The 288,358-nt window shown below is 44.1% G+C and overlaps 1 protein-coding gene and 1 long non-coding RNA gene across 12 annotated transcripts; one reads left to right on the top strand and one right to left on the bottom strand.

Annotated features, from left to right (window-relative positions):
* Nucleotides 1–57,956: 57,956 nt before the first annotated feature.
* AMOTL1 (angiomotin like 1) lies at nt 57,957–233,574 on the bottom strand. 11 transcript variants are annotated; one of them, XM_067750736.1, is made up of 17 exons: nt 233,423–233,574; nt 226,935–227,044; nt 224,417–224,458; nt 203,016–203,229; nt 191,119–191,172; nt 132,580–132,726; nt 127,533–128,463; nt 111,144–111,435; nt 103,647–103,791; nt 102,363–102,452; nt 82,721–82,866; nt 79,182–79,331; nt 73,226–73,416; nt 69,510–69,635; nt 68,209–68,435; nt 64,910–65,185; nt 57,957–63,824 (listed from the first exon to the last, which is right to left on the bottom strand). In XM_067750736.1, exons 4-17 carry the CDS (start codon nt 203,128–203,130, stop codon nt 63,718–63,720), a joined length of 2,997 nt encoding a protein of 998 aa, XP_067606837.1. In that variant the 5' UTR covers nt 203,131–203,229; nt 224,417–224,458; nt 226,935–227,044; nt 233,423–233,574; the 3' UTR covers nt 57,957–63,717. The 11 variants fall into 11 exon arrangements, with proteins under 11 accessions (XP_067606837.1, XP_067606839.1, XP_067606836.1 ...); XM_067750738.1 differs by having other exon boundaries at nt 203,095–203,229; XM_067750735.1 differs by lacking the exon at nt 224,417–224,458.
* LOC137230751 (uncharacterized) lies at nt 190,954–195,170 on the top strand. Its single transcript, XR_010946240.1, has 3 exons — nt 190,954–191,347; nt 191,894–192,033; nt 195,044–195,170. It is a non-coding gene; the product is annotated as an uncharacterized lncRNA (long non-coding RNA).
* Nucleotides 233,575–288,358: the final 54,784 nt, after the last annotated feature.

The following is a 288,358-nucleotide window of genomic DNA, read 5'->3' as shown; positions in this document are numbered from 1 at the left end:
AGTCCCCTGGGTTTTGAAAGTCCTGCAGCTTGTGGATTGCGGTGGTGTGGAGCTGGGTGGAGATGGGACAGAGTTGTTCCACGGGGTTATGCTTTTTTCAGGAAGCCACAGTACAGCTTTACGTGGCTGATCCCCACAGCTCCATCTCTGGCCCACGTCTATTTCCCAAGCTCCTGTTCTTTGTTTCCAAGCGTCTGCTGAGTGGATCCACTCATAGCCCACCAGCGACTCACACTCAACAAACATCTCCAGCCTAGAGCCCCTCCTCTCTCCCTCTCTGCCTTTTACCAACACCACGGCTTGGAGCAGTGCTGCCATTTCTTCATTTGTGTGTACGGAGAATGTTCATCTCTGTTTAAATGATATGCATGCAGGGACTTCCCAGGCAGTTCAGTGGTTAAGACACCAAGCTTCCACTGCAGGGGGTACAGGTTCGATCCCTGGTTGGGGAACTAAGATCCCACATGCTGTGCAGCACGGCCAAAAGAAATAATAAATTTTTAAAAATGATATTCATGTAAAAAGCCTAGATGTTCAGCAAATGTTAGTTCCTTCTCCCTCCTTCCCTTCCTTCCTTTCCTCTCTCTTTTCTGGAGGAAGAGAAGTCTCAATTTAGGGGTGAAAAGTTCATAAAGTTGCCAAAGAGAATGTGCTTGCACTTAAAGTCAGACAGAGAAGCCAAGCTTGACTGTTTCAAGAGGAAACTGACACTCAGAGTTGATACATTTTACTGCTCTTTTATTGACCAAGACTCAAGGAGGAGGTGAGATGAGGTGGGTGTGAGGAAGGAGTGGACTGGGCTCATCCTGCCTGTCCTGTCACCAGCTCCAAAGGGGCTCCAATCCAGAGTCCGTTGGAGTTGATTATGCACCTTAGGACATTGGCCAGGCTGGGGCAGATGGCGTTGTTTGAAGCCATCTAAATCAGAAAAAAAAAAAACGTTTCTCTTGAGTTTCAGTTTTCCTCCATTTGAAAACCACCAAAGGCTGCAGGCCCATCTATCAGCCCCTGAAGCACCACATCCATCCTCCCATTATCTCCTGAGCAGGGTCGTTGGAAAAAAGCTCATAAAACATGTGAGGATTGAACATAATTATTTAATAGGCTGTCAGAAGGCTGAGAACACCAGAGCCCAACAGCATACCAGGAAAAGTGGAAGATCGCTCATGGGAGAAGTTTGTGGTTTTGAAGCAGAAAAGAAAAAGACAATAAAAAAATATGCTGGAAATACAGCTAGAATATGTTTTTCCTATAATAGTGAGTCAGTGCTTTTAGAAGTGTGTCTAAAAAAGTGCTTTAAAATTGAGCACCTACTGTGTGCAAGATGCTGTTCTAAATATGGAGATTCAAAGGTGTTTAAGACGCAGTGCTGGTCTGCTGACTCAGCTGTCCTTCCGTCTGGGGTCAGACAGAGGTGCGCTCGAATCACATCTCCACCACTGACTTGACTTTGGTTGAGGCATTTTCATCTCCCCGAGCTTCTGCTTGCTGATCAGCAAAATGGGGGTAATGATCCCATTTTGTAAGAATAAGACATAACATGTGTAAAGCTCTTTGCATACTGCCTGGTACTTGGTAAATGATCAACAGACCTCAGTTGTCTCCTGCTCCACCCCAGCTTCTCCCATCTCTGTCAGCAACAAGCCATCTGTCTATTTATTTCACTGCTGTGTTCCCAGTGCCAGAGGAGTACACCCTGGCACTCAGGGAGGGTAGGGATGGTGGGTAGTCAAAGCACAAAGCTGCACTTCAGCAGAAATAACTGAAAATGTTCTGAAGAGGACAAGAAAAAACAAGAAGAATGGGGAACTGAACCTGTCAAAAGATTCCCGCATTTAGTCCAGAGAAGACTCAGGGCTTGGTTAGGAGGGCTGGAAGCTTGTATTCATACATGTAGAAGGCTGTTGTGTGGATGGGAAGAGAGCCTTGATGGGTGTGGACCTAGACACAGATTTCAGCGCGGTGGCAGAGCCACCAAGGTGCAGAGAGGCACCCTCCGGCGGGGGTGAGGGGTGAGCTGGAGGCTGGAGGGTGGCAGGTAGAGTTATGAGGAGAGGGGGCTCAGGTGCTGCAGGCTGGGAAGGGGGAGAGACGATCTTTACCCCTTTCAAGGCTGAAAGCTCTGATTCTGAGAATTCTGCTCTGTTAGAAACAGTTACTCAATATGTTATAATAACCTATAATGGAAAAGAATCTAAAAAAGCATATAGAGCTTCCCTGGTGGCGCAGTGGTTGAGAGTCCGCCTGCCGATGCGGGGCACACGGGTTCGTGCCCCAGTCCGGGAAGATCCCACACGCCGCGGAGCGGCTGGGCCCGTGAGCCATGGCCGCTGAGCCTGCGCGTCCAGAGCCTGTGCTCCGCAACGGAAGAGGCCACAACAGTGAGAGGCCCGTGTACCGCAAAACAAACAAACAAACAAATAAATAAATAAATAAGTAAGCATATATATGTACATATATATATGAAAAGAATATATTGATATATATACATATAACTGAATCACTTTGCTGTATACCTGAAACTAGCACAACATTGTAAATCAACTATATTTCAATAAAAATTAAAAAAAAAAGAAACAGCTGTCTAAAGAGGTCAATGGTTATCAGTTGTGGCCATTCCAAACCCCACTTGGAATTTTCCACTTCCTAAATAATGGTGCAAAACTTTGTTGTTCAAGATGATATTAACCACCATTTAACTCAGCCCCTAGGCTGGTCTGCTTGTAGTTTCTCAAATGTTCCAGCAGTCTCCTTGCTTCTAGCCCTCACTCACACCGTTCCTCCTCCCTCGATTGCCAACTCTGTCCTCTCAAACTGTCTTTCCAAGTCGTGCCCATTCCTCGTGGTCCAGCTGAAATCTATTAGAAAGCTTCCCAGATCCCCGCAGGGGCAATCTGCACATCCCCTTCTCTCTATCCACAGTATTTTCCTTTTAGGTGTAGTAGAGATCTCTGGGGGATAACCCTCTCCCACCCTAGACTGGGAGCTTCTGGCCTCTCACAGAAGCTTAATGTTATTTATTCTCATTTCCTGGCCCCTCAAAAATTAACGGGTGCTGAGTATTTGACTTTTAATTGCCTGAATAGGGCAAGTAACCACACATTATTATCTCCCCTTTACAAACAAGCAAAGAAAAGCAAAAGAAAACAAGAAAGCAAAACCAAAAATCTGACTTGCATGAGTTTCTTTTTGTCTACCATGACCTCTTCATATTCTGGGTCCATGAAAAAGAGCTATTGTCGACTGAAAAGAAAATGCACAACATAAAGGTGAGAATTATGTTTTATTCAGTGGCCTTACTGAGGACTATAGGCCGGGATGGCAGCCTCTCAGATGGCTCTGAGGGACTGTTCCAAAGAGGCAAGGGAGGAGCCATGATATAGAGGAGTTTTGCAAAAACAAACAAACAAAAAAACCCCCAGGTAGTCAAACATGAAAAGATTCCTGCTAATCACACACCCACAAAAAGATAGACATCCCAAGTTAATGAATTTAGCATTTTTCTATGTATGGGAAAATGCAAGAGTCTGAGCTTTTTGAAATCATTCCTTTGATATGCACCTTAATGATCTAGGGCCAGTATCCTGTTTTTCTCCCAATATCATTTGTTTACTGAAATGGCAGGTGACATTCTTTGTCCACACTATGCAACTATTTACCACTTATACTGACTGTGGGACGGTGCTTACTTCCTAGTCTTAGGTTCCCAAATATCACCTTTACTCATTTGTTCACTATAAGCCCGGCAAATCTCCAGTAGTGAGGAGCACAGTATTATGAATTATATTTGGGTTCAAGTTCTGCCCCTAGCGCACACTAACAGGATAACCTTCGGTAAGAGAATAGACCTTGGGGACTGTGCCCTGGTTTCCTCATCTGTAACAAGGGGTGATTGACAACTTGCTCTCAGGAAGATGTGGGAATCCAACAGAATGCCAAGTACCTTATAAGTGTTAGCAGCTAATACCATTAGTACTTGGTGCAGTAATCTCTTCCATGTTGAAGCAGGGCCCTGTGGGGCTCCTGGACCCAAAAGACTTTCTGTGTCCCCCATTTATTTGATTATAGGAAATCGGCTTCATTCAGCCTCCATGACCTTCCCTGAGTTTCCACGGGCAGATTCAAGCAGTTGTTAATTAGGGAAGGGAGGGGATGCGAGACAAGGGAGGAACAAAGGGTCAGGAGAAACAAGCTCCTGGTTCCCCATCAAGGGACACACACAACAATATCTTTGAGCTGTTTTGCAGATACTGAATCCTCCACCAGGTAGAAGAATTTAACTGTGTGCTGCCCACAAGCACGTAGACCCCAGACCGGTTGGAACCAGTAGGTTGATGATGTTGATCCCACTTACCTCACCACCAACCAATCAGAAGAATGTCCACGAAATGATCATGGCCTCTTTGAACCAGTACTATAAGACTTCTCACTGCCCTCTCCAAGGGGGGACACACAGTTTTGAGGGCATTAGCCAGCTGTGGTCCCCTTTGCCTGGCAAAGCAATAAAGCTATTTTTTTCCTACTTCACCCAAAACTCTGTCTCTGAGATTTAATTCACTGTCAGGGAACAGAGACTGAATTCGGCTTCAGTGTCAAGCACGTCATGCCAAGCATGTGCTTGGAAAAGGGCAGGAGTCCACCCAGCCCACTGCCCTTGACATCTCAACAGGAACTCAGAAAGGAACATTGGGGTTACTCCCCCTGCAACGCCCGCCTTTGTATTTCTACAAAGCACGTTTCAGCTCCTGGGCTTTCTTGTTCTGAAAAAGAGAAAAGCATGTGTCCTGCAAAGCAAAACCACCGTTTAAACTCTCTCTTTCATCTACTTTAGTCCTTATAGGAAAGAAGGCACTGTCAGTTTCCCATTGCGAAAGCACAAAGGGAGATTAATAACAATAATAGTTCATGTGGAGATAACGCTCTGTGAAAAATACCCCTCTGTTCTAATTCTCTCAGTTCAGAGAGATGGGGCCTGAGACGCAGTAAAATGGTTATGATTATGAGTCATACACTTGGAGAGATACAGAAATAACTCGATTGTCCCAGAATCCCATCACTTTCCTTACCTGAGTTCTCCATTAAGCTCAATTTGCTTTTCTCAAGCCAAATTTTTAGTGATGACTTAAGCCAGTCCTGAAATTTGAGCCCACAGTACAACCATATCTTTCGGTAAAGTGATCAATGCCTGATCTTATTCAAATTAATGGCTTAGATGTTGTCTCTGCTTCTCCCTGGCTGGGTGATCCCAGGTGAGGCACTAGATGATGCTGGGCCATGATATAGAACAATGGCGTGTTAATGAGACCTTGGTTGTCTAGTCCCTGCCTATGAGGAACAGGGGTTGGCTAAGCTTTTGTCCCTTCCTTCTATCTTTCCTTCCCATTTCCTCTAAGTGCAAATTTAGTGCTTGTTTAGAGATTATCTTCGTTACCAGACAATTGTCTTGATTCAGCCCCTTAATTTTCAAAGGAGAAATTTAACCTTGCCCTCTCCAAGTAGTTTTACCTCAGGTCTTACCAAAGGCTACAAGCATGAATTCTTTTGCATTCCAGTCATGAAAAGAACCTGGTTGATGAGAAATCATGTTTATGGAGGGATGGAGGAATACCTAGTTCCTTCCTTTGTCTGTGTGTTATGAGTTTCATCTCTGGGTCAGCTAGATCATGCACTAGCTATGCTCTCAGACTAATGAGTCTATCCCCCAACACCAGAACCACTTTCACTGAACAAATGCTCGGGGTGGGGGGGGGGGTGTTCCCACTGCAGAGCCTCAGGAGAAGCCACCCCAGGCAATATCCAACTGCAGCTTTCATAGGGCAGGAGTCCCTCTACCCTTTATTTTTTTCCTTTTGGGTCATATGCATTTTTGTAAGAACTATCCAACCTTTCCAGAGAAAAGAGGAAATTATAAATACATTTCAGAAATCATAGGATGCCTTGAATCATTTCCAAATGGTTTCTTATATATCCATTTAAATTTAAGTCGATTATAGTCAAAACAAGAGGAGGGTGGTATGGACTGGATGTTTGTGTTCTTCCAAAAGTCATATGTTGACATCTTAATGCCAAATGTGATGGTATTAGGGGTAGGGCCTTTGGGAGGTAATTAGGTCATGAGGATGGAGCCTTCATGGATGGGATTAGTGCCCTTATAAGAAGAGACATGAGAGAGCTGATCTCTGGGCCATGTGAGGACACAGCAAGAAGGTAGCTGTTGCAAATCAGGAAGAGGGTTCATACTGAATCTGCCAGCACCTTGCTCTTGGACTTCCCAGCTTCCAGAACTGTGAGAAATAAATGTATGTTGTTTAAGCCACCTACTTTATGGTATTTTGTTATAGCAGCCCAAGCAGACTAAGAGAGTAAATTTTTTTTCCCCACTTCTTTTATGTTGCTCATTGTGTCAGTTTGGATCCTCTCAGAAGTAAATGCCAAGATGGAATCAGACATGCAAGAGATTTATTGGGGGGAGCACCTGTGAAGGATAAAGGGGCAAGGCAACAGGAGTAAGAGGGTTGGGCCATCAGTCCCTGGCATAGGTCTGATGGAGGGAAAGAAGGGTGAAATGGAGCAGGACCCTATGGTCCTTGCCCCTCCCCACCATGCCCTCTGCCTGCCTTTTGTCTGTGGAAGAAGTTTAGCCAAAGAATAAGTTTAATCAGAGAAGTAAGAGAATGTAGAAGCAAAGGAAAACAGTCAAATGAGACCAAATAATAATAGTTTAGTCAGTAAGCAAAGTCAAGACCTTTAGTTCCTTCTCAAGGGCTACAGATATTATTCTGAGCCATATCCTGTGAGCTGTCTTGCAGAGACTGAAACCCCAGGTGGGAAGAAGTTAACTGCATGAAGACCAGACTGTAGCCACGACATAAGCTGCCACAATTCCAAGATTGGCCTCAAGAAAATGAGAACAAACTGACCCTGGAACTGAAGATTAATTGTACTGATAACAATCAAGATGACTGTCAGAGCTGACTGTGCTGTTTCTACATGTAGCCCCCTCCCTCAGCCTATAAAAGCTCCTGCCCCCTGGTTGTCAGTGGGGTGGGGGGAGTCAGCCTTTGTACAGGCATCCTCCCCCCCACCCCTCCACCCCCCCACTCCCCCACCCCCAGTTGCCAGCATCCAAAATAAAGCAAATTTTCCACAACTCTTGCCTCTCTAATGGCTTTTGAGCAGCAAGCAGCTGGACCCCCACTTTCAGTAACAGGAGCACTGGGGAAGAGGAGAAAGTTTCCGCCAGGCCAATGGGGAACCCCACAGCAAATATTCTCCACTGGAGGGGTCTACACGGAACAGGGATGGCCAGGCTCTAGTACTCCTGCTGTACTTAGTCATTAGCTGGGAACATCCTGGGGAGAGCATGGCCTCAACATGAATGCTTGGGAAGATCTAAATATGTAGCAGGGGGAGGCTGTTCACCAACAACCCTCCTCCAAGCAGGTTCTCTTGAAGGGAGATCTGAGCTGCATGGCTGAGTGGCTGCCTCACCCACAGTGCCCAGCTAACTTCACACCAAGAACTCAGTATGGTAACTCAGAAGTTTCTTGAAGCTGTGTACATGTTTCACACCTTCCAGCTTCTCCTCCTCATCGAAACATAGCTGTTTTGCATACTGTTCTCCTAAGAGATCATGTCCCATTTTCTTAGGAATTTGATGCCCTCTCCAGGAAATGACTGTCCTAGAAGAGTGGTTAGGAGTACAGGTTCTAGAGCCAGACTGCCTGGCTCCATAGCCTGAATCTACCACCTACTAGCTGTGGTAACTGGGACAAGGTACTAAAATTTATACCTCAGTTTCCCCATTTACTGAAGTATGACAATTATAATACCTGTCTCATGGGGTTGTAAAAAGTGCTACATGTGAAGCACTTAGAACAGAGCTTTGGAAATAATACGTTCTCAAACAATATTAATTAACAATTGCAAATGTGATTTGCATATGAATGTGAATAACATATGAATGTGTTCCCCCAAAATTCATATGTTGAAATCTAACCCCCAAGGTAATGGTATTAGGAGGTGGGGCTTTGGGAGGCATTTAGGTCATGAGGGTGGAGCCCTCAGGAATAGGATTAGTGCCCTTACAAAAGAGGTCCTAAAGAGCTCCCTTCTGTCATGTGAAGACACAACAAGAAGTCTGCAACCCTGACGAGGGCCCTCACCTGACCAGGCTGGCACCTGATCTTGGGCTTTTTAGCCTCTAGAACTGTGAGAAATAAATTTTTTTTATTTATGAGCCACCCAGTCTGTGGCGTTTTGTTATAGCAGTCTGAATGGACTAAGACAGTTCATTCATTCATTAAAAACAAGTTCTCAGTCAAAATTAATATATTAACATTAATATGGTGTATCTCTCATTACCAATTTTGCCTTTCAATTTGTCCTACTTGAAAAATTCTGGTATGCATTTCAAACAGACTGGCAGAGGGCTTTCAGGAACCCTTCATATCATTCCATGTAGGCTGCTATCTATCTGTCTGGCATTGGAATCAGACATAAAGTTGTTAGCTTAAAGCCTAACACATAATAAACACTGGAAATGGGAGCTATTTCTACCATGAGCACTGTTAAAGGTAGTCTCTGCCTTAATTTTTCTTCTCATTTCTTTCATTTATCCAGCAGTTATTGTGTATTTGTGGGTGTCAGGCACTGTGGTAAATTCTAGAGAATCGAAGATTAGCCAGACATAGTTCTTGCCCTCCACAAGACCAAACTATAAGTGGAGAGAAGGTACAGGCACAAAAAGTAACTAGATTAAAGGGTAGAAAACCATGAGAATTTTAGTAAAGGGTTGGATAAAGAGCAGAGAAGAGAGAGAAATTACTTCCAGCTGGGCACCAGGGAAAGCATTCTGGAAAACTAGATCCTTTACCTGGTTTGTAAATGCCAAGATCTAGACCCCTGAGTATGTGCTGAAAGCAGCTCTTGTCAGGGCCTGGGGGATACCGTGTGTGTTTTCAGAGAGCTGCCCCTCAAATCATATTATAAATATAAATGGCAGAACTACACAGCAAATCAGAAATAATAGCAATGATAGCTTCAAGCCTGTCATTTGTTCCTTTTAAGCATTCTATAATGAATGCTCATCTCTGAATGCTTTTCTGGGATTCGTGGAAGACTCATCAGGGCCCTTTCCTTTCTTTTGTTGCAGGTCATTAATGGAAAAACTGCATGAGGTGCCAGCAACCCCTTGAGCACGGGGACTCCATCCCTCAGGGGAATTGCCACTTGTCTCCTGTTCAGCATGAATTTGCTTCAGACTGTGTTGTCCTTTTGATTGGTTCCCATTCTACCTTCACCACCTCCACCACACACACGTCTCCGACTAGGCTTCTCCTCAAATAAATGCAATCCAAGGCCTCACATCACTTGTGTTTCTTTCTGTTCCTCCAAGCCTCCTCTGGGAGATGGCCATGGTTGAGATTTCCATTAAGATGGGCTGGTCCTTGGCCACATTTCAATTGCCCCTATTTGGGGTCCATTTTGTGGAACTCCGGGTTGGTTCCCCACTCCACCTTTAATAACCATGGGGAACATGGGACTGGCCAGGTGATCTCACTTAGGCCCCCGATTTGATGGTGGCCATCCTGATTCTAAAGTAGGAGAGGGAATTCCCTGGAGGTCCAGTGGTTAGGACTCCTCTCTTCCATTCAGAGGCCACGGGTTCGATCCCTGGTCGGGGAACTAAGATCCCACGTGCCGCACGGCATGGCCAAAACAAAAAGCAAAACAAACAAACACAAAATAAAGTAGGAGAAATGCAGCGAAGCACGTGGTGCCACATGAGGCAAGAGAAGTTTCTGGATTTCTTGCCTCAAGAAAGGAGGTCCCTTTCTCTGAGTTGGGGAAGCCTTAGGGAGAAATTGGTTGGGGAAAGGGGAGGGCAGGGGAAACGAGTTCAGTTTTAGAAAGTCTGAGATCCCTTTTAAATCATCCAAGAGGAGATGTAGAGTAGCCAGGTAGGGATCTGAGTATGGAGTTCTGAAACACTGTTAAGCTTAGAGATATAATATATATAAAGAGAGAGAGAGAAATGTGGGAACCTTTAAGATATAGGTTATAGCCTATAACCTATAAGATATAGGTTATTTATAAACTTATAGGTATAAATCCATGGGACTGAATAATATCACCAAGGAAGTAAATGTTTATAAGAAAAAGAGCTCTAGAACCTTCCAAAGTTTAGAAGTCAGGGAGGAGATGAGGACCCAGCAAAGGAGGCTTAAGAAGGAGCAGCCCAATGAGGCAGAAAAATCTAGAATTTGGAGTCCTGGAAGCCACTGAAGGAAGCATTTCGAAGGGGAGGAATGATCAATCAGGCCAGCTGGCTGATAGGTCAAGTGAGAGGGGGACTGAGAACTGACCGTCAGATTTAGCAACATGGAAGTTATTGGTGACCTTTGACAAGAGCAGTTTCAGGCAAGTTTGTTCTGGCTTCCGGGCCCGTGTTCCCACTGTGCCAGCCCCTTGCCTACCCTGGCCTCTGCTTTCTCCTCCTGGCCTCACTCTCAGCTTCTCCACGAAACAAATGTCCATGAAATCCTTTGCCCCTGCCCTGGTTTTCTGTCTCCAGACGTGGCAGAGATTCTTAACCTTCTGGGGTCAGGAACTCTGTGAGGAACCTATATAAATACACGCTCTTCTTCCGCATATATGTGTAATTACGTATTATCATTTCAGGGCTTCACAGACTCCCTAATTGCTGATCCCAGAGTAAGAAGGCCTTACTGTAGGCTCCCCTAATGAACTTCCTTCAGCTCTGGCCACACAGAGGTCCTGAAACCCCGGTTTGTCCATCCCAGACCCAAACCCAACTTTAGATCTTTATTCAAATCAAAGACAATGAGAGCTAAGAACAAATAATGTCTTTATTACAAGCTCTCAGGGAGGCAAATTTAGGGCAAACACAAGCAGACATGGCAACCAATTCAAGTGGGTATTAAATGGAATGATTTCACCTACGTTCATACCATCTTAGCTCCACTTTAGATCTGATCTCTTCTGGCAGTTTCCATAGGTGGTTAGACTAGAAGCAGCCACGTCCTCTACATCAAGGATCATAAACTCAGCATCTATGGGGACCGGACACATAATGTCATTGGCTGAAATGCATGGAAAACTCCCAAGTGATAGGGTCTGTATGAACAGGGAAAGTGGAGACTACATGCTAGGTTTAAAAAGAGCAGCTGATACCCTGCTCTGGCAAATGTTAACTTATGAGAATTTCAGCTCATATTACTGAAATTTTTCAAGATAATTGAAAATGTCTTGATTTTTCAAGATAATCTGCAAACTTGATTCTTATGCAGTCTAAATAAAATATGTAAACAGCTGGAATATATGGTCTACAGGATACCAGCTTATGACTCCACAGTTGGGCCAGGTCAGAGGGAGGATTAAGTACGTTTATAGATGAATTTTGATGTATTGTTCATTGCGGCAGATTGTATTTTCTAAAAACTACCAAAGCAGTATTTCCAGTCCCACATGTTTTCCAGAATTTTCCCATTTGTACTAAGTGAACCTGGGCTGGCCTTTGTAGCTGGCTCAACAGCAGCCATGATGCTGAGTGACTTCCAAGACCAAAGCATCCAAAGTGGTATGGCATCCACCTGGTTCTCTCTCTCTCCCAGGATGCTCAGCCTTGGAACCCAGCCTTCAGGCTGTGAGGAAGCCCAGAGTAGCCCAGCAGAGGTCACATGGAGAGGCTCATTTCCAGACGTGAACCAGCATCAACCACCCAACACACAGGAGGACAAACCCTCAAATGACTTAAGCCCTGAGCCTTTGAGTCAACCAGCTGAGGCCATCACGGAGCAAGGATAAGCTGCTCCTGTTGTGCCGTGTCCAAATTCCTGACCCTCAGACTCTGTGAGCATGACAAATAGTTGCTTTATGACATTAAGTTGGAATGTCTTTTCAGGCAGCCATAGTAACTGAGTTTTCATTTATTTGCTTTAGCAAATCCACCTGCAGAATACACGTTTTAGAAACATCTGCTCTCTCTGGAGTCTATTTTTTTTTAATTGAAGTATAGTTGCTTTACAATGTGTTAATTTCTGTTGTACAGCAAAGTGATTCAGTTGTACATATATATACATATAATCTTTTTTATATTCTTTTCCATTATGGTTTATCACAGGATACTGAATATAGTTCCCTGTGCTATACAGTAGGACCTTGTTGTTTATCCATCCTATATATACTAGTTTGCATCTGTTAATCCCAAACTCAAAATCCTTTTCTCCCCCAGGTCCCCACCCAGTCTGTTCTCTATGTCTGTGAGTCTGTTTCTGTTTCGTAGATAGGCTCATTTGTGTCATATTTTAGATTCCACATATAAGTGATATCACATGGTATTTGTCTTTCTCTTTCTGACTTACTTCACTTAGTATGATCATCACTAGAGAGTCTTTTTTAATCATGACTTCCTTTGTCTGACGCCCCCACTGACGCTCCTATGACCCTGAATTCTCAGCTTTTCCAAGACGGCAGCATCATTTTGATGGATGCTCTGGTTGATCCTCCCATGAGCACAGTTGGTCTTTGGCCAATTTCAGCTCTTCTCCACTTTCCCAGGAACCTCACTTGTCATCACTGAAGCAGACTCTCAGCTGTCTCTGGAAATACGTCTGTCCTGGGTGGTCAGGCTACGCTTGCATTCTTTAACCTTTTAACTCTCTAAAAAAAGCAGGGCTTCCCTGGCGGTGCAGTGGTTGAGAGTCCACCTGCCGATGAAGGGGACACGGGTTCGTGCCCCGGTCCGGGAAGATCCCACATGCCACGGAGAGGCTGGGCCCGTGAGCCATGGCCGCTGAGCCTGTGCATCCGGAGCCTGTGCTCCGCAACGGGAGAGGCCACAAGAGTGAGAGGCCCGCGTACCGCAAAATAAATAAATAATAAAAAAAGCAGTTTTCATTAAGTAGGCTAAAGTCTCAAACTCTATATACTGCTTTTTTGTGGGAGAGCCTTCCTCCACCTTGTCCATCAGGGTCACGGCTCAAGCAATACATCTTCTGAGAGAATTGACCTAACCACATCTTTTCCCCTGAGACAAAATTCGAGGCCCTGTGCCTATAACAAACATCCGGTGTTGTGCAGATTGGTGTGGCAGAGTCAGGATGGTGAAGGGCTGGTACCTTGCGGCCAGAGAGATCTGGGTGTGAGTCTTGCTTTGCCATTCAACTTGAAGCTTTATGACTGCGGACAAGTTGGGTTCCTACATCTATAAAACAGGGAAAATAGTGCCCATCTTTTAGTGCTGTTGAGAAGTAAAGATATGGAAAGTTCCTCCCCCTATGTCTTACACATAGATGGAGCCTGACAGAGAAAGTTATCACTGGTACCACCATCACCACCATCATCACCTCTCCCCGTACCAGCACCACGACCATGAACAACACCACCTCCATCACTTGCACCATCACCATCACCAATACCACCCCCATCCCCACCTCTATATCACCGCCAGATGTGCCGTATTTGTTCATTTATTTGGTTTATCTACTATAGGAAGCACAACTCAAAGGCAGGGAAGGTAACTTTGTGCCTTTGTATCCACAGGGCCCCCTCATCATGCTCTGAAGGTAGTAGACACAAGTGTTTCACGGAACAAGTCAATGAATAAACACACATGATGATATTTGAAAATCACCTTTATTGCTAGACAGTCCTATCCCCAGCATATGGGACCTAACACAATCTGAGTTCCTACAAAGTGAAAGGGGCTGAGCAGTCACTTTCATTCTGAGATCACGTGTCATCTATAGCCCCACCTCCTACCCCAGCAACCTCTCTGTTAACTCCTCTTCTCACCATCTCACTTTTCTAGACCCACCTCCAGCTAAGCAAAGTTACCATCCTCTGCTCAGTGTTGCCCTTTCCTTGTGGTCCTGAGTTCATCTGTATTCTTGACACCTCAAGAGTGATCTGTGCTAACTTTAGATTGCATTCATATAAGCTAGTGATTCCCAAAGTGTGGCTTTCTGGACCAGAAGCATCAGAATCACCTGGGGACTTGATGGCAATGAAGAGTCTTGAGCCCCACCTAAGACCTAGTGAGTCAGAAATTCTAGGAGTGGGTCCAGCAGCCTGTGTTTGCACAAGCCCTTCAGATGGTTCTGATGCTCGTTCAAGTTTGAGAACTACCGATACAGACCACACGTAAGCAGGCATTAGAGAGTTACACTGAAATGGAGAAATGACGAATGGAAAGTTTTCAACCTTAACCATGGCAGTGAGGTCGAGGCTATTTGGTGTTCCTAAAATAAAGCGTTGATAGGTAATGAGGAATTGGCAGGGGGTGTGGGCAGCGCGGGCAGCAGGGTGGAAAGGAAGGGCCTGGAAGGACAGGGATGGAGATGAGAGTAAAGCTTCCGAGGAGCCCTCAGGTTGGAAGTGGTCATTATTCTGGCTCATGTCAGCGAGGTTTGGAAAGGTCTTCTGAACGCACAACACCTGTGATTTTCAGATGAAACGTTACGTGGAGTGGTACCCAACAGGAGAGGCACAGCTGTTCCCGCCGAGGGGCTGGGCGCCTAGGACCTCTGGCTCCGTCCCTGTGTTAGCTCCTGAGCTACTTGGAGGAACCACACACTCGGCTTCTTTGCAGCTGTGATTCTATAAAGCTGTGAACAGAGCCCTTGGTCATGCCTTAGCCCCGAGCCAGGGGAAGCCACTAAAGCTTGTCAGTAACACGTGGGAGAGTGTTAACAGGAGCAGGCAAATGCTGCCCAGCCCGGCCTGTGTGCCTGCAGGGGGCGCCATCGCACAGGGCACAGGTGGCCTGGTCCACTCAGAAGCCAGGCCAGGATCAGATACCAGGCCGACCCCACCTGACTGCAAGGCCCAGGCCAGCCAGGGGGAGCGGGAGGACAGAGACCGTGGGTCAGTCACCACCAGAAGGCAGGAGCTGACAAGGACACAAGACTCCGGGACAACCATGGGCACTGGGCCATCTCGGACGATTTCTCAGGACAGCCTTCCATAGGGAGGGCATTTGGGGGAACATCTTGGAGTTTATGGATAGGTACACACACACACACACACACACACTGTATAGAAAACTAGCCATGGTTCTTCATCCTCAGAGAGTTCAGTCACTCTCAACAAGGCATTTTGTTACAGTTATAAGATGCACCCCAGTTACACACCATGATGTTATTTACCCCTGCACCTTTGCTCTTTCCGGAAAGCTTTTCCCTCCCTGAAGATTCCTATCAGGTGTCACCTCCTCCTGGAAGTCCTCCTGATTGCCCCTTCCTGCCCTCATTCCTGCTGTGTGTATTTCTGTGCTGTGTTAAACTGCTTGTAGACTTGTTGCCCTAGACTTCAAACCCTTGAGGACAGGATCTGTGCATTCAGCTAATGCCAGCCCCGTGCTACTGCATAACAGATGCTCAAGAAATCCCTGTGGAACGAGTGACTCCACAAGTCAGTGGAGGGGCATCTCACCTGGGCGAGCCCAGCTGACAGTGGAGGTCAGCATGGTTGCTGGGCTCAGGGTGGCAGGACAGCTGGACATCACACCTGCTGGGGGTGAGGGGCAGCCTTCACACCCACAGGAAGCCTCTGGTTCCCCCCACTCCTGCTCCGAGAGAGCAGCTGGTGAGACAGGAAAGGCACAGATCCCAGAGTGCAGGAAGGTGCAGCATCCAGTTGGTGGTAAACCTTACTGCTAACACAAGCAGAAACGGAATTGAAGTCGGTCTCACTGGCCCCGAGACTCAGAATAGCAAATCCCTTTGGCTACAAATTTGCCACTGCCTCTGGAGTTTTCTGCCCAGTTGCTTTTTCTTGTGGCTAATTTGAAGTTCCTTCTCACTGCCAGAGCTCTTTAGAAGGAAGGGAGGTGAAAATCAGATGCCGTCAATTAGTCTGACCAGGTGGGCTCTTTGCCTTTTTTTCTCGATATCCTGTGAGAGACAGTTTCCTTCCATAGGATGGATGCTTGTTTGATCTGAGACGAAACACTTTCTCTTTTGTCTAGATATATATTAAGCGGGCTTTGCTCTGCATTTAAAAATGAATAAATGTCTACAATTGGGTTTTATTTTTAAAGCTGACATTTTTAACATTAACTAAAATGTTCTCAATAAAGTCCAAGTCATTATAAAGTTTGGAGACAAGTCTCCTCACCCAGGAAGGGCCAGGGCAGTCAAGGACTATTATGGACTGTTTATATCCTGCAAAATTGAATTGAATTGAATTTCTCTGTCTTCCCAAGTGCACACACCAAGGAAAGGCCATGTGAGGACACGGTGAGAAGCCTTGTACAAGCTAGGAGGGGGGGTCCTCACCAGGAACTAAATCAGCCAGCACCTTGATCTTGGTTTTCCCAGCCTCCAGCACTCTGAGGAAATACATTTTTGTTTAAGCCACCAGACTACTGTAACTTGTTATGGCAGCCTGAGCTGACTGAGGAAAGGACAAAGGTGGGAGAGAAACAAACAGGGTTGGAGCCATGTCCCAGCTCTGAAGCTGCCTTCCCCCAGGGCCTGTGTGGGACCAGGTCCTCTTAGCAGCTATATGGGCTGGTTGCTATGGCAACAATGCTGTAGCTGGGGTGATGCCTGGGTGCAGACTCCCCCATCCCTACCACAGGACCGCCTGCTAACCAGGATGGTCATGTGCTAGGCAGACTGCATTCAGGCCTACACCCACTCTCAGGTGTCCCCACTGCCCACCCCTCACCATCAATCCACTCCAGACCCTCACAGGACAACAACCCAGAGCCGGGCTCTCTCAGGCCTTTCGAGTCAAGCAGCAAAGAGCTTGTGTGTTTGGGAGAAGTAGGAGACTGAAAGGGTTGCACAGAAAATCCGCAACTTTCAACTCCTGCTTTTCCTCCCCACAATGGAGATGGCCAGTGGGTGTAGGGAGGCCGATGACCTTGAATGTGGGTTTGGCATGTTGCTGGATGCCAACAGCTGTTCCAAGGAAAAGACAGCGTCCCTCTCTGTCACCACAAGGCCCAGCCCGGCTCCTCAACTCTGCCACCCGGCCAGATCCCCACATCAAGGTAGGGTTGAAGGTGGGCCAAGAAAGGTTGTTACCATATTTACTTTAAAGAGAAAAGGATTATGTAAGCCCAGTTTAAAAAAAGAAGAAGTTTCTCATCCAGAGTAGACATTGGGTTCATGCAAAAATTGTCAGAGAGAAGCCCTTGTCCCAGATGCTCCTTGCAAAACAAGTAGCAGCCCCTCATTTTTACCCCATCTCCCGGGGCTGGCCTGACTCATCCTAAGCTCCCCAGGAAGTCAAGTGTCCTGGGGTCGGGGAAGCAGATGGTGACCTAGACTTGAGGTGCAGGGAAGGAATTTCTTGTTTTCTTGTCCCAAGGGTCTTCCTCTTCCCCTCTGAGACTTGAGCCAGAGGAAATAAGGCCAAATAGCTGCAAGAAAGATGATTTTCAGTAGAGAAAAGGGAATTTCAGACAAAAATGTCTTCCTTCTAGAGCTCAGGTCCCCTGGTTTGGAGAAACTTTCGTTTTCATTTTAGGAAGCCCTGTGGTCTATTTGAAGGACCACTAGACCAGAACTCAGGAAAGTGGGGTATAGTTCTGGCACTATGCCCACCAGCTGCGTGACCTTAATTTAGACAAAGTCATTTCAACCCCAAGGACTCAGTCTCCCCATCTGTGAAATGGAGAAACATGCCCTGTTCTGCCTGTTTCACACAGCAGCCAGGATATGATGAAACGAGAGAAAAAAAAATGTGCACAGACATTCTTTGTGGATGTGAGTTATGAAAAAAACAGTCTTTTCAAGCCCTTCGAATCCCTCACAGAAAACATGTTGTGAAAAACAGACAACAGTAAGTGTGGTAGCAGGAAGCGAAGGCCACTCCCCAACCAGGCAGCGTTCAGATGGCCCAGAATGCAATCTGGCCTCGCCGTTCAGCTCATGCTGGGTCCCGGTTCCGGAGTCACAATGCTGGCTTGCAGCTCCACAGGGAACATGCATCAGTGTCTTCACAGGAACTAATCTATTAGGACAGGTCAAGCTGACAGCTCTGCATTCTATGAACAGAACTGGTCAAGCTGAATTTGGGGTAGAATTGCATTGACAGGTCGAGTGTCGGCCAAGAAGCCTCATGTGACAAACTTGGGGTATAGAAAAGCCAGGAACCTGGTAGCTGAAGCCACAGAATTAAAGGTGGTCATTCTAAGCATACAACGTGGAAGAGACCAGTGGCCACTATTGGCCTAATAACAATAGCTATTGTTATTTTTTGGTATTTGCTATACAAAGTTCTTTACAAATATTACCTCTTTTAATTCTCTGAAACTCATAAAATAGCTACTGCCGTTTTACCTATGAGAAAACCAGAGCTCAGAGAGGTTAGGTAACTTGTCTAGAGTCAAGTGAGAGAGCTGGAATTCGAATCAAGGTATATGTGATACCTAAGACTGAGCTCTTAACCACGTGCCAGTCACCCCACCCTGTGGTGGGCTTCATATTCAGCTGCAAGGCTGGTTGACACACGGGCTTCCGGGCCCCATTCCCAGAGCGTCTGACTCAGGAAGTCCAGGGAGAGCCTGGGAATGTATATTTCTCACAGGTCGCAAGGTGCTGCTGCCGGTCCCTGGGAGCAGCCATGGAGAACCGTGCGTTTGCCAGCTGCCTCTTATACAGCTGGGAGCCCTGCAGCGTGGTTGGGGCCAGGCGGCCGAAGGAAACCCACCCGGTGTGTGCACGGGCTGCTGCCAGGTCCTCCCTGTCTTCAACACCCTTCCCAGAGGGAGTTTCCGCATTCAGGAGCCTCACCTAAGCCAGACACAGCAAACACAGGGCCTCTCATCTTTCTAGACAATTGTTTGCCAGCCTTCTCTCAGTTTCTTACTCACTTGATTTCATGATGCCAGCATGTGGAAGGATCTCTCACAGAATCTCAGAATTGGAAGGGACCTCAGGGTCCTCCAGCTGAATCCTCTCTGGGGTGTCAAAAGATCCTGCATGAAGGACGTCAGTGATCCCTGAGGCAGCGTGCCCGGCTGTGGTAGAGGACAGGTCTAGGAGCCTGGCTGAAGCATTCTTCTTCAGAGGCTCCTTCCTGTCCTGTCAACTCGCGGGCTGCCCTTCGGCTGTTCACATGAAGCTCGTCTACCCCTCCACATGCAAATGCTCGAATTCCTGCCTCAGCCTCCTATAATGGGTTAAATGTTGACCTCCCCGCTCCAAAACATACATCTGAGCTCTAACCCCTGCATAAAGGTCATAGGTACAGGATGATAGTCAAAACCAAGTCTGTATAAAAAATGGCAGAGTGCTCCACAGACAAGCTTTTCCTATTTTGCAGTTTTCTGACATACAAGCTGATGTCAAGTACTGTAACATAATTTTTCCATGAAAAGGACAAGAAACACCTTCAATCTTTATATGGTCTTCAGAAACACACACACACACACACACACACACACACACACACACACACACACACTCACGGAGGACTTCACCACTGATCCTGCATCTGCCTCGTCACTCCCGTCCCGCCATCACCAGAGAAGCCCTGTGTCACTGTGGACAGGCCATCCAACCCCCAGCTCACACCTCTGTCTCATCACTGTTCATCTTCACCTGACCTTAGCCCTTCCTATGGCCACATGTAGACCTTGTCATTACCTGGAACTCTTCTACAAAAGAAACATGACAGCTCCTAGCTGCTAAATACCACACAATGAGTTCTCATCCCAACCTCCGTTCTTCCTGAACTTGCCCTTTATTGCATGCATCTTATCTGTTCTTGGACCTTATCAAAATCTCCCTGTCCTCTATTCCTCCATTCTCCTCACTTCCCATCTATCAGCCTGTCTTCACATCCGCCGCTCTGTAGTGTTGATCCCATGGACCATCACTAAATTTCTTGTTACACCTCCAACTACTTTATCCCATTGACATTATTTTTTCACTCACCTGGCAAAACCACAACTGTGGATGATTTTAGCTCATCTGACTTCTCCCTTCTTATTCTCAAACTTCAAAACATGGCAAGAAACGGTCATACTCATCTGCAGACTGAAGTCGTTGCAAATGAACTCAAAGTCTCTAAATTCAGAAGGGCCTCAAGGCTATCTGGCAAGCCTTTTGCAGGTCCCTAGCCAGCATCCCAGTCCGAAGCCACAGCTATCACACACAAAACTTTGGTGCAAATGACAAGGTCATCCCTTAATTCTGGGCTAGGCAGAACTTAGGGCTCGGTGCAGGGCTGGGAGCGCGTGGAGGAATATCTTTGCGAAATTCAGAACTACACACCTGCACTTGCTCTGCCTTACTTGTTCCCTCCAACAGCTGCTCTAGAACTTTCCTCTGGCCATGATTTCCACTGGGTAACTTTGCCTTAACTTGGTAAAGTAAGGATAATCAAGGGGGATCTCCACAATTTTTCTGGTCCTCATCCTTCTCAAAAGATGTGTTTCTCCTGGTTGTTAAGACAATTCCTTCCCCTTGTGTTTGATTCCATCCGCTCCTTTCTTCTCCCTTAATCACCCTTCTCTCCCTTTCAATTTCTATCCCCTTCTTTTCACCAGGATTTAAATATGTTCAAGCCTCTCTCATTAAAAAAAGCAAACCCTCTGCCAGTCATATTCAACCTAGCCACTGCTCTCTTGCTCTTTTTTCCTTCAGCCAATACAATATAATTAGTAGTATAAATCTCTTCAGACAAGAATAGTACAGTGTTCACCTGTGTACTGTATTTACCCAGATTCAAGATTCTGCCATGTTTCCAGCCAGGTTTCTTGAAAGAGTGATTGATATTTACATCCCACTCCATCTATAACCCCCAAGGTCTGGGTGTCTCTCCCTCACCACGCCAGTGAAATTGCTCTCTTAAGTATTTCCATTGACCTGATGGTCAAATCTAGCAAACACTTTTCAGTTTGTGTCTTCCTGTTGAGCGCTCTGCCCTTTGTTTTTTTTCTCCTTCCTTGCTTGCATGTCCTGTTTTCTCCTGGTTTCACTGCTACTACTCAGTTTCCTCTGTGGCTCCTCTCATCTCTTAAACATCCCATTGGATATTGTACCTTAAATATCCCACTGGAGTCTATCTTTTTTATGTTATTTTATGGGGGGGGGTCCTGATTTTATTTTTTTTCAACAAAGATGACCTTTTTTTTTTTTTTAGTATAGTTGATTTACAATGTTGTGTTAGTTTCAGGTGTACAGCAAAGTGATTCAGTTATATATATATTCTTTTTCAGATTCTTTTCCCTTATAGGTTATTATAAGATATTGAGTATAGTTCTCTGTGCTATACAGTACGTCCTTGTTGGTTATCTATTTTGTATATAGTAGTGGTTATATGTTAATCCCAAACTCCTAATTTATTCCTTCCCCCCATCTTTTTTGTTTCTACACATGGATGAATTTTTTGTTTGTTTGTTTTGTTTTAGATTTCGATAGCTGTAGCTTTATTTGGGCATGCAACTAATATTTTGGAAAATTTAAATTAAAAATGTCATAGAATTTTGGAGTTGTAAGTTACTTTAGAGATAGCAAAATGCAACCATTCTCTTTTACTCTTACATAAAGAAATTGGAGTCCATACAGATGGAGAGCTTGTCCAGGGTCCTACGTGTAATAATGGTGCCATTGGATCCTATCTTTAGCTTCCTTTTTCTCACTCTTCACTTGAGCCTTTCCTGACACACACCCCCAAATTTTAAAACACCTCTTTCCCATGTTTCTAGAGCCCCTATCCCACTGAATTGCACTTGCCTGACTAATTATTGGCGTTCTCTAATAAACTATGAATTCCTTAAGGTCAGGGACCTTATTTTTATTGATGTATTACCCAGAACCCAGCTTAGTTTCAAGTTCAAAGTAGGGACTAATAAATACGTGTTGAATGAATGTTCTCCAGCCCTTGAATGGCAATGCTAGGAGAACAGACCCATTACCGCACCCAAATCACTTCTCCAGGTCTTGTTTATGGGCGCCCCCAGCTTGGCTATGAGGAGGGGCAAACAGAAATAACCCTTTATTGTCCCTGCTAATTGGGGCATGAATAGCGAAAATTCCATAGAGTTCCCAAAGCCTCATTTAAGCCCAGAATTGCAAAGCCTCCGAAAATAGTAAAAGCCATTCATGCCAGAAGTCCGGATTTGTGATCCAGACACTTCCCCTGTCCCCATTGGCTGAGCCACAGAAGCCAAGGAGCCACACTAAGACCTGCAGGCAGGCAGGAAGACGAAGCAGTAAAGGCAGAGATTTTCCCACAAATCCCCAGGAACTGAATGGTATTGTTATTCCGTGATATGAATTTTGAGACCAGGAGAACTCCCTCTGAGCCCAGTGGACCTGGTCTCGGGTCACCTGGTCTCTGTAGGGTCAGGCGGTATGGACCCCCGTTCCACTGACCTGTTAAATTGCTATTTTTTTCTGTGGACCTCTGCTGTCTCCAGCTGATGTTAGGGATCCCCGATGGTCCTGGGGGACGTAAAACTGGAGACCAAATGGGAAGTTACTGATTCACAACACATAATGAAAATAACTCCACTTACTTAGTGCCTACTGTGTGCCAGGCACTGAACCAGGCTCTCTGCATGTATTCAGTCCTCCAAGTACCCAGCAATGTAGCTGTCCCTAATAGCAATGGCATAGATAGCAGCCGGAAGAATCCTCCTCTCTCAATACAGCTGGCGTGCCACATTTTGAAAGCACTCTCTTTGGCTTTTACAAAATGCCATCATCTAGGCACAGGGCCTTTTGTTTCTGTTCCATAAAGAGAAAAACGGAGCTCTAGATAGCATCTCATCTGGGGCCACACAGATTATGGGGTCAGATATGGACCTCCCTGCGCTGTCTGCCTCCCAAATTTGGGCTCCCTTTGCATCGCAGCTGCTCAGAGGGTGTTTGTCTCCCATGGCCACATGGCTGGGCAGGCCCATGTCCTGTCCGATATGGAGGAAACAGCCCTGAGATGATCTCATTTCTGCTACTGACGAGCTCTGTAGGACACACCATCTCTGAGCTTTGGTTTCTTCATCTGTAAACTGGGGCTGGTAATACCTGCCCTGCCCGGCTACTTGTGGCGTTTTGAGAGAATCAGATGAGGTGAGGTCAGGCAAGGCGTTCTGAAACGCATAACATGGAGATGGGTGCCCAGGAGTGTAATTATTAAGGACACAGTGTTCTGAGGAAAACCTAATTCCTTTTGCTTGTAAAGATTTTTAAGGTGACCTTTAAAGGAGCCAGCTGGGTTCTTAGTTCACAGTAGTTTAGAACATTTTAATTCAGAGGTTTTGAAAGTGCAGATGAATCCAGACAGAAATATTTGCAGGCACAGTTCCCAGAAGCAGCTAGAGAGGAGAAACCAGAGCTCCCTGCAGTGTGGGGCTGGGGGTCAGGACACTGGCTCAGATCTCCTCGGCCACCAGCTTCTCATCCCCAGATTCAGGAGACCCTTGCCGCTCCTGGAGCCCTTTCCCACACTGACTTTCTGCTTCCTCCTGCGGGGGCAGAGGCTTTTCTCTGGCCCCTGGATCTTGGACTGGGCTTGGGGAGGAAGAAGGAGGGTCGGTGTGAGGAGTGCCTGCCTACGGGGAAGACAGGATGGGGCGTGGGAGAGGGAAACGAGGGGACTCTCACTGCTGACGAGCGTATATTTTATATCATACATTATACACAAGGGCCCTATGAGGGAGATATGCTGATTTCCATTTGAGAACCGAGGAGACAGAGGGCCAGGTATAATTTGAGAATGATTCCTCTGCTCTGAAGCGGGGGAACTGGATGTAGAACACAAGACACAGTCACAGCAGCTGCTTTCTCCCGAGGCTCCCTGTGCATGTTCATTTCAAGGATATGCAAACCCAGCACTGCGCATGGCAAGTGATACCTCTTCTCCCTGTGACTTTCTGAACATGAAGGCGCACCCTCCGTGCCCCAAGCCCTGGGCTAACCTCTTCAGTCTTCTTTTTTTTTAAATTAATCTTATTGAAGTATGGTTGGTTTACAATGTTGTGTTAATTTCTGCCGTACAGCAAAGTGATTCAGTTATACATATATATAAATATATTCTTTTTTATATTCTTTTCCATTATGGTTTATCCCAGGATATTGAACATAGTTCCCTGTGCTTCTTCCGTCTTACCTTCTGTCTTACCTGTTTTGAACATTTGGCATAGCCACACAATCCCTAAACACACCGAACATGCCTCCTCACCTTTGTGCACAAGGTCCTCTCTGCCTGGAACTCCCAACCAGCCTCCCTCCTGGGGTTCACCACTCCACCCCATACCCACACCACAAGGGCCTGGCAACTCTCTACTGTTCAAAGTTAAACTGAAGCATATTAAAAATGTGAAGGGTTTCTTTGAATATTTATTGATTTGAATTGAGCAGTGCCAAACCAGAAGTGGTTAGGAATGCTCCAACGACAGGAGCCAGGGAGACGCTTCTACAGAGAGAAGGCAGAAGCAAAGCAAGGACATTACTGATTGGCAGTAGCTTAAAGCCCAGCTGTCTGTGATTAGTTGTCCTTGGGTTTTGATTTTGTAACCTTGAAGCCTCTACAAGCTTGGGTTTTGGTTTGCTATGTAGGCGACCATGACATTAGAGCCATCTCTCTCTGGGTTAATTATTTAACACGACTCATCTTTTAAGATACAGCTCTGGGTTTCTACCTCCATGATGCCTTTCCTTATCCCGACCACCCACCCAAAGGTAGAATTAATTGATTCTTCCTCCTTTAAACTCCCACTGTGACCTGTACAGATTTTCACCATAGTATGAATAATACTTTATTGTTCTTGTTCTTACAGGTCTATCCCTTCCATCAGACTATAAGCCCTTTAGAACAGGCACCACGTATTATTCATTTTGGAGTTTTCGCAACTTTTCACAGGGCCTGGGACTTAGTAAGCAACATCTTAATTTAAAAATATGTTTTAGTGCACAAATACTATACTAATACATTGTCACTGTAAAAAGTCTAAGTAATAAAGATAATGAGACCCCAATTCAATCTCACTACTTTTCCCAGAGTAATCAATTTATTAATTCCTCCTTCCAGGCCTTTCTTTATGCCCTTACATACCTACAAACGTGGAGAAATATACAATTTTGAGGAGGTAACTAAAAATAGGATTATACTAGCAATTATTTTACAACATACTTTTTTTCATTTAAAAATATCTTCCAGACATCTTAACAAGTCGGTATGTATAAGTCTACCCATTCTATTTTAACTGTCAGTGTTCTACGGTATGAATGTACCATAGTTGATTTCGCTAGTTTTCTATTAATGGACATTTATGTGTTTTCCAATATTATCTATTATGAACAATGCTTCAATGAATATCCCCAGACATATACTTCTCAGAATACATGGCTGAGTGTTTCTGTATGTCAGTGACCCTCAACCAAACTATATTTGGCTCACCTGAAGAGCTTTTAAAAAATGAACATAGGGCTTCCCTGGTGGCGCAGTGGTTGAGAGCCCACCTGCCGATGCAGGGGACACGGGTTTGTGCCCCGGTCCGGGAAGATCCCACATGCCGCGGAGCGGCTGGGCCCGTGAGCCATGGCTGCTGAGCCTGCGCGTCCAGAGCCTGTGCTCCACAATGGGAGAGGCCACAACAGTGAGAGGCCCGCATACCACAAAAAATAAATAAATAAATAAATAAAAATAAAAAATGAACATAGATGCAAAAATCGTCAACAAAATATTAGCAGATCAAATCAAACAATGTGTAAAAAGCTGGTTAAACATTCTAAAATCAACTAATGTAATCCACCACATCAACAAGCTAAGGAAGAAAAGAAGTATGATTATATCAATACATGCAGAAAAAGCATTTGACAAAATCCAACACCCATTTTATGATGAAATGTCTCAGAAAACTAGGTATAAAGGGGAGCCTCCTCAACTTGATAAGGAAGAGCTGTCATATTGTAAATCAACAATACCTCAACTTTAAAAATTCAATAAAAAATGATATCTACCAAAAATCTACAGTTAACATCATACCTGATGGTGAGAAACTAGATGCTCTCTTCCTATGACCAGGAACAAGGCAAGGATGTGCCCTCTCGATACTCTTTTCAACATTGTACTAGAAATCCTAGCTAATGTAATAAAGCAAAAAAAAAAAAAAAAAGAAAAAAAAAGAAAGAAATAACAGATATACAAACTGGGAAGGAAGAAATAAAACCATCTGTGTTTGCAGATGACATGATTGTCTCTATAGAAAATCCCAAAGAATCAACCAAAAAACTCCCAAAACTAATAAATGACTATAGCAAGTTTGCAGGATACAAAGTTAATTGCTTTCTTATATACCAGCCAATGAACAACTGGGATTTAAAATAAAAAACACAGTACCATTTACATTAGCACCCCCCAAAATAGAAATACTTAGAGATAAATCTAACAAAATTTCTATAAGATCTATATGAGGAAAACTACAAAACACTGATGATAGAAGTCAAAGAAGAACTAAATAAATTGTGAGATATTCCATGTTTATCAATAGAAAGACTCAAATATGTAGAAATGTCAGTTCTTCCCGGCTTGATCAAAAATGCAATTGAAACCAAAATCCCAACAAGCTATTTGTGGATATCAACGAACAATTCTAAAGTTACTACTAAAAAGACTGAGAATAACTAACGGAGTACTGAAGAGCAGAATTGGAGGACTGACACCACCTGATCTGAAGACTTACTATAGAGCTACAGTAATCAAGACAGTGTGATGCTGGTGAAAGAATAGACAGATCAATGGAACAGAATAGAGAGTCCAATAGAGGCACACACAAATATAGTCAACTGATCGTTGACAAAAGAGCAAAGGCAATTCAATGGGGAAAGGATAGTCTTTTGAACAAATAGTGCTGGACCAACAGGACATCCACAGGCAAAACAGTGAATCTAGACATGGACTTTACATCTTTCACAAAAATTCACTCAAAATGGACCATAGACTTTACATGTGTAAAACACAAATCTATAAAACTTCTAAAAGATAACAGGAAAAAATCTAAATGATTTTGCATTGGCAATAGCTTTTTAGATACAACACCAAAAGCACAATCCATGAAAGAAAAAACTGATAAGTTGGACTTCATTAAATTTGTAAAAACTGCTCTGCGAAAGACACTATTAAGGGAATGAAAAAACGGGCACAGACTGGGAGAAAATCTCAGCAAAACACATATCTGATAAAGGACTGTTAACAAAGTACACAAAGAACTTTTAAAACTCAACAACAAGAAAACAACCTAATTTTAAAATGGCCCAAAATTCTAAACAGACAGCTTGCCAGCGAAGACATACAGATGGCACATAAACATACGAAAAACTGCTCAACATTATGTTGTTAGGGAATGGCAAATTTAAACAATAAGATACTACTACAGACCTATTAGAGTGGCTTAAACCCAAAGCAATGGCAACAGCAGATGCTTGCAAGAATGTGGTATAACAGAAACTCTCATTCATTGCTGATGGGAATGCAAAATGGTACAGCCGTGTTAGAAGACAATCTGGCAGTCTCTTACAAAGTTAAACATAAGCTTGCCGTATGACCCAGCAATCATCACGCTCCCAGATACTTACCCAAATGAGTTGAAAACTTATGTCACAAGACCTGCACATGAATATTTATAGCAGCTTTAAACTCGGAAGCAACCAAGATGCCCCTCAATGGGTGAATAGGTAAACTAAGTGTGGCAAATCCATACAGTGGAATACAACTCAGCCATAAAAAGGAATGCGTTATCAAGCCATGAAAATCCATGGAGGAAATTTAAGTGCTAAGTGACAGAAACCAGTCTGAAAAGGCTACATACGGTATGATTCCAATTTTATGACATTGTCACCAATACCACCACCATCATCATCGTCATCATCACGTGTGCAGTCTCATACCAAGTTCAGAGAGCACCTTCATACCAGTGACCTGATCTGACCCTCACTCACAAGGATCCCACAGAGCGGGTGGGACAGAGGTCTTGATCACAGCTTACAGATGGGGAGGCTGTGCGTGGCAGATTGCCGTGCCTGAAGTCACACAGCTGAAAACAACATCACATCTTTCCGTCCTAGATCTTATACCCCGGCCTCTCCAGTCCAGCCTCCTGGGCCTTGATGGACATCAGACCATGGCAGTGGGGGGCATGAGGTACGTAATCACGGGACGTGATGTGTCATCGTGGAAAGGAGCGCAGAAGAGGGGTTCTAACAAGTGGATTCAGTGGCTCTTGTTCTCCGTGGACCAGCTCCGTCCTCCCTTGATCCCTCCCCACATCTCTCCCCGTTGCAGGCATTGACACTCGCAGCACACAGAGACTTGGCAGCAGGATGGTTATTATTTATTCATTGGGAGCACATCAGCCAGTTCCTCCTCCATCTGTCTGGAAGAGGCAGGTCAAGAGCTGCCAGCTTATGCCCTATCAATCCTGGAGGCTGGATTCACTGGTCAGAGAGATGCCCACTTGCAGGCAGCAGAAAGAGGATTTTCTTTAGGTACCAGAGTGCCCCTGAGATATCCATAAATGAATGCAAGGGAGACTTGCTGAGGAAATGTATAGAGGGGAGGGAAATGGGAAAGAGGTGAGAATCTCTTTAGCCTCTGGTCACCATGGCAACGATGGCATCTTAAAAGAAGCATAACTGATCATGGTAAATCAGAGGGGTTTTTGTTTGTTTATTTTGTTTTTGGGGGGTTTTGTTTGTTTTGTTTTTTAACCTCTTTCCTAACACTGGAATAAGTGAATGGAAAGGTGAGTCTGCCCCTCAGCTCAACATCTAGGTATAGAGTCTTGGGGACAAACGTGGATCTGAGCCTGGAAGCCCCTAATTTTGTCACCCTGACTCAGAACATCCTTTTGAAAATCATTGAGCCTGTTGGTAAGAACCAAAAGAGCCCATGCAGGGAGTGACTATGGGGGAAGGGGCGGTGGGACCAACATTTCCAGAAGAACCGATGGGGCTCATCCATCAGCAAGGAGTGTGAGTGGTCTCCACAGTAATGAGCAAGGATGCAGCAGCTGTGAGAGACCTGTAGGAGTCTGCATGATGGCCCCTTAAGCATGTCCATGTCTTAATCCCTGGAATTTATGAATATGTTACCTCGGCAAAAGGCACTTTGCAGGTGAAAGTTAAGAATCTTAAAATAGGAGAGATTATCATCGATTATCCTGGCAGCCCAGTATAATCACAGGACCTTTTTAAGAGGAAGGTAGGAGGATCTGAGTCAGAGAAGATGATGTGACAGTGGAAGTGGAGGAGAACACAGAAATATGACAACGGAAGCAGGGACCACGAGCCAAGGAATGCAGGTAACCTTTAGAAGCTGGAAAAGGCAAGAAAACAGATTCTTCCCTAGAGTCTCCAGAATGAGTGCAGCCCGGTCCAAACCTTGACTTTAGACTTCCAACCTCCAGAACTGTAAGAGGATAAATGTGTGATGATTTAAGCCACTAAGCTTGCAGTTGTTTGCTACAGCGGCATTAGGAAACTAAATATGATCATTCACTGATGGGCCCCTGTTTTCTGGTCCTTTTGCTTTTGGGATAATGGTTGGTGCCATTATTGATTCAGGCCATCTTCATTCACCATCTGGATTATGGTAACAACCTCCAACTGGTCCTCCTGCCTCCACTCTTGCTGCCCTCAATTCCATCCTCTGCATGCTTTCCAAAAAGGTAATCTTACTCTGTCATCTCCTGGATAAAGCCTTTCCATGGCTTCCCATTGCCCTTAGGATAAAAGCCAAAATCCTTCACTTCTTGAGACTAGAAGCTCTTCAAAGGCAGTGCTATTAGTGGGCTCAGGTAGGACTCGCCAGCATGGGAACAGGGCACAGTTCCTGGTGGACACCTAATGTGTATTAATGGGATGTCTTATGAGAACCTCTGTGACTCATCTTTCGTGACTTCCACTTTCAGACTGCTCCAGCCACACTAGACATCTCTTGATTCCTTAAGAGAGATCTGTTTCTCCTCCAGGTCTTTGTACTCCCTCTCCCCCATTTCCTGGGTCTCCCATCCCTACTCCCTTGCATCGCAACATCCCACTCATCCTTGGGGATTTAGTTTAAACATCCCATATTCTCAGAGACCTGCTTTGCTCTCTAGGTTAAGTCCTCATAGTACAGCTTCTTACAGTGTCTTGAGCTTCCTCTACCGTGACACTAATTATACTTTAACTACTTGTTTAATTGGCATGGACTTTATGCTTAATGACAGATCTTCTCACCCTCGGCACTGTTGTCATTTTTGGCCAAACCATTCTTTGTCATGGGGGCTCCCCTATGTATTATTGGATGCTGACGGCACCCCTGTAGCAACCCTGCCACCCACCCAAATCATGAGAATCAAAAATGCCTTCAGAGACCTACTAGAGAATGGACTTGAGGACACGGGGAGGGGGAAGGGGAAGCTGGGACGAAGTGAGAGAGTGGCATGGACATATATACACTCCCAAACGTAAAATAGATAGCTAGTGGGAAGCAGCCGCATAGCACAGGGAGATCAGCTCGGTGCTTTGTGACCACTTAGAGGGTTGGGATAGAGAGGGTGGGAGGGAGACGCGAGAGGGAGGGGATATGGGTATATATGTATACGTATAGCTGATTCACTTTGTTATAAAGCAGAAACTGACACACCATTGTAAAGCAATTATACTCTAATAAAGATGTTTAAAAAATAAAATAAAATAAAAAAGTGTTTTAAACAAACAAACCAAAAATGCCTGCAGACATTGTCAAATATCCCCTGGGGGGGCAAAATTGCCCCATGTTAAGAACCTCTTCTCCATGAAAGCAGGGTCTATGACTGTCTTGTTTACTTTGGCATTTCTGATGTCTAGCAAAGTACCTGGGCCATGGCAGGCATAATAACTAATTGAGTTATTACAACTTATGGGTTCCCAGGCCTTGGTAGCCACTAAACACTGTTCTCCATGTCTTCTAGGCTGGCACACATATGCACAGCCCCTTTCCCTCCAGGTTTTTTTGTCCTTGGAAGTCTTGAAAAAGGCTTTCGCTGGGGCGCTAGGTAAACCTCTGAGCCCAGATGAGATTTCTAGACATTCTGCAGATTTTATTTTATTTATTTATTAAACTTGCCTTTTTTTTTTTTTGATGTGGACCATTTTTAAAGTCTTTATTGAATTTGTTACAATATGGCTTCTGTTTTATGGTTCTTTGTTTTTTTGGCCGCAAGGCATGTAAGATCTTAGCTCCCCGACCGGGGTTCGAACCCACACCCCCTGCATTGGAAAGTGAAGTCTTAATCACTGGACTGCCAGGGAAGTCCCCATTCTGCGTATTTTAAATATCTCTCTCCTCCCAGCCTCATGCTCTAGTGCACAGATGGCTGTTAAGGTGAACTCTGTGCCCTTTACGTTAGAGATCCAACACATTAAAAAGCTGTTTAGAATAATGGAAAGGAGCAATGGTCTGGGACTCAGTTCTACCATAAAAAAGCTCTGGACCCTGGGCAATTCACTCCACCTCTCTGGGCCTCGTTACCTTAGCTGTAAAATAAGGAGCTTGGACTGAGAGATCAGTGGCTTCTTCTAAACATCTAGAATGCTGTGCCTTAGAAAAATGACATCGTGAAAACTACAAGGGAAGAACAGGACACTTAAGAAAAAAAATCTTAGAAAAAGAAAGAGCCCATCAAGTCCAACATCCTCCCCATGATGCTCTGTTGCCCATATCTCAGGATACATATTTCTCTGACCTTGTGTTATACTGTTTACAGAGTGTTAGCCCTGCAGCTTGTCTGCCAGCCCCTGGGGGCAGGTTCATGGCGTTGTGCTTCTCTGTGTCATGAGCAATAGACAGGCAGAGTTCTCTGCTCTGAAATAGTAACTCATTTAATCCCCATACCAGTTCACAAGGCACGATCTATTATTTATCTTCTTTTTACAGATGTGGAAACTGAGGCACAAAGAGTTCAAGGAACCTAACCAGATTTGCATAGTTACTAAGTAGACCAGTCAGGACTCCAGCCCAGACAGACAAGTTCCAGCATCCACCTGTACGCCTTGTTGGGCTGCACCTCGCAGGCCTGAAAGTCATGTAGCTGCCCAGCCTCAAGACCGAAGAAAGAGCCCAGAGACAGCAACAGAGACATCAGTGGTTTATTGGACAGGGGATCTTATACGTCCAAAGCAACAGGGTCCTGGAGGGACACACCACCATGGACGGTAAACTGCAGGCAGGACATGACAGCAATCTTCGCGTCTTGGGGGAGAAGGAGGCTACCATTTATAGGGGGGATTGATAGTAGGTAGGCTCATCAGTTACCAGGGAAACCAGTGGCTGGGGCAGGGAGAAAGCACGAGGCAGTTACTGATTAAACCCTATAATTGAGAGGATTGGATAGTCATGTGAATGAAACAGGGACTGGTCAAGCAGGGGATGTACAGAGAGCAAGAGAACGGCCATTTTCAATGGCCTGACTGTACATGCCTTGAGCAGGTATTCAGTCACTATTAATTGACCCAATGAATGAATCTCTCAAGCGAGGCCTATAGTCCTCCGGACAGGCCCCAAACTCTGCACAGAGCCAGGAAAACACACTGCAGGAAAAGCACCCTCGTAAAGGGCTAGCCACCCCCAAAATGTATTTTTTTTTTTTTTTTTTTTTTTGCAGTACGCGTGCCTCTCACTGTTGTGGCCTCTCCCGTTGCAGAGCATAGGCTCTGGACGCGCAGGCTCAGCGGCCATGGCTCACGGGCCCAGCCGCTCCGCGGCATGGGGGATCTTCCCAGACCGGGGCATGAACCCGTGTCCCCTGCATCGGCAGGCGGACTCTCAACCACTGCGCCACCAGGGAAGCCCCAAACTGTATGTTTTTAAATAGTGAAAAACAAGACACCATAATCCACAGGGTGCCACACCCGCACCTGGTACCGACACTTACCAAGATTATATAACAGCCCAGCACACACACACACACACACACACACACACACACACACACACCCCTAGGCCTCAGTGAAACTGGCTGATTTAACCCCCAAACCCATCTCTCCCAAGGATTCATTCATGCTCAGATTCAGGAGAAACTACCAGGTTTTCATCTCTGAGAAAACAAATAATAACAAAGCCTGCCTGGCCGGCTACATATTTGCACGTCCAGGGACTTTCTCTCCAGATGGCACACGTGCAAATGACAAGCATCTGTTATTCACTAAGTGCAGAGATAGCAGCCCTAGAGGCAAGACCGTGGTTTGCGTCCCAGCTCTTCCATTTGGAATTTATATCTGAACCTCAGTGTATGCAGCTGTCACACCTCCTAAAGCCTTGGGAGGACCAACTATAGGTGAAAGTCGTGAAATGGGCCTTGTTCAGGATGGTTCTGAAAAGGGCACCATTCCCCTTGTCTGCTCCATCTTGGCCCTGGAATGGCGACTCCAGCTGTTGGTGGGTGTCTCCAGCTGTTGGTCCATCCTGCCAGAAACTTTTCCCAAATCATGCCTGAAAGGGCTCTTTTAATTCAGGGTATCCTAAGAACTGCAAAAGGACGAATGGAGCAGAAACAAACACAGGTTATGGAGTCAGCATGGCCGGGTCTATTAAGTCTGGGTTGGCCCCAATCACATGGGGGCTCAGAGCACGGCTTGGGAGTCAGGGAAGTCTGGGCCAAGTACTCACGCTATTGCGTCTTCTTAGGCAAGTGACTAGCTACCTAGGTCATAGTTTCCTGTTCTCTAAAATGGGAATAATAAGAGTAAGCACTGCATAAGGTAGCTGTGACGATTAAGTGTGACGGTGTTTGTGTAGTTCTTGGCAGGGTCACAATTACCCATCTTTATTGGACTGTGCACAGCACACCAGCAGCACACCAACATAATGCCTTAGGAACAAGGCTTCCCTACGATTGGTGAGGCAAGTGGCCAGGGTGTGCGTGTCCGGGTCTGCATTCTCCTCCATCGTCCTGTTTCTGGATCACCTTCATCATCCAGATTCCATTCGGGTACATATCAGGACACAGCAGGGATGACTTCCTTGAGTCATGGTGGATCTGCTGCTGTAGACAGTTTTAGTCTAGGAACACTCAAAGACTCGCTGTCTTAGCTATGCCGATGCCTTCAGCTGCCCAGACTTCAACTGCTCTGGTTGTTTTTGGTTCCTCTTTGCAACTGCACAGAGTCATGCATTAAAAGGGAATGCTGGAGATGCTTTTAACCATCCTAGTGCCTTGCCCAATGCCTGGATCAAAATAGATGCTCCATAAATATTTATGGAATGAATGAATAACGCTTCTGAAAACTGCCTCCTACAAAATGCTTACGAATATGCTCATCCAAACTGAGTAGCTACAGTGGGAGAAGTTTCCCGTGCCCCATTTTCCAGTAGCTTTTTTCTTTCCTGGGCATCAAATGTTCTTAATGCAGCACCTGGAGATAAAAAAAAAACTTGTTCCCTTTCAAGAAAATGTAGCTTTGTCCCCACTTTTCAGTTGAACGGTTTCATCTTCACTGCATGGGGATTTAAAATGTAGTTTGAAAACTGGGAAGACCCATAAAAGCATAATTGCTACTGTTTCATGGGAGGTAACAAGGTACTGGAGGTTTAAAGCAAGAGGAGCCTGAGTGGCTCTCTAGTCCTAATTTTCCATAGATATAGCTATTTTTAAATGGGTTCAGAATAGCAAAATTGCATTTGAAAGAAACAAAGGAAGAGAAACATAAGATCAAGAATTCTTTCCAGTGACTCACTAAACAGTGGTTTGATTCCTAGGAGTCTCTTATTCCTGTAGGCAGCAGACCTCAGTTACATCAGCGAAGCAGTGAGGCAGAAAGCTCACACTTCAGGCTACTTTTTTGTTGTGGCTGAAGGTCGTCAGTGTTTAGAATAAAAAAAAAAGGCACACCTGACCCATCTCTCTGACTCTATCCGTCCACGATACGATGGCCATAGGGGTCCTTCTAAAACACAGATCCAATCTTGTTTCCGGGAACACCACTCTCTTCTGGTTTTCCTTCTATTATTTTGGTTTTTCCTTTTCTGTCTCCATCGAAGGCTGACCTTTCTGATTCAGTCCCTCCCATGAAGTTCCTCAGGGCTTCAGCCTAAGCCCTCTCAGTACTTTTTTCATGTGATCTCCCCCCAAAACCTCAAACATATAGGTTTAATGCCCACCTACAAATAACAAATATATTTACTTCTCCAGCATAGGTATTTCCTCTGACTTCTAGATGCATTCATTCAATTGCTTCCTTGACGTCTTTACTTAACCATTTCAGTGGCATTTCAGACTCAGTTCAAAATGAACACATGATCCTTTATTTTTTTTTGCATTGTCACTTGTGTTGGCCAATGGTCCTGCAATCTAGCTGCACAAGCTAGATTCAACTGTCATCTCCAACACAGTCCTCTTCCTCTAGTTCCAAGTCTATCACCAAGTTTTCTCTCATTGAAGGACAAATAGCATATGATGTCACTTGCCTGTGGAGTGTAAAAAATATGGTACAAGTGAACCTCTTTACAAAACAGCAGTAGAGTCACAGATACAGAAAACAAACTTATGGTTACCAAGAGGGGAAGGGGGGAGCTGGAAGGGATAAATTGGGAGATTGGGATTGACATGTACCCTACTATATATAAAATAGATAACTAAAAAGAACCTACTGTGTAGCACAGGGAACTCTACTCAATACTCTGTAATCACCTATATGGGAATAGAATCCATGTATAAGAACCTACTGTATAGAACAGGGAACTATATTCTATATCTTGCAATAATCTATTATGGAAAAGAATCTGGAAAATAATATATATATGTATATATGTATATGTATATGTGTGTGTGTTTATATATATATAACTGAATCACTTTGCTGTATACCTGAAACTTTGTAAATCAACTATACTTAAAAAAAAAAAAAAGAATAGGGCAGAACTTCGAGGAAAGAAAGCATCCTAGGCACGTCCAAGAAATCAACTGGAACTGAGTTGGAGATCAACATCAGAATGTTTGTGGTAGTCATAGTTGCTTTGGTTCTTAGTTTGTTGATCAGCTGTACAGGACACAAGCACATTGCTGCTTTAATTTTCCCTGATCTCTGCCTTCACCTGTGCCCTGTGGAATCTCTTCCCCATCTATTACCAGCATGCTAGGCAGGTCCCAAGGTGTGCCTGTGAAGCTGAGGAATTAAAATCCAGTCCAGTCTAGTCCTGTTGAAAACTCCATCTTACTAGATTCAATATTTTCCTCATTCACGATTTAGAGAAAATTCAGAGGACCATGTTAAATATATGCTTTCGGGCTGTAATTAGCAAAATCCAGACTCGGAACAAATGAAATAAAACAAATGACTCAGTTTCTTCAAAAAATAAATTGTGGGAGTGGGGGTGGTTTTTGGGTGGAGGGGAAATGTGATGGGAGAGAAACATGTAAATTAAAAGAGACAAAAATATATCAGCCAAACACAGTGAGTGGACCTTGCCTGGATGTTGATTTGAACCAACTGTAAAAAGTTAACGTCTATTACATTTCGAGACAAGTGAAAGTTTGATATCTCATTTGATATCAAGAAACCATGACATTTCTTTAGGTGATATTAGTATCGTGGTTTTATTTTTTTATTAATTTTATTAAAGTATAGTTGATTTACAATGTTGTGTTTATTTCTGCCGTATAGCAAGAAATACATATATACCTATGTATCAATTATACATATATATTCTTTTTCATATTCTTTTCCATTATTGTTTAACACAGGATATTGAATATAGTTTCCTGTGTTATACAGTAGGACCTTGTCATTTATCTGTCCTATATATAATAGTTTGCATCTACTAATCCCAAACTCCCAATCATTCCCTCCCACAACCCCTCCCCCTTGGCAACCACAGGTTCTCTATATCTGTGAATCTGTTTCTGTTTCATAGATATGTTCATTTATGTTGTATTTTTACATCCCACATATAAGTGATATCACATGGTATTTGTCTTTCTCTTTCTGACTTACTTCACTTAGTATGATCATCTCTAGGTCCATCCATGTTGCTGCAAATGGCATTATTTCATTCTTTCTTATGGCCAAGTAATATTCCATTGTATATATGTACCACATCTTCTTTATCCATTCATCTGTTGATGGACATTCAGGTTGTTTCCATGTCTTGGCTATTGTAAATAGTGCTGCTATGAACATAGTGGTCCATGTATGTTTTCCAATTATAGTTTTGTCTGGGTATTGCCCAGGAGTAGGATTGCTGGATCATATGACAACTCTCTTTTTAGTTTTTTGAGGAACCTCCATACTGTTTTCCATGGTTTTATTTTATTGTTTTTAATATCCTTATTTTTAGGGGTATATCCTGAAATATTTATGGACTAAATTACATAATGTCTGGGATTTGCTTCAAAATGATATGAGAAAGAGGAAATTGATGAGGATATAGAGGAATAAGATGGGCCGTGGGTGGAGAAATGTGGAGTTGGACCTCTCCCAAGAGTGCAACAGCAGAAGATGTCAGGCATCCCCAAAGCTCAGGAGGCCTCCGCCTCCTCCCTCAGAGGGAGCCATGGGCCAGTGCACACTTCCACATGGAGGGAGCCACCCTTCCCTGGGGGCATTCCCCGGGGACTCATGCTCTCCCTGCAGGGCCTCCAGCCTCCATCCCTCTGATCCCCACCTGTCCTCGTCTCCCAACCTACCATCCAGAGTGGAGGCCACAGTGGACTCACCTGTAAGTGCATCTCACGATCCTTAGGATGAAGCCCACACCCCACGCATGTGACCCACGAGCCCCCTTCCCACTTTTCCAATCTCATGTCTGTACACTGCCCCCCTGGCCACGCCTCCCCAGAACTCGGCCTGTTTCAGTCCCTCCGAGCTTCCACACAGGCTCACAGGCTATTCCCTCTACCCGTTCCCACTCCCCACGCATCCCACCTTTGTACCTGGTGTCTGTCCTTCACATCTTGGTTTAGATGTTGTCTATTCTAGGAGTCGTCCCTCTGAGATAGACATGATGCTAGAAGACCCAGTTTCCCCTTCAGGGAAGCTCTTGCTGCCCTATTGTGAGGAATGCATGAGTGGACAGCACCGCTGACAGCCGCACAGCTGCCTCATCCAGCTGCTGAGGAAGGTGGGGGAGGGACAGGCCCAGCAGTGTCAGCCCCACTAGGAACCCTGTGACTGGCAATCTTCTTTCCAGAGCCCCACACCCGGTGGACTGAGGCTTGTTGTGACTGCATTGCAGCTCAGTTTCTTCCTTGGCCCCGTCCTGCTTCCTTTGCCTTCCTTTCCCAGGAGTTGACCCCGTGGAACGTCTCACACCCTACTAAACTCCATCTCAGCATCTTCTTCCCAAGAACCCAACCTGCAATTTTGTTCTATCCCACACCTCGGGCAGAAAGAACTCTTCTAGTTCATCAGCCAACACCCACTCTCATCCCATTCCTTCAGGTCATCCCCTGGCATCATAACCGTCTATTAAGACTCTGTAGCCCCCACTGGATCAGAAGCTACATCTGGCAGGCTCACCCTGGTGCACCCCGGACCTAGCGCAATTCTCAGTACATAACTGATACTGAGTCAACTAACAGAGATCCCAGAGAGCAGGGAATTCGTACTCAGTATGAGAATCCCACCGTTTATGGTATGCATAAATGAATGAATGAGTTCCCCTATTTTTGAGATTTTCCAACATTTGGCCTAGGAAGCCATTGTTAATGAAATGAAAGCATCAACATTTCAGAGCCATAAGAAACTAGAGAGAAGAAGCACCATTCTTAAAAATAGGTGGATCATTAAGAGAACCATGCTAAGATGAGGTATGCAATGGATGTAGCCATCCTTTGCATCTGTTTATAAAGAACTTTGTCGCCTGGACGAGACATTTGAGGACACCATCCTCCAGATATGTTCAAAGGAAAGTTTTAAGAATACTCATAAAAGCTGAATATTGAATGGGAACTGGCATGCCCTGGGGTGTGGAGGGCCTGAGGAGTAGTATAGATGATATAGTAAGCCTTCCAGTGTTTACTTCCTTTAACAGCCATGGGACCCTTTAGGGCCATTTTAGGCCCATTTTCCATAAGGAATCTACAGCCAGAAAGAGGCTGTCTGGATTCTCATCCTGAGTACCTGCAGGATCATCAAAGCACAGAGAGAAAACAAAACCTTCTCTCTCTTTCCTACGTCCTGAAAGTGGATCTGCCAAATCTCTATAAAGCAAAATGAGTAATAAGAATACCTGACATTTGCTGACTGCTGCATATGTGCCAGGCCTGTGCTGGCAACTTGATGTGGCTTGTCTAAGTAAACAGGTTGCAGGTTGCCAGCAGCAACCCTGGGAGACAAATGGTATCCCCAAACAGGTGCAGAAGCTGAAACTCAGAGATTAAGTTGCCCAAAGTTGGTAGGAACATCAAAATCAAGGTTTGAATCCAGGTCTCTTTGATCCCATAGCTCGTCTTCTGAGCCACAAATGACATCACCTCACAAAGACCGTGCCTGTCATAGGGACTGACTGCAGCTGCTCTCAGGGCAAAAGGAAGACACTGGGAGCAGTGAGACAGCTGCTTCACTGGGCTCATGCTCTGCTGTGTCAGCAAAGACCCAGTTTATAAAGGTCCAGAGCCTGCCTTGTACTTCTTTCTGAAATATGCTGAGTGCATTAAAAGTTCTGGGACCAATTCCAACGTGGGGGGTGGGTGGAGGGATGGCAGTGAGAGGTGGTTCCCACACACCACCAAGCAATTCTCCAAACACCCGTTGGGTGTCCTACAGTTTAACTCAATTCTGACACTTTCAGATTCCAGTCTGAAAGCTCAGTCCTACGAGACTGTCCCCCACTTAAGACACCAATGGCAAGCCCAGGGCAACTGGCTACAGATTGGAGTTTCCAAAGACTTCCTCCTAGGGTTTGTTTAATCTGCTAGAGTGGCTCCAGACACCAGTCACAAGTCCAGATTGTTACCTGTGCCTCTGATCAACAGCCTATAAATTGGAAGTTGCCACGACCCCCTCTTTGGGTTCGATTAATTTGCTAAAGCAGCTCATAGAGCTCAAGAAACCTGTTTACTTACTAGATTACCAACTCATCTTAAAGAGTATTAAAGGATACAAATCAACAGCCGGATGCAGAGATACATGGGGAGAGGTCCTGAACAAAGGAGCTTCTGTTCTCATGGAGTTTGGCGTCCGGCATTGTGGCACTTGGGAGCGTTCTGTTTCCATAAGCTGGAAGCTTCTGGACCTCCTCCTTTTGGGTTTTTATGGATGCTTCATTACATAGGCATGATTGATTAAATCAATGACCATTGGTGATCGATTTAACCTCTAGCCCCTCTCCCCTCCCTGGAGTATGAGGAGTGAGACTGAAAGTTCAAACACTGTCTTCAGGGTTGGTTCCCATGGCAACCAGCCCTCATCCTTACCTGCTTTCCAAAAGTCACCTCATTAACCTAAACCCAGTTATGGTGGAAAATGGCTTGTTATAAATCAGGGTTCCCCAACCCCCGGGCCACGGACCGGCACTGGTCAGTGGCCTGTTAGGAACCCGGCCACACAGCAGGAGGTGAGCAGTGAGCGAGCGAAGCGTCATCTGCCGCTCCCCATCGCTCCCATTACCACCTGAACCATCCCCCCCGCACCCCCGCCACCGGTCCATAGAAAAATTGTCTTCCACGAAACCGATCCCTTGTGCCAAAAAGGTTGGGGACTGCTCTTATAAATAACAAGACACCCATTTTGCCTTTGTGGCTCTGATTTCAGGAACTGAGGACAAGAGACCATAAATGTAAGGGTTTATTACTAGACTCAATTCCATTCCATTGATCCATACGTCTAAATTTATGTCAGTACCACGCTGTCTTGATAATGTAGCTTTGAGGTAAGTTTTGAAATTGAGAAGTGTGAGTCCTCCAACTTTGTTCTTTTTCCAGATTGTTTGATATATTCTAGATCTCTTACATTTCTATATGGATTTTATGATTGACCTGTTGATTTCTGCAAAAAAGGCAGCTGGGATTTTGATAAGGATTATGTCGCATCTGTAAATAATTTGGGGGACTTGTGCCATCTTAACAATATTAATTAAGTCTTCTGCTCCATGAACATGTATGTTTTTCCATAGGTTACTTTAATTTCTTTAAAGAGTGTTTTATAGTTTTCAGTGTACAGATTTTATAATAATCTTGTTATATTTATTACTAAATATTTTAATCTTTTTGATACTATTGTAAATGGAATTGTATTATTAATTTCATTTTCAGGTTAGTCATTGCTAGGTTATAGAAATACAGTTGATTTTTGTATATTTATCTTGTATCCTGCACCTTGGTAAGCTTATTTATTAGTTCTAATTTTTTTTTCTTGTTCCTGCAGTTGCTTTGAATTCTTCAGGATGTTCAGTATACATGATCATGTCATCTGTGAATAGAAATAGCTTTACTTTTTCCTTTCCAATCTGGATGCCTTTTACTTCTTTTTCTTGTCTGATTGCCCTGGCTGGAACTTTCAATACAATATTGAATAGAAGTGATGAGAGCAGACATCCTTTTTTTGTTGCTGAACTTAGGGGAAAAACATTTAGTCTTTCACCATTAAGTGTGATGTTAGCTGTGGGTTTTTGGTAATTACCCTTATCAGGTTGAGGAAGTTTCCCTTCTATTCCTATTTTATTGCATGTTTTTATCATGAAAAGATGTTGTATTCATCAAATGCTTTTTCTGCATCTATTAAGATGATCATGCTGTTTTTGTCTTTTATTCTATTAATATGTTTTATTACATTAATTGCTTTTGGAAGTTGAACAAACCTTGCATCCTGAGATAGCTAGATTAATTATGGTATATAATCCTTTTTACATGTTGTTGGGTTTAGTTTTCACTATTTTGTTGAGGATTTTAGCTCATATTCAAAAAGATATTAAGCTGTAGTTGTTGTTGCTGTTGTTTTTTTTGTAATATCTTTTCTGGTTTTGGTATCAGGGTAATATTGACCTCATGGAATGGGTTGGAAAGTGTTCCCGCCTGTTCTATTTTGGGGGGCGGTGGGAAGAGTTTGTGAAGGATTGGTAATAATTGATTTTTAAGTTTTTGATAAAATTCATCAGAGGAGCCAGGTTTTCAGTAGATTCACAGAGCTATGCAACGATCTCTGCAGTCTAATTTTAGAGAATTTCTATCACCCCAAAGAGAAACCTTGTGCCCATGAGCAGTAAATCTTCCTTTCTCCCAGCCTCAGGCAACCAGTGCCCTACTTTTTGTCTTTATAGATTTGCCTATTTTGGGTATCTTATATAAATGAAATCATGTAATATGTGGTATTTTAGGACCGATTTCCTTCACTTAGCAGATTGCTTAAGGTTCACCATTGTTGTATTAATACTTCCTTCCTTTTAATTGCTGAATAGCATTCTATTGCATAGATATACCAAATTTTGTTCTTCATCAAATGAGAGACATGTGGGCTGTTTCCACTTTGGGCTATTATGAATAACACTGCTATAAACATTTGTGTACACGTTTTTGTGTGCATCAGCAATGTTTTTAAAAATACGCTTTAAAAATTTTATCCAGCATTTTAGTTGTTTTCATCAACCGAACTGCCAGAAACAGAAATCGAACTGTGCCTTTCCCACTCAACATGTGCCTCCCTTTTAGGGCGAGGGATATGGCCAAAGGATTTGGTGGCCCAGCATAAAGAGAATCTCCAGCAGTTCCATAACTGAGGGCTTTATGCGGGGGAATATAGGACCCCAAATGAAGGAACAGAGAAACCCACCCACCTATAAATACCACCCATTCATTAATACTTTTTGAGCATCTACTATGTATGGGCCAGGTCCTGTATGGGAGGCTGAAGGTACAAGAGAGTATAAGACAGACCTGGTCCCCTGACTCAGAGAGCTTACATTTTAACAGAAAACAATCGAACAGGCAAGCTGCAATACAATATAATAAGTGCAATGAAAAAGGAAGAACAGCGGAATAGGGGAGTGAATAGGAGGTCTCACAGCCTAGTGGGAGAGACAGTAGGAGAGAGTAGGAAAGTCTTCCCAGAGGCAACAGGAGCTACTTCAATTGTGTGTCTCTGGGGTAGGAGGTTGACATGCGAATGAAATTTCCTTGCACTGTTCATACTCCGTTATCCAGAGACCCTGATGCAGAAATACACTTCAGCAACCCAGGCCCTCCTCCTGGTAGGACAATGAGCTTGGCACAGTGCTTGGCAGACGCATAGCTGGTTCTGTGTGTGTGTGTGTGTGTGTGTGTGTGTGTGTGTATTTGTTTGGGACACACACACACCCACATACACACACACAATGAATGAATCCATGCCAAATTGAGTTGTACCCCCCAGGTGACTGTGATCTAGGCGTCTTCCTAGACTTACAAACTGCTGCATGAGAGCTCTCTTCTTGTAGGGCAGAACAGAACTGGGGAATGTAAAGCTTGTTCTTCAATTCTCTGTTGGACAGCTGCAGGGCTGTCCAACAGAACTCTCTGTGATGATAGAAATGTTCTAGATCTGTGCTCTGTAATATGGTAGCTCACTAGCCTCACGTGGTTACTGAGCACCTGAAACCTGGCCAGTGTGACTGAAGCACTGAATTTTTATTTCCATTTAATTTTAATCGATTTAAATTTAAATAGTCACATGTGGCTAGTGGCTCCTCTATTAGGACAGCATACCAGAACCATCATGACATTTACGGATGCAGTTTTCAAAGAGCTTTCACCTCCCTTGTCCCTTACTGTCTCTTTTGATCCTCACAACAGTATTATGAGAAACAGACACCAGACATCTTTCATCTCATTTTACAGATAAGGAAACTGAAGTTAAGAGTTGCCCCAGCTAATGACTGAGTTTGACCTAGAGACCAGAGCTCTTGAATAATCGGAGAGAGTGAAGTTCTTCCCTCTAGACATCAGAAGATGACCACGAAACCCAAATAATGTCTCACCTCATTGTTATGACTGTTTATAGCATTGGGCATCTGCCGGGAGCCAGCACTGGACTAGCAGAACTTCCAAGTCCAGATCCTAGAGCGAGAATGGTGGCCATTCCCACGGTGGACCACTAGAGGGGGCTACTATCAGAGGAGCAAGCTCTGACACCAGGTCGTCTCCCTTATTATAGGCTTTTCAAAGGTGGAACAGATGGTCATCTTTTTGGTGATATTTCCATGTCATATGCAGGAACTGGCTCCCAAATAGCTTTCCCTGAGGTCCAAATGCGCTGATTAGATTTGAGGGTTTTTTGGGCCTAAAGTTATTTAGAAGCAACTTTCCAAAGAATCATTAAGACTTACCAATCATTTCTTGAAAGTCGACTTGAATAGGAGAAAGAATAGAAAAGTAATGGGAAGAGGAGCAGGGTGGGAAAGGGGTAAGATTTGTGGAAGGAATAGGTCACTGAAAAGGTAGGAGCAGAGGAAACAAAAGACAAACCTCAATTACTAGCCCAATTCCTCTCTCACTGGGACAAAAAAACACATAAGGACTTAAAAGGATTCCCATTATCCCCCCTTGTGGCAGGATGGGGAGGTAGGGAGGGTTGCATGTCCTTCTGGGACTAGGTCCCAGTCTCTGATTTTTAATATTTCCATCTTATCCCAAGAAGAAAATTCTCCCCTGGGTCTTAAGCAACAGCTCTTCCTTATTTCCCTCTTCAAACCTGTGAACAAGTTAGACAAGGTGGCAACACTACATTCTATCAGAAACTGAGCTTCAGTGAGCCCAGTGACCTGCCTGAGATCACTCAGCTGGTAAATGGCAGAACTAATGTAGAACCGGGTCTGTGTGACTCGGCCTGACCAGTATGGTTGCATAGGTTGGGCACTAGCCAATTGCAGGAGGTGACTTGAACTTAGGCATCTCCTTAGATGTGAATGTGCATAACCATACTTCTCCAGCAAATGGTAATCAAGTGTCTTGAGGGAGAGTGCCTTTTTCTACTTTGCTAAAGGTGCCGTTTGAGCTCTCAGCAGCCCTGGCCTGGCTGCAGTCACTCCTCTGTGAGGAGGTAGAGTCATGATAGGTGGTTCCAGAAGCCCAGAAGATCAGCCTTGAGGATTGCTCCGGCTCAGTTGGCCCCTATATGTACCTTTGCTCAGCCTAATTCCAAAGTCTATGACAACATGCTGAATCCCAGCCAGACCTTTGGGTATGGATAGAGGCTGGAGGTCAGAGGAAGATGCCCTTCAGTGAAGAAGAATTTGCTAATAATAATAATAGCAAGAAAGAAGAAGAAAGGAAGGAAGGAAGGAAGGAAGGAAGGAAGGAAGGAAAGAAGGAAGGAAGGAAGGAAGGAAGGGAGAAAGAAAGAAAAAGAATAAGCTCATTCCTTCTTGACCAGGAAAGGAACAGAAGCACCAGCGAGAAGATAACAAGCATGGATTGTGGAGGCAGCCAGACTGTGGGCCAAAACTGGCCTCTATCACTTACTAGCTGGCTGACAGGCAGCAAATTCCTTAGCTTCTCTGAGCCTTGGTTTCCTCATCTGTTAATAGTGGGTAGGGAGGGGGAGTCACACTTTTTCAAAGGTTGTTGCAAGGATTAAATGAAATAATGTATGCAGAGGTTTTGGCACGGTGCCAGGTACAGTACGGGCTCCGCCAAGTTCAGCCACCATCATTGTTATTGTATGTCTGGTCAGCAGTCAGCGGTGTGGAGCCAAAGGCTGGACTGGGAATGTGGAAGTCACGGACCAAGAGCTGAGAAACCCTCTGCCGTCCTGGCTGCAGCCCAAGGAGACTGGGCAGCTGGGGAAATCCCACCCCGAATTCTTAACAGGAAAGTTGTTGACAGAGATGATCTATCTTGGGTATGCCAAGCCCTCACTGTTCTTTACCCGGACCATTTTTCAGGGTTGTATCTGCAGCAAGCAACCTTGAGGAATGGGATAATGTCTCCCTCTGGACAGAGAGGAAGCTTGCTTACCACACTCTATAAGAGCAGCGGCTGCCTCAAGCTCAGTGATCTCCAGCTTTGATGCAAACCCACTGCATGGACAGCATCCACCTGGGCCCCTCTGCATGACCCTGTGTGACGTGAGGGTGTGGAAAACGGATACCTACATGGTGCTCACACTGCTTCCCGTGCCACGAATAACAAAGTCCTTTGTCTCTGACTCAAGAGTGTCATGTCTTCTGCCAGTCTCCATGGAACAGAAACAGGCTAGCTTATTACCTGGGAAGTGGGGCAAAATCCCAGACCCAAACAGGAGGCTTTGGCAGTCTTCTGTACGGAAGGAGGGACTACAGAGAGTTGTCACTTAGAAATTCTTTTATTTTTAATTTTTTTATGGAAGTATAGTTGATTTACAATATTGATTAGTTTCAGGCGTACAGCAAAGTAATTCAGGGAATATATATATATATATACTTTTTTCAGATGATCTTTCATTATAGGTTATTACAAGATATTGAATATAGTTCCCTGTGCTATACAGTAAATCCTTAATATTTATCAATTTTGTATATAGTGGTGTGTATCTGTTAATCTCAAACTCTTAATTTATCCCTCCCCCCCCCGCTTTCCCCTTTGGTAACCATAAATTTGTTTTCTATGTCTGTGACCGTGTTTCTGCTTTGTAAATAAATTCATTTGTATTATTTTTTAGATTCCACATATAAGTGATATCATATGATATTTTACTTCACTCAATATGATAATCTCTAGGTCCATCTATGTTGCTACAAATTGTATTATTTCATTCTTTTTTATAGCTGAATAATATTCCATTGTGCGTGCGTGTGTGTGTGTGTGTGTGTGTGTGTGTGTGTGTATGTAAACCACACCTTCTTGACCCATTCATCTGTTGATGGAACATATGGTAGCTCTATTTTTAGTTTTTTAAGGAACCTCCATAGTGTTCTCCGTAGTGGCTGAACCAATTTGCATTCCCACCAACAGTGTAAGAGGGTTCCCTTTTCTCCACACCCTCTCCAGCACTTATAGAAATTCTCGAAGTTGCATCTGACTATCAAACACACTAGGGGCAGGAGAACGCATTGAAATGTATGGACACTCCTGCCCTTCCCCCACAAACATCCCCTTTGGCGTCAGCACAGCCTTGACTGAGGCCTCATGAGTCAGGCAGGCAGCTGAGTTGCATCAGGAGGCCTGCCACCCTGGCCTGCTTCTGGCTGTGTCCTAGATGGCACTGCTGGCCTTGGGGAGAGACTGGGGTGAGCCTGCAACACTTTATTGACTCTGAAGTGTACAGGTTGTCCTGCCTCCTAGGAAAGGTCTGAGGCCAAGTGGCTCGACTTTTAAGAGATTTCAAAATTCTCTTATGTCACCGATCTTCGGCATTATTAAAGAAGAAACTGGGAATTTGAAATCACAAACATCAAGGGTCTCCGGTTTTTATTTTATTAACCATTCTGTGTGTGTGTACTTTGCTGTTAGCCACCTGGAATCCTTGTGGGAAAGATGAAAGGTACAAACAAGCCAGCAAACAGACGTCAGAAAGGCAGAAAGCCCACACTCAGATCTCCTGCGGGAGATGCTGGCCAAGTTCAAAGGAGGTGAGAAAAAGGAGGGATGGAGATTTTCAGAACACAAAATTGACATGCTCTTTGAAAGCTGTGTATAAACAGAAGTTTTGTAAAACTCCCGCTTGAAACGCACAGCGAGGCAGAAGGGATCATTCCTCATCTCGGGACTCTCCGGAGGCCCATGGCTACTGTCAAGAAGGTAGAAATCTGAGGCATATCTATAGTCTTTAATGTTGATCCTTGTTTTTCAAAAAGGAAAGGAAATGAAAGGAACAAAGGGCAGATTTAGCTGACAAGGAAGCCTGCAGAGGTGATACTATAGAAAGAGGGGCAGACTCTCTCATATTTGGAACCATCAGAGGTCTGACAATGGGGGTCTCCAGTGAAGACACACTGGGGTCCGGTTTTGAGATGTTTGGAAGGAGGCCATGCTGTGAATTCTCTATCCTCATTGTGGGCGTGAGAAGCCAGCTGCCTGGGCTGAGCCAGGAGCCCTCCTGTGCTTACCTTACTTGGGACCAGAAGGACCCAAGTTGCCAGTTTGGGCAACAGGAGAGATGTTTTGGCACCTAACCGAATCACCAGAAGGACAGGAGCGCTCTGGGGCTGGGACGACAGGAACCAAGGGCAGGAACCCAGACCAGAGGCTCCCAGTCACTCCTCTCTGCTATGTTCTCTCTCAACCGTGCTTCCAAAATGTAGGGTGCCTGTCCACCAGATGCCAGCTCTACCACCAGGGAGGGACTGCAGCCTGGCTCAAACTGAAAAGGTCAGCATACAGGGGGATGCAGAGTGCAAGGGAGGACTGTGTACCTCCCTGTGTACAACCAGAGAGCTCTCTTCTTTCTCCTTGAAAGCAAAAGCAGGTTTGCCTAAGAATGGAGGTCACAGGTGGTAAGATGCTGACAATCATAGGTGGCTCCTGCTTCCTCGTCCATAGCTCCTTTGTTAACCCAAAGCACAGGAGCCTAAATCCAGGGCCTCCCCCCATCACGGGAAACAGCTGTGTGGGCCCTGACTCAGTGCATCAGTTACAACCCTGGCTTTGGGACCAGCTCTCTGCACTTTGCAGCATCCATGAAGCAGCACGGTGTCTGCAAACTCCTCCCTCCCTGCTGCCACGTCATCTCATTGGTTGGCTTATCCCTTGTGCCTGGCTGGACAGATTGACCCCCACCTCCATCCCAACAAGGCTAGTAAAACAAGTTGCTCCCTGGCCCTCTGAAGAAAACAATGCATGTCCCTGGACCATAAGAACTCATCGTCTACAAGTCAATCCCAAGGAGCCCTTGGCACCAGCCTCTACACTAAGAACAATAGCTGACATCCATCGTGTGCTTTCTCCAGGCCAAGGTGTACACTGGGTACTGTCCAGACATGTCTTATACTCCTGATGGGAATCTCTATGAGAAATAGACTGTATCCTCATGTTATAGATGACGACACTGAGGCACTGAGAGGTTAAGTGACTGGCCCAGGCTCACACAGCTAGTAAATGGTGGAGCTGGTCTCCAGTTGACCAGTCTGACTCCAGAGAGGGGCCTTCCTAACCACTCCATGGCTGGTGGTGCCCCTGAGAGGAGAGACCATTGGTTCATCTATTCATGACATCATGTTGCTGGTTGGGGAAGGGATTCATGGAAGGGAGGTGGGAGGCCCTTGGGGGTGATGCCCTCTCTATGCAACATTAATTAATGTCTTTAAGCCTAATAACAGCAGCAACAATAATACCTGTCCCATAGGGTTATTGTGAATATTAGTTAATGCACAGAAAGTACTTAGCACAGAGCCTGGCACTTGGTAAGAGGCAACTGTCAGCTCTGCCTGCTTGGTAGTTGCACTGACGACCACAGGAAATGCTTGTCATCTGGCATCTATGATGCAGACACAACACAAATTCAATTGGTCTGCAGATCTGTTGATTCAGTTTCCTATTCAGCTCATAAATCACCTGCCCTTCTTAGTGGTGACAACATTCCTGGGCAGAAAAATGTCTTTGAATTAGTCTGCCTCCGTGCTTTCTTTCCCACGCCTGAAGCTGCAGCAGGGAGAGGGCAAGAGATCTTGGGGTCATTAGACTTGCACACAGAATCCAGCTCCATCCCTTCTTGGTGTGTGATTTCAGGCAGACCTCTTAACATCTTCAAGCCTCAATTTCCTGATATATAAAATGGGCTGGATAATACCTACCTCATAGGTAGAGGGGAGAGTAAGATGAGAAAAGGTATGTATAACTTAGGATACTGGCTCTGACATGTACCTCGTGTGACAGACTTAATTTTCCAAAATGGTCACGGCAATAGTAATATCTCTAGTCCCTTGTGCTCTTCTAGAACCTTGCCATTTCAAACACTTGAAGAGATAAAGTCTATCCTGCTTGCCCCCCACCTTCCCTTGAACCCTGGCAGGTCCTTGTAAATGCCTTGAATAGACGTGGCAGAGAGATGCTGCGTGACATCTGAGGCCAGGTCATAAAAGGCAATATGTCTTCTGCTGGGCGTGCTGCCTCCCTCCCTCCCTCTCTCTCTCTCTCTATACATATATATATATGTCTTTGACACCCTGAGCTACCACATAAGACGTCCAACCACCCTGAAGCTTCCACACTGGAGAGACCCTGGGAGAGACCACAGAGGGAAATGCCCCTGGACTCCCCACTCTTGTAGCTTCCATGATTTTGAGCCACTTCAGCTGAGCAAAGCAGAGATGAAATACCACCCCCCCCACCCCAAGCCCTGCCCAAAGTGAAGTTATGAGCAAAATAAATGGTTGTTTTATGCTGCTAAGTTTGGGAGCAATTGTGATATGGCCATAGAAACAGAAACACCCAATGTCATTATTGTCCCTTCCTCATAGTGTGGACTCAATACCCTTGGTTATCTTTCTATAAAACAGCATCTATTGGATCACAGTCCTGATTAAATATACTTTTGCCCGCTTCCAACATCTATGGCCACAGGACAAGGGCCAGAATCTTTGGCACGGCAGCTCACGGACCTAGAGGACCGCCCAGACTCATCCCCACCAGCCCCTGCAGACCAGAGCCGTGGTTTCCTGGGGACGCCCTGCCTCTGTGCCCACTGACCCCCTGCCCTCTGCCCTCAGCACTGTCTCCTTTTCTCACTCATCCACGTTCAACTCACACGTTGCCTATTTCCCCACTTCTTTAGACCAACAGAACAACCTGTACAACCCGTGAGTTTGACATTTACTATACACGGTACTGTGGTCCCCTCTGGTCTTTTCACCCAGACTATGAGCTTGGGGGCGTGGGGCACGGAAGGCAGGTACAGCATCTTTTTTATCTTTGCATCTCTCATCTAACACAATAAAGGTTTGTTGAACTAATATGTTTTTAAGTGTGTTTCTCAGTGTGAATCATGCGTTATTTGGGATGCTTTATACATCCTCCACATACTGAGAATGCTGAAGAATCAGCTGCTACAGGTGGTCCCTACCAGACTGTGATGGGAGGTGTCTCTCCAACCCTGTTTCTCAAATGCAAAGGGGCCCTGCATCTGCCAGCAGCTCTGTTATCCCTGGGAGAGGCCCTTGTCTGTTTTCATCTGCCATCTTGCTGCTGTGGTCATTCTCATCTCAGCACTGCTATAGTGTCATAGGTTTTGAGGCTGTCAAAGGAAGAGTCCTCAAGCATTGTTTGCTGTGATCCCACAGTCCTGGGCCCTACCTGCCTGGCTCTGACACTGGGAGAAATCTCAACCTCTGAGCCTGGAATTATGCCTTTATGATATCTCTTGGCTCCTTAGACGTATGAGTTAGATGTGAAGCTCTTCTCAGGTGATGGCCTGACAGATTCACATCACACCCATCACTTCTTGGTTTACTGATCCCCAGGCAGGAAAGGGGGCAGGGCTCCGAAAAGACCCGATGCCCACACAGCATCCGCACAGAGGGATCCCTCTGCCCGAAAAGCACTAAAAGGGCTGCAGGGGAGCCCAGCTCTAATCTGGCTCTGCTGGTACTTCACCGTGACCTTGGGAAGGTGCCCCAGTTCTCTGTTCTCATTCTCTCAGCTGTGTAAGCAGGAATCACATAGCCATCGCTAGGCAGCGCTAATAGCAGGTAACTAAATAGCAGTAAAAGACACACTTAGGTTCTTTAGAAGAAATGCATTTTGCACAGGGTGAGGATGTTACGAAGTGGAGATTTCACATTTATCAGCCATTCATTGGATGCCTGGTGTTACTCTACAGAAAGCAAATGTGGTTGGTGGTGTTTTTTTGTTGCCAGAAGCCCTAACGAAATGCACTCCTCTCCAGATCACTGTGTCGGTCTTGACTGAGAGGCACAGACGACTTGAGCAGAGGCTGGCTCTGCCTTTTCCGTTGATTACGTCTGTTTATTACTGATGTATGACGTCAGTTGCACATTCCTGGACAGCTGTGACACGTGCCTAAGCCTGAGTCTGTGAATTCTGTAGGAAAGGGGAGCAGTGACGTGACAGCGGGAAAGAGATTTTTTTATTTTTCAAGATATAAACTATTGACATCTAATTTAAAAATTATTATTATTACTATTATTATTATTATTTTGGCTGTACCACACAGCTTGTGGGATTTTAGTTCCCTGACCAGGGATCGAACCCGGAACTTTGGCAATGAAAGTGCAAAGTCCCAACCACTGGACTGCCAGGGAATTCCGCCCAAGTTTTTTTAAATAAATAAAGATACTGCTTATGGTTATTGCCTCCAACTACCTCCCTTCCAGGTGAAATGGGATTGAGAAAGTAAATAGACCAGCGAGAAAGGAGGGCAGGGAACATCACGGGCTCCTTTGCGGATCCCCTCTCCGTGGCTCTTCTGGAAAGGCGGGGATAGGACAGCTGATGGGCCCTGCTGGTGGCTGTGGAGCTCTTAGAGATGGAAGAAGGGGGAAAAGAAAGAATCTGAAGAAGACTGGATATATGCATATGTATAACTGAATTACTTAGCTGTACACCTGAAACAAACACAACACTGTGAATCAACTATACTCTAGCATAAAATAAAAATTAAATGAAAAAAACTTAACACCGCCCCCCCAAAAAAAGAAGGGGGAAAAGATTCAGCCTGGGTTCTCTCACTGGGTCCCGACTGTGAGACTGCCACATGCAAACGTTGGTGGAACCTCTGTTCTTCCCATATACACCCCTCACCCCGGCTGGGGACGGCAGTACGTGGCTGAGCCCAATGCTTGATTCCCAATTGCCGAGGGTGGTGGGGTCTTAACAGATCCGTCCAGGGACCTGGTGTACCTGCCCCAACAAAGATAAGCAAGGAGCAATTTGTTTCCTGTACCCACGACCTCAATTAGACTTAAACGCAGAGGCTGCAGGTTATAATGGGAAAATCTTGACTTTTATGCACCCAAACCTAGGCTCACATGCCACAGGGCCACTCACCTGGGTAAGGGTGGACCTTGGGTCATTTGCTGAACCTCTCCGAATCTCCCTGTACTTGCTGTCCTGAAGACCCCACGCAGTGACTGATGTAAAATGCTTGGCTTGCAGTAGTTGGTCAGTTCACCTGAGTCTCCCCTCCTCTTCCCTCGGGGCTGGAATCACCAGAGCGATCTGTACCTCCTGGCTTCCCGCCCCCAGGATCTGACATGTGCTGGGCGCATAATTAATTTTCAGTAATAACGTGATAAGTGAATTGTGAACTGAGCTTCTGTTTACAGGCTATTCCTAAAGCTAAATATTTGTAAAAATCTGATAGACACTCTGCAAAATGAAAATGCCGGGGACAAGACAGGGATCAACATAATCAACATCACTGGACAAAGTCAGACTGGCCTCGTGTTGAGCTGGATAATGTCAGGAAAATGTGTCCTTCTCCGGGCCGAAGGCTAGGACGTTAGATGGAAAATGAGCCTGTCAGAGCTGGCAGGTTTTCTGGATAGAAACAGGGCAGGCGAGGCTAGGCTGGGCCTGAACCATCAGCTGGGGCCATGGCACTGTCAAGTCCTTGGGGTCCCAATGTCATCGTGCTTGGACAGGCCAATGGAAATGTTATGACGCCCTGGAGGAACTTGGGGACAGCGTTTGGCCAAGCTTGACACAAATTGTAAGTTTTGGCCTCTTTCTTAGCAGTTAGTTCTCCTTTAACTGCTGGGAAAATGCTGTAGGGAAGCTGGTGGGGGCAGCAACGAGCATGGACTTCAATCAACTCCCCTCTTCCATACAAAGAAACACTATGCAGCCACCAAAGACAAGAAGATAGACCTATATATGCGGGTAGAGAAATCTGCCTGTGATCTATTATTGAGTGAAAAAGAATTTTGTGTGAAATAGCATGGTCTTATTTTAAAATTAATATTCATTCTCACATCTGTATACCTACCTATTTGGTTGTATACAACTGTTCACGGTGGTGACTTACAGGGCTTTAGAGCTTCTATTTTGTACACTTCCATATCATGGGATTGTTCTTTTTATAACAAACATGGATTACTTGCATCATTTTTTTTTTTTTTTTTTGCGGTACGCGGGCCTCTCACTGCTGTGGCCTCTCCCATTGCGGAGCACAGGCTCCGGACGCGCAGGCTCAGCGGCCATGGCTCACGGGCCCAGCCGCTCCGCGGCACGTGGGATCCTCCCGGACCGGGGCACATACCCGTGTCCCCTGCATCAGCAGGCGGACTCTCAACCACTGTGTCACCAGGGAAGCCCTACTTGCATCATTTTTACGTTGGATTTTACTCTGGTTTCTTCTGCCGGTTTCCCTGAAAACAGTCGCTGAACACATGCAAGCCGCTTGGGAGAATTCACATTCGGTTCAAATCTTTGTGAGCATCTACTCTGGCTACAGGACAGGGTTCCTACCCCAGATGGACGAGCTGACGACAGACACTCCCGTATGCGTTCACTGTAATAGGAGGTGGACTGAGGCTGGGAGATGCCACGATGCTCAGAGCCGTCCTGTGTGGAGGGCCTACCATGGGCAGGCACTTTCCAACTCTTCCCCAATGAAATCCTCAGGGTTGACTCATTCGGTCAACACGTGCTCGAGCCCCTATAGAGTGTCATGAAATGTACTAGGGCCCGGTTCATTTTAGTGGAGAAACAGACACGGTACCACCCCCATGTCCTCTTACAGGTGAGACGTTCTGAGAAGTTCAGCAACTTTCTCGAGGTGCTTCAGCTACTAATGGAGGAAGGACGATGCACGTTGACACTTGGGGTCTAGATCGCCTCCCTGATGGAAGAGACATTGGAACTCCACTTTAAAGGACCAGTAGGACTTGGACAGACAGAGAGCGGGGCTCTGAGCCAAGGGCCGGAATGGAAACGCACAGAGCAGATTCGGGGCATGGAAGTGATGGCGGGGTGACTTGAGGGCCAGAAAGGGAGGGAGGGAAGTGGTGGGAAACCAGCCTGGGGCCTGGGCCGAGGCCGAGGATTATGGAGCATGAAGGCTTTATCAGCAGTTTGGACGTTCTTCTGAAGGCCACTGGGAGCTAATAATTCTGTTGTGGTTCCCCTTGAGGGGGTGATGTGATCAGACTTTAACAGCTTGAGGGGACCAGTGTGGCCTGGAGTCTCTGGAGCTAGTCTGCCAGGTCTGGATCCCAGCCCTGCCATCCACAAGCTCTAGAATTTGGGGCAAGAGACTTAAGTTCTCTGCCTCTTAGTTTCTCCTCCAGTAAAATGGGGATCTAATAACAGCGCCGGCCTCACATGACCGTAAGAATTCAATGTCCTAAGATAGGAGTGGCTCACAGGAGCGTGGGGTTGCATAATGACAATAAATAAACGCCGGTCATTCCTCGTTTCTCTGGTGTCCGTGTCAGGGATGCAGTGGCTGCAGTGGGAGGCAGGAGGATCCTGAAATTGTCCACGTGAGAGATGAGGTCTGGAGCTAAGGCCGTGAGGATGGAGAGAATGAAAGGAGAGAAACAACATGGGAAGGTGGAGTGCATAGCCAGGAACAGGGGGCGGGAGGGAGCAGCCCCGATGCCCAGCAGAGGTGACGGAGAGGATGGCACGGTGAGCAGAGCACAGAGGTGGAAGGGAAGGTGCCAGGTCTGGACCAGGCCTGGGGAGACCCACACAGAGATGTCCGTCAGGGACAATCCAGGACTCATCTGACCGGAAATAAAAGGCACTTCCGTTTTACCCTCAGCATCTCTGGACCGCAGTTCTGTGGGCTCAGGTTGTGCCTAAGGAAAAACAAGAGTGGGACCCCAGCCCGAAAGTGGGCCCTGCGACCACATCTACCTTGGGTCCCTTCTCTCTGGTGCCGCCCCCCAAGTGTACCTGCGTCAGTACACAGTCAAGCCGCTCTACATTAAGTCCTCATCTTGCAAAGAGACCAGAGGCTTGGATCAAGCCTGTCCGTCTACACAGGCCTTCTGCTGGAAATACATTTCTGAAAAGAGCCATTTGTCTATCGATTCTCTCTATAAAGTGTTTTTTTTTTTCAACTAGCCACTTGCCTACCAATTCTCTCTATAACTATTAAAACCAAAAACAAGCAAACAAACCATTAAAAATAAAAGCCACGAAAGTCAAAGGCCACGATGCAGTACAGGAGAGAAGGATGGGGACTTAAAGCAAGCCGGCCTGGGCCGGACGTGCAGCCCGACACGCACTGCACTTCTCGTGAGCCTACTTCCTCATCTGAAACTCAGGGATGAAGATGCCTTCACCTACCTTGGAGGTTGTGAAGGTGAAGCAATATTCCAAAGCCAACTCAATAAATGTTAGGTCCTTCCTCCCTCAAACAGTCAGAGGGCTGAAACCAGTCAGGATGTAAAGTTCCGTAGTATGTTTCCAACACTAGGACTAAGGTTCACATTATTTTACTCCAAATTACCCAGCTACATAGCCTGTGAGCCCTGTATTCTCTGTTTTCACATCAGGAACTTGGGAAGAGTCACCCTTTGATAGAAATCCACACCACATGGGAAGGGTCTCCTTCTGGGCTGCATAAGGGGAGAGTTTTGAGGGAGACAGACTCGCTAAGACAGAACATCTACCTGCCAAGAACAGGGCAGGTAAAGGAGGCACATCGCAGACATGGCTGTGCCTGATAAAAGGGCCACAGAAACAGGAAAACGGCAACATTCTTTAAAGACCTAAAGCTCCTTTTATTTCATCACCGAGCTTTGTATATTTTAAGAAAGGAATTTCAGAACTCCTGATTTATTTCTCACCTGGGGCGTAACTCCTGATTACAATGAGCCCAGGCAATGTAAAAGGCATTGCTCCCATTCCCCGCAGTGCAGAGGCCCCAGCCCGGGATCCAGGACAGAGGCCTGGGCACCTCCCACAAGTGGCAAGCACGGAGTCAGGGCAGGGAGATGGCAGAGGTGGATGCCAGCTCAGAAGGGTCCTCATCTGAGCCCTGAGGCATGCGGGGCCTCCAGCTGTCTTTCCGTAGTAGTCCCGGGAGGTGGAGGCTGGGGAGCTGCCCAGTTTGCCCTTTACTCTCATGAGTCACATCTGCACACGTGCAGGGATCTGGGGGTCCCTGCAGAGAATTCCTTTGGGTAGAAGGCAGGACAGGTCAGAACCCAAGCTCCCAGCCCCTACCCACCTTTCACTGCAAGTGCACGGGCTCCTGGTCAGGTAGATCTGGGTTCAAATCCTGCCATCGTTCGCACGTTACTTGCCCAAGGTTGTTTCAGCCTCAGTTTCCTTGTCTTTAAAATGGGGATGCCCAGGTTGTTGTGAGGACTGAAGACGGTAATGCGTGCAAACCACACCGGCCGTCCCTGGGGGACAAGAGGTGCATCCCTCGCTCTCCCTACACTCACATTTAGGAAGCTCTACCCATGCTCGGGCCAGGGGCGGGCGCGAGAGGCTTCTGCTCAGAGAGACACAACTAGAAAACAAACAGAGGGCACCTCGCCCTCCCCAGCAGTGTTCCCAGGTCACTGTCCCCTTCGGGCGGAGGGGGGGGGGACCCTTCACTCGGGGACTCTCATGGAATTTGTCCCTTTCTCCTGCTTCAGCCACTGTGGCTCCCACCTGAATTTCACCACTTTACCATGTGACTTCTTTCTACCAAAGCCCCCCACGTTTCCTGTGACCCCAAGACACTAAGAAGGCAGCGACATCTGCCACGTCCATCATGGGGCACGGAGACGCTTCCAACTCCAGCTCAGACTCAGGGCCCAGGCTGCTGGGGTAAATTCCTGAGTGACGGTGGTCACTGGCAGGCCCTGAACCCAGGATCGCCCAAAGAGGACACTCAGATGTGATCAAAGTGGCCACCGTCTCCCGCGCCCACGTCCCCGGCGTTTCCTCCTTCTGTATTTGTCTGGAGGGGTGGGTGGCAGGGTGGACGGCAAGTTCCAGGGGTTTGGATGACTCATTTCCTCCTGGGATCAAAAGCATGAGGCCCACAGGGGCTGGGGGGAGGGAGGGGGGCACGCGGGATGCCTCTTGCCTCTGCAAGCCAAACAGCAAGTGAGGCTGCTTCCAGCAGTAACATGAAATGAAATTCAACCAACATTTACTGAGCACCTGGTATATAAGTTCCTTGGGACAGAAAAGAGCAAGCGTGAGGGAGAGAGCCATTTTATCCATTTATTATATACAATATTAAGGCACAAGTTTAAGCAGCAAAGAATATGAAAATCTTTGGCTGACCAACAGTATCAACATTTGCTGTGAGGGACATGCCGTCTTCTTGGATTTCCCCACTCTGGACACAGACCCATCTGGCCGTGCAGCTCTGCACCCTCCACCTCTGCTTCAATACAGACTAGCACATCGAAGATGCCAGAATCTTACAGCAGAGTCTGCTGGAGGGAACACGCACACGCCACCAAGCAGGGCGGTGACACACACAGCTGGCGGGAAGTGTGGCGGCGCCCCGGCCGTTGGCGCTTTGCTGAGGTGGGTGCATGGCCTGCCCAGCCTCACAGAATGTCCCAGATTCTGCATGAGCCTCACGCGGAGAAGGAGGCTCCCCTTCCCCTCCGCAAAAGGGGAAAACACCTTAATTCAAAGAAAATCACTATGGATCAATTTGCTTACATTCCGGTTTGTAATAAATACTTACAGGTGTCTCTATGTGAACGGAATCTTAGGCAAACCACATGTAAACACACCACTGGGCACCAAAGCTTCAGGAGCTGATACAAGAAAATACTGTATATGTACTTCATTATATTGAAAAAACAATATTTTAATTCCGTGAGGAAGCGAAGTTTCATGACAAAGAAACACCTCAGTCTTGGCCTAACATGACAATAACATGCACTTAAGTCTAACAGGGTTTTACAGAATTCCTACTGGAGGCGGCGACTCGTGAATGTGTACTTACACCCGCGTGTACGCAGAGACGTGAACACATACAAGGCGTGGCAAGGGAGCAGGCTTTTTACAACGAAGCCTCTGGAAGGTACATGTACTAACGATGACTGTCCTCCTTTGAAGTGGTCACTCTGAGAGCCTCTGAGGGTCCAAAGACTCATCCCCCAGAAACATCTTACGGACTTCTTTCAAAGGAAAAAGCTAAAAGGATGTGACTTACCTTAATCACCCATCTTTATTTATCCAACTGAGTGAATGACTTGGGATTATTTCCAAACTTAAACCTGCCTTCAAAGGATGATGCTTTCTCAACTCTAAGGATAACCAGAGGAACATGCCAGGCCCCCAGATCCATTCTAACAGAGGCGTCTGCAAAATGTTTCTACTTAGCACGGCAGTAATCAGCACAGCGTCTCGCAAAGGGTCACCTCTTAAGCAACGTGGGGTGAGATGAAACACTTGCATCTTCTGGATGTTAAGAAAAGAAACTCGACATACAACCTTACAGTCACGCCTCCTATGTACGCACTGACATATACATGTCTTTATACCATTAAATTACCAGATGAGAGAAGGGGATACTACTTAAAAAACAGAAAAAGACTGCTCATTATTGACAGTTCCAGAAGAAATCCATTTACTGAAATGCTGACTTCTCCATGCTCCCAGCTGATCAGCTTCTGGTAATTTCTTAATTACTCTGCGCATCTCCCATGGGGCCACACACCAGAGGCAAACCCATTAAACAATCCTCATGTCGAATGAAGACGTTTTAAACCCACTGATTAATTAGCAAGAAAAAAGAAGAGAAAACCAACATTTATAAAGCGTATACCATGGCTGTGTCAGACTTGGAGAGGAGAAGCAGGCAACTGTGGGCTGGACCTTCTCTGTTTAAGAACACTTGCCCAGCTCCCTTGTACCACCGTCCTCCAAGGCTTAGGAGGAGGTGAGATCACTGGGGGCAGAGAGAAGCATGCCCCGCCGGCACCAGTGCAGACACGCAGCAGGACTTTGTTCTGGAAAACATACCTCTTTGCTCAGCTCCCAGCAGCCCAAGCGTGAGTTCCCTGCCTCAAAACCTTGCAACTCCTCCACCTTGCAAGTCTCCACAGCCCCCCGGGCGCTGCCCCACCTGACGTCTGTGTTCACATCAGTCCCTGGGACTCAGGCTGCTGTAGGGAGAATTTCTCTTGCCATCAGCTACGGACAAGGACGCAGGAGCCACCTGCAATTGCTAGCGCTCAGCATCCTAGGGACACAGGAGGCTGCGGGCAAACCCAGGAGAGAACAGCAGTGATGGCTGGCTTCTCTGCAGGGGGCATTCCAACAGCCTCCCCGCTGAGCCACAGAACCAACGAACTCTCTCTTCCAAGTTCACAATCCATTGGGAGCAACTGTCTCGATCCAACCCAAGTCCTGTGTAGTCAAATGCACACATAGGTTCCAAAGAGCAAGTTCTGCAAAACGGAAGAAGGGAGACATGCCTCCACTCTCTGCCCTCCAACCCAAGCCCTGGGAGGGACGTGGCAGCCCTGTCCTGCATGCCTGCTCCAAGCAGACTGGGCACGACACTGTGGCTGGCTTCCCAACTCTGGGAAGCAGAAGAAAAGCTAAGAAGAAAAAGCTAAGGAAAGGCTCTGCACACGCTCTGAAATTAGTGCCCCAAAGCAGCAACATCTCTGCTGCATACAGTATGCCGGGCAGCACGCAGAAACCGCCAGGTGACACACTGAAGGAAGAAGCGGAGTTACTCCAGCACGTCACCACACAAGGCCAAGGCCTTTACCCTTCACCCTGAGACAGGGCTCGCGAGTTCATTATCAGACACCACTGAAAAGTTCTGGAGAAGGCCTGGCCTCTGGACCACTCGTAAGTAAGTGCTTTTTAAACAGACTTTGTGGTCCTGCTTACAACGGAACACAAAGACTCCTACCTATACCTGTGTTTATGGGCAGTTCTAGCAGTTCTGGGCTTTAGTCCTATTTCTTAGCTCCCGGGGTGGCAAGGGGGCAGGAAGCTCTGTGTGTGTGTGTGTGTGTGTGTGTGTGTGTGCGTGTGTGTGTGTGTGTGTGTGTGTGTGTGTCTAGGAGTGCACACATCACATAGAGGGGACAGAGCGGGTCAAGCCGTGGACTTATCATCCCCAAGTCAGAGGCAGTCCAGCCTGTGGCGAAGGCACAGCTCCTCTCCCAAAGCCTCGGCTCAGATCCCAGCCTCTCCTGGGGGAGGGACTTGACCTCCTGAGCCCCAGTTTCCTCCTCTGTGAAACAAGGATGATAAACTCGCCCCTGCTCCCATGTGGTCTGAGGACTCATTAAAAGGGACTTACCCCAGTGCTTGCATACAGTTGGCACTAAAAAAACGGAGCTAGGATTATTTTCTGAAAATCCAGTGAGATCATATATTGTCAACGGCCAGAACACACAGTGGGAGTTCAGTAGCTGCACTTCTCCTAAATGCAAGCAAGTCTTCGAGCTATGAAGATGAAAAGTGTCAGGGCCCACAGAAGAAGACATTTCAAAACTATAGGTCCCTCTTCTTACGGAGGAGTCTTAGCAGGTTAGAAGAAAGAAAGATTAAGGACTACAGCACAACTGAAAAATGGTGATGTCTGTGTTTGCATTCTGACAATTAACACGCCTGGCAACTCGGGGGACCAAGGAAAGCGAATGAGCCTTGTGCCTGAGCTGCCAACGAGATGTGCTGGGGCATAAAGATGAGGCTTTGCGGGAAACTGGGCTGTGGCTGTCACTCTCACCCGTTTCTAGGGGACACAGCCCATGTTTGGGGTAGCCCAGACACGGATGATGGGGGCTCGCAGAGGTGACGTGCCCTCTTATTTCTAGACGTTTTCTTTCCATCCCCACGTTAATCAGGGGTCAAAATGTCCTTAAGAGAGTTAGTTGCCATCAACTGAGCCTCATCACCTATAAAAAGTGATGGGGAACTGAGACTGAGACGGAGATCCCTCTGCCCCATCCCTGCCCCGACGTGTCCATACTCACCTGGCCCCCACACCAGCCATGGGGCCTCACCGCTCCCTCCTCACACCCAGGGCTGCTCTGGTTTCCCAGCGATGCTTAACGTAGGACCGCAGAAGGCAACAGGCGTGATGCACGGCGCCTACCGCAGAGCAGGGCTTGAGCAGCACCCGTTCTGCTTACTCTCCTGACCACTAGGCAGCTCAGAGGCCCCCCGGGCAAAGCCATCGGTTTCCTTCCCCAACTCTCCGTCTCCAGCTCACACCTCTGTCATCCTTCCACCACCTCAATTTGGGGAGGCTTCACCCAGGTTACACTCCAAAGACCAACTCTAAAACGAGCCACCCAAGCAAAATTTCCTAAGTGATGCTGTCTTCAGGGCTTCATCTGGGTGGGACTTGAAAAAGCCTCAGACCTGGGGCTTTTTTTCTTTTTTCTTTCCTTAAGTAAGCATGAGGAAAGGGAGCTGGGAAAACACAGATCCGGCTACCCTGCAGGGAGAAAACTATCGGGGCCCTGCGTGAGCATCTGACGGCCTGACTAGCTTCTCTCTTCTGATCCAGCCCCTTCTAGATTTGTAAAGAAAGCCGATATCTGAGTATCTGAGGAGTCAGATGGGAAACCTTACAGCACAGGGATGAGGCCCACGACCTCACTCACTCCTGGCTCTTTGACCTGGTGTTTCCGTCTTACTTTGGACAAGTTGCTCCCAACTGAAATCCTGAAAAACCTGACTACACTGTATAGATACTGGCCTGTTAGGTTACAAAGCAAGTTCCTGGCAGGGCAGAACTGATGTGCTGACACACACGTGCTGACGGTCACAGAGTCTGCGCGCTCATCAACAATGCCCAGAGGGATGCGAGGGGCGGGCAGAGCGGTGGCCACAAACAGTAGAAAGCGGGAGTGCCCGGGGAGATTCTAGATGCCACCAAGTCAAGTGTCACTCGCTTCCCGGAGTGCAGTCCTGAAAGTCCTACCTCAACAGAGCAATGAGGTGGAGATACCAAGCTCCACCCAAGAGCTGATGTGAGAGAGAAAAAAGTCGGGGCCGTGAGCTTAATGCAGGACGTCACAGGGCTCATGGATCTTCCGCCTAGTCGGAGCTTCCCTAGTTCATGGCCAGAATGAGATCAACCACTGCAGCCCAACTCCTCAAAGGTGGAGGAAGCAGCCAAGGGACCCGCCATACGGCTTTGTCCCACCGGTCATGATGAATGATGAACATTCAGTTACTGCTCTGATAAACCCCAGAACAAAGGAATTCTGTCATGGCTTGTTGCAAAAGGGGAAAAAAAAAAGGAAGGAAAAAAGGGTAAAATTAAAGAGTATGAAGCAGAGACAGAGATGAACTCAGAGAAGTGAGGGAGGATACACACCAGGACCAGAAAGCTCCCGTCCTGTTTAGAAAATACTGCTCAATCCAGAAAAGCTAAGATGTCCAAACCAAGCAGGTAATGAGGTGAAGATGGCCTTTTAAATTCCCCATCACCCTGGACATGTCTCCTCCCTGCCACACCCACACGCAATCACAGGACACCCCATGGAGGGCACAGGTGAGATTATTACGTTATATCAAGACGGACTCTCCGAGATTCCTAGGAGGTTCTTCTGAAACAAAACAAGCTAAGAGGCAAGGAGAATGGGCGTATTTCAAGGAAGATCCATGCCCAGGTTTATCTGTTTATAACCAGAGAATGGGTGTACACAGACCCTCCCCAAGAGATACATTTTCTGTACAACGGAAAAATTCCATTTCCTATTTCTTCTTTGTTTCCAAACCTACATGCACCTCCTCTCTTCCACCATATGCAGTAAAAATCCATGACATCCTCTTCATTTTCAGTCATGTAGGCCTCCTGCTTTTGTTTTGTTTTTAACATTTATAAAAAGTGTTCTCATGAATCTGAAATCCTGATCAGTTCAAATCATTCCTGATTTCCCATCCACAACCTTCTTGATCTTTCTTTCTCTTTGCCACGTTCCTTGCTCATCAAAGTTCTGTTGCAAAATTCAACAGGGATGCCGGTGTTAGATGAGAACTTCCATCATCTCCCCATCAGGGAACTCGGGCTTGTGGAGCAAGCTGCTGACGCGACCTTTGTGGTCAGGTGACTTCCCGTGGCCGGGAGAATTCTCTGCCAAACAGAAGGGACACATTAGCAGCCTGTTCCCCAAGAGGAGCACAGCCTTCCCAGCCCTCTCTAAAACGGAACCATTTAAGTACCACCCCTCACCATCGGTGCATGCAGGTAAGGCCGTAGTGCCCAGCCCATGGTGGACCAAAGCTAAAGGACTGGCCCTGGGATTCGGACACAAAGAACAGAACTAGGACGTGATGGGAGAGGTCTGAGCGGGTGAAAGTGGCATCGGGACTTGGTGCGGAGCCCTCACCCCCGCTCTCCTCCTCTCCTCCAAACTATCACGTGCACGCCACGAGCCAGGTCCTTGTCACGTGTTCCCTGCCTTCCTTGCAGAAGAGCACCCCAAGGATTAAATCTCCGAAAATAACATTGTGTTTACTTGTCTGTTTTGGAGGATAAACACAGGGAACCCCTCTGGAGGAAACAATTCATTTATGCCCAGTAGCTCCCACCTCCTCCTCACCCCATGACTACGAACAGTCCAAAGCCACTTCTGGACTCATTGCCAAGCTCCTCCTAAGCTGTCTTCTCTTAAATATTTGACGGCACCTACTTAGAACTGGCCTGAGTATTGGGCCAGTTCGCCTACTTTAAATCTACCTTCTCCTTCAATCGGGAGGTGCTCTCGACCCCGAATCCTTGACGAGTAAACACCTTGAAGGCAATGTCTTTGTACCTGTTGGTCTTGATGGACCTGGTGGTGCCTGGTACCAGCTCTCAAATATACTGGGGGGCGGAGGGGGGGGCCGGGAACTAATTCCCTAACGTCCCCTGGAGCGTCTGTCTGCACACCTTCTGGGGAAGGGCTAGTTACAAAGCATACACTAAAAGGACAGATGCAACTTGTGGACTCCTTTAAATGGTAATAAGTGAGGAGTCTCTACACACATTTTAATTCCAGCATAATAAAGGGCATGCAGAGCCTAAATGCATTAGGGTAACCATAATCAGAAGATAACCCGTAAAGTCAGAGTTGACTGGGAGCCCTGCCCCCTCCCCAGCTCAACGAAAGCCTCCCCCTCTCAGGCCAGGGAGCGCTGAGGATCCCCGGAGCGTGAGAGGAGGCGGGGACCTCATACCCAGCTTCTCTGCCGTGCCCTTGGCCGCTGGGTGCTTCAGGACCGGGCTGTTGGAAGGGGTTCCGCTCAGCCGGCCGCGCGTGGGCAGGGAGGCCACACCGGGCCAGAAGAGCTCGGCGCTCTTGTCCGTCTGTGTGCTGCTGTCCTTGCTGCCTGTCTTCGCGTGGGCGCTGCTGGCCGAGGTGACAAGGGCCGCAGGAAATAGCGCTGTGGCAGGCGGGGTGGGCAGCACGGGGGCGGATGCGTGTTCATGGGGCTCCTTCCCCAGCAGCAACCCTGAGGGCAGAAGAACAGCTTTTTCAATGCCATTCTTTAAAAACAAAACCAAAACACCTAGTCTGGGGCGGGGGGAGGAGTTGTCAAGTAAATTGGTTCTAATATAACATGACAAATGATAGGACACTATTATTCTCAGGGTGCTATGGGAGAATGGAGAAGAGGCACCTTATAGGCAGAGTGCCGAGGGGTGAGGGCATTCCTGCAAAGTGTTCTAGAGCGATGCTTGCTTTGCCTAATATGGCCCAGGAGGGCTAGTCCTGGGCAGTGGCTGTGCGCTTCAGAAAACCTGAAGGCTTCCCTGCTCCTAGACACGGTCCCATCGGCCTGATGCTGTGCCTAAGAGCCCCCGACACCCCTCCACTCTTGGTAACAGATGGTCTCCTACAGGCCCCGGGTCAAAACAAACACGCTTCCTGGTCAGGGCAACACAGAGCTGTGTACAGTATTCCCCAAAGAGATCCTTGCAATGGAGAGCCATGTCCTCCAAGAAGCAGAAAGCCAGCTGGGCTCCTGGGAAGGACCACTCAGCCCTCTTCTCCCTCCCTGCCTGCCCCAAGAGCAGAGAGGCTGGGGCAGGAAGAGGGCGGGCTGGCTGGGGAAAAGGGAGGCATGATGCGCTGTGGTGTCCCTTTTCCTCAATGTCTTCCTACAAAGCTGGACAGAACAGTCACTGTTATGATGGTGAAATACGGCCCACGTTCAGAACAGTGCCAGCACTCCGGAACACTAGCCTGTAGAAAATGCGGTAAGCACAATCGAGTGTCTGTTCACTTATTTAATGAGCCAGCAATTCATAACGTCTCTTTGCCAGGGCTATTTCAAGATGCCCATTCATAACAGAATGCAACTCAATCCAGTCTGTCTACAGCAACGCTTCTCAAAATGTAATGTGCAGGGCTTCCCTGGTGGCGCAGTGGTTGAGAGTCCACCTGCCAATGCAGGGGACATGGGTTCGTGCCCCGGTCCGGGAAGATCCCACATGCCGCGGAGCGGCTGGGCCTGTGAGCCATGGCCGCTGATCCTGTGCGTCTGGAGCCTGTGCTCCGCAACGGGAGAGGCCACAACAGTGAGAGGCCCGCGTACCGCAAAAAAAAGAAAAAAAAAAAGTAATGTGCCTATCAATTACTTGGATATATTGTTAAGATGAAGATTCAAGTCAGTGGGTGGGGCCTGAGAGTCTGCTTCTCTAAGAAGCTCCCAGGAGAGGGTGGTCCAAGGCTGTGGTCCAAGGACCAAGGGTCCAAGGGTCCAAGGACCACACCTTGAGTAGCGAGGGGCTTTGGCTAGGTGCTTCACACACATCATCTCATTTCATAGGAGGTAGGGCCTGTTGTTATCCTTTGTCTTACAGAAAAGGAAATGGAAGCTTGGAGTAATAAGTATCTCACAGTGAGAAGTATCAATAGCAGAAATGGGATTGGAACCCAGCTGTGCCTGCCTTTAAGTCCACTCTGTGTTCTTGCCACCTCATCGCCCTGTCTGGTGAAAAGCCACCGTCTGGCAAGGATGTTCTGTGGAACCAAGTCACTGGCCTGTCTTCTCCCCTGGGAGCCCCTGAGCCATCAGGAAGGTATGTGTCATCACCTCTACCTCCTTCCAGAGCCCCTCGGGCAAGAGACTGTGGAAACACTTTGGGGGCTGTGCACTGTACCTTTGCGAATTGACTGTGTGCCTCTGCCTGGAACCTCAGAGGGCCCTGCTCTGTTTTTGTGACACGTGGACACCAATCACAATAACGAGGAGGAACACCAGTGCAGAGAACACAGCAACTCTTCCCGCAGCCGGGTCCTCTGGCTCCCAGGCCTGGTTGAGACACATCAGATGCTAAGGGTACAGGCACAGACCCCAGGGAAATGCCTGCCTGGGTGGATGTCACAGACTGGCCTCTGCCAGGGAGGTTTCTATGCGAGCTGAGCACATTCAGACTCCCCTACCAGGCCTGCCTGAGCGCCGCTTCCAAGGCTCTCTAACTGGGGTGGGGAGCTAAGCGTCCTTGGGAGGGTCTTTGAAGATCCCAGCTGCTGTCCACACACGTCCTCTTTGAAGTGCATTTCCTTGGAGGGCAGGGGCTGCAGAAGTAACCCGTGGGGGAACTTCAAACAGAGATTGTGGCTGGGTGCCTTTGATCACCCCAAGTCTGTCACGTTCGTTCTGGAAGCTCTTATCCCCTTTGGCACGAAGCAGCCAGGCTCCTCTGGGGTTCTGTTTTGAGAAAAACAGGCTCTCGGCTCCTTAGATAAACAAAACACACTCTGAGCCGGGGAAATGCATCAAAGAAGGGCCAGGCCCCTGGGGGTGTGGAGTGCCGGGGACAAGAGCGGAGGATGCGCTGCCTGCGAGCCGGGCGGCTCTGCCGCTTCTCTCCAGACCCAGCCAGCCTCCATCACCCCAGGAAACGTGTTCATGGCTGAGACCACACGTTTGCAGAACTCTCCTCAACGTTCTGCCTGTGTAACAACAATCCAGCAAAACCACTGCCGCCAGAACTTTGCACTCGAGAGCACTGCTTCCCGAGCGCTTTCTCTCCATTATCTCATTTTGCCCTTGCCATGACCCCATGGGGTACAGCAGGGCAGACACCTCCAGGCACCGCCCTGCTCTGCGAGACACAGAAGCAGAGGTGGAGCAGTCTTACCACTGGTCTGGGGCAGAGCCAACTTCAGAGGCCTGAGGTCTCTGGGTTTTTCCCATTAGAACATTTTACATGAAGGGTCACCTCAGCTTTCAACAATAATGATGATAATTACGATGTGAATCAACCCGTGGTGAACAGCGACTCTGGTGGGGTGGTCTTTGCTTCCACCACCAAAGTGTGACTGATTATCCTTCCCCGCTTTACATAGAGGAAACTGAGGCTCGAGAATACTCAGTATTTCTGCTTTCACGAAAGCGTGTCTGAACTCCTTTGGCCAGAGGAGATGCCTCTCAATGTTTGTGTGATGCTTCTCTTCAGTCTCACCTCAGGAGGGGCGGGACTTGCCTGAGGGGGCGGGGCTCGCCTGGGGAGGGACGGGGCTCACCTATGCTCCCCTTCCAGGTCTTCTCCTCCTTCCTCTCCTCGGCTAACTGGCTGCTGGTGAGCGAGGTCTGGCGGGAGTGAGTCCCAGTGGCTGCAGCGATGGACGGGACAGAGCGAGCGGGCCGCAGGCTGGAGGAGTCCGTCTTCCCGGCGTCTTTACGGGATCGCTGCTGGAGGACCTTAATCATGGCATCCTTCTCTATGATTTTGGCATGGAGATTTTTAATACTGTGTAACAAAACAAAACAGTCATGATCAAAAGCCATTTGGCTAGAATAACATGAACATTTCTCTCAGGATGCCCAGGGACTTTAATTATAATTCAAGGACAGAGAGTTAAGCGCAGTGGAAGTCTTCAGTTACAATCTCCATATTGTAGAAGACGGATCTTTTGTAGTAGCTGAAAAGGGTGCACCTTCTCTGGCCCCTCAGGAGACTCTGGGATGTCCTGGGACCCCAAGGACACACAGTTTGAGTGACCACGGCCTCCCAGCAGGGACCTCCTGGACTGAACTGTGTCTAGGACCCTGGCAGTAGGAGGCATGGAGAAGCAGTAGGAAAGCACACAGACTCAAGGCTCACACAGGGTGGGCTGCTCAGGAGGGTCCATTTCCCTATTTTCTGAGGAAAAAGAAAAATAGACGGACAGGTTTTCTGTGAGAAGCTGCTGTTTTCCTCCCTGAAGGTCAAAGATGAGAATCAGAAAACACGTGAGTTCTTTTCACAACCCAAATAGTAACTTGCTGAGCTTACCAACGACTCAGCCACTCAGTCCTATTTTCACATCTGCAAAATGAGAAGCTCAGCTTCCCAGGGCTCCGCGGGGAGGGCTGGGGGTGGGCGGCAGGCTAGCTCTATTATGTCACCAAGCCCGTTGGACGTCTTGTTTAGTCCATGAGAAGAATGCATTAGCTACATAAGTTCTTTATTTCTGGCTGGAATATATAAATCCTGGCTCAAAATCTCTGAGACTTTGGAATATGATGTTTCCCCTGTCCAGCTGGTAATGTCTAGAATGTTGTAGAGACAGACACCCAGAAAACACATGGGCATCTAAATTCTTGTTATTAGCCTGCATCTGACATGAAATTAGCCCCCAGAGACTTCAGGCTCCAGGCCCGTTGTCGAGTAGACTCTTTCCCTTCTCTCTGGGGCAGGGTGGGAGGGAGAACTCAAGCTTGAAGCTGTTCAGAACAGGAAAGGGCTGAAGTGTGAGTGCAAACATCAGGCTGGCGGCCCCACTGGGGTCTTGAGGGAAGTGCCCAGAGTGGAGCCTGGTGGCCGCGCACAGCTGTCCCTTACGTGTACTCCATGTCCTGACATCTCCTGGTGGCCTGCATCACTTCCCCCTCCTCCTGCCAGATGTGGGCCTCCAGCGAGCTCTCGCCATAGCTGCCGTTCCTCGAGTGGTTGATGATCGTCGTGTCCCTGGCAACACAGGATACACACAGAGAATGACGCTCGTGGGGAGGGCTCCAAGGGTGCCACACTAAAAATATCTCTCCACAGACTCCTTCAGCCCTTGCCCTCTCCTAAACCCTGGCCAATTCTCTCCCTAAATTGCTAGAACTAAGATAGTATCTAAGGAAAACAAAAGAAAACCCCCAGATCCAAATCCCCTGCCCCTTCTACTGATGACATTGAATTCTAAGCTACGTGGCGTGCTCTGAATACGGACACCACTGCACATCTACAGGTTTAACCTACTGACATGTGGATACTGATACTACCACAACGGTTAGTATTTCTATGCTTGTAATCTTCCATACTCACTTCTCCTTTCTCACCTTCTCAATCAGAGTTAAAGTTTTATTTCTATTTCTCACCCATATAGCAGCTATTTCAAGTATGTTACAGTCAATGGGGACTCAGTAAATCCTTGAAACGGAGACTGGCCCTCCCGGACAGCGAGGCTCCGGCTGAAGCCCCCTTCACGTTTGCATTCGAGCTCTCACCGCTTTGATGAGCCCCTGCCTAGGATTCAGCTCCGTTCAGAGTGACAACCGTGCTGGGGCAGCAGGGCACAAAGATGAGGAAGACACACACCCTGTCCTTGGAAAGTCTAGTCGAGGGGGTAGAGTGAGGGGAGGGACAGACAGAGGGAGACTGCAAAGCAGTGTAGCCGGGAACAGATGCCTGACTGAAAACCACTGGTCAAAGGTAACTGTTCCTCCTGCCACTGGTTTTGTCAATTTAATTACTCCTAATTAACGACGACTGGTAAAAACAAGATAATTGCGCCATCTAAGTGATCCAAGTATGTCTTAGACTGAAAGGCCCAAAATGTCTCTGATCAGTGAATCTTAAACTAGTAAGAAATAATCCAGCCAAATATTTCACATCCCTTTAACTTCATATTCCAGTGTTACAATCCTATTCATATTTAAAATCTTACAGCTCTTTTCTAGAACACCCAAAAAAGCAAAAAAGGGGGCCTTTCTTTTGTCTCTTTTAACAACAGCTATCCATGAACGAGTGTTTCCTTCATGCCTGGGCCTGCGTGAAGCATGCTACCCGTGGTATCTCATTTAGTTCTCTCAGGAACTTGTGCAGGAGGCATTACTATCCTCATTTCAAGATGAACGAATGGGTGACCTTGCGAGAACACCCAGTTAGTGAAGGTGGAAAGGGATTCAAATCCAGATATCTCCGACTCCAAAGTCCATGCCCGTAACCATCACTCTACGCTCCCAGGTCTCCTGTCTCTTCATGAAGAAGGCCTCAGCAAAGGTACATGAATGATAAAATAAACCAGTGAAGAGGGCACATGTGAGAATGTGGCTAAGTGCAAACTGACTGAAAACAAATCAGAAAGCCAAATAACATAGAAAACCAGCAAAATGCTTTAAACATACTGACAAAATTATAAATTCACTGCAGGGTACACAAAAATCATCAATATAGGAATTAGTGGCCAGAAATATTTTCAACCGATTATTTTTTGGAGAATTTAGGTAGAGCTGGAGACAAATTTAAAAATTCATGTTCATAGTGTCAAGGACGGCAGGTACAACTAGACGAAAATGACTTCAAAGGTAAATACACACAGCTCTCAGCAAAATATTACATTACTTTGAAATGCTCAAAAAGTTTCAAAAGCTTCTCCACCTACACAAAATAGGCCCAGCCTCTCAATCTTCTGATCAGTGGTGCCAAAATGCACCAAGACGGCAAAATCAGTTGGTATACAAATATCACTGCCTGTAAACATGAAGTATGCAGCAGTAGCTGAAAAGTCACAAACCTAATGGCCGGAAATAGCCATTTTTACCAATTTTTATGTAGCCATTTAGATCTAGGCAATAAGAGCTTAGAATTTTGACCTTTCTCAAAAATTCTTCAGTTTCCTTTCCTCCCTTTTTGTCCACAGAAGAGCAATGCTAAACTATAGAGGTCTTCTTTGAAAAGAACATTAAGATTGGAGCTAAAAACATGACCTCCTCTGAACTGATTTTTCCCAAGACTGTGGGAAGCAGTGGTCGGTAGAGGGGAGGGTAGTTCCCCATGGAACTGTTAGATGCTCAACAGATACATGTGGAAGCAAAGAATGGGGGAAGGCAGGGATGGTGGAAAGGGTCCCCAGACATCCATCCATCTATCCATCCAGGACTTCAAACAGAGCAGAGCAGGAGAGCAACAGGGCTGGGTAAATCCCAAAGGATTATTCTCTGAGGGCAAGAGGTGTTTCCCCTGCTTGAAGGATGACGGCCAAGGCTGGGCCTAGCACAGCGTGAGCGGGGCTGACCATCTGTGCACTCTGGCTGGTTCTACTCACGACATCCCCCCACCCCCATCCTGTGCCCAACCAGGAGTCTCATGCCTCAGACCAGTTCCTTCCCCTACTTCTTTTACATTCAAGTCCCGTTTGTCCTAGGACCCCAAGCATGCATTGATCTGATAAATCAAAAGAGCTGAGACAACAATGACCCATAAAGGCCCTGGGTCACGCTTCCAAGGTAACGCACTTACATTGTTACTGGGGCTTTAGTGTCCTCCCAAGGGAATATGGTCTGGTTTCCTGCTCATAACCAGACAAGAATTATAATTTCCATTTCAGAAACTGGGTAAGTTCTGGATGAAGTGACACTCAGAAAGGCTGGTGCAGTCACACACCTATAGTCCGCAGCAGAGGGACAATTCAATGCTCAATATATTGAATAACTTATGGGTGAAAAGCAGGGCTGGTAGAACGCACAGCCACGCAAGTCAGGCGAGGTCCAGCGGTCAAGGGAAACTACCTGCTCATTCAGACAAAGGTAGAGCTTAACGGGATTATTTTGTGAACTATCGAGCATTCCGAGCTAATTTTTAAAGAAGAACTAAGGCTGTGTGCCTGCAACAAAGGAGATAAAGCAACAGAGGTAATAACTGACAGCAGCAGAAAACGACTGCAAACCAAGTGAAATCAGGCTTTAAGTCAGACCAATTTCAACACTTACTACCAGTGTGATCTGGAATAAACCACTGCATCTTTCTAAGCCTCATTTCTTCACCTACAAAATGAGGATAATAATAGTTCCCACTCTCAGGGCTGTTATGAGGATTGCATATTCTTGTCTGGTCCATGAAACATACCCACTGTTTCAAAGAGCATGAAGTATACTTTCCCAGCATCATTCTTAAAGATCACGTAGTACTCCGCTGTGTGGATGGAGTTGAAATTATTGAATGAATCCCTCTTGCTGGGCTCTACTCTATTTTAAATGTATTGATGTTTTCAACCACACTGGGATAAAAACTTATATAACTTCAGGCACTTATATAATATAATGGTTTCCTTAAGATAAATGTCGAGAACTAGAATTTTGGAACCAAGGGAGAGGTACATATTGCCAAAATCATCCTCAGAAACATTATACCACTTTGCTCTCCAACTAGCACTACAGCCACTTTATAATTATTTTTAACTGTTCTCACTCCCTGGGATGCATCCCTGAACCCCTCTGGACACTCTGTGTTTTACACTCTGTGTTTTTCCAGCTGTGCTTTTCTGAGCAGCACAGTTCCACGGGACTCACCTCTCGGCCGCTGCAGTGGCTGCAGCGTTCATGGCGAAGTGCCGGATGGCGCTCTCCTCTACGTACTTCTGCTCCCACTTGGTCATGTCAGCCTCCAGCGCCAGGATCCGCTCTTCCTTCTCCCTTACAAGTTCCATCAGGGCCGGGGCATTGTATTCCGGCAGGCTGGCTGGCTGGCCGTTTCCGTGTTTCTGGAGATGCGAAAGAAGTAACTTTTTTTTTTTTTTTTTTTTTTTTTGCGGTACGCGGGCCTCTCACCGCTGTGGCCTCTCCCGTTGCGGAGCACAGGCTCCGGACGCGCAGGCTCAGCGGCCATGGCTCACGGACCTAGCCGCTCCGCGGCATGTGGGATCCTCCCGGACCGGGGCACGAACCCGCGTGCCCTGCATCGGCAAGCGGACTCTCAACCACTGCGCCACCAGGGAAGCCCAGGAAGTAACATCTTCATGCTGAATCGGGACTATAAAGTAGACCCTGGGTGGGCAGAGTAACCCACGTGGAGCACGCACGGTTCACCCAGATCCTGCAGCACATTCACCCTTGTTCCCTTCTCCAGCACTGATGACCCGAATGCGGGTGGATTCTGACACCATCAACCTCTATCCCCACTTCCTCTATCTCATTTAATTCTCCTGGAGCTCTATAAAACAGAGAGTATTATCCCAATTTTACAGATGGAAAAACCAAGCTGCTGAGAGATTGAATGAACTATTCCTTGTCTCTAAGCTGATCAGTAGCAGGGTCAGGGTTCAAACCCGAGTCTGTCTGCCTATATCCAGCTTTGCATGACAGGAAGTGGTTTGTCCAATGTCTTCCGGTTAAGTTATACCAAGAGCCAGAACAGGAACAAAGTTTGGCTTCCTGGTCTAGGGCACTTTCTCCAGAGTTCAAGGAAGTGATTCAGCTGTTTGCTTCCCCTGAGGCTGGGAGATAGAATGTGAAGGTACAGGAAGTGGGCGTGAGATGCCCTAATGCTTGCCCAGCCTCCCATCTGGGAAACAGAAATTAAGACCTGCCCCAGATGGAAGCCCAACAATCAAAGAGGATAATAAACATGAAAGCACTTAATACACTTTAAAGGGCTAACCAAAGTACAGTGTTACCAGAAAAACCTCTAAGGCAAGTCAAGCTCATTTTCCAGCCCCTTCTCTCCATCTGTGTCCATAAGAGAGAAGTGTTATTCGGATAACACAACACAAAGCGGCTGTGTTATCTGAAGAGCTCATAAGCTGAGGATATTCACTTTTCAGATTTTCTCCCTTCTAACTCAGGGATACTACTTCCTCTAAACGGATGACTTAGAGGACGAGGAGGTTTGACTTTCTGGCCAGTGGTGGAGATGGGTCATCTCGGGAACCCGGGGTTAGGAGACCAGTCGGGCCTAAGCTACTCAAGGGGAGAACCATTTCATCCCAGCTCTTCTCTGTCCTGGGACATGCATTCCCCTCCTATTTCCCAGTGATCACAAACTTGAAATGCAGGGTTGTTTGCAAGGTGAGAGGCACCTTTCACCCTGAACCGCATAAATTACCCAGAGCAACAGCTGGGCATTTGAACTGTACTGCTGGAACCTAATCCCACCAGACAGAAGAGAACAAACGGGCCTACGGGCTTTTTGTAAACCATATGCTTCTATTTGATTCTTGAAAGCTACAAATACAAGTTATTCTAGGATCCAGTGGTAGCTGGCCAGTGGCCGGCATTTAAGCCGGAATAGACTGGAAAGCGTGTACCTGTCCTCTTCAGCCTGCATAGGAAGTCACCGACCCCATCAAGCCAGGCACCCGGCCTCAGGGCAGGAGGACAAACAAACCAGTCCACTGAGATGAGAAACTACCCTGCTTTGGGAAACTTTCCAAGAAAAAGATCCCACAGCCTCACTTAGCTGCCATCTATGGTTTCTATCCAAATCCCTTGTGTTGCCACCTCGGCTGGTGACCCGCTCAGGTCCTTAAGAGCTGTTTAAATAAATGCAAGAGCTTAGACACTCAAGAGTTCAGAGATAGCACAGTCTAACGGGTACATACATTGCCCAGAAAAACAGATTAAGGGTCAGGGAGGCCAGCTTTTGCTGCCCGTTCAGCTAGTCACCAAATATTTACTAAGTACGCACCCTGTGCAGGGGATATACCACAGTGACCAATACAGATAAAAAATCTTTGCCTTCAGCGTGTTCACCTGGGAGAAAGGCCTAAATTTGCTACATGACCTTGGGCTGGTCTCTTAGCTGCCCTGGGCCTTGTTTTGCCCTTCAAGAACATTCCCCACTTCTTTCTTCTACCTCCTAAGACTACTGTGGAAGTAAGACGTGAAAATTACTTTCAGCTCTTTTCCAAAAAGAAAAGATTGTGAGTTCTTAAAAATGTTAATTTCCCTTCCTCTTTTACCATTATTTCTATTTCACTTCCCCCCAACTTCTAGGAATGCTTAAGTACCACACTTTGCCTCCCAAAGTAGGGGGAGATTACTTCTAATAACAGAACCTATTCATTGAGAGCTGCTCTTTCCTGCTGGTCCTAGTGTCCTGACCCATCTTCCCTCTCCGACCTTCTCAGTCCAGCCACACTTGTCACTTTTTTTTCAATGGGATTGGAAAAGTTGGAGTAACTTGGGCACCAAAGATGCCCTAAGCCATCAAATGACCCTGAAGGTAATGAAGAGAAGAACAACAATGATAGTTATTCTTCCTTCACCAAGTGCTAAGTGTCAGGCACTGTGTAAGTACTTTGTGCAGATTTTCTTATTTTTAGTTACAAGTATATGGTAAATATAAGTTATGTGCCCCATTTTAGAGACAAGGAAGTGAAGGCTCAGAAGGATCCCTTTTGTAGTAGGAGGAGAAGGCAGCCTAACCCCCGAGTCTGTGCTCTGACTCAGTTCACGATTCCATGCCACTCTGCTCACCTCCAGCCTACCCACCCTTCTGGAAGGTTCCAGAAGAAATAACTTGCAGGAGTAACTGGAGCTCACTTGGGGGCTGTGTGTGGAGAGGGCCGGGTGGAGAGGCTCAGCTGTGTCCTGGCGTGGGCCTACGGCAGAGCCCTTGTGTGCGGTGTTGATTCAAAAGTGCTCTAAGCTGTTCTCTCAATGGTCCCTTCAGAATGATTCTCTATGGGAAGAGGCAGGCAGTGTGGTCTCACTGCTTTGTGGAGGGGAGAGATGACAAGGGGCTTTATTTATTTTGTGTGACCTCAGTATGCCTTCTAATGGGGTCAGGTAAATGCCTCGGTGACCCCGGAGTGAAGGAGCAGTGTGCAAGGTGGGTTGCCCACATCCGGGGTGGACACATGTGTGAGCTCCTCAGACTAAATAGAGGAAGCAGATCAGAGAGGCAGAGTTTCTCGGGTGACCCCACGCGCCAGGGTGGATGCTGGTCACCCCTGCTGGGGGCCAGCGGAACTGCGATCACCACACTTGTCCACAGACTCCAGGCAGGAGTTGAACCAAACTATAGTATTGGCCACGTGGAACTATTAAGGTATTTTGGTGGACTTCTTTGTAACAACACTTTTGTCTTTTCTGGTTATAGAATAATGCATGCTCATTGGTAAAATGAGAAAACGAAGTATTAAAGGAAAAAATAAAAAATAATACTCATCTTTTTAATGAGTAGGCAAACGCAGGGAAAAGTAGGGAGATCCCCAAGTGCCTTTCATAACAGAAGAGACAGATTAACACTCTCATTAAAAAAACAATTGTAATATTATTTTAAAGAGATGCTGGGCAGCAAAGTTCTGTTTAAAGATTGTCTCCCCACTCTCTGGTCTCATGTCAGCCGTACACATCTAGGGATCTGCTGTCAGCTCCCGAAGACAAGTCCAAAATGCAAGCCACGTAATTCCCCAGGACAGCCCTGATTCTGAAACTTCTGTCCCCCACAGGCAGCCGAAATCTGACAGCATCCTTTACAAACAGTGGGAAAGCTGTGTTTGCTGCTCTGAGGAAAAAAATGGGCCTGAGTGTGTGTGGGTCTGAGTGTGCATACGGGAATGGTCCTCTGTGGCAATAGAGAAATTTTTCAAATAATGTTTCATTCACATTTCTTCTTGAAACACAACAAGGATAATGGAGCTGAGTCTGGTTTCTTTCATCCCCCCTTTTTTTTCTTAAAGAAAAAGACACCTTGCAAAACTAAATGTTGATGATAATGTACAGGAAGACATTCTTATACATTTTGGATAAATTGGTATATTTACTTTGTAGAGTGATCTGGCAATATCTAGTGATGTTTTGCATATCCATTTGTTATCCAGAAATCCATTTTTAAGTACATCCTCTTGGGAAGCTCTTACATTTTTTTGCAAGGAGACATGTAAAAAGGCAGCTCATTAGAGTACTGCCTGCAACAGCAATACCACTGGCACAAATCCCAAAAGCAATCAATGGGAGAGATATAGTTTAGAATACGTATAGTAGCTGAAATGAATGAAGAGTCTGTTTTCATAGCACTCAAAATAGAAGATCCAGGGATAAGTAATTTAACTATAGGGTGTGGGTGGCACATTAACTGGAAAAGAACATTCTTTTTTGCTCTAAATACTGAGATGTGCCCATTCTGTCAGCCAAAGACTCATAAATACCCACCAGGTGCCAGCACAGTACCAGACACCAGAGAGCCTGCCCTCCACTTGGAGAACTTCAGATCTCAATAACGGAGCAACAGAAAATGGCTGAAGGGTGGCCCTGAAATGCCAGAGAATGCGGCACAGGTTAGAAGGATCAGAAGTCCAGAGACAGACTCACTTTTCCCTGTGAGCTATCAACTAAGCCAAGTTGGTAGGGGCCTGGGTGGGCTCCTTGGTTTTCTGGGCAATCTCGCTAACACCTCCATCTCCAGCCAAGTACATACGCCCAGAGGGAACTGTGTGCGCTGCCATGAGAAAGGGCTGAGCTGGCCAGAGCATATGCTTTCAAGTGTTTTCAAGTGTTTCAACCATAACCACTATGCCCTATCCACCAGATAATTCCATGGAGTCCTGTGTCGCATTTCCCTGGTTCCAAACTTAGAGCACACTCTTCACCAGCTGCACAGAGGGCTTTGCCCACCACGCTGGCTGATGACACACCAGAAGCCCTTGACCCGCTTGTAACGGAGCCCGGCCCAGCTATAGGACTTCTCCTCTTGCCAAGGCCCACGAGGACCCTGGGCTGGGGTGTTTTACTCTGAGTTTATTTGCAGCTGAATTACATGAACAGCTGTTACCAGGAGAAACAGGGAGAGGCAGAAGGACACGGAACTTATGGCCAATATTATTTTCTAGGGATAGTCCTGACTCCTTCCTGTCCTTTACCTCTGAAAACTCACTGATGATCAGGTCCTCCCAGTTTCACCCCCGTTCTAGGTCCCCCGTGGATTCCCACTGCCACTACACTCTAGATGACACTAACAGCTTTCGGGCTGGCTCCCCTGACTTCAACATCTGTTCCTCCAGCCCCTCCTCTGACACCACCAGAGGGCTCCTCTCCTGATCCTACAGGAAAAAAAAAATCCAGTCTCTCAACCTGACCAAAAGCCCTCCACAAACTGGACGTTGCCTCCAGCTGGTACGCTCCCCCAGCTGGCTGCCCCCAGCTGTCCTGGACCCACCACATGCCTCTCATCTCTCTCCTCCACGCATACTCCTCCTCTACCTCTGATGCTTCCCCAAGAATGGCCAACAAACTCATCCTTCGAAGTCCAACTCAAATGTCCTCCGCTATGAAGCCGTCTGCACTCGCATTCCCCCATACCCAGCCCCCAGGGGTCACCACTTTCTCCCTGTCAAGACGTTTGTCTCTCCAGTGAGTGGACTTACTGGTTCCTCCACTGGCCTCTGTGCTGGACCACGGAGGACAGCAAGCTCTCGTTTACCCCTGAATCCTCAGGGCAGAGCGCAGAGCCTGGCGGGCAGCAGGTGCTCAGCTCCGTGGCCTTCACAGAACGCATGCGCCAGACTCCGAGGGCCCCGCCCCTCACCTGCTGGGTCCTCAGGGCGTCCAGCTCCCTCTCCAGCCAGGTGCGCAGTCTCCGCTCCATCTGCTCCCGCTTCTCGCAGGCGGACTGCAGCTGGGTCAGGGCCTGCTGCAGCTTCTCAACCTTCTCCACGTATGCCTGCTTCTCTCGGAGCTGAGTGGAGGAGGAGAGGAAAAGGGAACACGGAATTTGGACAGTGATCCTCAAAGCTGGGGTGGAGATTGGGGGTGTGTGTGTCAGAGTACCTCGAGATGCTATTTAAACTACAAGTGCATGTACCTTCTCCACTCCTATCCCTCAGGTGTGCTGGGACAGAAAAGATTTAGACGAAGGCCACCAGTTACACCTAAATCAGCTGGGATGCTAGGAACTGAAGACCGTAACAGGCCACCTGCTTTCAGTCATTTATACAGCTCTGATCTCCATCCATGGTTATTGCTGAGTCATTATAGCATCAGCAGGCATTGGAAATGAGGTTAATAAAGATTTTTTAAATGTTATAAGGAAATGCTTATTCTATAATGTTAACTGAAAAATCCAGAATCAAAAATTATATACATTATCACAACTATGCCTGCCTATCTATCTATCTATCATCTATGTATGAAAAAAGACTGAAAGGAAATAAAAGCATCAACTGTGTTTGTCTGTATGGCAGAATAATAATTTCTCATCTTCTTTACTCTCTTCTGTATTTTTCAAATTTTCTATAACTACCAATTACTATTAGAAAAACTGTGACTGTATATATTTATGCATGTGTACCCATTTGTGTATGTGTGAATGAGTATGACAATATCTGATTATAGATACTTGTGGAGTAATTTCCTCCTAAAGACGTCAGAGCCCTTTATGGATGACAGCCCTGGAGAGACGGGAAAGGCCTAATGAACACGCAAACCACACAATCACTGAGGAGAGGCAAATTAAGGTAAAAATTGATTTATGTAAATGTCACATCAGGTATGGATTTAGACTCACTGATCAACCACTTCAAATTCTTACCCTCAGACTTTGTTTTCTTCCAGTTAGGAGTTGGACCCATGTTCATAGATAGATCCCAGGCACATTTCTAACTTTCTGGGGATTGGCTGGTGCCAAAAATCAGACTGAGGCTTTTCCTTGATCTGGTCCCGGGTGAGGAGACACCAGATGCTATTTCCTGTCACTCTGCACCTGGGCATGCAGATGCCTTGTGGGTGATTCAGATCCTGAGTTCAACCCATGATTGCACTGGCAAGTTGGAACATGCTAGCGATTTAAGTGTTCGCTGCAAAGGGTGGTTTCTGACTTAGCAGGCAGCCCTGCCAGGAGCAATGTCTGTGCCCTAGCCAAACCCTCTGCGATAAAAAACGAGGTGCTTCTGACCTTTTGCCGGGGGGCGCGGACAGTAACTTACAGGCTTTTCTACACCTACTCTTGGGATTAGTTTTCATCTGACTCTTTCATTCACTGTGCCTTTGATTGTTTGAGGACCTACTAACTGCAGGTTCCTGTGCTAGAAAAGCCTCATCTGATAAACTATTTTGTGAGTACCATTCATACACCACTTACCATGTCGTAGACTGTATACCATTCTCTGAGTGTGTAGCCCCTAGAATATAAGTGCCGCGAGATTTGTCTGCTTGGGGCAGAGCGCACAATACGTCCCCAAGGCCTGGAACAGTACCTGGCATCCAGTTGGTACTCAATAAGTATTTGTTAAATGAACGAGTTAATATTATCACTAACCAACGGCAAGATTCTTGGAGGCATCGATCTCTCTCATTCACCCTTGGATCAGCCTTAAGTCTAGCAAGGAGTATATAATGATGATGATGACTAGTAGTACCAGTAATTAATCGGCCAACATTTTGGAGGCACTACCATGCCAAGCTTTGTGCTTTATATGAAGTATCTCGTTGAATCCGCCCAATAACAATAGAAGGTAAACTCTTGTATTACCTCCGTTTAACAACTGAGAAAACTGAGGACTGAATAGGTTAGTGACTCACTCAAGGTCACACAGCTGATACATCACCCGTCTAACTCACGTGGTCTGCCTCTAGAGTCCAAGCCCTTAAGCATCATGGGAAGTTATGGTAGGCACTCAGTGTGAACCATCTAAACTGAGTTAAGATCCTTCAAAAGAAACTTTAATAAGAACAAGGAGGGACGCTGGAAGCCAGACACATGAGACATTTTGGAGAAGTTACATACAGTCAACCAAACACAGATCCTATATAAATATAATGACAAGAAAAGACCCATAATGCTGATTATAAAGAACCTGTCTTCAAGGAGTTCACAACTTTTGCTTTAACAGAAATATTAAAATTAAAATATTTCAAAATTATCACTTTCCTTTGCTCCATACATGGAGATGGAGCCTTGATAAGTGCCCTCAGAGTAAGTTCTGGCCTCCCTTCCTCAAAGCAGACCTCCTGTCCTTCAGGGGTCAAGGTCACTTTCTGTAGCAGATAGTTTCCTATTTAATGAGTTGCTTGCTGGTGACAAGGAAGAGACTCTGGGACTGTTGCCTGGGATCCTCATGCTAGTATTAAAACTGTACACAGGACTTGTGGGGTTTCACGGGACAGGTTGAATGGACAAGACCCTACTGACTTAACAATCTTCCCCTTTAGCTGCATTAGCCTTGAAGTTGAAGTTTGCTGAGACACCCAAGCCACCTGGCGCCAGGAGATGTTTCCTGAAGGGACAGCTTTTTATTGTCGACAACAACAGCAACAGCAGTTGGATTAATAATAGTGCTGTTTCCTGCGAGCCAAGCACCAACTCGGTCCTGGTGGAGACTATCTCGGTCATGCCGCTCTGTGACTTGGAGTTTCTACTCTCCACCGTGGGTCTGCTCGGCCCAGCCTCACCACACACAGCGGATACAACAGGCTCCCCTGTGCTGCTGTGTCTACAGCCCGGATGCCCTAGCCGGCACCTCAGGAGTGGTCATTCTACTTCCCCAGTCAGGCTTAAAGGAAAAGTCTACTTCTTAAAACTTCATCTAAAGGCTGGATTTCATCAGAAACCACTAAACCCATCACGCTCGAGCGGCATCAACGTTTCCTGGATTGGGGGGTCATCACCTGGCCAAGCTAACTTCTGAAAATTGGAGACAGGTTTGCTGAACACCACCCCAATCCCACCGCATCAGAAGACTTGGCCTTTTTTATGCAATTGAGAGCCCAGAGACACAGCACTTGAACTGTTAACTGAGTCTCTTTTCTCCACAGGCACCAGTGGTTCCCAGTCCTTCCATTTATGTTCAGTCTTGGACACCTGCCAGCCAGTGGGCAGCAGCCTGGGTTTAAGGCTGAGACTGAACTCTTTGCTGATGGTTATTCACGTCTGCCTCTCATCCTCTGCCTGGCTCTGGGGTGGATAAATTCTGTTTTTATTCATTTTTATTTGGGAGGTCACCTACATCGCTCCCCTGACTCAGCTCCCTTGGAGTTGGCTCTGGTTAAAGTTGCTGGGTTAGGAAACGGAAACGGAGGCCCTCGGGGCTCTGTGCACTGCACCCCACCCCCTGCCCCCCGCAGGCTCACCTCCTCTTCCAGCTTGATGACCCTGGCCTGGGCGTTGCTCAGAGCCTGGTCCAGGATCTCGATGTGTCTCCGGTGGTCCTCACTCGCGGTCCTCACTGCCGCTAACTCCATTTCTAACTTCTCCTTTTCCTTCAAGAATTCTTTGTCTAGAAGGGAGATGGGAACAAAACGACCTCTATCAGAAGGCACTCACCCTCTGGGCTCATTGCCAGTCTACATCTGGCAAGGATTAAAAGTAAAAAAAGCATACAAAAAGTAGAGGGTTGAATTACTGCCTTTGCTCCCTATTCATAGTGGTGGTGTTTGTGAAGAAAGGATTTTCTCAAAAACCACTGTCGGGCTTCCCTGGTGGCACAGTGGTGGGGAGTCTGCCTGCCAATGCAGGGGACGTGGGTTCGCGCCCTGGTCTGGGAAGATCCCACCTGCCGCGGGGCAACTGGGCCCGTGAGCCACAATTACTGAGCCTGCGTGTCTGGACCCTGTGCTCCGCAGCAAGAGAGGCCGCGATAGTGAGAGGCCCACGCACTGCGATGAAGAGTGGCCCCCGCTTGCCACAACTAGAGAAAGCCCTCGCACAGAAACGAAGACCCAACACAGCCAAAAATAAATAAATTAATTAATTAAAAAAAAAGTTAAAAAAAAAACCCCACTGTCAACTATAGGTATAGTCCAGGTCACAGTTCCAGAGATGAACGGCACAAAAAGAACCAGTGACCCTGTGTTCTCAGGGACTCACTTCTGTACAACATTTACTTTAAGGCTTCAAATTAACCTTGGACCTATGATTTTCTTTCAGGCTCACAAGCTCTCCAGCTTCTACCTTCCAAACCAGTGATGGAAAGGCAGGCAATACTAATGATGATACTAACGCTCTCATTCATAGAGAAATAAACCAAGGTGCAGAAGGTTAAGCTTTCGGTCTGAGGCCAGGCGGTAGAGGGGAGCTTCAACCCGGGCCTCCTATCTCTGTCTGGGTCCTCGTGCATATGACCTGGCCTCACCTCTTCTCTTAGTTCTGCTCAAGAGAAGAAAGACAAAGTGCTCTGGATGTGGGGAAACAGCTGTCCTCTCATTCAGTGACACTGTAGCTGACGGTGATCACTGTCACTCTGCACGTGGAGAGGAAAGGCTGCCTCACAGTGGCTTCCACACAGCTCTCCTATAGACTTATCCACCAATTTACTTAAGCAGGCAGGGCCCACGCTCTCATGAGATCAGCATCATTTACTGAAAACATTTCTCCTGTTACAGAAACAACGCAGGCATGCCTCAGAGATGTTGCGGGTTCCGTTCCAGACCACCGTAGTAAAGCAAGTCACATGATTTTTTTTGGTTTCCCAGTGTATATAAAAGTTATGTTTACACTATACCGTAGTCTATTAAATGTGCGATAATAGCATTATGTCTAAAAAACAACGTATGTACCTTAATTAAAAAATACTTTATTGCTAAAAAATGCCAAAACAATGAAAACAGTAACATCAAAGATCACTGATCACATACCACCATGACAAGTATAATAATAATGAAAAAGTCTGAGATACTGTGAGAATTACCAAAACATAACATAGACACATGGAGTAGCTGCTATTGGAAAAATGGCGCCAAGAGACTTGCTCCATGCACGGTAGCCACAGACCTTTAATTTGTAAAAAATGCAATAAAACAAAGCATAATAAAATAAGGTATGCCTGTATATTTTATTTTTAAGGTAATTTAGAATATTTAGATATGTTGATTATAATATGGAAAAACTCGAATGGACTTACTGTGTAAGATTAAGGGATTGGTCAAATAAACTACAGTAAACCCTACAATAGAATAGGATGCACCCATTAAAGCTAAGTAAGAGAATATTAGTGATGAGGGAAAAAAATCGTCATTGTTGAAAAACGGTGGTTACAAAACCCTATGCACAATCTTCCAAATTTGTAGAAAACAGGGTGTATAATTATAAGGGTAAGGGCAACAACAACAGTTAGAAATTGATTTCTCTGTGCCCACACCACTCAGATGCCTCATACTGGTTACCTAGTCCTCTTGGCAAACCAAACTGAAACACCAAGAACCAAAGTCTGCGAGCTATATGAGCACGTGATAGTGGTTTCACTCATTCATGATTTCCTTGTATAGCCATTCATTCATTTAGCGAAGAGTTATCAAACATGGAGGACCAGCCTTATGGGCATTGAAGCAATAGAAAGAACACTGCCCGTAAGGAGCGGGGGAAAAATGTGGTTTTGAATACAGGGCAAAGACACTTTAAGGCTGCCAATACTCAACAAACAACTCGCAATTTTAAAGCCGGAAGGGATCATAGGAAACACCCCTATCCAGTTCTGCCCCCTTTGTTTTACGGGTGAGGAAAGGAAAGCCCAGGAGCAAAGGCACTCATCCAAGGTGCCCCGCCAGCTGGGGCAGAGCCAGGGCCGGATTCCGGGTCTCCTGATGGCCACTACAACGTCCTTCCCGCTGGACGGCACTGCCCTTGCTTTGTGACTTATGTTGACGGGAACAGGGTGCAGCGGAAAAGCTTCGGAATGAACAGAATGAAGGAGCAGACTTGTACAGCGAGCATTGGCTGTGATGCCTAGAAATAATGGCGCCTCTCGGAAACACAACGAGGCCACCGGGATTCTGACCCAGAAGAGAGCATTACTTGTGGGCTCTTAGACCCCACTGCAATGACCAACTGCCCTCCCCGCTTCTCCCTTTCAGTGGCATGAAATGCTGCCTCCGAAACTTCCTTCCCAGTGCATGGAGAACGGGCACGCAAGAGGCCTAAACAAATGGGCCAGGAGCAGCCCACTGGCTCTGGGGCCCACCATCCACTGCCACCAGGGCGGACCAGAGCATTTCACGCTTTCTGTGCAAAATTACTGACATTTGAGCACTAGCTCCCTGGGTTTGGACAACATCTGAACAGGCATGGTGCCCACTGCCCTCGTCCAAGCTCTGGAGGGCACCCGGGACTTAGTTACTCAGTGGGCAGGGCTGGGAATGAACCACCGACTTCAGAGCTTCTACCTGCTTGTCAACCTAAGCTTAACAGTTCTTGTCTTTGTTGAGGGCAGTCAAGGACACATTAATTTTGGCCAGAGGCAAAGTCTAGAGGCCAAAACCAGAGCTGCTTGCAGTTTTCAAACTGATGGTCATAATTATTGCTGTGTCACAATGACAAACATTTGGATTTCTGAATTAACGAATACCCCTCCCCTCCAACACACGTGCGGGCACACACACACACACACACACACACACACACACACGCATCCAACAGTTGCTATTCCCTTGATAGGCAGTATCATATTGTGGATAGAGAATGGACTTTAGCATCAGAAAGAACTGGGTTTAAATCCTAGGTTCACCACTTTCCAGCTCTGAGGCTTTGGGTACGGTATAACCTCTTTGAGTCTCAGCTCCCTCATCTATCAAACGGGAAAGATAACATTTAGACCACGGTGTTGTTGTGATGACTCTGTTGACGGAGATGATGCATATAAAGTATAAAAGGGCCTAAACATCTAAGACTTTACCTCTTTAGGTCATTATTGATGCCCTGAGCCTAGAACATTGTCTGACTCAATAAATATTGTTGAATGAATGAGGGAATGAATGAATGAATCTCTACTGTGTGCCAAGTTCATTGCTGATGGTATAAGAAATGGCAGCTCTTGTTAGCGTTTAGCATTTGGCATCCTTGGGGTCTCCTGACAGCCTTTGTTATGCAGCAGTCCACTCTACCTCTGAAGCCACCACTCATCAGATGACTGGTACTGACCCTGGACGTCTCTGGTTCCCTTCTCTGCCCAGGCTCCCTGAACCTCACAGGGCGCACATCAGGACAAAGATGTGGGTATCAGACAAAGACTCCATCCATTAGCTCTGGAATGCTTTTCAGGTCTCTGGAATTCATGGGTCCAAACATCTTTGTCCTAAGTTTGGTGACTTTAGACCTCAGGCTGAAGCAGTATCAGTTAGTGTCACTCACACTGGCTCAGAACTTCTTGTCCGTGGACAGGAAGCAGTGTTCTCGATGGCAAAGTTTTAAAAACCGATGTTCATGACAATTGTGATAATAACAAAACGTGCTCATGTCTGTTGAATGGGTACTGTGTTCCAGGAACGGTGCCTTATATTATTCCCTTTAATTCCTCCATTTATATTATTTCCTTTACGTTTACTCTATGAGGTAGGCGCTATTATTATTTCCGTCTTCCATTGGAGGAACATGACATTAAGAAAGGATAAGTAACGTGTCCACAGAAGTGATGCCCGTCAGTGGGAGAGCGAGAACCGGCATCGGCCTCTCTCTAATGCATGTTCACAGGCATGGCGCTATACTGCCTCTGCTGTGCAAGCGTGCGGGGATGAAGACCCACAGAATAACAGAAGCAGGGGGCGTGGGAGAGCGCCATTGTAACGCAGCTCATTGTGGCACAAATTTAAGTATGTCACAGATCATATCATGTATCTCAAAATACAGCAATTAATCCTCATGTGTATCCCTTTGCAAATATTAATTAATTAAGCATCTGCTACATGGAGGCATCACAGAGTACTAGATAAAAGCATGGATCTAGGGCTTCCCTGGTGGTGCAGTGGTTGAGAGTCCGCCTGCCGATGCAGGGGACACGGGTTCGTGCCCCGGCCCGGGAGGATCCCACATGCCACGGAGCGGCTGGGCCCGTGAGCCATGGCCGCTGAGCCTGCACGTCCGGAGCCTGTGCTCCGCAACGGGAGAGGCCACAACAGAGAGAGGCCCGCGTACCGCAAAAAAAAAAAAAAAAAGCATGGATCTAGAATCAAGCTTCCCAGGTTCATATCCAGCTCTACCACTTATGGTTTTGTGACATGAAGTAAACGGACGTCTTTGTGCTTCAGTTTTCTTGCCTTTAATGCGAGGATCACAATAGTACCCACTTCAAAGTGCATAGAGTAAGTACCCAGTAAATGTCAACTATGATAATGCCAAGGGTATTGTTGCCGTCGAAAAATTGTGATAAATCCTTGGGCTACATGGTGCATAGGACGGAGCATGCTGCTCTCAGCCAGGTGGGAAGAGTGTCAGGGACACAGGCAAAGGCAACGTGACCAGCTGCTCCAACTGATGCTTGCGCAGGGACTGTGACAACGCAGGAAGGACCCCTACCTCAGGCCAGGGTGTGAGGAGGAGGTGGTGTCCAGGCAGTGAGCCTATGTGGTGGGGGTCACTGTGCCCCTTAACTCCCTGGAGACATGGGAACTGGGTGTGTCAGAACCACCGGAAAAAGTTATCTCTTGGGAGATGCCAAGGGTGAGTCCCATGAGCGAAACCACCTCACAGGGAAGTCCTTTCAGTCTGTTTATTAGCTAAGCCCCCTTGGGATGGATCTCAAGAAAGATCAGCCTCACACTGAACTTTTGGCTGTGCTCCAATGTATATACTGAGAATTCCTAGAACAGGCAAGTTGACACAAGGGAACTCTTGCCCAGCGTGGTCTGTTTACTCAGTGGATATGAATTACCCTCGACTGTGTGGAGCAGGGCATTGTTTAGCCTGATGGCTCCGGTCCCATTTACACAGAGGATGTCTGCTCGCACACAGTTTATTCTGGAAACCACAGCGATGGCATGGGCTTTGTAGCCAGGCCAACCTGGTGTGATCCTGGCACCTTCACATACTGGTTCACCTTGGACACGTGACTTCCCCTCTCCAGACTCCATCTCCTCAGATGGAACTAACAAGACCTATTTTGCAGGACTCTTATGAGGATGAAAACGATGACCTGTAAAATACCTACTACGGGGCTTGGCACATAACAGATACTTAATAAACAGCAACAGCTAAGACACATGACACCCAGGCACTGTGCCTTCAGTTTCACAACAGAACCTCATTTCCTGAATCCTTATATCAACTCCACTTGACAACTGAAAAATCGGAAGCAAGATGAGCTATGATACTTGCAACAGGTCAAATGGTAGTCGCTTTTGTGCCTCTACCCCTAGGTTAGTCTCTTTGCTTGAAAAAGAGCAGAAGTGGATGGAAGTGAGAACTGGGCCCAGAATTTAAAGATGCTCCCCTTCCATCTTACCCTGCTTTGCCAGCTCTGCGTAAGCTCTGATGTGGACAGTCTGGTGAAAGAGTTTCTGCAATTACTATCTGGGCACTAAGCTTGACTGCTAGCTGAACCATTGGGTGGTGGACCCCAGTAACCTCTGTTGAGAAACAGGTGGAGCATGGGCGTGGGGTCTGGCAGTGGAGGTGTCAGGGCACCGTGCGCTGCGCTGCTAGTTTTTAATGCAGTGCTCCAACTTATGGCTGGAGCTCGTGGCGGGGTGCAAAGCTGTAACCTGGCCCTTCTCAAGGAGGAATTAATTTTCTAGGCCTTTCCTGATATAATGGGTTTTTGATGAGTTTTTCCCTAAGCCCAATATAGCTGGAGGGACAGAGGAGTCTGGTTGCCACCAGTTTGACCAAGGGGTGACTAATTCACTAGAATGCTTGGAAGGCATTTCAAGCATTTGGAGAAAGAGAGGTCTTTCTCCAAATAGCATGATATCACCTATATGTGGAATGCAAAAAAATGATACAAATGAACTTATTTACAAAACAGAAATAGACTCACAGACATAGAAAACAGACTTATGGTTACCAAAGGGGGTAATAAGGAGGAGATAAATTAGGAGTTTGGGATTAACAGATACACACGACTATATACAGATAACCAACAAGGACCTACTGTACAGCACAGGGATCTGTACTCAATATCTTGTAATAACCTATAATAAAAAGGAATCTGAAAAGCACAAAAACTGAACCACCTTGCTGTACACCTGAAACTAACACAAAATTGTAAGTTAACTATACTTCAATTAAAAAAAAAAAGAGGCAAGTGTGTCCTCACCCGGAGTAGACAGCTTTCACAGTGGCTGCCCAGACAGCACTCCACTTGGAAGCATGTCTACTATACTCCTCCCTTCACAGGGCTAAGTTCTGAGCAGCCCATCTGCATCACAAAACCCTGCTCACCCTCCCCTACCCACCACTCCCTTTTGACAGGATCAAACCTGAAGGGCTCTGTGACCCAAGCAGAGTCACTTCCAGTCTCTGGTCTGGGACCGTGTGAGGGGGAGCCTCTGGGCGAGAGGGGGATGCTGACACAGAGAGGCAGCCCAGCTCTGAGGCTAGTGAGCACGTCCCACGTGTGCATTAGAGAAACAGAGCAAGCACACGGTGGAGAGTGAAGACTCAAGCAGATGGACATGGAGAGGTGGATGAGCGTCCACGGTGAGAAGGAGAGTGGGAAACAGAGCCACACGGACCAACACTGAGCCCCCCCAAACCATCTGCCCCTTGATTCTCACAAACAGGCCAGCCCAGGCCCCCGGCCCCTGGCCCCTGCGAGGCCTGCATACACGTCCTGCCTGGGGCCTCCTTCACACACAAAGATACTTCTTTAAAAAAAAAAAAAAAAAATTCCTCTTATCTGGGCCTAAGCTAGCCCAGTTGGATTTTTCTTTTTGTAACCAAAAGATCACTAAGACACTCTCTGTTGTTTCTTTACACCTCTATTCCCGTCTCCACCAAGAAAGGACTTGATAGTAATGCCTTAGGACAAGGCTGACCAACACTAATGGCACTGACTCTGGTAACTAGTCACTTCACCATGCTGATAAAATGGACTCCCTCTTCTGAAAAGATGTCTGAATAATTACTTGCCATATTATCTCTTCCTAGAATGTTTCCTCCTGTTTCTTCTTCCTCAGGATTCTTTGGCCCTGAGTTCCATATCCCGGCACCATATCTTATAATTCTGAGCAGCTGCTGGAGCCTATTCCAAGGGTCAGCTATGATTTATGGGGTAACTGAAGTCAGATCCTCTTCGAAGTCCTTTTTTTTTTTTTTTTTTTTGCGGTACGCGGGTCTCTTACTGTTGTGGCCTCTCCCGTTGCAGAGCACGGGCTCCGGACGCGCAGGCTCAGCGGCCATGGCTCACGGGCCCAGCCGCTCCGCGGCATGTGGGATCTTCCCAGACCAGGGCACGAACCCGTGTCCCCTGCATCGGCAGGCGGACTCTCAACCACTACGCCACCAGGGAAGCCCAGAAGTACTTTCTTCTGAGGTTGTGGGAGTGGAAAGACAATAGGAAGGTATTCCAACTACTTCACTATCCGCAAAGATATTTAGGTTCATTCTGCCTCAAAGACATGCTACCCTTGGAAGCTCATTCTTATATCCGCCCTCACCCCTTCACCCCGGTTTGAGTGTCAAACTGACAAACCCGGAAAGAGATCCCCAAAATATAATCCAAACAGAGCACTGTTCACATCGTGTAAGAGTGATCTGTTCACATGAGGTTTATTTGATACGAAACAACACAAGAGATGACCTACCTTTAAAAGCCACACTCATTCATTCGGAAATGAAAAAGCGATAGAATACAAAGCTGACCCCATAACGCCCCTGGTTTGGCTTTTTGTTATCTTTTAAAAATTTGCTGATAAAGTTTCTCAGGTAAGGAAGCTCGTTATTTCAGGAAAGGGTGTTGGGCGCTCTGCCTTCCCTGTATGCATGTGCAAGTTGCCATGGTTCCAGGCAACGGGAGACAAGGGTTGTGAGTGGGCGACTAAATAGGTCTGTTAACAAACACAGGGACACTCCAGCCAGGGCTTGTTTTTAAATGGCTGAGAGTGAACTATTTTAAAACGAATTGTGTAATAAAGAAAATTAAGAAGGGGAGTTCAACCAGACTCTGTTCTGCAGAGCCCTGGGAGAGAGAAGGATGGGGAGAGAGGAGAAAAGGGATGCCGTGGGCCAAGTAGGAAGGAGGAGGCTTCTGACAAACACACCCCTGTCTCGACCAGAAATCTGTTCGGGTTTCGTGCGTTTTACGTACTGGGCTTCCAGATACGCTTCCTTTTAAACAAGAGCTCTGAGTTTGAAAGCCAGTGGTTCAGACACTACAAGAGAAACACAGATTTGTGGAAATGGCTATTGCTAAAATGTAGGGAAGACATTTTTTTTGAGAAATGAATCAGTACGAGAAAGTGAGGCAAAGACTGAAGTGTGAAGGATTTATTCAATCTTTGTTGCCCCAAGTTAAAAGGAAAAGAGAAACTTTCCCTTTTACAAAGTATTATGGCAGCAAAATTACTCTAACATGCAAATTAGTTTCCCAGGCCCACCCTAAAGGCTACACACTGCACGAAGCTTTTCTGATTCCTTCAGTAAAACAGATCTCTCCTGTACGGGAGAACCCGCACACGTACACTCTGCTGGGGGGAAGTAGTTCTTTCACGAGTCTTTATACCATATTCTGCTTGTACTCCAGGTACAGTGGCTGATGTCTGTCTGACTTAGCCTTCCTACTGGGCTTACTTCATAATGTGTCTAAACCCCTCTATCTTTGTAGGACTTTAGGAATCTAAGATAGCGTGTTTCGTCTGCGAAGAAAGAAATATGACAAGTTTAGGCAACAGTCACCGAATAAGAGGATCCTATCAATACAAGCTCAAATTCTAACTGGATATTTAAAATAAAATTCAAAAATGATCCTTTTCAGATGCTTATCACTGGAAAGTAACAAAGCCGAACCACAAAATCTTCTAGTAATCTAACGGAGGAAAACAACACATTTTGGTCTTAACATACTTAATTTATCTCTTGCTCTTTAATATCCAGGAAGTGAGTTTAATACCCCAAAGTGCTACTTTTTGTAGCACCAAATGTAAAATATCTCAGGTATGATTTGGTAAAATACTTATTTGAATACCAGTAAAAGCTCTCTTAATATAACTTTTTCTAATCTACTCATTCTTCATACTGCATTTTTTTTTTTTTTTTTTTTTTGCGGTACGCGTGCCTCTCACTGTTGTGGCCTCTCCCGTTGCGGAGCACAGGCTCCGGACACGCAGGCTCAGCAGCCACGGCTCACGGGCCCAGCCGCTTCACGGCATGTGGGATCTTCCCAGTTCGGGGCATGAACTCGTGTCCCCTGCATCGGCAGGCGGACTCTCAACCACTGCACCACCAGGGAAGCCCCATATTGCATTTTTATTTTAGAAACTATACTTATACACCCAGGTATAAATCATAGGTATTTTTTTACCTGCCTAGATTTATACATGTGTAGCCTGCAAACTCACTTGACTGAATATACACCCATTCATCCAGCTCAGCTTCCACATGTACTGTTCAACCTTCTACTTTATTTTTTTTTAACTTGAAGTAAAAATGTACTGCTACTTCTGTGTCACTGCAGACAACGTAATAACAAATTAAGCAATGAGTTAAAAATGCCACATAAATACAGGATGCACAGGGCATTTGATTTTGACTATACACCTACGCGTGAATCGATTAACAACTAAACCTGATAACTTGCACTTTCTATAACCTCCACAGAAGTCCTTTTTTGCTTTCTCTTTTCTTAATACAAAAAGGTAAATAACATACACGTCTATTTCCAGGTATGACAAAGTAAGACCCTACCAGACAATCTGGCTGCCCCTGAAGAAAACAGCCATGAAGCCTGGATATAATGCAGAGAGCAATGACCTGACAGGAGTGAAAAGTGAGGCAGGCCGACAGATGGCGTGAGAGGCCACTCACTGCAGAGGACAGAGCTGCACCTGTGCTGGGGCTGGACTGTGGCCATTGTCACATTTCATGGCACTGTACACTTAAAATGTGTACACTTTATTGTGTGTACATATAGGTATATATTATATACCTATATTTGGTTTAATTAAGGCATTATTATAATATGTATAATAAAATGATGCTTTCTAAATGCTCCCTTTGAAGGGCAGATATGGCTTAACGCCAAAACCCGGCTGAAAGATAGAAGTTGATGCTGAGGGAATTGTTATATCTGGGACAGAAGGGACTCAATCTACGACTGACCAGGGAGAAAGAAATGCATCACCTGCAATTATATGTTCTCCCTTCCTTAACTTCTGCGACCCCTCCCATTGTCATTTTTGTAACTTGCTTTGAGCAGATCCTTTTATTCTTCTTCTTTCTACCAAACCACAGTCTTTGTCGGCAAGAAGAAAATTAGTAGCAGATGCAAGCTTATTTTTAATGGTCCAAGACCAAATTTTCTGAACTTAAAGCAAACACTTCGTCCTGTCAAAGTTCTTGGATTCCATTAAGATACAAACTGTATGCTCTCCTTCCAATTCATGAACCAAAAATAATTTCAAAAACTAATTGTAAGAAACTATACCACAGGGTTACTCATTGTGTTCTGCTAATTTTTTATTCTTATCATCCAGAGAACAAAGAGTTTAATTTCATAGACATTTTGAGAAAACTTTTAAACTCTATGCTGGTCTCGACAGTTTTTTTTGTTTTTGTATCTGTAGTGGATTACCCAGCAAGGCCTTTTATTATAACTGGCTCTGGTTCAAAGACAGATGTAGAAGTCAGAAGCACAGAATGTTCATTCCAGTAGTTAGCACTCATTTGAGATGGCTTGAATACATTATTATTAAGTCACATTACTGGGCTAAATAATTTGCAGTAAGACTTCTAGTACAAGAATTATTTACGTTCGCTTACTAAGGCTGAATTCCTCTCTGGGTAAAAATGTGAAATCTTTCATCACCCCCAGAGCCAACAGAGATGACCTTTGGAGAAGGGGAAGGAGAAAACAAGAAAAAGGAGGTGTTCTTGTCATGGTCTTGCATTAAGCACCCAGGGGGCCTTGGACAAATCATTTGATCATCCTTGGTCACAGTTTCTTCTTTAACGAAGCATGGAGGCCATGCTAAACGAGCTCTAAAATCACGGGGAGTCCAACCCTGCCACCTCTTCCCACCTCCCTGGTACACAGGAAGTGGCTCTCCAGAGTCAGGATGCCCTGGGTTCAAAACCTGTCTTCTCCACTTACCTGCCTGTATGACCAAGTTACTTAACCTTCCTGTGCCCCAGTTTCCTGATCTATTAAATACCTGTGACACCTCCCTCACAGGGCTGCTTGGAGGATGAACAGAGACGGTGTACCTACAGAGGTTAGCACAGTGCTTGGCCCACAGTAAGTGCTCAGTCCGTGGTGGCAGCTGTTACTGCCGTTAGATGACCTGAACCAGGACCTGAAGGCCAGATTACAAGGGAGCACCCCTGCAACTCCACCTGAAGATAAACTTTGAACCATCAGATCAACAGCCTCCGGAAACTCTGTCGCTCACAACGGCCATCAGATGGCCTTCTAAGGAGCTCTGGTTCAGAGGACATGTGTATTACTGGTAACCAGACTTGTGACCTTTCAGGTCCTTTCCAACCCTGATATATAAGATCTGCAGACATCATCTCACAGCAGGATGCTTATGGGAGGATTTACGGCCCTGCTGGGAGAGGCACCCCTGAGACCTCACTACCCAGGCAGTTACTAGCCGTGGCTAACCACAGGGCTGTCCTGCCCAGCCCTGTCTCCATCGTGAGCTAATTGTGGATCCCCACTGGGCTAACTAAGGTTTGTGACGGCATTTGTATGTGTCTCAGTTTATCTAATGTGAAATAATCACGCTCACCCGATTAGGAATTAAGTAAAAGATGACCGTGAAACTCTCCCAGGAAAGAAAATAACAGTTATATCCTGATTTATAAATTAGGACAATTTACAAAATAAGACCTAATACTTCTGAAGTTCTTTATTTTCCATCCTCCTTTTGCTGGGGCTTCTTCTTTCCCTTTCTCTTCCATGACCAGTGCCTGGAGCAGAGGTTCACAGGCTATGCCCTGCAGGCCAAAGCCAGCCCACAGTCAGGCCACTTGTCCACGGCTCGTCTATGGCGGCTTTGGGGCTACAGGGACAGAGTTGAGTAGTTACGGCCCCCAAGCAGAGAATTATTTACATTCCGGCCCTTCACGGAAAGAGTTTGCTGACCTATGGCCTAGAACACTGCGCATTCATCGTAGGTAGCCAATAACCGTTTCTGAATACGTGATAATGGTCATCATTTCATTCAACATCCAATAAATGTTTATTAAATGCTTCTAAGCACCAGGTACTGTGCCAGCTTCTGAAACACAGTGACCTGGGGCTACAATGGTGAAGATGAGGTCAGGGTCCATGCCCTCGTGGTGTGGACAGTTTAGTACGGGAAGAGAGCAAATGATCATCCAAACACTTCCTTATTTACAGTATGATGAGTGTTTACAAAGGGAACAGGGTACTGGCAGAGTATATAAAAGGAAGACCGGATCCTATCTCAGGCAGCCTTCTCTAACTTTGAGCCGAGACCTGAATGTGGATCTCTTGCCTCTGAACTGCCAGCGAAAGTGAGGGGTCCCTCAGGCCACATGAAATGCAAATGGGTTTCGGTCTGGTTTTCAGTCTGTGCTTCCTCCATCCATCCGTCCAGCTATGAGTGCAAGGAACACAGAGCGTAATGAAGTTCGAGACACTTGATTTTTCAATCCCCAAACAGGAATGCTAAGCAAATAAATAATTTTAAAACCAACAAGGTGAAAAATCATAAGTCAGGTTCACCTGTTAGACACTGGATATCGACACATGACCAAGAGACCATTCTGCTCTCGGCTCTGGTTTTTTAAGCACGGAAAATCGGTCTAAATTGAGGAACATTACTCTTCACACTTGGGAAGAAGATTTGATGGAACGTAAACAGATGCCCTGCAGCCTGGGTGTGCAGCTGGTTGTCATGGAGGTTTGAAGTTTCTTGGTGCTGCCTGTCAAGGTTGATCAAGCGACTTAAGCACTCCTATGCTCTGCCTTCCAAACCCAGCAAGGCTCGGCGGGCCACCCAGGCATTCTTTGGGAACACGGCCCATTGACCCCACCCTGAAAACTGGCAGGTCCTTTCAGAGAAGGTGGAGGGAGAATGCAAAGGAGCAGGAAGGAGTGCTGCAGAATAAATGCGTGGTATAAAGTCTTCTTTGCATTTCCTATCATCGGTTAGCCCGAAGAGCTCTGCTGGCTCAATGGGGAGATTTATTCCTCTATTTCTTTAGAGGAAATGTAGGTACAGGGAGATTAAGCACCTAACGTCAGGTCACTGAACATGTCAGTGAGAGTCCAGGAACCAGAAGATGCGGTAACTGATCCAAGATTAGTTGCTTTAGCCCATGCCTACAAAACCTTTGCTTTCTAGAATCGCACAGTCCTACTAAATATAGACGTCATCTAAAAGATCATCTCCTTCAAAGGAGAATCATTAATTTAGGGCAAGAAAATTTTCCTGGTTTAAGAGATGCACCTTGGCAGGCTCCGTGGACGATTCCTTCCCCTTTGCCCGGGAGCTGATCTGTGGTGTCTGGCATGATCTATGGATCAGTTAGTGTGAAAATATGGTCGGCTGCTACAAAAACTTTCCTATACCATCACCAGCTCTCATCTCCAACATAACCACAGCAGAGTAAAGAGAAGGCGTCAGGGAACCAGAAGTCAACTATATTGTAGTATATAGCAGTCATTTTCATGAAAAAATACTACTGTTCCTCATAGTAGAAGATTTCCCTTACCTGGATATCTCCCTATTTGAAAAACCAAGGAAGGAAGGGAAGGGGGAAGGTGGAAGGCAAAAAAAAAAAAAAAAAAAAAAAGTCAAGCATTTTTAAGTTGCTTCTTCTTCTGAAGGTAGTTCATTAATAATTTCGCCTAATATCTTGAAATAATTGAGCAAAACCAGAGGTAGCTCCCAACATGACTGGGAGACATTGAGCTAAAAAGAACGTTTAGATACTATGCACCATATGAGAATTTCAAGCCTGTTGTTACAGGGATTTCCCACTTTTACTCAGCCCCTCAATAAACATTTATTGAGTGCCAGGTACATGAAGATCCAAAGGGTTTTAATGAGGGTTGGGGATGGATGTTGGTAAAGAATGCCTATAATTCTCTCACCTAGTGGAGGAGATCCATGCAAAGGAATGGTGCCCACAGAGAATGTAGGCAGGGTAGGTGCTTGTAGTAGGGGCTTCGCACTGAGTCAGGAGCTGCAAGCACCAGCAGGCCCACAGAGGAGGAAGAAGCCCAGTGCATCCACGTGTGACAACATCTAACCTCGCCTTCCTACTGAAGCCTGATAGAAACCCACAACATGATGTAATGAAACCCAATGAGGATTCAGAATAAGCTCCTTATGCTCTATGTAGGTCAACAGAATTAATGTTTATGTCATTGTAGTTTCTGCTTTGTGTTTCACACAAGCCCTTAGAGGAAATACAAAAACCAGAGGGATTTTCTTTTAGGAAATTATTTTTGTCTCTTTTATGTTCTATAAGAGACAGAAAATCAAAGTACCTAAGATAAAATTCAAGGGTAAGATGACGATTATAAGATACACTGAAAATGGCAAGTTACTATTATTTTTAATAGAGTGGTCCCACACTTTTTTTTGGTTCATTTTTAAACCCATGGGGATTATAAGGGAAAATCCTATGAATTAGTCTTGACTGATTTACACCCATTACTTATTAATTTAAACAAATGAATGCCCAAAACACCTTTTTTTCTTAGACAGGGACATTTAACAAAAGCCAGAATCTGACTTACATAGACTTCAGTTTAACCGAATATGCTGAATCCATGGGGCCTAAAGAATCCTAATGGGGTGGTGGTGGGGAGATAAGTTGATGGCCATCCTGTAACATGACTGCGTTTCATCCTGGAATAATACAAGTGTGCCAGAGCTAATCAGCTCCCCCTCCACGCAAGAATATAAGAAGATCATCTGTGCCAGTCTCGTTTCCCCACAACTAATATTTTATTTTTGGCTTTCTGACCAACTAGTGATGGAAACTCTGCAGTTACCAGTTTTCAGAAAGAAACAGTTAAAACGTTTCACTTATTGAGAAGACAGAGCTAAGAATGATGACAGACATTCCCGGGGCACTGCGTTTAGCGGACAGTGGCCTGTGTCTGGTGTGTGTGTGTGTGTGTGTGTACAAAAGCACGCATGCACACATGTGACAAATAAGTGAATGGGAAAACTAGGAATCTCAGTAAGTTAAAAAAGCTAAAGGACCAAGAAGTCCCAGTTTCACTCAGCCAGATCAGAAAGGAAATTGGCTAGATGCCCTGTTTTTAAGGAGCAATTTGGCTGCAAACATATTTGGAAAAACAAATAAGTAAGACCAGAAAACACACGCACAAATTTTTGAATTCCTCCAAAGAGAAAAACACAACGCCATGAGGTGATAGGGAAAAACACTCCTCAGAGCCATCAAATTCCTAGGCACTCCATTCAGCAAGATTTTTAATACAGGCAAATCTCACGTCCGAGAGGAGCACAATTATCGCCCTGTTGAATGTTCATTTCAACTTGTAGAGCTAAGTGGTAATGACCAAGGCAGTCCTTCCAGGCCTTCATCAGGCTCCAACTAAAGAGCAGAATTTTGTTTCTTTAAAGAAAACCTACTCTGGGCAGCAGGGAAATTTAGAAATCATGCCAGGAAGGATGTTCCCCTTCCGTCAGCTGAGAGTTTACAGAAGTCCTCCCGACCGCTCATGCTGCAAGAGTGCCTTGGGCGCTCTTGGACCTGGACTCCAAGCTTCAACCTGAACACTGAGCAAAAAGGTCAAACATGTTATTATTCCCTTTCCTTCTAACTTTTCCACTGGCCAAGGTGGTTGTCAGGGGCTTCCCACCGTAGCCTTAGCTCCTGGTAGGCGTGAGCCAGAGAAGTCACTACTATTTGCTATGCAGTCAGACCTGCCTTTCTCTTAGCCAAGCATTGGAATCTCAAAAGACTCATTTGAAAAGGATGGCTCCTCTCTCGAGTGCCCAAAGTTTATAATTATGATTACTAGGCACTGAAAAGTACTCTTACAATAGAGCTTCTAAAAAGCTATACAGATAACTGAACACATTAATAATTGCGAAGAGAGATAGTAATTTGTGCCTGCCATTCTGTGCCCACGTGCTAAAAGGAAAGCCTGACAGAGAGCACCACCCATCACCAGCCTCCAGGGTACGTCTGCACCTTTGTTATTACACCTGCTCACTTAGCTATGGGCATGAGATGACTCAACATGCTCAAACCTTCACTGGGGGCTTCCATGGTGGCGCAGTGGTTGAGAGTCCGCCTGCCGATGCAGGGGACACGGGTTCGTGCCCCAGTCCGAGAAGATCCCACATGCCGTGGAGCGGCTGGGCCCGTGAGCCATGGCCGCTGAGCCTGCGCGTACGGAGCCTGTGCTCCGCAACGGGAGAGACCACAGCAGTGAGAGGCCCGCGTACCGCAAAAAAAAAAAACAAAACAAAACAAAAAAAAAACCTTCACTGGTTACTTAATCCCAACTCCTCCTCCTCCTGCTGCTTTTTATTGGTAAAGGATGACCACACATCTAGTGGCTCTAGTTCACACTCTTTTCTCTCTCTCTCTCACTGTCCTTATTCAATTGGTCACCAAATCCTACTAATTTGTCACCTGTTTATCTGTCTCCTACCCTCCACTACTACTTCTGTCTTGGTTCAGGACCTTTACCTCTCTTGCCCAGATATTAAAATATCTGTTAACTAGTCTCCTTGCCTACAGGTTAGTTCTTCATGAATTTCTCTCCTCCTGTGCCTCCCTAATTGGCTTCTAAAATATAAGGCTTACAAACAATGAAATCATAAACATACTTGAAGAAAACATAGGTGAATATGTTTATAATTTTGGATTGGAAAAAGCATTTCTAAGTATGACATAAAACCTAGAAGGCATAAATACAGTCACTTGAAAAATCTTCTGTAAGATAAAGAACACTATATTCAAAGATAAAAAAACAACTGGGGAAAATACCTGCACTATATTTGGCAGGGGACATGCTAATTTCCTTCATATACAAAGAGTTCTTCCAACTCACTAAGAAAAAAACCTATTGTAAATTTGAAATAACATCTCAAGTCCATCTCTTGGCTACACCAGGAGACAAGAAGCTAATGCAAATAATTGTAAAGCTGTGAGGAAGGCACAACATGTCCTGAAAAGACCAGGTACTGAAAAATTGGTTAGATATCACTGCTAGCAAACCTGCTTCAAATGTCCTGCCAAGATGCAATTACATTACATGTCAACACTAAGGCACATTTCAGCAGTTGAAAAATGCCCCTGGACTCTCTTGTTTACGCCTCTGGAACACAGCAGCGTATGTTTGCACAGAACAAATCATTCCCTGTAAAGCTGGAAGGGCCTCTTTGCCTACGTTATTGATGTGTTAGCTTTGAGCCAGAAGGTTAAAATCTTTGAGAACATTTCCGAACTCACACGACACCAAAACCTATTAGTCCGTTAGCACAGCCTAGGCTGAGAGGTTACAGCAAATGCCCATCAGATGAAACTCGCTGACATTTCCATTTTGACCCAAACTAAGTGACAAAATAATATCCCCTGACAAGAAGGCAGAGTATCAGCAAAGTGACGTCACTGACATAACTGCCACAAAGATACTCACTCTACCTAAGCACACGATCACCCAAAATTAAGGTGTCAAAATCAAGTGCAAATAGTACAGATGACTCATTTTTCAAATGAAAGCTCAGATGAAATGGTAAATCTACTGCACCCACGAGAAGAAATAACTTTTGTTAGGAAAGTGGATAATTCAAGACGTTGATAGATATAGCTCTGTATGTGAGGCTGGAGCACGGGCCAATTCACCTAACTGCAAGACTGCAAAGGAATCTGATGCAAAAGCCCAAGGCTGTATTAGTGTCCATTTGCCAAAACAGAATTTAAAAAATGAAGCTGAGACTCAAAATGGAATGCAATCATGAGTAAATCTGGGAAAAACAAAGGAGCTTAACCCCAACAAATAGTACTGGAAATTAGAAAGTTTAACCAATTGTTTCCCAGCCTTGAAAAGGTAGAGCTGCGTTGAGCGACCCAAGCATCAGAATACCACCATTATACAATGGATGGCCAGAGTCTGAACGCAGGACTTTTTGTTGTTCAAACTGTTTTTAGTGTGTGAGCACTTAACTCACAATGTTGTTGAGAATCATGACAGAGAAATGAATTCAGTTTTCTAAACAGTTTCCCGAAAAAGCCAGTTGGATTTTTACATTTCTGACTTGGACAATGAATGAATGTGCAGAAATTCGAAACTTAATCGATGGTTTCTCAAAACCCATTTGCTTCTATCGTTTGTCTCTGGTGAAACTAATAGAACATTCTCCCAATAAATCTTGAGGCACAGGAAGCCATTTTATTCCTGGCTGAAATGGGCCCAATGGTTCGCAAGCGAGTGTCACCTACTGAGACGCGTGCTGGGAACATTTAGGTGGCTTCATGATGCCAGGGGCAGCCAGTCCAGAACTGCTCAACCTAGGCACACACAGAATGTGACAAAAGAGCAAATCCCACCACAGGCTTCCTTCCCTTTCCATGGGGAAAGAGAACTTTGCCTTAGACCAAGTGGCGAGTGCCAGTAAATACTCTATAATACCCATGGAGGGTATTAGGGAGAAACAGAAACTGTAGGTAAGGAGGTCAGAATAAACATTACTGAAATTAACACATCAACCTAGGCTTTGTCTCTGGCAGAACTAGGAGGGTCTCATCTTCGGCCTACAGCTTATATGTTAAATCAACAAACAAAAAGCAAGTGGCACAAAACTTACTTAAAACTAACAGGGTTCTTTCCTCAGGCCCCCAGTTTTTAAAACTACACAGTTGGGATAGGTAAGCATGGAGACTCACTCTGGGAAGCGTAAAGCCCCTCGGCCGCTCTGTCTTCGTGTCCGTCATACTCCCTGCTGGACAGCTGCCTGTTGGCAGTCTCCAGTCGATCTGTGCACAGAGAGGAAACGATTACAAAGAAATGCACTTGCATTTAAGTGATCCTCCGACAGGCAAATGACCTGGGTGCTGAGAGCTGGGTAGGGAGAGATGCCCAGGGAGGAGCCCCAAATTGAACAACTCTTGGGCAGGGGGGAACAAGACGCTCCAGAACATCAAAAAGAAAAGTCCTCAGATGCCACGCTGTGCCTTTATGCAATTTAATGCCAAGGTGTGCACCGGTGGCAGGCAGCGAAGAACAGGTTCCTGCAAGGCCAGCAGAGTCCTCGAAAAGGGGTTGAGTTCCCTTGGCCTCAAACCCAGCCCTCGTCTAAACTTGACCATCAGCCCTCTGTAGCTGGGAAGCAAAAAATTAAAAATAACAATTAAATAAATACCAGGAAGCAAGTCAAGATGACCTGATGGATGAAGATTCTACTCAGTGAGTTCTAGGTTTGCTCATGCCATTTGGTCAATCTTCGTCTACTCAATTAAATAATTCAGCCTAACAAGTCTTTATTGAGCTTACATAATACCCAAGACTAAAGGGTTTGCAGTAATTAAAAAAAAAAAAAAGGTAGGTTCCAGCTACAGACTGCCAGTACACGGAGTCTTTTGACACGAGGGAACTGAAAAATGGCTTGGCTGACTGAAAGTGAAGTATAATTTCATGGGTCAGATCATTCTGCATGTTGGAGGTTGCCAAGGTCCTGTAACAGGGGGCCCCTAGCTTTCAGGAAGTTGATATATATCTACTCTTTTCACAACCGTGGGCTTTTTTTTTGTCCAAGAGGGACATGTGTCTAACTCTGCCTTCTACACTATACACCAAGCAAGTATTAACTGTTGGCTTTCAAAGAATGCAACTAAATGCCTCAGCTTGATGTGACAAGGGGTGTGCAGGGAACATTGGTCTTTTCAGACATTCCCATTCACAACACGAGTCATGTTAAGTACTTTTAAAGCAAGAAGGAGCTGCACACATACTCCCTCCCTGTCAGGGACTCGTGTATAGAGGTTGTCACTTCTCAGGCTCAGTGCTGCAACCTACAACCTACAACGTGAAAAGAACACTTCTGCTCTCTGGTGCCCCTTTCCCAGAGGCTTGGGATTTACAAGGTTACGTAACATAACTTGGGCCTGAAGTCTGGCTGTCAGCAACACGGGGCGTTTAGGGTAGAGAAAACATGAGTGAACTTGACATGCCTCGGAGGTCTCTGTTGAAATCATGGAGCCTTCGAATCTCGCCTTCGAGTTTGTTTCTCATCGCCTTGTCCAGCGACTCTCGCTTGGTGGTAGACTTGACCAGGCTCTCATAGGCTTCCGAGATTCTCTGAAGTTCTTTTTCAAACTGAAAGAAAGAAGCAGCACGAAAGTGAGACTTCTGACATTCCCACCCGTGCCTTAGCTATGCTGATTCTTGGATGCTCCAGTTGTGAAGGCTGTATCTTCAATGCAGCCTTTCTGTGTCTTAAGTTTGTCTACCAAATCCTGCAACCGACTTCACCACCCCCCCATCTGTCTCCCAGCACCATGTTAGGATCCTGTGAATTACAGACTCACAAGTCTGGTGGGACCATCTGATGTCACCTGGTAATAGTCTCTTGGTACAAATATCAGGAAGGGGTGAATTTAAACATAACTTAGGACTTCCCTGGTGGCGCAGTGGTTAAGAATCCACCTGCCAATGCAGGAGACACGGGTTTGAGCTCTGGTCCGGGAAGATCCCAATTGGTGCAGAGCAACTAAGCCCACGAGCCACAACTACTGAGCCACGTGCCACAACTACTGAAGCCCACGCGCCTAGAGCCTGTGCTCCACAACAAGAGAAGCCACTACAATGAGAAGTCCACGTGCTGCAATGAAGAGTAGTCCCCGCTTGATGCAACTAGAGGAAGCCCGTGCGCAGCAACAAAGACCCAACACAGCCAAAAAATAAAATAAAATATAATGTTTAAAAAATAATAAACATAAAATAAACATAAACTGCTTATATTAAGTATGGCAATTTACAACTATCATTATTTTTCCTAGTTAATGTGAGGAAAATATTAAAGTACAGGAAAACTAAAGGATCACAAGTAGAACCCTAATTTCCTGACTCCAAGTACAGTGCTCTCCTGAGACCCTCCTACCCATCCCCAAAGGAACATAAAATCCACACGAAGAGAGGTTTCATCGCTTAGCCTGTTATCCCTTTGTCTATGAAATTATCTATATAAAGGACTAATGGATTTGTATCTAACTGTAAACCATAGAAAACCTCTTTATATGTGGGAGTTGGAAGACATGGGATAAAAACCAATATATATATATATTTTTTTTTGTATTTCATGAAATCAAGAGCTGTAACTGGGAGAGCCTTTAATCTACGACATATATAAATCTATAACAAGTAGCTATAACTGATATAAAAGGAGTCTAACATAACAGCACATTTTATAGTAGAAATTAATAAATCCCATTTTATTGTTGTGTAACATAAATGCAGGAGAAAGGGTAAAGAGTACCCGCAAACCTGGCTACCAAAAGTTGGAATCAGAGGCAAAGTGGCAGGGTTGAGAACACTAGCGCCTCTCCCTGGGCACCAAGAGAACTGCACTGTGTTTTGGTCCCTCCATGGAGAGCTATGTCACCATAAGGCAGACACCCCGACTGCCGGAACTCCAATTGCCCAGATCAAAAAGTCCCTGCTGAGACTCCTATAAGTAATACATCCCCTGACAGATACCTATTGCACACTTACTATGTGTCTGGGTGCCAAGGAAACGGATATAAGACAATTCCTGGTCTTTAGGGTCTCACAGCCTGGAGCTGGCCTGTATGCAGATACATACGCTTCTACAGTGCAATGTGACAAGGGGTGTGGTGATTTAATGCTATGGTAGCCTAGAGACAAAGTTATTAATTTGGCAGGGGTGAGAAGGGGTTTCTTTAAAAAAGATTTCAGAGAAAATGCCATTTAAAATGAGTCCTGAGGGATGAACAGGAATTTGCCAAGCAGAAAAGAAAAGGCCAAAGGGCTTTGGCATTCTCTGCAGAAAACAGGGAATGACCCAAGACAGAGAGCCACGAAGGAAAGTGCATGTCTCTGACATGACAGGTCATCTGGGGATGACAGCAAGGGGCAAGTGGCCATAAGGAAGGACTTTATGGGCATAGGTAATTGTTGCGGGGGGAGAGCCTGGGGAGGGGACAGAAGCATAAATCGCACCTGAGGTTTTATGGAGATCATATTAAAGCATGGGGTTGCAGGGTGGGTGTAGGGAGGGAAGGCAGGAGAAAGGAGTCCAGGCAAGAAGCGAACATAAACAGTTTAATGACAGGACAAGGGCATGAACCCAGATAACTAAAAGGACAAATTCCAAAGACACTGAAGAGTAGAATCAATAGGTCTCCGTGACTGGTCTGGACGGTAAGGGAGAAAGGAATCACAGACATTCATAGCTTAGAAGACAGAGTAACAAGACTTAACCAAGATAAATGATAAGAGAACAGGTTTACCTAAACCAAAAGTCTGGTTTTGGAGATACCATGTCTGAATTGCCTGCAGAACAGTTAGCAGGAAAGAGACGGGTCTGAAAGTCAGGTGGGCAGTTGTTTCACTGTGCGTAGATGACAGACGAAGTCACAGAGTGAGACCACTTAGGGAGATCAACAGAAGATCAGAGGGCCAAGGGTGGGAGCGCTGACACTGCAGGAGAAGGCGAGGCAGGAGAACCCAGGAGAGAAAGACTGATGCCAGGGGTGCCATTGCAGCCAGGAACCCAGAAACTTAAAGAAGGAGACCGGATGTAGTCAATGCCCTGGAGGTTACAGACGAAACCAAGACACATCTGAGGGCTTCCACCACACATCTGGTGGCGCAGTGGTTGAGAGTCCGCCTGCCAATGCAGGGGACACGGGTTCGTGCTCCGGTCCAGGAAGATCCCACATGCCGCGGAGCAGCTGGGCCCGTGAGCCATGGCCGCTGAGCCTGCGTGTCCGGAGCCTGTGCTCCGCAACGGGAGAGGCCACAAGAGTGAGAGGCCCGCGTACCGCAAAAAAAAAGACACATCTGAGAAGAGGTGGGTGAAGAGGCTGGAGGGCATCAGGCCTTCTGCTCAGTGGCCTCCAACCAGGGAGGGGCCCAACGCCAAGGCTCCCTTCGGCACCAGGAGATGTTCCCAAAGGCCTCCTCATAGCAGAGTTGGTTGTTCCACAGTCCCGTCATTTCTACAAAGCCTTTCTATCTCTTGCAAAGATATCATGAATGATTGGTCATGTGGCAGCAGAAAGAACAGCATGTCCTGAATCCTGTTCACAGTCCTACCGCAAATTATGCTCCTTCCTTTTAATGTTGTTTTCAAAAGAGATGGCTCCAAAACATACCACCATTTCTACGCTAATTCCATCTGTAAAAGGTGGCCTTGGTTTTTGGACAGTAGGACCATCCCCATCTAGACCGAAGGCATCACCTAGTCTCCAAGGGAGCTGAGGGCACCAAAAACCCTGAGGTGTCGATCCTGAGACAGTGCTCGTGCTGCAAGCCCAGGGCAACTAGGATGCCTTCCGCAACTAGGCCACCCATAGGAACTTCCCTCCATCTGATTTCACGTACTTTCATCTGTTGTATTCACCTGACTGGAATCCTCATGCATTTTGTGTCTCTCATTTGACTGTCAGTTACTTGAGGGCAGAAACAGTCCCTACAGCCCCAGACCTGTGCCTTCTTATGACAAAAGTACTGACTGTTTACTCAATCTTTATATTTATAACTCCTAAAGACAGACTTGGACATTGATCAAACTACACCTGGCTGTGGATTCTTTCCTTTCATGAAAAGAACTTCCGTCCGCACGCTATAAAGGGAAACTGCAGCGTCCCCAAGACAGCATAGTTTACCGTCTCAGCTACTCAGGCAGACAGGAACTGGGATAGGGTTATGTGCTTGTAGCTACCAAGAGAGAAAGGGCAAGGGTCATACTTCTGGACAACGTATTTCCTGTAAGAAGCGATACCTGTCGTGGTGGAGACAGATGAGTCTCCTTCAGTGTGACCGGAGAGGACAGAACTACGACTAAACGCGGCAACTTAATGATTCAACATATGGAAGAATTTCCTAACTACCTTTCCCAAAAGTCTACCCAGTAGTGAGCTTCTCTTTTCTAGCAACATTCAAGTAAAAAATGAACAACTTCTTTTCGGAGACATGAAGCAAGGGTTTCTAAGGGGTGGGAAACTGGACTAGAATCATTTTCGTAATTTTTAGTCTAAAGCTCTACAGTTTCTGACTGCACACTCCTTCAGAACTCCTCTTTCCACACCCTCTTCTTCACATCGGCAGCTCCACAACATCTTAAGTTCCCCTTGATGTGTGTTAGAGGTGAAGGGAGGTGGAAAGGCTGCCTTTGATATACAGACATCTGGGCCAGTTCAGAGTCTGAGGATGACAGTGTGAAGAGGATACTGGGTTTGCCTCCACAGCTCCCAGCCTCCCATCCAGCCTAGACATCAGGAAGCTCTTAGGCCAGGCTTGCAGGATCCCCTGAAATCACATGGAGAAGCACTCCCTGGCCCAGAAACAGAACTACGAGCAGAGGGGAAAGCCTCACACAGCTTTCACTGGCATTGCTGCCACGAAGCAAACGCACAGAAAAGTGTCCAGAGAAAATCTCAGCCCTTCCCAGCTCTAGAAACTGGCTTGTTCCCTGATACCTTCGCAGGCACAGCTCAGGGACCTACAGAATCGAAGACAGGCCTGCCATCCAAGCCTCAGACTGCCCAATCACAGCCACCTCTGTTTCGCTGACAAAAGAAGAGGGTCTTTGCTAAAGCAAGCCTGGGGGAACGGTAAACATGGCGCCTTGTCCCTTCAAACGTCCATCTCCACCCTGATGGCTTCTGAGGCCAACCAGCTCATAGTCTGGTCCAGCTGGAAATTCCATCCATGAACTATGTTTCAGGGAAACTGGGAGGAAAAAGAAGCAAAATGAGTGCCCAAAAGGAAATAATGAAAAACCACTGCTATTTCTGGGGGTCCCCAGCCACCATTCCAACACTAACAGGGATAATCACCGCCTTGTGCCTCTCTGGAAACGGGTCTTCATTTCCAGGCGGTACTCTGGCAGCCTCTGAGTTTAGTCGTCGTTTCCCGTTGTGCTCCTGGCTCAGTGCACACAGGCTAAGCACCGCAATTAAAAATTCATCTATTTTTGGTTCTGCCCTGATGATGAATCTCTGCGAGTGCTCCCGAAGCTGTGAGGAAGGACTCTAGGTTGGACGTTCCTGCCAGCACAGGGCAGCCACATCCTACGGTGCAGCACTGTGGTTCCACCCAAGCTGGGGTGGCTAGGATGACCTCGGGAACACAAGCCTTCAACTGTCGAGTCACGATTTCATGCAGCTCTCTTTCTCTTGGCCCTAGCTGCTGAGAAGAGCTGCGGAACTTAGTGATAAAGATGGCAAGTAGCCATCAAAACCTGAGATTTCAAATTGGCAATTCCAGTTCGACATACGACAGGTTAATGAAATATAATATTTATAGAACCATTCATAACTTTCAAGGGACTGAAGGAGTCTGGGAATCCAGAAGGGACACAGCTTTTGATTTTTCTCCTTAAGTCATCAAAATGCTTTTGGTCACAAAGTTTAAGAGTCATCCCCTGTGCAGGGAAAATGAATCACTGGGAGGCTGATTTTGGTTTTCAAAATAGAAATGGGCATCAACATCAGGAAATAGATGTATAGGGGACTTCCGTGGCGGTCCAGCGGTTAAGATGCCATGCATCCAATGCTGGGGGCGCAGGTTCGAACCCTGGTCGGGGAAATAAGATCCCACATGACGCGCGGCCAAAAAAAAAAAAAAAAAAAAAAAAGATGTATGTTACAGGCCAATAAAAAAGTGTATCTTAATAAAAAGTCAACAAAGAATAACATGACCTCACAATTTATGCATCCTCCCTGCAACTGTTCAAAACTGTCCATGGAAAAGACAGAGAACCGCACTCTGCCCTCAGGTGAGTCTGCTCGGCTCCTGAAAGCGTCTGCCATAGGGCTTCATCAGGGAGAAGAAAAACATTACTGATTTCCCAGAAAATGCTGAGTTGGCCCTTCCCAATTTTCAGACTGTACCAGGAAAGAAGCTGCCCCAGGAAGCATCAGAGGCAAGCCTGGGCCTAAGCAGTGACTTCCAGCCAAGGCCAGGAGGCAGCACGTGTTTCCCAACTTCTAAGGGTATGACCGAGGCTGGGAGTGAGGCCGCCATTCTTAGGCAGCCCGCTGGTTCCCGGCTCTCATTTGTTCCCCTCCAATAAAGGCAGCCAGAGTTCTCCGGGCCAAGCCTGGTCTTGACTCCAGGGAGTTCCAGACCCTCTCGGTGGAAGCTCTGCACAAATGAGCTGGGGCAGGTCCTGTCTGTGAATGTTTGCATCATTCCACCCACTGCTCCCAGCCGACTGCTGCCAGCCCTCAGGGAATCACAGGGGCTGACTGTTCTGACTCCCGGACCAGCAGAAAGGCCAGGCTTAACTGAGAGATCAACACTGCACAGTGAACACCATGGGCCAGCCAGGAGCATGTCCTGTTACACAGAACCAAGTGGCAATGCTTCTGTAGCCAGGTGAGTTTACATTCTCACTCTTTCTCTTTACAAAAGCGACTGCCCAGGACAGAGCACGCACCCAGACTTATGAGAAGCCTTCTACCACACATGCCTCCTTGCTTCCAGAAAGGAAACTCGAGTGCCCTGGGGCTCTGCTGCCCGAAAAGATCCTATGACTGGGTGGGATAGGGAGGGTGGGAGGGAAACGCAAGAGGGAGGGGATATATGTATACGTATAGCTGATTCACTTTGTTATATAGCAGAAACTAACACAACATTGTAAAGCAATTATACCCCAATGAAGATGTTAAAAATAAATAATAAATAAAATTTAAAAAAAACAAAAAACAAAAAAAATTGCTTAAAAAAAAAAAAAGATCCTATGACTTTTGCCCCTCACCTCTTCCTTTCTACCTGCAGCATTTCAGGTGCTGGCATGTGGGTCATCATGAAATCACTGCCTGTGATTTCACTCTCGCTGGATGTCTTCCTGCTGACTTTGGCTTTCAGTGTAAAGCCCTAAGAATGAAGGCTGCTGTACATCCTAATATTCCCATGACAATGACACAGGTTGGAATTACGCAGCATCTCCCCACCTGTTAAGTCATAGCATAAGGAGAGCACGCAGTAACCTGTACTCTGCCCTCAGCGCTGAGACATCGCTGCTTTTTGCAGAAACCAGCTAATGAAACCAACATGGCAATCACAAGGTTCCTGTCTGAGATCCCAGATTGAAAGGAAAAACTTGTCTCTCTCAACTCACTACTTTGTGTTACTCTCGGTGTCCCCTTTTCCACACTGTCCATCTGGGGAAATGCTACTCAGCCTCTGAGTCTCAGGTCCAGGGGCACCTCTGCTGCCCCTCCTGCAGCCTCTTGACATCCTACTGCAGGTTTAACTTAGGCAACTCTACCCCTTTTGGACTATAAGCTCCTCCAAGGCAGGCACTGTGGCATATTTATTTTTGTCTCCCTAAAGCCTTGCTCGGTGCCTGGCATAAAAAGGGGTCTAGTTAAACTTTGGCCAGTGAGTCAGGGAGTCAACCCCCCATGGGCAGGTAAGGAATTGTGTTCCCCTTCCAGAGAACTTTCTCCCTCCCCTCCCCTAGGGAAGTCCGGTACCTTGTGGAGCTTGTCGGTGTTGTCGTAGTAACCCTGAAGTTCCTGGTGCAGCACCCGGTTCTCCTCCGTTAGGATCTCCACCATCTGCTGGGCTCGCTCCACGATCGCAAATGCATCCGGACCAAGCTGCTGGCTGGGGGAGGCGGCTGGCGTGGGCTGCGAGGCTGCCAGGGTCATCGGAGGTGGAGGTGGCAGGGACACCGAGTGCAACAGCCCGCTGACGGAGGAGTTCTGGGAGGACATCGGGCTGTGCTGCTGCACCGTTGACGGGAAAGGAAGCTGGCAGGGGCGGCTGCAAGGGAACAGAAGACCAGCAGTCAGACCCCAGGGCCGTGGTGGGGAGAGGAGGGAAGCCCAACCACACGGGCACTATGGCTGGTTTCTACTGCCAGGGGTCATCACTGACGCACGGTCCAAGCTAGGTTGACTGAAGCAGCTTCAACCCTCCATCCCACAGATATTTAATGTGCTCTCCCCATCGGAATCAGCACTGCTCTGGTCACTGAGGAAAGAGTGGAACAGACAGACAAGGTCTCTGTTCTCATGAAGCTTACGTTCTCGGGGAGAGAGACCGGCATACCATCACATGATAAACACACAAAGCCAGGTACTGAAAAGTAATGAGCCCTCTCCAAAGAATCAGGGGGACAGGGACAGGGAATGACTGAGTGGCTAGGTCATACCGAAAGGTCAGCGGTGGATGCTTGAGTCGAAGTCTGTTGACAGACAGGAGGAAAGAGTGGTTGGGGGCAGGGGGTAGAGAAGTGGGAAAAGTGTTCCAGGTAGAGGAATCGCCTGCGAGTGGGGCTCAAGGCAGGACTTAGAGGAGAAGATCAGCTGGAAGAAAGCAAGTCGATACAGAGCACAGCCAGCAAAAGCAGCACAGGCTAAGGCCAGCGGGATGGGCGAGGGTCCTTGTGAGCCAAGGCCAGCCCTTCCCTTAGAGTGCGAAGGGGGGCTGGTGGGGGAGCTGCTTCCACTCTGAGTGGCATGTAGATGGGATGTACGTTGGCAAGGATGGACCAAAGGTGCCCAGTGAGGAGGCCTGGGTGTGGTCAAGGTGAGACCTAACGAAGCCTCAGAGGGTAGCAGCAGAAAAGAAATAGTACATGGATCTGGGGTATGTTTTATTTATATTACGTATGGGGAGAGGGAAAGTGAGAAAAAATTTTAAATTACTCCTAGATTCTGGGGTCCACACAAATGGACAGGGGTACCATTTAATGAAATGGGAAAGTCTTAGGGAAGGAACAAACTTTGTGTGTTCTGATTTGCTGAGATAAGGAGGTCTGAGGATCAAAAGTCTGATTTTAACCAGGTTAAAAAGAACACACAGGGCTTCCCTGGTGGTGCAGTGGTTGGGAGTCCGCCTGCCGATGCAGGGGACACGGGTTCGTACCCCGGTCCGGGAAGATCCCACGCGCCGCGGAGCGGCTGAACCCGTGAGCCATGGCCGCTGTGCCTGCGCGTCCGGAGCCTGTGCTCTGCAACGGGAGAGGCCACGGCAGGGAGAGGCCCGCGTACCGCAAAAAAAAAAAAAAAAAAAGAACACACAGAGGTGCCCCTTGATGGTTCAAATTCTGGGTACTAGCTCCTTTACTAGAATTTCCACCTTCTGTTGCCCCTCCCTACCGATCCCCTCCTCACGATTCTGTTAACCTGTTTCATAAGAATCATTATATTTTCTTTCAGCCTAAGCTAAGGGCTCCTAACAACAACTTCTATAGGTATAAACAGCAAAGACTGTCTTGGCCTCTACTTTTCCAACCACGGCTGTCGCTCTTCTGCAGACTTGGGAAAAATGGTTTTCTTGCTGTCCCCTTCAACCTTTAGGTCTCAGTCTGGGAACTGGGGTGCTAAGAATTACCAGCAAGCCCCAAATCATCCACTTTCTATATCAAGGGGTTGAGATCCTTCTACTCCGTAACAGTTTCCTGTGCCACTTCCCATTACTTGTGGCCATCCGTGGCCAAAACTCTCAGAGCTACTACGCTTTTTCTCGGGAGCTCATCTGGCCTTATATTTCCTTTTGAGTATATTTGCTGGAATGTTTTTGGACCCTGTCAGCCTCCATAGCTCTCATTTTGTAAGTATCTCTTAGGGCATTTTAAGCATCCTCTGAATGCTGACTCCTGGCAGCTAAATGTCAAACTCTAGCAGAACAGTTGACAATGGTCACCTTAGCCCTCCCTACATGGACGCAGTTACTCCTAAAAGTAACGCAGTTACTCCTAAAGACGACCTCAAAAGGAACCCAGCAGATCCCACCAGAGTGACTAACCACAAGCTCTGCTCTGGTAAGCAATGTCAGAGCACTCCACCGGGGCTTAGGAGATAGTTCCCAACTAGATTTCCTTATGCCTTCGATCTAGGCGCCCCATCCATTCCATGTTAAAATAGCTGGGATCTAAGTTCCCCAAGTCAAGGTAGGGAACCATGGAGCTCAATGTGGTTCTTTCTTCCTTAAGTGTCTCAGATTTCAGGAAGGAGTGCTGTCGATGGGGAAGTGTAAACCCTCCCTCCTCCCTCCCTCTCCACACCTATCATTGAATACTTAACTATCTGGCCGTTATGAAATAAAACATTTCTGCACTCTGATGAATTTGTGCCCCTTCCACACTGAAGTGTATGTGAATATGTGTCACCCTGTGTGTATGAGGAGGTCTGTGTGTACAAAGTCCAACTCCATAGCGAGAGTGAGATGCCCCTGGTTGCTCTTCACAACGCCCAACTTTCACCCCAGATCACAGGACCTCCTATCAGTCGTGGACCCAGAAAACCATAGATTCTTAGTGAGTACATCATTCCCACAGGCTGGCTAAATACTACGGTGCAATTTTCATGGATAGAGGTTACCTTGGCAAGAGACAAAATGCCACGAATTACACTGCCTCAATTCAAAGGCAGACACCCGTCCCTACCTCCTCGGTTCTCCCTTCTCACTTCATCCAACGCAAATGACAAGCATGGCGCATCTCCTTGGAGCTGAAGTGGGCACAGGTGAGGCATCCGGGCCTGCCTTTGACCCAGGCAGCTTCAGGCTGGGGCTTCTACCTTTTAACATTTATTGGGCTCTGGGATTTGGAACTCACAATCAGTGATGGGCTTATCTTCTCGGTCATCCTTTTCCTTTATATAACAAAAAGGGAGGTTTTTCATAATGCCAGCCTAAGCCATCCGCGACAGTGACGAGTTACCTGAGTGGCAATGCAGGAAAAGGGTGTCTGCCAAGCTTGGAGACAGAAAGAATGGGTTTTTCAAAATGGGAAGTCTTCTGTTAAATAGAGAACACCGGCCTCACAAAATAACTCGGTGACACATTCAAGAAGCACCGTATTACAATGGACGACGTGCAGCCAGGAGAGCAAACCTCTGTGCCGTGGCTTCGCTACTCAGCCAGCTGGGGCCGGTAGGCTCAAAGGTCTGTACAAGGCAAATCTGGCTGAGGGTAATGAAGAGGAAAGAATGGTGGGGGAGGGCCGGAAAATGTCCCGATCATACCAGTGCTATGAAACAAGCTATCCCCAGCTTCCAAAGATAACGCCACCAGCAGGATCAGCCTCCAGCAGGATAAACCCTTCCTCGTAAGGGACACAAAGAAAAGGGAAAAAGAGGAGAAGGGAACCAACATTTATTGAGAAACTACTTGTGAGTAGAATTCTATGCCACAATCTTCAATTTGTGAGCCTGCTCCTCCTGTTAGAAAGTGAAGGCAGAGAGCTAGGTTACTTGACATCACGTGTCTCCCGGAACCATCCACCACCTGGCTTATTGTTAAAGGACTTACGGAGTTAATATGTATAAAGCCAGGCACAAATTAAGCAGTGGACGAATGTTAGCTATTATCACCATTATTGTAATTATCATCATCTATATCCCAGAGCCTAGCCCTGAGTGTGGCTTTCATGAGCAGTCCGATCATCTTTTTCTGTTATGGCTGACATTTACTGGGCACTTTTTACGTACCAGTCACTGTGGTACGCACCACTACATGCGTCATCTCATTTTGACCTTTACGATTGCCTTATAAAACAGGCATCATTGTCAAGTCTCTGTATTTAGATGAGAACACAAGGCACAGGATGGTAAGTAACCTGCAAAATGGAACAGAGATCATAGAAACATAAAGGAGATCAAAGCCCAGGCTTTTCAGTTTCTGAGTCCTTGTAGTTCACTCTTTCCCTGAACAGACCATGTGAAAGCAGGGAGGGAAGGCAGCCACCCCTTGGCCTCTGCTCCCGCGGTCCTGTGGCTCAGTCTGAGCCACCACCACATCCATGACTCATATCCTAACAACAGCATCACAGCTTTTTGTAGGCTTGAGCCACCTCGGGAGAAGCATGAAGGCTAGAAACCTGCCCCTGAGTTGTCCTCTTGGACTGTTACTTCCCTTCAACATTATTATCTTTCATAGGTTAATGTCCCTTCTACAGAGAGCATTCAACTCACATTTATTGAGGGTCTATGCCATCTGCCAGTTAGCACATTTGCATCACACAAACCAAGGCAGGACCACCAACAGGTCCTGCTCCTTTCTCAAGGAACCAAGTGAGCCTTGGGACACCACAGAAAGTGACCTCTTCCCACATGCCACTGGACTGACCAGTTATTTAAATATGTCTGAGCAGGGCTGAAAAAGCCTCTTTGCCCCAAGCCCACAGTGATGTATTAGAAACAAGAATCAAGGAGCATTTAAAGAGCCACATCTAAGAGACAAAATAGGGGGTCATACTGGGAAGTCGTGCAGGCTGGTCTTCCATCGTCAGTGACTTGGACCACACCAGGCATAGCCTGACCCCAGAATCTGCACCCGCTTCTTACTTCCAAACTTACAACCTTGCCTGAATCACACACCTGACAACCTACCTTCTCTTGAATTTTTAAATACAATATTATTTAATTTTTTATGCATGTGTGTATTATTCTCCCTAATTATTAGCATGCATGTTTTTTTGAGGGTAGAAAAGCATGACTTATACTAAGTCGGTACCCAGTACATTTTTGTCCATTGATTTGGCCCCTGAACCCAAGAGCAAGTTAGGAGACCATATATGCTCGATGCACTTTCAAAGACTGACTCAACCTTCAACATTGCTTTATTAAGGAAGAGACCTCTGGTATTTAGATTTGTTCTGGATCACATAGGTAGAATCTCCAATCATGACACTGCCAATACAATAACATAGCTCCAAGTCACTGCCGTTCTCATGTATTGAGTGGTCACAAAATGCAGCTCAAAACTGGAGTGACAATGTTATTTGGACTGGGGAAACGAGGTCATTGGAGACAGCTAATCAACATCCATTTGCTTCTCTCTGCATACAGTAAGGCTTCATAAATAAGCTTGTTTAAATGTATGTGTTTACATTATACCTGTACTAAATGTGCCATGAACAGCACTTTACATCCACTGTCATTTCATTCTCACAAGCTTGGGCATTCCCTGCTCTCACACCATATATTATTATTCTGTTTTTAAAGTATGCAAACTAAGGCTCAGAGGATCGCAAACCAGAGATCTCAGTCTTTATAAAGCAAAACAATGGGCTATGAACTGGGGGTTGGAACCCGCATACTCCCACCACACCAGGGCTTTTGCCCCATGTTGGTACAGGAGAGCACTGTTCCTTAATATGGGGTCTCTTTTCCCTGCTTCTGCTTCCTTCCAGCCAAGTAACCACGGGCAAGTTTTTAACTTCTTCGTCACCTTTAAATGGTGATGATAACAGTATCTACCTCAAGAGTTGTTGTGAGAATTAAATGAGATAATGCATGTAAAGCACTGCACATAGTGTCTATCATTAGGAAACTATTGATACTTAATAACTGCTAGCCTCTGCTATTATCACACACTGCTAACGGGTGTTAGGAGAAAGGCAAGGGACAAATGCACCCTTGGGTGTCGCTTCCTCTTCAAACACTATGTGTTGAGAATCCCAGTCCCTAACACTAAAGCTTCAACAAGGAATAAAAGCAAATGCTAGCACCCTAGAATCTTCCATTTCTGAACTGTTTGCTTGCAGTGCAATGCAGAACAAGGGTATAAAGGTGATGCCTGTACACGTCGGGATACTCTCTCTTGAACACAGATTCTCACTTTCTTCTAGACCTGTGCTGTCCAAAATAGTAGCCACAAACCACTCGTGGTTACTGAACACCTGAAATGTGACTCAACTGAACTGAGATGTGCAGGAAGTGTAAAAGGCATATCAAAGTTTGCCGACAGTACAAAAAATGTAAAACATCTCATTAATAGTTTTTTATGCTGATTACCTGTTGAAATCATAATATTTTGCATATAATGGGTTAACTAAAACATGTATCTAAAAATGTTTTTAAATGGATTAACTAACTGTATGGAGGTTCCTTAAAAAACTACAACTAGAGTTACCATATGATCCAGCAATTCTACTCCTGGGCATATATTTGGAAAAGACACATGCACCCCAATGTTCATAGCAGCACTATTTACAATAGCCAAAATATGGAAGCAACCTAAGTGTCCGTTGACAGATGAATGGATAAAGAAGATGTGGTATATAAGCACAATGGAATATTACTCAGCCATAAAAAAGAAAGAAATAATGCCATTTGCAGCAATATGGATGGACCTAGAGATTATCATACTAAGTGAAGTAAGTCAGACAAATATCATATGACATCACTTGTATCTGGAATCTTATAAAATGATACAAATGAACTTATTGACAAAAAACAGAAATAGACTCAGACATAGAAAACAAACGGTTACCAAAGGGGAAGGCAGGGAGGGATAAATTAGGAGTTTGGAATTAGCAGATACAAACTACTATATATAAAATAGGTAAACAACAAGGTCCTACTGTATAGTACAGGGAACTATATTCAATATCCTGTGATAAACCATAATAGAAAAAAATATTTTTAAACAATGTATATATGTATGTATAACTGAATCACTTTGCTGTACAGCAGAAACTAACACAACACTGTAAATCAACTATACTTCAATTTTTAAAAATGGGTTAACTAAAACATGTTTTTTAATTAATTTCACCTGTTTCTTTTAACTTTTTTTTTTTTTTTTTTTAATTTATTTTTGCAGTACGCGAGCCTTTCACTGTTGTGGCCTCTCCCGTCGCGGAGCACAGGATCCGGATGCGCAGGCTCCGGATGCGCAGGCTCAGCGGCCATGGCTCACGGGCCCAGCCGCTCCGCGGCATGTGGGATCTTCCCGGACCGGGGCACGAACCCGTGTCCCCTGGATCGGCAGGCGGGCTTTCAACCACTGCACCACCAAGGAAGCCCTCTTTTAACTTTTTAAAAATGTGGCTGTAGGAAAAATTTTAATTAGATATGTGACCCAGATTACACTTCTTTTAAGGATGTCAATATCTTTATTTTTTTTTAATTTAGCCATTTTATTTTTTTTTTAATTTTTATTGGTGTGTACTTGATTTACAGTGTTGTGTTCGTTTCTGCTGTACAGCAAAGTGAATCAGTTATACACTGATTCTTTTAGATTCTTTTCCCATATAGGTCATTACAGAGTATTGAGAAGAGTTCCCTGTGCTACACAGTAGGTCCTTATTGGTTATCTATCTTATATATAGTAGTGTATATGTGTCAATCCCAATCTCCCAATTTATCCCACCCCTTCTTCCCCTCCTCACATTATATTTCTATTGTTGAGCACTGCTCTAGTCCACATTGCATGAACACCAAAAGGCCTCATTTTGGAGATAATTCCAGAAATCAGTGAGCAACAAAACAATTCATGCAAACAGACTAGCAGTCCCCACTCTACTGTCCCCAGATCCCCAAGCATCAACGGTGATCAGCAAGCTATACTCAATGTATTAAACTATATATTTATCTACAATTAGGCCATCATGCTAACATTTAATAAATATGGCTTGTGTGACTGACAAAAATTGTCCAAAACACAACAGGAAAAGAAACATCAATGGATAAACAGATGAAGGATAATGATCAAGTAATTCAGAAGAGAAAATGCAAACAGCTTAATACATTTCCTAAAGCAAACTTATTAGTAGAGAAGTAAAATCAAAACAACTGTTTTCCATTTATCAACATTAACAATTCAGTTCAAAGAATGTTTACTGAGCCTCTAAGCAAAGATTCTTTAAAATTCTCAAGATATGATACATATTAGCATTTCACCTGAGTAAAAAATAATATACAGAAAAATGACTAGAAGGAACTATGACAAAAGGTCAGAATGACTATCTCTAGGTGATGAAATTAGGGATGTTTTTTCACTCTTCATATTTTTCTGTTCTTTATACAATTTCTACAATGAACACGGATGGCTATTCAAAAAAAATTTCACTAAGTAATATATGTTAGAGAAAAATTAGAAAATAGAGAAAAATTAGAAAATAAAGATAAGCCAAAAAATCAGCAGTTATTCTAATAATCAGAGAAAGTAAACAAAATAAAATAAAAGAATTTTACAATGAGATGAAAATAACAAAGGGCTTCTTGGCTGTGAAGAGGTTCAAATTTTAAGACTTCTCACTCAATAAAAATACCTCTTATTTACCTAGAGATTTCCAGCTTAGAGTATTTTCTTATAATTTTCTAACCCTCAAAGCAACAGTGAATGGGGTATTTAACAATGGTTACGGCTGGATAATGGGACTGCAGGTAATTTCTATTTTCCTTCCTTTTTTTTTTTAGGGAGTGGAGGAAGTGGGAGTTATCTATATTTCTAGATTTTCTACAATGAACATGTTTCATTTATGTAAGGAAGAAAATCAGTTAGTTTTAGGAAAAATCAGCTGTAACAAGTTGCACATAAGGAAACTGAGTCTCTGAGAACTTATTCAATTTGCTACAAAGTGGGAGAGCCAGGACTCAAAACCCCTCAAATCTTCTTTTCCCAAACCCACAGCCTTCCCACCTGGATCCCTTTGGCGGTGCAGACACGAGACTCATAAATGTTCAAATTGAGACTAGGGTCTTGGGTAAGCTAATATCAAAATGATTGCTATGCAGGATGCGTATGGATAATCCCCTTGTTTGGAGAAGCCACTCATTTAATGCATTGCTGCCGGAATTGTGTTAGATTTCCTGAGAAAGTAACCTGAACTTGACCCTAGCCTTTTGAAATTCCCACACTGCAGAGTTGCTTCTCACAATAAACAGGGCATTTTATTTGGCTCATCCAGCCATAATTCAGCTTAAAAATTGTACAAACTCCTGAGTTTTAATGCTGGTATTCAAAACACATGTTTAGCTGGTGGAATTTATTTTTTTTAATTTATTATTATTACTATTATTTTTTGCGATACGCGGGCCTCTCACCGTTGTGGCCTCTCCGGTTGCGGAGCACAGGCTCCGGACGTGCAGGCTCAGCGGTCATGGCTCACAGGCCCAGCCGCTCCGCGGCGCGTGAGATCCTCCCGGACCAGGGCACGAACCCACGTCCCCTGCATTGGCAGGCGGACTCTCAACCACTGCGCCACAAGGGAAGCCCTAGCTGGTGGAATTTAAATAACACTCCCTGGCCTCACTTTTGTTAAGAGCAACGCATAGTTGTTAATCCAATAGCCTTGGGTCTAGCTCACATTTTGATGCCACATAGCAATTCATTTTCATAGGTGTCTAAACTGCAAATCAGCACTTTGCAAACACACTTACTCCAAAAATCCTCCTTCCTCCTCCAGCCGTTTCCAACTCAGAGTAAGACCGGACCATCAAACACTCTTTCCTGTACTACAGCACATTCCAGACCTCACGCCCACCCAGAGGTAAGACCTGCTCTTTAGCCTGTATCTTTATGCTTGTTCACGTTGTAAACTGCATTCTGGCTGCACTGTTGGATCGATGTGTGTTCTTGGGGAGAGGCTTCTCTCTCTCTAATTCACCACATGTGCCCCAGGGCTGTGTCCTCTTTGCTCCCTCCCTCCTCCCTGCACTGTCTTTTGACATGTTCCCAGAGAGCATCAGGAACTTTGACTCTATGCTAAATAAAACCACACCAGGAGGTTTATCTGGGGGAAAATGTACAGGGCATTTTTTAAAGGAAAACATGAGCGATTTGGGAGACCAGTCACACTATAGGGTCCCTCCATTAGTGCAGGAAACCGCGAGCCCCTTGCACTGATGGGAAGGATGGTGGTGGTGATGCCGGCTTCCGAAGAGAAGGAGCAAATGTGCTCTGTGGAAGGGGATCCACGGCACCGCTGGCTCTGATGTCATCTTGTAAGAAGATGCTTGTATCAGCCCAGGACAGAAGGGCTGGGTCAAACGCCACCACTCCTTGCTTTTATAGTATCTATCTACACACCAAGAATAAAATGAATACATTCATAGATGAATAAACTATCAATAAACAGTTACCACTCTTCCCTCTGCCTCTGGGAAGCTAGTAAATCAAACCCCATATTCTGAAAGGCAAGATTCAGCTAAGATAAAGGGCAGAAAAGGTAATGGACAGGCAGAAAGAGAGTGCCTTTCATTGACAGAAGTCATTTTTAGTCTTTTTCTCATACTGCCTGAAACATAAAAAATCATAAAAATCACTAAAAGAGTACGTAGCATCTTCCATAACTGAAGCCTTCTGCTAAACACAGGCTAAAGCAAACAACTCCATATACCGCTGGTATACTGCTTCACAGTCCCCGACCTCCAAATGAAAGCAAACCGAAGACAGCCGAAGCTCGCAACCTACAGCTGTCAGCAAGGTTCAGTGTGCTCCTAAGTCTTCCGAGGTACCTGGGGAGAAAGGGGATCCTGGTCCCAGGGGGGCGGAACACAGGCTGGACATCAGGTGTGACATATAAATCTGATTAGAAATTCACCGGCTAAGTGACACCAAATAAAACTGGAAATCCTTGGCCGTGGTCGAGTGTTTACACTCATGGGAGAGGCACCGTGTGGCAGAGAGGTCCAGGGCTGCACCCCGGCTCCCGCACTTCCAATCTGGTGCCCGTGACTAAGTTACTGTAACCTCTCTCTCTCAGCCTACGTTTTTATCATATCATAAATCCCCATATCATAAAATGGGGATATTCACAGTATCCATCCCTGAGAACTGTTTTGAAGATGTAGGAGGAGGACCCACACCGTGCCTGAGGCCTATGCTACCACTGCCTCTGTTCCATTGTTACCTGAGAAGGGTGGAGATGGAGTTCCAGAAACTGGAAAAGCAGAGCAAGTATTAGAGAAAACAGGTTTTAGTTTATTCTGAAGCCATGAAAATATACAGATCATATGAACACAAAAATACCAAGGGCCAATTTTCAAAATCAAATCAATCTAACTAGTCAAATACACGGCCCCCGCCAAATTAACCAAGCTAATAATTGCAAATGAAAATTAAAAATTAACACAATTTGCCTATTACATTAGCAAAGGTTTTGTAATTATAATGACTAATGTTGGTCATAGGGCAGTGAAACAGGCACTACAATATTTTCATAAAGTTATCTGGTATCAGAAGTCATTAAATATTTAACTAAAATTTACCCAATAATTTCATTTCTAAATAATGATGCCTAAAGAAGTAAACCAAAATATGGAAAATTCGATGTGCAGGATGATGGTCTCTATACTATTTATAGAGAAAAAGATGTAAATGATATAATTTATGAAATATTATGCAGCAACAGAAAGGATGGTTATGAAAACAAACATTGTAGAAAAAAACTTGTAATACAATACTATCTAAAAAGAGCTAAGATACTAAACGGAATATAATCTATGATGACAACATGTGAAAAAATTAATTTGTACAGGAAAAATGTTAACAGTGGTTGTATTAAGAAAGTAAGATTAAATAATCTTTTAGCATCTTTAGTTTCCACTTTCGGAAATATGGACAGATTTCTTTGGAAAACAAACATACATTTGACAACTGTGCTCCAAACTGCTTTGATGAAAGTCAGATCATCCACTGGTATTCATTCGTGCATTCACTTCCATTAACGGTACAGACTGCGTAAGCCAAGTCACAACTCTTAGAAGTGCTCTGTTTCTACAAAATGTGTCAGCGTTAATATCAAAATTCTTCCTTTTCTTTATTTTTTTTAAAGCCTAATTCTCCAGAGAACAACCTGTCCAATTCTCACCTTGTCCTTATTTATATCCATTTCCACTTTCAGGTTGAAGGAAACGGAAGAAAGGGCAGGAACAAAACCAGAGTCTCTATCCATGGCCACTCATGGTCCCTGGAGGTCCCCACCAGCCACCACAGTGGGGCCAGGTCGCCCTAGTCCCTCCATCTCCCCAGCCTCACTAGCACGCTCATGAAAAAGGCCAAGGTGTGCAAGTCAAGTACACCTTGACTGGTGGTCTCTCCATGGGGTTTCCCACAAAAGGAGTCCATAAGCCACCATATCTTCCATCATTCACAGATCAGAGCAGGTGAGAGAATTTGTAAGCTATGGTGACTCAGTAATGAAGGCAAAAGAACTCCAAGTTCTTCCTCATCTTATCTTAAGCTCTATGCTCTTTGGACCTTTCCACCTCTAGGCAAAACGAACTGAAGTCTCGACAGGCTGATGGGTTGGATCAGAACACTGAACATTCACAACATACTGAGGCCGTTTTTGCAGCACGCGGCCCGGACGTGGACCCAGTAATCTCAGTCAGACTCAGAAGAGTCTGAGATTACTGAGTCTCTCTGACTCAGAAGAGTCTGTGATGTATTGACCCAACAGCCTGCAGCTTCCCAAACCATCACTATTAATGACAAACTGATAACCCGTTAAGCATAAGGGAATGTGTCAGTGAAATTAAAAGGAGCCCTGCTCTTCTCGTGGGTCAAAGGTAACTTGAACATCACACACTGCTGAACTTCAGATCCAACCCTTGGAGCTCAGGCCACACTGAAGGTGTCTGAAGCAGGGCTGGTGTGGACGCAACTTTGTTTACCCTGTCGGCCAAAGGTTGCACTGCTGGAGTCATGCTGGCTAGGCATGGCCAGGCTCACAAAGGAGCCTTGTAGCTCTGCGGCCCAGCCTCCATGGCCTGTCTGTTACGTCTTCTGGGACATTTTGATGTGTCATGTGGACCCAGCTGTCAAGCCTGGCAATCAGGTCAAATCCTTTATACATTTCTTCTTCTTTTTGATGTCATAACTTTGAGACAAATGACACCGCCCACCAATAACCGGCTAGCCCTCCAGGAAGGGCTTCCCTCCTCCCCTTACTGTGTCTCCCACTCACAGCACATCTACTGCCAAATGACAAAAAGCAAAATGACCCACTTTATGCGTTGCCATTTAACAAAGAATAAAGCCGGGCAGAAGGAAGGAGACTGGGTCTGGGGATATTTTCACTTTCTATCAGGCTCTAGAGGCTGACTTAAACAAATGCGAACTATCACAAACCGGACTCTGATATGATTCTGGGATAAACATCATGGATTATTTAGCTCTGACAAATCAATGTTCTAAAAACCAGAGATCTGAAGATTTATTTTTCTTCTTCAAACCTGATAGTTTTTAAGTTTAAATTTCTCCCTGGCTTAAGGAACCATAAAAGGGTAAGAATAAGAGCCCTCCCGGGCCCCATCTTGATTCCCCAGTGGGGTCAGACTGTGCCCACTGAGTTCTGCTGCCTGTCGGGGGCCTAAAGGTTGGTATAGTGCTTCCCAGCTGCCATCCCCCACCGAAGGCAGGGAAATGTGTCAGCAGCTGGGAAGTAAGTGGCAGGCCCATCAGCCAGCTCTCTCTCTCTGCCAAGGCCCAGTCACTCCCTTTTTGCAAGATGTACGGCCAAAGTATGCCCTGCACACTGCCATGGGGGTGGCACGGGGAAATCTCAGCTCATTTGATTTAGAAACAGATGAATAAAGCCTTTGGTGAGAATGAAGACATATCCAGGATAGGCAGTGGCCACTTGTCTTCTCTTCCCATGCTCCATGCTCTCCCTGAGCAGAGCAAGCTCAGAAACATCTAAATGCTGGCGATTCCCAAATGTCTATCTCCAGACCCAGTTTCTCTCCTGAGAGCTTGTTTTCCAATTGCCTTATTTCCAGCTGCCCTATTATTCCTCAACGTCCACAGCTAATCAATCATTAAATGATATCAATTCTATTTCTCTTAGCATATAAGGCTCCCCTATACCTATGTCCTCAAACCGAGGTCACCCTCACCAAGTCTTATCTGGACAATGGACCCAGTCCCTGAGGCCCTCCTGGCCTCCAGTATCCCCTTCCTCTAATTCATCCCTCGCTGCCATTGAAGTCAGCCTAGTAAACATCAACACAGTATCTACTGAAAAACACTGGTTCTCCTAATTGTTTACGGATAAATTCTGAACTCTTTAGTATGACAGTCAAAGACCTTCACCAACCGGTCTCAACTTCCCTGTCCAAACACACCTTCTGCTACTTCTTACCCCACCAGTGCTCTGCATTATTGCAGCTCACGCCCGGCAAAACCTCCAAAGCTTTTTGTCTGAAGAAACGGCATCTCCCCTGCATAGTACCTACCGCTACTTCACCTCTACCCCACAGCTCTTATTTATTCTTCAAGACCCAACTCAAATGTCACCTCCTCTGTGAAGCTCTCCCTAAGTCCTACAGCTGTGAGTCACACTACCCTCTCTGGTGCCCTAATGCTCTCTGCATATTTCTATCCTAAAACAGCCCACTGCACCACGAGGATCTGTTAAGATGCTGGTTTCCCCCAAGACGATGCTGGAAGGACCTTGATGGTAGGAACCATATCTTTATCTCTGGACCAGGTACAGGGTTGCACAGAATACACACTCGGTAAGTGTTGTTGAATCCATCAACAGATGGAGGAGGAATTAAGGCAATGGAGGAATAAGATTTTGACAGTCAGGATACTTGAGCCTTGCTCCAGCTGCCTCAGAGTCGAGTACTGTGGGAATTTAGTTTCTCATCTGTTGAATTACGGGGGTGAGGCTATATGATTTCTATGGTCCCTTTAACTCCTCTGTTCTAGAATTCAGACTACATTTTCCTTTAAAATCTACAATGAAGAAAGACTCTATAAAACCCCATGGTAATAATATGTTCCAGGAGTTTGGACACGCTCCACAAAGCCAGCCAGGAAAATTGCTGCTCTGCCAGGCCACTGGGCTGAGCTCCCAAGGATGGCCAGCAATGGAGGCTCCTCCCCTAAACTCATAAATCCCCCGCTGCCTTCCGTCACATTTGGAGAAAATACCCAATTGCCCTCTTTTCTGTTTCACTCTGCATATTTCGGGCAAAATGCTGCTTATTAAATATTATGCACAAGAAAACAAACAACGACAAAAAGCTAACACGCCTTGAAAATAATGAGTGCTAAAAACAGGAATTAAACCACTAGGCTTACTATGGAAAACAGTATGGCGGTTTCTCAGAAAACTAAAAATAGAACTACCATATGAACCAGCAATTCCACTCCTGGGTATATATCCGAAAAAAACAAAAACACTAATTTGAAAAGATACACGCACCCCAATGTTCACAGCAGCATTATTTACAATTGCCAAGATATGGAAGCAACACAAGTATCCATCAGCTGATCAATGGATAAAGATGTGGCATATATATACAATGGAATATTACTCAGCCATAAAAGAAGAATGAAATAGGCGCTGCCCTGGTGGCACAGTGGTTGGGAATCCACCTGACACTGCAGGGGACACGGGTTCGAGCCCTGGTCCGGGAAGATCCCACATGCCACGGAGCAACTAAGCCCGTATGCCACAACTACTGAGCCTGTGCTCTAGAGCCCGTGAGCCACAACTACTGAGCCCTCGTGCCACAACTACTGAAGCCCACCCACCTAGAGCCCGTGCTCCACAACAAGAGAGAAGCCACCGCAATGAGAAGCCCGTGCACCACAACAAAGAGTAGCCCCCGCTTGCCGCAACTAGAGAAAGCCCACGTGCAGCAACGAAGACCCAATACAGTCAAAAATAAATATAAGTAAATAAATAAATAAATTTATTTTTTAAAAAAAAGAATGAAATAATGCCATTTGCAGCAACACGGATGGACCTAGAGATTATCATAATAAGTTAAGTCAGACAGAGAAAGACAAATACTGTCTGTTATCACTTACATGTGGAATCTAAAAAATACAACAAACTGGTGAATACAACAAAAAGGAAGCAGACTCACAGGTATAAAGAACAAACTAGTGGTTACCAGTGAGGAGAGGGAAGGGGGGAGGGACAATGTAGGGGCAGGGGATTAAGAGGTACACACTATTAGGTATAAAATAAGCTTCAAGGATATATTGTACAACATGGGGAATACAGCCAATATTTTATAATAACTATAAATGAAGTATAACCTTTAAAACCTGTGAATCACTATACTGTACACCTATAACATATAATATACATCAACTATACTTCAATAAAAAAGAATTCTTTTTAATTAAAAAAAAAAAAAACTTCTAGGCTTGATAATCACCTCGTTACCCCATACTCTGGGGGTGGCTGGTACCTCAGGACGGCCACTTCTGTCCTCGCAGGCTGGGGAGCAGGGTAAGGCTTGACCATCTCGTGGAGCATTCCCGGGTGCTGGTCACTGTAGAAAAGTCCATGCTCCTGGGTCTTGCCCACCGGGGACATCATTGGCTTGGTCTTGAAGGGGTACTCGGGTGGAGGACCTCGGGGGTCCAGCACTTTAGCTGCAGGCTGGGCTGGGGAGGGCCCCCCGCCCGCCTTGAACCCCTTTCCGGTCCCTGGGCCAGGGAGGTGTTGCTTTGCACCGTTCCTCTCCAACGACAGCTGCATGATCCTCTCACTGAGAGAGCGGACGTGGCCCTGCTTGAGCTCCTTCAGCGCCTCGTCCTTGTGCGCCTGTCCGCTGTTGGCGCGGTTCACCGTGGGCCTGCCCTCAGTCCGCGCCTTCTGACTGGCGCCCCCGGCCATGTAGTAGCCGTGACCCACAGCCCCCTGCTGCTGCGGCGGCGGCGGCGGCGGCTGCTGCCCCCGGAAGAACTGGGACTGCGCTTTGGCCTCCTCATACGTGGGCAGTTCCTCGTTGTTCTGCTGAGGCTGCGTGGACCGCACCTGTTTCTCCATCACCGTGTTGTCCACCTGGTGTTCCTGACCCTGCGGTTCCTGGCGTGCCGACTGGTAGACCATTTGTGGGTCTTCTTGAGTGAGGTTTTCCGTGGAAGAAAAGTTGTTTGTGGGGTGGGCTGGTCCTGCACTCCCTGTGGCCTGGTGCTGAATGGCCAGCAAGTTCATGTTCTCAGTCGGGGTACCATAGCGCAGTTGCTCCTGGATCAGCCGCTGTAACACTGTTCCAGCTGCCGCATCCTCGGAACCTCTCATTTCCACCTCTGAGATCCTCAGGAAGTTCGGCGGGTGTAAGTTACAAAGAGGATCCTCAACTAGAAGGTAAACACGGGAAAAAGATGTCAGGCTGTTCCACGCAGATATAGGTCTGGACGTACATGGTGAATAACGGACTTTCTAACGACAGAGGCATTTAAAGATTTCCAGTACACCGTCACTCCCATTTACCCTACAGTTTCTCATGGAAGCATCTCTCCAAATCAAAGTGTCTCTACTACTCTCCCTTCCCTTGCCTACCGTTTTCTCCTAGACCTTGCTCGGGCCTTCAAGCCCTCCCTTTCCTTTAAGCTCTCCACCGACTCCTTCTCTTCATCATATAAACAGGTCAAGTCTTTCCCAACTTAAAAAAAGAAAAAGCAAAAAAAACAAGCAAAACTCAGAACCAAACAAAAAGAAACCATCTTTTCATGGCTCTACATAAACCTCTAAGTGCCACCCTGCAGCTCTCCTCCCCTTCTAATCGTCCTCAGAAAGCAATCGATACTTGCCATCTCCACTTTCCGAACGTGCCGTCCACTGCCCTCCCTACCGCTCTGATTAGTAATCATTCCCAGGGAGAACTTTCCAGCCTAACCTTTCTGAAGCATTTAGCATGTTGATTATCCACTTCTTGAAATGCTCTCCTCACTCAGCATCCAGGCCACCCCCTCTCATGGTTCGGGATCCTGCTGTTTCTCCGTACACTCCATCTCCGGCTCCCTTTTCTCCACCTGCCCCTTAAATTCTTTCCCACAGCTCTGCCCTGAGCACTCACCCACCCTCACTTTGACAGATTCTCATCTCATCCACCGCTCGTCTGAACCTACTGACCCACGGCCCACCCATTTACAACCACCAGCCGATGGCCCACAGGTCCTCCAAACTCGACGTGTCTTCCTCAGCCCATCCAAACAACCCCTGGATCCCTGCCTCGTCTACTCTTTGCCAAGCCAGAAACCTGAGAGTTTTCCAAAATTCCTTTCTCTCCCTTACCCCCAACATCTGGTCAGCGCCTGCCTGTCAATTCTGCCTCCGAAATGAAACATCTCTCCCAACTCTCCCCTTTATTCCCCTGCCAGTCTCCAAGTTCATTATCAATAACCACAGTACAACCACAAAAAACATTCTTAAGGAGCATATGATGTGCCAGGTATTGTACTAAATTCCCTCCTTTATTTAGTTTAGTCCACATAGAATCGCATGAGGCAGGTATTAATTCCCCCATCTTACAGATAAGGAGAGAGGTTTAGAGGAGGTAAATCACCAAGGTCACAGAGGTAGGAAGAGACAGATCCAGGATCCGACTCATTCCACGACGAAATCTGTGTTCATTCCGCAGGACAAGCCCGTGGAGCCTCACACCCAAACCATTCCAAGAGCCCCCTCATCTATTTCTCTGACACTAGGCTCTTTTCCACTTCCAAACCCACCCCCTCAGACTCCAACTTATCTTCCCCACTGCCCTAAGATTGTTCAAACCGGAAAACTTAATCATATCACTCCTCTGCACAAAATTCCTCGCCAATTAATTATAGGATGAAACTGACAGTCCATCACAGGGTGTAGCAGGCATTGCTTTGTCCATCCTGCAACATTTCATGCCATCACTGGCCTCCTCACCGGCAACCCCTTGGAGTTCAAGTTCCAGCAATACCCTAAGAAGTTCCCAGACATGCTAGCTCTCTCAGGCCTCCAGGACTTTGCTCCCATCCATCCCCCTGCCTAGAAAGATGCATCTCACCACACCCTTCTTGGGAAATTCCTAGACATGCTTTGAGTGATGGCTCCAAAGCTACCTTCTAAGTAGAACCCTTCCTGCTGTAGCCCAGCAGGCTTGAGCCCTCCTTCTCCAATGTCCGGGCTCCATTATTATACCTCCCTTAGAGCAATCATCACAATAGATGGCACTGGCAAGACTTTGAGCAAATCACTTGCTCTCTTAGAGCTCAACATCCTCCCCTGTCAATAGAGGGAGCTGAGCTAGCCCCTTAGAGATAAGCAGCCTTAGAGACAGCAGCCTTCACTCTTAACAATTCTACGCAGTGATGGTTCTTTGTTTTTACATATGCACAGGACACATCATTTTCCCCCAAACCGTCTTTCTTCCCCAAGGTTGCCTTTTTTTTTTTTTCTATGAATGGCATCCTCATCAGAGACAACCAGATAGAAATTTCAGATTCAATTTTGATCCTTTTGTCTCCTTTGCTCCCTACATTTAATCAAGTGCCAAGCACTTTTCAGTCCACAGCGAAATGAGGAAAAATGAAGGTGGTGTGATAAGTGAAATGAGAAAAAATGAAGGTGGTGTGATATGCTTATAAGATATAGAAATACACATATACATGTGTATATACCTAGACATAAGTCATTGGGTTTATTGTCTTCTTTGGGCAAGGGATTCTGTCAAGGATTACATCCCTCTTACACTTTTCAGTATTAAAATATGAGAAAAGGAGACCATAGATGACATTTTGAGTGTCTCTGTAACAGCAAAGACTGCAGCCCCAGCTTCCATGCCCTCAGCTACTCCCCGGGTTCCAGTCCCCTAACCAGTTGTCTAAATGTCCTGAGCAGCCTAATATCTCTTGCCTCTGGCCTCTTCTCCTTTTGATCAACACTGTATTTATCTGTATTTGTCTACTAGAATTCAAGCACCAGAGAACAGAGAGTTTTATCTGTTACGTTCACATGCTGTATACCCAGTGCCTAGAATACTACCCCAATATACAGAAGGCATTCAGGAAAGAATTGTGGGGGGCAGGGATAAATTAGAAGTTTGGGATTAACATATACACACTACTATACATGAAAGCGATAAACAACAAGGACCTACTGTATAGCACAGGGAAGTATATTCAGTATCTTGTAATAACCTATTATGAAAAAGAATCTGAAAAAGAATAGATATATAGACAGATAGATAGATATACATATAACTGAATCACTTTGCTGTACACCTGAAACTAACATAGCATTGTAAACTAACCATACTTCAATTTTAAAAAGTGGTTAAAAAAAAATAATAATTGCCAAGTAAAGAACTTTACAGACTGGTTCCTGAAGCTCAACTCTGATCAACCCCAAAATCACACCTCTGTGACCTCAGGCAAATTACTTGGCTTCTCTGAACCTTTCTGCTCTGTATAATGGTCAGGCTTCATACCTGCCTCACAGGACGGCATGTGGAGTAAATTCAAACTTATTCCTCACCTTCAGAGAAGGTGTACAGTAACTGAGATTTAAACCAGAAGTTCAACAACAAAAATTTTTAAACAACAAAAACAGATCATTGAAAGTCCACACAAGATGAATTGCCAAATAACTGTAATAAGTGATAAACAACCCTAGGAGAGCGATTAACAGTGTGGGTTGAGTTCAGCCATCACTCACTCTACAAATACCAACTGCCAACCTGTTATAGTCAGGCATTCTGATAGGTGCTGGGGTTAGGAGAGTGAAGTGGACAGTCCTTACCTTCAGGGCTTAATGAAACAAGCAAATTCAAATAGAAATCAACATTTTAAAATAAAATGAATAAAAATTCAAATAAAAATATATATCCAAAGGAAAAAGATTTTTTTGGATGAATAATAAAAGGAATGGTGTCTCATTAAGCATGAAAACTACTGAATTTCCTTTTCATAAGCACATTTGGCAAGAACCCTGAGATCTTCTTTAAAGTGGTTTTGAAGATTCCTTTTCATGGTTTAACCAATCTCATAAACCCTCAAAAATAGGCAGAAAGTTTTTACAAAGGAAGCAGTTCCTTCCTGACTATAGTTTTGAATTTCTCTGAATTTCTGAATCATTTGCAAAAAGAGGTGAAAATGAAAGCAGAGAAGAAAAAAAGGAATGAAAGACTCTGGGAAAGAATACAAAAGAATATTTAGGAATTAGAAGAAAATGAAGGCATAAGTGGTATAATTCTGAAGTTCCTACATACTTAGGAACTCTGTTGAGAGGGTCACATATTATAGTAAAACAGTCTATTAAAACCTTGTTAATGTTTACCAAACATTAAAAATAAGGCACCTACCAATACAGAGACAACCAATAATTCAATATGCTGATATTTAAAAGAAGGATAGAGAAAAAATTATGCAAAAGAGCGAAAAATGAGAAACATAAGATTGTTCTGCTTTTCCAACACAAGTGCCAATAAAAGAACTTACCAACTTTTTCCCTGATGCTACTGTTTGCCTCCACCGTCAAAGATGCTTCATGCCTCCCAGAATAGAGCTGAAAGTCTGGGAAAAAGTAGTTGGGGTCTTCCAGAATCTGGATGGGACTACTGGGGCTGTAACAGGCAGGAGGGGGACCTGGGGGCAGAAAGCAAAGTGCATATTAGTGCCAATGAAGTCCTCCTCTCCCTCTTCGCCGTGTGAGTCACACTAGCTGTTCTCCCACACACATTTCCACTGGCAGTGGCAGCTCTGTCTTTTCGATTCATAAAATTCCAAAGTTACTATTCAGAATCATCACAAGTCTAGCCACCCACCAAAATGACCCGTGAGGTCACAATAACAATTTTCAAGACACGCTGAGTGAAGGCAGGGACCCTTTCTCACAACCTACTTCCAAGGGCAGCAGCAGAAACACTGGCAGAAATCAAGTCCCCTGAGGAACTGGACAAGTCACCAAGTTTGGAAAGGTCAAGGTGGGGGACAGAAAGGAGGGAGGCAGGGAGGCCAGAAAAGGAAAACTAAAAGGGGAAGGGCAGCTGTCTCTTGGAATGTATGAAAGATGCAGAGAGGGGTGGTCATTTTGCCAGACCACGTGTTAGCAAGGGCCTGTCCCAACCCAGGACAGAGCGCTCAGCCCCACTCTGAGGGTTCTGGAGCCTCGGGTGGCAGTGTGAGCCCGGGTCATGGGTTCTGGCCCTCTGCCCGGCACTGACCTTTTTCAGCTCCTCTGTATCTGCTTCACACTCAAAGAGGAGTGTGCTTCCTGTTTCAATTAAACGTGACACTGTGTTCAATTCTACAGTCACTGAACATGAGATACCATGACAGCAACACTGATCTGGCATCTACAACATCATGGGAATACTCAGCAGCATGGGTCTGGGCGGTCTTTCCTCTCTGCACTCGTTTCTTTGCATGGGCACCAAGTTGAAGGCTCTTTCTGGCAAAAGTAACTTAGTTTACTCTGGGGAAAGACTCAGGCTATTTTTTTTTTTAATTAAAATCCTTGCCCCCAAGGATTCCTTAATATACGCAAATCAATCAATGTGATACACCGTATTAACAAATTGAAGAGTAAAAACCATATGATCATCTCAATAGATGCAGAAACAGCTTTTGACAAAATTAAGCACCCATTTATGATAAAAACTCTACAGAAAGTGGGCATAGAGGGAACCTACCTCAACATAATAAAGGTCATATACGACAAACCCACATTAAACATCACTCTCAATGGTGAAAAACTGAAGCATTTCTTCTAAGATCAGGAATAAGACAAGGATGTCCACTCTCGCCACTATTGTTCAACGTAGCTTTGGAAGTCCTAGCCATGGCAATCAGAGAAGAAAAAGAAATGAAGAGAATACAAATTGGAAAAGAAGAAGGAAAACTGTCACTGTTTGCAGATGACATGATACTATATAGAGAGAATACTAAAGATGCCACCAGAAAACTACTAGAGCTAATCAGTGAATTTGGTCAAGTTGCAGGACACAAAATTAATGCACAGAAATCTCTGGCATTCCTATACACTAACGATGAAAGATCAGAAAGAGAAATTAAGGAAACAATCCCATTCACCATTGCAACAAAAAGAATAAAATACCTAGTAATAAACCTACCTAAGGAGGTAAAAGACCTGTATGCAGAAAACTGTAAGACACTGATGAAAGAAATCAAAGATGACACAAACAGATGGAGAGATATATCATGTTCTTGGATTGGAAGAATCAATATTGTGAAAATGACTCTACTACCCAAAGCAATCTACAGATTCAATGCAATCACTTTCAAATTACCAGTGGCATTTTTTACATAACTAGAACAAAAAATCTTAAAATTTGTATGGAGACACAAAAGACCCCGAATAGCTAAAGCAGTCTTGAGGGAAGAAAACGGAGCTGGAGGAATCAGACTCGCTGACTTCAGAGTACACTACAAAGCTACAGTAATCAAGGCAATATGGTACTGGCACAAAAACAGAAATATAGATCAAAGGAACAAGACAGAAAGCCCAGAGATAAACCCATGCACCTATGGTCAACTAATCTATGACAGAGGAAGCAAGGATATACAATGGAGAAAAGACAGTCTCTTCAATAAGTGGTGCTGGGAAAACTGGACAGCTACATGTAAAAGAATGAAAGTAGAACACTCCTTAACACCATACACAAAAATAAGCTCAAAATGGATTAGAGACCTAAATGTAAGGCCAGACACTATAAACCTCTTAGAGGAAAACAGGAAGAACACTCTTTGACGTAAATCACAGCAAAATCTTTTTTGATCCACCTCCGAGAGTAATGGAAACAAAAACACAAATAAACAAATGGGATCTAATGAAACTTCAAAGCTTTTGCAAAGCAAAGGAAACTACAAACAAAACAAAAAGCAACCCTCAGAATTGGAGAAAATATTTGCAAATGAATTAACCGACAAAGGATTATCTGCAAAATATATAAACAGCTCATGAAGCTCAATATTAAAAAAACAAACAACCCAATCCAAAAATGGGCAGAAGACCTAATCAGACATTTCACCAAAGAAGATATACAGATGGCTAAGAAGCACATCTTATTAGAGAAATGCAAATCAAAACTACAATGAGGTATCACCTCACACCAGTTAGAATGGGCATCATCAGAAAATCTACAAACAACAAATGCTGGAGAGGGTGTGGAGAAAATGGAACCCTCTTGCACTGCTGGTGGGAATGTAATTCAGCCACTATGGAGAACAGTATGGAGGTTCCTTAAAAAACTAAAAATAGAATTACCATATGACCCAGAAATCCCACTACTGGGCATATACCCAGAGAAAACCATAATTCAAAACCACACATGCACACCAGTGTTCATTGCAGCACTATTTACAATAGCCAGGTCATGGAAGCAACCTAAATGCCCATCGACAGACGAATGGATAAAGAAGATGTGGTACATATATACAATGGAATATTACTCAGCCATAAAAAGGAAAAAATTGGGTCACTGGTAGAGACATGGATGGATCTAGAGACTGTCATACAGAGTGAAGTAAGTCAGAAAGAGAAAAACAAATATCGTATACTAATGCATATATGCGGAATCTAGAAAAATGGTACAGATGAACCGGTTTGCTGGGCAGAAATAGAGACACAGATGTAGAGAACAAACGTATGGACACCAAGGTGGGAAAGCAGCAGCGGGTGGGGCTGGTGGTGTGATGAATTGGGAGATTGGGATTGACATGTATACACTGATATGTATAAAATAGATAAGTAATAAGAACCTGCTGTATAAAAAAATAAATAAAACAAAATTCAAAAGTTCAAAAAAAATAAAAGGCCTTTTCTATTAAAAACTATATATATATAGACATATATATAGACATATATATGGTAGCTAAACATGAATATCAATTAGATTAGTTACAAATACAAGGAAAAACAATTTAGAGAGTTAACGGCTAAGGACATCTTAGTGCCTTTTCCGTTAACGTGTGACTATAATGGATCATTGTATAGTTTGCCCTGGTCTTCTCCTCATCACGTGTAGAATTAATCCATATCAAAACTTTCTTGTACCCAAACCTGAAGGTTTGTCCACAGCTGTCCAAAGTTTACCTCGACAGCTTCTCTTCCATCCTGGATATCCTTTCCCTAGCATTCTGGACAATGAACCCTCCCCTCTGATTCTCCACTGTTGGTGGAGATAAGATAGATGGTACAAAGCATGCCAAGAGACTTCACAGGGTGGCGGCCCCTCATTGGGTCATCAGAATCCAAATTTTGCCAATTCATTAATTTACCATGAGAAACACAACCGCCAGAGGGAACAGTCTCTTATGCCCTCCAGGCCAGCCAGCACATTTACTGTTTTGACATTTCCACAGGAAGCCAAATTACAACTTGGAAGTTGCATGGTGAGCAAGGAATCCCAGTAAGGGAGGCAGATGCATGATCAAATGATGGATGCGAATAGGTAGAGTTGTCTGATGCCTCCATATCCCTCAAAGGAATTTTCCCACCCAGACACCCAAGCAGCACCCATTTCACGGTGGCAATTCACCCGAGTTGTAGACAAAGCTTTTAGGAAAAATATTATCTGAGATGCTTGTGTTACTGACTGTGGAACCCGAAAAGGAGTGGGCAATACCAAGCCTCAGAATTAAATCTGATTACTTTGGTCTATAGTTCCAACAGAAATTGTTTCAACATTTAGTCAGCATGTGCCTGGTATGTTCTACGTGCCAGGCACCATGCTAGAGTGATAAACAAGACAAGAACTCTGCCGTCAGGAGTCTCATAATTCATTAGGAAGCAGACATGTTGGCCGGCAGTTACGAGGCAGGGTAGCGTTGGCTGTAACAAAGGCTTGTTCTAGATACAGTGGGAGCTCAGGACAAAGGGCCTAACCCTGCCTAAAGGTCAAGAAAACCTGCACAGAGGCCAAGGAGCTTAAGCTGATCCTGCTTCAGTATCTGATTTTCACAAGGAAAGAAAATGCATTTTTATGATTATGTATTACCAATAATACAATCACATAGAGGACTGCTGTTAGTCTTATGGTACATTTCTGTTTAATTTTATACATTAAGATTTGTACATACAAATTTGGAATCACACAGTGTCATGCTGCTGTCACTTAGCAGGATAACACGAGTTGTTCTCCTGTGATGTAATAAAAATACATTAAAAAAAAAAATCCTTGCCCCAGAGGTAATTCCATTAGAAGAAAAATCATGTTTTACAGCCATCACTTCAAACAGGTCATTTGCAATTTCTTGCTAGGATTGTTATCTACCCATTTCCCATAAGGCCCAAGCTAGTAGTAAGCAACTAATTATTCTAAGAGGCTGTAAGATAGAAATTTACTCAACTTCTTCCTGAGTTTCTCTACCTCAACCCACAAAATAATATTTGCGCGTGTGCTCACATGTATCGTAAGCATGTTCAGACTAGAGAGAAAAAGAGAAAAAAGATTTTGACAACCAGAATATTTATCTTACAATGTTAAAATAAATAATGTAGTTGTGACTTAGATCTTAAGGATGAATAAAAACCGAGTGTGAATGACATACTATGTAAAGATCAGCCTAAAATGACAGTTCCAATGCCTGTGACAGTATCTGTCAGCGTTCTCTTTTTGGCCGACCGACAAAGGACTACCCTGGAAAGAAACTCAGCCCTTTCTGGGCCTCATCTTCTACATCTATAAATCTAAAAGTCAAGGCTAAAATTAGGAATTATCGATGGCCTGGATCCAAAGGCAAATCCTGGCCTGGCTTCTACTTCAGGCAGGTGGAAAATACTGGTGGAAAGTTGGAGAGACACACAGAGCAACCTTGGCCACCTATTAGGATCACCTGGGGAACGCTGCCAATGCCAGTACCCCAGTCTCACCCAGACCTAGTCAATCAGAATCACTGGGACAGGGCCCAGGCATGTGTATTTTATAAGGCTCTTCATATGATTCCGATGTGCAACCACCGCCGAGAAGCCCTAAGCAAGATGGAGAACAGTGCACATAGGCAAAGAAACAAAAAACACAAACACACCTCTGCACCCTCCGCCTCTCTCCCACCAAATCAGAGCCAGGGAGGAGTTGAGGACCCAGACACTTGAGTAAAGAAAGTGTGACAGATACACATTACTATATATAAAATAGATAAACAACAAGGACCTACTGTGTAGCACAGGGAACTATATTCAATATCTTACAATAACTTATAATGGAAAAGAATCTGAAAAAGAATATATATATATTTATATATATTTATATATACATATATTTATAAATATATATACACATATATATATATAAACTGAATCACTTTACTGTACACCTGAAACTACACAACACTGTAAATCAACTATACTTCAATTCAATTAAAAAAAAAAAGTGTGGTGTTCTCTTACGATCTGGATCAGGAATGGCATATGCCAACAGATTACAACTCTTTGGGCCAAACTGTGGCCTACCTAAGAATATACATGTGTATATGTATGGGTGTATAAAGGTGGGCGTAGGGAATGTGTGTATGCATAGATACATGCTTTCAACATGGAGCCCAGGTAAGAACCCTGCAGTCAGCCATTCCTATCATCACAACACCGGTATAAACTGCTTTTCCACACCTTATCCAACGGCCTGCCGAGTGAGAGTAGGCCCCAGGGCTCCAGGCCACAGGGCGCTATAGAGAGCAGAGCTGGAAGGAGGGGCCTAAGCTCAGAGGGCACCAAAGATGCGCCGCCTCTCACCATTTCTTCGGCAGGCCTCAGTATTAAGAAGGAACTAACGCTCTTCGTATGCGCACGCACACACACACACACACACCCCTATGCAGACTGAAGGACAGGATGCCCAACTCCATATGAACAGTCATCTAAGACTCAGTGGCCCACGCACTGACCGAGAGTTCCGTTCCCACTCTGCCCCCTCTCCTTGGAATTGCAGAGAAGATGATCAGGACAGACCCTACAGACAGCCAGGCCCAGGAATCATCACTCCACTGGGCCAAGAGACAACCCAGTGAGCTATCCCAGCACTGCCACACCTGAAAGGAATCATTTCACTTCCAGCTCCCTCACCTGTAAGACAAGGTAAAATGATAATAACGTGTATCACAGGGTGGCACGACATTCCTGGGCTACACAGCAAAAATGCAAGAGAGACACCATCCGCCGTCCCACGTGCGCATAATCTTTCCCTTCCTGTTCTAGTGCAGGATCTTCGTTAGGAACTCCGGTAGCACGATTTGAGTCTGTTTTCTTATGTAAAAACATAGGGTATATAATCTAACCAACAGGGTCAAGGATCTCTGAAATCAGAAACTGGACATCAATACCTGTCATAAGCAGAAATTCGGTTTTCCTTGTTAGCAGGTCTCCAGCCCCGGGAGCAAGAATTGTGAGAAACCACAGGAGACGCCCGGACACCACCCCTACCCGTTGAGTGCTGCGAGGCCTGGCTGGGGCCCAGGGCCTAAGTGACAGTGCAGGTTTTAGGGGAGTCCACAGCTGACCAAGGATTCAACTTCTATGTAATCTGTACATGGAGTTGCCTCTCAGGGTTTCCATGTAAGTTTCTCTTGACTTAGTAACTTGCAGTCACCTACTTTCAACCCAAACCTTCATCTAAGGACCATGGCTCACACAGCTTTAGTCTGCGTGGGGAAACTGGCAGAAGCAATAGAAAACCTGCCCAGGGTCTCCCTCTGGGCAGGGGGCGGGCAGCACCTCGGGCTCCTGCCTGAAGTAAAGCTAGACATTTGTTTGTGCTGTACTCGGCAGAGGGTGAAATTCTACAATTTCAGTTTGAGGGTTCAACGTTTCTGCCTTATATTGATGATGACCCATTTCAACAAGAACAGTTCCTTTCTCTTTGCAAAAACTGCATGTCATTTCTCAACAAGAATCCTTTGCTTCTCTCTCTAAGAGCATGACTACTTTTGGCTGGCTTCTGAAGCACTGAAAACTTCCTTCCCATTATGGTTTCACTCTCTCACTTTCTTTGTAACTGTCCAGAGGCCTTTAGGTAATGTGACCCTGAACACGACTTTTTTCCCTCCCTCCACAGTAGGGATAACAAAGGCCTCGTTGTTGAAGGAAAAATGAATTAAGGTAAAAATGAAGTGAGTTTCCTGGGGGAGGCGAGAGGTACAACAAGAATCCTGGTCACCTGCTCAGCTGTTTCACCTCCACTGTAACTGATTCGTTCCCTAAGATCAGATCCGGAATCCATAAACAGACCAACGTAAGAGGCTCAGGAGTCTCCTTCCGGTGTAAACATCAGAGGACATTCAAACCGTCACCCCACTATCGTCCTGCACTCACACAGCTGGGAATCACCTGTCCTTAATTAAACTCCACTGCCAGCATGCCACTCCCTTGCACATAAACATATCGGCTACAAGCTTCAAGTTCAAATTCTGTTCGGTTTTCAAGGCTGTCTACACTCGGCCCCCTCCTTTAGCTATCAACAGTCCTGCTGGTCCCCTCAGCATCGCAGCATCCTGTGAACATGCCACCCTCATTCTCCAAGGCCCTGCTGGGAATGCCATCCTCTAGCTGCACACTCCCCTCCCCAAGTCCTCTAAAGTTTATCCCAATACATTTACGTCTTCAGGTTACCTCCCCTACAGTGGCCTGCCTTCCCCCAATGGCCACGGTAATTATGATCGAAAGCGCACAACTGAGCACTTAAACATCAACTGCCTAGTAGTTTGCAGTAGTCACTTAATACAGGCTGGTGCATCCAACAATCCCACTTCTGGGCACATACCCAGACAAAACTCTAATTTGAAAAGATACATGCATCCCTATGTTCACAGCAGCACTATTCACAATAGCCAAGACATGGAAACAACCTAAATGGCCATCGACAGAGGGATGGATAAAGAAGATGTGGTACATATATACAATGGAATACTCCTCAACCATTAAGTAGATGCACATATCTAAAAACCAAAAACAAACTCACGGATATACAGAACAGACTAGTGGTTGTCAAGGGGAAGGGGCGATGTGGGAGGGAAGGACTGGGAGTTTGGGATTAGCAGATGCAAACTATTACATATAGGACGAATAAACAAGGTCCTACTGTATAGCACAGGGAACTATATTCAATATCCTATGATAAATCATAATGGAAAAGAATATGAAAAAGAATATACATATGTATAACTGAGTCACTTTGCTATATAGCAAAAATTAAACACAACATAAATCAACTATACTTCAATAAATAAATAAATAAATAAATATATACATATATGCTGGTGCCAGTGCCCTGGTGAAGCTTGAAGACAAGGCACCATATGGGTACTTGCTACTTTCTGTATAAGGTATATGAGCCCTTACTACTTGCTGACGGATGGAGAACTTGGCATATCCTCTGGGATGATGTCACTACCAAGTTTAATGAGAGGGTCCCTTCAAAGCCAGTCTCTGAGAGTTCCTGACGATTCCCTGGCCCTCTCAGTTCTCTAAGATGAGGAAGCACTCGCTCTCCCCTTTGCAGCTGGCAGTGATGCTCTGGGGCCTTCGCTCACTGCAAAAAAACTCCCAGGTGTCACTGCACCCAAGTGCAAGACTTTCTGCCAGCTCCATGTAAGCCAAAACCACCTAATGCCTTTAAAAACAATTCCACTGAGCTTCCCTGGTGGCGCAGTGGTTGAGAGTCCGCCTGCCGGTGCAGGGGACACGGGTTCGTGCCCCGGTCCGAGAAGATCCCACATGCCGCGGAGCGGCTGGGCCCGTGAGCCTGCGCATCCGGAGCCTGTGCTCCGCAACGGGAGAGGCCACAACAGTGAAAGGTCCGCGCACCGCAAAAAAAAAAAAAAAAAATTCCACTGTCGAGATTAGAATAACCTCCTCTAACCTTATAACAGAGATTTTAACCACAAGCAACAAATCAATTCTGTGGCTTCTACCTTCCTTTTCAAAGAGCTAAGGAATTGACTGAGTGCGCCAGCGGCCTCAAAGTTAAATGTCAGCAACCGAGCCACGCCTTCGGATTCTGGCAGAACTGGAGGTTTCTCCGGGGAGGAGAATACTCTGCTCAGGGAGACAGATGTCCTAGAAACAATGTTTTTAAAGGGATCGTGGAGACTCCACGACCAGTACCTGAAAAATACGGGGTAGTCTGTTCACAAGCCCTCACGTGAAGCCAAGCTCCCTCCCTAGGGTAGCCAAGTCACACTGTTGACCCTGAGGACTGAAGGAAGCAGCCAGGTCCTGGCATCCCCCTCTATGAACGCCTGCACGCAGCACACACGCTGAAAAAAGCAAACAGGGATCTCCAACGCTAAACTGAAGGCAAACAGCTGAATACACCTTCTCACTCCCTTTCTCCCAAGTAACCATTATTTGAAACCCAAGATAGGGGGGAGTGGGGAGGAGGTGGGAGCGGGGAAGATTTCTAAAATTCCCAGCCTCTACAGATATGGTCTTCCTGGGCATGGAACTTCAGTTTGAATCCCTGGAATAATCCATCCATTGTAGAAAACAAGAAAAATAAATACACCTATTTAATTTAGACGCTCTCAAAGTGGAATTTGTGATGAATACCTTTAAAGTTGTGTTAAGTTTAACTTTGTAATGCTTCTTTAAAAATATCTCTGCGATAGTATCAGTGTGGACCAAACTACAGAAAGTATGCTTAACCTTTAAAGTAACAATTGAGTTCAACAGGGCCCTGTGATGTGAGCTATAAATAACAAAGAAATGAGTAAGACCACCCTTAGCCTTAGGATATTTTGATTCCATTCTGGAGACCACAGGCACACAACTATCCAAACTTCATCTCAGAGTAAGTGCTCTATTAAAGGGACACAAAGCTTTGGAGGCTCAGAAGTAATTCGTTACTACGCGATGATTGACAGAGGTGATTCGGAGCTAAAATAACAGGAGAAAGAGACTCCTGAGCTGAAGTGGAAAAAAGGAGGAGGATGTTAATCTGCTTCAGGGTGAGGAGAGGGTGCTAGTGAGGAAAGATGAGCCCCAAAAGGTAAAGGTGAAGCATAGGGACTGAGTCACCAAAGTGTTTGGTCTCTTTAAGCAATGGAGAATTCATTGGTGCTTGGGTATAGGTAAGGAGGAGGATGAAGCTGTATCTGCAGACCCAGAATCCAGTATTTAGGTTTAAAAGCCTATAGAGTTATCATATGATCCACCAATCCCACTCCTGGGCATATATCCAGAGAAAACTCTCATTCGAAAAGATACAAGCACCCCAATGCTCATAGCAGCACTACTTACAATAACCAAGACATGGAAGCAACGTAAGTGTCCATCAACAGATGAATGGATAAAGAAGATGTGGTACATATATACAATGGAATACTACTCAGCCATAAAAAGGAACGAAATAATGCCATTTGCAGCAACATGGGTGGACCTAGAGATTATCATACTAAATGAAGTCGGAAAGAGAAAGGCAAATACCACACAACATCTAAACTATGATACAAATGAACAGAAATAGAAAGGGGGTGGGGGACGGATAAATTAAGAGTCTGGGATTATCAGATACACACTACTATATATAAAATAGATAAACAATGAGGTCCTACTGTATAGTACAGGGAACTATATTCAATATCCTATAATAAACCATAATAGAAAAGAATATGAAAAAATATATATACATACAGGTATGTATAGCTGAATCACTTTGCTGTACACCAGAAACTAACACAACATTGTAAATCAATTGTGCTTTAATAAAAATAAATAAATAAAAGCACTAGCACATTATTTTCATAACACTACAGAAATGGAAAATAATTTAGAATTAGGTGGTTCAACTTTCAACTACTACCTATCATATCCGTGATAGTCAATCACCTCCAATTAAATACTAATAGTGTTGGAGAACCCTGAACTCACTGTGTGAGCCTTGGAAGCTGGGTCTACCACCCATTACAGAAGCCAAAAGGTCCCCTCCCTGTTCTAGCAGTTAGGAGGACCGAGGCCCAGTCAACTGATATTCCAACCAAAGACTTTGAATCTTGAGGAAATGACACAAAAACAAAGGATGCTGATAAAGTATCTATGGTAACAGTACCCCCAGGAGTCCAGGAGCAACAGTGGTATCCATGGTAGCCGCCATCATCACAAGACAAGTAGCCTAGCCCTGCCTGGGTTGCCGGTATATCTTCACCTAGGTTCCTGCTCATTTTCTGAGCCTTCCCATTAATATGTGAGCTGCCCAATATACTTCCAATAAATTCTTCTTTTGCTTAAGTTAGCCAAAGTTACTTTGCACTGCTTACAGTCAAGGACTTCTGATAGACATATATCATAGGTCTATATGTGGAATCTAAAAAAAGTATACACATGAACTTATTTACAAAACAGAAATAGACTCACAGACATAGAAAACAAACTTACAGTTACCAAAGGGGGTGGGGGAGGGATAAATTAGGAGCTTGAGATTAAAATATATATACTACTATATATAAAATAGATAAACAACAAGGACCTACTGTATAGCACAGGGAACTATACTCAATATCTTGTAATAATCTATAATGGGAGAGAATGTAAAGAAATAATATATACATTTATGTATAACTGAATCACTTTGCTGTACACCTGAAACTAACACAACATTGTAAATCAACTATACTTCAATAAAATACTTTTTAAAAAGAACTTCTTATAGATACAGAGACGTACCTTACAAGAAAATTTAATTGTTCTGACCCCTATTCTAAGAACACAACACTGTATGGTAAGTACTACATGACTTAGCACAACCTGCCTTGAATTATAGCAACTCGTGTCTATTGCCCCAAATACCCTTTGCACAAAACCTAGAGACATACTTGCAGTTTCCCCGAAGTTTCCTCCATCTGGAGGGCCTTTCTCCCTTTACGGAAAAAGGAAACTCTTACTTCGGCACACTCTAAATGCTAAAATATATACCCTGACTATCCAAATGTCTCTGGAAGCCCTCCTCTAGTGCCACTTCCTCCAGGAAGTCATCTACCCCTCCTCCCCCAATTTTGTATATGCCACTCACCTGCATTCCCATCACATTTCATGCATATTTATGCCGCAATATATTACATTGCCTGTGTATTTCATTTTTTTAGTTTTTTTTCTCTCCCCATTAACTTATAAGTTGATTAACAGCAAGGATCTTGCCTTATTCACCTCTTGTATCTCCAGTTTCCAGCAGGAATAAGATCAAAGTAAGTGCTCAGTACCTATTTATTGAATCAATGACCCATCTGCATATGTTCACAGTCCCTAGCAGTTTCTAGCACATAATAGGCACTCAATAAATACACATTAATGGAATTAAGATACATTTTAAAATAACCAATTACAAACATATTCTTAATTCTACAGAGCTTAACTCAAAGGCGAGTTGTCTCTTTCAATCTACTCAGGAGACCAAGGCTTGGTAAATGCTAGTGGGGAAAAAAAAAAAGGGAGAAAGCCATCTAGTGCTAAAACAGGTTAATTACAAGCATGCTGTGATCCAAATCCTGCAGGGGCTTTGTACATGTTAGAGGTAACAACATCACAGGGATTTTGTAGCTTAAACACAAATTCACATTTAGAGAAAGGGGCTCTTTGGTCCCACTCAACACCCACAGCAGATCCCAGAGCCCTGGGACTGTGTGCTAAATACAGCCCTTGGTTTCTGCTTCCTCACATGTCTGAGAGCTGGTGCAGTCGGGAGACCTCTAAGTGTGTCCACTCATGCACCGTTAAAAAGATAAATAAATAAAAGGAGTCATTGCAGTCCCACCACCCAGAGTCACAGGGAGTATACAATGAGAGCGTCCATGGTAAAAGGACCCCACCTACCAAGAGGAAATCATTTTTTAAATGCGGGTTTTACTATCACATCCAAAGGCTACATAAATATCTTGACTCAAGTACACATAATTATCACAATTCATATTTCATGTTGATGTATTTGGTGTTTAACTTAGCTAAAACTAAAAGTACCTGGACTTCAGAGATTCCTTTCCTCAGGTAAGTTTTTTCTTTTAAACCACTTTATTAAGGTATGATTAACACATAAAAAGCTGTACACATTTAATGTATACAGCTCGATGAGTTTGGGGATAAGCATACACCGTAAAACTATCACCACCATCAAGGTCACAGACATATCCATCACGACCCAAAGTTTTCTCCCACCCCCTCTATTATTTGTATGTGTATGTGTGTGGGGGGGGGGGGTTAAGATCTTAATCTATCCTCTTAGCAAATTTTCAGTATACAATACAGTACTGTTAGCTCTAGGCACTATGCTGTATAATAGATCGCTAGACCTTATTTACTTGGATCAGTTTTAATAAATAAGCCCTATATTAATTTAATAACTGAAATTTAAATCATCTTTAAACATACCCTATTTGTTTATACTTATCTCAGGACCACAAAGGGATTCTTTTGGGTGCCCTGCCTCACATTTTGTTCCCAGTGAGGAAAACAAATTATTACTAGCAGGTAAGCTCCATTGCTCAAACGTGTTTCTATCACTGTTTGCAGACAGTAAGTACTTAATGTTTTGGGAACAAAGGAAAACAAACAGGATGAAGAGCCTTAAAATAAACCCCAAGACTTAAAGTGACAACATGAATGCACAGCTGTGCTCCTCAAAGCTCCCTCTCACCCCCACTGCAGAGAGAGCAACAGTTCAGACACGAGGATCTTAGGACCCTCCAGCCTTCCGGATCCTAAGAGCGTGCTGTTGCAGCTTAGTGACCCCGAGAGGTCTGCCAGGCGGCAGCGTTTCACAGGGACTGGGACTCTGGAGAGGCAACTACATTTCTTCTTATCACTCCCGCCCACCCCATAAGTCAGTATTGGCTCATGGATGAACTACATAATTTAAAGCAACGAATATTCCCCAAGAAATTAAACATCCCTTTAGTAAGAAGAGTATAATCAATAATAGCAATTTACTGAGGGCCTATTAAGTGCAGGGATGATATAAAAATTATTGTATTTAATTATCACCCTATTCCCATTGTACAGACAGGGATACCAGACTCACGGTGGTAAAGTCACGTCCAGAGTCACAAAACTAGCCAGCAGCACAGCTCCTAAGCCCTTCCAACAGCAAAGCTCTTTTTACTATGCTATTCTGCCATCCAAAGATCCCCCAATCGTGCACACTTAATTTTTTTAATTGAAGTATAGTTGATGGACAATATTATATAAGTTATAGGTATACAATATAGTGATTCACAATTTGTAAAGGTTATACTTCATTTATAGTTATTATAAAATATTGACTATATTCCAGGTGTTGTACAATATAACCTTGTACCTTATTTTATACCTAATAGTTTGTACCTCTTAATCCCCTCCCCCCTCCCCCTCCCCACTGGTAACCACTAGTTTGTTCTCTATGTCTGTTGAGTCTGTTTCTTTTTTGTTATATTCACCAGTTTGTTGTATTTTTTAGATTCCACATGTAAGCAATATCATACAGTGTTTGTCATTGTCTGACTTATTTCACTTAGCGTAATACCCTCCAAGTCCATCCATGTTGCTGCAAATGGCAAAATTGCATTCTTTTTTACGGCTGAGTAGTATTCCATTGTGTGTGTCTGTAGATACATATTTACCACATCTTCTTTATCCACTCGTCTGTTGATGGACACTGAGGTTGCTTCCATATCTTGGCAATTGTAAATAATGCTGTTACAAACACTGGGGTTCATGTACCTTTTTGAATTAGTAATTTTGTTTTTTTCAGATATATACCCAGGAGCGGGATTGCAGTACACACTTAATTCTAAGTCCTCTCTTCCTGCCTAATTTCTTATATTAATGTTAGAGGAGTTTTGATGAAATGTCCTTGCTTGTGGATAATGGGGAAAGGCTCTGGGAAAGTTTCCTTCCCTCCATACATGCCTGCATAAATGCCAGTATATAGGAGACAGATTTGTGTTATTTCTTATAAAAGCTTAGAGTAATAAGAACACACCACCTGCCAATCACCAGAACACCAAGGCAGTTGATGAAACCAACCTTTCCATCCCTTCCATTTGGCCACATATTATTTTCATGATGGCGTCTCCACTTTAACAGTGAATCCTAAACCCGTGGTGTGTCAGAGTTACTCATGGATCATATTAAAATGTCACCTCCAAGCCCCCATGTCAGACCTGTAACATCGGGATCACCACAAGTACGGACCAGAAAGGAAGTTTTTGGCTATGCCTCCCAGCTGATTTGAATGCAGAGTCAGGTTTGGGAAGCTTGTACTTCTCTGCCATATAAGATCTTATATAACACATGAACTGAAAAGTTGTGGTCAACTGAAACTTTATAAATCGATCACATTTTAAGCCAAAACCTGTTAGATCTGAAGAATCCAAACAATGATGAACAATTAAAGGAGACAACTTTTCCTAAAACCAACCAGCCAACCAATCTGCATTGACTCCTTTAAAGTGAAAAATCCTTTGCATAAATGTGTTACTTTTTAATAAATTCAGACTTGAAGTCAATAGTTTTAGTGCCCTGTATTTCATAATAGTTAACCCAAATGACTGGTAAGGGAATATGACTATTTCAGCTACATCTGAAATATTGTTATAAAGATACAATAGAAAAGTGATCATACAAAAAAATACATCTAATTCAGCATGATGAGAAAAAGCATGGGAAACTGCCTACCATATTATATGATAAATACTTCTAAATCTGAAACTGAGAAATCACAGGGCCAACTATGCCAGCAAGTCATGTAAAACAAGCAGCTATCTAATTATAGGGAAGGAAGGCAAAGAAAGTAACATTACTGAGCACGACATGATACACAAACATTATCTCAGATAATTCTCACATCTCTGAGAATTAGGTTTCATTATCTCCTTTTTTCCTAAACAAAAAGCAGGAATGTCATGCTCTGGGTCACACAAAAATAAACAAATGGGACTTAATTAAACTTAAAAGCTTTTGCTCGGCAAAGCAAACCATAAACAAAACTAAAAGATACCCCACAGAATGGGAGAAAATATTTGCAAAGGAAGCAACCAACAAGGGATTAATCTCCAAAATATACAAACAGCTCATGCAGCTCAATATCAAAACAACAAAAACCCAATCAAAAAAATGGGCAGAAGATATAGACACTTCTACAAAGAAGACATAAGGATGACCAAAAAGCACATGAAAAGATGCTCGTCATCACTAATTATTAGAGAAATGCAAATCAAAACTACAATGAGGTATCACCTCACACTGGTCAGAATGGCCATCATCAAAAAATCTACAAACAGTAAATGCTGGAGAGGGTGTGGAGAAAAGGGAGCCCTCCTACACTGTTGATGGGAATGTAAATTGGTACAGCCAATATAGAGAACAGTATGGAGGTTCCCTAATAAACTAAAAATAGAGCTACCATATGATCCAGCAATCCCACTACTGGGCATATATCTGGAGAAAACCATAATTTGAAAAGATACATGCACCCCAGTGTTCATTGCAGCACCATTTACAATCGCCAAGACATGGAAGCAACCTAAATATCCATCAACAGATGAATGGATAAAGAAATGTGGTACATATATACAATGGAGTACTACTCAGCCATAAAAAAGAATGAAATGATGCCCTTTGCAGCAACATGGATGGACCTAGAAGTAAGTCATACTAAATGAAGTAAGTCACACAGAGAAAGACAAATATCATCTGATAACACTTACATGTAGAATCTAAAAAAAGTGATATGAATGAACTTATTTATAAAACAGAAACAGACTCACAGACATGGAAAACAAACTTATGGATACCAAAGAGGAAAGGTGGAGGGGAGGGATAAATTAGGAGATTGGGAGTAGCATATACACACTACTATATATAAAATAGATAAACAACAAGGACTTACTGTATAGCACAGGGAACTATTTCAATACCTTGTAATAACCTATATGGGAAAAGAATCTGAAAAAGAATATATGTATTATATATACACATATATATAATACATATACATATAACTGAATCACTTTGCTATACACTGAAACTAACACATTATAAATCAACTATACTCCAATAAAAATTAAGTAAATTTAAAAACAAACCTTTTCTTGGATATTCCTCTATATTCTATTATGTTAAAGTCTACTGGTCCATCTTTCACTTTGAAGGGACTTTTCTTTACCAGTGCAGGATTTCCTAACATCATACATTGGTCATTGGGAAAATAATGGTTCACCGAACTATGCAAAATCTTCCATACATGGAAATATTTCAAGTAAGCAATATCAACAAAATTGACAAAATCACATTTGTTATGACAACACAGATCGCAACCATCAAAGTCTTTTATGTATTAGGAAGTTGTCGAGCTCATGGTGGCAAATCCAAGTTTTCCAAGATTCTAATTTTCACTTGAAAGCTTGAGTCTTATCATTGGTAACAAATACTGTGCATTGATTTTCTTGACGTAACAGTCACCCTTTATTCACTTTTGAGAAAACAGCTATTAAATATCTAACTCAGAATAACCATAGTTTGTCGATTGTTCTTTGAACTAAAACTGAGAAAAGCTGCTATTAAGGTCACGATTCAAGTGCTTGTCACACAAGGGCTCCTCCTAAGTTTGCTGCAGCAGCACTTTATGTGTACTTCCCACTTCGTCACACAAGACACTACACAGATGTACTTGAGGTCGGAGATTTGACAGAACGGATCATCTGTACTGCTTCAACAAGACCATTCTTAAGTGAAACGGGCTTTTTATATTGTGTGCTGGTGAGAAGCAGCCTGACTTCTAGTACAGTCGGGGGCCACTGCCTTGATTCATGTGGACCCACCTGCAGTTTTACCCACTTTTGCTTTTGGACCATCAGTACAAACGTCAATACGGTGAAAAAGGCGCATGTCTTGGTATTACTAAGAAGATAAGTTTTAGGTCTCAGAAACCCCCAGCGTTCCACAAGCCACACTTTGAGAAACACTGTTTTTTGTTCTATAGCCTTTTCCAGCAAAAAATGTGAAACTTAAGGAGAATTCTAAGATGAAAAATGTTGCAAACCAGTCATACTTGAAAATGATTTACCTCCCTGCCCAGGCAAAGGAAGATGCCCACAGCCCCGAAAAGCTGGTGAGACATACAGAGAAGATGTACAGAGGTCCTTTGATGCAAAGTGCTGCTTGAACTCTGTCAGAAGAAAGATCCTGTTGATTACAGAAAATACATCTGAAGAGAGAGAGCAGCCCCTCTAGAAAACACCTGCATAGGAATGCATCTTCTTGCCCTTGAGGAATTCTTAAAAAAGGGAATAAAAATCAACAATGACATTTGATGGGCAAAAAGCCTCTGTGAGATTGCTATTAGGAGGTGGGGAGAAAAGAAACTGTAATAACTTGCCTGGTAGGAAGTCAGGCAATCTTTGGACAAAGGGAAGGATGTTAAGACATGATGACCGAAGAGAAAAGAGAATGATGCTGTCAAGCCAAAAGACTTGAGTATTAGAAAGATTTAAAGAATAAAAACGACAGAGGAGAAAATACCCACTGAATGGAAAGGAAGGATGTGCCGTGCTTTTTGTTCTGTCTTGACAAATCTGTTTCTTAAACAATGTAAGAATCCAGGCTCTACCATTTATTAGCTATGTGAGCTGGAGCAAATGAGTTAACTTCTTGGTGCCCATTACCTTACCAAGAAATGGGGATAATAGGACCTACTACATAGGACTGTTAACAAAGCTTAACTGAGACAATGGCAAGGGCTATGAGCAGTGTTCCAGCACACAGTAAGTGCTCAATACATTTTAGCTTCTTTTGATGAGAATGGGGAAACGGAACAAGAATCAAGGCTGTTGGATGGACCTAGAGATTATCATACTAAGTGAAGTAAATCAGAAAGAGAAAGACAAATACCATTTGATATCACTTATGTGTGGAATTAAAATATGACACAAATGACCTTATTTACGAAACAGAAACAGACTCACGGACATAGAGAACAGACTTGTGGTTGCCAAGGGGGAGATGGGGGAAGGCTGGAGTGGGAGTTCAGGATTAGCAGATGCAAACTATTATACATAGAATGGACAAACAACAAGGTCCTACTGTATAGCACAGGGAACTATAGTCACTATCCTGTAATAAACCATAATGGGAAAGAATATAAAAAAAATTTTAATTAAAAAATAAAATAAAAGCAAAACAACAAAAGAAAGAATCATCGCCGTAAACTTCACTTTCAAGAGAGGATCCAACCAGTGAGCTTTTTAGGAACAGCAGCAAGATGCTCGAGCAAACCAGAGGTGAAGGCTTTTAGAGTGGTTTAGGTCAGACTATTCAGCTGACCGACAAACAAGACTAAAAGTACACTTTCAATTTTCCAAGAATTTGGAATAAGGGACATCTTACAACACACAATTCCTCAGAAAATCAGCATAATGTTGTGGTCCTACTATCAAAAACCACAATAAAAGGATACACGGTGTCATCCAAAAGCTCTCCAAAACTCCTAACCTGTCTGGCCACCCTGGCACACAGGAGCCTAGGTGGACCTGGAGAAGGTGTCAGGAACCAGAATCTAACCTGAACACCGTCAGCTGCTCCGGAGGCTCCACCCTCACACAGAAGGACAATAGGGTAGTTATTTGGAGTCGGGGTGGGGTGGGGGGGGAGGCAGATTTGTCCTTTGTACTGAGAATTACAAATAATTCAAAAAACCCTCCTCTCCTTGTCACCTGTGTTCCATGACTTTTCTTTCAATCCACCGGTGGTATAACAGGATGGAGGTCAAGGTGTGAACTCCAAATCTCTTCTCTGCATCTCCTGCAGTGAGTCCATCCCTTTCACTGTCAATGGAGGAAAAAACTGACCCTTTACTACCTATGATCCTGAAAGCCTAGTCCTTCAGGATCATAACACAGGTGGCAACTAAAAGCCTATTTTCATCCCCAAGCAGTAAGTCTTATAACTGGCCAGTAAAATGAAAAATCAAAGAATAAAAATGGCTGACCTCGCTTCAAGATGTATAATGTATCAGTTGACTACAAAGACCCACTAGAACATTTCCTCTAATGCCCAGTGCAACAAGTAACTGACTAATTCCTCCAAGTCAAGGGTTTCAAAACTGATTTACAATAATTTCTCTGAAAAAAAGGCCTGAATCAATATGACCAGAACATAATGTAACATTTCTGGAGATCTGAATCTCAGGTCTGAATCAACACAAAGGTCATCAACGTGAGCGGATTTCACTGCTATGTTGATGAGGCTTAAGTTTAGTTCGGTGGAGGTTTCTAGGTGATAACCAGAATTAAGAGCCTGAGGGTTGTTTTCTTCTTAACTTCTTAAATGGATGAGCAAACAACAGATCACAGATTCCTAAATCCTTTTTCTATATGATGAAATAAGGCAGATTTTGCAAACAATGATGTATAACTAGCACTAATTTTCCACTGGTCTTCCCAGATAGAACAACTCACTCAAATCAAAGAGAAAATTGAAACGTGAATGTAGACAAAACGCGTGCTGTCGCCATAGAACGTCTCATATGACTCCCTGACTCATGCCCCACCTGGTGGTTTTCCAAGGGCTCCCCTCCCTCATCTGGGAGAACCTACTGACTCTGATCTGGTCCTTGTCGGTCACGATTCCAGCCACCTGAGCTTCTGGCCAGTCCTCCAGGGCTCCATGTCCCTTTTCAACAAATGGCATTCTTCAGGTCTAAGACCTGCACTGTTCCTACCCACTTCTAGTTCTCAGACTGGCTGTCACTTTCTCCAGGGAGACCAAAAATGACAAACCCAGGATCATGATTTTTAAATTATGACTTAAATATGATTATGATTTTTTAAAGGGGGAGGGCAGGAAAAAAGAAAGAGAAAAGAAATTTTTGAAAAGCAAAACTAAAAGACCAGGACAATACTGATTTAGCCACCCTATCAGACTCAGAAAGCAGCTGATTTATGTGAAGGTTCTGAGCTATCTTTGGATCAATCCTCTAAGAGCAGTTCTTAGTGAAAAAGAGCTGAAGCAAAAGGCCATGGAGGTCTTTAAGGCTGCAAGTTAAGTCAAGGGCATTAGAAGGCTACAGCCAGCCAATGAAAAGAAGTCTGCCAATTCGAACACTTTTTTAAACAAGATGACTTTTTCAGAACTCGATCCAGAGCATATTCTATCACTGAACTGCTCTGCAGTGCTGATGACTCTGGTCTGTTCTGTGGGTGCTGACCAACTTCCACCTAGCAAGTGTCCAGGGCTCTCACAGTCCAAATCTTTAAGAAATGGGAAACATCATCAGCATAGGGCTTTCCAGTGTATCACCGAGTACCTCTTGCACACAGAACATGTATGTGAATTTTTACACTAATTCTATCGTCATTTTGCACCCTCAGTTACTACCTATTTTAGTTACTATCCTATTTCAACAATGAGTAGGAAAGCATCCTCTTGGAAGGTAACTGTGGTGCTTATATCTAAAAAATGAGACTCACTGTCCACAAATATTTGTATTATCTATATACCTTTCTCCCCCCACCCTCAATTCAAACAACACATCACGTTAATTGATGTTTATAATGATGATTCTGAACGATCAAGAAGAAGTTACACAAGGCAAGAGCTGAGGGAGTGGAGGGGCGGAGTTGGGGTGGGAATCAATCTTGCAGGAAAACTGCCACATTTACCTTTACACAGAAAATTCACATCTTCAGAACAATACATTCTCTAGGTGGTCCAAATGCTGAGGATTTACTGTGTGCTCAACTGTTAATACTTTATCTTAATATTGGCGACATGATTCTTATGATGACTTTAGCAGTTTCATACACGTCTGCAAATTCCTTGACACTCCTGTAGAAAGGTGAGCTCCCCTTCCCTTGGATTTTGGCAAGCTTTTAAGTGCACTGCCCAATGAAGAACGACAGAAGTGACTCTAGGTGACTTCCAAGATCAGACCATAAAAGGCAGGGCAGTTTCTATCTTGTTTGCTGGGATACTCACATCTGGAGCTCTGAGCCACCCCGCAAGAATTCTGACTAGCCTGATGCTGTGAGGAAAGGCCACTTGAAGGGGCTCCAGTCTGCAGACCTAGCCTTCAAGTGCATCCCAGCCCTGATGCCAGACAGGTGAATGAAGGAGCCTCCAGATAACCCGATCCCAAACCATCCAGTCACCCCCCAGCCTCCTCCCAGCACACTGGAGCAGAAACAAACCACCTCATCCCCGTCTGAAGTCCAGATCCACAGAATCTGGACGCAGAATAAATGAGTGTTTGAAGCCAGTAGGATGAGGCAATTCGTTGCACAGCAATGGAACATGGGTGATAACTAACACACGACTCTTTTAATGTGTCAGATATTGTTCCTGGCACTTTACGTATTTTAACTCACATAATACACATAAATTCTTACAATGATCTTTGGAGGTAGGTGTTACTATTATCCCTATTTAACATATGAGGAAACTACTGAACAGAGAGGTTAAGTAATTTGCCCAAGATGACAAAGCCAGTGAGAGGCACCGGTGGGAAGTGACTCCAGGTTTCCAGCTCTGGAGTCTTAACCATTCAGCTCCACAGATGAACACATCACAACTGGCCCATTAGGCCCACCTCCCATCATCTCTACTGAGTGTCCTCCACTAAGTCACACTCACACATCTAGTAATTCCCTGGTTGCATCTGTGTCCTCCATATACCCTCCCAAGTTCCCTGGCAGGGAACTCTTCCATGCTTCTAGAAGTCACGATATCTGTCATTTCAACACGTTTCCTCTTACGCAGTCCACAGTGAAGACAGAATACTTGAAAGGCAGTTATTAATCGTTTCTTGGCCTTCGTTTCTCAGAGTGGAATAAACCAGTTCACTTGCCTTCTGTTTTCTGACATTACATTCCTTTTAGAATATAAATTCCATAGGTGCAAAGGACATACACCCCACACCGAGTTCAGTTCCACGCACGTGAGAGACCTCAAATGTCAAATGGAGGAACTATATCCTTTTACTGTATCCTCACCAAATTCTCCACCTCAGTATTGACTTGCACAGTCCAGAGTTAGTAAATCAACAGATTTTTATTGAGCAGTGAGAGCTTCTGTATCCAAAATTTTGCCTAATTTATATTCTGTCCCCAAATAAGAAATGTCATGCTCCCCAAATGTTCAACATGTACCATCCTAAGAGAAGTTGAAACTAATTCAGAGTAGTTTCAATTAGAATATTTGTGATTTCTGCCTAACTACTAAATTTAATCCTACAAAAGCTGTTCACTTTATGAGCAAACTTAATTACACAGAGCCCATTTTATGGTCCTAGACTACAGTGTGATCTTGGACAGTTAACAAATGCCATTAAAATATAAATATTTGTATTTCTTTCCATTATTTTCCACTCCATATTCCTGGAATTTATTTTGGAGAAAGTTGAAGGTAAGTAACTTCAGAATTTGGGGAAATTTTAGCTCTAAACTCGGGACCAAGATAATCCCTATTTCGGAGTAGACCTTTTCAGATATACCCTTTCCTTTTTTTGGATGACTACTTTACAGGAGCAAATCTAAAAGTTAGCTAAAGTGAATTTATTCACCACTTTTCATGCTGCCGCGCATTTTGGACCTACCAGGCCAGTCACCACCATGGGGAAGGGTGAGTGTGACAGGATTCTGTCCTTTTACAAACCTCCAGCTTCTAACCTCACACCCCCATTATCTTCAAGGTTTGCGTAAATGGTTTTGTGCTGGTTACAGTACTTTCCCAGGTGTCTTCATTGAAGCCTATTGGGATTTCAGAAGACATTTTCTTTTTCTCTTCCAGATAAAGGAACATTAGTCCCTGTCTCCTTTCAGAAACTAGAGTGGGGTTACGTGTGTTCTGCAGTGAGTTTACGACTATGCACTAAGGAATGTCCACTGCCTCCACGAGTTTCCATAAATCTGAGAAAGCACATTCCCTAGTCTCTGTGCCTATCCTTCCTCCTCCTCGCCCCATTCCTCAGAAAAGATCCCAGACTCTCCCTCTTGTCTGCCCTCACATCGTTTTTTTTTTTTTTTTGACAATTATTGGCTCATCCTTTAATGTATGAGGAGATTTTATAAATGGATAAGCAAAAGTTTAACATAAATAGAAAGTTTTCAGGAAAACAGATACAGGTAGTTTATAAACATGTAAAACGAAGCTAAATATCACTCATAATAAACAAAAATTTAAAATATAACAGTCTTTTGTCTATCAGATGGTAAAATTTTAACAAAATTGAATTGGGGAGAATTTATGGGAAAAAAATAGAATCTCTGGATGGCAACTTGGCAATATCTATTAAAATTCAAAATGTACTTATACTGTGGTTATCATTCTAGGAATTTATAGTAGATATATATTAGTACATTTGCAAAGAAGTATGTAAAAGACAAAGTACTGCCTGTAATATCCAATACTGAAAACAAACCTCACATCCCTAAAATGAGGACTGATTATAAATTACAGAGTTCATATGAGTGAACAAATTGCTCTCACATCCTTCAACCTTTTCCCACATCACCAGGATGAGCAACCTAGTTGCAGTGATTTTAGGGACCCGTCCCTCAGGAAACAGGGCCTTACTAGAGAATTTTACATTCTCTCCTTTCCCCAGACTTGCCAGATAGAAAGACTCACTCACTAGAAACTTGGTGGTCAGAGCCCTTCAGAGCACAGCTCGTGGAAGGAAGGGAAAGGCCTGCCTCACGCCTGCTCTCAGGGGTTCCGTTCCTGGGCCACGCCATCCGGAGCAGCCCTTACAGCTGAGAAGCAGCAGCTGGAAGGAAGATGCCTCCTTCCTCCGGGGCACAGGGCCACAGGGTGTGTGTGCGCCCCACCTCACACTGAGGAGGCAGAGTGAGCCTGAAAGACATGACATCTGTCATCCTTTTCCTGACCTGCCTGTCCTGAGAGGGGTGGAGGGAGGGAGGGAGGGAGGACAGAGTTCATCAGAAGAGGTGGGAGACAGCAAAGTGGGAACACCTGTCACATGGCTCCCACAGAGTCCAGGTAATGAGGAGTCCGGCTGGTTGGGTTGTGGAGACACGTGAAGGGCGGGGACATATGCGAGAACCATCCTGGGGGTCAACTGCGAGGACCTGGTGACTGACTGGATGCCGGGGAGTAAGGAAAGGAACTTGACAGTTTACAGAACACGTTCAAAGGAGGCAAGAGTGAGGATGACGCAGCGCGGAATGGCATCCGAGCAAGTCCAAACTGGGGCCACAAACCAGACGAGTGAGCCCCCAGCCTCCCACGAACAAAGGCTGGTTCAACAGGGCAGCCGACCCAAGGCGGAGGAGTCCAGGCCGCCTCTGGATCCTCCCCAGGAGAAGGGGGTCTCAGGGCTAAATCCAGCCTAACATTTCCATTTGTTTCTCTCAAGGACCAGATTCCTGGAAGAATCCCATGAACTGAACCAAAGCCTCGAATATCCCCTAGAAACAGTAGACCACACCCCCCCTTGATAACAGCCTGCTAACTTGATAAACTCCATGCCCAGATGCCTTGCTGACCCACCTTCCAAAGGAAATGAGCCTCCGAATTGCCAAGTGGCAAAGTGAGGTTCAAGCTGACAGGGCAGTATCCCCGCGGTATTTTCTCCCCATCAGTCACACCAGACTTCCAAGGGAAGAGTGGTACATTTCACTCAAAAACGTGCCCCGGGGACTTCCCTGCTGGCGCAGTGGTTGAGAGTCCGCCTGCCGATGCAGGGCACACGGGTTCGTGCCCCGGTCCGGGAGGATCCCACATGCCGCGGAGCGGCTGGTCCCGTGAGCCATGGCCCCTGAGCCTGCGCGTCCGGAGCCTGTGCTCCGCAACGGGAGAGGCCACAGCAGTGAGAGGCCCGCGTACCGCAAAAAAACAAATGTGCCCCGGTCCCACGATATGAAGCCCAATGATGCTGCCTTCAGACAAACAGGGCTAGCATCCCTCTAGAATAGCACTGGCCAGTAGAACTTGCTGTAATGATGGACATGGCTCTCAGGCACTTGAATCGTGGCCCATATGACTGAGGACCTGAATGTTTAGTTTCATTTAATTTTCATTAATTTAGATGGCCACATGTGGCTAGCGGTTAACATGGAAGGTATAGATCTAGAACTTTAAAAAAAAGAAAGAAAGAAAGAAAAATCTGGGGGCCAGATTAAGCTGCGAGGAAAAAATCATGGAATTTTAATTCTCCACTGAGAGGAAGCGGACTCTCTTAACAGTGCAGCACCTGCTCAAGCTTTTTTCCAGCCCCGAGCTCTTCTCCGGTCATTACAACTACACATCAATGAGCCTCCAAAACATCGCAGCTTGGAAAGCCCTCGGAGACCCTAGCCCAAACGCCGGTCCACTGCAGGTAACTTCTCCACAGTGTCCCTGAACATTTCTAAGCAATCTTTACCGAGTACCCCCAGCAGCAGTGGAACTCAGCATCGGGAGAGGCAATCCACCTCCAAATCCAAGGACACTCTTCCAAAGGGAAATCAAGGACGCTCAAAATAATAAGAAAACAAATTTTGCACCATGCTTTACCTCTTATACGGCCCTTTAAAAGGCATTATCTCAGGTAAGCCTCACCATAACCTTAGGATATAAGCATTAGTAAACACATTTATTTTACAGAAGTTAAGTGAATTAGCCAAGGTGATATGGCTGGTATATGGTCACCATTTACCATAACCTGGCATGTCTTCCAAGCACTGAGAGATCAAAAGACAGCCGAGAGAAGGAAAAGTCGGGGTGGGGAAGGGGGAAGGCATGGAAGAGGGATTAGAGGAAAGGATACAGTCATGTACATCAACTAGGAACCTCAGAAATCAAATCTATTTCGATCTCAACCATTAAACATGAACAGAATCAGTTCCAAAGAGTAAGGTACCTCAGTCTAGGTCTAATTTATAGGGGCCAATGCTCTAAAATCGTGCTTCTCAAAGTGTGGTCCCCGAACCAGCAGTGACAATATCACCTGGAAACTTGTTAGAAATGCAAATTCTCAGGCCCAATCCAAGACCTGCTGAAACAGAAAGTCTGGGGCTGGGGCCCGGCAGTCTGGTTTTAAAGAAGCCTTCTTGACGATTCTGATGTCCACCCACGTTTAAGAACCACTGCTCTACAACTGTACATCTAAGGCGCAGTCCGTTTCCTCTGGGAAATAAACAGCTTGGTCATCAAAGGAAAGGAAAGGGAGCTGCCAGTAGTGAAGTTTGGGACACAGTGACATCAGCCCTGGCTTACTGTACCTCGGGTAATAAGGACCCCAAACTCTGAACTAGCTCAGGACAGCACACACCTCCTACCACCTCCTGTGGTCAGGGCGGAGAGAAAACTGTTCTTTACTCAGAAACTCTTGGTTTAGAGGTAGGGAAAAGGTATATTCTATAAGGAGCACTAGGTCGTGAATAGAGTATCCTAGCTTCTAACCTCAATCAATAAATAATATTTGTAAACAACAAGGTCCTACTGTATAGCACAGGCAACTATATTCAATATCCTGTAATAAACCATAGTGGAAAAGAATATGAAAAAGAATATATATATGTATAACTGAATCACTTTGCTGTACAGCAGAAACTAACATTACATTGTAAATTAACTATAAGGACATAAAATAAAATTTTAAATAAATAAACAGTATTTGGTATACAGCTCAGTTTTCCCAAGTGTGAAAAGGCAAGCTTCTATGAGTAAGAACTGGGATTCCAGTTTCTCAAAGAAACAGATACATGAGAAAACACATAACATTATAAAACCATTTGTCTTTCTGCTATGTTACTACTACTACTACTAATAATAATAATGATAATAATAGGCATTTACTGAATGCTTTGAATGTGCCAGCACTGAGCTAAGTGCTGTATGTGCATCAATTCATTTCACCTGCATGCAACTCCACCAGGTAAGAACCATTACTGTCTCCACTGTCTCCATGAAGTTGCACGGGTCTGAGATCACACAGAAAGGAGGTGGCATGGCCAGGAAGCAAACTAGGGCCAGGAAGCAAACTAAGTCCATCTGACCCTAAACAATCCAAAATATTACTGCCTTCTTCATTTTGACACATATTCTAACTTTAAATCAATTCAAGCTTACTCATACTCAGTTTTAAGTACTGCATTTTCTTTTTTTTTTTTTTTTTAACCTATTATGCCATGTGCTGTTCAAGAAAGTCCTCAACCACTCAGTTTGCCCTAAGTCCTTCAGCCTGTGCTCAAGAACCAGGGTAACCCACACTGAAGAATTCATGTCAGTAAAATATCTAAAAACTAGATCAAAGGCAAGAACCCATTTTCTTCCCACCGTGCTTGGGCAACATGCCCAGGGAAGCCCTCCCTGACCACCTAATCAAAGTGAGACCTCCCTGCTGCTTCTCTTCTCTGTGCCCCCAAATACATCACGCTCTTCTCTTCTATCATAATATTAACACCTGGGAATGTCCACATACCACCTCACCAATAGCGAGCTCTGGAGAGTGGGAACTATGCCTGATTCACCCGTGTGCTTCCAGAGCACTAAATGCATAATCAACACCTAAGAGATGGTTTAGAAGATGGATAGCAAGACATACACATTCTTAAGAGGGTAAAAGTGAACTACAATTTGAATATAAAATGTAAAACCATGAAATTTTTTTTAAAAAATAGAAAATCTTTGGAATATTAACCTAGGCAAAATGTTCTTAGATGTGACACCAAAAGCACAATCCAGAAGAGGAAAAACTCAATAAATTGGATGTTAGCAAAATTAAACATTTTTTTCCTGCAACTGAAAAGACAGACTACATACTGAAAAAAAATATATACGCAAGCCACACATCTGACAAAGGACTCATATCTGGAATATATAAGGAATTCTCAAAGCTCAATGGCAAATAATAATAATAATCCAGTTAGAACACGGCAAGACAGGAGCAGACACTGCACCACAGAGGACATACAGGTGGCAAACAAGCACATGAAAAGATGTCCAACGTCATTAGCCATTAGGGAATGCAAATTAAAACCATGATGAGATTAAAAAATTTACTGGGACAGCTAAAATAATAAACAAAAGCTGGTGAGGATGCAGAGAAACTGCATCTCTCACACATTACTGGTGGCAATGTAAAATGGTAGACACTCTGGAAAAGTTTGACAATTTCTTAAAAAACTAAACATACACCTACCATACAAAACCCAGCAATCCTAATCCTAGGCATTCGTTCCAAAGAAACAAAAACTCTGTCCTCACCAAAACCTGTACATGAACGTTCATAGCATCTTTAACTGTAAGAGCCAAAAACTGAAAACAACCAGGTGTCTTTCGGTGGGCAAATGCTTAAGCAAACTGTGGTCTATCCACACCAGGGAATACTACTCCGCAATAAAAAGGAACAAACTAGTGATAAAGCAATAGTCTGGGTGGATCTCAAGGGTATTATGCTGAGTGAAAAAGCTAATCTCATAAAGATCACATACTGCATAATTTTATGTATGTAATATTCTCAAAATTATACAGGAGAACAGAGTGGTTACTACAGTTTAGAGATGGAATAGGGGGAAGGGGAGGGTGACCATAAAGGGGTGGCACAAAGCAGGGCTTTGAGGTGATAGAATAACTCTGCATCTTGATTGTGGTGGTAGCTACAGGGAGCTACACATGTGAAAAAAAACTGCACGGGAGGATAACACACACAAACCCGAATGTTGGCACGTAAAACTGGTGAAATCTGAATATGGTCTGGATCGCACCAAGGTCCATTTCCTGGTTCTACTGTTGTACTCTGGTTATGTGAGATGTTACCAATGGGGGAAACTGGGTGAAGAGTACAAGGGACCTCTCTACTATTTTTGCAACTTCCCATAAAGTTATAATCATTTCAAAACTAAAAGTTAAACAAACAAACAAGTGAGCTACAGGCATTTTACTTAAAAACAAAACAAACAAGAAAAGAGGTGTACATATAGCTGCAGTACTGGCCAGTGAAGTCCCAAATACAGATTGAAACACACACAGTAGGATCATGTGACTTTATTATTCTTTTTAAGTTAAGCCCAATTCTCCAGAGGCTTAACAGGGATACATTTCCTAACACGTTAGGGCTACTCCCCCCGCCCCCCCAATAAAGGGAGAAAAAATGCCTGATGTGTGAGACACTTTGGGAGTCCAGGAGTCTGGTCCTAAGAGCCTGGAATGAATATACCCTACGATTTCACAAGGATGGAGGCCAAGGGCCTCACAAGTTAGAGAAGAACTCAGAGTGGTGGCAACACGCAAGCCCAGGCGTGCCTCCGTTCCAGAAAATGTAGTGTACGGATCCACCCACAATGGCCAAGATTTAAATGTTGCCTTCCCTCACAAAACAAACCAACAAAATAAAACAATTTTTTTAAATCGCTAAGCAAACAAATAAAAACCTCAACAACCTCAGACTATTTCCAACGAACCTTATAATTATGTCCTCTTACTTGACCTCCAAGTTACCCCTTGCTTTTCAAGTATTCTATTGCCTAGTGAATTCTGGGACATAAGAACCTACCAAAACTAATGAAAGAATAGGAGGAGAAAAATTATTCAAAACACTAGAGAATTTCCTGATCTAAGCTTTCATATGCATTTAAAATGCAGATAGCTACTTGCAAGGAGTGAGGATGTTACTCTGGGAGAATTTTGCTTATCAGGACTACTAATGGGTCTTACAAAGTCACTTCCTTTTTAATGTATTGGCCTGGAAAATCAGATTTTTACGATTTTCACTAGCAATTCCTTGTTTTCTAAGTTGTTCATTATTTTTTTCTTTAAAAAGCTTTACGTTATACAGTGCTTTATCATTTTCAAAGCATTTTCACAAATTGCTATGAAGCACTGGTACCTAGGGGCTGTACTTTTCAACAGAACTCTCACCAGCCAGACTGCCATCTAATTTCAATTAGGTCGGTCATCTTTCCCCCAGGCCCTGGGTCTACAATTCTCCACAGGGGTAGACTTAAAAAAAAAAAAAAAAGCAGAGCTCTATCCACAGAAGCCTCCAGACGAACTGGCCAAGGGCAGAAGACACTCTCAAGTCTAATCAGCAGAGTGCCTTCCCAGAAAATCACTCACATTTCTGCACTCCTGTGCTTTTCTTAACAGCACTTTAAAATCTCATTTAAACCGAAAGTCCTCCATTAGCTCGCATGAACAGATGTATTTTTAAGTGCTTTGATCTCCACATGCCCTTCAGTACATTAGTATTCTTCACCCCCCACCATCACACAGAACCAAAAGACCAAGACTTGGGTGCATTTTAAAAAGAAGGGAGGGCTTCCCTGGTGGCGCAGTGGTTGACAGTCCGCCTGCCGATGCAGGGGACACGGGTTCGTGCCCCGGTCTGGGAAGATCCCACATGCCGCGGAGCGGCTGGACCCGTGAGCCATGGCCGCTGCTGGACCCGTGAGCCATGGCCGCTGAGCCTGCGCGTCCGGAGCCTGTGCTCCGCAACGGGAGAGGCCACAACAGTGAGTGGCCCGCGTACCGCAAAAAAAAAAAAGAAGGGAGAGGGGACTTCCCTGGTGGTCCAGTGGTTGACTCTGTGCTCCCAATGCAGGGATCCTGCAACAAAGACCCGGTGCAGCTAGATAAGTAAACATTTTTATAAAAACTAAAAATACTAATAAAAAGAAGGGAGTGGGAGTGGAGTGAAGAGCACCTTCTCTCCTCCTATCCACTTGCAGAGTTCACAAGGGTTTCCTCATTTATCTTGAAAAATGTATCTCACAAAAGCAAAGTATACCCATCCAGAAACTAAACATCCCCCATGCCCCACCAGGGAGAGTAGAGGCAGGCAGCTCTAAAGCCTTCTACTCTATGCCCTACTCCTTTTAATTCTGGTCAAATCAGTGGTTTCCAACCCTTTGCTCCTCTGTAGAACAGTTCAAAGTGTATTAAGGATTGTGCCCACATTGCTTCCATAAAAAGCATTATAGTAGATGTACTATGATGATCAGAGCAGCGTCCTGGGAGATAAATGTCACACTGGTCTAGATGCTTCAAGAACTTGCAAGCTGGAGAGACACCAATGCTTAACTTGGGTCGGACGTCCACGGAGAGCTGCCGGGTCCAGGAGTGGTGGACACCCCAGAGTGGTGGACAGCCCGGAGTGGTGGGCAGCCCGGAGTGGTGGGCGGCCAGGGGAAATCTTAGCTTGGCAGCGACACACTGGCCAGTTTTGGAAGCAGAGAGAGAGAAATGACTATTCAACATTTCAAGCCCAGACTTTTCACTTCCTGAAAAGGAAGGAAATTTTTTGGAATAGTAGCTGTTAATAATCCCTCTATTCTGGTTGTATTGCTTATAGCAAGTAACGTTATTGTTTGGGGTAGTCCAAAGCATCTTCCGGCATCATAAATGGCTCTAGTGACCCACTATCTCCAACACCACCAAGGACTTTAAAAAGCAGTACAAAAACTCGATTCTCCTAACATGCCTCGGAAGAAGAAAACGGGCAACCGTGTCCGCACTGAATCAGGACAGGGCAAAGGAACTGAGGGGGACCGAGGGCGGAAAATGTTCGGTCCCAACCTCAAAGGCTCCGAGGCCCATCGTCAGGGCCACGTCTACTGAAGCCTCAGTTCAGGTGATCCACACACTAGCCGGGCATTTTCCAAAGCATGTGCCACTCGGGGACAGGAAACCGACGCCAAAGCCAAAGAAGCAAAGACCCTTCGAACAAAAATGGAAAGGGAAAGTCTTTACAGCCACCAATCAAGATACTAGAGAGTAGGGCGTGGCGAGGCGCGGGAGCTGCGGGCAGGCAGCCGGATTCTCAGCCTGGGCTCCTAAGAGGGAAACTTGGAAAGGTCGCCGCGGCGGAGGCCCTAGAGGTGGGTGCGAGCCAGCGCTCGTCGGTTTCGCCGCCCGGTCCTCCAGCCCGGCTGCCCACGGGGCACGTCCGGCCCCTGCCACAGCGCGGGCCCCGCTCTGCCCAGCTGTCATCGACCGAAGTGCCACGAAAGTCCCATTCCAAGAAGAGCCATCTCCACTTGGAAAGTTTAATGTTTTTCCCCCTGAAACCAGATTCTTTTGAAGCAACACGAACAGCAAGGGAGAGCTGGATCTAACTCCCCAGTTTCTGTCAAAGAAACTTGTCCCGGGAGAACAAAGAAGAAGCAATCAGAGAACGCGATCCGAGGACGGGGGTCCGCGGCGCGATCGCTTCTCCGCCCCCACCCGCCAGAGACTAGACTTTGGGGCTACAGGAGGGGTCCGGCGCGTCGGGCGGGCCACCGTGCGCGCCTTTGTCTCGCGCGCAGGGAAGCGGCCACCGGCCACCCCTTCCGCCGCCTCCCTCGGCCGCCGGAGAGCCGCGCGCCGGCGCGTCGCGGAGAGGGCGGCCATATGGCAGCGCCCCTCCGGAAAGGCCAGCCCCAAGGCGAGGGCGCGCCTGCAGCCCCGGCCACGGGCCACGACGGCCAAACGACTCCCAGTCTTCGAGGGGGCGCGGGGAGGCGCGGCGCTGCGACCCGGCCGGCCGGCTCCGGGGCCTGCAGAGTGGCGCGGGAACAGAGTTCTGATTTTTCTTTTTCTTTTTTTAAAGCAATATGGATAAGGGAGATCAAGATTCCGGTGGCAAGCACTCCCGGCCCCCGGCACCGAAAAGGCTGCCCAAGTCGTTCCGGAGCCGGGCCGATCTCCGCCCCGAACTCCCGGAGAGGAGCCGCCGGCCCGGAGCGGCAGGGGGCGGGGAGCATCGATGGGCCGGGTCCTCTGCGCGGGAGAGTCGGAGGCGCCCGCCCTGCGCCCGGAGCGGGGACTGGTTACCTTTCACTGCAGACTCACAAGTTCCCCGCCGCAACTTTGCCCTCCACATGAGGCGATCATGGCTAGTTCAGTGCCGCGGATGGGGAAGGCGGCCGCCAGGCAGCGCGCCGGGCATGGCGTGTGGCAGCCTGGGGAAGCGGCGCCCGACAAGCAGCCCCATTCACAAGGAAGAGGAGACACGCCGAGGCTTCCCCTCCAGCCCCAAACCGGACCACCGCCGCTGGGTCCTAGAGCGTCCCGTGCGCTGCCGCCGCCGCCCGCGCTCCCCGCGCCCCGCGCTCACCGCGCGGGGAGGGTAGTCCGGGATCGTCACTGTAACCCTACACTTCACCCCCGCCCAGCGCCCGGCCGCTGGGCCCTAGAGCCCGTCTCCAGGCTTCCGCCGCCCCTCCCGGGGCCCGGGAGATCGCCAGCTGAAATTGCCCCGAGCTCTAGCTGACGTGTCTCCCCGACAGTTAGGAGGGCGACGGCCTCCCTTGTTTTGGTCCCTGCCGAGGTTTAATTCATGTCAGACTCCACTTCTCCTTCCTTTGACTTTCTCTTCCTTCCCACCAGGCCAACTCCGGCCGAAATCGGTTTCCCGATCTGCCCTCAAAGTCCAGATCAGTTCTGTGTAGGATTGTTTTCTTCTTAAGCGGAATTTCCAGATGAAAAGTGGCCAGACTTTTCTCTTTGCATTCCCCTAGCCCCAGTGCTTCTATCATGCACTGGGATTGGGCGACAAGCTGCTGCTCTGGGCTCCGTTGACTAGCAGAAGGGTCAAAACAGATTCTACAACCTCAGATATTACAACCAGTGGTCACAAACCTCTAGGCTGTTACCTACCCGAGCGGAGGCGATTAAAGTAATTCTGGGAGAATGTTGCTGATTCTGTCCCACCTCTTAAACCAGGCTACACTGAGTAACACTCCTCACCCACCCCAGTATACTCAATTGCAGACCTCGGGAGCCTTGATCTGGGGACCCCAAACCTACCCACACCATGTAACATCTCTCCCTAGCTTCCAGGAGCTGTCTCTGCTGCTTACAGGAGCACAGGCCAGGTAATAGTATCGCAGTTGCTGAGGAAGATGTTAATAGGAGAGCCAGGGCATACCACACCTCTTACCTTGTGCGCCTCTCCTCTCTGCCTTCTGTCTAGACCAGAATTCTTTCAGGAATTCCCGCCTGGACTGTGGCAATTAGCTAACTAGTCAGCCAGCAGTTTTACCCCTCCACTCAATCCTGGTGGGTTGTGTGTCCCTCTGATTCCAGTCTTTCCTTGTGATACATCCCTGATGGTTCAGTAACCTCTGCTCTCAAGATAAAACCCAAATGCAATAATTTAACAATTATTTACCAAAAACCTACCACATTTAAAGTCCGATACCCTAGTACTCGATAACACATAAAAGAAACGAAACAGCAGCTCACCAGCCCTTCAAGGATTTATTTATTTAAGATAACAAAATACGCAACCACAGAGCAGGAAAGCACTGGAGATGCTTGGAAAAAGTGGAGAGCAGCGGTCCCCTAACCTTTTGGCACCAGGGACCGGTTTCCTGGAAGACAATTTTTCCAAGGACTGGGCTGGGCGAGAGTTCAGGCGGTAATGCGAGCAATGGGGAGCGATGGGAAGCGGCAGATGAAACTTCACTTGCTCGCCGCCACTCACCTCCTGCTGTGCGGCCCCGTTCCTAACAGGCCAGCGGGCCCCTGGTGGAGAGGACTGAGTGCATGCAGGAGAAAGGAGAGCCTTGAAGAGTGGTGGAGCTCAGAGCCACTGGCATTGTATGAATTTAGCATAGGCTGGGGGAGAGGTGATGGATAGAAAAAGGAGGGAAAGTAGGAAGGAAACTAACATTTATTAATGGCCCCCTATTAGAGACCATACTATATCCTGAGAGGCAGCAGAATTTAACAGTTACAAGCATCCGCTGGAACAAAACAGAAATGAGTGGTTGAGTCACAGCTCAACCACTCTACCTGTGGGCACTTAGGCAAGTCATCTACCTTCTCTAAACCTCAGTTTCTTCATTTGCAAGATGAGGGAAATTGCACCAACCCTCACAGGGTGGTTGTACGGACTGAATAAAGCAACGAATATAAAATACTTAGCATGATGCATATAAGTGCTCAGCACATTTGCTATTATTTCCAGCAACCCTCCATTAGCCCTGGACATAGGGAGCCCATCTGGGAAATAGCTACAGGAAGCAATGACAGCTGAGGTTGGGAGACAGAAAGGAAGAAAGAGATACCAGGCAGATACCAAATCTTTGAGGATGCCCAATACGGGGAAGACACGAAATCTCTGAAGCAAGATTTTCCTCTTTTCGTTGACTAGACAGCTATCCTGGGAGAAAGAACAAAGTAATCAAGTTAACTCAGATTTTGTGCCTGGGTCATAGGAAGAATGGATCATTCTTGGAACATTTATAAACCAGTTGGCCCAACGGATGAACCAATGATGGAGGAAGCAGAGTTGAGAGGGGGAACTGGTTTGAGAGAGATGTTGACAGGCTTCCTGTCCTCTGGGCAAGAGAAAAAAGGGACAAGAGCCTGGGTGAGAGGTCAAGGACAGAAATGCAGAGAAAAACAGAGATGCAGCTTTGAAGATCAGTTTACTTGGAGAATGCCCACGACAGAAAATTCAGGAAAGAAGGAGGCAGAAGAGGCAGACGCTGGGGAAGTAGAAGAGCTAGGAAGGTTTCCAGGCATGGAAGCTAGAGGAAGCTTTAAGAAGATGGTCCCCCTATCAAATGCCACAGACTCCTAGACTTCTGAGGAAGTGACAGGCACAGCTTGTGGGCTCAAGAATCTGCTGATTCAATCGGGTGGACCCAGCCTAGACTTTTCAAATTGATACCAAATGAGAGTTTACTAGGCCAATTTTCCCCCTCCGCTCACCTTAATTTCCTCAACCATTAATAATCACTATATCAAATGCAGAAAATGAACAATCTTCTACATCAAATATATCTGACGCGTGTTCAGGAACTGAGGCCTGAGAAAAAGACTTCAGATTTCACCAGCAAGAGGCCGTCGGTAACATTTTATAGTATATTTGGCTGCAGATCCTGACTAAGGCTGGGGCCAAAAGGAAGCAAGGTATGTTTACAATAAAAACTGAATGCAGCTTTACTCGCAGTAAGGGAGTGAATCAGTCGGCATCTGTGATTTTGGACCTACGTACTCACTCTACAGGTCAGCATCCTTTCTATAAAGCGACCCAAGTTGTCTTTTACTCACCCCTAGGACAGTTAAGAAGGTGACAGAGCAATTTTGGACACCTCAGGGAACAGTCTTTAAGTCCAGACAGGGCAGGTACTGGGATGTTCCAGACAAGCACAGAGGCTGGAAGAATAGTGAGGGAACAGAGGACTCCAGGAAGAGAAGGATGAGCGTGGTCTTAGAGTTAAGTCCTGAGCTCTAGTCCGGGTCCACCTGTTTCTAGCTATGGAGAGTAACAAAACGTAAGCTTCAGCTACCTCCTCTGTAAAATGGGAATCATTACATTGAGCTCATTGGCTTATAGTGAGGATTAGAAAATATATGTCAAGTGCTGGGCACATAATAGGAATTCAGTAAAAGAAACCCCTCCCTTCTCCAGTGATTTGAAATACCAAGGCATTTACTTCTCTATTACAATGGGAACCCTCTCCCCCCCCACACACTCTTCTTCTCTGCACCCACCAAACACAGCCTTAAAAGTCTTTATCATCTGCTACTTGGACTAGGATGGGCCCTAAGAATGGGCCTGAGCTTGCCAGGGGGGAAACAGCAAATGGCAAAAAAGGAGTGGACAGGCATGTCCACAAAAGGGACAGCTACTGCCCGGCATCACCTAGGACAGGTCACACTACAATTAGTGGTTCTCAATGAACACCTGTTGCACGAACAAACCAATGGCTCAATGCAGCCAGGCTGCCTTAATCAAACGCTTGTTTTGTTTCTAGAACATCGAAACCCAAGTTCTGTAGTGCTTCCCAAAGTGTGATTTATAAGCCAAAGCATGTAAAATTTTAAATTCCTGATGTCTCACCTCCAAATTCTAGAGATTCAGGGTCTCTAAGGATGGAGTCGTCATAGAATCCACTGTAAGCAATGCCAAGCCCACCAAAATTTTTTTTTTTTTTTTTTTTTTTGTTGGTACGCGGGCCTCTCACTGCTGTGGCCTCTCCCGTTGCGGATCACAGGCTCCGGACGCGCAGGCTCAACGGCCATGGCTCACGGGCCCAGCCGCTCCGCGGCATGTGGGATCTTCCCGGACCGGGGCACGAACCCGCGTCCCCTGCATCGGCAGGCGGACTCTCAACCACTGCGCCACCAGGGAAGCCCCACACCAAAATTTGAGGGTCAAGGACTAAGGCCTCCCACTGGTTCACTGGGGTCAAGGTGCTCTTCCATTTCTCTTTCAGCAGCATTTACTGTATCCGAGCTCAATATGATAAAGGTAAAGGACAATGGGTGACATATTAGAACGTTAAAAGCAAAGCATTATGGGAGCATGCAGGAGTGACTGGCTTTGTACAGGGAGGGAAAGGGGCAGGTTCCAAGAAATCCAAGTGCTGAGGGAAGGACGTCCTTACTAGCAAAGGCAGGGGAACGGAGAGGGCACATTGCTGTGCTTCTCAACTCTTTTTCTTTGAACTTCTTCTTTTCCAAAACATAAAACGGTCACACCAACCCCAGGTTTGCTAAATCTATATTATTGCCAGGTAAGAGGATTTCTTCCAAGCTTTTCTTTCAGTTCTCTGTTTTACAAAGACAATAGTTGTAGTTTTTTTTTCCTGCTTATTTCCAAATATAAAATCCCATTCTCAAATAAGCTCCTCCTCTGGAGATTCTGACATATGCCCTGCCCCCATCTTGTAAACTGTTAACAGGAGCAAAATGCAGGGGGTCCTGGAAGTGCCCGAAGCAGAGGATGCCAGGAGAGCACTGCTGTGAGGAAGGTGGGGTCAGGGGTGAGCCTTTTCCAGGCCAGACTGACTGAGAACGGACAGTGAAAAACAAAGAGGAAGACGTGCAAGGCAAGTGGAAGACGCACAGGTGAGACCGCTCTGCAGTTCCGGAAATACCGGGTGCCTTAGAGATGGGTAAACTGCTCCCAGGAGGAGTTAAATGTCATATAACAGAATGGGTCATTTGAAAACCCTGCTCCATTTGAGGCTTACCCCAGGACTCTGTTGATTATGGAAAAATTGCCCAATAAATATGTATTAAGTACCTACTAAGGGCCAGGCTCCGTGCTACCATCCTCCACAGGCGTTTGGCTCATGTAGTGAGTTATGGACCTGAGGCCTGTTTGTCTGGATGTTTTCAGCTTCACACCCATGGTGACACACTGGCCTCTTCTTGCCTCATAGCTTTCTCCTCTGAGCGTATTACATAATATGCATTAAACGCATAATCTGATCTATATAAAACACAGGAAGCAGAAGGTGGATACCATCATGTCCAGGCAAAATGCACCTACACCAAAAAGCTAAAAAGGAAGAGTAGAGACATTGTCCCCAAATAAACCTGGGGTCAGATCCTGACTGAGACACTCAGTAGCTATGAATATAAAGCACCTGGCATGTCACAGGTATTTAATAAATGATGATCATTCTGTTATTTGCTACTCTTAACTACGGAAACCTCGGGAATACTGAAAGCTCGTACTTTTTGGCTAATTGGCTATTTCAGGGTTTCTCAGCTTTGGCACTCTTGCCATTTGGTGCTGAGATTTCTTTGTGGTAAGGACTGTCCTCCACATTGTTGGATGTTTAGCCGCATCCCTGGCCTCTACCCACTCGATGCCAGTGGCAACCACCCTACCTCCCACTCCAAGTTGTGCCAACCAATAATGTCTTCAAATATTGCCAAATGTCTCCTATAGGCAAAACTCCCCCCCCCCACCGGTTGAGAACTACTGAATTAGATGAGTAGTTAATGGTGCCCAGTTTACAGGCTCCCAAGCTTCTAACCATACTGATCATTCCATTGAGCTGTTGGGTGAATCCAATCGCGTACTAATAGGAGGCGGCGTCAGTTTTGTTCGTTCTACAGTATATATCACACTACGGTAATTTCTTCCCATTTCTCTCTTCATGAACAAAAAACCAATTAGGTTTTATTCTGTTTCCAATGATGGTACAGATATGTGGTTTTTTTTTTTTTTCCTAAAAACTGGAATCATACTGAGTTTCTAAAACAAGAGCGACATACAATCGCTATCAAAAACAAGGACTGTCACAATTAACTGGAGATAACTTTGATCAGAATGTTCAGACTTAATTAAGATCGCTTGTAGTCGCCTTTCTGAAAAGGATGCAGGTATGTTTTATTCTGAAAACGTGTCCTCTCTGTTCATAGCTAGAAAGAACAGTGAGAAGAATGGCCCCTCCATAGCCTACACAGCAGTTCTAGCTCTTCTCTTTCTAGAATATGCACTAAAGACCAGCATCCTTCCAGCACATCTTATACTTTAAATGCCAAAGACAGAGAAGTGGGGAAGCTCTCACCATTCCCAAGGGCTCCGGCCACTCTGGATGGTTCAATTCAGGAGAAAAATTTGTTTTACAGCATAATCTCAGACTGGGGTGGAGGGTAGGTTAAGAGTTAAAATTCACATCTTACATGGTAGGTGATCCACCCAGAAATCAGGAATTATTTACTGTGTGTCAGCAACAGAGCCAGTATCATGCTAAGCAGAACAGAGTCTTCAGAAAAGTCCAAGGTCGGGAGGGGAATAATTAGAAATAACTAGAAAAAATAAAGTCCTAAACAGAAGGACTAACTGAAAGGATTAACCGAAAGCACAACAGAGTTTGAAAGAAGGCAGAGCCATGTGAAAGCTGCAGTGGTTCATTCATTCATTCAAAAAATATCAACTACATTGAATAAGCCACACCCTCCACTAGGTGTGCAAATACCCTGCTATGGGCTCTGCTTATTAAAATGTGTATAAATAAACCTATCATTTCAAACTGGTCTATGTGCGATGAAGAAAAGGAACAGGGTGCAATAACAAAGACTCACGAGGGAGAGGGTGGCTACTTAGGGGGAGTGGAAACGGAAGGCTTCTCCAAGGAGACGAAGAACAGGGGCAAGAGCCATCCAGCGGAGCAAACAGCCTGTGCGGAGATCTTGAAGCAGGAAGGAGCTTAAAGGAGGCATAGGGAGGAGGGCCTGCATGGATCCAGTCTGGAGCACCCCGGGATGAGTTCCTTAGGAATGTTACGAGCCTCCTTTACCCAGCATCTGGGAATGGTCCCTTTCCAGTCATCCTTTAGGATGTAATACCTTATGAGTGTCAAACAATATGAGTTTCAAATTAAGTGGAAGAGAGAAAAGGAACGTCAGAAAATGACCAATTTGGGATGAAGAATAATAAAAGGATTAAATGGAAACAACCTGAAAGTGAACTCCACGTTGGTCACCACGTGAAAGATGCAATCTCTCTACAGCCTTCATCTGAGTTTTTTTTTTTTTTTTTTTTCGGTATGTGGGCCTCTCACTGTTGTGGCCTCTCCCGTTGCGGAGCACAGGCTCCGGACGCGCAGGCTCAAAAGCCATGGCTCACGGGCCCAGACGCTCCGCAGCATGTGGGATCTTCCCGGACCGGGGCACGAACCCGTGTCCCCTGCATCGGCAGGTGGACTCTCAACCACTGCGCCACCAGGGAAGCCCCATCTGAGTCTTGTTGAAAACAGGGAAGACCTAGGATGCTCAGTGCCAGTAAGGCAGTGGTTCTTAAACGTGAGCTGCATCAAAGTCACCAGAAGAGCTTGCTACAACAGACTGCTGGGTCCCACCCTTGAGTTTCTGATTCAGCAGCTCAGGGTGGGGCCCCAGAATCGCACTTTTAATCTAACAAGTTCCCAGATGATGCTGATGCTGCTGGTCCACGGACCACACTTCGAGAACCCCTGGTTTAGGATATTTGGGGACCTACATTTCTGTGCACTCAGAATCCCAACCTAAATGAGGGAACAAGCAAGAAGCATTGTAGCAGGAGAATGATCAAAACCCAGTTTTCTGTCTCGAGTGAGCAAGTACGGAACAGTGTGTCTCCTCTGTACCAGGTGATTTCATATGTTACCTCATTTCATCGCTACATAACACGCTGCATGGTAGGCTTCATTATCCTTGTTTTACGCATGAGGAAAAGGGGCTGGGCCCCAGGTTATAGGAATCTCCCGAGATCACATGGCTCAAAAGTGACAGGGCCAGGATTCAAACCTGTTCTTCCAAGCAGAGTTCTTGATCTTGACGCTACACTACGTTGCCTTGCATACACACAGCTCCCTCTCCAGGCTCCCCTGGACGGGAGAGATGCTCCCCGGGCTCCAGACCCACTGCACCGCTGCAGAGCGCTCTGAGGCCGGCCCTGTGCAGCCAGTGATGGGTGCAGACACTTTTCACAGACTCCTGGGGGCTGCTAGGGACCTGAACTTGTTACTAAGTTCTTCCCTTTCTTTAGGGAAGGCAATAAACTCTACTAAGCCTCCACAAACGCACTGCCCTAAGCGTGTTACATACATCATCTCTTTCAAAACAACCAGGGGTGGTTTTCAGTCTGTGGGGGGCAGTTAAGTATTCTAAAACAAAAGCTGAGGAGTGAGACAGGCCTGGGCTCAACTTCCCTTCTGTCATTTATTAGTTATATGACTTGACTAAAGCTCAGTTTTTCTTCTTTTGAGAAGTAGTGGTTACAACAGTATTTGCCTCAAAGGGTTGTGAGAAATTCATGAGTCACTTGCAGGTAAAGCTCTCAGCTCTTAACATGCAGCACATACTCCATAATTATCAGCTACGATTACTAACCTGTTATCCATTTTCTTTCAAAATATGGCCATTTTAGAGAAGCTTTAATTATTGCTGTGCTAGACGGTCCTAGACACACAGCTTCTTCCGTTGACGTTTCTCGAGTTTGGGAATATTCAATTGGTAGATCCAGGAAATATGAACGGTAGGCATCTTGATCTAAGCCCCTCCCACACCCTAGCTAGGAAAAATATCTCAAGAGATCCTTACAAACAAAACAGGAAAAAATGGGCTAGCTTAGGTTTTTTAGGTGAATTTAAAATAATTAAATAACTAACCCGATGGGTATTGAGTAATGGAATGATATTAACTTGGGTGGGGGGTTGAGGTCAAGGGATCTGATGATCCCACTATGGTCAATATTGGTCAAGTTATATGTGAGGTCAGGCTCGGTTCTCGGTGCCAGGTTGAAACAAAACTTTCCTCTTCGAAAGCACTCAGCAGAGGTTGAGCAGCATGGGAATCGATGGAGAAACCAGAGCATATTAAAAAAGAGACCTACAGCCACTGTGGAAAACAGTATGGACGTTTCTTAAAAAACTAAAAATAGAGTTACCATATGATCTGGCAATCCCACTCCTGGGCATATACCCAGAAAAGACGAAAGCTCTAATTTGAAAAGATACATGCAACTCCATGTTCATACCAGTACTGTTTACAATAGCCAAGACACGGAAGCAACCTAAGGGCCCATCGACAGATAAATGGATAAAGAAGATGTGGTATATATATACAGTGGAATGCTAGTCAGCCATAAAAAAAGAATGAAATAATGCCACTTGCAGCAACATGGATGGACCTAGAGATTATCATACTAAGTGAAGTAAGTCAGACAAATATTATATGATATCACTTATATGTGGAATCTAAAAAAATAGTACACATGAACTTATTTACAAAAAGAAATAGACTCACAGACATAGAAAATAAACTTATGGTTACCAAAGGGGTAAGGGGGAGGGATAAAGTGGGAGTATGGGATTAACAGGTGCACACTACTACGTATAAAATAGATAAACAACAGGATTTACTGAATAGCACAGGGAACTATATTCAATATCTTGTAATAAACTATAACGGCAAAGAAGAGAAAAAAGAATATATATACACATATATGTAAAACTGAATCACTTTGCTCTACACCTGAAACTAACACAATATTGTAAATCAACTATACTTCAATTAAAAAATAATAATAAAACAAGAGACCTAGTAGGGAGAAAAGATTAAGATACAATTTGATAGCCATCTTAAAATATTTTGAGAGCTTACAGAAAGAAAAGAGGTACAGACTGACTCTGTGTTTACTATAAACACTCTAGAGCATTGTTTTTCAAATGGTAGTAGGCAACCTATTAGTGGAAATCAACTGAACAGGTTAATCAGCATTTTAAGTAAATAAAATAGAACAAGGTGGAAAATATCAGATGCAGCCAGTCTAATAAGGAGTAATTGCTAGTCCATGAAACTTCTGTCTTAGTTATACTTATATTCAAATTTGTATGAGTCTACAAAGTGTATCTTTATGTAGGGTCACAGTGAAAAAAAAAAATGTTTGAAAGCTCTAAAAGGTAAAACATGGACAACTGGGTGCAAGAAACAGGAAATCAGGTTTCAGCTCCCTCAAAGAAAGTGTTCTAATAATGATCACTGCATAACAATAAACTAGGTTTTCTCATGAGGCAGGGCCCCCTCCCCCATATATACATCACCCCCTCTGGTGATGGTCTAGCCCAGGCTGAGGAACCATGCATTAAGGAAAGAGGGCACTGGGTGTTCCCTCCAATGAGGACACGAAGATGCTCTAAACGAGTAGATCAGACCTGAGCTTCTGTTACAAGAGAGAATGGGGAAAACCAAAACCTCAGTATCCAGACTCCATAAGTCATGGAGCCCATCCAGGAGCAGGCAAATGCTCCCGTGTTTATATATTATGCAAAATAAGCATGCATCGAATCCCTGAAGCTGTTCAGGATTTCTGCTGTAGGAAGGGCTAATTTCCAACAACCATTTTCTAATTGATAAAATAGCGCACCCGTCAGCCATCAGTTCTCAATAAGGTAAGCACCTAAGTGGAGTCCAGTGGAGACTAAATACCCAGTGACAGGACCTGAGCCATGTTTTACCACACCTTCTAACAGAGCAAGCTAAAATCTGACATGAAAAGCAGAGCACCCCCAGAGGCTGCTCCCACACCACACCCAGAGCTGCCAGACACCACCAGCTGGATGTGAATATCAGATAAGCAACGAAAGTTTTTAGTATATTATGTCCCCAATATTGCAAGGGACATATATATACTACTAAAAAACTCATTTGCTGTTTATCTGAAATTTAACTGGGTATCCTCTATTTTTGGATACCCAGTTTAGATTTTGCGAATTCTGACAATTACCTGCCTTCGTGAGTGATATCGCTATACTTGCTTTAGAGGATTCCTCAGTCTCTCATTTGGCAAACAGTGTGCAATGTCAAGCTGACAGTAGTAGAAAGCAATAATGATGATAATAATGGAAAAAGGAGTGAAATTCAAATGGACACAGTGTAACAGCTTTGTCCCACTGAACCCTACCATGCCAAATTTAAAGGCCTTTTAAGAGTGGGACAAACAGACCCTGTAAGTCATCAGGATGTGCACGGCATTTTGAGGAAAGAGTTCATGAGGGGAGCTTCCCTGGTGGCGCAGTGGTTGAGAGTCTACCTGCCGATGCAGGGGACACGGGTTCGTGCCCCAGTCCGGGAAGATCCCACATGCCACGGAGCGGCTAGGCCCGTGAGCCATGGCCGCTGAGGCTGTGTCCGGAGCCTGTGCTCCGCAATGGGAGGGGCCACGGCAGTAAGAGGCCCACGTAACACAAAAAAAAAAAAAAAAAAAAAAAGAGTTAATGAGGTTACAGTCCCACTTTGTGGAGTTTCCATGCTCAACCTGGGCATGTACAAGGGAGAAGATTCCGCTTCATTCACCTTCACTCCAGTATTCAGAACTCAGTTTCGGGGACCCCAGAGGAGGAGCTGACTTTGGCTGCCACCAGCTGTCCTAACACAGACATAACCTGTTCATGCCCTGTACCCTTCCTCTTGCAGCACATGCTGTGAAAGGTGGATGACCTCCAGTAAGCCTGCCTGGCTTCCCCTTGACCTCCATGACTGAGTCAGGTTCCTCTTCTCAGGGGTCCCACGGTCCCTTAAATACTTCCTATATAGCACTCACCACAATAAAAAATAACTGTAACCACTCATGGAGTGCCAACTATGTGCTAATCACTTTGTGTGTGTGTGTGTGTGTGTGTGTGTGTATGTGCGTATCATCTCATTTAATCCCTCCCAACTACCCTATGAAGTAGGTATGTGCATTCCCATATCACAGATGGGTAAAGCCTAGAAAGCTTAGATAACCTACACAAGGTCACACAGTCAATAAGGGCCCACTGGTCTGGAGGAGCCAGAGTACCACATTGTAAACTTTTCTATTAATTGGTCTTTCTCTCCCAGGGAAGGATTATTTCTCATTCACCCTCGTGTCCCCAAGCCCAGCCTACAGTGTGTGGCAAGTGGTAGGCAGCATTGTAAATGGGTCAGCCCATTATTTTACAGTCAGATAGGCCTGGATGCAAATCATGGTTCTGCCAAGAATCAGCCACTGAGAATCAGGAGTTTGGGTTCTAGTAACTTGCTCTGGAATTGAGGACAGAGGTTAGGAATCCCAGCAAGAGAGAACAAAGCTAGGCTCAAGCCCCAGCTCCACCACTTCCCAGGTGTGACTTGGCAAGTTATTGAACTTGTCTAAGCTCCAACTCTCCAACCGTCAAATGAGGGAAACAATAGTACCTGCTTCGCAGCATTGCTTTGATATTCCTGACGTAAAGTTCTTAGCAAGACACCTACACATGAAAAGCCCTCCACAAATATGAGCTCTTTTTATTTTAATACATTCTAAAATGCCATTTGAACTGGAGTAAGTAATTTTGGGTTAACTATTGGCATAAGTAGTGCAAGTTTCAGACACAGTTTTTATTCAGGAAATCAGAACTTGGGCAAAATAGTGTAAATAATTTGGGGGAATCTATTTAAAAGAACTATTCAATGCAGCTCAATATTAAAAAAAAAACAACCCAATCCAAAAATGGGCAGAAGACCTAAACAGACATCTCTCCAAAGAAGACATACAGATGGCCAAGAGGCACATGAAAAGCTGCTCAACATCACTAAGTATTAAAGAAATGCAAATCAAAACTACAGTGAGTATCACCTCACACCAGTTAGAATGAGCAGCATCAGAAAATCTACAAACAACAAATGCTGGAGAGGGTGTGGAGAAAAGGGAACCCTCTTGCACTGCTGGTGGGAATGTAAAGTGATACAACCACTATGGAGAACAGTACGGAGGTTCCTTAAAAAACTAAAATTAGAACTACCATATGACCCAGCAATCCCACTACTGGGCATATACCCAGAGAAAACCATATTTCAAAAAGACACATGCACCCCAGTGTTCATTGCAGCACTATTTAATATAGCCAGGTCATGGAAGCAACCTAAACGCCCATCGACAGACGAACAGATAAAGAAGATGTGGTACATATATACAATGGAATATTAGCCATAAAAAGCAACGAAATTGGGTCATTTGTAGAGACGTGGATGGACCTAGAGACTGTCATACAGCGTGAATTAAGTCAGAAAGAGAAAAACAAATATTGTATATTAACGCATATATGTGGAATCTAGAAAAATGGTACAGATGAACCAGTTTGCAAGGCAGAAACAGAGACAAAGATGTAGAGAACAAATGTATGGACACCAAGGGGGGAAAGTGGCGGGGGCGGTGGTGGTGGTGGTGAGATGAATTGGGAGATTGGAATTGACATGTATACACTAATATGTATAAAATAGATAACTAATAAGAACCTGCCGTATAAAAAAATAAAATTTAAAAAAAGAACTTGTTACAAGGGCAATTAAATAATAATTTGTGTAATTATATTTTAATGACTGCCCTCTCTCCAGAGAGCAAGGCCTGTGACTGCCTTGCTTACTTCTATATCCCTAATGCTATGTCAGTCAGATAACTGAGCAGAGACTTTGTTATCTAGAAAAAAAATATGTCTACTTGTTTGCATTCTATTCAACTAATATCCCAACTTCGTATCATATCTAAAGTATCCAATTAACACCTAATAAAAATATTTTGTTGTTATTTTTTTAAAAAAGGACTATTCAAGGAAGAATTTAGGCTTTCTAGTAGTTACGCAACACTGAAAGAGTTCCCAGAAAAGGGAAAAAATATCCAAGAGAAGGCTGGGAGTGGGGAATCCAGGCTACCATGTCCAGTTGTATAAGCCGTTCACTGCACAAGAGTGCCGGGCTGACAGATTGAACGAAGCAGAGGTGTGGGGCTAAAATCCAGCTTGCCCTCTACTCGCTAAACTGGGAACATGGACTCTGCTCTTCATCCACTTGGAGGGGATGCTTTTTTCTAATTTGCTCAGAGGCACTGTTTGGGCTGGTGGCAGCTCTAGCTTTATACTTTCGTAATTGATTCTCTTTCCCCTTTTCTTTCAGTGTCACTAGATGAACAGAATAGGGGAGAAGAAACAATGGAGCTCAGGGAAGGAAGACATACTTGAAAGTGATGAGGGATGTGAAGGAAGGCGGGGAGAAAAGGAAAGCAGTAAAATCAGGGTAACATTTACTAAACACTGGTCATCTGTCAGGCACTGTTCTAGGCGCTTTAGATGTGCTCACTCACTGGATGCTCGTTACACTCCTACACGACAAGGGGGAACCACTAGAGGGGGAGGCACCAGGTGGGCATGTGAGGTTAACCCACACAAGGGTCAGACAGGCACGGAAACAGCCTGCCACACTCCTCAGTCTACAGCAAATGTTCAGAATCTGGAATCCCTCTTTTGAGTCTGTGGTGGAAATGGCTTTTAGAGCCAAAAGGGAAATATTTTTCTAAAGGAGATAGTCTGAATTCTCTGGCTGGCCAACCACAGGGGCTACGTAACGGACTTTTATTTCTGGTCAACAGCCAGTAAATGGCAAGCCTTTTGGGAGACAGAAGCAAAGGACCTCTGGCAGGTTACAAGTCCCAGCAGGAGACCTTCAACCATGAACTTTCCGTAGGGCTCATTTCAGACCAGGTTCTGCAGCCACAAGTTCCTTCTCTATTTTCTTAAGAACCTGAAGTTTCCATAAAATATTTACAGTGACCTGAAAGCAGCCCCAGTGTCCACTCTTCCTGGTAGTCTTTAAAAAAAGCCCCTTGAGGGTGTGGAGAAAAGGCAACCCTCCTACACTGTTGGTAGGAATGTAAATTGGTGCAAACAGTATGGAGGTTCCTTAAAAAAACAAAAATAATGTTACCATATGATCCAGCAATCCCACACCTGGGCATATATCCAGAGAAAACTATAATTAGAAAAAATACACGCACCCCAATGTTTACTGCAGCACTGTTTACAATAGCCCGGACATGGAAGCAACACAAGTGTCTATCAACTGATCAATGGATAAAGATGTGGTATATATATATACAATGGAATATTACTCATTAAAAAAAAGAATGAAATAATGCCATTTGTAACCACATGGATGGACCTAGAGCTTATCATACTAAGTAAGTCAGACAGAGAAAGACAAATATCATATGAGGTCATTCACATGTGGAATCTAAAAACAAAAATGATACGAATGAACTTATTTAGAAAACAGAAATAGACTCACAGACTTGTAAAACAAACTTGTGGTTACCAAAGGGGAAAGGAGGGGAGGGATAAATTAGGAGTTTGGGATTAACATATACACACTACTATATATAAAATAGGTAATCAACAAGGACCTACTGTACAGCACAGGGAACTCAATATCTTGTAATAACCTATAAAGGAAAAGAATCTGAAAAATTATATATATATATATATATAAGTATAACTGAATCACTTTGCTGTACAAAAATTTATATTTCAATAATTTTTTTAAATAAATAAAAATTTCCTAGCCAGGAAAAAAAAAAAAATCCCTCTGAGAAGAGGCTGAAAATAAATCTTTCTATCAGGTGGTCAGTAATCTTGCCAACTCTGGATTTGGGGCTACAAAGGTCACGGAGAGAGGAGAATTAAGCAGAGACAAATATATAGATACAGATTTGACATTAAAACAACCACATGTGTGCCATGATGATGAATTTCTGTATCTAGCTATCCTATAAGGAGTGTGTTTCAGCAGGCGGCAGACAGCCCGAGACAGCAAAACCACCCCTGAACATCTGTTTCCCCCATTTTGCCAAAGAGCATTCTTTTTTAATCCTTTTTTATAATTTGACCTGTTCCATTTTTCTGGCAGAGGGCCCTAGCAAGGCAAGCACTGCCTTTTCTGTCTGTATTCCAACTTAACATGGGAACAGGAAAGAGGCAGCAAGAGGGGAAAGGGGGAGGGGACGGACTGAGGGGAACTGAGGCGGAGGTGGGGGCGGGGGAGGCAGGGAGTCAGAAGCGGGGAGAAAGGAGAAAAGGGGAAGGGGTAACCCAGGAGAGACAGTGAGAGCTGACAAGTCCCAGCAAGCCATTTTAATGCAACCACCATGGGCACAACTGACTTGAGAGAAACCAAAACCAACAGGACATATTCCAGAAAGATCATTCAGTAAGAATGTGACCCAGAAACCATAATCAGCATTCTTGAACAGATCAAGCTGGTTATTTTACACTCTTTAGACTCAGGAAGTCCTTAACAATTGATGAAATATCATGGTTTCTAGGTGGTTTGTGTTTAACATTCAGGAATGACTGGACACAGTCCTATATTTTTCTAGTAAAACATCTCTTTGGCAAGGAAAATGCCCTTTCCATTTTCCTGTGTGTGTGTGTGTGTGTGTGTGTGTATTTTATCCCACTATTCCATACCACCTTCCTTGCTCTTTTAGCCAAGGTAGATAACCATTTATCTCCCAGAATTGATTGTCATTTTCCCCTTCCTACTCCATTCTCCCTCCCAAGGAGAACACCCTGAAATAAAATCTTACCTCCTGGGCAATGAGTAGTGTCACTTCACAAACATTAGGGGAGTCGGGATGAGTTTTACACCCAGACCCAAGTCCACCTGCCCTCAGTTATGCTTTCAGATTCCCCTCCAGGCTGCCACTGTCCCGCCCCAAACTGTGCTGCTTCCAAGGTCTAGTTTCCTTTAGAAATGGCGTCAGTACCATCAGGAAACCATAAGAGGTTTCCTGTCCCAGGGACTTGGCCCTGTAACACAGAGTGGGAACAGCAGGAACTAAATGAAGGAAGCTAGGAAGAGTTTTCTGGTTGTTGCTTCAGATCCCGTTATGGAAAATTCCTTTGGAGCATATTAATCATTATTTGGTGGTCTAAAGAAAAAAATATATATATATGGTTTTCAGCACCTACTATTCATTCATTTATTCAACAGAGAACGTACCCAACAGCCATATACTGTACTGGCAGGCCCTGGGCTAGTTCCTTTTACATCATTTATAGCATTCAGCCCACCACCAAATCCGCCTGGGAGGAGGGCAACTTGTATATTCTCCTCTCCAAGAAACTGAGATTGGCTCTGGAGCCAGAGATGACATTTTGAATGGAAGTTTTGCCTTTAACTAGCTGTGTGACATTGGGCAGATAATTTAACCCCTCTGAACCTCTGTCTCCTCCTCCATGAGGTGAAAATAATTCCTTCTGCTTCACTGAGTTGTTCTGAGGATGAAATGAGTTGATAAACTTAACAGGATCAATTGTGGAAGAGCCTTGAGTGCCCAGGTTTAGGGAACTGTAACAGTGGCGAGCCTTTCTGTGATTGTTTTGTTGGAGCGGGGAGGCCAGACCACACCCCTGTGGTAGGGTGAGGTTTCCTGTGAAGGGAATTGAATTTTCCACTGTCAATCATCCTTAGGAAAAGTTAAACTGGGGTGAAAACTCCCTCCCTCTCAGAAGCTATGCTCGGAGCTGGGGGGAGGAATAAGGAGGACAGATAGGCTTCTAAGGGTGGAGAGATCTGGGGGTGGATCCAGGGATGGGGTGAATGGCCCTGGCCGTTTAGAGACCAGCTCAGAGCTGGGAAGGTAGCCAATCTGATCCCAGACCCTCGGTGAGTCTGGGCTTGTGCAATGGTTAGAAGGCCCTGGGCCTACTCTGCGGCCAGCACAGGGCAGGACACTGGGAAATCAGTCAGGCTCCCAGCAGGCGAACAAACACCAAGCCTGCAGGTCCTGGTGTAAGCAGGGGCAGCAGCAGCCATGACTGTGTCATGTGGTCACCGGTTTCTGAAGAAAGAGCACGTGGAACAGTAACACAGGTGTCCACTGGCCTCAGTGAGGTGTATCTGGATTCCAGCTCCCTTGGCAAAAGGCTAGAGCAGCCAGAACTGAAGCTGTGGATGCAAACAAGCACCCCCGAGAATTCTTGGGCCTAAAATTAGAGGGTAGCCTTAGAGAAAGACTTGATTTGTTAGTAATATGGGCAGGCAAATCCTTGGAAATCATTATATTTGGGGCTATCCATGTGGGTGACATGATTTAAACCCCAAGCCGGGAAGCTGGGTAGACTGTTTACACCTGTAAAGTGCCCACCATAGAGTAGGTGAATAATAATAAAGGCCCAGGATCTTTCTCCTTATTCATCCCCATATGATGGGAGGGAAGAAAACTTTGGATGCTGGAAGAGATTTGTTCACTACTCTTAGGTCTTGCTGCATCTTCCTAACACGGGGTGGGGAAGAGGAGATGAATGGCCATGTTATTTCATTTATACGTCAAAAGTCAGGCCTTTCAGAAGGTTTGACCATGCCTGAAGGGATAGGAGCATTCGGCTAGGGACATGAAACACAGTAAACATTTAATGATGGTTACGACATTCAAGGGTTCCTTCTAAAACCCATTTGCCCTCACCACCACGGTCTGAGGCTGATACTATTATTACCCCCATCATATCAGCTAGGGTCCTAAGAGGAAGTGGATGGTATGCTCCAAAAAAGTGACTGAAGAGAGTCTGATGAAGGGACTGCAGATCAAAGTGTGATGGGCGGGTTAAGGGAAAACGGGACGGAGAAGCAGCCCGGGGCAAGCCACGTGGGAGCCACCCCTCAGTCAGAAGGGGAGGTTCCAGAACCCAGCACGATCTGATGCTGTAAGAGAGGAAGCAGTGGCCTAAACTAATCCAGCCACATTATCCCACAGCCTGACAGGAAGGGACTAAGTACCCTGACATCTCTTGGTCTCCACCCTCCCATATGCTGCCAGTACCTCTCACTGGCCAAACTGGAAGCCAGAGGCTACATTCCAAAAGGTAAGTTTTCCAGGGCACAGACCAGGGTAGTGAAGGATGGTGAGTGGGTCTGGAAGAACATCAGAAAAGAGCCACCACATGATTTTACAGGTTAGGAAGCAGATATAGATGAAGTAACTTGCCCAAGGTCATAGAGCGAATAAGAGGTGGGACAAAATTCAAACCATACACAGAGTATGATTCCGAGTCCATGCACTTAACCACTAAGACATGCTTCCTAGAACTGATTGAAAAGATTACTCGTTAACCAGCACCTCTTTCTCCCTGTATCCTACTCAATCATCTTTCCAGTAATAGACTCCACCTTACTCCCACCCAGATTTCCCAGCCTTCTTGGAGTTAGGTATGGCCATCTGACTAAAGTTCAGTCCAAAGGAATGTAAGTGAAATAATGCGTGCAGCTTTTAGGTTATGCCCTCCACTTTCCTTCTCTCTTTCCTATAGACTGGAATGTGGATGTGATGGTGGGATCTGAAGCAGCCACCTTAGCTCACTGCATGGAAGCTCCATTTGAGTCTATCAGAGGACAACGAAGCCACCATATCAGCACTGGATTGCTTATGCTCCAAGTGAAAGAGAATTTAACTTGTTTCTTATTTCAGTCACTGTCATTTTAGCCTTGGTTGTAGCAGCCAAACCAGTATCCTAAACAATACAAAGACCAGGATGTAGCTCAGTCATTGTGGTTAGAACAATAAGAGGCATGTGAAAGCTGGTGATCACCAATGCAAGTGCACTCCTCTTCTTCCTGGCACATTACTAGACTACGTTTCCCAGTCTCCTTCCATGTGGATGAGGTTATGGGACTAGCTTCCGCCTTTGGAATATGAGGGAAGGTCAGTGTGTTACCTCCAGGCTGAGACAACCATCGGTGAGCATACCTTGGTCTTGCTCACCTTATTGACTTGTCTGCCAAATGGATTCAAAGGATCCAGTGAAGGAACCTGATGCTGTAGGGTAGGATGGAGCCAAGGCAGGGAAGGAGCCTGGGGCTCTTCATGACCACATGGAGCAGAGCTCTCGACAGCTCAACACTAGACTACAACACAAGCAACAAACACCGCCTTTGCGGTGTTAAGCCACTGACATTTGGGCTTGTTTGTTGTAGCAGTTAGGCTATCTATCCTAAATTTATACTTACCAGCTGCTGCGCTCTGAAAGATGTAAGTACTTTTATCCAACAATGCAATCTCATCTCCTATTTTAGGAGGGCTAGGGGGTGGGCTGGCAAACATTTAAGTCATTATTTTAAAGAAGCTACACAACTGTTATCATTTATTCTAATAAAGCCCCTACATCCTGCTTGAATGAGGAAGGCAAGAATAGCACAAGAAAACCCTTTCTCATGGTACACTGGCCCTGGGGGCATTGGCCCTGCTCTCTCCCAAGAATGCTATTCTCATGAGCACTCCTTTTGGAACTCAGGAAAGTTCACAGGGTCTGAGCAAAAGAGAGCATCAACTGAGCTCAACGAGGTGTGCCAGAGGGTCAAGCAACTCCCATAAGGGCAGCAAATTAGGACAAGTTATGGAAACAAGGACACATCCCTGTGCTTTTGGATGGTGAGGGAGTGAACTTTCCCCCTATTCTTTCTAATGTTCAAATTTTCTAAAGTCAGCATGTGTTACTTTTATGCTAAAAAGTGGTTTTAGGATTTCAGTTTTTAAGAAAGAAAATAAACTGGTTAAGCCTAAGGAATGAACAAAGGAGAGAGATATAGGTCAAAGGTCAAAGGATTCAAGTGCCCCAAGGCACTGTTATGACAAGCAGGCCAATTTTAGGAGTATATAAACATGAAAAGACAAAGCATCTCAGCGGTGACCCTCACTCACATATTCAACGAGCATTTACTGAAGACTTACCATGTGCCAGGCACTGGGCTCGCTGCTAGATTTGCAAAGAAAAGTGTGGTGACCACAACCTAGTATGGTAGCTAACAACCATGGCTACACACTGGAATCACTGAGATCCAATTTTTAAAGTACACACTGATGAAACACTGATGCTTTGGTCCACACTCCAGGGATTTTGATGTAATTGGTTAGGACTCGGTCTTGGGACTTTTAATAGCTCCCCTGATTCTAACGTCTAGGGTTAAGAACCACTAGGGGCACATGACACATGGACTTAGTGTTCAAAGAGGGGTAGGAGCCAGCCGGGGAGGAGGAGAGAAGGGGGAGGAAAGGCAGGCAGGCAACAGGAAGAGAGCTGCAGTTAGAGGACTGTCCCATAGTTCAATGTAATTAGAAGGTTATGGTGGCTGGGGGTGACGCAAATCATGGAGGTCCTCCCATGGCTAGCCAAATGTCTATCCTCCAGGTAGTGGGAAGTTGATACAGGTTATTAGACGGGCAGACATGATCACATCTGCATTCATCCCAACTCTCCATGCATTCTTTCTCACCCCCTCAGATGGCCATCACTTCTACCTATGGGTGGGACTATAGAAAGACTATGGACAGGTGTAGAAAGTGGTACCATCACAGGAGAGAGGGCATATTTCTGGACTCTCCATGAGAGGACACCTTCAATACAGCATTCATCTAGAGATAGGCTCCTTTTTCCATTCTTTTCAAAAACCCCTTTTTGGTTACTTAATTCCGTTACATGATCTTGCCACAACACTGAGAATAAATCCCCCAAAGAGCAAGTCGTAGTTCATTTGGAGACTTACGTGAAAATTTGGAGGCAAAACCAACTACCTAACATGCCACAAGAAAGTAGTGGGATCGTCACCGAAGACCCCAGATGGAACACCATTCCACACGCTGCTCCAAGAATAAATCACTAAATAATTCAATCGACCTGATCACCATTCCTAAGAATCTGTGTTTGGAGACTAGGTAAGTTGCAGAGAAATTTCTAGAAATGAAAATGGTTTTAGTTAATGGGTTGGGACAATTGATGAGAGAGCTATTCCATCATGCACAGGAAATAAGTGTCTTTCAAATGAATACTACTAATAAAGTAACAGCAAGAAGCACTTCCTGAATACCTGCACATACTACACATCGGGCTAGGACTCTACACACACCATTGACCCCAGCCATGCAAGGTCTCCAATTAGGTTGAGATAACTGAGGCCCAGAGCAGTTTAGTCACCTGCTAAACTGTCACAGGTCACAGGTAAGTGCAGTGATAGAATTCAAACTAAGTGTTTATGACCTCCCTCCACCTCTTCTCCAGTTCCCTTAGATCCTGGCCAGGGGGTGAATCTGTGCTCTTCTGTGCTCCAGAAAAAATGGCTGCTGGACAAACTCATCAACTGCTGTAGGAGGCATCTTTCCTGCTGTGTGACTTAGAAAAGCACCCAAAAGTATCACAACTCTTTCCAAGGGAGAAAGGCCAGCTCCCTCTTTGACCTGAATAGCATGGAAACAATGCAGTCTCATCCAATGAGCTGCTCTGTCAGGAAGAGAAAAACCCTTTGGAGCTACCACACACCCAAACAGCATGGCACCCGAATTTAAATAATAAATACCCGTAGCTATGGGCCTCCTTTGGCTTACCGTCTCAGGAGGCTGGAACTGGATGATGCCTAGAGGCCACCTGGCACAACCCCAGCTTTTCAAAGATGAGAAAACAGACTGGTTAACGTATCTGCTAAGGAAGGTGAAGCACCCAGAACCCTGGTCTCAAACTCTGACTTGTGTTTTATATTCTCAATCATCCTGCCATCCCAGAGCCCAGGAGGGACCAGGATTCCTATAACACTCTCATCTCCTCTTGAGAAACTGGGCTTTTCCCACAGAAGGGCTGAAGAGAAAAAAGGTTACTTCCTGAGTTTTCTACTGCTAATCTGAAGGGCTCTCCCTACTGATCAGCACCTCAGCTGGGCCGTCCAGTCTGCTGGGGGTGGGGGGTGGGGTGGGGGGAAGAGATGAAAACCAAAAAGGGTCCATCACCTGGGCCTTTCTGGTACATAAACCATTCTGTGAATGCAATGGTACCAATTCTGGTGTCATTAATACACAATTCAACACATGTGGAGCAGATCACCAAGAATCTGCCCTCTTAATAAACTGCTCCATGCAAAGCTACGGTTTGTCATTTTCATTTCATGAAAAGACTCACCATGGTGTACCTTTAAAAGCTAGTTTTGCTCATGCATTTAATTTATGATTCCATTTCCAGAGATGTGATTGCCTCACAACTTTTCAGAAACACATCTTCTGAATAAAACAAGGTCCTCTTCCCTGCCTCACAACGCCATCCTTGATCCAGACCTATTTTGGGTACCTGGCTCCTAGAAAAGGATGAAAGTCCTTGCTGCGGTGGAATTTTACTTCAGGTGGTGTGGGACTTGCTGAGGACATACAGCCCAGGAGGAGAGGCTGACCAGACACACGGTACCCAAGGCTGAGAGCCTTAGTGTGGATACAGGGTTTTAAACAGCTGTCATTTCATGGCAGGCAGGCACGCTGGTGATAAAAGAACAGCAAGGACAGACTTGACAGCCCAGATTTTTAGCAGCTTAACTAAACCCTAGAATGAGAAAAACAAAAAACAAAAACCCATCAAAAGCCACCAAGTGAGACTGGGCGGCAGGAACACTTAGAGGGATCCCGACAATGCAAATTTCCTTCTCTTCACAGGAGGAAGTCTGTCTCTGACAAGACCGTCGCGTTCACCCACCACAAATCTACACTTAGAACGACAGGCACAGGAAGATGAAATGCCCTGTTCCCAGACACCTGAAGAAGAAACAAATCAGGGAGGAACGCAGCTCCCAAGTCTTGAAATTTAATTACCAGAACGTTTATGGCCCTGGACTTCATTAAATTCAGGTTAGGAACTAGCCACACGATGTCCTTCTTGGGGCAGGTACTGGCTAGACTGAGCCAGCCCGCACCGCATCGTTCCAGGCAGGATGAGTCAGGCTGCTTGCAGAGGCCCCCAGATCGGGAAGTTTGTTGGGCCGCGCTCCAGGGAGCAGCACCACGGACCTGGAGACACACACACACACACACACACACACACACACACACACACACACACACACACACGGCACAGCTGACACTTTCCCTGCCACCTCCAAAGCATACGCGCCAGGAAAAGGCCAGTTCTCACCGCGAAGGGAACGTACAGCTGGGGAAGTGTGTTCCCTGACCGTTTCCCTCCACCCCTCTGGCTGATTGGACCCGGGCGCCCCCCAGATTCCCGGTTCTCGGGCTGGATTTCGAGAAGAAAAACCAAAAGGGGCAGACTTACCTAACTCCTCGGGGCTGTAGGGCGCGGATGAGGCTTCTTCCACAAACTCACTGTCTGGAGGAAGAAGAAAAGCAGAAAACAAAAATAGAATCGCAACCATTCAGGGCTAATGGATTAAGCATCAGCTACCGTCGTAGGTCTCTTAGAAAAGCGCGGGTTTCTCTCCCGCAGCGACCGGAATCCGTGAACCGGGGGCCACGCGGGGTCCCAGATGCCCCATCCACTAGGGGTAAGAAATTGTCAAAGAAACTTGGCAGGGGGGGCAGTTCCACCCAGGGACCAAGCGTCTTCCGGGCGCGGACAGGTGCGCGCCAACTTTCCGTGGGTGCGACCCCACGGATCGCCCGGCCGGGCGCGCAGGGCCGCGACCTCATCCTCTGCCCTCAGCCCGCGGGGAGCATCGCGGCGTCCGCTGGGTCTAGCGTCGACGCCTCGGCGCCCAGGAGCCCCAAAGTTTCCTGGTGGGTCCAGCAGACCCGAGAGCGCGCAGCAACGGCGGCGAGCTCCCCGCGCCCACCCCCGCCGCCCGTTGCTAGGCGACCGCGGCCGTTAAGCTCGGCAGCGGCGAGCGCGCTGCCTCCCAATTCCCGGCTGGAGGGTGGCTTCCCCACCCCCACCCTCTTCGACCTTTCATTACAAATTAGAGCATAACCAGTTTTAAAACGATCCCTGCTTTTTTGTACTATGTCTGTACTACTCCGATGCTTGGGAAATCGTTTTTCTGTGCTTTTCATGGGGAGAGGCAGAATTTTCAGAGCTTGAATATTTCTTGCAGCAAGGAAGGAGGAGCTTTCAATACTCCCAACCATCTCCTTGTTTCTGAACCTGAATTCTAACTCCACTCCAAACAATATTTCCTCCTCTTAAGAGACTACGTGGTTCGAGCAAGGAAGGCAATATGTCTCCATTTCACAGGTAGGGAAACTGGGGCTCAGAGGTTAAGTAACTTATGGATGACTGCACAGAACTGTGATGGGTGTCTCTCTGTGTGTGTGTGTGTGTGTGTGTGTGTGTGGTGTGTCTGGGGAGAGCAGAGCGGTGCTCCTTCTATTGTCGAGAGGTTTCAAATACAGAATATAGGAACAGAAGTTAGGGTCTGAAAGTCCGAGTTGTAGGTCCTAAAGAAATTCACGTCAGATTGCGGGAATCTCCCTATTTGGGTCAGTGGCCCGAATAACCTATGCAGATGCATTATGTGTTTTCCACCAGAACTGACTGACTGCTTGCCTGGGAGGGCCCTGGGCTATGGGGATGTGCTCTAGAGAGCTGCTGGGAGAAAGCCAGAGGAAGGAAAGAGCAAACATGGAAAATGGTTGTCTCTTCTCCATCCCTGTCCTTGGACACTGATAGTTGGAGAGTCAACAGTCTGGGCAATGTCCTGGGCAATGGCCTTGTATAGTCTCAGACTGATCAGATCACCAGCTGCAGCAGACTGAGGGCTCCCGGATCAGTGCCAAGGTCTTCTCATTCTGTAAACTCTTAGTCGTCTCTGGGTTTTCCACTGTCAGTTTACAAATTACCCAAATTACCATGGAGGACAGAAAGAAGCCACTTTGGCCGGAGTGCTCACAGAGGAATGGCTGGGGACCAGGTTGAGACTGTCCTTCTTCCTCACCAAGGTATCCATTCTTCTTCTTCTTCTTTTTGTTTTTTGTTTTTTGTTTTGGCTGCACTGTGTGCAGCCTGCAGGGATTGAACCAGGGCCACAGCAGTGAAAGCCCAGAATCCTAACCACTAGGCCATCAGGGAACTCCCCAAAGTAACCATTCTTGAGCTGCCTAGCCTATCTCTCTATCTTCTTCTTCCCCCCCCCCCCACCCGTGACAATCTGAGCTCTCAAATCCGAGAAGTGAATGTGCTTGGGTGAATGTTTGCACGCATCAATCCATCCCCTCCCACCTCCTAGAAACCTCTATTTGCCCTCAGGAATTCACGGTTCACCACAATCCCCAATATCTTCAGCCTCTTCTCTGAATGTTTCTTTCAATTCCTTACTCTAATGGAAACCTGACTCTCCTTGAAAATAAGAGACCACATGGCCCACCACCCCTACTCCCTGCAGCCATTGTGTTATTCTACCTCATTCCTTGAAGATATTGGCATCTGGATCCCTGTCACTTCCCCCAACACCATCCCCATGATAATTCTTATTTCCAATTCTACCTAATGGATTCTTCTCATACGCTGGTCTCTCAACTCTTCAACTTCCTCTCCCTTCCTGGATCTCCAACTATCCCAGCTCCCTGCTCTCAGAGTGACACCAACTGTAGTCTCAACGCCAAGCATCCCACTCTCCAACCACCACCTCCTATCTTTGCAGCTTATTCTTTCTGTTATCCTAACCCAATGTCTCCTTGACCCCCAACAGCTCCTATAATTTACTTATCCCATGATCTTTTCTCTGTTCCTCACTCTCCTCTTGACCTTCCTTCCTCTTTTAACCACCCTAGTCTCTATGTTTATTATTATCATTTCTCTCTTACATACACCTTCAAATCCATCTCTCCCTCTCTACCCCTCTCTCTCTTTCTCCTTCTCCCCGCCCCCCATATTAAGTCCTTGGGAAAACCATAACCCTGATAGAATCTAATTCTTCATCTTCTGTCTGCCAGCACCCAGTGAAACATCATTGGAGAAACATACCATCATGCTGACTGGTCTTATTTTCAATTTGTAACCACTAACCTCAAGTGGATACTAGCGCAGCCCAGGACTGGCCTTGACATTGCCAAATTCCAACGGTCATTCTTGGTCCGAATAGGAGCTTTTGACCCCTGAATCCATAAGTGGGTGAGCTCAGATGGACTGTCTGCAGGACCAGTCTCCTCAATTTCCCCATCATATCGGGAGGCAACTAGTCTTTGTATTCCAAGAGAGACAGTCTACAGAGGGCTTTGGGGTCAGCCAGACCTTGGTTCTAATACCAGCTCCACTATTAACTAATAGTTTAATATCTGCTAACCTTAGTTTTCTGTAAAAATGGAGATAATAATTATATCTAACCCATAAGGTTGTAGTGAGAATGCAATAAACTACAGCATTTAGAGAGACTATCACATTGTGAAAATCAAGTAAATGTTAGTTATTATTAGAGGCATGCTCCTTTACAGCTGAGAAAAAATGGGCTCTTTTCTCTCCTTTAGCAATTTGAGTTACCGAAAGGAATCACTAACCACAGATTATGCTTCAAATTAAAGGCTGTGTACATTGCCCCATCTTTTAGTTTGCTTTCTAAGAGGTGCCTTAAAAGTTGGTTATGTGGAGTTGGGACCAGGCATTCCCACCTAGGAAGAGCATTACTCATATTCTACCAGGTCATTAGGTTTTGGAGCCTGCCACACTGTTCTAACTCACCATGGATTCCCCTTCAACTTGTTCCTATAAATGGATGGCTCGTAAGCCAAGATCTTTTCTTACAGCACTTTAGTTATTTAAATTTCCTAATCAACTGAAGGTTCATGAGAAAATATTTTTCTTGTTTCAATATCTGTTGTTGACAATTTTTCTAAGCTATATGATTCCAATTTTCTCTCTTAGGAAGCAGAGCAGAGCAAACAATAATGTTTCTTGTTAAGCAAACAATATTTATGGGGAATAGACCGTGCTTCCAGGATGGTGCTAGGCAATGCAGATACAAAAGTGCTCGGAACAGGTTCCTGCCCTCATGTTGTTCACCTTCTAATAGGTTCAGAGGACCTGACTAAACCTCAGGCAATGTCCAAAGTGCTTACCCACACTTGACTTTCATAGGCCTCTTATAAAGAAATGATTCTGCTGGAGGGTCACCGAATTATAAAGGACAGTGCACAATCTTATAGGTTGAAATAGTGCTGTCAAATTATTAGGGGAGAAATCACAGGGATGTTACTAGATCTCTCAAAGCCTCAGTTTCCTGATAATAATACTTATCTCATTGTATTGTCAGGAGAAGCCAAACAGGAAAAGTGTGAGACAGACCAAGCATGGTGCCTTTCTCTCCCACATAGAAGGCTTAGGCATGCGGAGTCCCCTCTTTTTTTTTTTTTAATAAATTCATTTATTTTATTTATTTATTTTTGGCTGCATTGGGTCTTCGTTGCTGCGCGCGGGACTTCTCTAGTTGCGGCGAGTGGGGGCTACTCTTCGTTGCAGTGCACAGGCTTCTCATTGCGGTGGCTTCTCTATTTGCGGAGCGTGGGCTCTAGGCACGTGGGCTTCAGTAGTTGCAGCACGTGGGCTCAGTAGTTGTGGCTTGTGGGCTCTAGAGCACAGGCTCAGTAGTTGTGGCGCACAGGCTTAGTTGCTCCGCGGCATGTGGGATCTTCCTAGACCAGGGCTCGGACCCGTGTCCCCTGCATGGGTAGGTGGATTCTTAACCACTGCGCCACCAGGGAAGTCCCTGGAGTCCCCTTTTTTGACCGTCCTTGGAGGAGAATGGGCTTCCTGCTGCCGTGACCACTGAAGACAGGGAAGGAGTCTGATCCTACTTCTAGGGCAGCATTTATTAGAATGTGGGACAGGTGGGGAGAAAGCAGCAAGAAGGAAGCGTTTCTGGGGCTCAGGTTTTCCATAGAAACAGAGTACACAGGGGGCTGATGTCTGATATCCACTCTAGCTGTTACCCACTACATCGTGAGTTGAACAGACTTTGGGGAGCTAGACAGGGAACCCAGCCCCTAGCTTTAATATTTCTTTATATATATAAAGTTAATAATATATTATTCATCAATATTAATAATCTTATATAATATTATATATAATTCTAAATGTTTTAAATTAATTTTTATTATATAAGCAAATAATATATATTCAAGGTGGAGGAAAAAACATTTAATACCCGTGGGTATAAACTGAAAAATGGAAGTCCTCTCTCCTGTCCTATCACAGTCTCCATCCCCAAACTGAAGCGCTTATCCACACCTTCCTGTGTTCCCTGATAAAGATTATTTTTTAGGCATATTCAAACATGTTTATGAACTGTTGAAACAAGTTGGATATCATATTATGGCTTCTAAATGAAAGACAATATATTTCTAAATGAGATTTTGGTCCAACCCCAGTCATAAACTAAGGTGTGACTGTTTTCTGGTTAGTAGGGCAAGAAAGTTTATAAAAAATCATAGGAAAAAAGTTTTATCAACTATTACAAAACAGTAAAATCCTGAACAAAATTTAGGCATTTAAAGAGTTATACTTCAGCTATCTGGAAAACTCACTTAATCATAACCCTCATTCCTCTGTAAATGAAGTATGCTCACATAGCCACGTTGAACATAACTCTAGGATCAAAGGAATTCTTCGATCCATTTCTAGAGCTAAAAGCACACTCCAAATGCTTTTCAAGTGGCTAGCAGAGGGGTTTCTAGCAAAACAGCCATCGCTAATATCCTGCTTAGTGTGCAGGACGGCAGCTATGGACCAGGACCATGCCCCACAGGAGTCTGGGCGTGCCATCAGCCCCTGGCTGGCCTCTGCTGCAACGGTGGCAGTGCCTACCTCGACTGCAGGTTCTGCTTGGAGGAAAGGCCACGGAGAGGGCAGGCTTATGTGGGCTGCTTTGACCCTGGAGGCCTCCAGGGGCTACAGCCCCTTGGTCAGTGGAGAAAAGGAGGAGATGGGGTCTCAAACAGATGTGGCTTCTTCCCCCAAGAGATGGGTGAAGGCTAGATGCCACATGGGGAGAAGTTTTTTTTTCAGCCAAGGGATGTCATCAATTCCTTTACAAGAAGAAGCTGCACGGATGCCATAATAACAAGTTAGAATGGTAGCCAGAGGCCACTCGGATCTGTGCACAGCCTTCCCAACACCTACCCCGGGAGGTCACCAATCTCAAGCATGAAAGACAGGAGGAAGCGAGCTAAGCCTTACCTCTGCCTCCCTCTCTACCCTGGCATCGCCCTTTGCTCACCTGCTCTGCAGGTAGTCTTCCATCTCCTGGAGGCCCTCTGCTAGTTACCAGCAGAACAGAGTGGAGAAGCAATGCTTGCCCCCGCTCCCCTCCTCACCCTGGGGAGCATGGGCAGGACAGATTTAGGAGGGAAGAGTGGGTCTGTGTCTGCTCTAAGAAAGGCATGACTCTCTCCTGTTATCCTGTCCCTTATCTGCATCCTCTCAGGACGAGCCAACAGAGGACAGCAGGAAAATATATGCACCCACCCATACAGTTTCATCAAAGAGAATTTTGCATTTACTGGTCTCAGCATTAGCTCCAGGGCTGAATTGGCCCAAAGGACATCTCATCTTCTCCTAGGGTTTAATATTCTTTTATTTTAGTACAACCCCACTTTTTATATAATCCTTGATGAAAGGGAGAAAGAAAATATAGTTGCTTTGTTTCCCTTAAATGAAAATCAAGTCTCAGATAACTGCTCTAAGCGTTTGATAACATCCAGAAAAAAGAAATGGGCTCTATAGGAAGAATAGTTCACTATATCTCACCTGAAAAACAAATCATTACTTTTAGCAGAAACAATACAAGCCCAGAGATGATATGATATTAAGTCTGACAGGAAGCCAAGGATTCATTTTGGTAAAAATGCTAAATATAGTCTCTGAAAAATTCAAATACCATGAAGTAGATGCTACTAATAAAAGCAAGACATTTTATGAAATATATAAACAACTTGGATCTCTCCAGACCCCTGCAACCAGGATTCCTTTTACCAACTATGGAATAGAGATGAAGATTTAAAAGATGCCCCACTCAACATCATATCAAAGGAAATAAACTCTGGCTGAGCCAAGAAGCAACTAGAAGGTGTATGTGGCCATGAATCAGAATAAACCATTCCAAAAATACACAAAGAAAAAGGTCCCTGCAGAGGAAAATCATACATTTCCAGCTCACACTCAGTTGGATCTACTGAGTGAAATCAGACAAAATACGCTGTGTTAAGATTAAGGGTAAAAACATTTGCTGCCATTGAAATCTATGACTACATCATTACAAGGGACATCCATAGGACGGATCTGAGTTTCTGCTGAGATGCAGAGACCATCCTGATCTCCCATTTTCCACCCCAGTATCCTGGACAGAGGCCTGAGAGGGAATCGCTTCTTTCAGACGCTGCAAATAGAGTCTACCTGGTGCACAAGAGTCTCTCTTTTTCCACATTAAAATGGTTTTTCCAAGAAGCTATGGCCTTAGCAGTCAGCCTACCGTCGGTGCCGGCAGGAGAATCAGAGGCCTGAGTTCTGGCCTTAGTTTTGCCACTAATCTTTGACAAGTCTCCAAACCTGCCTAGCCTGTATCTCCTCTGTAAAAAGAAATGACCTTTATGAAACGTGTTAAAACGAATGCTAATAGGAGACCGTGGATACCAGATTCTGTTGTATTAATCTTTTTACCACCCTGTATGCAAGAGAAATAGACACAAAGCTCAACTTTACCCCAATATAAAATTTAAAGAGAAAAAGAAATAGACACAAAGGATCAAGCTTCATGGAAAGGTGGAGATGCCCTTTGAAGCTGATGGAGAAGTGAAATGGACAGAGCAGAGCTCTGGGGAATGAAGGCCTGAGTGTGAATGTGAGCTCTGCTGGTGTTTGCTATATGAGTCTTATGGTGCCTTAGTTATCATGCCTTCCCAAGCTTCAGTTTCCTCATCTGAAAAATGGGGATAATAATACCTACTTGAAGAGATTTCAATGAGGATTTGAATAAAATGAAATAATGCCCACAGCAGTGCTTGGCACCCAGACCACACTCAGAAAAATTTCCTTCCTTCCTTCCTGACATGTTAAAACTCTCCCTGACCTTGAGAGGGACCAGGAGGGAAATCCGCTCCTTCCTGTTTTTATAACCAGGATGGGAACAGCAGCACTGAATTTCTAGACACACCTGGCCCCTACTGCCAGGTTAATGTTTCCCACACTTCCTTACTCTTCCCTAATGAGGAGCTTAAGCAGACTGGGTGCCCTGGGAAGAGTGAATGGCAGCAGGATACCCAAACAGCTGAGCGAGCACATCTATAACATAAAGAAGTGTTTTATAGATTCACTGAGAAGGGCTATGTAGGCCTCCCCTCCTGCACAAATCCCCACACGTGTGATGTGGCAGCTGGCAAATCAAAGGAGCGGCCAAAGGAGCTTACACTGCGCCAATCAGAACCAGGGCTCTGGCCCCCTTTTGCTTTGTGTGTCAGGCACTGCATATGAATTCATTTGGAAAATGTGTTCCAAGCCTTTAAAATAAGTTTGCATAACCACCGGCCCACGTCCTTGAGGGTATTTTAAGAGTGTAGGAAGCGGGAGTGGCAGAGGGACTTTCCTGCAGAAATTCTGTATCACCCTCAGACATCCTGGGTTCTCCCCAGCCAGCTTCCTGGAGGCTGACCCACCCTCATGGCAGCCCGAGATGCTCTGAGGATACCGCAAAGGCAGATGTTGCGTGGATCTGGCCCTGTCTCAAGGCCCATGACTCACCAGGATGACTGAGCCTCCCTAGTAGATAATGCAGTTCTCGGAGGACTCCAGAAAGCCAAGAAAAACACCTCAAGGCCTGGACACTTCCAGGACTTTCCCTGGTACCTCACTAGAAATGTAAACCCCATTAGCCCACGGTGGGCCTCAGAGATGGAGCAGATGGGACCGGCCAGTGTTGGGAAACAGGGGATGTGGGGTAGGGAATGGAGGAAAGATGCTCTGAAGCAGGTGGGTCAAGGCCTTGGCAATGCGTTAGCTGAGGCGGCCGTCAGAGGGTCTTGGATGATAATCCACACTTTGTGACAGAACTGCTGATGTTTTGGCCCAGCTCAGAGCTAGTGCTCTTTCCTACCGTGACAATTAAGTAAGCAATAAAAAATCTGTAACTGGGCCACCAGAGCCTTTAACTGAGAAGGCAGAGTAGCGAGGGTTGGAGGCTGAGTTGTGGAGCAATAGCTTGGCGCAGCTTGGCGTTAGGCAGGCCTCGGTTCAAATCCCCACTCTGCCAGTGACCTTGAGAAAGTTTCTCAGTCTCTTCAGGCTCGGGTGTTTTCATTCATAAAAGGAGAATAAGGTTGTTGTGAGAATGAATGGCGACAGTCTATATCTATACAAAAAAGGCCCTTTGGGATTGACGTATACCCACTACTCTATTTACAAGAGATAACCAACAAGGTCCTAACGTATAGCACAGGGAGCTCTGCTTAATATTCTGTAATAACCTAAATGGGAAAAGAATTTCAGAAAGAAGGGATATATGTTCATGTATAACTGAATCACTTTGCTGTACCCCTGAAACTAACACAACACTGTAAATCAACTATAGTCCAATATAAAATAAAAAAATTTTTAAAAAAGACTATCTTTCAAAAATAAAGGTGAGAAATGTTACCATACATACTTAGGTAGAATTCAGAGTTTTACCATTATTTTTTTAAAAACAAAAAATAAAAATTAAATAGACATTTTAACAAAAAATATATTTTAAAAACTAGGGGGAAAAGGGCATAGCATCATGTCTGGTGTAACGTATCTACCTAATAAATGATTGCAAATATGCTTTTGTAATTCGTCCAATTCTGACTTAGGTCCGGCACAGCAGAGCTCTCACTTTGTTTCTAGTGCGAGTTTTCTCATCTCATTTCAACATTTCACCATGTTTCCATTTTGCCACCCTGCCTAGTCCTCTTAGGACCTACATCCTTTCCCTGAACCGCAGCCTAGGCCTCTGAGAACCACCCTAATCCAGCTGCTCACAAGGACTTTCACATTTTAGCCACATTGATTCACTGTGACAGCGCTTCACCCACATATGGCAATACAACCATACTCTGTCTTGGACACCTCCATCATCACATACTGATTGTCTGAAGTGGGGCCAGATATCATGGTATCTGTTGCCCATCCGCCCCAGAAGCTCATCACTTACCCAAGAGTAGTGCTTCCCTATTAGGTAGATCCAGACACAGGTCTGGTTCCCCTTCCTATGAGCCAGCCATACCTCCAAAGATTGTAGATACATGATGTGGTGAACTCAAGGAGGTGTGTGATAATGCTTGGAGCTGGTCACAGTAGAATTTCTAGCCCCACCCCTTTGTCACAGTGATCCCTAGGGCTTCTTTCTGCTCTAAAATTGTGTGATGGATGACTCTATTGCCTAAGTTACAAAAGCACCAGCGGACAAACCACACCTACTTAATTCTCTCCTCTCTCATCCAGCTTTGGTTAACAAGCTCTGGGGGGAGAGGGGTAACTGAATGAAATGCTCTAGGTATGCTGAAGGTAAGGTGAAGTGATGTAGTGGTGCCAGAAGAAGTTATGCAACCAGTTGGGTTGCCACAGTCAAAAAAGATTCTCAAGGAAAGCAGAAATATGTAGAGGATATGTTCCTAGCCATCATTGCTTCATCCATCCATTCATTCATCAAGCCAGCCAGCCGGCCGGCCACCAAATATGCATCAAGTATTTGCCAGACTACTTGTGAAAGGGATGCAAAGGTGAATAAAACAAGATGTCTGCCCCAAGAAGCTCACACATTGTCTAGGATAATGACAATACAGTGTGGCAACTCTGTGACACAGGAATCTGCAAGTTCCGTGGCAGCACTGAGGATGGACCACTCATTCAGATCAGGGTGGGGGTGGGTAGGTGGCAGCAGCAGGAAGAGATCCCAGAATAGATGACTTAAGCTGGAACTTCAAAGATGAGCAGGAGCTGGCCAAGTAGAAGGCACATAGTAATGACAGCCTCCACAGAGGCGCACATGTGTGTGAGAGCATGATGCATTCAAGGATCCAGGGGGAGGTCGATATAGTGATGAGAAAGGGGTTTGCTTTTAGTGAGGGGCAGCAGGAGATGAGTCTAGAGAGGCAGGCAGGGGTCAGATCAGGAAAGGAAGGCTGCATGTTGAGCTGAGGAAGTTCAACTTTATTCCATGGGCTGGGCTGTGAGGAGACACTGGCTTAAGGACCTCTAAAAGTGACTAGGGTGGCAATGCGACAGGGCACAGGAGTGAACAGCTATTGGTTTTTGTCTGGGCCGCATCCAAGTGTCCTCTCTTAGAGTATCAAGCTTCCCTTCGGGGAATCTCCCATTGTGTGCAGTTGTCTTGGTTGGAAGATGTACCCTGATGCAGTGCAGAAGTTCGGTAAATGTTTATTGCTGTATAAGTTACCCCATTTTAGAGATGGGACACAGTAGAGAGTGTAGTCTGGTGATCTCCGTGTCTATCTTACTCTTTTTTTTGTATTCCCAGTGCTTGACACATAGTAGGTGCTCAATAGTTATTGAGTGAATGAATAAACAACAACAAATGGGAGGCATACCCTCTCTAAAAGCATCATGTGAATGCGTTAACTTTAGTGGCCTTTGCTCTCCCATCCATACAATGACTCCTACTGCCCAAGTGGATCTCCATTAGATCTGGGGGATGGGGGATGGGGCAGACTGTTAGACCTGAAAGAGGACCACTGCTCTGTGTCAGGGTTGTGACTCTTACACTTGGATGCCCCACGCCAGGACAGTAAACAACATCCCCATCAATTAATGCTGAGTTGCATTAATCAGATGCTAGGACACAGAACCAGAAGGAAGGTGAACTGACCTAGACTGTTTATACCGTTGCATTATCTTCAACTTTAATCTTTGCAGGGCTGTGGAGAGGAGAGAAGAGGGGAGGAGGGGGGAGATGGGCAAGAAAATAGTGCCTGACACATGTTAGGGGTTCAAAGATATGTGACTAACTTCCCACCTAGCTAGGGTAAGGTCTCAGTCAATGACAGCTTACATTACTCAGTGCTGCTTATCACGACCCTACAAGTAGGCATTCTTACTCTCATGTTAGAGCTGAGGAAACGATCGATTTTCTTAAGGCCACATAGCTTATAAGAAGTAAATTCCACATCTGAACCCAGGTCTGTCTGACACCAAAGTCCATGCCCTCTCCCCTCCACCCGACTGCTTCTGTGAAAAGGCAAACAGCACTGGGCACGTACAGAGCACAGCTGGGTTGACACAATGGGTGCAGGAGTTGAAGAGGACCGCGTGTATCAGGGACAGCAAAAGCAGCCATACCCCCTCTGGTGTTGGCAAAATGATGAATTCCAGCATGAGACAGCCAGGTTCCTTCCTCCAAAGCCCATGTTTCACTGAGGTCCATGCTTGCAGCAAGTCTCTTGTATGTGCAGCTCTCTGATCAAAGGGAATCTCCTGAAATAAATAATGAGCATGAAAAAATGGAGATAAATGACTACTGATGCTCTCCTGGAAAGGGGACACTTTCTTGAAGGAAAGTGGTTAGTTTCTAGTTTATTATGTTTCTTTAGCATGCAAAGACTGTTGTCAATATTCGGGCATTCCAAGACATGGAAACAACCGAAATGTCCATTGATGGGTGAACGGATAAAGAAGATGTGGTACACGTATATACAATGGAAGACTACTCAGCCATAAAAAAAGAATGAAATAATGCCATTTATAGCAACATGGATGCAATTAGAGATTATCATACTAAGTGAAGTAAGTCAGAAAGAGAAAGACAAATACCATATGATATCACATATATGTGGAATCTAAAAAATGACACAAATGAACGTATCTACAAAGCAGAAACAGACTCACAGACATAGAGAACAGAGCTGTGGTTGCCCGGGGTGTGGGGATGGACTGGGAATTTGGGGTTAGTCGATGCAAACTATTACATATAGAATATAAAATAGATAAACAACAAGGTCCTACAGTATAGCACAGGGAACTATATTCAATCTCCTGGGATAAACCATAATAGAAAAGAGTATTTTAAAATGTATATATATGTGTAACTGAGTCACTTTGCTGTATAGCAGAAATTAACACAACATTGTAAATCAACTATACTTCAATAAAAAATGAAAGATTCAGGCATGGTCTGAGTGTGAGATCTTCCGACAAGGCTGGCTATTCAGGTCTACACACCATGACCCCCCTCTTCATTCAGTTAACAAATGTTTATGGAGCAACTATTGCAGGCCAGGCTTTGAGCAAGGAACTTACTGTGTATAGTTCTGCATGCTTTATAGAATCCTAGAATTTCAGGGTAGGTTATCAATTTCATAAAAAAATAAATAGCTATATATTTCTATATAGGCCTAAAAAACAGACTGGAAAAATTGAACTAAAATTTTGAGGTAGTTCCCATTGTATTGGAAATATGAATTATTTTTATTTTCTTTACAACTTTCTGCATTTTCCATAATAAATATGCATTACTTTTATAATCTGAAAAAAGTATATAATACATTTTAAGGAAAATCCCAGGGCTGAGAAGGACCATGAAGACCAATTTTCCACTTCCTCTTGAAAACCATGATAGAAAGTCCATGTCAGCAGGGTTCTCGTTTTTCCATAAAAAGGACGCCTCACTGGCTGCCTCCAAGAAGTCCAGCCTGGGAATCTCTACCTGTAAACTGTATCTGGGAAGATTACAACTCATGGCCAAACTTCTGCCTACATTACAAAGAGACTTCATAACCCTTCATAATGCATAACAGGTCCTCCAAAGGATGTGGCTGAATAACTGAACATGATTGATTGACCTAATCTGTGAATGCAGCCAGAGGGACATCCAGCAGGGGAGAAATGCTATCAGCCTAATTATGATGGGCATCCAGTTATCAATGGTTGTAATCAGAGCAGCTGGCTTGATTTCGTCTCAAGAATGCTGTTCGCTCTGCATGTTCCTGCACTGCCCGTCCAACTGTAGACAAGGCAGTGTACTGCACTTTATTGGGTCCCGGCTCACTAGGGATTTGTGTTCAAGGCAAGCACCCAAAACTTTTAGAGGGGAATTCTGGACCAGAATGGGTATAAGCACAATGCCATAGGGAAAACACTGGACTTAACAATAAATCCAGATTTCAGCCCTGACTCTTGCACTAACTGGGTGACTTAGGGCAAACACATTTATGCTCTCAGGGCTTAATTTCCTCAACTTCAAATGAAGGAATTAGGACTAGATGATGTCAAAGATCTGTACAGTCTTCCAGGACTTACAGTCTATAATAATATGTTTCTACATACAAAGATGACCTATCCAACCACATTACTAGGCCAAGAAAGCTGTGTTATTTGTCCATTAGCAAATTGAGACATCAGCCTCAGCATGGGAGAGGTGGCTGATTGAGGCTAGAGGTAGTCTGCAATTGGAATAAGACATGTTCTCTGTGCAGAACTAAAAACATGTCTGGAATAGAAATCCAAACCTGGGCCATGATCTTACTGCTATCATCATTTAATCAAATGAACTAAATAGTCAACATCTTATATCTTTACCAATTATGAAATAATAACAATAATACTACATCCTTAAAAAGCAACATTTATTTACCATACACTGGTCACTCAAACCATTTTATTAATCCTTGCAGTACCCTTGAGAAGTGAGTTGGAGATTCTAGTAACTTTGTTTGACAAAAATAGAGCTTTACTGCTACAGTAATCAAGACAATATGGTACTGGCACAAAAACAGAAATATAGATCAATGGAACAGGATAGAAAGCCCAGAGATAAACCCATGTACCTATGGTCACCTGATCTATGACAAAGGAGGCAAGGATATACAATGGAGGAAAAGACAGTCTCTTCAATAAGTGGTGCTGGAAAAACTGGACAGCTACATGTAAAAGAATGAAATTAGAACACTCCCTAACACTATACACAGAAATAAACTCAAAATGGATTAGAGACCTAAATGTAAGACTGAACACTATAAAACTCTTAGAGGAAAACATAGGAAGAACACTCTTTGACATAAATCACAGCAAGATCTTTTTTGATCCACCTCCTAGAGTAATGGAAATAAAAACAAAAATAAACAAATGGGACCTAATGAAACTTCAAAGCTTTTGCAAACAAAGGAAACCATAAACAAGATGAAAAGCCAACCCTCAGAATGGGAGAAATTATTTGCAAATGAATCAATGGACAAAAGATTAATCTCCAAAATATATAAACAGTTCATGCAGCTCAATATTAAAAAAACAAACAACCCAATCCAAAAATGGACAGAAGACCTAAATAGACATTTCTCCAAAGAAGACATTCAGATGGCCAAGAGACACATGAAAAGCTGCTCCACATCACTAATTATTAGAGAAATGCAAATCAAAACTACAATGAGCTATCACCTCACCCCAGTCAGAATGGCCATCATCAGAAAATCTATAAACAACAAATGCTGGAGAGGGTGTGGAGAAAAGGGAACCCTCTTGCACTGTTGGTGGGAATGTAATTCAGCCACTACGGAGAACAGTATGGAGGTTCCTTAAAAAACTAAAAATAGAACTACCATATGACCCAGAAATCCCACTACTGGGCATATACCCAGAGAAAACCATAGTTCAAAACCACACATGCACCCCAGTGTTCATTGCAGCACTATTTACAATAGCCAGGTCATGGAAGCAACCTAAATGCCCATTGACAGACGAATGGATAAAGAAGATGTGGTACATATATACAATGGAGTATTACTCAGCCATAAGAAGCAACGAAATTGGGTCTTTTGTAGAGACGTGGATGGACCTAGAGACTGTCATACAAGAGTGAAGTAAGAAAGAGAAAAACAAATCGTATATTAACGCATATATGTGGAATCTAGAAAACTGGTACAGATGAACCAGTTTGCAAGGCAGAAATAGAGACACAGATGTAGAGAACAAGTGTATGAACACCAAGAGGGGAAAGGGGGTGGGGTGGGATGAACTGGGAGATTGAGGTTGACATAAATATGCTAATGTGTATAAAATAGATAACTAATAAAAATCTGCTGTATAAAAAATAAGTAAATTAAATTAATTTTTTTAAAAAATAGAGCTTTACTTAATCATTGGAGAAGAGAGTGGTTTTCAAAGTAGATTCTCCATCCCACTTGGCCCAGTGGTCTTGACACTCACTGGCCCCCAGGAAACAGATTCACAACGTGATATCTTCTAGATGTGTGAGGTTAGGCCCTCACACCCATACATTTTATTTTATTAAGCTGAACTACATAGGTTCATGTTGAGTGTTTTATTGACTTCTACTCAAAAACCCTGCTGGTTTCTCTGATGCTTGAATTTCACACCTCGGCTTGGGAAAGTCAAGCACAAAATGTGAAATGAATTGCATCAAACACAAGTATTTCAAGGAAGACTGATCAATCACATCTGTTACTGAAACTCTAACACCATCACATCAGTCACAAGAAGCCCCAGAGTGGCTCATGAAACTCTGGAGGCTAGAAAATATTTTCCAGACTTCTGGCCATATAAAACAACTTATTCAGAGTTTTCTATAAAATTTTAACCTCTATCCAAGTCAAAATTCTATCAAAGACTAAGTCCATGAAAAAGAAAATAAAAGGCAAAAAGAAAATTATGCAGCCATAGGAATAAGAAGTGAGGAAATAGTTTTGTCTAAAATAGCACATGGCAGCTCAAACAATAATATATACAATAAGGTGGGGTTGATGGAATGAGTGGGAAAGTCTACTGAAAACTTAATAGTTGTAACTCTGACTTTGAGAAGCATTTTTTCAAAGAGATATTTATAGTCCATGTTTATTGATGTATTATTCACGATAGCCAAGATATGGAAACAACCTAAGTGTCTTGTCACTGGATGAATAGATAAAGATGTGGAATATATATATACAATGGAATATTATTCAGCCATGAGAAAGAAAGATATCCTGCCATTTACAACAACATGGATGAACCTGGAGGGCATTATGCTAAGTGAAATAAGCCAGACAGGAAAAGACAAATACTGCATGGTATCATGTACATGTGAAATCTAAAAAGAAAAGAAAAGTGGAGCTAATAGAAATAGAGAGTAGAAAAGTGGTTGCCAAGGGAAAGGTTAGTATAAGGGTAGAAACATTCAACTCTAAGATGAACAAGGTCTGAAGATCTAATGTATAACACAGTGACCAGAGTTGATATCACTGTGCTGTATAATAGAAACTTTTTAAAAGAGTGTAATTTAAATGTTCTCACAAAAAGAAAAAAAAGATAAATATGTGAGATGATGGATGTATTAACTAGATGGGAGAATCATTTCACAATGTATATGTATATCAAATCATCATGATGTACACTTTAAATATCTGACAATGTTATTTGTCAATTACACCTCAATAAAACTGAAAAAAAAAATAAATAGCAAAAAAAAAAAGTGGAGTGGGGAGAGAGAGAAAGAGAAGAACTAAGCCACCTGCAGAGTGGGACACTGGGATCTATGGAATACTGGCATAATATGAACACATAATTGATATTTAACAAGTACTGGTTGATTGAATGAATGAATAAATGATAATGGCCAGTGTGGGTAAGGACCCTAGTCAGCTATTACATCCCATTAAGCTCCCAAAGGAGACCTGTCTACCCTAAGAGAGAGTATGAGGCCAGATGGACCTTTGGACTTAAGGAGTTTAGCCTTTGGTCTCCCTGACCACCAGAACTCTTTTGGGATCCACCTCTAGAGCTGCCTAAGCCAGAAACTGTTTATCTTTTTTTTTTCTTTTTTCTGGGCGTGCCACGCAGTTTGTGGGATCTTAGTTCCCCAACCAGGGATTGAATTCGGGCCCTAGCAGTGAAATCACTGAGTTCCAGCCACTGGACTGCCAGGGAATTCCCTGGTCATCCTTGATTAACTGATTACATCTCACATCAAATCAATCACCAAGCTTTGTCCAGTTTAACTTTCAAATGTCTCAAGGATGCAACTCCCCTCTGCTTTCATTGTCTCATCTTTAGCTCAGCCACCATCCCTTCACACTGAGACACGGCAATGACTTCAGTGGGTCCTGGTCTTTCTTACTTCCAACCCTTTCTCCACACTTTGTTGTAATATTTTTAAAACACAAATTTGATCATGTCACTCCTTGATCAAAATACTCCAATGGTTCATTATTCCCAGGAGAAAGTCTGGACCACTTAACATGGCATAGAAGGCCCAACTATTGCAAAGTATTTGCAGTCCCTGAATTAGCTCCCCTCTTGGTCTTTTGGATATTCAGCCATTCCCGGAGCTGGAGCAGGAGTGTTCTTCCTGCCTCACCTTGCAAAATACAACTTATCCTTCACATCTCAGATCTGGTTACGTGTCCCCCTAGACTGTCCTGTTCTTGCTTCATTACAGCATGTATCACCCTGCACTGTAATTATCTGTTAATATGCCTGTAGAGTATAGTTCGTAGTATACGTATGTAAGAGCAGAGATTCTATTTATTCGTATCCCTAGCATTGGTATAGGGGCTTCTCAAGGTAAGCAAGCACCCAATATGTGTTTGTCGAATGAATGAATATAGTACTGAATGGTGTTGTTTGGCACAAGCATCCCTCAGTTTAACATGTCACTTTGGAAAGTATTCTCTTTGCAACCTCACCCCCCTCCTCTGCTCCTTTGGCAATTTCTCCACCTAAAACCTGTACCCTATCTGCCTCTGTTTCCTGGCCTTATTCTGACCTTCTCATCCGGTCTAACTGGCTGAGATTATCCCATTTATGCTCCCACTTCAGTGTGCATACTGGCTCCTCTGCCCAGCATGCCCCTGAAGCCCCTGCCCATCATATACCTGCCTCCCTCCCCAAGACTGGGATGCAACTACACTTCTGATTATCCACAGGAGATACCTGCCCACCTAATGCAGCCAAGTCATACCTAGACCTCTAAACAATAACCTCCATGGTCATTTCTGGAGTGGGAGTGGGGGGGCTTAATCTGGAAATACAATTCAGAAAAACCCTATCCATACTTTGATTCTGCCTTAACTGCCATAATACAGCTCCATTAGTAGAGAAGAGATGAATTAACTAGAAGTGCCATGCTTAGGGAATCGGATGGCATATTCCATCATCCAGGCACTCAAGCAGCCATGGGTTCTAAAGAATAGGAACACCCTCATAGCAAGCAGGTCCACTTGCTGATATCTTATAGTATAAATCAAGATATGCATGAAAGTATGTATAGATATAAATATATTAAATGAATTCATTCATTCATTTGATAAATATTTACTTGGTGTCTCCTATGTACAAGTCACTGTGCTAAGTGCTTGGGATAGAAAAGGATAAATACAGCCCTTCCTTCAAAGAGTTTTCAACCTTGTAGGGGAGACAAATATATGGACATATTATTACAGAACAATGTACTAAATGCAAGCTTAGAGGCATGCACAAAGTAAACCAAAGATCTGTAAATAATAGAATCTGGAAATTAGATTGGATCTTAGGACCTTTAGTCTAACCCTTGCCTTATGCATGACTCTCCAGTATATGTCTATGCAGTCTGTACTTCAATATCTAGTGAGAAGGACCTCACTTTCTCCCCAGGCAGCCCACTGTATTTGTGAACTCTTCAGTCAAGCAATTCATTTTAAAATTTTCGACAAAATATTGATATTCACCAACAGCCCTCAGTGCTGCTGAGCCATTCTAGAGGCTCCTGCCCCTTGTTCTGTTCTTCAAAGGCTGCTTGAAGGTGAGATACTCTTCCAGGAATATCAAGATTTTACCCCAGTTTTAATACTCTCCAAGCAGATCTGGACCTTATTCTTCAGTGAGTCAGGAATCAGAAGGAACGTTCCATCTTGGTTATGAGTAGGGGGTATAAATCTATCTGGTCACAGAAACAAACCAAATGACTAAATTGAAGCACAAGAAGGAAGAGGTCACAAGATGGGATCCTCCTTCTCAACTAGGAATTTCTAGCTAAGATCTCTATTATCTAGGATCTAGGTGTCTTAGTCAAGATGGGGTGCTATGACAAAGTACCACAGACTGTGTGGCTTATAAACAACAGAAATGTATTTCTCACAGTTCTTGAGGCTGGAAGTCTGGGATTAAGGTACCAGCATGGTCAGGTTCTGGAGGGACTCTCTTCCATTTCAGACTACTGACTTATTGTATCCTCACATGGCAGAAGGAGAGCTAGAGAGCTCTCTGTGGGGGTCCCTCTTAAAAGGGCGCTAATCCCATGCATGAGAGCTCCACCCTTATGATCTAAGTTCTTGCCAAAGGCTCCACTTCCTAAGACAATCACATTGGGGGTTAGGACTTCAACATACGGATTTTAAGGGAACACAAACTTTCAGTCCTTTGCACTAAGTCTAGCCTGGTATCAGCTACCAGAAAAAAGCAATCATCGGAAACCTTGTGGACCACAGTATGATAGAGAGCACTCTCCTCTTGGGCTGCCCCAAGGTTTAGCTCTGATGAGTTTCAACTTCTAAACTTAGAAGGATATTTTCCTTTCAGCTCCAAATAAACCACATATATTAGAGTATACATCTGGGCTCTTAATATTTCAAATGATAAAATTCAACGGCACTTAAAATACAAGACTTTTAAGCTTGTATGGAAGAAAAGAGAGAGTAGAACACTGTAAATATCCACTGTGAAAGATTACATCTCTTTATGTGGATAAAAAGACATGAAATGCTAGAGGCACAGAGTCTTCCTCTGTCTGAAATGGCTGTTTAGAGAGTTGACATGATTCCCCGGGGCTTTGTAGTTGTTTCCACATATTCTTATCAACTTTGTAGAATTGGAAAGTTTGAGTAACTTAAAAACCAGTCTTTCAGATTGGCTTATCCAACTGGGCAGAGTATTTGTGAAGTTCCCGTGGAATTTATTGATGTTAATATTTTAAGTACTCCAATAAATAATCTATGCTACTACTCTCTAAGGAGCTGTGGCAACAAGCATATTTTTAGGAAACTTAATGAAGTTATAAGATGATGAGATCCTTTGCAGAACTCTCAGTGACTCAGGCTTTTCATCTCTAAAGTCAGTCCATTGAGACCAAGTTCAGAAGTTCCCTCCACCATGAAACTTTCCCAAGCAGAGTTATTTCCTTCTCCCTTTGCACTTCTCAGAACTTTTTATAGTCCATTAAGACCACACTTTTCCACTGGATGATAATCTCTTTACAAGACGATTGTCGTCCTCTTTAGAAGGTAGTCTTCTTAGGACAAAATCATATCTTATCCACCCTTTCGTGCCCACTGTTAGCACAATGGCTGGCCAGACTTGGGCTCAGGCAATGCTTGCTAAATGAATGAAACTGACACACCTACAGCTGAGAAACTCAAATGAGTCTGTGCCTGCAAACTCTTCACATAACTCATGTTAAATCAACAAGCATAACACATGATTTGCCACCATATGCTGCCATCCAGGCAGCATAATGCCCAAGGACACCCTGATGAGCAAAGAAAAAGAATAAATATTTTGAGAAAACTGGGTTCTTGCCTGGCTTGTGATTGCTACTCAAATTGTAACCCCAGATGAATCACTTCATCTTGTTGGAGCTCAGTTTTTCCAGTGTATGAAATAGGGCTCATAAAGTCCATTATTCCATCTTTATCAGAGTTTCATGAGAATTGTATGTCAGCTGCAGAATCGTCAAAACAATATGCAAATGCACAGCAAATTTGCTTATAGATATCACTTGATATGCAGCATTGAATTCCAACTTGGAGTTGCCCAACTTGGGAGGTGACAGAGCATCCAGGAGGCAGTGTTAAATGTAATGGGTAAGAGCAAGGACTTTGGGAACAGATCTAGATTTAAATCACAAGTCCACCATTTCCTAGCAAGAACTGTAAGCAAGGGATATAATGTCATTGAACCTAATTTTTCCCATCTGTCATAGGGGATCATACTTTGTGAAGTTGCTGTCAGGGTTAAATAAGAAATATCTATAATATACCTCGTATAGATCCTGGCCAGTAATAAAACTCAATAAATGGCAATAGTAGTTGTTTTCATTAAAATCATTATTAACTCTTTAAGTAGATACACTTCTGGAAGTGACTTAGTCCCATCCACAAACTTCATTCCATGGGGAACCAGGATAAACTGTGACAAAGCATTAGGAAGCAGTCATTTGTCCCCAAAGGAAGGCTGCTGGAAAAGGACAGCCTTCCCGGAGAAGGACATTTGTAAAAAGTGGGCAAGAATACAAATGCGAAACATTTGCTGTGTGCTGGTCCTGGAAAGGAAGGGGGAAAATGAGGCAGGAAAGACTAACAGAGGCCAAGAGGCACAGCAAAGTTCTGTAAGGACTTGCTGATGCAGAGTCGTGAACAATGCTGCCTGAGTATGGGATGTTGGAAAACCACAGGAGAGGATTAGGTGGTTCTGTTTGAGAAAAGGAATCAGGCTGCAGTCTACGGGGCAAAGAGAGAGAGAGCCAGAGCAAGATGAACTGCCACAGCTCTGATTATGAACCAAGAATAATATACTGATGTGGGCCCCACAGCAAAGAACTGTCGTTCATACACAGATCTTTACAGCCAGACCTGTGCAGGGGGAGATAGCTGAGTCACCATCTAACCCAGCTGTCCATGAGAAAGATAATGTGAGTCACATGTATCATTTTAAAGTTTCTAATAGCCACATTTTTAAAAAAGTAATACAGGTGAAATTAATTTTAATAATATATTTTCTTTAACCCACTATATCCAAAATAGTATTTCAACATGTATTCAGTACAAAAAATTACTAATGAGAATGTCAGATTTCTTTTATTCCTACCCAGCCTTCAAAACCCAGTCAATTACAGCACAGTCAATTTGTACCAGCCACACCTCAAGTGCCCAAAAGCCACATGTGGCCCAGAGCTAATCACAAGGGAACATGAATTCCATTCTCCTAGACCTCCTAGGCTGCTGTTAAGACTTTTAAAAAACCCAGATTCATAGAGCAAGAAAAGACCTTTGGAGATGTACAGCATGCAAGGGCCATCTATTCATTCCTGACAGTTTTTCTTTAACATCTTTGCTTGAATTTAAACAGTTTCACACCCCATTGAAAACCTCCTCCAATTCAGCACTCACCGATGACCAACTTAGTGCTTGGCCTGGGCAGGTTAATCGTGGTGGATGTTCCGTCCACTTTCCCATTCTAAGGGGAACTGCCTTACCCACACCTTCTCCCTGCAATCCCAAGGCAGTTTTATGTACCCACTTGTTCTCCCCAGGCCCTCTCTGGCCTGGGTGACCAGGGATGAATAGGCGTATGACTCATGAACTGTTAGCTCCATCTCTGTAGTCACCTGGTGTGGAAAAACTTGTCCAACCAGAGACAGACCACTGTGGACTAGTTGGGCCAATCAGCTCCTCTATCAGTATTATACAAGCAGAATCAGGCAGTCGATAGGGAGAAGTATCAGAAGAAGACACACACACAAGAAGCAGAAAGCATTACAATAATGTGGGGTTTCCAGTCAATTCTCAGGTTTCTTCAGGCTCCTCTTTGATCTGTTTTCCAGATCAGGCTTCCAAAGGCATTTCATTTTCACAAAGCAGTTCTCCAGATGAAAGAATTTTGAAAGCCTCCTATGGGAGGGTCTCCAAGTAACCTTGATTCTCTGTTGGAACCTTCCAGTATCAAACACAATCTGGGCTACTGAGGCACAGCTGTTTTGCTATTTCTGGTTTTCTATGAGATTTCTGTATCTTTTATGGTCATGATTAGTTTATATGAATCCCTTATGTATGGAGGAAGACTGAATGAATCTATACCTTTCAACAAAAAGGCCTACTACAGAGATGGATGCTTTCACACACATTCAAGCAAAGCTCTTTCCATCACCTCCCTCTGGACTTGTTTGCACTCCATCTCATGCCGACATTTAGCCTGATAGAGATGTGATGGATTACTTTGGGTTGCATTCCCAAATAATTATATTCTGAAAAGACCTCATTGCGGTGGCCTTCTGGGGACCCTTTAAAACCTCACATCACGGTTCTCAACCGTGACTGCACATCATAACTACCTGGGGTACTTTCAAAATACCCTGATGCCCACGGCCTCTCCCAGACCTGTGAAATCAGAATCTCTGGGGGCAGGTCCCTGGGCATCCGTATTTCTTAAAAGCTTCGCAAGTAATTCTAATGTGTAGTCACAATTGAGAAACACTAATATACATGATATGCCCTTGTACAGGCTTGGATTTCTGACAGAGAAAATCATGTACTGTTTTTAATTATGAAAGAAATACGTATTTGTTTTTTAAAGAATACATAAAAAGTGGAGAATTGTCCAAAGTGGAAAAAAGTAAGTCTCACTCATCAATAGAATCCCCAACAGTCTCACTCCCTGGAAGTAACTATTTTAGATTCATGCGTGCCCTTCCAAAAATTGTCTATGCCTATGCAAATATATATGTACATATATGCACATGTATTTATACATACAAATATATGTATATATAGAGAGAGACACACACATGAATAGTATACAAACACACACACACATACTTTTTTTTTGCTGTGACCAGCTTTTTTTTCACACTAATATATTTTGGTTATTAGCCTAGAAATTTTTGATTTGAAAAATAATGGCAGGGTTTGAGAGGATATTTACTTTCTCAGATAACACAACAAATTATAAAGCTAAAGTAATTCAAAGAGGGTAATCTTATTCCTGGAATAAACTGTTTTGACTAGAATAAAAAGTTTAAAAAATAATCAATGAAATTGATTTGGTATATGAAAAAAATTGACATTTCAAGTCAGTGGGGAAAAGATGGATTACTCAATAAACTGTATTGGGATAATTGGCTACTTTTTAAAAAGTGGACTCTTTCCAAGTGGTGGTCAATTATCCCAGTGCTACTAGATTGAAATACCACATTGCTATCTTTATTGGATCTATTTCTGGACTCTTCATGCTTTTCCATGATCTCTCTAGTGTTGCACCAGTATTTTAATTATTGTAAATGTCATGACAGGCTTTAATATCTAGTATGGCTAGAATCCCTTCCTGACATTACTTTTCCCCCCAGAAATTGCCTGGCTAGGGACACATCACCCACTCCACATCCACCAAGCAGCCCAGGAGGCTCTTGCAGTAATAAAGCAAGAGCCCAAATAATCCCAGAGGAACAAGGAAGCCCATATTAGTATTGCAAGAGCGCTGAAAACAAATTGTCATTGCAACTACAGCTCACAAAAGTTGGCCAGAACCTGTACTTTAAGTCTAAATAGGGGAGGAGCTTCAAGATGGCAGAAGAGCAAGAAGTGGAGATCACCTTGCTCCCCACAAACACATGTGAAATACATCTACACGTGGAACAACTCCTACAGAACCCCTACTGAACGCTGGCAGAAGACCTCAGACCTCCCAAAAGGCAAGAAACTCCCCACGTACCTGGGTAGGGCAAAAGAAAAAAGAAAAAACAGAGACAAAAGAATAGGGACGGGACCTGCACCTGTGGGAGGGAGCTGTGAAGGAGGAAAGGTTTCCACACACTAGGAAGGCCCTTCACGGGCAGAGATGGCGGGTGGCGGAGGGGGGAAGCTTCGGAGCCATGGAGGAGAGCACAGTAACAGGGGTGCGGAGGGCAAAGCGGAGAGATTCCCGCACAGAGGATCGGTGCCAACCAGCACTCATCAGCCCGATAGGCTTGTCTGCTCACCCACCGGGACGGGCGGGGGCTGGGAGCTGAGGCTCGGGCTTCGGAGGTCGGATCCCAGGGAGAGGACTGGGGTTGGCGGCGTGAACACAACCTTAAGGGGTTAGTGCACCACGGCTAGCCGGGAGGGAGTCCGGGAAAAAGTCTGGAGCTGCCGAAGAGGCAAGAGAATTTTTCTTCCCTCTTTGTTTCGTGGTGCGCGAGGAGAGGGGATTAAGAGCGCCGCTTAAAGGAGCTCCAGAGATGGGCATGAGACGCTAAAGCTGCTGCTACAGCCACCAAGAAGCCTGTGTGCAAGCACAGGTCACTATCCACACCTCCCCTCCCGGGAGCCTGTGCAGCCCGCCATTGCCAGAGTCCTGTGATCCAGGGACAACTTACCCGGGAGAATGCACGGCACGCCTCAGGCTGGTGCAAGGTCACGCCGGCCTCTGCCGCCGCAGGCTCGCCCCGCATCCGTACCCCTCCCTCCTCCTGGCCTGAGTGAGCCAGAGCCTCCGAATCAGCTGTTCCTTTAACCACGTCCTGTCTGAGGAAAAAACAGATGCCCTCAGGTGACCTACACACAGAGGCAGGGCCAAATCCAAAGCTGAGCCCCCGGAGCTGTGAGAACAAAGAAGAGAAAGGGAAATCTCTCCCAGCAGCCTCAGGAGCAGCGGATTAAATCTCCACAATCAACCTGATGTACCTGCATGTGTGGAAGACCTGAATACACAACAAATCATCCCAAAATTGAGGCAGTGGACTTTGGGAGCAAAGATATATATTTTTCTTTTCCCTTTTTCTCTTTTTATCAGTGTGTATGTGTATGCTTCTGTGTGTGATTTTGTCTGTATAGCTTTGCTTTTACCATTTGTCCTATGGTTCTGTCTGTCCATTTTTTTTTCTGTTTTTTTGTTTGTTTGTTTTAGTATAGATTTTAGCACTTGTTATCATTGGTGGATTTGTTTTCTGGTTTGGTTGCTCTCCTTTCTTTCTTTTTTTATTACTTTTTAAATTCTTTTTTATTTTTAATAATTATTTTTTATTTTAATAAATTTATTTTATTTATTTTTCTTTCTTTCTTTTTTTCTCCCTTTTATTCTGAGCCATGTGGATGACAGGGTCTTGGTGCTCCGGCCAAGAGTCAGACCTGTGCCTCTGAGGTGGGAGAGCCGAGTTCAGGACATTGGTCCACCAGAGACCTCCCAGCTCCACATAATATCAAATGGTGAAAATCTACCAGAGATTTCCATCTCAACGCCAAGACCCAGCTCCACTCAATGACCAGCAAGTTACAGTGCTGGACACCCAATGCCAAACAACTAGCAAGACAGGAACACAACCCTACCCATTAGCAGAGAGGTTGCCTAAAATTGTAATAAGGTCACAGAGACCCCAAAAAACACCACCAGATGCAGACCTGCCCACCAGAAAGATAAGATCCAGCCTCATCCACCAGAACACAGGCACCAGTACCCTCCACCAGGAAGCCTACACAGCCCAATGAACTAATCTTAGCTACTGGGGGCAGACACAAAAAACAATGGGAATTACAAACCTGCAGCCTGCAAAAAGGAGACCCCACACAGTAAGTTAAACAAACTGAAGACAGAGAAACACACAGCAGATGAAGGAACAAGGTAAAAACCCACCCTACCAAACAAATGAAGGGGAAAAAGGCAGTCTACCTAAAAAAGAATTCAGAATAATGATAATAAATATGATCCAAAACCTTGGAAATAGAATGGAGAAAATAAAAGAAACGTTTAACAAGGACCTAGAAGAACTAAAGAGCAAACAAAACAATGATGAACAACAACACAATACATGAAATTAAAAATTCTCTAGAAGGAATCAATAAAAGAATAGCTGAGGCAGAAGAACGGATAAGTAACCTAGAAGATAAAATAGTGGAAATAACTACTGCAGAGCAGAATAAAGAAAAAAGAATGAAAAGAAGTGAGGAAAGTCTCAGAGACCTCCGGGAGAACATTAAACGCACCAACATTTGAATTATGGGGATCCCAGAAGAAGAAGAGAAAAAGAAAGGGACTGAGAAAATATTTGAAGAGATTATAGTTGAAAACTTCCCTAATATGGGAAAGGAAATAGTTAATTAAGTCCAGGAAGTGCAGAGAGTCCCATACAGGATATATCAAAGGAGAAACATGCCAATACACATATTAATCAAACTATCAAAAATTAAGTACAAAGAAAAAATATTAAAAGCAGCAAGGGAAAAACAACAAATAACATACAAGGGAATCCCATAAGGCTAACAGCCGATCTTTCAGCAGAAACTCTGCAAGCCAGAAGGGAGTGGCAGGACATACTGAAAGTGATGAAAGGGAAAAAAAGCCTACAACCAAGATTACTCTACCCAGCAAGGATCTCATTCAGATTCGACTGAGAAATTAAAACCTTTACAGACGAGCAAAAGGTAAGAGAATTCAGCACCACCAAACCAGCTTTACAACAAATGCTAAAGCAACTTCTCTAGGCAGCAAACACAACAGAAGGAAAAGACCTAAAATAACAAACCCAAAACAATTAAGAAAATGGTAATAAGAACATACATATCGATAATCACCTTAAATGTAAAAGGATTAAATGCTCCCACCAAAAGACACAGATTGGCTGAATGGCTACAAAAACAAGACCCATATATATGCTGTCTACAAGAGACCCACTTCAGACCTAGGGACACACACAGACTGAAAGTGAGGGGATGGAAAAATATATTCCATGCAAATGGAAATCAAAAGAAAACTGGAGTAGCAATTCTCATATCAGACAAAATAGACTTTAAAACAAAGACTACTACAAGGGACAAAGAAGGACACTACATAATAATCAAGGGATCAATCCAACAAGAAGATATAACAATTGTAAATATTTATGCACCCAACATAGGAGCACCTTGATATATAAGGCAAATACTAACAGCCATAAAAGGGGAAATCGGCAGTAGCACAATAGTAGGGGACTTTAACACCCACTTTCACGAATGGACAGATCAACCAAAATGAAAATAAGTAAGGAAACACAAGCTTTAAATGATACATTAAACAAGATGGACTTAATTGATATTTATAGAACATTCCATCCAAAAAAAACAGAATACACTTTCTTCTCAAGGACTCATGGAACATTCTCCAGGATAGATCATATCTTGGGTCACAAATAAAGCCTTGGTAAATTTAAGAAAATTGAAATCATATCAAGTATCTTTTCCGAGCACAACGCTATGAGACTAGATATCAATTACAGGAAAAAAATCTGTAAAACATACAAACACATGGAGGCTAAACAATACACTATTTAATAACCAAGAGATCACTGAAGAAATCAAAGAGGAAATCAAAAAATACCTAAAAAAAAAAGACAATGAAAACATGATGACCCAAAACCTATGGTATTCAGCAAAAGCAGTTCTAAAAGAGAAGTTTATAACAATACAATCCTACCTTAAGAAACAAAAAACCCTTCAAATAAACAACCTAACCTTACACCTAAAGCAATTAGAGAAAGAAGGATAAAATCCCCAAAGTTAGCAGAAGGAAAGAAATCATAAAGATCAGAGCAGAAATAAATGAAGGAAATAATAGCAAAGATCAATAAGACTAAATGCTGGTTCTTTGAGAAGGTAAACAAAATTGATAAACCATTAGCCAGACTCATCAAGAAAAAAAGGGAAAAGACTCAAATAAATAGAATTAGAAATGAAAAAGGAGAAGTAACAACTGACACTGCAGAAATACAAAGGATCATGAGAGATTACTACAAGCAACTCTATGCCAATAAAATGGACAACCTGGAAGAAATGGACAAATTCTTAGAAATGCACAACATGCCAAGACTGAACCAGGAAGAAATAGAAACTATAAACAGACCAATCATAAGCACTGAAATTGAGACTGTGATTAAAAATCTTCCAACAAACAAAAGCCCAGGACCAGATGGCTTCACAGGCGAATTCTTTCAAACATTTATAGAATAGCTAAAACCTATCCTTCTCAAACTGTTCCAAGATATAGCAGAGGAAGGGACACTCCCAAACTCATTCTATGAGGCCATCATGACCCTGATATCAAAACCAGATGAAGATGTCACAAAGAAAGAAAACTATAGGCCAATATCACTGATGAACATAGATGCAAACTCTACAAAATACTAGCAAACAGAATCTAACAGCACATTAAAAGGATCAGACACCATGATCAAGTAGGGTTTATCCCAGGAATGCAAGGATTGTTCCTTATATGCAAATCAACCAATGTGATACACCATATTAACAAATTGAAGGAGAAAAACCATATGATCATCTCAATAGATGCAGAGAAAGCTTTCGACAAAATTCAACACCCACTATGTTAAAAACCCTCCAGAAAGTAGGCATAGAAGGAACTTACCTCAACATAACAAAGGCCATATATGACAAACCCACAGCCAACATCGTCCTCAATGGTGAAAAACTGAAAGCATTTCCACTAAGATCAGGACCAAGTCAAGGATGTCCACTCTCACCACTATTATTCAACATTGTTTTGGAAGTTTTAGCCAAAGCAATCAGAGAAGAAAAAGAAATAAAAGGTAACCAAATCAGAAAAGAAGAAGTAAAGCTCTCACTGTTTGCAGATGACATGATACTATACACAGAGAATCCTAAAGATGCTACTCAAAACTCAAAATGGATTAAAGACCTAAATGTAAGGCCAGACACTATAAAAGTCTTAGAGGAAAACATAGGCAGAACACTCTATGACATAAATCACAGCAAGATCCTTTTTGACCCACCTCCTAGAGAAATGGAAATAAAAACAAAAATAAACAAATGGGACCTAATGAAACTTAAAAACTTTTGCAAATCAAAGGAAACTAAAAACAAGACAAAAAGACAACCCTCAGAATGAGAGGAAATATTTGCCAATGAATTAACCAACAAAAGATTAATCTCCAAAATATATAAACAACTCATGCAGCTCAATATTAAAAAAACAAAAAACCCAATCCAAAAACGGGCAGAAGACCTAAACAGACATTTCTCCAAAGAAGATATACAGATTGCCAACAAACACATGAAAGAATGCTCAACATCATTAATCATTAGAGAAATGCAAATCAAAACTACAATAAGATATTATCTCACACCAGTCAGAATGGCCATCATCAAAAAATCTACAAACAGTAAATGCTGGAGAGGGTGTGGAGAAAAGGAAACCCTCTTGCACTGTTGGTGGGAATGTAAATTGATACATTCACTATGGAGACCAGTATGGAGGTTCCTTAAAAAACTAAAAATAGAACTACCATATGACCCAGCAATCCCACTACTGGGAACATACCCTTAGAAAACCATAATTCAAAAACAGTCATGTACCAAAATGTCCATTGCAGCTGTATTTACAATAGCCAGGACATGGAAACAACCTAAGTGTCCATCGACAGATAAATGGATAAAGAAGATGGGGTACATATATACAATGGAATATTACTCAGCCATAAAAAGAAATGAAATTGAGTTATTTGTTGTGAGGTGGATGGACCTAGAGTCTGTCATACAGAGTGAAGTAAGTCAGAAAGAGAAAAACAAATACCATATGCTAACACATATATATGGAATCTAAAAAAAAATGGTCATGAAAATCCTAGGGCCAGGATGGGAATAAAGATGCAGACCTACTAGAGAATGGACTTGAGGACACAGGGAGGGGGAAGGTGAACAAAGTGAGAGAGTGGAATGGACATATATACACTACCAAAAGTAAAACCGATAGCTAGTGGGAAGCAGCCACATAGCACAGGGAGATCAGCTCGGTGCTTTGTGACCATCTAGAGGGGTGGGATACAGAGGGTGGGAGGGAGGGAGATGCAAGAGGGGAGAGATATGGGGATATATGTATAGCTGATTCACTTTGTTATAAAGCAGAAACTAACACACCATTGTAAAGCAATTATACTCCAATAAAGATTAAAAAAAAAAAGTCTAAGTAGGGTGACTGCTACCAAAATGAAATATTTAAGTGTGATCAAGAGTCTCCTAACATGTTATCCAAAATGTCCAAAATATAATTGGAAATCATTCATCATACCAAGAACCAAGAAAAACACAACTTGAATGAGAAAAGACAATCAACCATTGCCAACATTGAGGTGAATCAGCTGTTGGAAATTTCTGACAAGGATTTTTAAAGCAGCTGTTATAAAAATGCTTCAATAAATAATTACAAATTCTCTTGAAACAAATGAAAAAATATAAAATCCAAGCAAAGAAATAGAAGTTATTTTAAAAAAAATGCAAAATATAGAGTTTAAAAATAACAGAAATAAGAAACGAGATAGGAAGGAAATAATAAAGATAACATCAGAAATACATTAAACTGAAAACAGAAACACAATAGAGAAAATCAGTAAAACAAATAGCTGGTTGTTATGAGAAAAAAAAAATCACTAAGATCAGTAAACCTCTAGCTAGACTGATAAAGATAAAAAGAAAAAAAGACACAAATTACCAACATCAGGAATGAAAGAGGAGATATTGCTACAGATCCTGTAGCCATTAAAAAGATAATAAGGAAATATATGGACAATTTTACACTTTTAAGTTCAACAACATCAAAGGAATGGACTAATACCTTGAAAACCATAAACAATGAAAACTCAGTCAAGCTGAAATAAGTAATGTGAATAGTTCTACAATTATTATAAAAATTGAATTTATACTTAAAGAGCTCCTGCAAAAGAAATCTCTATATCCAAACTATTTCACTGGAGAATTTTATCAAGCATTTAAAGAATTAACACCAATTTTACATAATCATATCCAAAAAATACAGAGAAGGAATCACTTTGCAACTCTTTTTATGAGGCCAGTATTACCTTGATACCAAATCTAGACAAAGACAGTACAGAAAAGGAAAACTACAAATCAATAACTCTCAGGAACTGAGATGCAAAACTTCTCCAAAAAATATCATTAAGTTGAATCCAGCAGCTCTTTATAGAAAAGAACTATATACATGACCAAGTGGGATTTATTTCAGATATGCAAAGCTTGCTCAAATTTAAAAATCATTCAAATGTAATCCCCGCTATCAACAGGCTAAAGAAGAAAAAACATATGATCATATCAATTGATGCAGAAAAACATTTAAAAACATTCAACACTCATTCATGATGCAAACTTTCAACAAACTAGGAATAGAGGAAAATTTTCCCAACTTGATCAAGAGTACCTGAAAAAAAATCTACAGTTAACATTATTCTTTTTTTTTAATTTTATTTATTTATTTTATACAGCAGGTTCTTATTACTTATCTATTTTATACATATTAGTGTATATATGTCAATTCCAATCTCCCAGTTCATCCCACCACCACCACCCCCCTTAACATTATCCTTAATGTTGACAGAAAGACTGAAGGCTTTTCCTCTAAGATTGGGAACAAGGTAAAGATGTCTGTCTCACTACTCTTACTCAACATAGAACTGAAAGTTCTAGCCAGCGCAATAAAGCAAGACAAAGAAATAAAAGTCATACAGATTGGAAAGGGGAAATTAAAACAATCTCTATTTGCAGATGATCTCTGTAGAAAATCCCAAGGAATCTACAAAAAACAAAACAAAAAAACCCAGAACTAGTAAGCAAGTTCAGCATGATTATAGGATTCAATATCAACACAGAACATTTAATTGTGTTTTGGGAAGATATTGATCAAAAGATACAAACATTCAATTATAAGATGAATACATTCTGGAGACATAATGTACAGCATTGTGACAATAGTTTAATAATGTACACTTGAAATTTGCTAAGAGAGTAAGATCTTGAATAATCTCCTCAGATGTTCTCACAATACACACACACACACACACAAATGGTAACTATGTGAGCTGACTGACATGTTAATTAGCTTGATTATCATAATCATTTCACAATGTGTGTGTATATCAAAATAGCACATAGTTTACCTTAAATATATATTCTTATTTGTCAATCATACCTCAATAAAGCTGGGGGAAAAAGAGAAGAAAAATAGTCATTGTATTTCTATATACTAAATGTATACATGAAAAAGGTAATTTAACAATGCAATACCATTTTCAATTGTTCCAAAGAAAATGAAATACTTAGTTATAAACCTAACAAAACATGTACAGAATCTGCATGCTGAAAATTACAAAGTACTGATGAAAGAAACCGTAGGAGACCTAAATAGCACAGAAATTTTCCACATTCAAGAACTGGAAGACTCAGCTTAGTAAAAATGTCTTCTCTCCAAATTAAACTACATCTTTAACAAGATTCCTATCAAAATCCCAGCATGGTTTTTGTAGACATAGGCAAGCATTTTGTAAAACTTATATGGAATGTGAAAGACCTGAAGATAACCAAAGCAATTTAGAAGAGACCACTAATGTGGGAGAAATCGCTCTGCCTGGTGTGTGGTTTACTATATAGCTTTTGATTTAGTCACCTAGATGGTGTGGTATTGTCAGATAGGCACATGGATCAATGGGATACAATGGAAAACCCACATACGGAATCATACAAATACATCCATTTGATTTTTTAAAATAATTTTTGATGATAGATCACCATATAATTTATATATATATATATATATATATATATATATATATTTTTTTTTTTTTTTTGGCTGTGCCGGGTATTAGTTGCAGCATGTGGGATCTTTAGTTGCGGCCTGCAGAGTCTTTAGTTGCGGCCTGTGGAATCTTTAGTTGTGGTGTGAGAACTCTTAGTTGTGGCATGTGAGATCTAGTTCCCTGATCAGGAATTGAACCCAGGCCCCCTGCTTTGGGAGTGCGGAGTCTTAGCTACTGGACCACCAGGGAAGTCCCCACTCACTTGATTTTTGACAAAGGTTCAAAACCAACAGAATGAAGGAGAGATAGCCTTTTAAATAAATGGTGCTAGAGCAACTGAACATACTTAAGCAAAAAAATTAACTTTGACCTAAACTTCGACTTACACAAATCTATCTCAAAATGGATTACAGATCTAAATGTAAAACTATAGGTTTTTAGGAAAAAATGGGAGAAAATCTTTGAGAACTAGGACTAGGCAAAAAGTTTTTATTCTTTGCTCTAAAAGAACAACCTATAAAAGGAAATATTGACAAATTGGACTTCATCAAAATTTAAAATTTTGCCCTTTGAAAGACCTTATTTAGAGGATGATGTACAAATTTACAATGCAGGAGAAAATGTTTGTAAACATCTGAAAAATAGATGCTTATCTAGAATATATAAAGAACTCACAGAACTCAACAATAAAAAAAACAAAGCATCCAGTTAGAAAATGGGCAGAAGTCATTAATTTGACATTTCACTGAAGAAGATATATAGAAGGCAAAGAAGCACATAAAAAAAAAATGTTCAACACCATTAGACATTATGGAAATGCAAATTAAAATCACAATATGTTATCACTACCCAACTATCAGAATGGCTAAAATAAAAAATAGTAATAACACCAAATGCTGACAAGGATGCAGAGAAACTCCATTACTTACACACTGCTGGTGGTAATGAAAAAGTTATGGCCACTCTGGAAAAGAGTTTTCTGTTCACCCTAAAACTAGAAATGGACTTACCATGAGACCCAGATATTGTACTCTCAGGCATTTATCCCAGAGAAATGACAACTCATGTTCATGCAGAAACTTGCATACAAATGCTTATGGCAGCTTTATTTGTAGTAGTCCCAAACTGGAAAGTACCCAGATATCCTCCAATGGGTAAATGGGCAAAAGATTAAACAAACTTTGCTACAACCATGCTGTGGATTACTACTCAACAGTAAAAAAAGAACCAACTATTGATACATGCAACAACTTGGATAGATCTTAAGAAAATTATGCCGAGTGGAAAAAGTCAATCTCATGCACGTAAATACTCATGATTCCATTTATATAATGCTCCTGAAATAAAATTATACAGATGGACAACAGATTAATGGTTTCAAAGGGTTAAGGATGAGGGGGATGGATGCAAAGGGATAGTGCAAGAGAGCCATGTGGTGATGATACAGTTTTGTATCTTGATTGTGGTGATAGTTACCTGAAATAAACATGACAAAATTACATACAATTATACACATATACACAAATGAGTACACATATAACTGATAAAATCTGAATACGGTTTATGGATTGTACCAATGTCAATTACCTAGTTTTGATATTGTACTACAGTTACACAAAATGTTGACACTGGGGACGCTGGGTGAAGTGGGCACACACTTGTGAATCAATAAATATTTTATTAGAAAAGCTTTTTAGAAGTATGCAAATCAGCTTTTCTTTAACAGTCTGAATGTTTGCATTATTCTTTGTTCAAAAAATCCACATGACTAGACCAATCATAAATTTAATGAGACAAGTCTGCCTAACGTCAATTCATAGATTAAAGTTTTAGTAACTCGTATTCACAAAATATAAATAAAGCAGGAGAACTTAACACTCACACTTCGCTCCCAAGAATCACGTTATCCTTCAACCTGATTGTCCTACCACAGTGATGCCATCTGCAAAATGGTAAACTTGACGTTTCTGGAGCACCCTGGGCACAGGATTCCTGCAAAAGTCACCCAACTTCAATTTCTTCTTAAACAGCATTTAAAAAATAATAATAGTTAAAATGTATTGATCACTGAACTACTCAACTACCTGCTACACAGTAGAAGGTAAGAAGAGGACTCACAAGAAATAAGAAAATATGGTTTTAATTCATATTGCTTAAGATACAGGAGAAATAATGCACAGTCATGCTTTTAAAGCCTTTGGAAATATATTTGGGGGACAATAAGAGAAGAAAATTGGCAGTAGAATAAACATTCAGAATATAGATATTTGGTCTGACTTAAGTACTTATTGAATCTTGGTCACCTGTAGTGTGACTGACTGACTGAATCTCTGGGCCTGTGAAGAGCCTGTGACTCTGGGACTTGTGACAACAGTAAACTAGTATGACTCCAATACTATCACTACTACTAAGGTTGACTGCTACTTATTCAGCCCCAGGTATTAGGCATCGTCTCAGTTAATCTTCACAAGAACTTTGTGAGATGGCATTATTATCCAAATTTTAAAGATGAAGAAACTGAGAAGACAGCCATAGCAAAGGATGAAATAATGCCATTTGCAGCAACATGGATGGACCTAGAGATTATCATACTAGTGAAGTAAGTCAGACAGAGAAAGACAAATATCATGTGATATCACTTATATGTGGAATCTAAAATGTGACACAAATAAACTTATTTACAAAACAGAAATAGAGGCACAGACATAGAAAACAAACTTATGTTTACCAAAGGAGAAAGGGGGTGGGGGAGGGATAAATTAGGAGTTTGGGATTAACAGATACACACTACTACATAAAATAAACAACAAGGACCTACTGTATAGCACAGGGAACTATACTCAATATCTTGTAATAACCTATAATGGAAAAGAATCTGAAAAAGAATAGATATACATATGTATAACTGAATCACTTTGCTGTACGCCTGAAATTAACACAACATTGTTAATCACCTACTATACTTGAATTTAAAAAGATAAAGAAGGGCTTCCCTGGTGGCACAGTGGTTGAGAATCTGCCTGCCAATGCAGGGAACACGGGTTCGAGCCCTGGTCTGGGAAGATCCCACATGCCGCGGAGAAACTGGGCCCCGTGAGCCACAACTACTGAGCCTGCGCATCTGGAGCCTGTGCTCCGCAACAGGAGAAGCCGCGATAGTGAAAGGTCCACGCACCGCGATGAAGAGTGGCCCCCGCTTGCCACAACTAGAGAAAGCCCTCGCACAGAAACGAAGACCCAACACAGCCATAAATTAAAAAAAAAAAAAAAAAAAAAAAAAAAAAATTAAAAAGATAAAGAAAACCGAGAAGAGAGATGTCTAGATACTTTCCAGGGTCAACCAAATAGAAAATGTCAGGATTCAGATTGGAACCCAGGTCATCTGATTTCAAAACTCATGCTTTGGGACTTCCCTAGTGGAGCAGTGGTTAAGAATCTGCCTGCCAATGCAGGGGACACGAGTTACAGCCCTGGTCTGGGAAGATACCACATGCCCTGGAGCAACTAAGCCCGTGTACAACAACTACTGAGCCTGTGACCTAGAGCCCGCGTGCTTCAGCTACTGAGCCCACGCGCTGCAACTACTGAAGCCCGTGCGCTGCAATTACTGAAGCCTGTGCACCTAGAGTCTGTGTTTCGCAACAAGAGAAGCCACCACAATGTTCTCGTTGCGCGCACTGCAATGAAGAGTAACCCCCATTCGCCACAACTAGAGAAAGCCCGCACGCAGCAATGAAGACCCAAGCAGCCAAAAAATAAATAAAATTAAACAATAATAATAATAAAGTTGCTTAAAAAAAATGACTCATGCTTTGACCACTAATCCCTGTGTCTCCACTAAAGCCTGTTTTTTTTTTTTTTTTGCGGTACGCGGGCCTCTCACTGTTGTGGCCCCTCCCGTCGCGGAGCAGAGGCTCCTGATGCGCAGGTCCAGCGGCCACAGCTCACAGTCCCAGCCGCTCCCCGGCACATGGGATCCTCCCGGACCAGGGCACGAACCCATGTCCCCTGCATTGGCAGGCAGACTCTCAACCACTGCGCCACCAGGGAAGCCCTAGAGCCTGTTTTTAAATTCTCCTCTTGGCTGCTCTTTTCTAGGGGTCTCAGTTGCTTTCCTCCAGGGCTCTGGACTCTGGGCATTTCCTTGACTTCATGTTTTTTCTGTCTGCCTGCTTCTCCCAGCAAATTCCATGTGGAGGATGGAGCAGAGCCCAAAGAGCAGGTAAGGGAGATATCCCAGCAGAGTTTTATGTGAGTTGAGTTAGATGGGGAAGTGATGGGGCAGATGATGAGGGGTGGGGGGAGGTGAGAGAAAGAGAGAGAGAGATTTCTTTCACTGATTTAGTTATAAGGGTAAAACTAGTTAGAAAAGTCATTGAGTCTCTTTCTCAGGCCTTTTTATTTATTTATTTTTCTAAATTTATTTATTTACTTTTGGCTGCATTGGGTCTTCGTTGCTGCCAGCGGGCTTTCTCTAGTTGCGACAAGCAGGGGCTACTCTTTGTTGCTGTGCACAGGCTTCTCATTGCGGTGGCTTCTCTTGTTGCAGAGCACAGACTCTAGGCAAGTGGGCGTCAGTAGTTGTGGCACGCGGACTCAGTAGTTGTGGCTCATGGGCTCTAGAGCGCAGTCTCAGTAGTTGTGGCGCATGGGCTTACTTGCTCCACAGAATGTGGCATCTTCCCAGACCAGAGCATGAACCCATGTCCCCTGCATTGGCAGGTGGATTCTTAACCACTGTGCCACCAGGGAAGTCCCAGGCCTTTTTAAATGAAATGCTTTCTTCCTCAGTGGTCTGAGGCCTGAGAATATGCGTGGACAAAGAATTCTCTGGATAGATCCCTCTACCCCTCCACATCCTTGGAGGCTTAATCTGGGTTGCCTTCTGGATAAACAAGAATACCACCTTGTTCCAGTTATTTTTGCTGTGTAACAAACCACCTCTAAACCTAGAGAATATGACTTGTCACATCTCTGAGAATGCTGTGGGGTGACTGGACTGAGTGACATGTTCTCCCTCAGGGTCTTCTATACAGCTGCAGTCAGATAGTGGCTGAGTCTGGAGTCGTCTGTAGGCTTTTTTCCTGTAGTCTAAATCTGAATGGCTGGAAAATCTGCGGCTGGTTGGGCTTCTCTCCATGGAGCCTCTCCATCTAGTTAGGTTGGGTGTTCTCACAGGATGATGGCCTCAAGCGTAACTGGCCGTCATGCACTGGAACTGGTTTGTACAAATTTGTAAGAACTGATTCTGTGTATTTCTTTCCAACCCTGCATTCAGTGTTGTCACTTTGGTAGCTTGAAATCAGCCATGGTGGGAGGGAGTATTTATAGAATAAAAACTGGTAAACACTGCAAATCAGGGGGATCCCCCCACCCCAGAGAGCCAGGTTACCACCACATGACTTTATATGGTGGTTGGCTTCCCCCAGAGTGAGTGGGCCAGGAAAACCAGGCGGAAGCTGCAAAGCTCCTGAGAACCTAGCCATGGAGGTCCCCGAAGGTCACTTTCTTCTTATCCTATTGATCATCAAGTCTCTAAGGCTATCCCTGATTCAAGAAGAGGAGAATTATCCATGTCCCATGGAAGAGTATAATAGAGGACCTATTGGCACAGAGTAGGTGTTCAATTAAGTGTTTGATGAATGAATGAATGAATGAATGAATGAGTAAAGTCACTTAAACTCTAATGTGTGTGTCCTTAAATCACTCTAAAAGTGGAAAGCCTTCTGGAAAGTTTTACTTCAACATCAGAGAGGCCAATGATTTTTAAGTCCCCAAAGAGCCTAAATCTAAAATTGCTTGATATAAATCTACTTACACTCTGTCTGCAGGTATTCACAGACCTGTTTTCTCAAGCTCTTCCCACTTATGTACTCAACTGGGACTGTCCACATGACAATGGCAGAACGCTTTTTTTATCGATGTTTTCATACTATGTAAGTTTGCTTTACCTCTCTAAGTAAATCGCAAATTCCTTGAGAGAGTTCTCACCTATTTCTTTGCCAGTCCTCCCCACCTTGCCAAAACTCGATACATACATACACACACGGATACTTACAAGATATATGATAGAGATTATAAGTTGTAAAAGAGAAGGAAAGAAGGAAAGGAACTAAAAACTCATAATGGCTGTGTTTCATAAATGTTCTCATTTAATTCATATTCACCCAGAGAAATAGGCATTATTATTTCTATTTCATAGTTGAGGAAAATGAGTCTTAAGAAAATTTACCAATTTGGTCAAAGCCACACTAGGAAGTAGGGAGATAGGATTCCATTGCAGACCTGCATGGTTCCAGGGCCTGAGTGTTATGTGTTCTTCAAGCCATCTTCCCACTGCAATATACATCTCCCATCTCCCCCCATTCTCTCTGCCTCCCTCCTTGAAGTATCCACACGAGTCCTAGAAATGCTAATGCTTCTAAACCCCAGATAGGGTAATAAGTGTTTCAAGTTCTGCTCTTATGAGAAACGTCCTTAAAAAGCTTGGGAAGGGACTTCCCTGGTGGCGCAATGGTTAAGAATCCGCCTGCCAATGCAGGGGACACGGGTTTGAGCCCTGGCCCGGGAAGATCCCACATGCCACGGAGCAACTAAGCCCGTGCGTGACAACTGCTGAGCCTGTGCTCTAGAGCCTGCGAGCCACAACTACTGAAACCCTCTTTTCTAGAGCCTGTTTCTGCAACAAGAGAAGCCACCACAATGAGATACCCGTACACCGCAACGAAGAGTAGCCCCCAGTCGCTGCAACTAGAGAAAGCCGGCGCACAGCAACGAAGACCCAACGCAGCCAAAAATAAATAAATAAAATTTAAAAAATATTCTTGGGAAGATAAGAAGCTTGAAGTGTCTTATACTAGGAAGGGACTGAGCCTGGTAGCAGGGAGGTCAGCTAAGCGGCTATTGCAATAACTCAGGCAAAGAGTGCTGGTGGGACGGACCAAGGTAGGGTGGTGGGATGGGTAGGCGAGAAAAATTTTCAGGCCTATTAAGAAGACAGATCAACAGACTAGTGATGGATCAGATCGTGCAGGTGCCAATCAGTCATTGTAGAATCATCACTCTGGCTGCCCCAGGAAGATGAGGCTGGAGAGAGGAAGCTGGGATAAGAGGTTTCTGTATTCCTGGAAAAGGTGATAAGGGCTTAAAGTAACCATGGAAGTGGGAGAGTGGATGGATCTGAGAGATCACTGGAGGCAGAATCTGTGGGATGTGTTGCCACACTAGATGTGGGAACGTGAGGGCGAAGGAGGGGTCAAGGTTGAAGTCCAGAAATCTGTCGTGGACAACCAGGTGCTTTTCACGTAGCTGGGGGACATGGGAGTCGGGGGAGGTTCCGCAGAGTTCAGGTAATGATAAATTCTGGATGTGCCAAGTTTGAGGTGAATGAGTAAGCAGGCACTCGCAGCCAGTATGCAGTTGCATTTAAAACAAAACAAGCATCTCTTATCTCAATGAAATTCTTTGTTCCCTTCAGAGGTTATAGATGAAAGCACTGAATCCTGTGTGGGATAGGGTTCTGTGTCAGGTTATAGAGGGACCCTGCAATTCTCAGTGTTTTCACTTTACTATGGTTCAACTCTCTCAAAAGCCATTTATCACCCTGTAGGCGCCTCCATCATCACCAAGATGTCTTTACGGAGACTTCCAGAGCTCGTAAGAGCTGTATGATTCAATTAGTGGCAGTGATTCATATAGCTCATAGAAAGTGCGGCGGGGAGATTTCAGGGGCCCCTAGGACCACGGGTCGACCATACACACGCACGCACACACACCAAAACTTAGAACTCGCATGGACAGGCTCTAAGATGTGTTTGCACGCTTCTGCCCCACAGGAGAGCACAGCCATGGTTTACACAAGGTCCCTGCGTGTCAGGACAAGGAAGCTGGGCCTTTGTCCCTGCTATACTCTGAGGAAGAAGGGAAGAATTCAAGCCAGTGAATGAGCAAATGAAGGCTCTGCAGAGAGCTGCTGCTTTCCTATACATCAGCGTTTATCATGAGACCCTCTAAGGGTTCTACCCAAAACACAAAGCCCGTTGTAGGAAGGCAAAACAGGTAGGACAGCCCCAGCCTAAGGAGACCACTCGTAGTTGCTTCACCAAAGGGTTCATTGTCCCACTGTTAGAACAGACACCTGAAACCAAGCCCGGGTTAGATTTCCATGCCACTGCAGCCCGAGCTGAGTGGTCACTCAGCCCAGGGCCTGCCAGCCCACCAGGTGGGTACCAGCTGCCTGGGAACCAGCTGTTCTCACCCAGAACGTCCCTTGACCCAACTCCAACTTTACCCTGAGGTGCCCTAAAAAGTGCCCCCCACCAACAATCAAGCTTTCCCGAATGGAAACCCACTAAAGAGAAGCTTTCTTACCTGAGAGAAGGTCCTGGTGCCCAGCTGTGGAAAAAACACTGAGTTCCCGCAGACGTGACAGGGACTCACAGGGCAGATCTGTTGCTTTTAAAAGAAGACAGTTGACTTCATCTCTGGTGCCGTGGAGTTTAGAAGAGCAACAAGTGCTTCCTGGCTGAGTCAGCTCGACCTCGCCAGTGATGACTCCATCCAAATCATGCAGCCGCTGCCCAGACACGCTCAGCCTTCAGAAGGTGAAGCTTTGGAATCTGATTTGCCCTGTTGTTTTCAAAGAGCTTCAGAAAGTCCGGAAGCACTAACCGCCTTCACCAGCACCAGGGGTGGGGAAACCACACACTTATTTCCCTAAGTCATATCATTATCTCCCAAGAATCCAACAGGTATTTAAGCGTCTGAGGGGTAAACATTCTTGGGGAAGGAGGGGAGAGAGAAAAAGCAAAGATCTTTCAGGCAGGACGAGGAGCAGTAAGAAGCTGGAAAGGATCACTGTGCTGAGAGATTTGCAGACCTGGTGATTTGTAAGCCTACAAAGATGACAAATAGGTGATGGTCTGGAGTTTGCAGAGGGGAAAGTATTCAGTTCCGCAAAGGGAATGAGTCACTGTATGAAAGGAAAGTTGACAGTCTCTTTAATGAAGGCGACCTATTTTTATTTTCTTTTTATTGCCTGTGGTATCACTCAACTCATTTGGGGTCATTTGTAACATTAATATATTAGCTCATAACGTGCCCACATTTCACCAAATTTGGGGAAAGAGACATTTAAGTCAGGAATTTTCTCTTTTGTATGCTAAAGGTGAGGCTGGAGCAATTGGATTTGTAACATGGGATGCAAGGTCATGTGGAGCTACCCAGGAAGCCAGGCACCTCTGCTTGACGTCATGCCCTTGGGCTAAACTTTGGGCAGACCTTCTGGCTGTGGTGCCAGGACAAGGCATGGTAATGGCTGTGACCTCTTGGAAGTAGGGCAGAGGGTTGAGCTTAGCAGCTGACTGCCCTTTCTATCACATCTCTACTTCAGGAGAGTGTACAGCGACTTGGGGTCCCTAGACATGTGTCCAATTTCTTGCCGAACTATTTTGAGGCTTTGGGGATCTTCCTGTGTCAAGCTTCACTCCAGAGAGGATAAAACAAGAAAAAAATTATCTTTCTGTTGAGATGGAGATATTCAGTTCCAACATTAGAAAGGGGTTTTTGAATTCAGAGATTTAAGAAATGTCAACATGGCTTGTAGAAGGATTTGCAAGTCTTCTAGTCAGGGTGTAAGTAGTGAGAAACATAGAAGAGGAGCAGAGTTTCATCAATGTTGAGATCAAAAAAGGGCAGGGGGCATTTTTATTCGGTTGATCATAGACTCCTCAGAGCCTTGCACAGAGAGTAGCACACAGCAGGTGCTCAGTAGATAGAGAATAAATGGTGTCCGACAGCCCCTTCTGTTCCAGATTTCTAGAACAGATCTGTTCAGGACTTTTTGTTAAATTGAAGCATAATTGACATACAACATCGCTGTAGTTTTGTTATGTGTTCATCATAGTGATTTGATATTTATATACATTGAGAATTCTTAAAGTCACCATCTGGTAAGCAAGGCAATTGCAGAGAGCATGAGCCCCTGGGTCTTATGGAATACAAGAGGCACTTGGTCCTTTGCTTTGCCTCAGCCCCCAGGTTCATCGCCACAGTTAGAATAGAGCAAAGAAAGTCAGTTTCTGGACCCACGAGTCCCTTTTGCCTACCCTGTTCCCCTGTACATCAGCTAGACTCTGGTGTCTTTCTCCAGGGCCAGGACTTCATCTCATGGGCAACCTGCCAATTCTCTTCAGTTATCTTTGTTCTCAGCATTCCATTATAGAATGTTCAAACTTAGAAATGTGTTGAAAGAATTTTATAGTGAACACCCATATACATACCACATAGTTTCTTCAACTGACGCCTTATTGTATTTGCTTTATCATATATTAATTCTCTGTCCATTCCTCTATCCATCCAGCCGCTCATTTAATTATTTTTGCTATTACATTCCCAAGTAAGTTGCAGACATTAATACATTCCCCAAAGTACTTCAATGTTACTAACCAGAGTCCAAAATTTGTTTACAATTCCTTTATTTCTTTTCAGATGAAAATCGTGTACAGTGCAATGCAAAAATTGTCAATATATCATTTGATGAGTTCCTATAAATGCACACACCTGTGCAACCCAGACCCTATCAAGGGACAGAACATTGACCATCACCCTAGAAAGGTTCCCATGTCCTTTCCCAGAAAACTCCTGCCTTAACACTCCTAGAGAGATCCAATATTCTCATGTTTTCACCATTGATAAATTTTGCCTATTCTAGTACTTCATATAAATACAATTGTACAATTTGTATACTTTTGTGGAATTTCTGTTCACTCAGCATGTTTTGGGGATTCATCCATCCATGTTGTTGGTTTCTTTTCATTGATGAATAGTATTTTACTGTATGAATATGCCACGGTTTATCCAGGCTCCTATTAATGGACAGCTGGTCCTCCAGTTTGGGGCTATTATGAATAAAGCTAATATGAACACTTTTGGACACACTTTTTGTGGACATGTGTTTTTGTATCCCTTTAGTAAATACCTAGGAGTAGAATTGCTGGGTCTTAGAAAGTGGATGTATTTAATTTATATGAAACTGGAAGATCTTTTTCAATGTTTTTGACCATTTTCCCTTCCTACCAACCATGTACATTTACATTTTTCTGACAATATTTGGTGCTCTCAGTCTAATTTTAGCCATGCTGGTAAGTGTGGAATGGTACCTCATAGTGGTTCAATTTGCATGTCCTTGACAACTAAAGATGTTGAACGTTTTTTCACGTGCTTACTGGCCATTAATTTACCATCTTTTGTGAGGTGTCTGTTCAAATCTTTTGACCATTTTTAAATTGAGTTGTTTGTCATTTTATTATTGAGTTTTAGGAGTACTTAGTATATTCAGAACACAAATTCTTTGTCAGACATGTTTTGCAGATATCTTCTCCAGCCCTGTGGTTTGCCTATACATTTTATTAATGACATTTCTTCTGATGAACAGAGACTTAATTTTGATTAAGTGTAATTTTTTGTTTGTTTGTTTGGCTTTTGCCTTCCCCCAAGTCATGAAGATAATCTCCTATGTTTTCTTCTAGAAGTTTTGTAGCTCTGGCTTGTATGTTTAGGTCTATGGTCCTTCACAAATTGATTTTTGTGGATAGTAAGATTTAGGGCAAGATTAATTTGCTTCCATATGAATATGTAATTATTTCAGCATCATTTGTTCCTTTCCCAGTAGGGTTGCTTTAACACCTTTGTCAAAAAATAAAATAAATGTCTAAGTATGGGTCTATCTCTGGGCTCTTTATTCTGTTCTATCCATCTGTTTGTTGATCCTTGTGCCAGCACTGCACTGTCTTGATTACTGTAGTTTTAGGGTAGGTCTTGAAGTCAAGTGGTGTTAAGTCTACACCGTTGACTTCTTTTTTCAAAACTTCTTTGAATATTCTAAATTCCTTACATTTCTACAGAAATTTTAGAATCAGCTTGTCAATTTTCACTAAAAAGCATATTAGGATTATGATTAGGATTGTAATGAATCCATAGGTCAATTTGGTAATTGCTGTCTTAATACTGAATCATTCAATCCGTTAACTTAGTGTATCTCTCCATTTATTTACACCTTCAATTTCTCTCAGCATTGTTTTCTTGATTTTCTCTTTGTCGTTGATTTTCAGCAGTTTGATTATGATATGCCTGAATGTTTTTATCTTTGTTTTGTTTGGTTTGGTTTTGATATTAATCTTTCTTGGCATTTATTGAGGTTTTAGAGTCCATAACTATTTGTCTTTTTCCAAATTTATAAACTTTTCACCCATTATTTATTCAAATACTTTTCTGTGTTGTTCTTTCTCTCCTCTCCTTCTGGGACTCCAATTATATGCATATAAGACATTCTGACATTGTTTCAAAGATCTATGAGTCTCTGTACATTTATTATATCTCTGTTCAGTTTGAATCATTTCTGATGATCTATCTTCTAGTTCATTGACTTTTTCTTCTTTCATTTCCCTTGTGCTTTTAAGCACACATTGCATTTTTATTTCAGATATTTATTTTTCAGTTCTTTTGTTTTCATTTGATTCTTTTAAAATAATTTCTATTTATCTGCTAAGATTTTCTATATTTTCTTTCACTATGGATATATTTTCCTTTACATACTTGAACATAGTTACAATAACATCTTTAAAATTCTTGTCTGCTAATTCCATCATCTAAGTCATCTTAGAGTTGGACTCTGTTGATTGTGTTTTCTTTTTAAAATCTGTTTTGTTGTATGTTGAATAATTTTGGAGTGTATCTTGGTCATTATGAATGATATATTGTAAAAAGTCTGATTCTATTATGCTGTTCTAGTGAGTATTGACTTTTCTTTATTCAGGCCTTTAGAGTGGCTGAACTCAAGCTACAAAACCCTATCTCCCCAGTAGCAGCTGGAATTTCAGTTCAGCTCTTTTAGCTGTAGCTGGGACTCTTAAAGTCTGCCTCTTACATATGTGGTTTGGGGTCAGCCATAGATCTGGGCAGAGTTCATTCATAGAATGTAAGTCTTCCCTTCTGCCCTGCATATCACAGACAGGGCCCCATTCTTAGGCTAAAAGTTGTAAATCAGGAAACTTAACCCCATGCCATTCTCTTCTTCCAGTGGTTCAGTCTCCTCTGGTTTTTGCCTGTTTTTTTTCCCTCCAGTACCTTCAATTAGGTGTTCTTATATTTTGCCCAGAGATTATATTTGTTATCTACAAGATGTATGGTCCAAGAGGAGCTACTTGGCCATACCAGAAGGTTTCAATTACCTTTTGAGTCATCTAGTTTACTTTCAACAAGATAATTCATAGCTCTTTCCCAGGATACTATTTATGTTTTATTTCAAGCACCACCTCAGATTGATCGGTTATGTTGAAGTGGATACTGAGCTTCAGCAGAAAAGGGTGAGATAATCAATAAGCAATGTCTGCCTTGGACAAAGGAGAGAAAATGTAAGCTGGATATTTGTAATTTCTGTTATGGTTACTTACAAAACAATATAATACTCAGCTGTTTGTACCTACTAGAACATCTTCTTGAAGTCCGTATTTGCTTGTTTGATGGTTAATCTTCCCCATTAGATGTAGACTTCATGAGAGCAGGGATTGTGCTTGTAAAATTCACTCTTATACGTCAGTGTCTATCATGTGGAATACAGCAGGCTCTCAATAAATATTTGCTGAGTGAGTGAGGATAGTGTCTGATCAGGACCCATTCCAACTTGGTACAAGTTATCATCAGTGATCTATCTCTGAAAAAATTAAACAATTTTAGGAATACCTAATCCAGTTTCATTTTTGTTTTGGTCTTATTTTTAAAATTATATAACCAATGTGGAGAAGGAAATAGAGAACACAGATTAGCAAAAATAAAATAAATCGGGCTTCCCTAGTGGCGCAGTGGTTGAGAGTCCGCCTGCCGATACAGGGGACACGAGTTCGTGCCCTGGTCCAGGAGGATCCCACATGCCGTGGAGCGGCTAAGCCCGTGAGCCATGGCCGCTGAGCCTGCGCGTCCAGAGCCTGTGTTCCGCAATGGGAGAGGTCACAACAGTGAGAGGCCCGCGTACCGCAAAAATAAATAAATAAATAAATAATAAAAAAAAAATCAAATAACCCCATTTTTCTCCTCACAGACATAACCATTTTTGTAACTTTTTTTCACATAGCTTTTTATTATCCTTCAATTTTGTTTCTCAGCCTTGGGTGCATATTCTAATTATCCGTGCATATTTGAAAAGTCATGATGTTCATGCCACATCCCAGACCAATTAAATCACATTCTCAAGGATTGGGACCCAGGCATTAGTATTGTTTTTAATTTCCAAGATGATGCCAGTATGCAATCATGAGGACCCGAAGATGTCCCAGCTAAGACTATGAGAAGTTTTTCAGATGTTATTTTCTGTATCCTACATGATACAGTCCATGCTCTCCAGGAGACTTCAAAGAAAGCAAGACTTGAAGTAATTAAATATGAAACAATTAGAAATCAAAAGGACACCAAAGATACATAATCAAGTGCTAAACTGCATAGAAGCTGTGAGTTAACTGTGCCAGAGTAGACATTCCTGAGTGAGATCAGAAGTGGACTCACCTGTACTTCTCACTCCTGGGCAGGGAGCCCTGCCAGTTACATTGAGGGAGTCTCCTCCCTCTATAAAGGTTTGGTGAAATGGGCACAGTGACATGTTGGAATGATAGATGATGCTGATTCTACTCCTCTCTTCTTTGAAAATTTCTGCTTTACAGAATCCTAAGTCCCCAGGTTCCTGGCTTCCACCCTCTCTTTGTGGGAAAGCGTTTTAATTTAATTTTATTTTTTTACTTTCATCTGTCTTTGTATTTTTTTTAACTTTTTTAAAATTAATTTTTATTGGAGTATAGTTGCTTTACGATGTTGTGTTAGCTTCTACTGCACAGTGTGGGAATGAGTTTCAATTCTTTAACTGACTTCAGAATTTGAGAAGACCAACCCTCAACCAGAGAATCTGCTGTGGAAAATGCCATGGCTGACTAGGTACCCTGCCCCTCTGGAGTGGAACCCAGATAAGTCGGGCATAAACATCTATCCCCACCTTATTTCTCCAGCTTGCCCTAGGGGAGCTGGTCAGCAACCAAGCGTAGAGCCTTGTTCTCGACCCAGGTGGCATAAGAGAATCTGCTGTAAAATACCTATTCTTAAGCCCTGCCCCAGAGCAATTACATAGAACCTCTGGGTGATGGTACCCAGGCATTGGTACTTTTGTCAAGGCTCCCCAGGAAATTAGGATGTGAGAAATATTGGCCAGGCAACTTCGTGGTGCATTCTCATGGGTTGTGGGTGGATCTGAAATCTCCCTTCCTGCTACTCCTAGAGGCAGCCAGGCCTTATGTTAAATAAGCTAGGGTTTGAATCCCTGCTTTGCCATGTATTGGTTGTGTGATGTTGGCTAACTTACTGAACAGCTCTGACATTCCATTAGTCAATGGTAAAAGAGGCAAAGTAATAGTTCCTACCAATGAGATTCCACAAGACACCACACATACAGCATTTGATACACACTGTACCTAATAAACGTCTGCTTCCTTCCTTTCCTGTACCTACCAGCCCCACCCTGCCTTAGCATCGCAATAAGAGCTACAGGCAGCTCTGGCTTGGTTTTCTGCTATTTCTCCTTGATCTGACCGCGGCCACTGCATCAGTCTGGATTTGCAGCCCTTGTCCCTGGATCTGGCATTCTGATCCAGGCTCCTGAACTTGATCCGGCTCTTCTTTCCTGCCTTGCAGGTTCCAGGCCCAGTTTCCAACACCTGTTTCTGTTGCTCAGCCCTAAGCCCCAAAGTGATGGTTTCTAAAAGTAACTGGCCCCACGTTGCTCCAGCTGACTTTTAGCACTGGGAGGGGGTGGGGCTAATTTTAGACTTGTCCTGGACTAATGCCTGAGAAGAAGCAAGGCCAGGCCAATCTAACTTACCCCCTCCACCGCCCAACACTCAGTATCTGGGTTGGAGTTGACAGAGAAAGTCTGAGATGTTGCCACAGGGTTTGTGTGTCTGCATCCTACCAGGCACCTTTTATGGAAATATAATACATGAAACCATTTACCTCAAAATCCATTTGGATTTGAGCCTCAGGGGTTGTGCTGAGTGGGAGTAACCACAATGTAAACCAGAGTGTTTGATATGCTAATGCTTGTTCTGAGCTGGGACGGATTGTTTTCTGCCTCCCCGGGGGGGACAAGACCAGGCAGGTGTGAACAGGGCCCTGGGCCTGAGAGCCTGCAGGAAAGAGGCTTAAAAAGAGAAAAGATAGAAACGGTTACTCATTTATTTGTGTTTTAGAGACACTGAGAAGGAAATAGGATGAAGCAGCACGGTGACAGAAAGCCCTGATTGAGAGAAGCAGGGATGACTTGGCAGCTCCTAGAACAGGCCTGGCCCAGAGAAGGCTTTTAATGACCATTTGCTGCTTGAGTGTGGAGTGAAAGGCTTCTGAGGTGGAGAAAAAGAGAGGCTTCGGGGATGCCCAGTGAGTGTCTCGTGCTTTGGAAGGAAGGGCAACCAGTTCCGAGCAAATTGGGTATCAAAGGACTGTCCAGGGGACCCACAGCATCAGAAGGGATTTGTGGCCTCTGGGTCAAGAGGAAATGAGAGAGGAAATTAACTCTTACAGGGTCTGGCCCATAGACTAACAACAAAGAAGTGTTGAGGTCCCCCAGGGTTAAGAGACAAAGAAGACAGAGAAGATTAGTGAAAAGAGTAGGGCCTTACCAGTGAGTCAAACTACTGATAGCTTCCCCACTCCATCACTTAATGCTGTGTGATGTTATGCAAATTACTTAACTACTCTGAGCCACAGTTTCTCCATATATTTATTAAACATTCACCAACAGATACTTATTGAACATTCACCAACAATTTACTGAGCATCTATTACATGAGCCAGACAGTTGGATACTGTGGCGAACAGACCCGTTTCTTGTCCAGATGCATCTAACAATCTGGTAGGGAAGGCAGACAAGAGAACAGGACAAGACAAAGGCAGATGGTGCTAAGTGCCGTGAAGAAAGTAAACAGGGTAAAGGATGGAGGGTCATTGGGAGAGGGATAAGGAAAGCATCCTTGAGGAGGGGTCTTGGAACTGAGCTCCGAATGGTGGGAGGAGCCGACCCTGCAGAAGAACGCTCTAGGCGGAGGGAAGAGCCGGTGCAAAGACCCCAAACAGCAGTGAGCTGGACAGGTCTACAGAACAGTAAGGATGTTCTAGACCTGTGGATGGGGAACAGTGAGCCCAGAGGAGGTGGACTGAGGTCAGGTGAGAGAGAGGCAGGAAGGCACGGGGCCTTGAGAAGAAGTCTGAATTTTGTAAGAGGAGAATAACTCCCATTTCCGGGAGCAAGAGGACAGGTAGGGCTGGAGCTGCTCCAGTGGAGGACACAGTGCAGGGCAGACTCTGAGGGCAGAGGCGGTGAAGAAGTGTTTGTTAAAGAGGTGCTGGTGGGACTTGAGATCCTTAGAATGCCTCCTGGATGTCAGCTGGAGCTGAATAGGTAGGAACCCCTGCCAGAGAAAAAAAACATTTGAAATCTGGTCTACGGCAGAACCTTTTTCTCTTGTTTTTGGCCTCGCAGTATGCCTTGTGAGATCTTAGTTCCCCGGGCCCTAGGCAGTGAAAGCACTGATTCCTAACCACTGGACCACCAGGGAACCCCCAGAATCTTTTTGATTAATATAATTCAAAATCTACTTCTGGGAAGAAATGAGTGCTCCTGATAAAATGCTTAACTAATCTATTTTCTGATCAAATTTAACTAGATTAAACTTTGTTCTGGGAATCTAATCACCTAACCTCCTACTTGCCAATGGTCTTAATGTTTAGCCAAATGTTTAACCAAATAATCTTTCTTTTCTTTTTGTAACATAAAATGTAATTATTTTATGTTACAATAATGATGTAACTATTCTTCTCGCCTAAAAAAAAAAAAAAAAAAAAAACCCTACCAAAAGTGAATCTTTGAATTCGTCGACTGGAGGCCTTTTCACCTGCCACAAGATTGTAATAAAACATTGACCTGTGCTTTCAATGAAATTTTCTGTAAAGTTGTCTGTAACACCCTGGTGTGGCAGCCGGTAGACGTGTGAAGACTTCTTCAAGTTTTCTGTGAGCCCGTGGCCCCTTCGCCCCCTGAGCTCCTTCTTGTAGCTCCTGTGCTGTCTCTGGCTGTACATGGTCTTAGCTGTGGGACTTCTGCTAAAATCCAGGTCCTATGAGCCCTTGTGATTTGGTGAGGAGTGAGAGAAAGGCTATTATGCATTGAATTGTGTCCCCCCCATTATGAGGTACTGGGGTCCTAACCCCAGTACCTCATAACACCATCTTATCTGGAGGCAAGTTCTTTACAGAGATCATCAAGTTAAAATGAAGTCATTAAGGTGGGTCTTAATCTAATATGACTAGCTTCCTTATAAAAAGGGGAAATTTGGAGGCAGACCTATACCCAAGAAGAACCATGTGAAGATGAAGTAGAGATCAGGGGGATGCTTCTAAAAGCTAGGGTACACCAAAGATTTCCAGCAAATCACCAGAAGCTAGGGGAAAAGCATGGAACAGCTCACGGCCCCCTGAAGGAACCAACCCTGCCGACACCTTGGGTTTCGAACTTCCAGCCTCCAGAGCTGTGAGACAACACACTTCTCTTTAAGCCACCCAGTATGTGGTACTTTGTTGTGGCAGCACTAGCAAACTAATAGGAGGACTTTAAAGGGAACATTTATAAAACATGATTCTCAAAGCCTCCTTCAGCATCCCCAGCATGGAGTAGCACAGAATCTTCGACCTACCTTGTCCTAGCCTCTCTCTTTCTTTCCGGCTCTTTCTCCATCTCCCTTATACCCCATCTCCTCCCAACTCCACCCTTTCTCCCTCTTCCTTCTCTCGTCTCCTCAGAAAAAAACAAAATTTCTTTTCTTATATCATGCATAAGGGTCTCGTGCCCACCTGAAATAACTTATCAAATTTTAAAGTAAATTTTGTATACAATTATAATAAATGCCCACAATCCTTAAGGTAAAGCTTGATGAAGCCCAGCTTTCCTGCTGAGGTTTCCCTCCTTCCCCCTATCCCCCAACGGTGGATCCTAGACACTCAGTACACTGGCCCATGTCCTTCAGTGCTGCCACTTCCCAATCCTCGAGGTTCTCCATTCATCCAGAGAGGCCCTTTTCATTTCAATCACCCAAGGAAAACATGCTGAGGATATTTTTTTAAATGTGGGGAATTAACAAAGATCAAGGTATCTTTCCATTGCTTTTTTTCAGCTCCTGACTTCATGTTGACATGAGAGCAGAAAGTGACTCTGGATTTCTGTCCTCTCTTCTTATTCCTGAGAGTGGCTCCCACCGCCCAGACTTCTAGGAGGGAATGATGACCCTTCTCTGTAAAGGCTCTTTTCCTCAGCACTGGTTCTGTGAGGTAATTAGAGCAGAAAAATGGGTGCCGCATGGGTTGAGTTAAATTTGATACAGAGCTAGACCTTGAGAGTTAGCATACAAGGAGAAATTTGCATAGAATTCAAAGTAGCATAGACAGTCTCTTATAAACTTTCATTTTGGAGACTGAAATGCCATTTTTCAGTAAGTCCAACACAACCATTGCATCCTATACAGATGCCATCCTGCCATTCCTTCAGATGAAGGAGCTGCCTTTTAGACAGACAAGCATTGTACTGTGTCATTCTATCTAGCATCACATGTAGAATGGCAAGTATCTCAAACTGAAGCTGACCGAGGGAGCCTGAGATTCATGGCTCCCATCTCACATTCCTTCTGGAGCACGTTTATTACATAGACTGGTTTATTAAACAGAATTGCCCACAGTATTTAAATGGCTGTTCTCTCTCTTGAACCCCAAGTCCTTAGGGTTTGATTTGCTTCATGACCCTTCACCATATAGTAATTCAGATAAATTTTTATCATCTTAAAAACCCATTCAGAATTTGTCTTTAGGTGAAAATCACCTTTAAGTGGAATTTTGTTTAAAAAGGAGGAATAACTGACTTTACTTTCAGTGGTGTCAGCTGCATCAGACCGATTTGCAGGAGACCAAACCTCCCACTGACAAACAAACAAACAAACAACAGAAGGGCTATACTTTAAAAACAGCTAAAGGAATTAAAGTGTTACCGTGGAAACCAGGACTTGAGGGGACAAGGTCTCTGAGTGGAGAGGAAACTCTGGTTGAGGTGAGCCTGATATTCTACCCTCTCCTCAAGGGATTTGCCAGCTCATAATTAGTTTAGGTTGAGAGACTGAGAAGCCAAGAAGAAAGCAATGCGGTGGTTAAGCAGAGCTTTGAGCACAAATTGAAGTTCTGGACCACCAAGGGAGCCAGGATAGAAGGACCAAGAGAGAAAGGAGCACAGTGAAGTGATTTTGACAATTGGAGATGCTTTTCTCCTCAAAGCATTTGTCTATTCATAAGTTGCATGGTGTCATGCTGATTAGCCGAGCAGAAAGCGTCAGATAAGAGGCTGAGAACTTAGGCAGGCTTCGGCCATCTCAGCATGGTAAGGAGAGGGAACCTGGGAATCCTAGGCTTCCGTTTGTCGTCTTGAGAGCTGTGCCCCAGAAATAAAGGCAAATATGAAAGAGACTCAGTTACAAAAATTGAAATGCAGCTTGAAATCAGTCCAATCCCCCTTTGGACTGCCTTGGAGAAGTCATTTGGGCTGTAAATTTACAGTAGGTGACTGTTGCCCACTGACCTGTGGTTACAAAAATAAGCAGAGGCTCTAAGGCAGCCCTAGAAGGCAGCCCTCTGCAGGAATTCTGATAGAATGGTTGTGCTCGTCCCCAAGTTCAGCAGCACCTGTCCCTGTTTAGGTACCACTCGGAGTGTGATATGAAAAGAGGCTTTAAGATGTATCTTTGTCCTCAAGGCATTTGCCATCTATGGGGTGGAGGAGTGGGGGTGGGGAGGGGAGGAGACCAACCAAAGAGTGTGACAAGTGCTATGAAAGAATGAATTAAAAAGATGTCCTGGGAGCTTAGGGGATGGGGCGCCTAATCTACTCTTGAAGTATGTGTGTTGGGGGCAGGAGGGGAGAAGCTTCCCAAAGAAAGTGACACCTCAGCTGAGTCCAAAGGACCAGTAAGATTTTCCCAGATGAAGAAGGTGAAGGGTATTAAAAGCAGGGGGGATAACATGTGCAAAGATAAAGAGAGCATGACTTGTCCAGCAAACAGCAAGTAATTCCGTCTGATGAACTTACCCAGTACCATGAGGGGAGAATCAAGAAGGAAAGCTGGAGAGAGAGGCAGGAACCAGATCATGAACCGGAAGTTAAGGAGAACCTCAAGCCATGCTCAGCAATTTTAACAGTCTACTTGAAATGGTACACTTACCTAGGGCAGCGCAGCACAGGACCACATCATTTTGTTCCTTCTAGAAGCAGTGGTTATCTCATATGATGAACTCTAATTGCCAAGTGCACATGTCTTTGATGAATAAACTGATCAATAAAGAGGCGAATACTGCAGTACAGGTGGCATGTTATCATGGCTTGAATTGGTGAGTGGCCTTGAAAAGGGAACAGATATGAAAGATATTTGAGAGCTGTACCTGGCTGATTGGCCTTCGTGAGTGAGCGCGAGGGAGGAGTTAAGGATGACGCTTAGGTTTCTAGCTTGGGCAATTAGACTCATTTTCTTATGAAAAATAATTTTAGTCGGTGCCTTATTTATCTGCCTTCTAGAGTGAAAGCATCTTAGATGAAGAACTCCAAAACCACAAAAATATATTGAATACTACTGGCTACGTGTCAGGCACCTCTATTATCCCATTCATTCTTCACAACCCAAAGAGGTTAGTACTATTATATTTTACCATTTGAAAGATAAGAAAACCTGTTCTAGATCCCCCAAATTGTAAATGGATGACTTAGAATTTGAGTCCAAGTGTATCTTACCCTAGAACCTGAACTCTTAATATTAAGCTCTTTTAGGCGATCGTACTTGGATTTGAACATTAAGCTGCTTTGAGTTGGTTCTTGAATCCACCCAATTTGGTGTGACTCATAGAGCTGACCCCACAAGTGACAGAATCAGTGTTTGTAGGTCCTCTTACGCTGGGAGCCTTGGATGCTGTGTAGACGGAAACTGTGCCAGTGGTTAAGTGGGCTGAGACCTGAGAATGGAAATCCAGGGGCCTGGGGCTGCTTCCTAGCTCCCTCCCCTCGGTGGGTCCCATCTGGGGAGGCTCAGAAACAGGAGCTCTGCCAGCCATTTAGCACTTCTGCTGAGGATCCACACTTGCCATGAAAACCAATTAGTGTCAGCTGGGTCCAGGTGCTGTTCCCAGGACTGTGACCACGAACAGCACTGAGCAGCATGTGCAGGGAACTCATTACACTGGCGCCTCCATCCCATCCCTCTTCCTCCAGAAAGAGGACCTGGAAACGCTCTATTGCATCCCTCTCTGAAAGGACCGCAGCCCCCTTCTCTCTCTAGCCCTCCAATGGCAGACAGGCACATTTTAATCAGTACGGCGGCCCTATGACTCCCAGATTGCCTTCAGACTCCTCCTGGATTCACTGACTGGGTCTCCGGACCCAAACCAGGCAGTGACCCTAATGATCCTGATAATAATCATTCCCATAATCACAGCTTAGAATCTGCAAAACACTTTCACTTGGATGAGCTCCTGTCATCTTCAGAGCTCCTGTCATCTTCACCGCAGGGCAGGGTGGGTATTATCATTGCCCTTGCAGCGGAGGAAACCAAGACAGAGCGGTGAAATGACACTGGTCAGTGACCACTTTAGGGCGAGTGCTACGCTAACGGGATCGCCTTAGAACCCAGGGTCAGTGAAGGTAGGGCACCCTAGCCTCGGGTACCAGCCAGGAGTGGGGGTGTGGTGGATTTTCTAGGGCTGCTGCTGTGAGTGATTCCTTGGAAAGGAGAACTTCTGAGCTATTCCCCTTTGGTGCCCAGGGCTCATTTGTGGAGCTGCCTGGGCCCAGCCCAAATCTGTCTGCACAAGGCGACCCCAGTCTCTTCTGCAGGGCCAAGAATCTTCACCCACCGCTGTTGGGACAGGTCTAGACCACTCCTAGTTTGCCCCAGAGAGGAATGTCAGCCATCCCCTATGCCAGGATGACAGGCTGCCCTTCAAAACAGCCTTGAGAGAGGGGCCTGGAAGTGGTGCCTGTCGTCTTTCTCACCCCTGGGAGCTTTTCACATCAAGTTTGAACGGAATCTAATACAGGATGGGCAAACTGAAGCACGTTCTCCTGTAGAGGTGATGATTGCTCCCCTCCTCATGCATGGTTATTTGGATGAGGCTTACAAGTCCATTTGAAAGATGTACGTTTCTGTCTGCAAGCAAAGCGACATACCAGCTCCCCGCCCTGGGCCCCCAACGCTCTTTGTGAGGTCTGTGTCTGTCAAAGACGCTTCTCATCACCTTGGATTAAGTCCCCTGCCCCTGAGCCAGTCTTTTCATATTCCCAACATTCCAGGAAATGGAAGGAAGGCAGGAAGGAAGGGAAGGAATAAAGGGGTCAGGGGCCGTGGTCAATTCCATTACTTTGGTCTATAGGGGCAGCAATACAACTTTAGGTTCAAGAAACCTGGTGTTGAATCCTGGTTCTGCCACTTAGTTCTGTGTTCGTGAACAGGTTTTTCCACATTTTGGAGTTTGGATTCCTTAGCTATAAAATGGGGATATTAACACCGGCTCAGCCTGACTCAGAAAGATGTTGTGAGGACTGCGTACCATAAAGCAAGGCAAAGTGCTTGAGTGTCAGCCTGGGACAGCCTCATTGCTAGGACTTGCCCTACCGGCGGTTCTGATGGGGAGCTCTACGTTACCAAGCCCAGTTTGGGCATGGAGACTGGGGAAAGCAAAAAAGAAGCAGTGGGTTGGTGGGCTTCAATTCAGGAAGACAGGCAGGCCTGGGGCATCAGGATAGAGGAAAGCCATGCCCACAATTTCAGCTTTTCTCTGGGCCTTAAATTTTGCACAAATGGCTATCTGCCACGATTATGATCTTACTGAACCTCAAGTGATTCTGGAAGGGGAAACCTCTAAGTGACAGCTCCACGGGGGTTAAGGGACAGGGCTGGGACTAAACTCTATGCCTCCTGAGGCTTATGCCTGTGCCCTTTCTCCATATCAGCCACCCTGATAGGGAGGGACATTTTGACTTGGGGTTAGAGCAAGGAAAGTTGAGATTATTTTGGAGAATGGGCCACTTCAGGGAGATTAGGCCTGGGCTAAGAGGAACTGTAGCGAGACTTGTCTAAGAACCATGGCACAGGATGAGGGCCCTGGGAATCTGAACAGGAAGTAAGGGAGAAAGTACAGAAATGTACTCATTCATTCCTGGTTCACCCATTCATTCATTCTGATAGGGTCTTCCAGACAAGTGAGAACTGGAATGGTCAGACCCAGACTGGCAACTTGGGGACGGGAGAAGCTCACAGAGTGTGTGTGTGTGGGGGGCATGAAGGGAGGGATGGGGATGCTCTTAGATCTGCCAACAGGGGTTGACAGAGCATCAGCGTGAGTCTGAAACAATAAGCAAAGCCAGGCAGATGTGTAACCAGTTCACCAACGTAAAGGGACTGGGTCAGAGAAAGATCTAGTTCCCAGGGCTCAGGACTGAAACACAAAGCTCCAGAGCAGAGGGAGAAAGTTTTAAAGGCTGGAGCTGGGCAGGGGGAAGATAGCCTGGGGCAGCTCCCTGAGTACAGGGGTTGAAGGGTGAGAGAGCGTTGGAGAGGTGCGAAGTCAGATGGAAAGGATGCCAAGGTACGGCTTTAGATTGATTCCTGGGACACTGGGTACCATAGGAAGGTTTCCACAAGGGGAGGGGCATGATTGGGGTTGCATTCTAGAAAGACCACTCTGGCTGCAGCAGGAGTCACTGGAGGAGGACCAGTAATTAGAAGGCTGCTGAGGGTCTTAGTTGATTCAGTGACAATGGTGAGAGGGAAATGAGAGGTGTGAAGAGGCAGAATCCACCCGATTTAGGAATACTTTGAGTATAGGATGACGGGTGAAACAGAGGGCAATGTCCAGAATGACTTCCAGATTTACTGACCTGAAGACAAGAGAACTTGATTCAGAACCCCCAGTTGGCCATTATTTTCAAACTTTCACAACACAGATCCCCTTGTTGGCCTCGCTTTCTACTTCTCAGAACAGGAAAGTTGATCTGGAGTAGGGATTTTCTAATTATAGTCCCCAGGGCCAACCTGCTGGGTGTGGCTGGATTCAGAAGATCTGGCTCACGTGCTGTGACATTAGGCAGGACACAGTATTTCTGAACCTGGGTCTGCATTTGTATAAGTGGAGATAATTATCCATTTATTCAAGAAATAGACACACTCGGCAAGAGATGAAAAGACTGAAACTTGGTTTGTGCCTCAGGGAACTCACAGCCCAGGAAGAGAAGCAGACATATAAACAAATTATTATAATACAAAGGAGCTTAGTGAGTGCCATGATGATGTAACATGTAGACGGAGGGAGGTGGCCCAAAGACGGCAGGGACAAGCGAGTGCAGGAGCGGCATCTAGAGATAGGACGAGGGTAGCCAGGTAGATGCCGGGAGAGCAAGCTCTGCCTTGAAAGAATCAGACTAAGCCTTGCATCCCCTCCCCCAACCCTTTGTTGCCCTTCCTTGACCCTTACCTCTCCTTTCTGCCATCTAAATAGCAAACCTCTTCCTTACCTGCAGGTGAGGCTCTGAGGGATTTCTCAGAAAGCAAGACTTGGATCAAGTCCATATTATTAACACCCAGCATCATGAGGTGGACACACCAATGGTGGAAGTCCAGGCATCCGAGACTCCACTTCCTTCCATAAGGTGATACTGACGTGGAGACTAGGTCGTGCAGGTTCTGGAGAACTGATGCTGCATTTCGTTCATAGTTGTATTCCCAATGCCTCACACCATGCCTGGGACATGGTAGGTGACCAATACTTGTGTGTTGAATAAATAAAGCTCCACAGAATCTTTCAACTTCACAGGGTCAGTGCCTCGTTTATTTCCCAGCCTCCAAGCAGAGCTGCCTCTCAACCACCACACCTCGACCGTTCAGGCTCTTTAACAGATTTAACGGCACCCGCCTAAGAAATAGACAGGGATGGAGCACATCTCACTTTTTATTTCAGATTATTTTTTTATTGAAGTATAGTTAATTTACAATGTTTTGTCAGTTTCAAGTGTACAGCAAAGTGATTACATACATTTTAAGTTATACATATATATTTATATAGATGTATTCTTTTTCAGATTCTTTTCCATTATAGGTTATAACAAGATATTATGTATAGTTCTCTGTGCTCTACAGTAGGTCCTTGTTGCTTATCTATTTTATATACAGTAGTGTGCATATGTTAATTCCAAATTCCTAATTTATCTCCCCCCACCCCTAGCCCCTCTAGTAACCATAAGTTTGTTTTCTATGTCTGTGAGTCTATTTCTCTTTTGTAAATAAGTTCATTTGTATCATTTCTTTTAGATTCCACATATAAGTGACATCATATGCTATTTGTCTTTCTGTCTGACTTACGTCACTTAATATAATCTCTTGGCCCATCCATGTTGCTGCAAATGGCATTATTTCATTCATTTTCATGGCTGAGTAATATTCCATTTTATCACATCTCATATTTCTAAATTTTATTTTATTTGATGAATGCACATTGGGCACCTCCTCTGTGCCAGTCTCTGGACACAGAGATGAATGTGACCTCAAGAATGTCACTGCCTAGTTGGGGGACAGATATTGCATTCATAATTGCCATACAGTAAAGGCCCAAGGAGGAAGGGACTGGCGATCTAGGTGGGAGATGCTTGAGCTACATCTTGAAAAATGATAGGTGTTCAACAGGTGGCTAGGCTGGTGGGGCCAGGGGAGAGAATATGGTAGCTAGGATAATGGTAGCTAGGATAATTTAACGGTAGGATAATGGTAGCTAGGATAATTTAAGACGAGAGCTACCCATTGGTATAATGTTTACAGCAGTGCTACTCAAAGGGCTAAGGAACTCTCCCAGCACTGCTTCCTTCAACAAGGAAGTCTTATGATAAACAAACTGTTGGGCTGCATCCTGTAGGCCTGCAAGGCTGTACTTGCCCAGCTTCAAGACTGAAGAAAGAGCCTGGAATCAGTAACAGAGACATCAGTGGTTTAACGGATGGGGGAGCATATATGACTTAGGCAAGGTCCTGGAGTGACACCCCACCTTGTGTGGTAGATGGTGGGCAGGGCATGGCATGGCAGAAGTCTTCACTCCTGGGGTGGGGGAGATTGCCAGTTATAAGGGGAGTTGACATCAGGTTGGCTCATCGGTTACCAGGGAAACCAGCAGAGGGGCATGCCTCTCACTGCCCCTTTGATAAGAACAGTCACTAACTGGGGCCTGGGGTGATTATGCAGGAAGGTCAGCGTTGTGAGTAGGGTGTAGGTGAAACAGGCACTGGTCAGGCAGGGGGTGTACAGGGAGTGAGAGAACAGCCATCCTGAGTGGCCTGACCATACACCAACTATCCTCTGAACTAAACTGTGTGTTTAGTGACCACTGATTTACATTCTGGCACAGACTTCTCTATGGAATCATTAACGAATTATTTGTAGTTAGGGGTTTTGCCCCCAGAAAAATCTTATGAGGTTGGCAGGGTAAGTCTCCATATATTCACTTTACAGGATGGAAGTTAAAACTCAGAGAGGTTAAGGTTCAAGTCACATTACAGGTCAGCAGTGAGGCCGGGATTCGGAGCTGGGAGGCCCCTCCTAGCCCTCCTCTTTTCTAGGCTGCGTGGGAAGGCACCACTGACTGGTAAGAAGGCTTCATGTCCAGCGCATCCCTAGAAACAAATGTCAGAAAGAGAATCTGGTATAGGTGGTCACATGTGTGACCTCAAATGGCCTTTCTCATGTTCCTCTGTCTCATATTCTTGCCGTATCATAAATAGAGGCAGGATGACTCTTCCTTTCCATCCATCCACCCTGGAGCCACCCCCACGTGCCATCCCAGGAGAGCCTCCTCCAACTCAGCCCTCTGTTTGAACACTTGACATTTCACTACCTGGAAGGGCTGGGCATCTGCCCCGGGGGAGAGATTATCTCATAGATACAGCAAGTATCTCCTCAAAATAGGCTTCACTTTCAACAGATGCCATTCTGGGCATGTTGTTCTTACCCTGGCCAGGTGGGTCATGGTACTGTGCTAGGATAGGTAAGCTATCCTGTCTATTCCCTTAGAACACAGCTCCCTAGGCAGGGCCTCCCCCAGCCCCAGCCCCACCCCCCACAGGTGAAGAAGCCAAGAGCAATTGGAGACAGCTATGGAAGAAGTTACATAGGCAAGGAGAGAAGGGACCTTCCAGCTCTCAGGAAGTATAAGTCTGCAGTTACGATCTGGCCATTCCTCCAAGCAGCAAGCTAGTGGGGAAAGCTCTAGGGTCCAGCTCTGTGGTTTCCACAGCCATCTGACTGTGGGACATTCCATGAAACTGGAGTGAGCTGCAGAGGGTCAAGGGCTCTAAAGCCCAGCTTCCCGGAACACAGCCATGCATCCTGTCCTGGAGGGGCTCCTGCCTGGAAAGGACCTCAAACACAGCTTCTCCCAGCTGCAGACCCTCAGCTGGGAAGAAGTCTGGGTCTCCAGACTTTTAGAAGCTGAGTCTGGAACATCAGGAGGATAAAGAAGTAAACTATTAGACATTTATTTCTCCAAAGAAGACAGACAGATGGCCAAAAAGCACATGAAAAGATGCTCAACATCACTAATTATTAGAGGAATGCAAATCAAAACTACAATGAGGTATCACCTCACACTGGTCAGAATGGCCATCATCAAAATATCTAAAAACAATAAATGCTGGAATAGGTGTGGATAAAAGGGAATCCTCCTACACTGTTTGTGGGAATGTAAATTGGTTCAACCATTATGCAGAACAGTATGGAGGTTACTTCAAAAGCTAAATATAGAACTACTGTATGATCCAGCAATCCCACTCCTGGGTATATATATGGAGAAAATCATAATTCAAAAAGATACATGCAACCCAAAGTTCATCACAGCATTATTTACAATAACCAAGACAGGGAAGCAACTTAAATTTTATCTATTGAAAGAAGAATGGATAAAGAAGATGTGGGTCAAGACGGCAGAGCAGAAGGACGTGTACTCACTTCCTCTTGCAAGAGCACCAGAATCACAACTAACTCCTGAACAGTCATTGATAGGAAGACACTGGAACTCACAAAAAAGATACCCCACATCCAAAGACAAAGGAAAAGTCACATTGAGATGATAGAAGGGGCATAATCAAAATAAAATCAAATCCCATAACCGCTGTGACTCACAAACTGGAGAACACTTATACCACAGAAGTCCACCTACTGGAGTGAAGGTACTGAGCCCCATGTCAGGCTTCCCAACCTGGGGGTCCAGCAATGGAAGGAGGAATTCCCAGAGAATCAGACTTTGAAGACTAGCAGGATTTGATTGCAGGACTACGACAAGACTGGGGGAAACAGAGACTCTCAGAACACACACTAAGTAGTGTGCGCATTAGGACCCAGGGGACACTGACCCCTTAGGAGACTGAACCAGACCGACCTGCTAGGGTTGGAGAGTCTCCTGCAGAGGCGGGGGTTGGCTTTGGCTCACTGTGGGGACAAGGACACTGGCAGCAGAAATTCTGGGAAGTATTCCTTGGCATGAGCCCTCCCAGAATCCACAATTAGCCCCACCAAGTAGCTGGGTATGCTCCAGTGCTGGGTTGCCTCAGGCCAAACAACCAACAGGGAGGGAACCCAGCCCCACCCATCAGCAGACAAGCAGATTAAAGTTTTACTGAGCTCTGCTCACCAGAGCAACACCCAGCTCTACTCTCCACCAGTCCGTCTCAACAGGAAGCTTGCACAAGCCTCTTAGATAGCCTCATCCACCAGAGGGCAGACAGCAGAAGCAAGAAGAACTACAGTTCTGCAGCCTGTGGAAAGAAAACCACATTCACAGAAAGATAGATAAAATGAAAAAGCAGAGGACTATGTACCAGATGACAGAACAATTAGAAACCCCATAAAAGCAACTAAATGAAGTGGAGATAGAAAAATAATGAAAAATATCTTCCAGAAAAATAATTTAGAATAATCATAGTGAAGATGACTCAGGACCTCATAAAAAGATTGGAGGCAAAGATCAGAAAGATGCAAGAAATGTTTAACAAAGACCTAGAAGAATTAAAGAACAAACACCTAGAAGAATTAAAGAACAAACAAACAGAGATGAACAATACAATAACTGAAATGAAAACTACACTAGAAGGAATCAATAGCAGAATAACTGAGGCAGAAGAATGGATAAGTGACCTGGAAGACAGAATGGTGTAATTCACTGCTGCAGAACAGAATAAAGAAAAAAGAATGAAAAGAAATGAAGACAGCTTAAGAGACATCTGGGACAACATTAAAAGCAACAACATTTGCATTATAGGGGTCCCAGAAGGAGAAGAGAGAGAGAAAGGATGTGAGAAAATATTGTGAAAACTTCCCTAACGTGGGAAAGGAAATAACCACCCAAGTCCAGGAAGCGCAGAGAGTCCCAAGCAGGATAAACTCAGGGAGAAACATGCTGAGACACATAGTAATCAAACTGAAAAAATTAAAGACAAAGAAAAATTATTAAAAGCAACAAGAGAAAAATGACAACATACAAGGGAACTCCCATAAGGTTAACAGCTGATTTCTCAGCAGAAACTCTACAAGCCAGAAGGTAGTGTCATGATATATTTAAAGTGATGAAAGGGAAGAACCTACAACCAAGATCACTCTACCTGGCAAGGATCTAATTCAGATTCGACAGAGAAATCAAAAGTTTTACAGACAAGCAAAAGCTAAGAGAATTCAGCACCACCAAACCAGCTTTACAACAAATGCTAAAGCAACTTCTCTAAGTGGGAAATACAAGAGAAGAAAAGGACCTACAAACACAAAACAATTAAGAAAATGGTCATAGGAACATACATATTGATAATTACCTTAAATGTGAATGGATTAAATGCTCCAGCCAAAAGACACAGGCTTGCTGAATGGATACAAAAACAAGACCCATATATATGCTGTCTACAAGAGACCCACTTCAGACTGAGGGACACATATAGACTGAAAGTGAGGGGATGGAAAAAGACATTCTATGCAAATGGAAATCCAAAGAAAGCTGGGGTAACAATTCTCATATCAGACAAAATAGACTTTAAAATAAAAAATGTTACAAGAGACAAGGAAGGACACTACATAATGATCAAGGGATCAATCCAAGAAGAAGTATAACAATTATAAATATTTATGCACCCAACATAGGAGCACTTCAATACACAAGGCAAATGCTAACAGCTAAAAAAGAGGAAACTGACTGTAACACAATAATAGTGGGGGACTTTAACACCTCACTTATACCAATGAAGAGATCATCCAGGCAGAAAATTATTAAGGAGACACAACCTTTAAAAGACACAATAGAACAGATATATGTAATTGATATTTATAGGACATTCCATCCAAAAACAACACATTACCCTCTCTTCCCAAGTACACACAGAACATTCCCCAGGATAGATCACATCTTGGGTAACAAATCAAGTCTCGGTAAACTTAAGAAAATTGAAATCATATCAAGCATCTTGTCCTACCACAACGCTATGAGATTAGAAATCAATTACAGGGGAAGAAACCTAAACACAAACACATAGAGGCTAAACAATACATTACTAAATAACCAAGAGATCACTGAAGAAATCAAAGAGGAAATCAAAAAATACCTAGAGACAAATGACTACAAAAACAAGACAATCCAAAACCTATGGGATACAGCAAAAGCAGTTCTAAGAAGGAAGTTTATAGCAATACCTACCTCAAGAAACAAGAAAAATCTCAAATAAACAATCTAACCTTACACCTAAAGGAACTAGAGAAAGAAGAAAAAACAAAACACAAAGTTAGTAGAAGGAAAGAAATCATGAAGATCAGAGCAGAAATAAATGAAATAGAAACAAAGAAAACAATAACAAAGATCAATAAAACTAAAAGCTGGTTCTTTGAAAAGTTAAACAAAATTGATAAACCTTTAGTCAGACTCATCAAGAAAAAGAGGGAGGGGACCCAAATCAATAAAGTTAGAAATGGAAAAAGAGAAGTTACAATGGACACCACAGAAATACAAAGCATCCTAAGAGACTACTACAAGCAACTCTATGCCAATAAAATGGACAACCTGGAAGAAATGGACAAATTCTTAGAAAGGTATAACTTTCCAAGACTGAACCAGGAAGATATAGAAAATATCAGACCAATCACAGGTAGTGAAATTGAAACTGTGATTAAAAATCTTCCAAAAAACAAAAGACCAGAGCCAGATGGCTTCACGGGTGAATTCTATCAAACATTTAGAGAAGAGCTAACACCCATCCTTCTCAAATTTTTCCAAAAAAATTGCAGAGGAAGGAACGCTGCCAAACTCCGTTTACAAGGCCACCATCACCCTGATACCAAAACCAGATAAAGATACTACAAAAGAGAAAATTACAGACCAATATCACTGATGAATATAGATGCAAAAATCCTCAACAAAACACTAGCAAAGAGAATCCAGCAACAGATTAAAAGGATCATACACCATGATCAAGTGGAACTTATCTCAGAGATGCAAGGATTCTTCAATATATGCAAATCAATCAATGTGATACACCATATTAACAAAATGAAGAATAAAAACCATACGATCATCTCAGTAGATGCAGAAAAAGCTTTTGACAAAATTCATCACCTATTTAAGATAAGAACTCTCCAGAAAGTGGGCATAAAAAAGGCCATATACGACAAACCCTCAGGAAACATCATTCTCAATGGTGAAAACCTGAAAGCATTTCCTCTAAGATAAGGAAAAAAACAAGGATTTCCACTATCACCACTATTATCCAAGTCCTAGCCATGGCAATCAGAGAAGAAAAAGAAATAAAAGGAATCCAAATTGGAAAAGAAAAACTGTCACTGTTTGCAGATGACATGATACTATACATAGATAATCCTAGAGATGCCACCAGAAAACTACTAGGGCTAATCAATGAATTTGGTAATGTTGCAGGATACAAAATTAATGCACAGAAATCTCTTGCATTCCTATACACTAACAGCAAAAGATCAGAAAGAGAAATTAAGGAAACAATCCCATTCACCATTGCAACAAAATGAATAAAATACCTAGGAATAAACTTACCTAAGGAGGTAAAAGACCTGTATGCAGAGAACTATAAGACACTGATGAAAGAAATCAAAGATGACACAAACAGATGGGGAGATATACCATGTTATTGGATTGGAAGAATCAATATTGTGAAAATGACTATACTACCTAAAACAATCTACAGATTAAATGCCATCCCTATCAAATTACCAATGGCATTTTTTACAGGACTAGAACAAAAAATCTTAAAATTTGTATGGAGACACAAAATACCCCGAATAGCCAAAGCAATCTTGAGGGAAAAAACCGGAGCTGGAGGAATCAGACTCCCTGACTTCAGACTATATTACAAAGCTACAGTAATCAAGACAATATGGTACTGGCACAAAAAACAGAAGAATAGATCAATGGAACAAGATAGAAAGCCCAGAGATAAACCCACACACCTATGGTCAAGTAATCTATGACAAATGAGGCAAGGATATACAATGGAGAAAAGACAATCTCTTCAATAAGTGGTGCTGGGAAAATTGGACAGCTACATGTAAAAGAATGAAATTAGGACACTCTCTAACACCATACACAAACATAAACTCAAAATGGATTAGAGACATAAATGTAAGACCGGACACTATAAAACTCTTAGAGGAAAACACAGGAAGAACACTCTTTGACACAAATCACAGCAATATCTTTTTTGATCCACCTCCTGGAGTAATGGAAATAAAAATAAAAATAAACAAATGGGACCTGATGAAACTTCAAAGCTTTTGCAAAGCAAAGAAAACCATAAACAAGACGAAAAGACAACCCTCAAAATGGGAGAAAATATTTGCAAATGACTCAACAAACAAAGGATTAATCTCTAAAATATATAAACAGCTCATGCAGCTCAATATTAAAAAAAACACACAACCCAATCCAATAATGGGCAGAAGACCTAAATAGACATTTCTCCAAAGAAGACATACAGATGGCCAAGAAGCACATGAAAAGCTGCTCAACATCACTAATTATTAGAGAAATGCAAATCAAAACTACAATGAGGGTCTTCCCTGGTGGCGCAGTCATTAAGAATCTGCCTGCCAATGCAGGGGACACGGGTTCGAGCCCTGGTCTGGGAAGATCCCACATGCTGCAGAGCAACTAAGCCCGTGAGTCACAACTACTGAGCCTGTGCCTCTGGAGCCTGTGCTCCACAACAGGAGAGGCTGTGACAGTGAGAGGCCCGCGCACTGCAATGAAGAGTGGCCCCTGCTCGCTGCAACTGGAGAAAGCCCTCGCCCAGAAACGAAGACCCAACATAGCCAAAAATAAATAAATAAATTTATTTAAAAATAAATAAATAAAAATTAAAAAAAATAAAATACATTTCCCTGGATTCAGGAAATAATACATCTACATTCAAAAAAAAAAAAAACTACAATGAGGTATCACCTCACACCAGTCAGAATGGACATCATCAGAAAATCTACAAACAACAAATGCTGGAGAGGGTGTGGAGAAAATGGAACCCTCTTGCACTGTTGGTGGGAATATAAATTGATACAGCCACTATGGAGAAGGTATGGAGGTTCCTTAAAATACTAAAAATAGAATTACCATATGACCCAGAAATCCCACTACGAGACATATTCCCAGAGAAAACCATAATCCAAAAAGACACATGCACTCCAATGTTCATTGCAGCACTATTTACAATAGCCAGGTCATGGAAGCAACCTAAATGCCCATCGACAGACAAATGGATATAGAAGATGTGGTACATATATACAATGGAATATTATCTCAGCTATATAAAGGAATGAAATTGGGTCACTTGTAGAGACGTGGATGGACCTAGAGACTGTCATACAGAGTGAAGTAAATCAGAAGGAGAAAAACAAATTTCATATGTTAATGCATATATGTGGAATCTAGAAAACTGGTACAGATGAACCAGTTCGCAAGGCAGAAATAGAGACACAGATGTAGAGAACAAACATATGGACGCCAAGGGGGGATAGTGGGGGGAGGGGTGGTGTGATGAATTGGTAGATTGGGATTGACATGTATACACTAATATGTATAAAATAGATAACTAATAAGAATCTGATGTATAAAAAATATATAAATAAAATTAAATTTAAAAAAAAGAAGAAGAAAATCCTTCCTTTTACAACAACATGAATGAAACTTGAGGACATTATGCTAAGTGAAACAAGTCAGAGAGAGAAAGACAAATACTGTATAATCTCATTTTCATGTGGAATCTAAAACTGAGGTCATAGAAAAAGAGAGCATGTCGGTGTTTGCCAGGCGTAGGGGGCAGGGATAGGTTAAAAAAAAGAAAGAAAAAAGATGTGGTTCATATGTACAATGGAATATTACTCAACAATAAAAAAGAACAAAATAATGCCATTTGCAGCAACATGGATGGACCTAGAGATTATCATACTAAGTGAAGTAAGTCAGACAGAGAAAGACAAATATCATATGATATTGCTTATATGTGGAATCTAATTTAAAAAATGACGCAAATGAACTTATTTCCAAAACAGAAACAGGCTCACAGATCTTGAAATCAAATTTATGTTTACCCAAGGGGAAACGTGGGAGAAAGTGATAAATTAAGATATTGGTATTAACATATACACACTACTATATATAAAATAGATAACTAACAAGGACCTACCTTATAGCACAGGGAACTATACTCAATATTCTGTAATAAATTTATGGGAAAAGAATCTGAAAAAGAATGGATATATATCTATTCTTTGTTGTATATATACATATATATACATAAACCTGATTCACTTTGCTGTATACCTGCAACTAACACAACACTGTAAATGAACTATACTCCAATAAAAATTTTTTTAAATAATAGCATTTAATTTAAAAAATTTTAAAACAGTAATAGCATTTAAAAATAATAGCATTTAAAATATTAGAGTGAGTCTTACTGTATGCTATATACCTTCACCTTGGCCTGGAGTCCCATATTCTGAAATAGTATAATAGAGAAGGAAGAAGAATACTGGATGGCACTTAGGAAATCTGAACACCAACTCTGCTCTGACCAACCAGGGCAAATCCCTTAACCACTCTGAGCCTCTGCTTTCTGCTGTATAAAATGGGGATGCTGTTAACAATTACAGCTGCCTCAGGAATGGGAGATGATCCCAACCAATGCCAACGACTATGGGAAGGCATCAGACTCCAGCTGGCCATCCCCCTGACCACAGTGCCCACCATATTATTTACCTCTCTGTTCTGTTTACTTAGATCCATTAGTCCCATGTACTGTGATTCTTCCTTTCCCTCTTTTCTTTAGAACAACCTTATAAGATCCTCCCATACTGATAAATTTTGTTACTGAATCAAACTTGGGTCTGCTCGCTCATGCACAGTAAAGCCAATCTACTGACACCAGATTGTGGTGAAGGAGAGTGCAGTGTTTATTGCAGGGTACCAAGCAAGGAGTCCAAGGCAGCTAGTGCTCAAAACACTGGGACTCCCCGTTGGGCTTTAGGGAAGCATTTTTAAAGGGAAAGTGAGGGAGGGGAGTCCCAGGGTAGTGATCAACTTGTGCACAGTTCTCTGATTGGTTGATGGTGAGGTAACAGGGTGATGTCACAGGGGTTAACATGATCAATCCTTAGGTGCCAGTAGGTCTGGGGACTACATGCTCATGGTCATCAAGTAGTTAATTTCTTCCATTTGGTGGTAGTTTTAGCATCTGTAAAACAACTCAGGAAATGTGCATCTGATACTATTATCTAGGTACTTCAGAGAGGAGCTAAAGTAGAGGACCTGGGGGGAGGGATCTGTCCCAGGAAGGCACCAAAGGGTTCTGCTCGGTTACAATTTCTCTCTTCACCCAGCTGTGACCATCTTGAAGTCAGGGTCCTCACCTTGTTTGTAATCACAGGGCCTAGCACAGTGTCTACCTGATCCTATAAGTGTCTGCGGGGTGAATGAAATTTTCTTCCGACAGAACACCCATGTGTTGATTTTATGTTTAACAAAGTATTGACTTTATATTTAACATGCATTTATCTTAGGCTCACTGTACCAGGCATTATGCTGAGCATTAAACATGCATTAGCTCATTTAGTAAGCATTATTGTTATACCTATTTTATGTATGTTTGTTAATTCCAAAAGCTGGATCTCTCATTGGTCTATTTCTCTTGTCAATTTTTCTCTTGGCTTTGATCCTTTCTGTTCTTGATTCCTGGTATGTCTGATGATTTGGAATTGAATGCTAGTAATAGTGCGTGGAAAATGGTAGAAATAGTTCAAGGCTCTGGAGATGTTATCTTTCTCCAGAGAGGGTTTACTTCAGCTTCTGTAGGCAGTCAGGATAGAAGCAGATCAGGTTCATAGATTCTGAGATTAAGCTGATGCTAAGCTGTGCCTCAGTCTGTGATGACTGGTGTTTCCAATTCATCTTTGTTCCTAGGGTGTTACCTTTCAGTGTGTTTATTAGGGTCTCTCCACCCTGGGGACAGATAATGCTAATTTTTAACTTCAAAACCGGAGTGACTACTGAAACCCTGCTCAGCTTCTCAGCTCCTTAGCTGTCATTTCCTGCTCTTGGCCTCTTGACTGCTGCTGGAAACCAGCAAATACCTTAGGGAAAAAACTGGTTCCAAATGTTGGGCAAATTTCCCTTTTTCCTTCTCTTTGGGATTTTGACCATTTGAGTCCTAACTTCCTTGTTCCCGCCAATACCTTTTAAAAATTATATTTTATTTATATACAATATAATTTTAAAAATATATATTTATGTAAGGGTATATGTATATATACACATATGCTCTTAAATAGATATATTTAATATAAATTAAATATATATAGTTCTTCTTTTATAATTTTTCTCAGCAAGAGAGCTATTCTGATATAAACTAGTCCACCAGAGTTGGAAAAAGAAATACTTATCCTTATTTTATGCACGAGGAAACGGAAGCATAGGAATGTTCAATAACTTGCCAGATTACTATGTTTGAGTGAAACATTTACTCATTTATTTTAAAAAATATATTTACTGGGCTCCCCTGGTGGCGCAGTGGTTGAGAGTCAGCCTGCCGATGCAGGGGACAGGGGTTCATGCCCTGGTCCGGGAAGATCCCACATGCCGCGGAGCAGCTGGGCCCGTGAGCCATGGCCTCTGAGCCTGTGTGTCCGGAGCCTGTGCACAATGGGAGGGGCCACAACAGTGAGAGGCACACGTACGGCAAAAAAAAAAAAAAAAAAAAAAAAAAAATATATATATATATATATATATATATATGTATATATTTACTAAGTACCCACCATGTATTAGACACTGCCTTGGGCACTGAGGACACAAAATTACTAAGCCACGTCCTGTGTTCCAAGATCTCAGTGTCCAATGGACATCACTTATAATTCAATGTAGCTGGTGCAATTACTGATGAAGGTACACGTGCTCCTGGAGCTCAGGCAAGGGTTTATCATGCTGACCTGCACTTCCTTCGCTACAGATATTTCCTGCCTAGAATACAGTGAACTTCTCATGATCAGAGTCTGTGACTCTTTCACTTCTCAACCCCAATGCCCCACACAGTGCCTGGGACAAGGCCGGTGCTCCATTAACATCCCTTGAATTGAATTAAATTAATTCTCAAACAGGGAAGAAGAAAAGAAGATAGTATAAAGACCATAAGATAATGGAGATTATCTTAGCCTGGCAGTCAGGAATCTCTGGTCTACCAACTAGGTGAGTAACTCTGTGTAAACATGGAAGTCACTTCCCCTGTCTGGGCCTGTTTCCTCATCTGCAGATTGGAGAGGTTGGACGGTATAGCATCATAAGGTCTCTTCTAGCAATAGGTCCCTGTAGCTGAGTGTGACCCAGAGAGGATGAATGACCACAGCCCACCCCATTGGGTCCCCATGTGCCCTGTTGGGCCTCAGTAGTGGGCCAGACGGTCTGTCAGACAAAACCAGGTGACAGTTCCTAAGTCAGTCTCCCCAGCTTTCTCCCATGGAAAAATGTCGAGTGAAAAGTTTTTCCCGAGTTCACCTGGCAAATGTCGGAAGTCTTCTTGTCTACGAGAAGCCAGTCGGAGACAGGAGTAGTGCAGGAGAGCATTTTCTAGGTCCTCTTCCCCTGGCCCTGGCTCCAGTCAGCCTACTGTCCAAGCACAGAGTTTACTTTTCTGTTTGAGAAAATATGCTGTCTTTATGGCAGGCACAGTGCTCGCCCTGGCTTAAGTATAGGAAGGAAGCCAATTCCCCTGCCTCGTATGGCTGAGGGAGGCCTCTCTTTCCAGACACCCATCTCTCCATCTCCCTGGGATCTGGACATTCTCTGGATGCATGAAGGCATCCAGAGAAACAAGTGGACACAGATTCACCCTCAGCTGATTAGTGGGAGAGATCTGTACCCCCGGAGAGGGCACCTGCCCCCAAAAGGCTCTGTCGAAGCACAGAAGTACTGGATCAAAAGCAGCAAGGGATTGTGTAGAGATCCATCCAGGTCGCCTCCTTTTGTGGGTAAAAGACTGGACCCAGAGAGGCTGGTGGCTCTCCCAGGGCCACACCGTTGATTTGCAGGGTGGGGCAGAGAATTTAATATCACAGTGAGACAGCTCAGCTGGCCCCCTGGGCTTGGAGCATGGCTCAACTTCGTGATTGAATCACACAACCAACTTCTGGGCCTTTTTCTCATCACAGGTCCTGCGGGCAGCAGAGCTCACCAGCCACTCAGCATTCCCAGGCCGGGTTCTCACCAAAACGCCGCAGTCAGCCAGGGGCAGCATTTGGGCTCAATTATGTATTTCCAAACATCAACTCCAGAAGTGGGAGGAGGGAGACAGGCAGCCAGGGTTGTTTTTGTGGATGATGCAGTTACTGACCTAAATTTCATATTGGGGGAAGAATGTTTTAAAAAAGAGGAAGAACTGCCGCAGGTGACGCTGACACGCTGGAGAAAGTGCTGAGATGAAATGCCTGACTGGGGTCTTTGAAAATGTTGTCTGTTTTAATTGGACATGTCTCTTCAGAACTAGCTGGTGGCAGGCCCATCACGGGTGGCTTTTAATCAGTGCATCTGCACATGAAGAAAGAGCACTGGGGCGGGGGCCAAGAGGGGGAGATGCGATTCCAATTTGAAATATGATCATTTAGGAGAAGGACTTTATTTAAAATGAAATTGCCAGGCTCCTTCTGCTTTATGCCTTTGTGAGTAGATTTTTCTAAGGAGAGAGAAACTCTTCTTCTCTTGAAACAACAGCCCAGAGTGACCTTCTGGCCCACTTTCTTCTCTTTTTCTCAGAATATATGTGTGTGGGAGTGTCCTTCCTTTCCAAGGTTCGCAGCAGCAGAGTTCACTGTTCCTGGCCCAAGGGGTAGTGTAGAGATGTGACAGAGAGGTGCCTGACGCTCAGGGTGAACAGGAAGGGCCAGGCCTTGTCACTGCAGGGGCTAGGCAGGAGTGGAACAGCCATTGGCCTGGGACTCAGACCCTGGGACTCACAGCCAGGCCTGTGCCTTCCCCCTTTAACCTCAGGATAGAGAATCTCTAGCCAGATGGGGGACCAGGGCTGCCCCTACATTCATTCATTCACTCGACAAATGTTGGTTGGACAGAGCTACTCATGGGTAAGCACTGGAAGTCTCACCTTATCACGTTAAGGGCTCCATTTCTGGCCTTAGTCAGAGGTCTAGGTCCTAAGTTCATCTTGGGACCACCCTGGAGCCGATGCAAACATTTGGGAAGGTCTCAGGTCCAACAGTGGTACCTGGAGCTCATGAACACACAGCCATGGAGCACCCTGTGGACCATTCACATCCTGAGGGCAGCCTCAGAGCCATTTGAGATTGAGAGACAGTGGTAGGGAGAGGTAAGAAGGGAGAAGGGAGAGATGTGGGATGGAGAGAGCACATGCTGTTAGCTACAGAGTCCAACCAACTCTCCGAGAGACTCTTTCAGGCCTGTTCCTGCAGCTTAATCTGAAAGCGGTGGGGAAGGGGGGAATGGCTACCTATCTCTGGATTTCTCATTTCTGATTTAAGTATACTCAAGCCTGATTCATTCAATAGTTACTTAATAAGCACCCATGGTGTGTCCGGGACTGCACCAGACTTGGTGGGACCTGTCCTTAAGGGGCTTATAGTGTAGTCAGTAGAACAGTTAGTCCTTGTGCCAACACATTTTTATCGAGTGCTGCCTTCGATCCAGGCCTGTGCTGGGTGATGGGCATATATCAACACATAAACAGGCTTTCTGCCTTGAATTGAAGGTCTCTACATTCTTTTTTGGGTTTTTTTTACATTGAAGTATATTTGATTTACAATGTTGTGTTAGTTTCAGATGTACAGTAAGGTGATTCAGATATATATATATATATATATATATTTATATATATATATATATACTCTTTTTCAGATTCTTTTCCCTTATAGATTATTACAAAATATTGAGTGTAGTTCCCTGTGCTATACAGTAGGTCCTTGTTGGTTACCTATTTTATCTATAGTAGTGTATATATGTTAATCCCAAACTCCTAAATCATCCCTCCCCCCTGAAGGTCTCTACATTCTGTTGTGGGAGGGGGACGCTGACAGTAAACATGTAAATGAATAAATAGCACGTAACAAGAAACAAGAGAATTTCAGGTAGATAAGTGCTAAGAAGAAAAAGTATGTGTTAGAGAGCGACTGGGGTGGGCTCTGCATTAGACAAGAAGGTGGAGGAGGGCCTCTCCAGGCAGGTGACAATAAAGCTGAGAGATGGGAAGGTGCAGCCAGGAGGGTACCGGTGGAATTAGGCACAAGGAAGAGCCAGGACAAAGGCCAAAAAGCAACCCATTCAGCATGTTAGAGGGGCAGCGAGAAGGTGAATGTGGCTGGAGCAAAGTGAATAAGGGGAAGCATGCAGAGATGACAGCACAGTGGGAGACAGTGGTCGGCTTATGGAGAGCCTGGATTTTATTCCATGTGTGATCCCATCAAGAAGTCTGTGGTCTATGTCTCTCCCCCTTGAATCTGGCTGCCTGACCAATAGAATTCAGGAGATGTGATGCTTAAGAGACTAGGAGCTTCTACTTCCCGTCCCTTAGAAACTTACCCTTGGAACCCAAGCTGCAAGGAAATCCTAACAGCTCCTTGGAGAGGCCCACGCATAGAGGAACAAGAGCTCCAACTGAGCTCTCAGAACAACAGGCAGTATCAACATGTGAGCCGTGGGAGTGGGCCATTCAAGAAGCAGACCCTGCTCAGTCTCCCAAGGCAATAGAAATAAAAGCAAAAATAAATAAATGGGACCTAACCAAACTTACAAGCTTTTGCGCAGCAAAGGAAACCATAAACAAAATGAAAAGACAACCTACAGTCTGGGAGAAAATATTTGCCAATGATGCGACTGAAAAGGGCTTAATCTCCAAAATATAAAAACAGCTCATCTAACTCAATAACAAGGAAATGAACAGCCCAATTGAGAAATGGGCAGACCTAAATACATTTCACCAAAGATGACATACAGGTGGCCAACAGGCACGTGAGAATATGCTCATCATTGCTAATTATTAGAGAATAGTAAATCAAAACTGCAATGAGGTATCACCTCACACCAGTCAGAATGGCCATCAACAAAAATCTACAAATAATAAATGTTGGAGAGGGTATGGAGAAAAACGGAACCCTCCTACACTGTTGGTGGAGAACAATATGGAGGTTCCTTAAAAAGCTAAAAGTAGAGTTGCCACATGACCCAGCAATCCCACTCCTGGGCATATACCCTGAGAAAACTATAATTCAAAAACAAACATGCACCCTTCTGTTTATAGCAGCACAATTTACAATAGCCAAGACATGGAAGCAACCTAAATGTCCATCAGCAGATGAATGGATAAAGAAGATGTGGCACATATATACAATGGACTACTACTCAACCATGAAAAAGAATGAAATAATGATATTTGCAGCAACATGGATGGACTTAGAGATTGTCATACTAAGTGAAGTAAGTCAGACAGAGAAAAACAAATATCATATGATATCACTTATATGTGGAATCTAAAATATGACACAAATGAGCCTACCTATAAAACAGAAACAGACTCACAGACATAGAGAAGAGACTTGTGGTTGCCAAGTGGGGAGGGGCAGTGGGGGAAGGATAGATTGGGAGTTTGGGTTTAGCAGATGCAAACTATTATATGTAGAATGGATAAACAACAAGGTCTTACTGTATAGCACAGGGAACTATATTGAATATCCTGGAATAAACCATAATGGAAAAGAATATGAAAAAGAATGTATATATATATATATATATATATATATATATATATATATATATGTATGTATAACTGAATCACTTTGCTGTACAGCAGAAATGAACACAACACTGTAAATCTACGATACTTGGATAAAATAAATTAAAAAAAAGAAGAAGTGGACCCTCCACCCCAGTCAGGCGCCCAGCTGACCCCACATGGAGAAGAGAAACATTGTTCCTATGAGCCATGTGCTAATTGACCACTCATGAGCAAAATTAATGATTGCTGCTGTCCAATCCACTAAGTTTTGGGGTGGTTTGTTATGTAACAGTAGATAACCCAAACAGATGGGAAACCAATAGAGCAGGAGTTTTTCAGCAAAGTTTTTCTGTAAAAGGTTAGATGGTAAATATTGGGGGCCTAGCAGTTCAAAGGGTCTCTGTGGCAACTACTCAGCTCTGCTGTTGCAGTGCAAAAGCAGTCATTGACAATACATAAATAAATGAGCACGGCTGTGTTTCAATAAAACTTTATTTACAAAAACACGTGCAGCACCACTCAGCCAACAAGTTGTAAATTGTCAGCTTTGACAATAGAGGGTTTTAAGCAGCAGAGTGATATGTTCTCATTTATACCTAGAAAGCTGCTTCCGACTGCCACATGCAGGATGGACTGTAAAGGAACAAAAGCAGAAGTGAGGCTATCACCAGGTGAGAGAGGATGAAGGCTTCGCTAGTAGTAATGGGGGATCTCTGTTGGAGGTGGCACTGAGAACTACCAAGATAGCTAATAGCCAATTGATCATTGCTTTGAGAGAAGTATGCAAAAAGAAGCTATGGGAACTCAGAACATGAGCGCCCACTCTGAGGATGAGGGTGGGCTTCCCGGAAGAGGCAACTGCTGATTAGAAACTAGTCAGGGGAAGAATTATCTTCCACACGAACAGATCAGAATAGCCGTTCATGATGGCTAAGCTTCAGGGAGTTGGGAGCTTCAGAAATAAGAGATAATAGGAGGTAAAGACTCTAGAGAGTGGGCAGGGGCTAGATCTTGAGAGATCAGGGGGCCATCCCCTGCAAGATCAAAGCTGAACCAGCCTGCTGAGACACACCTGTGCTTTTCTAGGGCTTCTTCCTAACCATTCCTTCCAATGGTTCCCAAGGCCACACTTCCCAAGGCTCACACTTCCCACTGTGAGTTTTGAAGCTCTCCCCTATGATGGGAGCTCAGATTTGTCATCAGGAGCTTCGGCTGTACATGGAGGCCAGGTTCTGTTTGTGGCACCTGGCATGTAACGGCCAGATCGCCGGTCCCTCTGATCTTCAGTTTCCTCATTAGTAAAATGACGATGACGATGACCTTATAGAGCAGTTATGAAGACCAAATGGGAAAAGAGTATGGAAATGCTTTGCAAATGCCACAGAAATGCCAGGGTTTGTTAGAATGACAATGTTGATTATTAAAACTCAGCAATCTGCCTGTCTTACAGGTTTCTTTTGTTGTTTTTTTCTTCCCACCACCCTCGCAACTCTTCCTCCTAATGGTTTTTCTGAGTTTGGGGGAGACCTCTTTGTTTCTTGCTCCGAAGTTCTATGGGGGTATGGCCACCACTTTCCTGCTGAGAAGAAAGCCCTGTCAGCTTTGTTCACTTCCCCAAGATGCCCGGGAACCAGCTTGGATGTTTCTCAAGCAGCCTTGGAGGCACATGCTGCAAGCTCCTTGGCCCAAGAAGCAGTCCCCACTGTGCCTTCTCGGTGCCCCTTGGAGCCTTGCTTCTCCTGCAGCCAGCCTATCAATATGTCCTCCTGCTCTGGGCTCAGAGAAAGTGCTTTTCCCCGAGATGAGTAAACATGGCCTTTGACTTGGTCTGCAGAGCTCTCCAGGCCTCCTCCTCTTGTTCCTTTTTACTGGCAGCATTTCAGAGAACATTTCAGAAGGCCAGCATGAGTGCAGTATTTCAGTCTCGTGGCTCAGTGAGCCATGGGGCTTGACCATCCACCTGAGGCAATCTAGCCCTCAGTGTCACTCCACAACCTGCAGATGTTCCAGCTCAGCTCAGGGCTACAGTCCTGAGTTCAGTGCAGGCTCCAGTCTTCAAGTCTGTGTCACTGCACAGTGTCTGGGATAGCAATTCATGTGGACTGTAATGTGAATGACTCCTCCTGGGGTTGACAGTGCACAACCTATGCAGCTGTCCGTGATGGCCCTACTTACTCATTCTTAACAATGGGCTCTATGGTAACCAGCAGAGCTCAGAATCTCACTGCTCTTTTGAACTGACCAGGCCTTCAGAGTTTGGCAATTGAATGCTTCCAGTGGAGGAGAAGGCATGGGCTTTGGAGTCAGCCTGACCTGGGTGCTAATCCCAGAACTTGTGCTTAGAAGCTAAGAAACATAGACAACCTCTTCGAACTTCAGTTTGCTCATGTGCAAATAATAATACTTAATGGAATCATTGTGAGAATGAGCATTTTACAAACAAAGCACATTTTATAAATGAAAGGACACAGAGATGGAGCATTGGCTTGAACCCAGCTGTTGACACCAAGTGGCATATGATAGGCACCCAACAAATGCTTGATTAATTGAGGAATCACACTAACAACAAGCTTTCGTGTGGTGATTCAGTGGGAATTTTATTTTATTTCTGTAATTTGTAATGTTTTCCAAATTTCTGACCATGAGTATGAATTAGGTTTTTAATTAAAAAATCCAATAAACATTAACAAATAAGTACAAGCAAAAGGGCAAGAGAACTTAACAATGATCAGAGATGAATTTGACCATAAGAATTATATGCAAATTAGGAAACTGCAAGTACTGTGGGGTTCTCCTTTATTGAACTTCGGAGCAAGTTCTTATGATTTTCCACTGGCTATTTCCTATCTCCCCAGAGGAGCTTACTCTTTAGTGGAAAGAAAGCCCTATAAATCAAAATGTGTGATAAGGATAAAATAACTAGGAATAAATCTAACTAAGGAGGTAAAAGACCTATACTCAGAAAACTGTAAGACACTAATGAAAGAAACTGAAGATGACACAAACAGAAAGATATACCATGTTCATGGATTGGAAAAATTAATATTATTAAAATGACCATACTGCCCAAAGTAATCTACAGATTCAATGAAATCCCTATCAAAATACCAATGGCATTTTTCACAGAGCTAGAACAAATAATTCTAAAATTTGTGTGGAAATACAAAGACCCTGAATAATCAAAACAACCTTGAGAAAGAACAGAGCTGGAAGTATCATGCTCCCTGACTTCAGACTATGCTACAAAACTATAGTCATCCAAACTGTATGGTACTGACACAAAAACAGACACATGGGTCATGGAACAGAATAAAGAGCCCAGAAATAAACCCATGCACTTATGGTCAATTAACAAGAGTATGCAAAGGAGAAAAGACAATCTCTTCAATAAGTAGTGCTGGGAAAACTAGACAGCTACATGTAAAAGAATGAAATTAGAGGATTCTTTTTTTTTCTTGGCTGCACTGCATGGCTTGTGGGATCTTAGTTCCCCAACCAGGGATTGAACCCAGGCATTTGGCAGTGAAAGGGTGGAGTCCTAACAACTGGACTGCCAGGGGATTCCTGAAATTAGAATATTCTTTAACACTGTATACAAAAATAAACTCAAGATGGATTAAAGACCTAAATGTAAGACCAGAAACCATAACACTCCTAGAAGAAAACATAGACAAGAACACTCTTTGACATGAATCACAGCAATATTCTTTTGGATCTGTCTCCTAGGGCAAAGGAAACAAAAGCAAAAATAAACAAATGGGACCTAATTCAACTTAAAAGCTTTTGCACAGCCAAGGAAACCATTGCCAAAATGAAAGAACAACCTGAGTGGTAGAAAATATTTGCAAATTATATGACCGATAAGGGGTTCATATTCAATATATATAAATAGCTCTTACAACTCAATGTCAAAAAAAACAACCTGATTTTAAAAGTGGGCTGAAGGCCTGAATAGACATTTTTCCAAAGAAGACAGGTGCCAACATGCACATGACAAGATGCTCAACATCACTAACCATCAGAGAAATGCAAATCAAAACCGCAGTGAGATATTACCTCACACTTGTCAGAATGGCTATTATCAAAAAGACCACAAATAAAAAATGTTGATAAGTATGTGGAGATAAAGGAACCCTCGTACACTGTTGGTGGGCATGTAAATTGGTGCAGCCACTATGGAAAACAGTATGGAGCTTTCTCAAAAGCTAAAAATAGAACTACCATATGACCCAGCAATTCCACTCCTGGGTATGTATCAAAAAAAACCAAAAACATTAATTTGAAAAGATACATGCATCCCAATGTTCATAGTAGCATTATTTACAATTCCCATGATATGGAAGCAACCTAAGTGTTCATAAACAGACAAATGGATAAAGAAGATGTGGTATATATACACAATGGAATATTACTCAGCCACAGAAAGGAATTTGCAACAACATGGATGGACTTGGAGGGTACTATGCTAAGTGAAATAAGTCAGACAGAGAAAGACAAACACTGTATGTTATTACTTAAATGTGGAATCTAAAAATAAAACAAACAAAAATATAACAAAACAGAAACTGAGGATTTCCCTGGTAGCACAGTGGTTGAGAGTCCGCCTGCCGATGCAGGGGACGCGGGATAGTGCCCCGGTCCAGGAAGATCCCACATGCCATGGAGCGGCTGGGCCTGTGAGCCATGGCCTCTGAGCCTGTGCGTCCGGAACCTGTGCTCCGCAACGGAAGAGGCCACAACAGTGAGAGGCCTGCATACCACAAACAAACAAACAAACAAACAAACAAAAAACAGAAACTGACTCACAGATATAGAGAACAACTGTGGTTACCAGTGGGAAGAGGGAAGGGGGAGGGTCAAGGTAAGGGTAAAGGACGAAGAGATACAAACTATTGTGTATAAAATAAATAAACTACAAGGATATATTGTACAACACAGGGAATATAACCAATATTTTATAATAACTTTAGATGGAGTATAATCTATAAAAATTTAGAATCTTTATGTAGTAAACCTGAAACTAATGAAATATTATAAATCAACTATATTCAAAAATTTTTAAAAAGAATAGAAACAAAGTATATGACAAGGGCAGTGACTGTGAAAGGTAAGGGGACAGAGGAGAGGTCCTGACCTGGCCTGAGAAGCTGAGAGTTGTTGAGTCAGAAAAGGCCCCAAGAGCAATCAACACTTGAGCTAAGCCTTGATGAGTGACCAGGAATTATCCAGACGGGGAAGGAGGAGGAAAATGCTCTGGGAATGCAGTGGCAGGACACTTGGCTTTCTGATCCTGGGCAAGTCACTAACCTTGCTTGATCTCAGCCTTTCTGTGAAATGAGATGGTCGGACCAGCTCTCTGGATCTGAATCCTGGCTACACATGAGAATTGTCTGGGACACTTAAAACAGTGCCAAAGCCCAAGCCCCACCTCGAATCAATTAAAGCAAAGTCAATAGGGGTAGAAATCAAGTGACAATATTTTGAAAGGACCCCATGTAATTATGAAGTGCAGCCAGGACTGTGGGCCACCAGAGCAGAAGGTCACTAAATTGTTTTCTGAGTTTTTCTCTTTCAGGTTGAGATAAGCCTGATACAGCTTTCCCTTTCATTTTTTTTCACTAATAAAAATTTAACATTATAAGATATTGTAAAAGGGAATATACATGCATTTCAAAGAGGTAAATCAATCTTGGAATGGCATCAAAGCATGAAGACAAGTCAAAATAGAGACTTTCTAACAGCACATTTATATGCTCCCCAGAGACATTTGAAAAAAGAAATTATGCATCTACCTTACCCTAAAGTGTTGAAATAAATAATGCAGCTTTTCCTAAGTTCAAAAAAAAATTTTAATGGTATAAAACAAAAAAAACATCAAATTGCTTTTTTTTTTTTTTTAACCATTCACAATTAAAGTGGAAAGAGAGTGGTGGGAGAGAAAAACCAACAAGAAGGGTGTTGTTTTCACACTAGTAGTTCATTGGTACAGTCAGTTATATGACAGAGGATGTAAGCCTGCTCATTTAGGAACATAAATGGATGGGACTTTCACTCCAGACCACTTATTTCAAGTTTACATTGGTCTCTTACTTGACTTGGAAGGTCATTTATCAAACCCAGAGCAATAAGCCGTGGTGCCCATCACCGTGACCAGGCCCACCTCAAATGGGCCAATGGGAGAAACAGCTGTGTTTAGTTTGCTAGGACTGCCATGCAAATACCACAAACTGAGTGACTTAACAGAAATTTACTCTCTTATAGCTCTGGAGGTTAGAAGTCCCAAATCAAAGGCCTGTGTTCTCTCTGAAGGCTCTAAAAGACAATCTGTTCCATGCCTTTCTCTTGGCTTCTGTCGTTGCTGGCAATCCCTGGCTTTTGCACACATCACCCTGATCTTTGTCATCACTTAGAGATCTCCCCATGTGTCATCATGTTGTTTTCCCTCTGTGTGTCAGTTTGTGTCTCTCTTTCTCATATAAGGACACAAGTTATTGGATTAAGGTTCACCCAACAACCTTGATTACATCTACAAAGACCTTATTTCCAAATAAAGTCACACTTACACGTACTGAGAGTTAGGACTTCAACACATATTTTTGTGGGGGAGGGGGACCCAATTCAACCCATAAAAGTGGCCTACCTGAGCAATTTGGGGAAGGCCTGGGGAAGTTCAGAAAATCGTCAGTGTGAGCAGATGCTGACCTGAAACACCTGGTCCTTTGCATAAACTAATCTAGCAAAATAATGGAACTGACTAGACACAATTTCAGTTTTCACAACAGAAATGGAGATTAAAACATAAAAATACAAAAACAACAATAAAAATCTGACCCAGGTTGGTATGTAAAGATCAAAACTTACAAGGTAGATAAATGATGGGAGGATTATGGGAGGAGCATTTTGATTTATGAAAACGTTTTACTACTTAGTCACAGACCAACACTTAGACATCACTTTGTACTCTACAAATTACCTTCATATATACTGATGATCTCAGATAATCTCAACAACCCTGTGACTTAGATACTATTAACCCATTTTACTGAGAGATGGAGGAAGCTCCCCTGGAAGTGGGAGACCCAGGTCCCCCTGTACCCCCTAAACCCCTACCCAGGGTCCTGTTAAGAGTAAGCACCCCTCCTTTCACATAATTGAATTCATGGAATGTTGATTTGCAGCTTGTTGGGAACATGTCTACCGTGTAAAATAAAACTTATCTCTGCTGTGGTTACACTAAAGCTCTGTAAAAAAGAATCAGATTCTTTTTTTTTCTTTTACATCTTTATTGAAGTATAATTGCTTTACAATGGTGTGTTATACTTCAGTTATATTGAAGTATAATTGCTTTACAATGGTGCTTTATAACAAAGTGAACCAGTTATACATATACATATGTTCCCATATCTCTTCCCTCTTACGTCTCCCTCCCTCCCACCCTCCCTATCCCACCCCTCCAGGCGGTCACAAAGCACTGAGCTGATATCCCTGTGCTATGCAGCTGCTTCCCACTAGCTATCTACCTTACGTTTGGTAGTGTATATATGTCCATGCCACTCTCTCGCTTTGTCACAGCTCACCCTTCCCCCTCCCCATATCCTCAAGTCTATTCTCTAGATTCTTTAAAGGGGAGAAAAAAGAACCTAAAAAATTTCACTCAGAGCTTGGTGAATTTAGCCCATTCTCCATCAACAGTCTTGGTGAGAGATAGGCCATATCTGTCCTCACCACCACCCACCTCCCTTGGGTGCCCAGGCAATTACCGACTCCTGGTAAAGCAGCAGACAGGTGATTTTCTACTGACATTTGACGGTAAAATTGGCATTGGCCTGGTTTGTTTGCTCTGGTTAATTTAGAAACAGGTCTCATTTGAAAAAAGGATTTCATTAAGAATGAGGTTTCCATTTGGGAAACCAGTAGCACAAATAAGCACCTGTCACAGTTACACTGCTCTTAGTTTATTTCCCATATTAACTTGCGCCTTACTCCCCGCCATGAGGGTATCCACCACCCACGTGATAGACACAGAGAATCACATCACTCTCTAAGTACTGGCCTTCAATAAGATCCCATTGCAACATTAGGCAAATACTGTTTGAACACCCAATATCTCCTAGTGTTGCCTAGGTAGGACATACATAATAAGTAGTAATAAATAAAACGGAGCAAAATCTCTGCTCTCTGATGGAAGGGAAAAGAAATGATAAGCCTACTAAGTAAAGAGTGGTATACGGTACGTCAGTAGGCGACGGTGTCAGGAGAGAATGATAAGTCAATGTAAGGACTTGGGCTTCCACTCTGAGAAATATAAAGGTTTTTGAACAAAGGAGGCCTTAGAGATATTTTTAACAAAGTGACATCATCTGATTTATGTGTTTTATTTTAATAAATTTATTATTTTTTTTTAATTTTTATTTTTGGCTAAGTTGGGTCTTTGTTGCTGTGCATGGGCTTTCTCTGGTTGCGGCGAGCAGGGGCTACTCTCCGTTGCGGTGCATGGGCTTCTCATTGCAGTAGCTTCTCTTGTTGTGGAGCATGGGCTCTAGGCACTCAGGCTTCAGTAGTTGTGGCACGCGGGCTCAGTGGTTGTGGCACACGAGCTCTAGAGTGCAGGCTCAGTAGTCATGGCACATGGGCTTAGTTGCTCCGCGGCATGTGGGATCTTCCCAGACCAGGGCTCGAACCCGTGTCCCCTGCATTGGCAGGCGGATTCTGAACCACTGCGCCACGAGTGAAGCCCTGATTTATGTTTTAATAGCATCCTCTGGCTGCTGTTTTGAGAACAGACAGTGGAGGTTGGGAGTGGGTGGCAAGAGTAAAAGAAAGGAAATGGTTAGGAAGCTCCCGTATAATCCACGAGAGAAGCACGATGATCTGGGCCAGGTGGTAGCAATAGTGATGGTGAGAAGTCGCCAAGTTCTGGGTCTATGTTGAAGTTCGAGCTGACAGAAATCTCCTGGTAGATTGTACGTGAGGTGTAAGAAAGGAAGGAATTAATAATGACTCAAGGTTTTTGTCCGAAGCAACTAGAAGGATATTGTCATCAACTACGCTGTGAAAGAATGAAAATAGAACAGGTTTGAAGGAGAAGATAAACATTCAGAGACATTTCACGTTTGAGTTGTCTGCCAGGTATCCACACGGAGATGTCTGGCAGGCATTGAAATATGGTTGTCTGGAGTTCAAGGGAAGTTGTCAGCACGTAGGGGAGATGTAAAACCAGGAGACTAGAAAGGACGATCAAGGAGGGTGTAGGTACAAAGGAGCATAAACCCAAGGGGCCCCTGGATGCTCTGACATTCAGAGGCTGGAGAGATGAGGAGGAACCAGCAAAGGAAACTGTGAAGGAGTAACCAGTGAGGAGGGAAGAGAACCAGGTGAGCTTGGTGTCCCAGAAGCCAGGCAAAGAAAGCAGGTCCAGGAAGAAATGTGATCGACTCTGCCCAGTGCTCTAGAAGTCTGTGGGTTGACTCGGATTTAGCAACATGGAGGCCATGGAAGTGCAGATCCTTAACATTAAGTGCTATTCCTAAAGATCTGTGTCCAGAAACTTTGTGAGGATAGCCTCAAGAATCCTCAAACTGGCAAATTCTTCTTTAACATAATTTTCCCCACTGTTTTATTTACTCAAAACCTTTTCTAAAGAAGAATCCCATTCTTAAATTTCTTCAGTCTTTGTCCCTTTTCACCAACTTCAGAAATCACTAGTTCTAGTTGTATGTTCTCTGTTCCATTCTGTTGGTTTTGAACCTAGGTTTGATTCCTGACTTCACTTGCTGGTTATTTATATACTTTCTTTTTTTTTTTTTTGGCTGTGTTGGGTCTTCATTGCTGTGCGAGGGCTTTCTCTAGTTGTGGCGAGTGGGGTCTACCCTCCGTTGCGGAGCACAGGCTCTAGGTGCGCGGGCTTCAAGTAGTTGTGGTGTGTGGGCCCAGTAGTTGTGGCGTGTGGGCTCAGTAGTTGTGGCGTGTGGGCTTAGTTGCTCCGCGGCATGTGGGATCTTCCCAGACTAGGGATCGAACCCATGTCCCCTGCAATGGTAGGCGGATTCTTAACCACTCCTCCACCAGAGAAGTCCCACTGGCTGTTTAAATGTGGGAAAAGTATTTGTCTCAATTTCCTTACCTGTAAAATGGGAATTTTCATAAGAACTCATGGGAGTTTCATTAAGGGTTACATGAAAGTATGTTTGTATAGGGCTGAATAGGTAATATTGTAGGTAGGGGTCAACAAGTTTTCATCCCTCCATGAGATTACTGCCTACGTGACCACAAGCAGGGAGGACATGTCACTTTGAAAGGCAAATGCTGGGTGGTTGACTAGATTCTCTCACTAGTTACGAACCACCTTCTAGAAACCTGCCTCCCAGCATGTATAACACAAACTACAGCCTTGACAAAATTAGCAAATTCTTATATGTCATGGATGTTTCAATTGCTTGATAGCATTCAAACTCATGGAATTTAAATCTGAAATTAACTAATAAGGGTCAACTACACTAGGTTCAGTGGGTGCATGAAGCAACAAGTAGGGAGAGGTGGTTAGTAATTAATTCTCCTTGAGTGGGTCTTCCTAGAAGTCTCTTACATTTAGTCTTTTTTTTTTGGTTGCACCGGGTCTTAGTTGTGGTAGGTAGGCTCCTTAGTTGCGGCTCACTGGCTCCATTAGTTGCGGCACGTGTGTTCCTTAGTTGCTGCCAGCAGGCTCCTTATTTGTGGCATGTGAACTCTTAGTTGTGGCATGCATGTAGGATCTAGTTCCCTCACCGGGGATCGAACCCGTGTCCCCTGCATTGGAAGGTGGATTCTTAACCACTGCGCCACTGGGGAAGTCCCTTGCATTTAGTCTTGATGACTTAAAAGAAAGGTATGCCACACCAAGGGAATAGCATGTGCATGTGTACAGTCTTTAAAGAGCATGGTTTTTGCAGGTAAGTTGTTCAACAAGAACAGAGCAAAGGGTAAAAGATCGGGGTGGGGGTGGGGCAATGGGTAATAAGCAAAGAGTTGAGGCTGGAGAAGAAGCCAGTGCCACATCAGTGAGATCCCTGGGTTATGCTAAGTGTGTGAACTTTCCCTAATGGAGATGACTAGAGCTATTGAATTGCTTTTTATAGGAAGTGGCATGGCCAGATTTGTATTTTAGGTCTATCAACTTGGATGGCAGAGTGTAAGACAGTCTAGAGAGGAGAGGAGAGTGGGACCAAAGCCAGCTGACATCATTTCCAGTTCCCTCTGTATGACATATTCCATTCCTCTTCAATCTGCATAGACATCATGCAAACTTTCATCTCTTACCTGAAAAACTATCCCAGTTTCAAATGTCGTCACTCTATTCTCTTCCAACTATGTTGTTCTTGTTCTTCCAGGACACCCCTGAGACCACTGATATTATCCTGAAGGACTTCCTTGACCTCATTCATTAGTATTCCAAGGATTTCCCCCAAAGTCCTGAATAATGGTGGTAGTTTCTCCAAGGTCAGTGACGCCATCTGGAGTAATGGATGCCTTCTCCCTAGCAACCCCACATCTCCTAAACATGATGTGCCTGTCACTAGGGACCTGTGGGTGAGGACCAAGGTCCCCCAAAGGACTCTCCTTGGGGTTCTAAGAGTATAGTCATCTTGAGATAATTCCTCCCAGAATGAGGTTTTATGGGATACAAAGAACAGCAGATTGAAGTCAAGTGTGTGTCTGCTCAGAAGCCCTGCCCATCTATATGTGCATGCTGGTAACTTCTCTTAGTCCAGAGAGAGACAAAGCTACTTCTCCCCACCTACTCCTGCTGCTTTTCCCTCAGCATGCCACTGCTGAAAGCAAGGATGCACTGTCCTTGGCCTCATAAATAGCTTTAGATCCTCTGGACCTTCTACTGAAGGTCTATTCCCTTCATTCTTGCCCCCACCCACTTCCCACAAAACCTCAGGTATATTATGACTCTTTCATAATTAGAAAAATGCATGGCCATCTCCAGAGACACCTGAAGCCAGCCTACAGTCCCTTCTCTGAGACTCTCTCTGAAGCTGGCAACATTGCCAACAGCCGCTTTGCAGACATGGTCAATCTTGCTGAGATTTGGGGCTTCCCAAGGTTCTTATCACCCAAGAACGTCAATATTTTGTTCTGAATATCTCATGGAAGTACTACGTTGATGACACATTGTCCTGTTCCCAGAACCTTCTAAATTATATGGAAGAATAGAATTGCCAGGTTGACTTCTAGACGTCCTCTGTCCTCTCTGCCTCTGGGCAGGAGAGTAATGGAACAAAGTATTTTGCCAAGAACAATAGCACACAATACCTGGCAAGTCACAAAATGTGTATTTTCATGGCTAGGAGAATGGCTTGGGAACGCACATAGCAACCTAAGCAATTACAGAGACAGACACACGCTCTCCTCTGAGGATCTGGGTCTGAGCCACAGGAGGAATGGAACACAGTTTGTGCATTTCCAGGTAAGCTTAATTTAAAAAAAAAAAAGGAAGAAAGGAGTCTTTTTCTTTGACTTTTCTTTGACTTTCTCAGAGTGCTGTATCTGAAAAGAAGAAACAGACTATAAGTAAAGACCAAATTCTGGCTAATGTTAAGATTAAATGACTCATCTTGATATTTGCTAGAGGGTCTTACTAATGTACCCAAGAAAAAGGAAATGTAATCAACAACAAACATAGCAAAGTCAACATAATTAAAAGCCAGCAGATTTGTAAATTTTTAAATATACAAGTAATTGAGCGAAGGTTTTGAAGCCAATGGGAGTTGGGAGGAGGGGCTGAACATAATCAAGCTTTCTAGCCGGGGTTCAGACATTCCTGTTCTTTAAATACCTTAAACCTTCTCCTGATACAGCACACGGAACTCATCTGCACTCAAGTATAAATGATCAGCTACAGCTTAAAATGTGTCTGTTTGTAAACAAGGATCAAAACTTGTAGCTAAAAGTAGACATCCTGAATAATGGTGAGAAGGTATTTGGGGCACAGCTGGTTCAAAGTTGTGTGAATCAGAAAGCATGAGAGGTTGGCCGTGGCTTTGTCCTCCTGGGAGCTGGGAGAGGTGAGGCTTGTTTGGAGTTCCCAACTGCGTATATTTCCTGAACACCATTTCTTACCTCCCCGTTCCCTCATCCTTCTGTTGAATCCTACTGTTCTCTCCTCAAACCCAGCTTGGACATCCCCACCTGCCCTCAACATCACCCTCTCCTTTGTGTGACCTCTGAACCTAGAACACATCTCTGCTGCTGTACTCTGCACGCTGTTTCATAATTTATCCGTTGACATGCCTGTCCCCTCCACTAGCCCATGAGATCCTCAACAGAGCATTATACCCACGGGACTGCCACAGAGATGTTCGGAACATACTCATGACTTTGAATTGAATTGAAAATTGGTTGGAGCCCTCAGATCTTTCACGATGGGGTCTGTTCAGGCTTATTTTCTCTGGCAGCTATTTTGAAAGCAGATTTTTTTTTACTGTTGAAAACTCACGAAGTTATACCTTTTAGATAAAGGTCAAATGACACTGGCTTTACGGGTAAATGTCAGAGCAGTAATCTCACACATCCTGAAGCTGACATATTTTATTCCAACCCATTCCAAAACAACTCGTAATTGCTTGGGGGAAACTGTTCTTCCTTATTTTTTTCCGAACTAGCAGTTAGGGGTTGCATTCAGACATGAGGAAAGTGGATCTTATCACCAACCATTGTCCCAGCCCTGCCACCTCCGCCAGATAGCAATTCTTACTTATGAGAACACCCACCCTCTCTGTCCTCACCTGCAACTTAGCCCACCTGGACCTAACCGAGCTCCCTTTCTAGGTCTTACTTTATGTCTCACTCACTCATCTGTATGTTTGTCTTAATGCCTCTTTGGTCCTCTCACATCACCTTGCAAAATGATTAGCACATAGTAGATGCTCAATAAATATGCGTTGATTGTTTTGAAAATCAAACCATTCACTTTGAAATTGAAATGATCTTTTCTATCATTGCTAGTGAGAGTGAAGAATTTTCCATTCACTACCAACAGTCAAAATCTTTTTTCCTTTAAACATAAGCATGACAACATTGCCACTAACATTTATTGAATGTTTACTCTGTGCCAGGTACTATTTTTTTATTGAAATACAGTTCCTGTTCAATGTGATATAAGTTACAGGTGTACAATATAGTGATTTACAATTTTTAAAGATTATACTCCATTTATAGTTATTATAAGATATTGGCTATATTCCCCATGTTGTACAATACATCATTGTAGCTTATATTATACCTGTATTGGCTGTGAATGCATTGTCTTACTTTTCATAATAACCGGGGCCTAGAGGTTTTATCAGTTTTTATCGCCGTTCGTGATACAGAAAGGGTGACATTTATTCAACATCATGCAGCTAAGAAATGGAAGAAGCAGAATGTGAACCAAGCTCAGATTCCAAAGCCCATGTATTTTCTACTACACCACCCTTTAATATACATGAATTGAATGCCCCCCAATTCCTTTCTTTCCAATTTGTCACTCTCAGAGGTGCCCTGACTCTTCTTACGTACAAATTGCCCCCTCCAACCTAGAATTTTGAGTAGAAAAGGTAAGGATAATTTTTTTTCTAATTCTAAATAATTATATTATCATTGCTAACACCAGCAGCCTTGGTATTCAGAAACTGTGCTAAGACCAATGGGTTATCATCAATATAGTATTTTGAACATTTTACGTAACATGACATTTTCCCATTTGTGTTATATAACAAGTTATTTTTTTTCCCCCTGCCTGGGGAGAAGTTCAATGTCTTCTTGAAAGAGCTGGATCAAACAGGTAAGAATCAAATGGGAACATTTTGCCTCCTTTCCCAATACTGTGGGAATCCCTAATGATGGGATATTTGGAGAGCTTTTCTGAGACAAAGCTGAAGTCTGGCTGTGTTGCCTTTGTGTTCCAGCTGCTGCGTGGAAGGGCCTGGTTTTGTCTTTGTTTGTAAGAAGGAAAGCAAACACAAGAAACCTACCCTGGGAGATAGCACCGTAGAGAGAGGAAAATCTTTGAGGGTGTTGCTCCCTCACCACCGCCATATCCAATCATGGAGCCCTTCTGCTTCCCTGCATCCCCGTTGCCATCATTCTCACCACACCCTTACCCTGGACTATGGCAGTAGCTCTTCATTTGTCTCCTCATTTCCGCTCTTGCCATCCTCTACCTTCAGCCAGTTTCTTACACAGCAGGCAGAGCAATATTTTAAAAACACAAATCTGTATGTGTAACTCTTCTGGTTAAACACCATCAAAGTTTCACATTGCTTTTCTTTTAATTAATTTTTTAATTGGAGTATAGTTGATTTACAATGTTGTTTTAGTTTCTGCTGTACAGCAAAGTAAATCAGCCACACATATACATATATCCACTCTCTTCTAGACTCCATTCCTATATAGGTCATTACAGAGCACCGAATAGAGCTTCCTGTACTATACAGTAGGTTCTTTTTTTTTTATTTTTTTTTTTTATACAGCAGGTTCTTATTAGTTACCTATTTTATACATATTGGTGTATATATGTCAGTCCTAATCTCCCAGTTCATCCCACCAACACCAACACCGCTTTCCCCCATTGGTGAAATTTTCTCATTTTTTAAAAATGGGGATAATAATAGCTATCTTGAGGGTCCAATATGAGATTAACTATGATAATATAGGTCAAGTATCAAGCATGTCCCTGGGAGCCAGAAGACACTGAATGAACAGTAGTTATCATAAATTTGTCTGTCCTTGTAGGACATTCTTGGATTTTTTCCTAAGAAATAGCAATTCAGTTCCCATTATGCATGCATAAAACCTCTTTTTACAACATGATCTTAAATGTAGCTTATTGTAGAAACAGCCCATCTGCACATGTTATTCCATATTTTGGAAATAATCACTCTTGCCAACCATAAGGATTACATTCTTGGAAAATGTTATTGTTGGTAAAGATTGTTGCTAGTGAAATCAAGATATAACAAAAACTATGGGTTTAAGGGATAAACAATAAAATAACATTACATGTATTTTATTTTATTTTTTTTAACATCTTTATGGGAGTATAATTGCTTTACATTGTTGTGTTAGTTTCTGCTGTATAACAAAGTGAATCAGCTATACGTATACATATACCCCCATATTACCTCCCGCTTGCGTCTCCCTCCCACCCTCCCTATCCCACCCCTCCAGGCAGTCACAAAGCACCGAGCTGATCTCCCTGTGCTATATGGCTGCTTCCCACTAGCTATCTATTTTACATTTGGCAGTGTATATATGTCCATGCCACTCTCACTTCTTCTTCCCAGCTTACCCTTCCCCATCCCCGTGACCTCAAGTCCATTCTCCAAGTCTGTGTCTTTATTCCTGTCCTGCCCCTAGGTTCTTCATGACCATCTTTTTTTTTTTTTTTTAGATTCCGTATGTATGTGTTAGCATACGGTACTTGTTTTTCTCTTTCTGACTTACTTCACTTTGTATGACAGACTCTAGGTCCATCCACCTCACTACAAATAACTCAATTTTGTTTCCTTTTATGGCTAATATTCTACTGTATATATGTGCCACATTTTCTTTATCCATTCATCTGCCGATGGACACTTAGGTTGCTTCCATGTCCTAGCTATTGTAAAGTGTGCTGCAGTAAATATTGTGGTACATGACTCTTTTAGAATTATGGTTTTCTTAGGGCATATGCCCAGTAGTGGGATTGCTGGGTCATATGGTAATTCTATTTTCAGTTTTTTAAGGAACCACCATACTGTTATCCATAGTTGCTGTATCAATTTCTGTTCCCATCAACACTGCAAGAGGGTTCCCTTTTCTCCATACCCTCTCCAGAATTTATTGTTGGTAGATATTTTGATGATGGCCATTCTGGCAAGTGTGAGGTGATACCTCATTATAGTTTTGATTTGCATTTCTCTAACTATTAGTGATGTTGAGTATCCTTTCATGTGTATGTTGGCAATCTGTATATCTTCTTTGGAGAAATGTCTATTTAGGTCTTCTGCCCATTTTAGGATTGGGTTGATCGTTTTTTTGATATTGAGCTGCATGAGCCGCTTGTATATTTTGGAGATGAATCCTTTGATAGTTGCTTCATTTGCAAATATTTTCCCCCATTCTGAGGGTTGTCATTGGGGCTTGTTTATGGTTTCCTTTGCTGTGCAAAAGCTTTGAAGTTTAATTAGGTCCCATTTGTTTATTTTTGTTTTTATTTCCTTTTCTCTAGGAGGTGGGTCAAAAAGGATCTTGCTGTAATTTATGTCATAGAGTGTTCTGCCTATGTTTTTCTCAAGAGTTTGATAGTGTTTGACATTACATTTAGGTCTTTAATCCATTCTGAGTTTATTTTTGTGTATGGTGTTAGGAAGTGTTCTAATTTCATTCTTTTATGTGTAGCTGTCCAGTTTTCCTGGCACCACTTATTGAAGAGACTGTCTTTTCTCCACTGTATATTCTTGCCTCCTTTATCAAAGATAAGGTGACCATAGGTGCATGGGTTTATCTCTGGGCTTTCTATCCTGTTTCATTGATCTATATTTCTGTTTTTGTGCCAGTACCATACTGTCTTGATTACTGTAGCTTTGTAGTATAGTCTGAAGTCAGGGAGCCTGATTCCTCCAGCTCTGTTTTTCTTTCTCAATATGCTTTGGCTATTCGGGATCTTTTGTGCTTCCATACAAATTGTGAATTTTTAAATTCTAGTTCTGTGAAAAATATCAGTGGTAGTTTGATAGGGATTGCATTGAATCTGTAGACTGCTTTGGGTAGTAGAGTCATTTTCACAATGTTGATTCTTCCAATCCAAGAACATGGTATATCTCTCCATCTATTTGTTTCATCTTTAATTTCTTTCATCAGTGTCTTATAATTTTCTGCATAAAGGTCTTTTGTCTCCTTAGGTAGGTTTATTCCTAGATATTATATTCTTTTAGTTGCAATGGTAAATGGGAGTGTTTTCTTACTTCAACTTTCAGGTTTTCATCATTAGTGTATAGGAATGCTAGAGATTTCTGTGCATTAATTTTGTATCCTGCTACTCTACCAAATTCATTGATTAGCTCTAGTAGTTTTCTGGTGGCATCTTTAGGATTCTCTATGTATAATATCATGTCATCTGCAGAGAGTGACCGCTTTACTTCTTCTTTTCTGATTTGGATTCCTTTTATTTCTTTTTCTTCTCTGATTGCTGTGTCTAAAACTTCCACAACTATGTTGAATAATAGTGGTGAGAGTGGGCAACCTTGTCTTTTTCCTGATCTTAGTGGAAATGGTTTCAGTTTTTCACCATTGAGGACGATGTTGGCTGTGGGTTTGTCATATATGGCCTTTATTATGTTGAGGAAAGTTCCCTCTATGCCTACTTTCTGGAGGGTTTTTAACATAGTGGGTGTTGAATTTTGTCAAAAGCTTTCTCTGCATCTATTGAGATGATCATATGGTTTTTCTCCTTCAATTTGTTAATATGTTGTATCACATTGGTTGATTTGCATATATTGAAGAATCCTTGCATTCCTGGGATAAACCCCACTTGATCATGGTGTATGATCCCTTTAATGTGCTGTTTAATTCTGTTTGCTAGTATTTTGTTGAGCATATTTGCATCTATGTTCATCAGTGATATTGACCTGCAGTTTTCTTTCTTTGTGACATCTTTGTCTGGTTTTGGTGTCAGGGTGATGGTGGCCTCGTAGAATGAGTTTGGAAGTGTTCCTCCCTCTGCTCTATTTTGGAAGAATTTGAGAAGGATAGGTGTTATCTCTTCTCCAAATGTTTGATAGAATTCGCCTGTGAAGCCATCTGGTCCTGGGCCTTTGTTTGTTGTAAGATTTTTAATCACAGTTTCAATTTCAGTGCTTGTGATTGGTCTATTCATATTTTCTATTTCTTCCTGGTTCAGTCTTGGAAAGTTGTGCATTTCTAAGAATTTGTACATTTCTTCCAGGTTGTCCATTTTATTGGCATATAGTTGCTTGTAGTAATCGCTCATGATCCTTTGTATTTCTGCAGTGTCGGTTGTTACTTCTCCTTTTCCATTTTTAATTCTATTGATTTGAGTTCTCCCTTTTTTTCTTGATGAGTCTGGCTAATGGTTTATCAATTTTGTTTATCTTCTCAAAGAACCAGCTTTTAGTTTTATTGATCTTTGCTATTGTTTCCTTCATTTCTTTTTCATTTATTTCTGATCTATCTTTATGATTTCCTTCCTCTGCTAACTTTGGGGTTTTTTTGTTCTTCTTTCTCTAATTGCTTTAGATGTAAGGTTAGGTTGTTGATTTGAGGTATTTCTTGTTTTTTGAGGTAGGATTGTATTGCTATAAACTGCCCTCTCAGAACTACTTTTGCTGCATCCCATAGGTTTTGGGCCATCGTGTTTTCATTGTCATTTTTTTCTAGGTATTTTTTGATTTCCCCTTTGATTTCGTCAGTGATCTCTTGGTTATTAAGTAGTGTATTGTTTAGCCTCCATGTGTTTGTATTTTTTACAGTTTTTTTTTCCTGTAATTGATGTCTAGTCTCATAGTGTTGTGGTCAGAAAAGATACTTGATACAATTTCAATTTTCTTAAATTTACCAAGGCTTGATTTGTTATCCAAGATATGATCTACCCTGGAGAATGTTCCATGAGCACTTGAGAAGAAAGTGCATTCTCTTGTTATTGGATGGACTGTCCTATAAATATAAATTAAGTCCATCTTGTTTAATGTGTCATTTAAAGCTTGTGTTTCCTTACTTATTTTCATTTTGGTTGATCTGTCCATTGGTGAAAGTGAGGTGTTAAAGTCCCCCACTATTATTGTGTTACTGTTGATTTCCCCTTT

The sequence above is a fragment of the Pseudorca crassidens genome, chromosome 9, assembly GCF_039906515.1.
Source record: "Pseudorca crassidens isolate mPseCra1 chromosome 9, mPseCra1.hap1, whole genome shotgun sequence".
NCBI classification, from domain to species: domain Eukaryota; kingdom Metazoa; phylum Chordata; class Mammalia; order Artiodactyla; family Delphinidae; genus Pseudorca; species Pseudorca crassidens.
Note: the sequence above shows the minus strand (reverse complement) of the source record. Positions and strands in the feature narration are given on the sequence as shown.

Bases quoted from the DNA above. Each gene is read 5' to 3' on its own strand.
- AMOTL1 (XM_067750734.1), bottom strand. From the start codon at position 216,919: ATGCGGGGCGAGCCTGCGGCGGCAGAGGCCGGCGTGACCTTGCACCAG. The intron at 191,173-203,015 runs GTACGTGCCCAG...TTCTTCCTCCAG, and splicing joins TGTCAACCCAGCTGTGCTCT to ACAGTGAGTTTGTGGAAGAA. The intron at 102,453-103,646 runs GCATGTCAAGTT...CTCTGTGCACAG, and splicing joins TTTCAACAGAGACCTCCGAG to ATCGACTGGAGACTGCCAAC.